At 42.5% G+C, this 288,358-nt stretch overlaps 1 protein-coding gene across 1 annotated transcript; it reads left to right on the top strand.

Moving 5' to 3' along the window:
• Nucleotides 1–227,286: 227,286 nt before the first annotated feature.
• LOC130354042 (piggyBac transposable element-derived protein 4-like) lies at nt 227,287–229,026 on the top strand. Its single transcript, XM_056555110.1, has one exon. The coding sequence runs from the start codon at nt 227,287–227,289 to the stop codon at nt 229,024–229,026; it is 1,740 nt and encodes a 579-aa protein (XP_056411085.1).
• Nucleotides 229,027–288,358: the final 59,332 nt, after the last annotated feature.

The raw sequence follows: 288,358 nt of genomic DNA, 5'->3' as shown, positions 1-288,358 counted from the left end.
GGGTATCGACCTGGGTGTCGCCTGCAGCAAGCAGAAAGCCCACCCCACTTTGCGGCGGGCTCTGGTGAAAACCAGCGGCACCTTAAACTCTGCTCCCTTGTATGGTCCAAGTCATCTGCCACACAGGTCCAGCGGATCCACATACACCGGAGTTCCTGTCTTCAGAAACATGAGTGTTACAGTAAGATCCGGCCATGGATCCTGCTGACGTACCCCTGCCTGAAGTTGCGGATCTTTCCTCCGTTGTGATACGTCAGTCGCAGCAGTTGGCCCAACAGGCGCAGCAATTTTCTCAACTTTCAGCCATGATGCAACAGCTTTTGGCCTTGCAACAGCAGCAGGTACCACAATCTGGCTCCTGCATTGTCTCCTGGCAACCAGCTGCACCTGCCTTTGCCTTCCAAGTATGATGGGGAATCCAAGTTGTGCAGAGGCTTTGTTACACAGTGCTCCATGCATTTGGAGCTCATGTCTGATTTGTTTCCGACGGTAAGTAGTAAGGTGGCCATTGTCATTAGTCTACATTCCAGAAAAGCTCTGGCTTGGGCTACACCTCTTTGGGACCGTGGTGATCCAGTATCCTCCAATTTGTTGGCAGAATTTCCCAGTGTCTTTGAGGAACCCGCACGTACCTCTTCAATTGAGACGGCGTTGCTGAACCTCAGTCAAGGGAATTCTACCGTTGGTAACTACGCGGTCCAATTCCGCATTCTAGCCTCTGAACTTGCCTGGAATGAAGAGGCCTTGTGTGCCATATTCAAAAAAGGACTGTCAAGCAGGATTAAAGATGCCCTTGCAGCACGAGATCCTCCATCTTCTTTGACTGAACTTATCCACTTGGCCACACGCATTGATGTTCGTTTTGCCGAAAGACAGGAGGAAGTGTACTTTGAGAGGGAATCTTTCCGCCTGACACCTGTTTACCAACGTCCACCTCTTCTGTCTCTTGCGCCTCTTGCTGCAGAGGTTATACAAGGAGATCGTTCTCGTCTTACGCAACAGGAGAGGTCACAATGACGTAATGAGAATTTGTGTTTGTACTGTGCTAGCCTGGAGCACTTTATCAGGGACTTGGACAGTTCTCCCGCACCTAGGGTGCGTGGGAGAGGCATCCCTAGGTGTGAATACTACCTCTCCACGCTTAACTATTCCAGTACAAGTCTTCGCTTCAGTCAAGTCTTCCTTCAGCGCTACAGCATTTTTGGTTTCTGGATCAGCAGGTGACTTTATTGATGCAGCTTTAGTCCACAAGTATCATCTTCCTCTTACTCGGCTTGCCAAGCCCTTGTTCATCTCCTCTGTCAATGGACAAAATCTGGACTGTAAGGTTCACTTTCATACTGAATCTCTCGTCATGCAAGTGGGAGTATCGCATAAAGAAAAGATTGAATTCTATGTCCTGCCACACTCTACTTCTGATATTCTTCTTGGTCTTCCTGGGCTGCAACGCCATTCCCTGCAATTGGATTGGAGAACTGGAGAAATAATTTGATGGGGACAATCCTGTTCAAATTTTTGCCTCCAACCTGTTCTGCGTAAAGTTGTTTCTCGTCTTCCTCCTTTACCTGACTGGCCAGAATTCTCATATAATCTTAAAGGGGTACTCCGCCCCTAGACATCTTATTCCCTATCCAAAGGATAGAGCATAAGATGTCAGATCGCTGCGGTGCCGCTGCTGGGGAGCCCCGGGATCCCCGCTGCGGCACCCTGCTGTCATTACAGCACAGAGCGAGTTCGCTCTGTGCGTAATGACGGGCGATACAGGGGACGGAGCCGCGTGACGTCATGGCTCCGCCCCTCGTGACATCACGGCCCGTCCCCTTAATGCAAGTCTAGGGCAGGGGGTGTGACGATCGCCGCGCCCCCTCCCATAGACTTGTATTAAAAGGGGCGTGCCGTGACGTCACGAGGGGCGGAGCCGTGACGTAACGATGCTCCGGCCCCTGTATTGCGCGTCATTACGTGCAGAGCGAACTCGCTCTATGCTGTAATGATAGCGCAGTGCCACAGCGGGGATCCCAGGGCTCCCCAGCAGCGGCACCGCAGCGATCTGACATCTTATCCGCTATTCTTTGTATAGGGCATAAGATGTCTAGGGGCGGAGTACCCCTTTAAGGATTCCGAGTCCACGAAGTTGTCTCCATTCTCCTCTTCCTCTCCCAGTCTCCTCCGGTGTGTGCCTGCTGTTGATGACTTCTCCACCATCTGGCAACAGACCCGACAGTCATTGTCTCAGGCTTCGTCACGCATGAAGGCGCAAGCGGATAAAGGTAGAAGACCTCCTCCATCCTTCTGTCCTGGTGACATGGTGTGGCTTTCATCCAAATACATCCACTTCAAGATTCCCTGTTACAAGCTTGGTCTCCGCTACCTTTGTCCCTTCCAGATTCTACAAAAGATCAATCCTGTTTCCTACAAACTCTGTCTACCTGCTACATTACGTACTCCCAATTACTTCCACGTCTCTCTCCTCAAGCTTCTTGTCGTAAACTGGTTCTCTCAAGAATCTTGTCCCAACACCTGTCTCCGGCTCCTCTGACATCTACAGAGTCAAACAGATTCTTATTGCAAAAACTCAGAGGTAAACAATTTATGTGGGTCGACTGGGAGGGTTACGGTCCTGAGCAGAGATCTTGGGAACCTGAGGAGAATATCCTGGACCGGGACCTTCTCAGGAGTTTTCTCTCTCGTAAAAGAAGGGGGGGAGACTAAAGGGGGGGGGAGGTACTGTTACGCTATGCGCTCCGGCCACACACGCTGGCCGTGAGCACATGGTCCCCTTACCTTCTGCTGCCGACGGGGCTGGGACTCACATTGCGAGACGCGCCCGCCCCAGTCTCTCCGGATGCTTCTACGTCCCGTTCTTTGCTGCCTTCCCTGACCTTCTGCTATCCAGACTACGAGTTGCTTCATCCCTCCTGTGCCTCACATCTCCTCAGCCACCTGTGTGGCCGAGCCATGCTAGGGGTAGCTTTGCAGCGGGATCTGGTGAAAACCAGTGGCACCTTAGACTCCGCTCCCTGGTATGGTCCGAGTCATCTGCCACCCAGGTCCAGCGGATCCACATACAAGAGAGTTACTGTCTTCAGAAACATGAGCTTTAACTCATTTCATGTTCGACTTCTTACCAGATATATAGCAGGTATGTTGCTCTTGTGTATTGTCTCTATGATTAAGGTTTTTTTTTAAAAACAATATGCGTTGGCATTTCATTAGGCTTTTATATGTTTTTGTTTTGTGCACAGTGTTTTTAATAGTTACATAGTTAGTACGGTCGAAAAAAGACATATGTCCATCAAGTTCAACCAGGGAATTAAGGGGTAGGGGTGTGGCGCGATATTGGGGAAGGGATGGGATTTTATATTTCTTCATAAGCATTAATGTTATTTTGTTCCATAAATGTATCTAATCCTGTTTTAAAGCTGTTAATTGTTCCTACTGTGACCAGTTCCTGAGGTAGACCGTTCCATAAATTCACAGTCCTCACGGTAAAGAAGGCGTGTCGCCCCTTGAGACTAAACTTTTTCTTCTCCAGACGGAGGGAGTGTCCCCTCGTCCTTTGGGGGGGTTTAACCTGGAACAGTTTTTCTCCATATTTTTTGTATGGGCCATTAATATACTTATATACGTTTATCATATCCCCCCTTAAACGTCTCTTCTCAAGACTAAACAATTGTAACTCCTTTAATCGCTCCTCATAGCTAAGATGTTCCATGCCCCATATTAGTTTAGTCGCGCGTCTCTGCACCCTTTCCAACTCCGCAGTGTCCCTTTTATGGACAGGTGCCCAAAACTGAACAGCATATTCCAGGTGAGGCCGTACCAATGCTCAATAGATTGAATTAAAGTCTTGATTTTTAAGTAAGGTGGAATAACCTTTTTTTCTGTTAAAGGGGTACTCCGGCCCTAAGACATCTTATCCGCTATCCAAAGGATAGGGGATAAGATGTCTGATCGGGGACCCCCGCTATCTCTCATGCTGCACCCACCTCTTGGAGCTGCACGCAGCGTTGCAGCCTTAGAGTCTGTCGGGTCACGACTAAGGGGCCAGAGTATTGTGATGTCACGACTCTGCCCCGTGTGACATCACACCCCGCCCCCGCAATGCAAGTATATGGGAGGGGGCGTGACTGCCGCCACGCCTCCTCTAATAGACTTACTTTGAGGGGGCAGGATGTGATGTCACACAGAGGGCGGAGTCTTGACTTCACGATACTTCAGCCCCGTAGTTGTGAACCGGCAGACTCCGAGGCTGAAGCACTGCGTGCAGCTCCTAGAGGTGGGTGCTGCATGTGAGATAGCAGGGAGTCCCCAGCGGCGGGACCCCTGTGATCAGACATCTTATCCCCTATCCTTTGGATAGGGGATAAGATGTCTTAGGGCCGAAGTACCCCTTTAATCACTAATAACCTATAGTACGTGTGCACTGTGAAAATTGAAAAGCTGATGCCAGAACTGATCTTAATTTTGACACCGGAAGGTTCGACACACTGGAGAGAGACGTTTGGATTACACCCCCTGAAATAGACTACAGTGTGTGTGTATATATCATAGGAAAGATATATTTCCCAACCAGAGTGTTTCCAGCTGTTGCAAAACTACAACTCTCAGCATGCTGGGATTTGTAGTATTTCAACAGCTGGAGGCACCCTGATTGTGAAACATTGATGTATACACACATATGCATAAATCAGTATTTCCCAATCAGGATGCCCAAGCTATGGCAAAACTACAAATCCCAGCATGCCCGAACAGCCTATACAGCTGGAGGCACCCTGGTTAGGAAATACTGATAACTATACATACACACATATATTAAATGTTAGCACTATGAGATTTTGCCACGGCTGCAATATTTTCTGCGCTAGGGTTAGGCCTTAGGTAGGCCCAGTGACAGATAGTCACATAAGAAAAAAAAAATAATTTTTTTGCGCCCCTAGTGAAGGCCGTTTTAAGGTGTATATAGGTGTTACATAGAAATACACTTAGAGCACAACATCTAATGTAGCATTTTCAAAGTTATCCAGACCCACAGCCACGGTCATCTGGTAGCAGTTTCGCTTTCCCAGTACAAAGTAATGGAGAGAAAATGTGGAAAATTGGCTGTTTCTGGTGCTGGTACTCTGGATGGTGAAGGACTAGAAACGCCAATATATTCCTTAAAACTGATTTATTAGACAGATACACAGGCAATGCAAACTTTGCCTGACGAAGGGGCCGTTATGGACACGCGTTGCTTGTGTATCTAGAATATATTGGAGTTCCTAGTCCTTCACCATCCAGAGTACCAGCGCCAAACGGCCATTTTTCCACATTTTCTCTCCATAGTGACAGATAGTGACAGATGCCCAATTGTATATCATATATACATGAAACGCATACATACTCACTCACACATATATCATACATGTGTATATCCATACCTGCATTACACACACATACAGCACACTATACATAAATACATGTAACAGATAAACTGTTTACAACACACATGTACATCTACACATTACATCTACTTACTTTAATTGGAAGCTGTCTGGGTGCATTAAATACTTTAGGAGCTGCTAGATATTCATGCACTCTGCTGCCTGCAGACTATCTTCCTCTTCGTCGGCAGACAGGCAGCTAAACTGTGCGACAGCAGCAGCAGGAGGAGGAGGAGGAGACGGGGGGAAGGAGAGGGGTGGGTTGTTAAAGGAGCCTCTCACTGCCAGCACTATGTAAATTAACTCTGCAGCGAGGCTCAATCCTGGATGCTGCTGGCTGCATGGCTATACTGCTTCCCCCCGCTACAGACACTCTAGCAGCCACAGGGGGCCCTCTGGAGGACATTGGAATTGCCCAGTTTGCCATACCCTAATGCCGGTCCTGGTCCCAGGAGTCCAATCCCACTGTTATCAGACACGTATCCCCTATCCTTTGGATAAAGGATACATTTTTATGACCTAACAGAGCATATGGACAGAAGTCTAAAATAATATCTTTCTTAAATTGTAACAAGTACACCCATCTAAATATAAGCAAAAAGAAAAATAGCCAGCACAACAACCTAATACACGGGTGCACAATGCTGTGGCAGATACAGAGTATACAAAAAAGAAGATTGCAGCAGCACACATTGGTCAAAAAATTGAGGCTCTTAGCTCACTTTTTTGATCAAAAACGTGTCCCCCATCCACCACGGGGAGGTGGCCTCATTTAGGATGGGACCCTAACACACATTCTGAGCCTAACACTCAGATACCAACTCACCTCTGCTGGGCATATAGCCTCTGACTGGGTGACATGCTGGATCCATATACAATTTAAAACACCACCTGTGAGAAAGGGGGAGGGGTGCACAGCTAAAGAGGGTGCCATTCTCCCTTTGTAGTAAATACAAGCAAAAAGAAAAATAGCCAGCACAACAACCTAATACTCGGGTGCACACTGCTGTGGCAGATACAGAGTATACAAAAAAGAAGATTGCAGCAGCACACATTGGTCAAAAAATTGAGGCTCTTAGCGCACTTTTTTTATCAAAAATGTGTCCCCCATCCACCACGGGGAGGTGGCCTCATTTAGGATGGGACCCTAACACACATTCTGAGCCTAACACTCAGATACCAACTCACCTCTGCTGGGCATACAGCCTCTGACTGGGTGACATGCTGGATCCATATACAATTTAAAACACCACCTGTGAGAAAGGGGGAGGGGTGCACTGCTAAAGAGGGTGCCATTCCCCTTGTGTAGTAAATACAAGCAAAAAGAAAAATAGCCAGCACAACAACCTATCTATATATATATATTTATTTATTTTTTTTTACAGCAAAAGAAAATGTATGGACAATGATATTTAACATATTCTGAGTTAAAACAATAATTGAAATGTATGTCTACATGACTTTATTGAGTATGAGTTGAGTCCATTTTATTAATCAGTTCATTAGATAACAATAGTCTTTTAAATGAGAAAATTAAGTGAGAAACCATATGAGATCAAATAGTGAATAACAACTATATAAGACCTGCAGGATGTTAGTAAAGAATGACTTTTCTTGCCACTTCATTAACCACATTTAACCGATCTAATTGAAAATGGAATGAAACATTTGATTAAATACTGGCAATGAATAAACAAATAGTGTTCTAAGGAACTCCAATATTGTTTGTCCCAACAGGCCTTGTTCTATCATATAATGGGCAAGTCACTAAATAATTATGGTAACATAATGGTGTACCAGCTATTTATAAAGACATTGAAAAACCATAATAATTATTCTAAAAAGCTTGTTGCTTCTTTGCTCAGGCAAAACATTATCACAATATGAAATGTACTGTGCTGTATTATCTATATATATATATATATATATATATATATATATATATATATATATATATATATATATAAAACTCAACGGGGGATATTTATCAAAGTTGTCTATGTCCCGAATCAATATAGACCAAACTACAGAGGGTTAGTCTGGTCTATTGTGCACCTAATTTATCAAATGGTGCACGGCTCTTGATAAATTCTGTGCACAGACTGCAGGATCTATGCTTTAGTCTATATTTAAACCTGCTCCAACATGGTCTGACATTTCGGCGTACTTTCAGCCTATGCGACTTATCGCTGAAAAGTCGCTTTTGATAAATTCAGCACCAATGCATTTTTCAATGCATTTCAGTCTAAAATAGACTAGCATGCATCATGTTCTAAAAATCCTCTAGAGCAAAAGTCGCAGAAAAGTCGCACATATTTAGACTGCGACTTTCTGTGCGACAAATTTAGACAAGAAAAACCAGTCTAAATCCTTTGATAAATCTCCCCCAACGTGTGTGTGTGAATGTATGTATGTATGTATGTGTGTATGTTCCACAAAAACTTTCAAACGGCTAAAGATATTAACATGAAACTTGGCACACATATTACTTATATGTCAACAACAAACATAGGATAGGTAATTTAACCCTAACTCACCCCCATTTGCCCTGGGCGGGGTTTATGTTTAAAGTCCTATACAAGTCTATGGAAAATATATGTTACTGCATAACTTTCAAACGTCTGGAGATATTTCGATAATACTTGGTCACATGTTACTTATATGCCCACTTAAAATATAGGATAGTTAATTTAACCCTTAACTACCCCCATTTGTGAGGGTGGGGTTTTTTGTTTAAAGTCCCATGCAAATCAATGGGAAATGTTTGTTCCCACATAACTTCCGTATGGCTGGAGATATTTCAATACCTGGTACACATATTACAGGTCAGGATATGAGGATGGGATGGGAGGTCGGGATAGGAGGTCGAGATAGGTGGACGGGATAGGAGGTTGAGATAGGAGGGCGGGATAGAAGGTCGGGATAAGAGGTGGAGATAGGAGGACGGGATAGGGGGTAGAGATAGGAGGACAGGATAGGAGGTCGAGATAGGAGGTCGAGATAGGAGGACGGGATAGGAGGTCGAGATAGGAGGACGGGATAGAAGGACGGGATAGGAGGTCAAGATAGGAGGTCGGGATAGAAGGTCGAAATAGGAGGATGGGATAGGAGGACGGGATAGGAGGTCGAGATAGGAGGTCGGGATAGGAGGTCAGGATAGGAGGATGGGATAGGAGGACGGGATAGGAGGACGGGATAGGAGGATGGGATAGGAGGACGGGATAGGAGGATGGGATAGGAGGACAGGATAGGAGGACGGGATAGGAGGTCAGGCATTTTTTCCCAAATTTACCATTTTTACAAAGGGTAATGAGAGAAAATGCCCCCCAAAATTTGCAACCCTTCTGAGTATGGAAATACCCCATATTAGAACGTAAAATGCTCTGCGGGCGAACTACAATGCTCTGAAGAGAAGGAGTCACATTTGGCTTTTGGAAAGCAAATTTTGCTAAAATGTTTTTTTTGGGGGTAAAAATAATTAAAAATAAGTTAAAAATAATTTCTTTTTTTTGCAGAGTCCTCCATCTGCGGGCGTTTATTATTTTTTTTTATGCGGGCCCAGCCCTTGCAGGGGCGCTGCAGCTTACCCCCATATATTTTTTTCTGGGGTGTAAGCTTTTTCATTTTTTTCCCCACTTATTCGCTAACTTTGGCTGGACCCTCTTCACTATAAAAAGCGACCGCACTGCCTTATTTTTGGGGGGTGCAGCAGGTCCACGCTGTGTGGATGGAACGTACCCCTGTGTGCGCCTGCCCTGACCGCTGACAGTAATATATAACTGATCAGCATTTTTTTTAGGGTTCAGGCAGGTGCTTTTTTATTCACCTCAGTGGCGCGCCCTGCTGCCACTGAGCCCTAATCAGTGGCCCACACAACTGATTAGGTGTATTCTCTTTGGAACATGTTTTTTTGCGTTAGAAGCACACCCCTTTTTTCTTTGTAAGGATTGGTATAAAGTAGAACCCCCCCACACATATACACAAAGTAAAACACTCACACACATATACACACTCCCCCCCCCCCCCCCTTCCCATGAGTGTTAGGCAATGGCTCGCAGGGCATTTTCAGCGGAGGAGGCATATGCCTTACTTGCCTTCAACTCTGAAAGTGCCAGTGAGGGTGATGAAGACCCCACTTTCCTGGTCTCTTCCTCTCTCTCCTCATCATCTAGTGATGATGTGCCCCCAAGGCGACGGAGACGCCGCAGTGCGAGACCACAACCCCCCCATGCAACTGACCCTGTGCCCCTTACTAGTACTAGCGATCCTGTCGCCAGTACTAGTATGGCGGGCCACCTGCAAGTCCACTGGTACCCTCTACCGGTGAATCTGTCTGAACTACCCCAGAGAACTTTGAGCCTGTGATTCCTGGGTTTGTTGGCAACCCAGGAATCCTAATTGACATCGCCAGGTTCACTGAAATAGACCTTTTTAGTCATTATTTCAGTGACGACTTTGTCAACATGATGGTGACACAGAAAAACCTCCATGCCCAACAATTTGTCGCCGCTCACCCGGGCTTGATTTTGGCTAGGCCCAATGGCTGGTCCCCAGTCGATGCAGCCGAAATGAGGACCTTTTGGGGCCTCGTGCTGCATATGGGCCTGGTCAAAAAACCTAGTGTCAGGCAGTAATGGAGCGGGGATGTCCTCTACCAGACCCCGCTCTACAGTATGGCCATGGCACGGGAACGTTTTGAGGCCACAAGGAAATGCCTGCATTTCAATGACAATGCAGCATCTCCCCCCCCCCCCCCCCCAAGGTGATTGTGCCTATAACCGCCTGTACAAGATAATACTTACTTTCCTTGAGGGGTGTACTTTTTGTACATAGATGGCACAGTTGGGGATCCTCTGTTCTGCCACCATGGGGGCTTTGAAAATGCACATGGCCACCAACTACAATTCCAGCCAAAACAGCGCTCCTACTCTTCTGAGACCTGTAATGTGCTCGCCAAGAAATTTATGTCCACATATGAGGTATTTACTTATTCATGAGAAATTGGGCTACATATTCTGGGGGGATTTTTGTTCAATTACACCTTGTTAAAATGAGAAATTCGGGTTAACACAAGAATTTTAGTGTTAAAAATCAAATTTTCCACTTTTACAACCCACTGTTCAATAATCCAGTGAGGTACAAGTTATTACTGTAATGCCTATTATGTTCCTTGAGGGGTGTAGTTTCCAAAATGGTGTAACATGTGGGGGGTTTCCGCTGTTTTGTCACCATGGGGGCTTTGTAAATGCACATTGCCCCAACTTCAATTACAGCAAAATTTGCAGCAATTTACATCCACATATGAGGTATTCACTTATTCATGAGAAATTGGGCTACAAATATTGGGGGGATTTTTGTTCAATTACACCTTGTTAAAATGAAAAATTTGGGGTAACACAAGAAATGTAATGTTAAAAATCAAATTTTTCCCTTTTACAACCCACTGCTCAATAGACCTGTGAGGTATACGTTCTTACTGTAATGCTTATTATGTTATTTGAGGGGTGCAGTTTCCAAAATAGTATGCCATGTGTTTTTTTTTTTTTTTGCTGTTCTGGCACCATGGGGGCTTCCTAAATGCAACATGCCCCCCAAAAACCATTTCAGTAACATTCTCATTCGAAATGCCAAATTTTGCTTCTTGTCCTGTGAGCTTTGTAGCGTGCCAGCCGAGCACTTAACGTCCACATATGGGGTGTTTTCTTAATTGGGAGAAATTGTGCTTAAAATTTTGGGGTCCATTTTCTCCTATTACACCTTGTGAAAAAGAAAAAAATAGGGTAACACTATCATTTTAGTGTTAAAAATCTAATTTATCATTTTAACGTCCAACTTTAACGCAATATTGTCAAACACCCGTAAGGTGTTAAGGCTCATTATACCCCTTGTTACATTCCTTGAGGGGTGCAGTTTCTAAAGTAGTATGTCATTTGTTTTTGTTTTTTGCTGTTTTGGCACCATGGGGGCTTCCTAAATGCAACATGCCCCCCAAAAACTATTTCAGCTAAATTATTTTTCAAGAAGCCAAATTTAGCTCCTTGTCTTCTGAGCATTGTAGTGCACCAGCACAGCACTTAATGTCCACATATGGGATGTTCTCTTAATCAGGAGAAATTGGGCTTCACATTTTGGGGTCCATTATCTCCTATTACCCCTTGTGAAAAAGAAAAAATTGGGGTAACACCGTAATTTTTGTGTTAAAAATCTAATTTTCCATTTTCACGTCCAAATTCAACGCAAAGTCGTGAGACACCTGTGAAGTGTTAAGGCTCAATATACCCTTTGTTACTTTCCTTGAGGGGTGTAGTTTCCAAAATAGTATGCCATGTGTTTTTTTTTTTTTTTTGCTGTTCTGGCACCATGGGGCTACCTAAATGCGACATACCCCCCAAAAACATTCCAACAAAATTCTCTCTCCAAAATCGCAAAGCTGCTCCTTCCCTTCCTAGCCACGTAACCTATCCATAGAATACTTAACATCCACATATGAGGTATTTCTATACTCGAAAGAAATTGGGCTATACATTTTAGGAGTCTTCTTCTCCTTTTACCCCTTGTAAAAAGTCTAAAAAGGGGGCTGCAAGAACATGTTAGTGTAAAAAAATGTTATTTAGATTTTTTTTCTCCACTTTGCTGCTATTCTTGTAAAACACTTAAAGGGTTAACAAAGTTTCTGAATGTCATTTTGAATACTTTGAGGGGTGCACTTTTCATAATGGGGGTTTCTTACAGAAAGGCCCCTCAAATCCACTTCAAACTTAGCTGGTCCCTGAAAAAATCATATTTAGAATTTTTCATAACAATTTGGAAAATTGCTGCTATACTTTGAAGCCCTCTAATGTCTTCAAAAAGTGAAAACATGTCAACTTTCTGATTCCAACATAAAGTAGACATATTGTGCATGTGAATCAATTTATAATTTATTTGGAATGTCTATTTTTCTTACAATAAGAGAGTTTCAAACTTAGAAAAATGCAAAATTTCCAACATCTTCATGACATTTAAAAAATTTTCACCAAGAAATTATGCAAGTAACGCCGAAAATTTACCCCTAACATGAAGTAGAGTGTGCCATAAAAAACAATCTCGGAATCAAATTCGAAAGTAAAAGCATCCCAGAGTTATTAATGTTTAAAGTGACAGTGGTCAGAATTGCAAAAAATGCTCCTGTCCTTAGGGTCAAAATGGGCTCCGTCCCCAAGGGGTTAAGGGGTTAAAGACATTTTCATTTTATAATTGATAAAAAGTGACTTGTAAATTTTTAAATAAAATTTTATAAATAATTTCGATACATAAAAGCCAGATAAGAAGAACTGAATGGAAGGTAACTCTTGTCACTACATTCTCATGGCATGAAGGACATTTCCAAAACAATCTGCATGTCATACTGAATAACAGTATTATTTCACTAACACAGCACACTCCCTATGCGTGTTACGACAAGGCAAAGTGTTCTACACCCCTATTGAGGCTCTCGGTAGCCCAGAAATAGTAGTTTTTAATAGCGAGAATAAATTTGTTTTTTTTTCCAGAAAATTCGGCGAATCGGCCAAATCAAATTTTTCAAAGGTTTGCTCATCTCTAGACAGTATAACTCCAAAAAAGATGCTGATGAATGATAAGTTTTTACTGGGAAGATAAATCGCCACCTTGACTAAACTATAAGTGCATTACATTATCAAGTGGTTCTGCCCAGGATTAATTCAATAACACTTTACAAAGCAAGCACATAACATTTTGTATAAGTGAAAAACTATCTAAAGTGCATAGTGCATCGCATTATAGATAGTGCCTAAGTGCTTACCCATATTATAGAATATGCTCTGCACCCCAACGCCGTTTCGTGCCACACTTTCTCAAGGGGCCGCCATCTATTCCTGATATGTTAAAAATGACTAATAGGGGTTGTTAGGCTGGATTCATTTCTGTTTGTCTAAGGATTTGTCAGTAACAGTATGGTGGTCATAAGTGTGGTGATGATATTTCTCCTTGTATACTGGTATTGTTGGTAATATTGGTCTCAGAATATAGGATTATGTCAATAACAGTATGGTGGTAGTAGTAGTGTGATTACTGCAACCACACTGTACAGTTGCCTGCTGGTGCTAGGGAGTATATTGAAGGAGGAGACTGAGCGCGACTGGGCGTGAATTGGGGTGTGGTTAGGGGTGTGACTGGGTGTGGTTTGGGCTATGGGCTCTAGCCCCCAGTCTTTTGGAGACCTAGCAACGCCACTGGTCATGAGTGTTGTTGGTGGGAAAAATGTCTTACGGTCAGAGTTTATTATCACTGTCCCAGTACATCACATTGGGTTTACATTTGTTTATTAACTGGGAAAGAGTTTTATTATTCTATTCTTTTGCCGGTTATTCTAAAGGAACACTTTTTATGTTACGTTGTCCTAGATAGAAGTATTTAAATATACAGTGATATTGTCAGTCATGTTGCCTTTGGAATAAAATGCTTGTTTTCTCTGTTTCTACTGGAAAGAAAAGGCTAGATGCCAGACGAAAAAATTAAAACCAAATTTTCTGGCTATTCAACAAGATCAGATCCCAAGCCAGAAAGATCCCAAAATAAATTATTCTTTGCAGATTTTTATATAACTAAAAGGCACCGTAATTATAGACAATGCTCAATATGTTAATATGTGAACGTATAGCTATAAAAGAGCTAAAAATAGGGTGATGTATTTCTGTGACATTTCTTTATAACACCTGAGGGAATAGTTGTCGAAATAGTAAGACTAAATATGTCAGTGTAACCTGATAAAATTACAAAACTGATAAATACACATACTAGAGCTGTCATATTCCCTCACATTGTTAATATTCTTATAAGCCATCTCATTGTTGTATTTGAGAAGTACAAATCATATAAGAGCTGTCAGAGAGCTTTTCAGTACCATAAACACAGTCCTCTTAACCAAGCACTGCTTAAATTGGCAAATTTACCATTCAGGCATTGGGGAGAGCTGGATAAGGGCATCTATGGTGAGTGTATTGGCACTATACTGTCATTCTGATTCTTCAGGAAAAAATATAATGGCTGAATTGCATCCTCTTTACAAAGAAAGATTTATTAAGGATACATAATTACTAATCATGTCTTGACTTTCAGAGGGGGTGGTCTTTAAAGGGGTACTCCCGTGGAAAACTTTTTTTTATTTATTTTTTTGGTGCCAGAAAGTTAAATAGATTTGTAAATTACTTCCATAAAAAAAATCTTAATCCTTCCAGTACGTATTAGCTGCTGAATACTACAATGTAAATTATTTTCTTTTTGGAACACAGAGCTCTCTGCTGACATCACAAGCACAGTGCTCTCTGCTGACATCTCTGTTCATTTTAAGAACTGCCCAGAGTAGGAGAAAATTCCCATAGCAAGCATATGCTGCTCTGGACCGTTCCTAAAATGGGAACCAAAGATACAGGAAGGAAAATTGAAGCTTGTGTTCGTGCTGTCGAGGAAGGAGAGGAATCCCAGGAAATGTTAACAATATTTATTCCATAAACTTGTACACGCAACGCATTTTAAAAACCATCTGGTTATTTCATCAGGTGTCCAGATGGTTTTGAAACGCGTTGCGTGTACAAGTTTATGGAATAAATATTGTTAACATTACCTGGGATTCCTCTCCTTCCTCGACAGCGCGAACACAGGCTTCCAGTTTCCTGCCTGTATTTTTGGTTCCCATTGTCTTCACACTGATTTAGTCGGCGTAGGAAGCTGCTGCAGTCGACTATACCTCATTATTTTCCTGAGTGTTGTGCCTCTCCTGCACAACCTTATCAGGTGAGCGAGTTTCCTACAAGATTTCCTCCAACTGGTGTCATCATTGATTCTACACAGGGAGCGCTCCGTGTTTGTTCTGTTTTCTGCAGTTCCTAAAATGTACAGATATGTCAGCTTAGAGCACTGTATTCCAAAAAGAAAATTATTTTCTCTGTAGTATTCAGCAGCTAATAATTACTGGAAGGATTAAGATTTTTTTATCGAAGTAATTTACAAATCTTGCACCAGTTGATTAAAAAAAAAAAAGGTTTTCCTCCAGAGTACCCCTTTAAAGGAGTATGCAGGGGGAAAACATTTTTTTCTAATCAACTGGAGCCAGAAAGTTAAACAGATTTGTATATTACTTCTATTAAAAAACCTTAATCCTTCCAGTACTTATCATCAGCTATATGCTCCGGAGGAAGTTAGGTAGTTCTTTTCAGTCTGACCACAGTGCTCTCTGCTGACAATTCTGTACATTTCAGGAACTCTCCAGAGCAGGATATGATTGCTATGGGGATTTGCTCCTACTCTGGACAGTCCCTGACACAGGCAGAGGTGTCAGTAGAGAGCACCGTTGTCAGACAGAAAAGAAAAACTCAACTTCCTCTGTAGTATACAGCAGCTAATAAGTACTGGATGGATTTAGATTTTTTAATAGAAGCAATTTACAAATCTGTATATATTTCTGTCACCAGTTGATGGAGTACCCATTTAAGGACCGGGCCAATTTTCATTTTTGGATTTTTGTTTTTTCTTCCTCCCTTTTGAAAATTCATAACTATAAATTGACAAAATTGAAAAACAAACACCATTTTGAAACTTTTGGGGGCTTCTGTTTCTACACAGTACATTTTTCAGTAAAAATAAAACCTTATCTTTATTCTGTAGGTCCATACGATTAAAATGATACCCTACTTATATAGGTTTGTTTTACTTCTGGAAAAAAGCATAACTACATGCACAGAAATTAATACGTTTAACCCCTTAAGGACATAGCGTTTTTCCGTTTTTGCACTTTCTTTTTTCCTCTTAACTTTAAAAAATGATAACCCTTTCAACTTTGCACCTAAAAATCCATATGATGGCTTATTTTTTGCGCCACCAATTCTACTTTGTAAAGACAACAATCATTTTACGCAAAAATTAAAGGCAAAATGGAAAAAAAAAATCATTGTGCGACAAAATGAAAGAAAAAACGCTGTTTTGTACATTTTGGGGGCTTCTGTTTCTACGCAGTACATTTTTCATAAAAAATGACACCTTATCTTAATTCTGTAGGTCCATACGATTAAAATGATACCCTACTTATATAGGTTTGATTTTTTATTACTACATCAAAACTACATTCAGGAAAATTTATATGTTTAAAATTGTCCTCTTCTGACCCCTATAACTTTTTTATTGTTCCATTTATGGGATGGTATGAGGGTGTGGTATTTTTGTGTCGTGATCTGAAGTTTTTATCTGTAACATTTTTGTTTTGATCGAACTTCTGATCGCTTTTTTTTACATTTTTTAATGTTATAAAAAGTGACAAAAAAACGCTATTTTTGGCGCGTACGCCATTGACCGCGCAGTTTAATTAACAATATATTTTTATAGTTCGGACATTATGCAGCGATACCACATATGTTTATTTTTACTTTTATTGACACAGTTTTTTTGATGGAAAAAGGGGGTGATTCAAACTTTTACTAGGGAAGGGGTTAAAGGGGTACTCCGCACCCCTAGACATCTTATCCCCTATCCAAAGGATAGGGGATGAGATGTCAGATCGCTGGGGTCCCGCTGCTGGGGACCCCCGGGATCTTGGCAGCAGCACCCACCTGTATGGCTTTCACCTCCCACCGGCAACTGTGGAGGCTTCGGATCCCGACCACAATGGCGGACGAGCGTGACGTCACAACTCTGCCCCGTGTGACATCACGCCCCGCCCCCTCAATGCAAGTTTATGCGATGTCACACGGGGTGGAGTCATGACGTCACGCTCGTCCGCCATTGTGGTTGGGATCTGAAGCCTCCAGCATTGCCGGTGTGAGGTGAAAGCCGTACAGTTGGGTGCAACAGCCGAGATCCCGGGGGTCCCCAGCAGCGGGACCCCGGCGATCTGACATCTTATCCCCTATCCTTTGGATAGGGGATAAGATGTCTAGGGATGCGGAGTACTCCTTTAAATGATCTTTATTAACTTTTTTTGTTCCCTTTTTTTTTGCAGTGTTATAGCTCCCATAGGGGGCTATAACAATGCACACACTGATCTTTTACACAGATCACTGCAAAGCCATAGCTTTGTATTGATCAGTGTTATCGGCGGTTGATTGCTCAAGCATGGATTTGAGGCTTGCAGCAATCAATTGTCATTCGGACGCGCAGGAGGCAGCTAAGGCAGCCTCCTGCTGCGTCCTAGCTGATCGGGACATCACGATTTTATCCCAATGTCCAGATCTGTCCGACTGAGCCGCCCAGATGCTTTTACTTTGACCTTTCGACGCGGCGATCAAGCACGCTGTGATACCACATATGTTTATTTTTATTTACACAGGTTTTTTTTTTTTATGGGAAAAGGGAGTGATTCAAACTTTTATTAGGGAAGGGGTTAAATCATCTTTATTAACTTTTTTCTTTAACTTTTTCTTGCAATGTTATAGCTTCCATAGGGAGCTATGACACTGCACACACTGATCTTTCACCCTGATCCCTGCAAAGCCATAGCTTTGCATGGATCAGCGTAAAGGGGGATTGATTGCTCAAGCCTGTAGCTCAGGCTTGGAGCAATCAAACGCCGATCGGACGTGACGGAGCAAGGTAAGGGGGCCTCTGCTCCCGTCCTAGCTGATCGGGACATCGTGATTTTATCGCGATAGTCCCAATCAGCCCAACTGAGCTGTCGGGAAGCTTTTACTTTGATCACCGCGTCTGAAGGGCTAATAGCACGTGGCACAACGATCTGTGCCGCACGCTATTAGCCCAGGGTCCCGACTATCATAAGCCAACAGGAATGACCCTGCATGACACAGGGTCATGGCGTGACCCCATGTTAAATACCAGGACTGGGCGCAGGGCGTACAGGTACGCCCTGCGTCCTTAAGAGGTTAATGTGCCAGCAGCCTGAGGAGACTGCATGGCGGTACAGTGACACAGCCTGGAGTTGGCAGCAGCAGGAGGAGACCATATAGTGGCTGAATGACACAGCCTGGAGGTGGCAGCAGCATGAGGAGAACATATGGTGGCAGAATGAGACAGCCTGGAGCTGGCATCAGCATGAGGAGAATATATGGCAGCTGTTGGTATGGTCCACTGTTACCGGTCGGGGTAAAAACCTCCACTGTAAGGCCTTACTCTTGCATTATTAATTCCATTCTTGGAAAATGTTACTTGTCCTGAAAAGGGCAGCCCTACACAGGAACCTCTCCCTATTTCCACCTGCAAACACTGCCATTTCCTTGGGTTTTTAGGTAGAAATAGGGAGAGGTTCCTCTGTGGGGCCGCCCATTTTAAGACGAGTAACACTTTCCTCAAAAATGTGGAAGGGGACAACGTGTTGTCCATTGTAACAGGTGGGGGGGGGGGGGAAATTCCCCTGAAAGGACCTACTCTCGCCCTATTAAATCCCCTCCTGGCTAGTGTTACTCACCCTAAAAACGGCGGCCCCACACAGCAAACTCTCCCTATTTACACCTAAAACCCCTGTGAAATGGCAGTGTTTGTAGGTGGAAATAGGGAGAGGTTCCTGTGTGGGGCCGCCCTTTTTATGGCGAGTAACACTTGCCAAGAAGGGAATTAATAAAATGAGAGTAGGGCATTACAAGGGGAAGTTTTTACGCCCAAGGGGACCAGACATTGTTCCCTTCCAACTTTTAGAGGTCTTTGCATCACATCAATACTTGGTGGTGTAGGTGGCACATGGTGTTTTTTGCACACCTTTCCTTTTGTTTTATTTCCCAAAATTTTTGGGTACATGTATTTTATCCTAAGAAAAGTTAAGTTTTAGCTAATGCATATCCTCAATACTTACTTGTGGTCTGATGCGGAGGAATGTCTGTAACTGGGGAGCAGCACCTCAAATATGTTTTGCAGTATCCATATTTGTGAAGTGTTGGTGTGGCACCATGGCCAATCTACTCTGATGCATCAGGCATTGGTGGGTGGAAATCCTGGCTGATCCATGCCTGATTCATCTTCACAAAGGTCAGTCTCTCCACATTTTTTGTGGACAGACGAGTTCTCCTTGGGGTTACTATGGCCCCCGCCGCAGTAAACACCCACTCTGATGGCACACTACTGGCTGGGCAGGATAGCTTTTCCAAAACAAACTCTGCTAGTTGCAGCCACAAATCAAGTTTGGCTGCCCAGAACTCCAGAGGATCTTCACGGTGTGTTGGCATGGTCATGTCAAGGTATGCCACCACCACTAAGCGGGTGAAGAAAGCTACTTATCAGACTCAGGCTGCTGTTGATGGAGCTGGTACTGCTCTTGCCACCCCACCCCCCTCAGCAGCCATGGCAGTGGAAGGTGAGCGCAGCGGGCCCCTCGAGTAAGGCCTGCGAGATGATGGACGATGGCGCAGATAGGCATCGGCAACTGACTACGTAGGATATCTCTGTAATAGGTCAGTTTGTCCTCCCTTTCAACGGGTGTAAAAAAGGCCCCCATTTTGTGCCGGTAGTGAGGGTCCAATAAAGGGGAGAGCCAGAAGTCAACCCACTGCTGAATGGTGACAATTCAGCGGTCACTACGCAAGCAAGTGAGCATGCATCTTGCCATTTGTGCAAGTTACTCGGAGTGTGTCTGGGTCCTCTGTCTCTCCTTCCTCATGACCCTCTAGCTGCTCCGGTTCCTCCTCTCCTGTCAGATGACTAGAGAAACTGCCCATCTCGTGAAACCTTAACTGTGCTCCACCGTGCACCTCCCCCTCCTCCTCCAGTTCAGCCCCCTCAGGGCTCATGTGGCCGTGAGATGTAGGCACCACGTCTCCAGTGAAACTGACCAACCATTGTTTCCAACAGGTGTTGTAGTAAATGAAGCAGTGGAATTACATTTTATCCTGTAATCCTGGTGACTGACTAGTAAGGTGGCTTCCTCAAGTGGCCTGAGTAAACGACATGAGCTGCCACTTTCCACGTCAAAATTGCTGATTTTAAATCACATCACATTCCAGAATTTTTTTTCGAAAAATGTAACAATTATTATTATTATTTTTTAACCCATATGCAGCTACGTAGAAAATTAAGATATGTATAGGGGCCAAAGCTTGGCAATGAACAGGTTTTTTTCCTCAAAATGACAATGTTTTTTTTAAATATTTTTTTTTATTATTATATAAGGAAACATACATTATCCAAGTTTGGTATCTTTAGAATTGTATTGACCCATAGAATAAAGTTGGCAGTGCATTTCTACTCTATGATGAACTCCTGAAAAACTATTGCCCCTCAAAATTGCATACTTCCATTTTGTTTTCATATTTGTACAAGAAATATTTTTTTCATAATACAAATTATAATAAAATAAAAGGAGCCAGAGAAAAGTATAAGTTGTGCAGCAAAACAAGCCCTAATACAACTTTGTCACTAAAAAAGTTACTAGTCTTAGAAGATGAGAAGGAAGAAAACGTAAGCAACAAATAAAAATTTAATGAATCCTAAATAAGGATAATTATATGGATATGGGATAAATATATGACCGCGGGGGGTGGTGGAGGGGGGGGGAGCAAGGTCCAATTGCTTGGGCCCTTCATGATCCCCTGTGTGAAGCCTGTCCTACTTATACGTCTTTGGCACTCTCTGGCCCCCACCTTCATGGACATGGGGAAGTGATGGCCTACTCAATCACTGGCCGCAGCAATGTCCTGCTTCAGTCGTTGATTGGCTGAACAGGCCGTCACTTGCCCATGTCTAGGTAGGTAGGGGTCAGTGCATGCCTAGGACAGGTAAGTTGGCGGTGTCCCATATAGGAGATTTTAAGGGGGCCCAGGGGTTGGACAACCTGCTATCAAACACTTATTCACTATCCTGTAGATAGGAGATGATTATCTGATTGGGAACTTATTGTCTTTCACAAATTTTCCCTTTAGTTTTCCCTTTAAGGGATAACAAATTATAGATCATACAGTACGTCCACCAGTGATGTCTTTTGTAAGCCCTTTTTGCTCTGGCTAATACAAATAGTTTCAAAGCAGGGGATCTTTTTCTGTGATGTCCATGGGTTCTTTATAAAAGAAAAAAAAATAATAAAGTTTTGTTTAAAACAGGTTTCCAAAACTGCAGCCTAATTTATATCAACTTTATTTGCAATAGTTCCTATACCAAATTAAATGCTTTCAGAACAAATTTACTTTAGATTTCTATAACGCATCTAAAGCAGTCAGTATCAATTTACTGCAGATTGTTGTCATGCATTTAGAAATATCCTTGAAATTCTGTTTATATAAAGTGTCTCCCATATGTCTTCAAGACATTGACTATTTAATTAAGGCATTTCAACCACATGTCTTGTAGTGAAAGCATATGAAAGTTTTTGGATGAAAAATTTATGAAAAACAGAAGATAAAAGTTATGTATACCAACCAAGCTGCTGGAACGTTTAGCAAAGAGAAACAGCCAAAATAGAATATTTCTTAAAACGTTCTTTCTTGAAATTCTTGAAATGTAAAACTGTTTTATATAAAAGTATAACAAAAATAAACAATACATCTATAGGTGACATTTATGACATGTCAACAAAATATATCAATGTTTGATAGATGCTGCTTAATTTAGGACAAGGACTAGTGTCAAGCATGAGTTCCCCCATAACCCCATTCCACTTTGTTATTTGGCCTGTGACTACTGCATACTGGTAGAAAATGAATGGAGAGGTAGCTGCCCAAGTGTGTGGATCACTCCATTTACTTCAATGGTTCAGATAACAGAGTTTCTTCTCCATGGTTACTTCCATTTTATCTCCATCTGACTAGATACTATGGCCAGTAGCCAGCTAGGTGGGCAACTATCAGACACGTTGTATTTCCAGTGAACAGACCATATATGTCAGAGATGGGAATACTCCTTTAATCTAGATTATAAATGTGAAAATGGTCATCATTTTTTTTTTTAAATATCATGGAGAAATGTCAAAGGTTTTGATCAGGGTGTGAGTGTTTAGACTGATAATGAGAACGAGCTTGGAGATGTTCACACTTAGCTTTGTGATATGGGGTTGTCCTGTTCTCATAGAAACGGAGCAGTAAGAGAAGTGCACGGCCACATACTTATCTCCCTGTTCGTTCTTGACATATATCCCTAGGACATGGCAAAAGTTTTTTCTATTGATGAACATGCTTTAAATATCTTATTATGTAGATAAGAAGGTACTCTATAGTGCAAAAACCTGATGCTGTTTTTCTGTAAAAAAAAATCTATCTTATATCTTATCTCCTAAACTGACATTTGTTTTGGTGTCTTATGCGTGTAATGAAAGGTCAACCTCAGATGAGTAAAATTAATTTGATTAGATTATTTTTCCAAGATACTGCTAAAAAAAACTTTGTCCATGTATGTGGTCAGCATGTGCTTCACTCATGAAGTGATAAGTTTCAGTTATAGAAATATAAAAGCAATGTACAAATGTAATTGGGCTTTAAACATTTAGTTGACTATAGTATGTCATCATAAACATATTACATATTTTCAGTGAACCTCTTCCCCCTCCTTATTGAACCTCAAGTACTACTGTACTGTTAACATATTCACTATAAACGCTTAAAGGGGTATTCCGGGATTCATTTTTTTCTCCTTCTTTGTGTATATTTAGATGTTACTGGCAGTGCTGTAAAAGAGTTATACTTACCTACTTTGAATGCCCACAGTACCAGTTCCATGGACACTTCCAATCACCCTTTTAAAGGGGTACTCCGGGGAACTAAAACCATAGCCAGTCCTTTCCCTCTCATCAACCTATTTATTTGTCTAAATATAATTCATTAGCTATATAGAGCAGTTTCACTTTCAGCTGTCACATGCAGGGAGTGAGAAAAATATGTAATTATCAGGTCCTCTTTGTCTTTCTGAAAAGCCCTCACTGAGACTAGCCCCCACCCTCCTGGATGACACACACCACGTGATTTCTGTCTTGTCTTGCTTTGGGGCATTTTATATTTTTCTTAGCACCCCTTTAATCCTCTCTTCTCCTGCTTCTGAGATGACATATTGAAGCAGAAGCTACCCACTAAGTCAGTAAATGGCCCAAAATAGGACACCATAGCAGTGGGTAGGTCCTGCTCCAATGCATTCTGGAAGCAGAAAAGCAAGAGGGGAATGAGTGCTGGAACGAGTGCTACGGGGGACTGGGAGCAGTACATATGGCATTTTTTACAGCAGTGTTGGAGCCAACATAGGAAATTCTGTCTGTCTAACTGAATTTCTCATGAAGAAATCAGATTAGATGATGGACATAGACTTTTTGGAAGAGAGGAGGGGATGCAGAGAAGGAAATGTAATCTTAAAGTGCTGGCTTAGTAGTGAAAGGCCTGTCAATGTAAAAAACCTGGGACTAAATGGGTAATGGTTCTCCTTAAAGGATATATGCCATGCACGAATCACTGGTAGTGGCAGGACACAGCTGCACCTCTGACCGGCTCCGGACAAGTTGCAATGAGAATGAAGTAAAAAGCCTCAATATCAGGCACTGCTTCACTCCAATAAGAAAGTTGAATCCGTATATGGTTTTTCAATGCTTATTGCATATGTTTATTCAACAGTTAAATAATAATAAAACAATAATGTGTTTTGGGGGTTTAGTCCCTCTTCTTCTGCTGGAACAGGGTCAGCAACACCAAGGATAATACACCAGGTGCTGCCCTCTGGTTTTCCTTTTTTCCTTCTCTACAGGAGACCAATCACAGACAGACATCCTGATACCAGAGACTACAAGGGAATGAAGAAGACGAGTTAAAAGTTTTATTGTTTTATTAGGCAATCTGAGTACAGTAGTAAAATCATTAAAAAAAAAATATATATATATCACCAGACAACACCTTTAACCCCTTAACGACCACGGACGTAAATGTACGTCCTGGTTTGGTGGGACTTCCCACACCAGGACGTACATTTACGTCCTGTGTATGACCACGAGCATCGAAAGGGTGCTCGCGTCATACACGGCAGGTTCCGGCTGCTAGCAGCAGCCGGGGACCCGCCGGTAATGGCGGACATCCGCGATCACACGGATGTCCGCCATTAACCCCTCCAATGCCGTGATCAATACAGATCACGGCATCTGCGGCACTTTGATTGGATGATCGGATCGCCCGCAGCACTGCCGTGGTGATCCGATCATTCAGCATGACAGTTTGAGGCTGTCTTCCGGGGTCTTCTGCTCTGGTCTGCGATCGAGCAGACCAGAGCAGAAGATCACCGATAATACTGAGCAGTGCTGTGTCCTATGCTTAGTACTGCATAGTATTAGCAATCAAACGATTGCTATAGATAGTCCCCTATGGGGACATAAAAAGTGTTAAAAAAAAAGTGGAAAAATGTAAAAATAAAAAGTTAAAAAAAAAGTTAAAAATTCCCTCCCCCAATAAAAATGAAAATTGTCAGTTTTTCCCATTTTACCCCCAAAAAGCTTAATTTTTTTTAAATAAACATATTTGGTATGCGTAAATGTCCGAACTATCAAAATATAATGTTAATGATCCTGTACGGTGAATGGCGTAAACGTAAAAAATTAGTCCACAAATCCTGCTTTTTTGTCATATTTTATTAAAAAAAAATTTATAAAAAATTATCTAAAAGTTGTATATATGCCAATGGGGTATATAAAAAAAGTAAAGATGACGGCGCAAAAAATGAGCCCTCATACCGCCCTATATACGGAAAAATGAAAAAGTTATAGGTGGTCAAAATAGGGCGATTTTAGATTACTGATTTTGTACAAAAAGTTTTAGATATTTTTTAAGCAGTACAAAAATATAAAAGTATCTAGCCATGGGTATAATTTTAATCGTATTGACCCACAGAATAAAGAACACCTATCATTTTTACCGTAAAGTGTACAGTGTGAAAACAAAACCCTCCAAAATGTGCAAAATTTAGGTTTTCATTTAAATTCCCTCCCTAAAAAAATTCTTTTTGGGGTTCGCCGTACATTTTATGGTAAAATGAGAGATTTCATTACAAATTACAATTGGTCACGCAAAAAACAAGCCCTTATATGGGCATGTATATGGAAATCTAAAGGAGTTATGGATTTTAGAAGGCGAGAAGGAAAAAACGAAAACGCAAAAATAAAATTGGCCTGGTCCTTGAAGTGAAAATGGGCTTAGTCATTAAGGGGTTAACATTAATAGTGAAATGATTTTCTTCCTTGCTAGTACAGACATTTTACGTCCATTCCTTAACCAAATATCACATTATAATATATTCTGTAATTACAAAGAATATTGAAAATTAAGTAAAATTTAATACAATTTTTAAATACTTATTTCAGGATAATTTGTGTAATCATGCTTTTTTTTCAGATTAGGAGAAGTCAATATTGAAAAATATATTCATTCTTTGTAGGTTTCTAAATTAAGTTTTTTTAGTTTTCAGTTTTTTTTACAATTTTTTCTATCCACAGGAATCTGTAATTGCTTCAACTGGTCTTGAATCTGTTTTTATAGCCAGGTGAATGTTGTTACTGATGGTGCATTACGTGACAGATCTGCTGCCTATTTTTTCAAATAAGAGAGTGGTTCTTATTGTTTTACAGCATACTTTAGTAGAAAGTGCACATTCATGTGTTAATATCATGCTGTATAATACATGAGGGATAAACTTCTGCAGATGTGACCTACAATAATTGCTATATCATTAAAACAGGAATGTAGACAATTGTATGTATGAATCTCTCTGCATTCATTTTTATTTTATTTTTTTAAATAGTCACCCAAAGCTTCTAGACATCAATTTATGGACAATTTACTGTAATTTACATAGACATTCATGTATTAAGGATATTTTTCAATAAAATAAAGTAATTCAAAACTGTTGACCCTGAAAATCACTTACATGTAAAAAGATTGTACAATTTTTTGGAGGACTAAAATGCAAGGCCAACCTCCGTTTTTGAGTCCACTGAACTCAATGGATCGTAGATGGCAATACAGCATTCTACTGGTTTGCTGACATAGGTCGCAAACATAGTTTAGATGTGAACAAAGCCTGAATGGCCTTATAAAAATATAGTGTCACACTTCATTATATGTGGAGGATTATTTCCAATACGAGTTTGAAGCTGATTGTACATATCTTATCTTAGCCATATTGCTTGTGTCTTTTTCTGGTCATGTTCATTCTATACTCCTAGCCAGATTCCTGGACTGCCGGTCTACGCTCCCCCCCCCTTCTTTTTGGCTCCCCCTTTTTTTTGGCTCTTTTCCTTCTCTTTCCTTGACCTCTCTACTTTCTGTTGTGTTGTGTCCAATACTGATCAAGACTCCTCTAGAGAACCAGTGTTCATGGGGCTGCCCTCCTATGTCCTATTTATCTCTTCAGGTCTGCACTAGCCCATAGCCCCACTGGTAGCTCATTGACTTGCTTTATGAACTCATGTCCTTGTAGCTTTATACCTTCTTATATGGGCACTGTCACCAACTTTTTTTTTAATATGTTGTAGTACATATGTACTACAACATATCTCTAATATAGTTTCATTATTATTTTTTTATTAACATGCTGGAGGCACCCTGTGTAGATAAACTAAGGGCGGAAGTGTTGTCCCCAGCAGGCATCAGTGACGTGGTGCCTGCTGGGGAAGACTTCCAGGCAGACATAAAGTTATTTTTAATATAGTAAAAAGAAAAATTAAAAGCAGGAAGGGGGTTAGGGATAGATTGGCAATAGGCAGGGACAGAAAGAAAAATAGGATGGTGGGAGCTACCCTTTAAGTACCATTAAGTTTTTCCTGTTCAGAATTGGTTCTTACCAAATTGTACTTCCTGATAATTTTTACACACAGGATTGGTTCTATTTAAACTGTGTCACAATTTTGCAAGCATTATATGTAAATCTTACTCTCTTAGCTTTACTTCTTTACTTTCTTTTACTTAAAAAAAAATACATAATTTTATATAAAGTTTATATATTTTCACCAAACACTAGCTTGAAAGTGTTTATGTTATCAGAGGCCATCATTGTAATCAAAATAGCCTCCATAACCAAAACATTATACCATCTCTTCAAAGAATCAACTAGTGCTGAAAAAAAGAGTTAAGACAAAGAAAGCGCTGAGCCAATACTGACCTTTATGTGAATGAAAAAAATAAATAAAAAAAAGCATAAAAATCTAAAATTTAAGAAATCACCCAATGGCACATTTTGCTTAGTAAATCTACCCCCATTTTTTGGGTGTATGACCAGGTTCTTTTAGTTTTATCAAGTCTACAATTTAAATTAAAGTAAATAAAAATTCTAAATGAAAAATAAAGACAACATTGCTTTGGTTGCAACTTATCCTGATCTTTTCAAGTGGATTCATTATGAAGCAGCAGGTCCCATAACATACTCAGGATGCTTAGACACAAAGAAGATTAAAATGTGAAACGGATATAAATTCCTTGGAATGAGCATGTGAGAAACCATGAAGGAGCACCACAGGGAACCCCAGTACACATCACAGGGAACATATTGTAAGGAATGTTGTCCAATGCAACTACAGGGGATATACAGCAAGCAAACCAATTTAGCAGTTAAAAGGTTAAGCTACACATATGTTTACTCAATGTAAGCATTTTTATGATAATGGTAATGATAGATACCATTTGTCGTAGGAGCAGTGGCAGCTTTCGTAGTGAAGTTTATGTGGTGGTAATAGTAGGAATAAAAGTATACCACATTGTGGAGGAAAAACTGAAAAGTGTTTGTTTGATAAATATAAGAAATTTCTGGTGTAACAGGAATCTTTTTACTTCACAAGATGTGATACATTGATATATTTGGATGACTCAGTGGTAAATGTAGGTCGTGTTCATGTTATATGTAACCTGTATTTTGAAATATTAGGGATATAAAATAAAATACAAAAAAATACCAGACAAACGACACCACGGCCAATTCTCGGAAAGTGACTAATTAGTTCCTTTCTCTGTTCTCTTGTAATACAAGTTTATGGAGCCAAATCTAAAGCTGTGACTTTGAATTGAGGTCCAAAAGTGAATTCATCCAAGCATCTAATTCTACATTGAAATTAGCAGGAATGTGCCACGAGTGTTGCTAGGAGCCATGTACAAGTGATAATACCTATTTGCTCTCCATCACTACATCTAATTATGTGTAATAAACCAGCAGTGACATCAGATTTATAGTTTCAGGATGACATAAAACCAGGGATTACCAATGTTTTGCAACAAAGAAACATCCAATGATAAAGTGTTATTTCCACTGTAATGCAATTATTCGTTCCCAGTTGCAGAATTGTAATATCTGTTGCCAACTGTCTGCTAATATGATGAAATCAAATATAAACATAACTAAAATTACAATGGGAAGTACTGAAGGCTCCAAAACCAATGATAAGTACATTGCCAAAATGTTATTATTTGTCTTTTTGAATTAAAGGGGTTGTACAGGTTAAAAAACCCTTCTCTATTTACCATATTAGAGAATTATGAGTTAAAGTGGGCCCTGTGTTCAGAATCCTCATGTCTTGGCAGGAGTGCAAAGCAGTTACAAAGAGCATCTTTCACTTTGGATGACCTGTTATGTCCTGAATTACACAGACAACTCAATGATTCAAATGGACACTTTGTAATGTTCTCTTTCTCCTGTGATGATCTTGTAGGGAAATTGAACACTTAATTCCAGGTTTCTTTACAATCAACAACTGATTGTTATGATCCCAGTAGGAAGACATGTTGTGCGTGATCTTTTTATTGAGAACACTTCAGACAGGAAAGTGAAGTTCAAAGCAGGCCACTGTTACGCCGAGCGCTCCGGGTCCCCGCTCCTCCCCGGAGCGCTCGCTTCACTCTCCCCGCGGCAGCGCTCCGGTCACGTCCTCTGACCCGGGGCGCTGCGATTCCGCTGCCAGCCGGGATGCGGTTCGCGATGCGGGTAGCGCCCGCTCGCGATGCGCACCCCGGCTCCCCTACCTGACTCGCTCTCCGTCTGTTCTGTCCCGGCGCGCGCGGCCCCGCTCCCTAGGGCGCGCGCGCGCCGGGTCTCTGCGATTTAAAGGGCCACTGCGCCGCTGATTGGCGCAGTGGTTCCAATTAGTGTGTTCACCTGTGCACTTCCCTATATCACCTCACTTCCCCTGCACTCCCTTGCCGGATCTTGTTGCCTTAGTGCCAGTGAAAGCGTTCCTTGTGTGTTCCTTGCCTGTGTTTCCAGACCTTCTGCCGTTGCCCCTGACTACGATCCTTGCTGCCTGCCCCGACCTTCTGCTACGTCCGACCTTGCTTCTGTCTACTCCCTTGTACCGCGCCTATCTTCAGCAGCCAGAGAGGTGAGCCGTTGCTAGTGGATACGACCTGGTCACTACCGCCGCAGCAAGACCATCCCGCTTTGCGGCGGGCTCTGGTGAAAACCAGTAGTGGCTTAGAACCGGTCCACTAGCACGGTCCACGCCAATCCCTCTCTGGCACAGAGGATCCACTACCTGCCAGCCGGCATCGTGACAGTAGATCCGGCCATGGATCCCGCTGAAGTTCCTCTGCCAGTTGTCGCTGACCTCACCACGGTGGTCGCCCAGCAGTCACAACAGATAGCGCAACAAGGCCAACAGCTGTCTCAACTGACCGTTATGCTACAACAGTTACTACCACAGCTTCAGCAGTCATCTCCTCCGCCAGCTCCTGCACCTCCTCCGCAGCGAGTGGCCGCTCCTGGGATACGCTTATCCTTGCCGGATAAATTTGATGGGGACTCTAAGTTTTGCCGTGGCTTTCTTTCCCAATGTTCCCTGCATCTGGAGATGATGTCGGACCTGTTTCCCACTGAAAGGTCTAAGGTGGCTTTCGTAGTCAGCCTTCTGTCCGGAAAAGCCCTGTCATGGGCCACACCGCTCTGGGACCGCAATGACCCCGTCACTGCCTCTGTACACTCCTTCTTCTCGGAAATCCGAAGTGTCTTTGAGGAACCTGCCCGAGCCTCTTCTGCTGAGACTGCCCTGTTGAACCTGGTCCAGGGTAATTCTTCCGTTGGCGAGTATGCCGTACAATTCCGTACTCTTGCTTCAGAATTGTCCTGGAATAATGAGGCCCTCTGCGCGACCTTCAAAAAAGGCCTATCCAGCAACATTAAAGATGTTCTGGCCGCACGAGAAATTCCTGCTAATCTACATGAACTTATTCACCTAGCCACTCGCATTGACATGCGTTTTTCCGAAAGGCGTCAGGAACTCCGCCAAGATATGGACTCTGTTCGCACGAGGCGTTTCTTCTCCTCGGCTCCTCTCTCCTCTGGTCCCCTGCAATCTGTTCCTGTGCCTCCCGCCGTGGAGGCTATGCAGGTCGACCGGTCTCGCCTGACACCTCAAGAGAGGACACGACGCCGTATGGAGAACCTCTGCCTGTACTGTGCTAGTACCGAACACTTCCTGAGAGATTGTCCTATCCGTCCTCCCCGCCTGGAAAGACGTACGCTGACTCCGCACAAAGGTGAGACAGTCCTTGATGTCTACTCTGCTTCTCCACGTCTTACTGTGCCTGTGCGGATGTCTGCCTCTGCCTTCTCCTTCTCTACAGTGGCCTTCTTGGACTCTGGATCTGCAGGAAATTTTATTTTGGCCTCTCTCGTCAACAAGTTCAACATCCCGGTGACCAGTCTCGCCAGACCCCTCTACATCAATTGTGTAAATAATGAAAGATTGGACTGTACCATACGTTTCCGCACGGAGCCCCTTCTTATGAGCATCGGATCTCATCATGAGAGGATTGAACTTTTGGTCCTCCCCAATTGCACCTCGGAAATTCTCCTTGGACTTCCCTGGCTTCAACTTCATTCCCCTACCCTGGATTGGTCCACTGGGGAGATCAAGTGTTGGGGGTCCTCTTGTTCCAAGAACTGTCTAAAACCGGTTCCCAGTAACCCTTGCCGTAACTCTGTGGTTCCTCCAGTAACCGGTCTCCCTAAGGCCTATATGGACTTCGCGGATGTTTTCTGCAAAAAACAAGCTGAGACTCTACCTCCTCACAGGCCTTATGATTGCCCTATCGACCTCCTCCCGGGCACTACTCCACCCCGGGGCAGAATTTATCCTCTCTCTGCCCCAGAGACTCTTGCCATGTCCGAATACGTCCAGGAGAATCTAAAAAAGGGCTTTATCCGTAAATCCTCCTCTCCTGCCGGAGCCGGATTTTTCTTTGTGTCCAAAAAAGATGGCTCCCTACGTCCGTGCATTGACTACCGCGGTCTTAATAAAATCACGGTTAAGAACCGCTACCCCTTACCCCTCATCTCTGAACTCTTTGATCGCCTCCAAGGTGCCCACATCTTCACTAAATTGGACTTAAGAGGCGCCTATAACCTCATCCGCATCAGAGAGGGGGACGAGTGGAAAACGGCATTTAACACCAGAGATGGACACTTTGAGTATCTGGTCATGCCCTTTGGACTGTGCAGCGCCCCGGGTCAGATGCTGTCACTTGTGGTTTTTTCTCTAGGACCTTCTCTCCAGCGGAGAGGAACTACTCCATCGGGGATCGAGAGCTTCTAGCCATTAAATTAGCACTTGAGGAATGGAGGCATCTGCTGGAGGGATCAAGTTCTCCTGTTATTATCTACACCGACCACAAGAACCTCTCCTACCTCCAGTCTGCCCAACGGCTGAATCCTCGCCAGGCCCGGTGGTCTCTGTTCTTTGCCCGATTTAATTTTGAGATTCACTTTCGTCCTGCCGATAAGAACATTAGGGCCGATGCTCTCTCTCGTTCCTCGGATGCCTCAGAAGTTGAACTCTCTCCGCAACACATCATTCCACCTGACTGCCTGATCTCCACTTCTCCTGCCTCCATCAGGCAGACTCCTCCAGGAAAGACCTTTGTTTCTCCTCGCCAACGCCTCGGAATCCTCAAATGGGGTCACTCCTCCCATCTCGCAGGTCATGCGGGTATCAAGAAATCTGTGCAACTCATCTCCCGCTTCTATTGGTGGCCGACTCTGGAGACGGATGTTGTGGACTTTGTGCGAGCCTGCACTATCTGTGCCCGGGATAAGACTCCTCGCCAGAAGCCCGCTGGTTTTCTTCATCCTCTGCCTGTCCCCGAACAGCCTTGGTCTCTGATTGGTATGGATTTTATTACTGATTTACCCCCTTCCCGTGGCAACACTGTTATTTGGGTGGTCGTTGATCGATTCTCCAAAATGGCACATTTCATCCCTCTTCCTGGTCTTCCTTCTGCGCCTCAGTTGGCTAAACAATTTTTTGTACACATTTTTCGTCTTCACGGGTTGCCTATGCAGATTGTCTCGGATAGAGGCGTCCAATTCGTGTCTAAATTCTGGAGGGCTCTCTGTAAACAACTCAAGATTAAATTAAATTTTTCTTCTGCATATCATCCCCAGTCCAATGGACAAGTAGAAAGGATTAACCAGATCTTGGGTGATTATTTGCGACATTTTGTTTCCTCCCGCCAGGATGACTGGGCAGATCTCCTCCCATGGGCCGAATTCTCGTATAACTTCAGGGTCTCTGAGTCTTCCTCCAAATCCCCATTTTTCGTGGTGTACGGCCGTCACCCTCTTCCCCCCCTCCCTACTCCCTTGCCCTCTGGTCTGCCCGCTGTGGATGAAATTTCTCGTGACCTTTCCATCATATGGAGAGAGACCCAAAATTCTCTCTTACAGGCTTCATCACGCATGAAGAAGTTCGCGGATAAGAAAAGAAGAGCTCCCCCCGTTTTTTCCCCTGGAGACAAGGTATGGCTCTCCGCTAAATATGTCCGCTTCCGTGTCCCTAGCTACAAGTTGGGACCACGCTATCTTGGTCCTTTCAAAATTTTGTGTCAAATTAATCCTGTCTCTTATAAACTTCTTCTTCCTCCCTCTCTTCGTATCCCTAATGCCTTTCACGTCTCTCTTCTCAAACCACTCATCCTCAACCGTTTTTCTCCCAAATCTGTTCCTCCCACTCCTGTTTCCGGCTCCTCGGACATCTTCTCGGTCAAAGAAATTTTAGCTGCCAAAAAGGTCAGAGGGAAAAATTTTTTTTTAGTGGACTGGGAGGGTTGTGGTCCTGAAGAGAGATCCTGGGAACCTGAGGACAACATCCTAGACAAAAGTCTGCTCCTCAGGTTCTCAGGCTCTAAGAAGAGGGGGAGACCCAAGGGGGGGGGTACTGTTACGCCGAGCGCTCCGGGTCCCCGCTCCTCCCCGGAGCGCTCGCTTCACTCTCCCCGCGGCAGCGCTCCGGTCACGTCCTCTGACCCGGGGCGCTGCGATTCCGCTGCCAGCCGGGATGCGGTTCGCGATGCGGGTAGCGCCCGCTCGCGATGCGCACCCCGGCTCCCCTACCTGACTCGCTCTCCGTCTGTTCTGTCCCGGCGCGCGCGGCCCCGCTCCCTAGGGCGCGCGCGCGCCGGGTCTCTGCGATTTAAAGGGCCACTGCGCCGCTGATTGGCGCAGTGGTTCCAATTAGTGTGTTCACCTGTGCACTTCCCTATATCACCTCACTTCCCCTGCACTCCCTTGCCGGATCTTGTTGCCTTAGTGCCAGTGAAAGCGTTCCTTGTGTGTTCCTTGCCTGTGTTTCCAGACCTTCTGCCGTTGCCCCTGACTACGATCCTTGCTGCCTGCCCCGACCTTCTGCTACGTCCGACCTTGCTTCTGTCTACTCCCTTGTACCGCGCCTATCTTCAGCAGCCAGAGAGGTGAGCCGTTGCTAGTGGATACGACCTGGTCACTACCGCCGCAGCAAGACCATCCCGCTTTGCGGCGGGCTCTGGTGAAAACCAGTAGTGGCTTAGAACCGGTCCACTAGCACGGTCCACGCCAATCCCTCTCTGGCACAGAGGATCCACTACCTGCCAGCCGGCATTGTGACAGCCACCTCTTTATATTAAGCTGTGGCTTGGACCATACTAGTGTCACATAACATAATATCTTGGAAAATATATGCTTTTTTCCCCTGTATTTTCTTTGAACAAAAATGATTTTTCATTTGTAATGGGGTAAAATCCCACACATTGCTCTCTTACAAAAGTGATGTTTTGTGCATATAAATTAAGAAATGTTTACTGATATATTTGTGTCAATGCGGAACCTTATCAACATTAAAACACACAAATCACTGGCGCAGATGGCATCTGTCCCAGGGTTTTGCAGGAATTAGACAGACCCGTATTCCTTATATTTAAAGATTATATAGTGACAGGGATTGTTCCAAAAGGTTGGTGGTTAGCAAATATGGTACCAATATTCAAAAGGGATCCTGAGAACTATAGCTTGTGTGAGGAGGTCAGTTATAGATTGAACCCGGGAGAAGCTGTGGTTGTTGTGTATCTGGACTTTTCTAAGACATTGGATACTGTGCCACACAAAAGGTTAGTGCATAAAAGGAGGATGCTGGAACTAGGGGAGGATGTATGTAAATGGGTTAGTAACTGGCTCAGTGATAGGAAGCAGTGGGTTGGTATCAATGGAACTTACACTGTTTAGGTGGCAGTATTAAGTCTATTTCTTTTCAATATGTTTATTAATGCCCTTGTAGAGAGATTACAGAGTAGAATTTCAATATTTGCAAATGACAATAAACTGGGTAAAGGGATTACGTAAGGTTATGCACATGGGCCATAAAAAAAAGTACAATTATGTGCCAAATAATAAAGCATCAGGTAAACTTGTTGGGGTACTTGGGGGTACTTGTGGACAGTAAGCTTGAATTTAGTGACCAGTGCCAGACAGCTGCTGCCACGGCTAACAAAGTCATGGACAAAGACAGTTTTGCCTCAGTATAAATCATTAGTTAAACCACACATGGAGAATTATGTCCAATTTTGGGTACCTGTATATAAGAAGGACATGGCAGAACTGGAGAGGGTGCAGAGGAGGGTGACAAGGATAATTAATGGTATGGGAGGATTAGAGGACCACGTACAGAGATATTTCTAGTGATCTTTTATTTACCTAGGCAGGTAACCATGACAAGGGGACATCCTCTACGTCTGGAGGAAAGAAAGGTTCACCATCATCACAGAAAGGGATTCTTTACTGTAAGAGCAGTGAGACTATGGAACTCTTTGCCACATGATGTTGTGATGTCTGATTCAATAAACAAGTTCAAGGGGGCCTGGATTTTTTTTATATAAAATATATTATTACATGTTATGAATACAAGTTATTTATGGATAGAATGTTGATCCAGGCATTTATTCTGATGACATATTAGAGACGGGAAGTAACTTTTCCTCTGTTAAGGGGCATTTGGCATTTGCCTTATCGGGTTGGGGAGTTGCCCTCCTCTGGATGAATCCCTAGGATTTTAGAATAAACTTAATGGACTCTTGTCTTTTTTTTCAATGTTATCAACTATGAACTATGTAACGATGTTACATACAGCTGTAGTGTATACATGTGTGGTACTACTCCCTACCTAATCAACATACCTATTCCCACATTAAAAGAAAACAGATCCAAAGACAAAAAGATACCTCAAAACGTAACCACTGCAAACCACAAACAGCTGTTATTGTTTAAGGGGGGTTAGCTAATATATCATGTGTAGTTACCAAGGTATCGAGGGGAGCACTCCACTGTAGTCAGATAGGAGTAACAATATGGGACAGAAAATACAATATGTGCCCTTTTCTTTGGTTACATACACATATAAAGCAAAAAGGTGTGCATCAGGGACCCATGAAAACCATGTAACTTCATGTTGCATCTTCTCTCCAGTGTTTTCCATTCCCTTATGGAAATGCGGAATACATGCACAAAAGATATATTGTACACAGAAAGCTTTCCCTTTGCAACAGATATATTGACTTGCCTTGCTGCCACTTAATTTTGTAATTTGGATGAATAGAAAATTTGGCCCATTTCTGTGACCTCCTGGGTTGGTCACGAGACCCTGTGGTATCCCCAACCCACCCAGCTTGCATGTAGTACACGGAATGTCAAACCAATTACATTTTGGGTGCAGAAGGTGTCTCAAGGCAGCAGGAAAGGCATATTTGCAGGCGGGTGACAAGCAAGCCAAGGAAGCTTGTCACCCACTCGCACATCTCCCGCTGCCCACACCATATGTCTACAACTCCCAGCATGCCCTTACAGTAAGGACCTGCTGGAAGCTGTAGTCGTGCTGCACAAGGGGGAGGGGTGTGGGCGGGTGCAAGCTTGTCACCTGCCCCTGCCTCATGACTACAACTCCCAGCATGCCCTTACAGTAAGGACATGCTGTGAGTTGTAATCATGGGCGCGGGCGGGAGATGTGCGAGCAGGGGACAAGCTTGTCACCTGCCCCGCCACACAACTACAACTTCAGAAGTTGTATCCAATTTTTGTATGTAAGTGCTGCTCTGCCGTCCTTATGGCTTTTTTTTTTTTTTTTTTTTAAAGTAGAAATTTTTATTTTCCTTAAGAGAAACAAATAAACAGTTGTGCAGTAACAAGCAACAATCAGTTGAAGTGCTTACAAAAGGTAATCAGGTAGGTACCTCCGATCTATAAAACCATTGCATTGGCATAAAGACTGCGAGAAAGCATACAAGATTGTAGCCGTGCTGATCACAAGTCAGTCATGAGAGACATGTATCTAGAGGTGAGCGTGGAGAGCTAGAACAACTATCTATCTAATCGGAGTTATAGCAACTGTTTAGAGAGAGGTTCAGAGAGAGGGAAGAAAGAGAGGTACTAAGGCAACAGGAGAGTGGAAGAGAAAGAGAAAGTGGTAGTTAAGGAAAGGGGGAAAGAGAGGGTAGGAAAAGAGCATATGAGTACAAGAATGGTAGTGGTACAAAGTGTTACAGGTAGCGCATCGGTGGGTTCCCAAGTGCGGTGAGCAGGTTCGATCCCCTCCCCGTGGCTGCGATCTGGTGTTTGAGTTGGGAACTCAACACACCCGGGAGACTCCCTGGACTGGGTGGGTGAAGTGTGAGGTGTATAATGTTCTGTAAGAGTCAGTAGATAGGAAGGCAGTCCATGGGCCCCATAATAGGTGATGTTTCGTTGCCTGACGTCTGGAGTCAGCTAGGAGCTCCTCCATCCGGTGAAGGTGGGAGAGTTCCTGAAACCAGGATGAGAGTGTAGGTGGGGAGGCGGATTTCCAGTTCCTTGGTATGACTGTTCTCGCTGCTAGGACCATGAAGCCCGCGAGGCGTGCTTGCCATTTCGGTAAAGGAGATGGGAACATGGATAGCAGAAGGGGGCCAGGTAGTTTAGGGAGTTGTATGGATGTCAGTCTATGAATGAGGTCTAAGACTTGGGACCAGAAGGAGGTCAGGGCATTACATGTCAGCCAAATATGTGTCATATTTCCCCCAGGTTCTCCGCATCTCCAACACGTGTCAGAAACACCCGGGTAAAATTTTGCGAGGAGGGAGGGGACTCTGTACCACCTAGTTAGTATTTTATAATTCGTTTCCTGAGCTTTGCAGGAGGTGGACAGTTTATGGCATTGCAGTAACGCTTTCTTCCAATCCTCGTCAGAGAAGCATGTGTCTAGTTCCTTCTCCCACCCGTTTCTATAAGGTAATGGGGTGGTCCGTAAGGAGTCTAGTAGGATAGAATATAGAGTGCTAATCGGACGGAAAGTCCTGTCAGAGGCTACACATAGCTTCTCGAACGGAGAGAGGGTGCGGTGTAGATGGAGGGGGGATTTGGAAGTCTTGTAAAAGTGATGCAGTTGTGAATACTGGAAGGATTGTGTGAAAGATGTAGGGGGACCACCACATAGGGCATCAAGTGGTTTAAGGGAGGTCGGCGTGAGGAGGTGGAAGAATGTGGGAGAGTCGGCCCTGGACATTTCTAAGAAGAGAGAGGCAGAGTGTGCTGCTGGGAAGAGGGGGTTGCCAAAAACAGGCGTCAGTGGACCATCAGGCGTGTAGATCGCGAGGGTAGGTAAGAAGTGTCGTTTGATGTGTGCAATCGAGGCTGTGACTGGAGGCATGTCTGTGGTGAGGTGAGGAGGAAGTTTTTTCCCAGGGAGCCACAGTAGCGTTTTGGGGTCTAGTGAAGTGGCGTCTCGTTCTAGGGCTATCCAGAGTTTGTTTTTGTCAAGTGTGTGGCAATCCAGTACTCTGGCTAGGACCGCTGCAAGGTGGTAGTGAAGACAATGAGGGAGACCCAGGCCACCGTCAAGTTTACGCATGGATAGGATCTCCCTGTTGAGTCTCGGGGGTTTATGGGCCCAGACAAAGCCAGTGAAGAGGACAGAGACCTCCCTGAAGAAAGAGCGTGAGAGGAGTGTCGGTATAGCAGAGAACAGATAGAGTAGGCGGGGTAGGACATTCATTTTCAGGATGTTAATCCGTCCTATCCAGGAAAAGTCTCTGCACTCCCACCTGGCAAGGTCCCGCCCCAGCATTTTCAATAACGGGGGGAAGTTTAGGGTGTAAGTATCAGACAGGTTGGAGGGGATCTGGACACCTAAATATTTTAGGGATCTGTCACACCATTTGAAGGGGTATGTAGTACGGAGATGATTGACCAGTTCTGGAGGAAGGGTAATATTGAGGGCCTCGCTTTTGGATGGATTTAACTTGTAATTGCTATGGTAAGAGAATGTGCGTATGGTGGAGAGAAGCGAGGGGAGAGATATAAGGGGGGCAGACAGGTATAGCAGGAGGTCGTCTGCAAAGGCGGCGCATTTGCACTGGCACGAGGGGGTCTGGAGTCCCTTGATGTCTTTGTTTTGCCGGATGGCGTTAAGCAGATGTTCCATGCACAAAATGTATAGAATCGGGGATAGGGGACAGCCTTGCCTCGTGCCATTGCCAATGTCAAACGGTGGGGATAGGAGGCCGTTCACTCTGACCTGAGCTTGTGGATTAGAGTAGAGAGCCATTATACGAGCCTTCATCAGGGTGCCCAACCCAATCTGAGACAGAGTGGCGTCAAGAAAGCCCCAATCCACACGGTCAAACGCCTTCTCCGCGTCGAGAGACCGTAGAAATATGGGAGAACGGGTTTTTCGAGCATAGTGGACGGCAGAGAAGGTACGGAGAGTGTTATCTCTCGCCTCCCTTCCTCTTACAAATCCTACTTGGTCCGCGTGGATTAAGGCTTCCATATGGGTAGCCAGTCTGTTTGCGATAAGTTTAGCAAAAAGTTTTGTATCTACGTTAAGGAGGGAAATTGGTCTGTAGTTTTGACATTGGGTGGGGTCCTTACCCTCCTTTGGGATCACCGTGATGAAGGCTCTCAAGAAAGATGTGGGAATAGAGGATGAATCAGAGATATAGTTAAAAGCTGTGAGGAGGGGAGAGGTCAAGTTGTCACGAAGGGCTTTGTAGAATTTGGCTGTGTAACCATCTGGGCCGGGGCTTTTACCCGCCGGGAGGGCTGATATAGCTGTTGTAAGTTCTTCTGATGTGAATGGGGATTCTAGGGAGGATATGGTGTCAGGCGAGAGGCGGGGAAGCGCCGTGGAGGAGATATATTGCGATAAAGACGGTTGGGTGTTTGGGGATGTAGGTGGTGGAGTCGGCAGGTTGTAGAGGGTCATGTAGTACTGTCTGAAGGCTGATAATATGACTTGGGTTAGGTGAGACTGCGTGCCTTTTTTATTCTGGATGGATGAGATATAAAGTGAGGAGCGTTTTTCTCTTAAAGCTCTGGCGAGTAGCTTGCCTGACTTGTTCCCCCATTCATAGAAATGGCGTCGTGTAATTTGTTTGTAATATTGATATTTTGAGTTCAATAGAGACAGCAATTCCTGTCTTACTTTAATGATGTCCCTGAGGGTCTGTTCGTGAAGGTTTTGTTTGTGTTGTGATTCTAAGGAGGCTAGGTTGGTTGGTAAGGAGGACAGCTTCGCTGCTCCTTCTCGTTTAAGCCGGGACCCATGTCTCACCAAGACGCCTCATAGGACACATTTCAACGCCTCCCATTTAATGAGAGGAGACGAAATGTCATGTTCATGATCAGAGTTAAAATTTGAGATCGTTTCTGTCAACTCCTGTAGGCATAATGGATCTAGGAGAAGGGATTCGATCAGGCGCCAGGTGGCATGGGGTTTGGCAAACGAGGGTAGCGTGAAGGAGAGGTGTACCGGGGCGTGGTCAGAAAATGTAACAGATCCTATCGAGGCCGATGTAATTGATGGAAGGAAATGATGGGAGCAGAAAATATAGTCGATGCGACTATAAATATTTCTGGGATGGGAGTAGAAGGAGAAGTCTCTGCCTTGAGGGTGCATTATGCGCCACGTATCGCTGAGCTGAAGGGCGTGTAGTTTTTGTTTAATGGATCTGAGTTGGCGATAGGGGATATAAGAGTGTCCAGAGGAAGTGTCAGTAAGGGGGGAAAGTGGAATGTTGAGGTCACCACACAGAATAATGTGGCCAGTGGCGAAGGAGGATAGGGCTTCTAAGGTTGCGCATAAGAAGGCAACTTGCCCGTGATTGGGGGCATAAATGGAGGCAATGGTTAATTTCTGGCCAGCTAGGTCACAGTTGGCGAATACAAATCTCGTATTTGGATCCGTTATCGATTCTACTATCTTGATGGGCAAGGACCTATGGAAGGCGAGTGAAACGCCTTTTGATTTTGAGTCTGGGTTTGTGCTGTGTATCCATGTGGGAAAGTAGCGACTGAGGAATCTGGGGATCTGGTCACTACGAAAGTGAGTTTCCTGAAGGGCTAATATGTGTGATTTCCTCTTGTGCAGATTATACAATAGTTGGGCTCTCTTTTCGGGCGTGTTGAGTCCCCTAACATTGAGGGACGTTACATTTATGTCAGCCATCATTGGAGGAGGGGATGATGAAGTCTAACTCACCACCACGGAGGGGTCTCACCCGCAGCACCACGCTCCGGAACCACTTCAGACGGAGGACAGTATACCTGTAATCGGAGAAGAAAGAGAAGTTGAGAGGAAGGAGGAACAGAGAGGGAGGTAGGAAGGTATCGCGAAACAGAAACAGGGACATGGGGTTGAAGAGGGAGAGCAAACGCATAGGCACGTTTGCAAAGGGACTATATGAGGTGGCCATAAGGGCCAAGCAAAGGGTCAGAACCAGCTGGACCCTAAATCTAGTGGGGGTAACGAGGTAGGCGCGCCCGGCTAGAGGCGTAGTAGTAAGTACCATGGATGAGAATGAGCAGAGGGGATTGGGGTCTGGATGCTATCAATTGTGCCACTCAATCATTATTCCATGGTGAGGGCTCAGAGTGGGTGGGCAGTGACATGTTGGTCAGGTACTAAGACCCTATGAATTCTAAATATTGGGAGGCATGGAATCAGAGCAGGAACACGGAACAGTAACAATAATAACAAAATGTGGTAAAGGGGGACCCGGTGATAGAGACCAGTTAGGAGTAGCTAACTAGCGTCAGCTGATGGAATGAGATAATATTAGTATGGCAATTAAACCGGGTGAGGTAGTGATGAACAAAAAGTCACAACCGTGTGGTACACTATATGGTACCCGGGAACAAGGAACTGAAGATTCTCAGGGTGAATTATCAGGATAGATGTAGTAGAAGGTCGATTAGAGAGTCCAGGAATCAATCAGGTCTTCCTCTTCTGACGTTGTGGTAGTGGAGCGGGATGAGGACTCTCTTGGTTTCCGCGTGGATAAGTAGGACGTATATCTCGTGGAAAAGCAGGAGCACCGTTGAATAAATCTTCCCATTCCGGCAGGGACATAGGCGGAAGTTTGAATGTATGTAGGAATAGACCTACGTCATCAGGAGATCTCAGGGTCGCTGAGGTAGAGCCATGTCGCGCTGTCAGCGAGAAGGGAAAGCCCCATCGATATAGGATTTTAGCATTTTGGAGGACTTGAAGTAGGGGTTTCAGCGCTGATCTCAGGCGTAGAGTGCGGAGAGAGAGGTCAGGGTATAGTTGCACCGTACAGCCAGCGTAAGTAAGAGACTTGAGAGTGCGGGCTTTGCGCATAATGTCATCTTTTTGGAAGTAGTGGTGGATCCGGCAGATGACATCTCGCGGTTTCTTTGGGTCGGGGTTTTTAGGTTTCAGCGCACGGTGCGCCCTGTCCATTTCTATAAAATTATCTGGAGATTTTTGAAGAGTCTTTGTAGTGTGGGTGCTAGGTCTTGAGGCAGGACGGATTCTGGTAAGCCTTTAATGCGTATATTGTTCCTGCGATTCCTGTTGTCCAGGTTATCTAGATGTTCAATTGTTGCAGTCTGTTGCATGGACAGTTTCTTAGTGGAGTCTTGTAAAGCCTGTATCTGCAGTGTGGTAGACTTGTGGTTTTCTTCCAGTTGCATAACTCGGGTTCTGAGTTGCGATACTTCTGTCTTAACAGGTTGCAAGTCCTTTGTCCATGCTGATTTCAAATCTGAAGCCAGAGAGAGGAGGTCTGTCTTGGTAGGCAACAAAGCAAGCAAGGCCTGTAGTTCTGGGTGATTCTTGAGCGTGCGGACTGCCATTTCAGGCAAGGGTAGAAGAGGCGGGGGACAATGTTGGGCCTGCCCGGAGTTAGTGTCATGAGGTTTACTCGAGGTCAAAGCATTAGATGTTTTAGGTGTGGGTTTCACATTATCTTGCGAGTCATCAGAAGAGGATCTACCAGACATAGTAGTCCTACGAACTGTGGCTTTACGTGGAGTCTTGAAAAGTTTTTTTTTCGCAGGTGGTCTCGCACCCCAATAGTCGGGGGTGTCAGTGTCATCTGAGGATTCGTCGGTGCTCCTATCAGGCCTGGAGTCTGTGACCTCCATTTCAGCAGCCCAATCTAAGACGTTTCTGGGTGGTGGACCCGGGACTTGGAGGGTAGTTGAGGTCAATGGAGTGGGGGTTGTCCCTGGGGTCTCCACTACGCTGGTGGGTTGGTCTTGTATAGTTGCCACAGCACAGGTAGTTTGCTGGGCAGATGGGGCCAGGCGTGTAGGGTGCACAATCGGTATGCAGGCTGATTCGGGGGTTGTGGGAGGTTTGTCGGTGTGCACCTTTACAGGTGTGTAAGGGCCCTCTGGGGATTGTGCGTCCTGTAGTGGTCCCGTGGCAAAAAGGGGAGAGTGGGCTGTGTGGTCCCATTGTAGGCTGATGACCGGCTTGGTTAAGGTGTTATCCCCATTTACAATTGGGGACAGCGTTTGTGTGAAGAGCTCAGGAGGAGGTATGGGCATTCCCTGTAGCCCCTGAGTATGGGAGACCTTAGTGGCTGGAGAGCGCTGCAGGGGCTGTATTGCAGGGGCCACATTATGGAGAGGGGTAACAGGTACTTGCGTTCCCTGGTGGTCTGTGGTCTCAGCAGAGGGTACGGAGCTCTCCTGGGTTTTTTCCGGACCGCCGCCCATGGTCTCTGGCATACTGCGAATCGCGGTCTCTTGTCGGGAAGCCGCGTTGTGCTGCGTCTGAGCTTCCCTTCCGGTTTCCAGCATGGCGGTGCTGGCGTGTGATGCAGCAGGAGAAGAGGCTGTGCGCAGCTGCTGGGGTAAGAAGAAGGCTGAAATGGAGCGAGGGGGATTCACGGGGTGTTCCGGTGGTCTCTGGGCACCTTTTTTCTTATGGTTGCCTCCCATAATATGCAGTTAGAGCCCTTAGTGCGGAGACCCCTGTAGGAGCGCTCAGAAGTCGCGTCTACCCGCCAGCGCGTCAAGCCACGCCCCCGTCCTTATGGCTTTTATGGAATTTTTTCTTTAAAGTCGCAGCGCACCTTCCAGGTGAGCTGAGTATTTTTTCTATTTATTCTACAAAGTGGAGTGCTTAAAGGGGTACTCCACCCCTGGCATCTTATCCCCTATCCAAAGGATAGGGGATAAGATGTTAGATCGCCGCGGTCCCGTTGCTGGGGACCCCGGGGATCGCTGCTGCAGCACCCCGCTATCATTACCGCGCAGAGCGAGTTCGCTCTGTGCGTAATGACGAGCGATACAGGGGCCGGAGCAGCGTGACGTCATGGCTCCGCCCCTCATGACATCACGGCCGGTCCCCTTAATGCAAGTCTATGGCAGGGGGCGTGACGACCACCACGCCCCCTCCCATAGACTTGTATTAACGGGAGTGGGCCGTGACGTCACGAAGGGCGGAGCCGTGACGTAACGATGCTCCGGCCCCTGTATTGCCCGTCATTACGTGCAGAGCGATCTCGCTCTGTGTGGTAATGACAGCGGGGTGCTGCAGCAGCAATCCCCGTGGTCCCCAGCAGCGAGACTGCGGCGATCTAGCATCTTATCCCCTATCCTTTGGATAGGGGATAAGATGTCTAGGGGCGGAGTACCCCTTTAAGTGAGAAATGTGATCTGAACCATATTAATAACATGCTCTGCACCATGTAATAAATTAATTACATGAATTAATGGGTTCAAAAGACATTCACCTACTCCACTCCCCCAAGGTCTTTACAAAACAAAAGTAACACCTAAGGCATCATTCATACGGAGAAATTTCCAAGCAGAATCTGGCGGATTATATCCTACCCCTAGTAGAGAATATCGTTATGGTCATCCACAGGCAGTTAAGTGGGAGCATAGAAAAATTGCTTGTTAACCTGTTAACAACACAGGATGAGTGAATGTTGAGTCTTGACCCTGCTCCATACCTAGGGGCAGAAGGCTGCTTTCAGCTTCTGAGGTCTACAACTAACAGCAGACAGCCTCAGACCTTCTGAAGGCCTTGAAAAATCTGCTTATATAGCCTGCCGTATAGAAAAGCAAATCACATATACGGTATTAGATTAAAATCAACGTTTAACTCATGAGGGGACAAAGGGTTAAGTGTGTGGATCATGAAGTATTCGATTTGCAACAAATGTGAATATCACCGCAATTCTATGACGCAAATTTCTTCATTAAACTCCATTTACTGCGGTCCAGGCTCCAGGGCGTATTGTTTTTTTTTTTTTTTTTTTTTGTGTGTGTGTGCGTGTGTTGTTATTGGAAAAAGTTCAATACAAATTTACCTGATTTAAAAAAAAATTGGCAGATCCACATTTCAGTACATGGGGCAAGGAACGCTGGGAAGGCGGGAAGGCAAAGCGGGAAGGAAAGTAGGCGGAATGACCCTGCCTATCAGCAGCCAGTCACCCCTGTGATGTCACAGGCGTATATATTCGGCAGCCATTTTGCGGCTCGACATATCATTCATTACACTGCATTGAGATAGGACAGACATCGCTGTGTGTTACACAGAAAAACTCATTGCAGCAGCATTTCACAGTTTTTTTTTCACTGAAAAGGATTTTTACTGTAGCCATAAACCTCCCAGTCACTTTCTTCAGCATTGTATTACAGAGAGTGGCAGATAGCTGAATGTTGCCTTATACATTTCAACAAGCTGCCTCAACTTCATAAACCTTAGCAGAGGCGGCAGGAATAATTTTTTTTTGCGCAATTCTGTGTCTTTGTTCCACAACAAATCATCTGCTGGTTATACTAGTCTGTACACGGTATAATACCCAGCAGTCTATTCCTAATAGTCTTTGACAGAGTGAAAATTTTTTTTGTGCTGCAGCACTGTTGTGTTCTGTTGGTGTTGTGCAAAAATACCTTCTTTTTTAAGGGTACTGTACCACATTTTTCTCCCCTCATAGGTGAATACCACATACGTACATCTAAGTAGTGTACTATTATGTACCTGTTAATCTGTCAAGGGCCTGCATACTGTGAAAGTCCAGGCAAAAGTAATCACCAGCTGGTGTTTTACTAAAATATGTTTTTTTTAGGCGCACTGTACCGCATTTTTCTTCCTTCATAAGTGCATACCCCATACATGCATCTAAGTGGCATACTCTTTTGTGCCTGTTAATCTGTCAAGGGCCTACATACTGTGAAAGGACAGCCAAAAGTAATCAGCGGCTGGTGTTTTACTCAAATAATTTTTGAAGCGTATAGTAGTGCATTTTTCTTCCCTCATAAGTGCATACCACATACCTAGATCTTAGCAGTGTACTATTTTGTACCTGTTAACCTGTCAAGGGCCTACATACTGTGAAAAAGACAGCCAAAAGTAATCACCGGCTGGTGTTTTACTCCAATATGTTTATTAAGTGTACTGTAGAACATTTTTCTGCCCTCATAAGTGCATACCACATACCTACCTCTAAGTAGTGTACTATTTTAAACCTGTTAATCTGTCAAGGGCCTAGATACTGTGAAAGTCCAGGCAAAATTACTCACTGGCTTGTGTTTTTACCTAGATACATTTTTAAGTGTACTGTAGTGCATTTTTCTGCCCTCATGAGTGCATACCACATACGTACATCTAAGTAGTGTAGTATTTTGTACCTGTTAATCTGTCAAGGGATTAGATACTGTGAAAGGACAGTCAAAAGTACACTGCTGCTGTTCTAGACAAAAACTGTTTTAAGCGTAGTGAAGCGTATTTTACTCACCTTATATATGCACTAAGTATGTCAGGCAGAGAAGTGCCAGGACATGCACAGAGGCCTGAGCTCTCAGTATCAGCTAGCGGTCGTGTCTCGAACAGCAACCCATCTGCCATCATCGATTGGCTAACACGGTCATCCATTTCATCACAAATGACATCTGACACCCACAATCAACAGTAGGTTGGTTCCTCAGACACAACCATCAGTTGACATGGCCCCGAGCAGTCCCTGTCCTCCCATTGCCTCTATCCTATGCTGTTTCCTCCCCTACAGAAGTATCTTATGCTGTGGGTTCAGCTCCACTATTCACTGAGGATGATCTAATAGAGGACAGTCAGCATCTACTGCCCAGCCAAGAAGTGGAGGAGACATCCGCCGCATCCTCCGCTAGGTGGCAAAGTAGTTGTGAGGAGAGTGACGTAAGAGGCAGTGTTGCCATGATTCAGGGTCCTGAAGCAGACACAGTTAAGAAACCTGAGGAGGATATCAGTGATGTGCAGACACTTGTTGATGATGAAGCCGATTGCAATTGGGAGCCGGGTGCAGCCGGGTGCTTCATCATCATCAGGAGAAGAGAGTTGCAGGTTGCCCGTGAGGCAGCAGCTGAGCCAGCAAGGTGGTAGCATGGTTGGCAGTCAGCATGGTAGTAGAAGTGGAAATTCTGGAGCAGAATGTGCCCGGGGGAGACCACTTGCTTCGCAGCAGCTTACCTTCCCGGGAGGTAGTGGAACAGGGGTTCCTGGAGACGGCGGCAGAAGAAGTCAATAAGTGCGGACTGTTGGTGGGAAAATCAGCTACTTGGGGGTGTGGCATTTTTTCATCAAGCATCTGGAGGAGGTTCATATAGCCACATGCAAGATATGTCGGCAGGAGGGGAAGTGTGGCCAGGGTCCCAATGTTGACACCACCGCTCTTTGTCAACATATGCTTTGCCACCATAAAACTGCCTTGGAGAACTGTGGCTCCGATGTAGTGGTCCAGCCTGGTGCATCCATCACCCAGTGGCACACCGCTCCCTCTTTCAGCCAACCAAGGCTCCACCACCTCAGCTGAAGGGAGCTGTGTGTCATACCCTCCTTCTGTCACTCCAGATGCTCCTGCTCGCCAACAATCCCTCGGCGAAGCCATGTCCAAGAGACAACAGTATGTGCCCACTCATCCAATGGTGCAGAAGCTGAATGTGCTCCTGTCCAAGTTGCTGGTGCTGCAGTCCCTCCCTTTTCAAGTGTTGGACTCTGCACCTTTCAGAGAACTTATAGCTTGTGCCGAGCTGAGATGGAGATTGCCAAGCCTTCATTTCTTTGTGAAGAAGGCAGTACAAGCCCTGCACAATTTTGTGGAAGAGAAGGTAGTCCAGTCCTTGAGCCTGTCAGTGTGTACCAAAGTGCACAGCAGCGCTGACGTCTGGAGCTGTAACTATGGTCACAGACAATCCTTTACGCCTGTCCTTTGTGTGCCTCCAGCCTTTCCTGACCTCTTGTCAGTTTTGAAGTTTGTTGTTTTGACTGTCCCTCACTTATTTAGGAAGGGACTGTTACCGTGGTTACGAACCTGTCGATTAGGGCAGGTACGTAAGTAGGCAGGGATAGGGGAGCGGGCGAGATTAGTGTGCACTCCTTCCCTGCCCAAACATGATATTATCACAAGCCTATATACCTGAAATTGTTCTGTTCCAGCATTATGGAAGCAATGTCTGCTTTGGTGGAACAAATGCAGGGCTTGACTTAGTTGGTCCAGGGTTTAGCTGAGAAGGTACAGCAGCAAGAGTCATCGCAGTCTCAGTCTGGAAAAATTCATTACTTGAGTGAGAGACTTGAACATCAGGAGCAGCTTAATCAGAGGTTGTTTACCAGAATCTTGGAGCTTGAGTCTGCTCAGTCACAGCCAGCATTGGTGCAGACCTTGACTCAGAGACTGCAAGATCAGGAACACTTAGTTCAGAGCTTGCTAGCCAGAATTCGGGAGCTTGAGTCTGTCCGTACCCAGGTGTCATATGTTCCTGCTTCCGATCCTGTGGAGCCACAAGTTAGTCTCCCTGACCGATTTTCAGGTAACCGCAAAATGTTAAAAACTTTTTGTGTGAGCTGCAAATTGTACATTTGTCTGGTACTGAGGCCCAAAAAGTTGGTATTATCATGTCTCTTTTGCAAGGAGGTCACCAAGAGTGGGTATTTTCTCTTGATCCTGATGCCCCTGAATTGTCCTCTGTGGATTCTCTGTTTGCTGGTTTGGGTCTTCTGTATGTAGAACCTGACCGAGCTGCTTATGCTGAGTCTCAGCTGTGTATATTAAAACAGGGACGTAGACCTGTCGAGGAATATTTAGCAGTTTTTAGGAAGTGGTGTGTGGCTTCCAAATGGAACACCCCAGCTTTGATTTGCCAGTTCAGACTGGGGTTATCTGACAACCTAAAGGAAATGCTGGTGACCTACCCCTCTCCTGACACTTTAGACCAAGCTATGACTTTCTTACTTTGCTGTGACGCGCCTGTCGGACCGGATCTGATGTCAGACGCCGGACTCCGAGGTTACTGGTTCTCCGGTATGTTTTTCATTATGGTATTTCATATATAAACGGGCACTGTCCGCTTATGCATTGCCATGATTAAGGGCTCATCTGCAGCCCGAAATGCGTTGGCGCGATGTTTTTATTCATCATTTAGTTATTTTTGTCCTCATGGATTTTAACCGTCCACAGTAAAGGTTATGTTTTAATTTTCTGGTCAGCGAGCTGAACTTCTCACCTTCTTTTCATATGCCATTTACGGGAAGCGGCCCGTGTGTTCGTGCTCCAGACTGCTCTCTTTCTATGAAGCCCAGGACTACATTACGGTGTGCTGAGTGAGCTGAGTTGCCCCTTGGCACTTCCTACATTATGACTTTAGTGCTACGTTTGGATAGACGTTTGCGTGAACGCGGACAATAATGTAGTTCCTCCTCTGCCTCTCCAGTTTTGCTTGTCTGCTCTTCTGTTTCCAATCATATACCGGTGTCTGAGGAGGGACCTGTGCAGCTTGGCTCCATGTCTACTCCTGAAAAGCGTAGAAGGTTCCGGTATCCCAACAGCCTGTATTTCTATTGTGGAGAGGATACTCATTTTATCAGTACCTGTGCCAAGCATTCGCGTCCAAGTGGTCATCGTGGCAGCCACTTGGGCGCAAAGGTATTTTCCGATTCTCAAAAATGTAAACCCGCCAATTTGCCTATGGGGGAATTGATGTGCCTGTTGTATCAACTAATGTTTTTTTTTTTTTTTTGGAGTTCTAAGAGGCCAGCTAAGATTGTTCATGCTGAGCCTGTGTCGTAGGATTGTGGTGAGCATAATATTGAACTAGATGACACCAATGAATGGTGTGATGTTGAGGATGAGTACACGATAGAGGAGATCAATGGTCCGTCTGTCTCTCGACATTCTAAGATTTGTAAGGGTCCGGTGGTCCCTCATAAAAGGGGGGGGTACTGTGAGCACTGGTTCTGCCAGAACCCATAGGGTTCATGCTTTCTAGCTCTGTTGTTGTTTTGGTTGTTGGAACGACGCCTCTGTGCTCCTGGGTGTGGTTTAGCTTGCTGAGCCAATTAGCGTCCTCCTGGTTGTAGCTCAGGCATATATAAGGAAGCCCTTTTCAGTGATGCTCTGCTTGTGATATTTCTTAATAACTTCTCTAGCTTTCTCTACACTCATTCTGTTTATACTGGTTTTGGGACTTTTGGCTTGGCTTTTGACTTCCCTTTGTTACTCTGTTACTGTACTTTGTGCTCTCCAGGTTTTGACTCGGCCCTCTGACTACGTATATTTGTGTGTGCGTGTTTAGGTTTGTTTTCTGTTAGCTGTGTGCCTCCAGCCTTTCCCGACCTCTTGTCAGTTTTGTAGTTTGTTGTTTTGACTTTTTGACTGTCCCTCACTTATTTAGGAAGGGACTGTCACCGTGGTTACGGACCTGTCGATTAGGGCAGGTACATAAGTAGGCAGGGATAGGGAAGCGGGCAAGATTAGTGTGCACTCCTTCCCTGCCCATACGTGAAAGCTACCTTAAATCTTCAATTTAAATTTCAAAATTCGTCTTTTAATTTTAGGTATTGTAAAGCCCTAGTGTCTCCTCATCTTGCTGCCAACTCCAGACTGTGCCATTCAGACACTATATGGTCTCCTCATGCTTCAGCCACATTCAAGCTGTGTCATTCAGCCACTATATGGTCTCCTCTTGTTGCCAACACCTCCACGTTGTGTCATTCAGCCACTATATGGTCTCCTCATGCTGCCAACACCTCCAGGCTGTGTCATTCAGCCACTATATGGTCTCCTCATGCTTCAGCCACATCCAAGCTTTTTCATTCAGCCACTATATGTTCTTCTCAGGCTGCCAACGCCTCCACGCTGTGTCATTTAGCCACTGTATGGTCTCCTCATGCTGCCAACACCTCCACGATGTGTCATTCAGCCACTATATGGTCTCCTCATGCTGCCAACACCTCCAGGCTGTGTCATTCAGCCACTATGTGGTCTCCTCATGCTGCCAACACCTCCATGCTGTGTCATTCAGCCACTATATGGTCTCCTCATACTGATGTCACCTCCAGGTTCTGTCATTGTACCACTGTGCGGCTGTCATTCTAAAAGCGATGCCTGTAATCTGCATGTCATTCTGAATAACAGAATTATTTCACTATCCCAGCACACTCCATATGCATGTTAGAACCAAGCAAAGTGTTCTACACGCATACTGAGACTCTCTGTAGTCCAAAAATAGCCGTTTTTATATAGATTTGCAAAAAAATAAAATTGGATCGAACAACATTTTTTCCGAAAAATTCTGCGAATCGTCCGAATCAAATTTTTCTAAAGTTTGCTCATCTCTAGTACTAACAGGTCCTCCCTAGATGTAGTTAAAGGGGTTATCCAGAAAAAAAACTTTTTTCTATATCAACTGGCTCCAGAAAGTTAAACAGATTTGTAAATTACTTCTATTAAAAAAATCTTAATCCTTTCAGTACTTATGAGCTGCTGAAGTTGAGTTGTTCTTTTTTGTCTAAGTGCTCTCTGATGACACGTGTCTCGGGAACCACCCAGTTTAGAAGGAAATCCCCATAGCAAACCTCTTCTACTCTGTGCAGTTCCCGAGACAAGCAGAGATGTCAGCAGAGAGCGCTGTTGCCAGACAGAAAACAACAGCTCAACTTCAGCAGCTGATAATTATTGAAAGGATTAAGATTTTTTAATAGAAGTAATTTACAAATCTGTTTAACTTTCTGGAGCCAGTTGATATAAAAAAATATATATATATTTTTTTTTCCTGGAATACCTCTTTAATAGTTTCTCTCTATGTTGTTCAAGTAACTTCTGGGGGTACCCTCTTGTACATCAAACTACACCAGTATTGTACCAGGAGAACATTCCAAAGTTCTAATTTTGTTTAAAAAATCTGTGGTGTCCTGTAAGTAAGATGTGGCACTCACAGCATGTTTACACAGCTATTTGTCAAGATACTTTGCTATCCCAGATATCCTGGCGACAATCGGACTCCTGGGGGACTCTGCAGATCCTTATGGATCTTCGGTAACATATACAATACTGGTGTACGTGGATGTTCCTGAATCAAAAAATTGCGCAATTTCTCATCTATGACACCATTATCTACAGCTCTTGTTAGAATGTTATCGATCATCTCCTGAATCCTCTTTAACCCTTTAATGACCAAGCCCATTTTCACCTTAACCCCTTAAGGACCACGGACGTATGAGTACGTCCCTGCGCCCTGGGTCTTAAGGACCAGGGACGTACTCATACGTCCATGGGAATTCCGGCCCGCGCCGGGCGGGGACCGGGCCGGGGTGACTGCTGTTATCTATCAGCAAGCACCCCGCACAAATGCCCAGGGGGGTCATCACACTTCACACTTGCGATTTGCGGCTATTTCGGGTCATACGGGTATATAGTGACCCGGTGACCCGGAAAATAAAGGGGATGGCGGATGTCCTAGACACCCACGATCCACTTGAAGCAATAGGAGTGAGGTGGCAGAGGTGCCACCCCTCCTATCTCTGCTATTGGTGGTCTACACGCGACCACCAATAGCAGATCGGGGGCGGAGGGGTTTACTTTCGGTTTCCCCGTTGTGCCCACCCACAATAGGCGGGGCAGGATGGGGAAACCGACAGGGACCGCCGCCGAAGATCCACTTACCCATCGGCGACGGCAGCGGATGACGATCAGCGGCAGCAGCGGGCGACGATCGGCGGAAGAAGAGGACGGCGACGCAGCTCCCTGGATCCAACGGAAGCCTGTGAGTTACTTAGCAACATCTGGAGGGCTACAGTCTGAGACCACTATAGTGGTCTATAAACTGTAACCCTCCAGATGTTGCAAAAGTACAACTCCCAGCATGCCCAGAGAGCTGTTTAGGCATGCTGGGAGTTGCAGTTTTGCAACAGCTGGATGTCTACAGTTTGAGACCACTGCACAGTGATCTCTATACTGTGCACCTCCAGATCTTGCAAAACTGACTGTCCAGGCATGCTGGGAGTTTAGCAACAGCTGGAGGCACCCTGTTTGGGAATCACTGGCGTAGAATACCCCTATGTCCACCCCTGTGCAATCCCTAATTTAGTCCTCAAATGCGCATGGAGCTCTCTCACTTCAGAGCCCTGTCGTATTTCAAGGAAACAGTTTAGTGCCACATATGGGGTATCTCCGTACTCGGGAGAAATTACACTACTAATTTTGGGGGGCTTTTTTTCCTTTTACCCCTTATGAAAAAGAAAAGTTGGTGTCTACACCAGCCTGTTGGTGTAAAAAAAAAAAAATTTACACTAACATGCTGGTGTTGTCCTTTACTTTTTATTTTCACGAGAGGTAAAAGGAAAAAAAAGACCCCCGAAATTTGTAACGCATTTTGTCCTGAGTACAGAAATACCCCATATGTGGAAGTAAAATGTTCTGCGGACGCACAACAAGGCTCAGGAATGAGAGCGCACCATGTACATTTGAGGCCTAAATTGGTTATTTGCACAGGGGTGGCTGATTTTACAGCGGTTCTGACATAAACCAAAAAAAAAAAATACCCACATGTGACCCCATTTTGGAAACAACACCCCTCACGGAATGTAACAAGGGGTATAGTGAGCCTGAACACCCCACAGGTGTTTGACGAATTTTCATTAAAGTTGGATGGGAAAATGAAAAAAAAAAATTTCACTAAAATGCTGGTGTCACCCTAAATTTTTCATTTTCAACAAGGGAAAATAGGAAAAAAGCCCCCCAAAATGTGTAGCCCCATTTCTTCTGAGTAAGAACATACCCCATATGTGGATGTAAAGTGCTCTATGGGTGCACTACAATGCTCAGAAGAGAAGGAGCGCCATTGGGATTTTGAAGAGAAAATTTGTCCGGAATTGAAGGCCACTTGTGTTTACAAAGCCCCCATGGTACCAGAACAACGGACCCCCCCACATGTGACCCCATTTTGGAAACTACACCCCTCATGTAAAGTAATAAGGGGTACAGTGAGTATTTACGCCCCACAGGTGTCTGACAGATTTTTGGAACAGTGATCCGTGAAAATGAAAAAAAAATTTTACCATTTGCACAGCCCACTGTTCCAAAGATCTGTCAAACGCCAGTGGGGTGTAAATGCTCACTTCACCACTTATTAAATTCTGTGAGGGGTATAGTATCCAAAATAGGGTCACGTGTGGGGGGGGGTCCACTGTTCTGGCACCACGGGGGGCTGTGTAAAGGCACATGGTCCCTGACTACCATTCCAAACGAATTCTCTTTCCAAAAGCTCAATGGTGCTCCTCCTCTTCTGAGCATTGTAGTTCGCCCGTAGTGCACTTCAGGTCAACTTATGGGGTACCTTCATGCTCAGAAGAGATGGGGTTACAAATTTTGGGGGGTATTTTCTGCTATTAACCCTTGCAAAAATGTGAAATTTGGGGGGAAACACACATTTTAGTGAAAAAAAGAAATTTTTTTACAAATGCAAAAGTCGTGAAACCCCTGTGGGGTATTAAGGATTACTTTATTCCTTGTTACGTTCCTCAAGGGGTCTAGTTTCCAAAATGGGATGCCATGTGTTTTTTTTTTGCTGTTCTGGCACCATAGGGGCTTCCTAAATGCGACATGCCCCCCGAGTAAAATTTGCTCTCAAAAAGCCAAATATCACTCCTTCTCTTCTGAGCATTGTAGTTCGTCCGTAGTGCACTTCAGGCCAACTTATGGGGTACCTCCATACTCAGAAGAGATGGGGTTACAAATTTTGGGGGGTATTTTCTGCTTTTAACCCTTGCAAAAATGTGAAATTTGGGGGGAAACACACATTTTAGTGAAATTTTTTATTTTTTTTTACATATGCAAAAGTCGTGAAACACCTGTCGGGTATTAAGGCTCACTTTATTCCTTGTTACGTTCCCCAAGGGGTCTAGTTTCCAAAATGGCATGCCATGTGTTTTTTTTTTTTTTTTTTTTTTGCTGTTCTGGGCTTCCTAAATGTGACATGCCCCCCAAAAACCATTTCTGAAAAACGTACTCTCCAAAATCGCCTTGTCGCTCCTTCGCTTCTGAGCCCTCTACTGCGCCCGCCGAACAATTTACATAGACATATGAGGTATGTCCTTACTCGAGAGAAATTGGGCTACAAATATAAGTATACATTTTCTCCTTTTACCCCTTCAAAAATAAAAAAAATTGGGTTTACAAGAACATGCGAGTGTAAAAAATGAAGCTTGTGAATTTTCTCCTTCACTTTGCTGCTATTCCTGTGAAACACCTAAAGGGTTAAAACACCTAATAAATGTCATTTTGAATACTTTGGGGGTGCAGTTTTTATAATGGGGTCATTTGTGGGGTATTTCTAATATGAAGACCCTTCAAATCCACTTCAAACCTGAACTGGTCCCTGAAAAATAGTGAGTTTGAAAATTTGGTGAAAAATTGGAAAATTGCTGCTGAACTTTGAAGCCCTCTGGTGTCTTCCAAAAGTAAAAACACATCAATTTTATGATTCAAACATAAAGTAGACATATTGGAAATGTGAATAAAAATTTTTTTATTTTGAATATCCATTTTCCTTACAAGCAGACAGCTTCAAAGTTAGAAAAATGCTAAATTTTCAAATTTTTCATCAAATTTTGGGATTTTTCACCAAGAAAGTATGCAAGTTACCACAAAATGTTACCACTATGTTAAAGTAGAATATGTTACGAAAAAACCATCTCGGAATCAGAATGATAACTAAAAGCATTCCAGAGTTTTTTGCATGACCAATTGAAATCTGTAATGAAACCTCTCATTTTACCGTAAAATGTATGGCGAACCCAAAAAAAAAATTTTTAGGGAGGAAATTTAAATGAAAAACAAAATTTTGCACATTTTGGAGGGGTTCGTTTTCACACTGTACAAGTTACGGTAAAAATGATATGTGTTCTTTATTCTGTGGATCAATACGATTAAAATGATACCCATGGCTAGATACTTTTATATTTTTGTACCGCTTAAAAAAATCCCAAACTTTTTGTACAAAATCAGTAATCTAAAATCGCCCTATTTTGACCACCTCTAACTTTTCCTTTTTCCGTATTATATGGCGGTATGAGGGCTCATTTATTGCGCTGTCATTTGTACTTTTTTTAGATACCACATTTGCATATATAAAACTTTTAGATAATTTTTTATTAATTTTTCTTAATAAAATGTTACAAAAAAGCAGCATTTTTGGACTTTTTTTTTATTCACCGTACGGGATCATTAACATTATATTTTGATAGTTTGGACATTTACGCATGCGGCGATAGCAAATATTTTTTTATTTTTTTTTTATTACGCTTTTTGGGGGTAAAATGGGAAAAACTGACAATTTTCATTTTTATTGGGGGAGGGGATTTTTCCCTTTTTTTAACTTTTTATTTTTACATTTTTCAACTTTTTTTTATACATTTGTTATGTCCCCATAGTGGACTATCTATAGCAATCTTTTGATTGCTAATACTGTGCAGTGCTATGCGTAAGACACAGCACTGCTCAGTATTATCTGTGATCTTCTGCTGTGGTCTGCTGGATCTCAGACCAGAGCAGAAGACCCTGGGAGACGGCCGGAGCCAGGTGAGGGGACCTCAGGCCGCCATGCTGGATGATCGGATCGCCGCGGTAGCGCTGCGGGCGATCCGATCATCCAATCAAAGTACCGCAATGCCGCAGATGCCATGATCTGTATTGATCTGAGGGGTTAATCGCGATCGCAGATGTCGGCCATTACGGGCGGGTCTCCGGCTGCTGCTAACAGCCGGAACCTGCCATGTATGACGCGAGCACCCTTCCAATGCTCGCGGTCATACACAGGACGTAAATGTACGTCCTGGTGCAGGAAGTCCCGCCAAACCAGGACATACATTTACGTCCCTGGTCGTTAAGGGGTTAAGGTATCACATCCCAATGTAGAGTACACAGTATGATCCTCTAATTGTCTGTATACTTCTGCTAGATATTGGGGGGTGTCCATCACAACGATGGACCCCCTTATCTGCAGGCTTGATCGTAATATTAGAGTTTTTCTCCATTGTTTTTATTGCCTCCATTTCAACCCTAGAAGCATTGCGCCATCTATCTCCACTGCTATGTGTAATTTTTAATTGCTTGATCTGTTCACAAACTGTGTGTATATATGCCTCAATACCATTGTGGGCCCTTGGTGGTTGATTATTACTCTTATTAAATAGCCCCACCTCTCTCAATGTAAGTTCAGTTGTCTTATGTGAGGATGGCTCAACATCAGTAACATTCTCAAAATGACATTTCAATCTTAATCTACAGGGGAAAAAAAGTCTCTAAGTCAATTTTTGCTGAAAACCAGTCTATATGCGTAGTGGGGCAATAAGATAGCCCTTTTTCTAGAGCACTCATTTCAATATCAGACAAAGAAACAGAGCTGATATTTACCACTAGTGTCCTCTCCGGTTGTTGGCTCGTCCCACTGGTGGTTTGTGGGTTGTCTTTTGTCTGGTCCAAACACCTCCTTCTATGCTTTCTACCCCTACGTCTCCTTCTGGGTGGGGTCCTTTGGACAAAAAAAGGTTGTTGTGTGGACATGTCAGATGAATCACTGTCCAAAGCCATGGATAGAAATCCATCCATTCTTGATGTCAATTTGGATGAGCTTGGCGTGATCTGCTTTTACGCCTCTTGCCTTCTCTCTGTTGTTGTGTCTGCCACGTGTAGATCTTGCCATTATTATACTCTTCAATATCTCTATGCCATTTTACTCTCTTGGCTTCCTCCAATTCATTCTGTTGTTTCAGCAGCCTAGAGGCCAACTTTTCCTTGGAGTCCTGATACTCCTGGGGAGTGAGCAAGGATTTTAACTGATCCTCCACTTCTAGACATTTAGTTTGTGTCTTATCATTGTCCATTTGCAGGAACTCCATGTTTAACAACATGACATCAAAGGCATACTTTTTTTGATATCTGTATAAACTTCTGATGAAAATGTTCATTGTTCGGAAAGAGATTTGGACTCTTATCCCTCTTGAAATTCGTTGTACACGATAATATTCACTGAGGGTCACCAGATGAAGTTCTAATGTAATCAGTCTCCTCGATTCTATATCCCATTTCCTTCTTAGTAGATCCACTGACGGAACACTTAGGAATGTCGCCTCTCTGTTTACCGTATTTAGGATTCTTGTTACATCTTGTTCGGAATATGAAAATGTGTTCATGACACTGGCATTTGGTGGTGCCAACCCACTGTTAGGTGGGAGTGACATGGTGCAGTAAGTCGCTCACCAGTGTTTCACATCCATGCACGATCCATGGCCAACATGTGTATCCAAAGAAGGAATCAGCACTGGATCACCTCAAGTTCCATGCAACAGTATCCAATAGCCCGCCAAAGCTACATGGCAAACTCCTTCAACCAAAGATACAGCACCAGTGACGAGGTCCGGTATAATGCAGGCTTAAGTCTTTATTGTGTTACACACGTGCTACATTTCAGCTAAATAGCCTTTTTCAAGCATACTTCCACATTTCAAACTTATATATACAAAAAATACATATGATTGGTGCAAATACAGGTGATATATCATTCATTGAATGATGTATATCACCTGTATTTGCACCATAACATCAGTCAATGAAGGTTTAGAATTATTGATCATGTCCCTCAACTTAGACGAGGAGGAAATAGAGAAAAGATTTTTAAACAAAAAGAACTGAGAAGATGGATCCACACACTTAAAGGGGTATTCCAGACCAAAACTTTTTTTTTATATATATATATCAACTGGCTCCGGAAAGTTAAACAGATTTGTAAATTACTTCTATTAAAAAATCTTAATCCTTCCAATAGTTATTAGCTTCTGAAGTTGAGTTGTTATTTCTATCTAACTGCTCTCTGATGACTCACGTCCTGGGAGCTGTACAGTTCCTATGGGGATATTCTCCCATTATGCACAGCTCCCGGGACGTGACATCATCATTGAGCAGTTAGACAGAAAACTTCAGAAGCTAATAACTATTGGAAGGATTAAGATTTTTTAATAGATAAAAATCTGTTTAACTTTCCGGAGCCAGTTGATATATATGAAAAAAGATAATAACTGTGATAGAAAAGGAGGTACGGAGCACTCACACTGTGACACTTGAGCGAAGGCTGACGGCTGAAAATGGTCTCAGTCCCGGGTGTCCATGGCGGGGAGGTGGCAGGTGTAACGAGGGGAGCCTCAGACGCCAGCCACGGACCGTATCACGCCCACTGGCGCTTCGTCAGGCCGTGTATAATCATACATGGCCTGACGAAGCGCCTGTGGGCGTGTATATCACCTGTATTTGCACCAATCATGTGAATTTTTTGTATATATAAGTTTGAAACGTGGAAGTATTTGTCATGCTTGAAAAAGGCTATGTAGCCGAAATGTTGCACTAATGTTCCTGAACACAATAAAGACTTAAGACCTAATCACTAATGCTGTATCTTTGGTTGAAGGAATAAATATATATATATCTATAAAATTTAATTAGAATTATTCATAAATGTTTAGATTATAATCAAATAATCATTTAGACTTGAGCTTTGGAGATAACTGTGTTGTCTTTTTCCAACACAGCATCTATATTGGAGGTGTGCACTAATTTGTTAATGTTACAAAACATCCCTTAACAATTGAATTTTCATTTAATTTAAAATTTGCTTTTTTTTTTTATTCCTTTACCATGATTAATTCCTTTTCTTCAGTAAGAAGACAAATATAATAAAATATCCCACTAAACCTTTTCCATGATGTGTATTTCTGTTTAAGAGAACTTTAAAAGGTCAGCCGGTATCATGTATGTCCTGGCAGCTCTACAAGGCCACAGCCAGAGTTCTCTCCTAATGTAGAAACAACTTTCTTTTCCTGTTGGGTTCATTTTTGAATAAAATGCTAAACATTATGAATTAAGGAAATACTGTAGGAAGTTACATGACATTTGAGAACTGCCATGGGGCCAGTGTTTCCATGTATACAATTACAGGAAGACCGCTTACAACAAGACTGAATCATGCATGCACAACCAGAAGATGAAAGGGGGAAAAAAAATCAGCGTTTATCCAATAAGTATAACTGACAAATATATTGATAAGAATGTCAAACATCAAATAACAAATATATTCATCAGAATGTTATACATCTAAACTGAGGGATCATGTCTGCTTTGTCTTATTACCATTCTACAGTCATTTCTTCAAGCTGCATTTACCTGAATGTAAATCAACTGTAACTTATTACATTAAATGGAATATCCTGTGTGCAGGGCCAGTGTGAGACTAAGTGTGGCCCTGGGCAAAATTTAAAGTGGGGCCCCAGTTATGAAATATCATAGAAAAAAAAACACAGTAACGTATTACATACCAGAGCCTCTCAAACTTTTTCTACTTGGTCCTTACCAGTGATCAAAGAATACTACACCGTGGCAAATACTGCATGTTATACCGCCTAGGAGCACCCAACCACATAGTGCCGCACAAAGTGCCTCTCCAGTAGTACCAAACAAATGGCACAGTGTAGCACAGAATATCTCTCCAGCAATGGCAAAAACTATGTTACAGCATCTTTGGCTATAGTGTGCTCACTTCCACCCCTCCCCACTGGCAGACTGTACAGTGGGGGGAGATTTATCAAAACCTGCGCACTGAAAAAGTTGCCCATAGAAACCAATCAGATCACTTCTTTCATTTTTAAAAAGGCCTCTGAAAAAAAAAAAGAAGCAATCCGATTGGTTGCTATGGGCAGCTGCTCCACTTGCCATTCCCACCCTGCCCCCATTAACTGATTAACTGGCACATGCCGAGATTGCACATTGCAACCGTATTATGTCCTAAAGACACAATAACAGTTAAAACTGACGCATGTCCAGGGTATCTGGATCCCATTGGTGATAGAGGCCCTGGGTTATTATCGAGTTTAACTGCCCCTTCCCCTCCCAATGTTGACCCTGCTTGTGAGTTTTAATACACCTTTGGAGTAAAGTAACTAGGCAGATTATTAGTAAAAGGGATAATCTAAAGCTAGAGGAGCAAGAGGTGCACTTTTAGATTTGGGGTATCTAGGCATACTATTCCATATACCACCTCTTGGGTAGTGTTACTTTAAACCTTTTTTTCCACACCAAAAATTGGTGTATATCATTAATAAAGTTGTCACATTTTCCAACTTGACAAAGCCACTGCCTCATTTCTAGACACATAAAAAAATGATGGTAGTGTGGCATTGTGTGCCAGTTGCGTGTAACATTACATGCCAGAATTTTGCTTTACTGGCCTAAGTAAATCTGGCCCATTGTGTATACTGCTCTATGTTGTCACTTCCTAAACTGCCTATGATTCTAGACCACACAGGAGTGTTTGTGTTATATAGGCTTCTCACTCACTGTAGTTGGCTCTGAGCATTCTGGATGGAATGCAGTTTGTCTTAGCGAATTGTTCTGCAGTTTGTCTTAGCAAGTTTTTATTTTTTTTTATTTTTTTTATTTTATAACTACAACTGTGTTCTTCTTTACCTTCCCTCATTGCTTAAAATATTCAAAACATGTGTCATGAGAAAGGGACAGTTTCCAAAAAAATATCATCTAGTGACACTGTTGTTTGTTTTTTATGTTTCAGTATACATCTTTATGTAAGTTACAGCCTGTTGATGCTTTTGCTATCATTAATATATTGAAATATTAATATAAATATTAATATATTAAAATATATATCTGCACTCATTCGTTTATTGAAATATTGAACTAGAAACTGGAGTCCTCAATTTAATTCAAGGAACGATAATGGTAGATACATTTGTATATATTTTTTTTATGTCCCTGGGGAAGCCATTTTGAAGGCATAAATTCCTGCCAGTATTATCTGTTCAGACAGTACAGCCAGGTGTGTGTGCATTATGGCTGTCAATTGACAGATAAATGCCATAGACTATTACAATTTTCAGGAAGTGATGGAGTACAGCTTACTCCATAGGCCAAGAAGCGACTGGGAAGCTGAATATAGAGTCCTATATGTTTGAATAGAGTATAGTGTAACTATCCGAATTTATCTGGACCTCTGTGAACACAATAGAGCTGTCATTACCTAGTCCACACCAATAGTTAGATGACTCTGCTCCTACTGTCCCAGTCTATGAAGCAAAACTGACAAGTGAGCTGTGGACAACAGGAAGTGACAGCAAATTGTTACTGGTTACGAGTGTGCAATGTAAAAACTGGAATATTTCCAAATATTTAATCATGTACATAGTTAAGAAAAATAAAAAGCAAAACCTAAATAAATTACATAATGTATTATGAAAAATTATGTTTTTATTATAAACATATTTAACTAGAATTTATAATGCAGGATGTTCTCTAATGCCAGGCGGAAATAATACAATAAGAGAAATATACATAGCTTACAATTTTTCACATTGTATAAGCTATTTCTGGCTAAAAAAGGGGCTACATGGGAAATTTTGTATTACATGGTGCCCATTTATTTTATTTGTAATGCATGAATGAGGCTAAACATGCGAGGTGTCAAAGCACCTTAAGGACTCATCTGCACATCCAAAATTACAGTATAGATGGAGCCTTCAATGCCTTTTACAAAGACTGCAAATTGGGGGGAAAAATTGCGCAAATAGCGCACTATTTTAGACAATGTCGTCCACATGAAGGGACATGGCTGCATTGCATTTTAAGTTTACTACAATTTACACCTATTAGCAGGTATACATTGTAGTGGAAATGGGACTTTTACAAAATAGTTTCAGCTGTATAAAACTCATAGACACAGAGACATAGAAACACAGAATGTGTTGGCAGGTAAGAACCATTTACCCCATCTAGTCTGCCCAATATTCTGAATACCATTAACAGTCCCTGCTCTATCTTATATGAAGGATAGCCTTATACCTATCTCTATCTTTTATGAAGGATAGCCTTATAGCTATCTCTTTCTTGTATGAAGGATAACTGTATCTCTATCTTATATGAAGGATAACATTATACCTATCTCTATCTTATATGAAGGATTGCCTTATACCTATCTCTACCTGATATAAAGGATAGTCTTATGCCTATCCCATACATGCTTAAACCCCTTCTTGGTATTTACAGCTACCACTTCTGCAGGAAGGCTATTCCATGCATTCTCTACTCTCTCGGTAAAGTAATACTTTAATAAATGTGATAATACTGCATAAGCATTTGTCCCTCTAATATAAAACTATGTCCTCTTGTGGAAGCGGAAATTCAGAAGTGTAGCAGGCGTCGTGAGGATCACTAAGCAAGCTGCCTGTTAGGATTCGGCAGGCTGGATGTGGATCCCCTGTGTCAGCGAGGGATTGGCGTGGACCGTACCGGTGGACCGGTTCTAAGTTGCTACTGGTATTCACCAGAGCCCGCCGCAAAGCGGGATGGTCTTGCTGCGGCGGTAGCAAACAAGTCGTATCCACCGGCAATGGCTCAACCTCGCTGACTGCTGAGAAGGCGTGGGACAGAAGGATAAGACAGAGGCGAGGTCAGACGTAGCAAGGTCAGGGCAGGCGGCAAGGTTCGTAGTCAATGGTGATAGCAGAAGGTCTGGAAACACTGGTATGGCAAACACAGGAAACGCTTTCTCTAGGCACAAGGGCAACAAGATCCGGCAATGCTGGGAAGGGGAAGTGAGGTTATATGAGCAAGGAGCAGGTGGAAGCTAATTAGACTGATTTGGGCCAGGCACCAATCATTGGTGCACTAGCCCTTTAAATCTTAGAGAGCTGGCGCGTGCACGCCCTAAGGAGCGGAGCCGCGCGCGCCAGGACGTGACAGCCAGGGACTGGGACAGGTGAATAGCTTGGGATGCGATTCACGAGCGGGCACATCCAGCTATGCGAATCGCATCCCCGCCGGCAGTGTCAGTGCAGCGCTCCCGGTCAGCGGGTCTGACCGGGGCGCTGCAGAGAGGGGAACGCAGCGAGTGCTCCGGGGAGGAGCAGGGACCCGGAGCGCTCGGTGTAACACTGCCAATCCCTGTCACAATGCATGAGTCACATTAGGCACCCCTCTGTACCTAGTCGCTTGGTTTCCAACTCCCGCAACCGCTGCAGACAGAATCGGTGGACAGCAATACACAGACTTACTTGATAATGTGACCCTCCTGGGGACTTGCTGCTTGTGATGTCTCTTAAAGTGGCTCTTAGAGGCGCAAATACTTGCAAGAGTGGGGGCCAAAGCGAGGCCTTAGACGGTGACCTAAATAACCTAATGGAAAAGACGCTACTGGACATTGCAATCAGTACGCGAGAGACTGCTTTGCTAAAAAACTATATCCCCGCCTCAGCTATAAATGTGTTGCCAGAACATTGTTGTAGCGTCTTATCACTGGCCTGTCATTCTGCAGCTCCTTTTCTGAGGGTAGTAAGCAGGGCCAGATTTAGACTGTGTGAGGCCCTGGGCAAAATATAAAGTGGGGCCCAATGGTGACTTTCTGAAAGATCCCCATGTCCCACTTGTCATGCTGCATACTAGATATTCTAAGTGAATGGAGTTGCATTGCAAACTACAAATGACTGCAACTGTGACCTGACAATGTTATAAATCCATGTGGATAGGGGATGACCTTTAACCCCTTAAGGACACATGCTGTAAATATGTGGCACTGCAGGCTGGTACTTTGTGCACATCGCCACACATTTACAGCGAGTGAGTTCTGGCAGAAGCTGAAGAATCACCATTAATTAATCCTTTAGATGCTGTGATCAATGCCAATCACAGAATCTATAGGAAAATAGAGGATCCGGTGGGTTCGAGGGGTTTCATTGGATCCCTGTACTGCAATCACAGGGGATCCAATGAGTGCAAATCGTGGCCAAAGGTTTTTACCCTCGTTCATGTCACAGGATGGCCAATATTCTTCTGCATTATTTGCTAAAAATCCCAGAACTCAATCTTCTCTTGAAGTAATTCTTGCCTTTTTATTTCAGCATTAATACAAACAAAAAATGCAGCATGCCTTCAGGCTCTATGGATTTTCTCAACTGCATATCAAACAAAATGTCAAGACACAATATATAGACATCAGTCTCACATTAAATACGTCAAAACCCAGTAACCCAGCAACTCCCATAAATAAACACACAGTAAATAAACCCCTGTGAGTATTCATGCAGATGTGATCTGATGGTTGTCGATTGACTTCTCAAGTGGTTCTCTATAAATAAGAATACATACTTTAGATCATGCCTATGAATAAGCATTGTGGCAGATCCCTTATTCATGTGTAGACAGAGACATAGGGGGACATTTATCATTGTTTGCTTTGGTAAGCAAGTTCTGAAGTGATTTTTTATTTGCTTAAGTTTTGCTTATGTGCTACATATTTATCATACTATCACGGGGTTGATAACTTTGCAGCACATAAGCAAATCAAAAAGGTCGCAGCTGAGACTTTAGTGAAACTTTTTTGGGACTTTTTAAATTTGCTCACGTATGGGAGTTTTGTATTCCAGGTTAGACCTGGAGTAGACTTGTGACTTTTTGTAAGGGTTTTTTTTTATTTTTTTTTGTCTACGTCATAAATATCTGACCACTGCAAAGTAAAAACTTAAATTTGCTTAGGTAAGGCTGTTTTTAACTTTTTGCTTACCCACAAAATTCGCACAAAAAAATGCTTAGGCACCTGAGAGTCTTTTTATGCGATTTTTGTAAGCAAAAAAAAGGCGTTAAATATCTTGATAAATGTACCCCCTAATGAGCAGAATGATTTTATTCTTCTTAAGGGTGATAGAGGTTATCACAGCTCTATTGTACTGCGGGAAGCGGGAGCTCAACACAACAACTGGTGGGTAGAGAAGGCTGAGGGGTACTCCGGTAGAAAACCTTTTTTTTTTTTTTTTTTTTAAATCAACTGCTGCCAGAAAGTTAAACAGATTTGTAAATTACTTCTATTTAAAAATCTTAATCCTTCCAGTACTAATACAGAGGAAGTCTGACCACAGTGCTCTCTGCTGACACCTCTGTCCATGTCAGGAACTGTCCAGAGCAGGAGAGATTTGCTATGGGGAATTATTCCTCCTCTGAACAGTTCCTGGCATGAACAGAGGAGTCAGCAGAGAGCACAGTGGGCACAAAGAAAAGAAATTAAAAAAAGAAAAGAACTTACAGCAGCTGATAAGTACTGGAAGGATTAAGATTTTTAAACAGAAGTAATTTACAAATCTGTTTAACTTTCTGGCACCAGTTGATTTAAAAAAAATATAATTTCCACCGGAGTACCCCTTTAACTGAGAGGCACTTTATACCCTAAAGCACCAAATATACCCCAAAGCACCTAATGTGTATCTGAGTTTGAAAAATAATAGGTTGGTTAGAAAAATAGAACTGTTTATCTTTCTAAATCGGAAGCCTAGTTAAGGCAGCAAAGCAGCACTGTACACAGATAAGGCTCGGTAAGGGGCTATACTCCATCACTAGAGATTGTAATCATCAATTACACTTCTTTATCATCTTACTGTCTTTTATTGTAGCTACTATAAAGTAAAATTACTTTACTGTACCATCATTACTGACTGTACAAAAAGAAACAGTAAGTATTGAGATACTCACCTCCCCTGGTTTCAGCTCTGGTCCTTATATAAGCTATCAGTTTCCTCCTCATTGACACAGAGGGCAGCAGTGTCTTTTGATGGCCCTAGCTTGGCTGCCTATTCCAAGAGGTGCCAGTAAGGTAAAAACCTTTGCCTGGCTCCGGTTCTGAAGTGTTGATATTCTGAATCTTCAGCTTGACCCATACCTTAAATTTGACCTGGATATTGCTCCAGTCTTACCCTCATATTGCATATCTGATACCTACTGTTGTATTGTCCTATCTCTGTTCCTTACTACTCTCCCATTTCATCCTGTAGCCTGTTGCATTTAGACAAAACTCTTGGATGGAGATTTATCAAGCTCCGTTGAAAAAAAAATTGCGTAAAAAAGTTGCACGTACTTGTGCACATGCGACTTTTCCATACATGCTACGACTTTTTGATTTTTGCTTATTCCAAAGCACATTTCTGAAATCTGCTCACATAGTAATTATTATTTTTTTTTTTTGTATTTATCAAATGTGATAGTTGCTATTTATGAAGAAAAAAAGTTGCATCTCCATTTAAAAGTTGCATATGTATTCCAGGTCCAACCTGGCTTACAGAAAGTGCATACGTCTGCAGAAAAGGAAATTAATACCCACTTTAACAACTGTTCTTGTTCTGCATCATGAAACAAAGATACTACATTAATGTCAATGTTTATTATAGAAAAAATCAGTTATAAAACTAATAACTCTATTCATTTTAAAGGGGTTATCCAGGAAAAAAACTTTTTTTTTTATATATATCAACTAGCTCCAGAAAGTAAAACAGATTTGTAAATAACTTATATAAAAAAAATCTTAATCCTTTCAGTACTTATGAGCTGTTGAAGTTGAGTTGTTCTTTTCTAAGTGCTCTCTGATGACACCTGTCTCTGGAACTGTCCAGAGTAGAAGCAAATCACCATAGCAAACCTCTTCTACTCTGTGCCGTTCCCGAAACAAGCAGAGATATCAGCAGAGAGCACTATTTCAAGACAGAAAAGAACAACTCAACTTCAGCAGCTGATAACTATTAGAAGGATTAAGATTTTTTAATTGAAGTCATTTACAAATCTGGACAATAGGATATGTAGCTCACTTAAAGATAAAGGTAAGGAGAGTGTTCGAGGTTAAAGGTGATGCCTTCACCCAATCAGGCCTAGTCAAAAAATGGGAAAATATATGTATATACCAGTCCTCAAGAACACTAGAGATGTGTAGAATAAAGAGGAAAGAAAATAGTGGATCTAATAAGGATTTATTAATATATGTATATATGTAAGTAAATGCAAATAAATCACCAATCACTCTGCAGGGCCCTTGCAGGAATGAATTGGTAATAATCAATATATAAATAAAAATGCTAATGAAAATGCAGATAAAAATGCAGATAAAAATAATATAGCAGAAATGCACCAATGTCCACTACGGTGGTTAGCAACGTGTCTTTTTTGGTTAGTAGTCACTCTTGGTCACAGTTAAGTCCAAGGATATCCAATTAAAAGAGTCACAGTTCAGTAATCAACTCCTATGATACTGTAGCCAAATATAGCAATAGTGGCGATAATAGCAACAGTTGTAGCAATTATGGCAATAGTTTGTAGAGTATCGGTGCACAGCACCACTCACCCTTCTTCTCGGCTGTTAGCGATCCCGGCAAGCAATGATGTTCACAGGTAGCGATTTCGGCAGACCGCGATGTCCTGTAGGTGATAAAAGCTGTTTGTATTGCCGGTCTGGATCGTAGCCTAGGTGAGTGGTTCTCCGGTAGGCTGTAAGTATCCTGGGCTGGCACGGGGAGGTGTCCGGCCTAGGGAGAACGTGTCCAGGAACTCTGCCGTCCAGGGCTGTGAATGGAGATCTGGGAGCAGCTGCGTGTTGCAGTGGTCCCAGTTCTGTGAGCATCCAGCAGTTGCTAGCTAAAATGTGTGGATATAGTCTCTTTAGAAGTGGTATAAGGTGCTTTTGCAAGCCAGACGCGTTTCAAGGCCTGCGGGCCTTTTCTTCAGTGACAGTAAGGTACCTTACTGTCACTGAAGAAAAGGCCCGCAGGCCTTGAAACGCGTCTGACTTGCAAAAGCACCTTATACCACTTCTAAAGAAACTATATCCACACATTTTGGCTAGCAACTGCTGGATGCTCACAGAACTGGGACCACTGCAACACGCAGCTGCTCCCAGATCTCCATTCACAGCCCCGGACGGCAGAGTTCCTGGACACGTTCTCCCTAGGCCGGACGCCTCCCCGTGTCAGCCCAGGATACTTACAGCCTACCGGAGAACCACTCACCTAGGCTACGATCCAGACCGGCAATACAAACAGCTTTTATCATCTACAGGACATCGCGGTCTGCTGAAATCGCTACCTGTGAACATCATTGCTTGCCGGGATCGCTAACAGCCAAGAAGAAAGGTGAGTGGTGCTGTGCACCGATACTCTACAAACTATTGCCATAATTGCTACAACTGTTGCTATTATCGCCACTATTGCTATATTTGGCTACAGTATCATAGGAGTTGATTACTGAACTGTGACTCTTTTAATTGGATATCCTTGGACTTAACTGTGACCAAGAGTGACTACTAACCAAAAAAGACACGTTGCTAACCACCGTAGTGGACATTGGTGCATTTCTGCTATATTATTTTTATCTGCATTTTTATCTGCATTTTCATTAGCATTTTTATTTATATATTGATTATTACCAATTCATTCCTGCAAGGGCCCTGCAGAGTGATTGGTGATTTATTTGCATTTACTTACATATATACACATATTAATAAATCCTTATTAGATCCACTATTTTCTTTCCTCTTTATTCTACACATCCCTAGTGTTCTTGAGGACTGGTATATACATATATTTTCTCATTTACAAATCTGTTTAACTTTCTTGAGCCAGTTGATATAAAAAAAAAATATTTTTCCTTGAATACCCCTTTATGGTTGAAAATACACACTGCTCACCTTGTCAATTTTAGGACACGTACATGCTGGCATACCCACTAAATTTAAAAATGAATGTTGTGTTAAAATAGAATAAGGCACAAAATAATTGGCTACCAATTTTATTCTGACCATGTAGATCAAATTTTTATGCCTATATTACCTGTATTTATTATAAAAAATACCTCTTTTCATTAGCTCACAGTGTTAGAAATCCTCTCAAGGGAAGGGTGTGTGTCCCTCCCTTGTGGTGGTAAGAGGTGATTGGTATGTCTGCTCATGCAGCCTTGTTAATGAGTCATCTCTTGTCCATGACTCATGAACAAGCCTGATGCTGTTGCAGGACTGGTTAGTGTCCCAGTAGGTATTGAAACCCCTAGTGGTGTAGTGGTGGGATTTTCAGGAGCCGTTTTATTAAATATTCAAAATTTTTGAAAGAACCATATTACAAAAGGTCTTTAATTTTCATCAGTAACAACTTATAAAAAGTTTTTGGATCTGACAGTGCCCATTGAAGGACTTAGCCCATTTTAGCCTTGAGGACACAGGAAATTTCCATTTTTGAATTTTCACTTTTTCCTCCTCGCTTTCTAAGAACCATAACTTTTTTCTTTTCTTCCTACAGACCCATATGAGGGCTTGTTTTTTGCATGGTCAATTGTACTTTGTAATGACACCTTCCATTTTACCACAAAATGTACGACAAAACACAAAGAAATATAATTTCTAGGGGGGGGGGAATTGAAAATAAAACCGAAATTTAGGAAAAACTATTTTCTTTTGGAGGGGTGGGGGGGTGATACGGGGATGTATGAATGTATGAGGGCTCATTTTTTGCACTGTGATATGTCGTTTTTTAGCAGTATAATTCTTGTTTTGATGTTTTTTATAGCTTTTTATAAAAAAAAATCTTAAATATGATGTGATTTTGGACTTTCTGTATTTTGGGATTTTCGCAATCATTAATTTTTATTAGATAGGGGCTTACACTTTCTTAGTCCACACAGGGGACAATATATTGTGATCACTAGATTGCAGATACTGATCAATACTATGCATGGAAAGGATTAGTGTATTACTTTGTTTTGCTTGTTGGCAGACCAGAGAAGAACTCCCCATGATGGCAGCAGGAGGCAGATAAGGAGACCTCTGGCTGCCATCTCAGCTGATCTGATCACGGTATCTGAGGGGTTAATGGTGGACATTATCGTGATCACTGTTGTCCCCCATTACTGGCGGTTCTCTGGCTGCTGATAGTAGTGGTTTACGATGCAAGCACAGCTCCTCCTCTCGCTTCATAGCTGTGGCTGGATGCTGGACATACATGAAAGTTCCAGATGCTCAGGGTGTACCTGTATGCCCTGCATCCTCTAGGGGTTTATGAAGCTATAGATGGCAACCTTTATGTATTTCTAGCTTCTCATACTGTACATGCCTTTCTCTACTTTTGCATTGCTTAAGGCATTGGGACTAATTCCCATTAATATAATTTTTACTTATTACCATTGACGTCAATTCTCTGTTTTTGTGAACCATATATTTTCCAGCTCCCCATCTCTTTTCTATGTTAACTATAATAGTTTAAAAATAAATCCTCAAACTCTTTAAAAAAAATAAAAAAATCTTTTGCTGTCACTTGTAATGATAATTTAGTAAGAACATACTGACAAAGTGAGAATTCCACATGGTTGCCATATTGCCTATGTATCTGGTTCTCATTGAAGATTTGTGATTCATGATGTCATCTCTCAGTGGGCACGTGATACTGCACTAAGAATAGTGGCTTGGTTTCTAGCCCTGGCTTTTAAAAGCTCAAGTCTCCTGTGGGATGGATGATGAAAAGGCGACTTTCCATCAGACTCCTTGAGTGGAAAAATAAAATAAACATTACCAAGTAACCCTTACCCTATCACTAATTTAAGTCAATTTAACCAAACATTTAGAATTGATTAGAAGTGAAAAGTTAGCTGGTGGAAAAAGAAGCATCTTGAGATTTGTCCAAGATTTCTCCAATGTTTATAGAGTCCAGAGATAAAACTTTGTGGTAGATGTAAGAGAGAGTAGTATAGTACATGATATATACAATGCCAACACTGACGTCTCGCACAATTTAGCTCATATGAAAGCCCCTAAACAGAACCAGAAGGATAGGTCATACAAGTTGTTTGTTTTTTATTGGCCACCAGATGGCTACTGAATTTTATGTGCTTGAACTTTGAACCAGTTGGTAGACCCGACTGCAGTCCTCTGGTGATGGTCTGTCATTTGATAGCTTTTTCTTTCAGGGACTGCCAAGATCAATGTAAAAATGATGTGAAATGCTGTAACTAAGTAATATATTGTAGCATATAATCTTTCATTGCAATCACATGATTAATACAAGTATGTAAAGAAAATAAAAAAAATACGGAAATAAATAATGTGGTGTAATTATGTGATGGGCATTGATGTGTATTGTGTGTTCCTACTTCTTATTGACTTATATACCATGAGGTCATGGGCCTGCTTGTCAGAAAGAGTTAAATATAAAAGTAGATTCACAATGTTGTGATTGTTTTGATGAGACCTATGCTTATAGATGGTAATTTTTGCTATTCATAAATGACCCAGCGGCTGCTCACATCGGAGCTGTTAAGGAAATTTAATCTTATATTACTTGTATTTTGTGAATCAGACAAAGAAAGAGCCTGTGTTTATTATAAGTTCATAGCAGACAGGGAGAATTTGTAAAAAAAAATGATTAAAAAAAAAATCTGACAGCATATAAAATATACTCTTTAAATCTGACATTAAAAAACATTATGGGAAGCTCCATTTGACTCAGTGGTTACATAAGTATTCTTACTTTAAAACATTGCAGAGTCCAGTTGAGCCTGCATGGCCATACATAAAAGCTATGCCAATTTCTACTAAGGAGTCATGTGCCCAGACATTCAAGCTCCATGGACTGTTTTCTGCTCTTATGGTGGGTTCACACAGTGGTGTAGTGTGGACGATGCAGGGAGAGGCAGTTTCCTCAGGTGGAACATTTTTAGGGGCATCATATTGGGCCCCTTAGAATGTAAAATGAGTGGTTTTGTACAGGAGCAGGGAGTCCATCTGTAAGCAGAAATCCCTGTTCCTGTTTGTACATTCTGAAGTGCACTATACCAGTAGCATAGCATGATATGGCATATACTTACAGGAGCAGGGACTCCTGTTCTGTCTAGACTCCTAGATCATGTACAATACTTACTGCAATGCAGGACTTCTGGTGAAGGTCACATATGATTATGTAATTTAACTGTGTACAGTTTGCACATGAAGTCCTGCTCCATACCCAGCCTTCTGTTGGAGTGGTGGAAGAGTGCCCTGTCTTGGCTCTGTAGCATAAAAATAAGTCCGATTTTCTCCTTTCTCTGAGCTCTGCAGGCAGTTCCTTTCTTTGCTCTGACATAAATTGTCAGCTGTGACACCTTATATAAACAGGGCTTTGTCTTCCAAAACCATGTCCAATCACCTGAATTTACCACAGGTGATTCCAATCAAGGTGTAGAAACATCTCAAAGATGGTGAAGAGAAATGGGAGGAGCCAAAGTTACATATCAAGTGTTATAGCAAAGGTCTGAATACTTGTGACTAGAGATGAGCAAATTTTTGAAAAATTTGATTTGGCCGATTCACCAAATTCTCCCCCAAAATTTGTTTTGGTACGAATTTATTTGTGGCGAATCACTATAAAAACGGCTATTTCTGGCCTACAGAGAGCCTCAATAGGGGTGTAGAAGAAGAAAAGAAGAAAAAAAATAACTAAAAAAAGGAATACATAAGCAAACATTGAGAAATGTCCCCTATAGTGGCTGAATGACACAGCCTGGAGGTGGAAGAAGCATGAGGAGACCATATAGTTGCTGAATGACACAGCCTGGAGTTGGCGGCAGCATGCGGAGATCATATAGTGGCTGATTGAAGCAGCCTGGAGTTGACGGCAGTATGAGGAGAACATATAGTGGCTGAAAGACACAGCCTGGAGGTGGCAGAAGCATGAGGAGAACATATGGTTGCAGTATGAGACAGCTTGGAGCTGGCATCAGCATGAGGAGAACAAATGGTGGCAGAATGAGACAGCCTGGAGCTGGCATCAGCATGATGAGAACATATGGTGGTAGAATGAGGCAGCCTGGAGGTGGCATCAGCATGAGGAGAACAGGTGGGTGGCAGGATCAGAATAGTAGCTGAGGCAGGTAGGCAGAAGAAAATGGTCTCTTTTGTAAAAGTGTTAGTGTGCACACGTAAATATTGAGGATATGCATTACGTAAAACTTAACTTTTAATAATATGCTCAGGATAAAATATATGGAACCACATTTTTTTTATTTTTTTATCAAACAATAGGAAAGGTGTGCAAAAAACACCATGTGCCACCTAAACCACCAAGTGTTGATGTGATACAAAGACCTCTAAAAGGTGGAAGTAAAAACTTCCCCTGTAAGGCCCTACTCTCGCACTATTAATTCCCTTCTTGGCAAGTGTTACTCACCCTAAAAACGGCAGCCCCACACAGGAAACTCTCTGTATTTCCACCTAAAAACCCTGGGAAATGGCAGTGTTTGTAGGGGGAATTAGGGAGAGGTTCCTGTGTGGGGCTGCCCTTTTTAGGGTGAGTAACACTTGCCAAGAAGGGATTAATAATGCTAGAGTAGGGCCTTACAGGGGAAGTTTTTACCTCCACCGGTTACAAAGGAACATACATTTTTCCCTTCCACCTTTTAGAGGTCTTTGCATCACATCAATACTTGGTGGTGTAGGTGGCACAAGCTGTTTTTTTGCACACCTTTCCTTTTGTTTGATTTAAAAAAAATTGGGGTACATATATTTTATCCTAAGAATATTATTAAAAGTTAAGTTTTAGCTAACGCATATCCTCAATACTTACATATGGTCTGATGGGGATGAATGTCTAAATGAGGAGCAGTGCCTTAGATATGTTTAACACTATTCATATTTGTGAAGTGTTGGTGTGGCACCATGGTCAATCTACTCTGATGCATCAGGCATTGGTGGGTGGAAATCCTGGCTTATCCATGCCTGATTCATCTTCACAAAGGTCAGTCTCTACACATTTTCTGTGGACAGAGAGTTCTCCTTGGGGTTACTATGTCCCCCATCGCACTAAACACCTGCTCTGATGGCACACTACTGGCCGGGCATGACAGCTTTTCCAGGGCAAACTCTAGTTGTGGCCACAAATCAAGTTTGGCTGCCCAAAAGTCCAGCGGATCTTCAAGGCGTGTTGGCATGGTCATGTCAAGGTCCTGCTCCAGTTCTACCGGCTGCTGATGAGTTGCTTCACTATGCGGGTGAAGAATCTACTCATCAGCGACTGTAGACTCAGGCTGCTGCTGCTGATGGAGGTGGTACTGCTCCTGCCACCCCACCCCTCCCCAGCAGCCATCGCAGTGGAAGGTGAGCGCAGAGTGCCCCCCGAGTCAGACCTGTAAGAGGATGGACAATGGCACAGATAGGCATCGGCCAACTGACTACGTAGGATGTCTCTGTAGTAGGTCTGTTTGTTCTCCCGAAAGTGAGGGTCCAACAAGGTGGAGAGCCAGAAGTCATCCCGCTGCCGAATGGTGACAATTCGGCAGTCACTACGCAAGCAAGTGAGCATGCATCGTGCCATTTGTGAAAGAGCCTCGGATGGTATCCCTGCCTCCATCTCCACTGCATACTGCCACGGTGTGTCTGGGTCCTCTGTCTCGCCCTCCTCATAACCATCTAGCTCCTCTTGCTGTTCCTGCTCCTCCTCTCCTGTCAGATTACAAAAAAAAACGGCCATTTGGTGAAATCTTAACTGTGCTCCTATGTGCCACTCCCCCTCCTCCTCCTCCTCCTCCTCCAGTTCAGCCCCCACAGGGCTCATGTGGCCATGAGATGTAGGCAACACGTCTCCAGTGCCTTGACCAGCCATTGTTTCCAACACGTGTGGTAGTAGATGAAGCAGTGGAATGACGTTGTTCATACCGTAATTCTGGCGACTGACTAATAATGTGGCTTCCTCAAAGGGCCTGAGCAAACGGCAGGTGTCACGTATGATCTGCCACTGGTTGACATTGAAGTTACACAAGGGAGTCCCCACAGCTGCTTGGATCATCAAGAAATCAGTGATGGCTTTTCTCTGTTCGTATAGTCGGTCCAACATATGGAGGGTGGGATTCCAACCTGTGGAAACGTCGCAAATCAGACTATGTTGGGGGAGAATTGTTGCTTTGATGGAGTGGTCCAGTCTGCTGCATCACCCAGTGGCAAGCCGCTCCTTCTTTCAGCCAGCCAAGGCTCCACCACCTTACCTCTAGATGCTCCTGCTCCTCCTACTTTTAGTCAGCAATTCATTAGTGAAGCCATGTCCAAAAGACAACAGTATGCGCCCACTCATCCAATGGCGCAGAAGCTGAATGTGCTCCTGTCCAAGTTGCTGGTGCTGCAGTCCCTCCCTTTTCAAGTACACCTTTCAGAGAACTGACGGCTTGTGCCCAGCCGAGGTGGAGAGTGCCAAGCCGTCATATCTTTGTGAAGAAGGCAGTACCAGCCCTACATAATTTTGTGGAAGAGAAGGTAGTCCAGTCCTTGAGCCTGTCGGTGTGTACCACAGTGCACAGCAGCGCCAATGTCTGGAGCTGTAACTATGGTCAGGGACAATACATGTCCTGGGTGAATGTGGTTCCTGCATAGCAACAATACCAACTTGGACAGGTCAGGCCGCTTCCTCCTCCATGCTCTCAGGCCGTTGGTCCTGTGACAGTGTGCAACTCCGCCTCCTCATCCTCCACCGTGTCCTCATCCTCCACTTACCAGACAAGTCTCACTGGCCATAAAGCATACCATGTGTGCAGGGCACGGCGGTGTCACGCTGTTCTTCACATGATTTGCCTTGACGAAAAGAGTCACACAGGGGAGGAACTTCTAAAAGTCATCCATAAAAAAATCCATGGCTTACTCCACGAAAACTGCAAATGGGAACCATGGTGATTGACAACGGGAACAACATATTGCATGCACTGCGACTGGGAAGGCTGAGCCATGCGCCCTGCATGGCACACATGTTCAATCTGGTTGTGAAGCAGTTCCTGAAGTGTTCCCCCCATTTGCAAGACATCCTAAACATGGGAAGAAACTTTGCATGCACTTCAGCCACTTGTACACCGCAAAGCAAACCCTCCTTGAGCTGCAGCGTCAGAACGGTATACTCCAACATAGTCTGATTTGTGATGTTGCCACATATTGGAATTCCACCCTCCATATGTTGGACCGACTGTACAAACAGAGAAAGGCCATCACCGATTTCTTGATGATCCAAGTGGATAGGGGTACTCCCCTGTGTAACTTCGATGTGAACCAGTGGCAGCTCATATGTGACACCTGCCGTTTGCTCAGGCCCTTTGAGGAAGCCACATTATTCGTCCGTCACCAGGATTACGGGATTAACGACATCATTCCACTGCTTCATTTCTTACAACGTGTGTTGGAAATGATGGCTGGTCAGTGCACTGGAGATATGGCACCTACGTCTCACAGCCACATGAGCCCTATGGGGGCTGAACTGGATGAAGATAAGGAGGGGGAGGGGCACAGAGGAGCATAGTTTAGGTTTCGCCAAATGGGCGGTTTTTCTAGTAATCAGACAGGAGAGGAGGAGCAGGAGCAGCCAAAGGAGCTAGAGGGTTATGAGGAAGGTGAGACAGAGGACCCAGACACACCGTGGCAGTATGCATCAGAGATGTAGGCAGCGAGTCCCTCCAAATCACTTGAACAAATGGTACGATACACGCTCACTTGCTTGCGCAGTGACAACCGAATTGTCACCATTCGACAGCGGGATGACTTCTGGATCTCCACCTTATTGGACCCTCGCTACCGCCACAAAATAGGGGCCTTTTTTACACCCACTGAGAGGGAGGACAAAGTGACCTACTACAGAGGCATCCTATGTAGTCAGTTGGCCGATGCCTATCGGCGCCATCGTCCATCCCCTCGCAGGTCTGAATCGAGGGGGGCCTGCGCTCACCTTCCACTTCCACTGCTGCTGGGGAGGGATGGGGTGGCAGGAGCAGTACCAGGTCCATCAGCCGCAGTCTGAGTCTACAGTCACTGATGAGTAGCTTTCTTCACCCACATAGTGAAGCAACTCAGCAGCAGGTACACCTGGAGCAGGACCTGAACCAGCAGGTGGTGGCATACCTTGACATGCCCATGCCAATACACCTTGAAGATCCGCTGGACTTTTGGGCAGCCAAACTTGATTTGTGGCCGCAACTAGTAGAGTTTGCCCTGGAAAAGTTATCCTGCCATGCCAGTAGTGTGCCATCAGAGCTGGTGTTTAGTGTGGCGGGCCTTTGTGAAGATGATCAGTCATGGATCAGCCAGGATTTCTAACTACCAATGCCTGATGCATGAGAGTAGATTGACCATGGTGCCACACCAACACTTCACAAACATGGATAGTGCAAAACAGATTTAAGGCACTGCTCCCAAGTTACAAACATTCCTCAGCATCAGACCTTTTTTTACCCACCTTCGTGACCAGGTGCTGGTATTGCCACCCACTGCAACACTCTGTCACCGGGTCAGGACTCCTGATGCTGCAGCTGCTACCTCCAGGCTGTCTCATTCAGCCACTATATGGTCTCTTCTCATGCTTCAGCAAACTCCAGGCTGTGTCATTCAGCCACTATATGGTCTCCTCCTCCTTCAGCCACTTCCAGGCTGTGCCATTCATACAATATATGGTTTACTGATGCTTCAGCCAGCTCCATTCTGTGTCATTCAGCAACTACATGGTTTAGTGATGCTGCTGGGCCTAGGACATTACCTATATATGTTTATGGTAGCACTAGGTACCATACATCTTCAATGGAAATTTCAAAATTCATCTTTTATTCTCAGAGATTGTGAGGCCCTATTGTTTCCTCATCTGCCGCCAACTCCAGGCTGTGCCATTAAGACACTATATGGTCTGCTCCATGCTTCAGCCAACTCCAGGCTGTGTCATACAGCCAATATATGGTTTACTGATGCTGCTGGGCCTGGGCCTAAAAATGTTTTTATGGTAGCACTAGCTACCATAAATCTTCAATTTAAAATTAAAAATTCATCTTTTAATCTTAGGGAATGTGAAGCCCTAGTGTCTACTCATGCTGCTGCCAACTCCAGGCTGTGTCATTCAGCCACTATATGGTCACATCATGCTGCCAACACTTCCACGCTGTGCCATTCAGCCCTTATATGGTCTCCTCATACTGATGCCACCTCCAGGCTCTGTCATTGAGCCGCTCTGCAGCAGTGATTCTAAAAGCGATGTCTGTAATTTGCATGTCATTCTGAATAACAGTATTATATCACTACCCCAGCACACTCCACATGTGTGTTAGAACACAGCAAAGTGTTCTACACTCCTATTGAGGCTCTCTGTAGTCCAGAAATAGCTGTTTTTAATATAGATTCACCGCGAATAAATTCAGATCGAACCAAATTTTTACAAAAAATTCAGCGAATCGGCCGAATCGATTTTTTCAAAAGTTCGCTCATCTCTAACTATTGGCTTTTCAGTTGTTGTACACACCAAGGCTGCAGTCGCTGTGTGCTACACCCAAAATTGCACTTTCTCTCTCAATCTTACTCCCTTCCCTATCATTGCTTTTAGGCTGGATATGGACTTGAGGTGAATCGCTGCTGTAATACACCCACAATTGCACTTTCTCTCTCACTCTCTCTCTACCCTATGAGTGCTTCTAGGCTAGATTTGGGCTTGAGGTGGATCGCTGAGGTAAAAAATCTTTTCTGTGCAACACATGCTGCTCTCTGTCCCGCAACACATACTGCTCTCTGTCCCTCTCTCTCTGCAATAGAACGCTGATGTGACTGGGAGGTAAATCACTGTTGTAAAAATGCTTTTCTGTGCAACACAAACTGCTCTCTGTCCCTTTCTCTGTAATTAAACGCTTCACAGGGGTGGCTGGCTGCTGATAGGCTGCATGCTGCATTTGATTACGGGTCATCCCTCCGACCCTTGTTCCTACCTTCCCAGAGTTTCTTGCCCCATGTCCTCACATGTGGATCCCCCATTTTAGATGCCCTGGAGCCTGGACCGCACTAAATGGAGTTTAATGAAGTGATTTGCACGATCGAATCGCAGTGATATTTGCATTCATTGCAAATAAAATTTTTCCTGAAATTCGTAGTGAATTCAGATTTGTCAGATTCGATTTGCTCATCCCTACTTATGACCATGGGATTCTTAAGAGTACAGCCCATTTTGGCCTTAAAGGAGTACTCTGCCCCTAGACATCTTATCCCCTATCCAAAGGATAGGGGATAAGATGCCTGATCGTGGAGGTCCGGCTGCTGGAAACCCCCACAATCTCTCCTGCAGCACCCCCTGTCATCTGGTGCAGGGAACGAGCTTCACTCCGTGGTTGATGACTGGTGATGAACTGCCCCCTTAATGCAAGTCTATGGGAAGGGGTGTGACTGGTGATGACCTGCCCCCTTAATGCAAGTCTATGGGAGGGGGCCCCATAGACTTGCATTAAGGGGTGTGATGTCACTAGGGGGTGGGGCTGTGACATCATGCTCCTCTGGCCACTGCATCAGATGACAGGGGGTGCTGCAGGAGAGAACGCGGAAGTTCCCAGCGGCGGGACCCCCGCGATCAGACATCTTATCCCCTATCCTTTGGATAGGGGATAAGATGTCTAGGGGTGGAGTACCCCTTTAAGGACACAGCTAATTTAATTTTTGTGTTTTCGTTTTTTCTCTTCGGCTTCTTAAAATCATAACTATTTTACATTTCCGTCCACAGACCCATGTGAGGGCTTGTTTTTTGTGTGACCAATTTCACCTTGTAATGACATCCCTCATTTTACCATAAAATGTACAAAAAATAAAAAAAATATTATTTGTTTGAGGAAAATGAAAAGAAAACTGAAATTGTGCACATTTTGGGTTTCGTTTTCACGCAGTGCACTTTATGGTAAAAATGACATGTTTTCTTTATTCTGTAAGTAAATATGATTAAAATGATACCCATTATTGCATACTTTTCTATTACTGTACTGCTTTAAAAAAAAAAAAAAAAAAATTCCCAAAAAAGGTATGTTTAAAATTGCCCTGTTTTGACCACCTATAACTTTATCCTTTCTCCATATATGGGGCTGTGTGAGTGCTTATTTGCACTGTGATATGTCTGTTTTCTCTTTTTACCACTTTTGCCTATATGTGACTATTTGATCGCATTTTATTATTATTTTTTGGAATGTAATGTGACCAAAACTGCTCTTTTTTTTATGTTTATGCCGTTCACTGTACGGGATCATTTACATTGTATTTTGATAGTTTGGACATTTACACTTGTGGAGATACCAAATATGTTTATCAATATATATATATATTTTATGCTTTTTGGGGGTAAAATTGGAAAAATTATTGGATGATTTACATTTTTATTGGGGAAGGGCTTTTACACTTTTTATGTCCCCATAGGTGACTGTTTATTGCAATCGATAGATTGCTAATACTGTTCAGTGCTGTGCATAGGCATAGCAGTAATCAGTATTATCGGTGATCTTCTACTCTAGTCTGCTCGATGTCAAACCAGAGAGGAAGACCCCAGGAGAGTGTTAGAGGAAGATGAGGGGACCACCGTCAATGCTGTGCCGCAAGCGACCCGATCATGCATTCAAAGTGCCGCATTGCAGCAGATGCCGTGATCTGTATTGATCACGGTATCTGAGGGGTTATTGTCAGACATCAGCACGATTTCCGATGTCCGCCTTTACCGGTGGGTCCCTGGCTGCTGATAGTTCTATTTTCACATTCTCATTATGGTGTATTAAGTGCAGAATGATGGGGAAACTTAGATTTTTGTCTTATTTTAGCACAATACCGTAACATAAGCAAATATGGAAAAAAAGTGAAAGGGTCTGAAAACTTTCCAAATGCGTTGTTGATTTGCTCCCTGTGGCAAAAAAAAAAAAAAAAAAACAGGTAGAGAAATGCATAGCTATAGTCAATAGGTTCTGGAGAGCCAAGATTACCTAACATTTAGTTTTCTTCTATTTGGCTGTAAGGCTAGGTTCACATGTCCTTTTGCATCGACCCGTTAAGGGTCCAATTGGTTCTTTTTTTTTTTTTTTTAGCCTATCGGACCCTGAAACGGATCAGATGGAAATGGCTACTACCGGGTCATGACAGACCCCATTCACTTGCATGGGGTCCATCAGTGACCCCGTAATTTTACAGGATTTTAGCGGAGAGAAGAATAGTACTCGCACAATTTTTTCACTAAACTTCTGGCCTGATTGCCGGCGGAACTCAGAATAGCGGAGATCGACAGCAATGTGATCGAGGCTTAAGATGGATCAAATGTGAATAGTAGCTTTTGTTGGCTTTTTGCAAAGAGGGCAACTGTCAGTATAGAGGGTTATTGTACAGATGACACAATATCTCTCCTTCCTATAGTGGCATTTATGTACTTCTCTGGATTTGTTTTCCCCTTTGATAATATATTTAACAAAACAAATCACTAAGGATACAAAGATAAATAAAAATAACTTAATACAATAAGTAGAACACAGCAACCTGTTTTACTACTAACACTAAACAAATGACTTTCTGAATGATTTTCCTAAATCACTGGCCATAGCGCTGTGCTGGGAATGAACAATGGTGCGGCTCTAACTATAGGAAGTGGCGGTAATTCATTTGTAGACCTAGGTGTCAACTCCATGTAAATGTTTAATAGTCTTATTGATCCAAAGGAGTAATGATGCACATAAATCACCTTCAGTTGTAGTATGCAGCAGATCTGACATGTAAAAAAAGATTTAGTTGTAATAGAATGTCCTTCTGGGCTTTCAATTGAACAGTCTTATTCATTTTGTCTATTTTTACCTTAATTTTATTTGATATAAATATATATATATATATATATATATATATATATGAACAGTAACTTAATTGAGGCTTATTATTAAAGTCTAGACCAGTGTTTCCCAACCAGTGTACCTACAGCTGTTGCAAAACTACTACTTCAAGCATGTCAGGACAGCCAATGGCTGTCCAGACATGCTTGGAGTAGTAGTTTTGCAATAGCTGGAGGCACACTGGTTCGAAAACACAGTTCTAGAAAGTGAAGTGGATGCGCATAATATACAGTAGTTTTCTTTCCTTATCCACTGAAAGAACGACAAATACTGGATCAGGTAGACCTGGTTCTTTATATGATCATTATACATTTTCATTTTCCATGATAAATGTAGTGCGCGCAAGAGACAGAAATAAAAATGAAAAATTATAAATTTGCCAGAAAATCACATATACACAAAGATTCTTGCTGATCAAAAAATAAATGAGCTTTCCTGTTTTTTGACCGCAAAGATTTCCGTAGAGAGTTCTTAGATTTTTATTACATTTTTGAGAGTCTACATCAATATGCAGTCCTGGAGTCTATTTCTTTTTTTTTTTTTTGCAACTTTTTTTCATCCTTTTTGGACCTTTTATATTTGCGAAGGAGTTCTTGCGTGTGTGTGTGTGTGTAAACCACATTAAAGGGGTACTCCAGTGGGGGAAAAAAATCATATCAACTGGCTCCAGAAAGTCATACAGATTTGTAAATTACTTCTATTGAAAAAATCTTAATCCTTCCAGTATTTATCAGCTGCTGTATGCTCCAGAGGAAATTCTTTTTGCATGTCTGTATGACTACAGTGCTATCTACTGACACCTCTGTCCATGTCAGGAACTGTCCACAGCAGGAGCAAATCCTTATAGCAAACCTATACTGCTCTGGACAGTTCCTGATATGGACAGAGGTGTCAGCAGAGAGCACTGTGGTCAGACAGAAAATAACAACTCTACTTCCTCTGTAGTATACAGCAGCTGATAAGTACTGGAATGATTAAGATTTTTATATAGAAGTCATTTAGAAATCTGTTTAACTTTCTGGCACCAGTTGATATGAAAAAGAAAAAAAAGGTTTTCCAATGGAGTACCCCTTTAATGGAGAACTCTGGCAAAAATGAAAGCATCCCCCATCCACAGGATAGGGGATAAGTAGCTGATTGCAGGGGGTTTGACCACTGGGACCCCTTGCAATCTCTGGAATAGGACCCCGGTGCATTGCCGTGGAATGAGATTTGCCATAGAATGAGATGGTCCGCCTCCATCACATCCTATTGGCTCTCTCTTGTCACGTGACATATTTAAACGTCACGCATCGATGCGCACAGCAGTGTCAGTTTTGCTATCACAGGGAGAGGATCTCCTGTTCCTGTGATAGCTGAAGCTGCACGGAGCTCTCATGGCCTCTGTGGCCCGACAGAAGTTCACACGTACGCAGCTCATACGGCTGCCTCATATACATTTACTGTTGATCCACAGCGCTATCGGGATCCCGATGCCGCTGTCATCAGTGTGCCTCCCCCCGAGCGCCCCACGCCCGCAGCTGTACTCCCCGTCCCGTTAACGCTCAGGGAGCGGGGAACAGAAAGTAGAGCATCGGGCGGAGGTTAAGTTATTCGCGTAGTGCTGCGCATGCGCAGTACTACTTTACCTGCGCCCGATGCTCTATTTTCTGTTCCCCGCTCCCTGAGCCTTAACGGGACGGGGAGTACAGCTGCGGGCGTGGGGCGCTCGCGGGGACGCACACTGATGACAGCGGCATCGGGCATAGGAATCCCCATAGCGCTGTTGATCGCTCTCTGAGCGTTAACAGGGGACTGGGAATAGACCTACGGGGGACGGGGAGTAGAGCTGCGGGGGACGGGGAGTCGAGCTTCGGGGGACGGGGAGTAGAGCTACGGGCGACGGGGAATAGAGCTGCGGGGGACGGGGAGTAGAGCTACGGGCGACGGGGAGTACAGCTGCGGGGGACGGGGAGTACAGCTGCGGGGGACGGGGAGTGGAGCTGCGGGCGTGGGGCGCTCGCGGGGACGCACACTGATGACAGCGCCATCAGGCATAGGGATCCCGATAGCGCTGTGGATGTAATAATAGAGTAAATGTATATGAGGCAGCCGTATGAGCTGTGTACATGTGTGAACTTCTGTCGGGCCACAGAGGCCATGAGAGCTCCGTACAGCTTCAGCTATCACAGGGTGAGGAGATCCTCTCCCTGTGATAGCCAAACTGACACTACTGTGCACATCGATGCGTGACGTTTAAATATGTCACGTGACAAGAGAGAGCCAATAGGATGTGATGGAGGCGGACCATCTCATTCTATGGCAAATCTCATTCCACGGCAATGCACCGGCTCTCTTACTGAGGCGCACGTGTCACCTACCCGTACCGCTCCATTTATTTCTATGGGAGCGAGTGCTGTTTTTGTCTTTTCAACACTATCATAGCAATGGATAGGGGATAAGTTAAAGGGGTACTCCGGTGGAAAACATTTTTTTTTATTAAACAGGTGCCTGAAAGTTAAACAGATTTGTAAATTACAATGTAAAATTAAAGAAAAAGAAATGCAGCCACACATCCCCAATTTGTATTTTGATCTACTTGCTTCTCAGCGTAAATTCAAAAATGAACAGATTTTTTGTATACATTTTGATCAAAAAGTATAATCCCACTCGTCACGTCCAGGCCACCTATTTAGAGTGGGTCCCTAACCCAACATTGGCATAGCGCCGGATGGCGACCACCAACACCAAGCCCACAGGGGGAGCGACCCAGTGGCCAGGCAGCCCCACTGCTGCCCGACCAAGCCCCAGGCTCTGGGCCACTCCACCCCACAGACAAAGCACCACAGTAGCAATGACCTCCGCAGCGCAACCACACCAATGTGAATACATAGAAAATGATCCCTGCCAGAGGGCTGGGAGAATGCTAGGAGGAAACCCTTATGCTGTCTCCTGCTAGTTAAAAACTCCTGGGTTTTGAATGGGTGTAGCAGAGTGCTGGCTATGAAAGAGGGGACAGACTACAATTGTAAAACAAAAATAGAGAAAAAGAAACACAGCCACACATCCACAATTTTATTTAGCAGGAGACAGCATAGGGTTTCCTCCTTGCATTCTCCCAGCCCTCTGGTGCACATGGTAAGTGTTCACACTGGTGTGGTTCTCTGTGGCGGCCATTGTTTCTGTGATGCATTGTCTGGTGGATGGTGCGGAGCAAAGCCAGGGGCTTGGTTGGGCAGCAGTGGGGCTGCCTGGCCTCTGGGTCATTCCCCCTGTGGGCATGGTGTCTAGGAGGCAGTGGTCACCGCCCAGCGCTATGCAAGTGTTAGTTTAGGGACCCACTCTGACTAGGTGGCCTTGACGTGATGAGTAGGCTTGTACTTTTTGATCAAAATGTATACTAACAACCTGTTAGTTTTTTTTTATTATGCTGAGAAGCAAGTAGATCAAAATACACATGGTGGATGTGCGGCTATGTTTCTCTATTTGTGTTGTAGATTTGCAAATTACATCTATTTAAAAATCTTAATCAATCCAGTACTTATCAGCTGCTGTATACTACAGACTACAACTTCTTTTCTTTTTGGATTTCATTAATGTCTGACCACAGTGCTCTCTGCTGACACTCTTGTCAAGAACTGTCCAAAGTAGGAGCAAATCCCCATAGTAAACCTATCCTTCTCTGGACAGTTCGTGACATGGACAGAGGTGTCAGCAGAGAGCACTGTGGTCAGACAGAAAATACATTCAAATAGAAAATAACTTCCTGTGGAGCATACAGGAGCCAATAAGTACTGGAAGGATTAAGATTATTAAATAGAAGTAATTTACAAATCTGTTTATTTAAAAAAAAAAATAGTTTTCCTTTGGAGTTTCCCTTTAAAGGGGTACTCCACTGGAAAACATATTTATTTATTTTTAATTTTTTAAATCAACAGATGACAGAAAGTTCAACAGTTTTGTAAATTACTTCTATTAAAAAATCTTAATTGTTCTAGTACTTATAAGCTTCTGTATGTTCCACAGGAAGTTATTTTCTCTTTGAATTTCCTTTCTGCCTGACCACAGTGCTCTCTGCTGACACCTCTGTCCATTTCAGGAACTGTCCAGAGCAGGATAGGTTTGCTATGGGAATTTGCTTCTACTCTGGACAGTTCTTAAAATGGACAGAAGTGTCAGCAGAGAGCACTGTGGTCAGACAGAAAGGAAATTCAGAAAGAAAATAACTTCCTGTGGAGCATACAGAAGCTTATAAGTACTAGAAGGATTAAGATTTTTTAATAGAAGTAATATTTAAATCTGTTTAACTTTCTGTCATCAGTTGATTAAAAAATTTTTTTCCAGTGGAGTACCCCTTTAAGTCATGATGCGGAAGAATGGTAGGTTCTCCTCAGATCCAAAACAATGTAAATTTTTTTCTGTCCCATAAGCACACATCAAAATCTTCTAGAAAGAGTTTCCAGAAGAGTGGAAGCTGTTACAAATGCAAAGTATGGGGTGGTGGTGAGGGGGGGGGGGGGGGGGGGGAGGAGGGGGTAAAATACTTATGGAGTTATAATGGGATGTCCTATAAGCTCCTGTAGGTGCAATGTGTAGGTGTCCCAAGGCATACATATCTCTCTTGATTTTGCAGGAAGTTATTTAAGATTTGGAGGATAATATACTGAGAATCCTTTGCTAAACTTGATCACACTTTTGACATTAATCAATTAATAAATAAATTATTATTATTATTATTATTATTAATAATAATCATAATACTTGGCTCCATGAGCATTAGGTCAATGCTCTATATAGGCTCGGAAGCTCTGTTTGGAATTGCTGGCATTTAACCCCTTAAGGACCAGGCCCATTTTGGCCTTAAGGACCAGACCAATTTTATTTTTGCATTTTCTTTTTTTTCCTCCTTGCCTTCTAAAAATCATAACTCTCTTATATTTCCATCCACAGACCCATATGAGGGCTTGTTTTTTGCATCGCCAATTGTACTTTGTAATTACATCACTTATTTTACTGTAAAATGTATGACGCAACCAAACAAATATTATTCATGTGGGAAAATTGAAAAGAAAACCGCAATTTAGCAAATTTTGGAAGGTTTTGTCTTCACGCTGTACACTTTCTGGTAAAAATGACATGTTTTCTTTATTCTGTGGGTCAATACAATTAAAATGATACCCATGTTATCTGCTTTTCTATAATTGTACCGCTTAAAAAAAATCTCAAACCATTTTAACAAAATTAGTATGTTTGAAATTGCCCTATTTTTACCACCTATAACTTCCTAATTTTTCTGTATGTGGGGCGATATGAGGGCTCATCTTTTGCGCCATGATCTGTAGTTCTTTTCAGTACCACGTTTGCTTAGGTTTTACTTTTTATTAATTTTTTATAAATTTTTGGGGGGAATAAAATGTGACAAAAAAGCAGCAATTTTGGACTTTTTAAAAATTTTTACTTTTACACCGTTCATCATACAGGATAATTAACAATATATTTTAATAGTTCAGACTTTTACGCATGCGGCGATACCAAATATGTGTATTATTAATTTTTTGTGCTTTTTGGGGGGTAAAATGGGAAAAATGCATGTTTTACTTTTTTTATTGGGGAGGGGAATTTTCACATATTTTTCCTTTTTTATTTTACACTTTTTTTTTAGACTTTTCATGTCCCCATAGGGGACTATTCATAGCAATCAGTTGATTGCTAATACTGTTCAGTGCTATGTATAGGACACAGCACTGCTCAGTATTATCGGTGATCTTCTGCTCTGGTCTGCTCGATCTCAGACCAGAGCAGAAGACCCCGGGAGATGGCCGGAGCCAGGTGAGGGGACCTCCAGCCACCATGCTGGATGATCGGATCCCCGCGGCAGCGCTGCGGGCGATCCGATCATCCATTCAAAGTACCGTACTGCCGCAGATGCCGTGATCTGTATTAATCACGGCATCTGAGGGGTTAATGGCGGACATCAGCGCGATTGCGGATTTCTACCATTACCGTGGGTCCCTGGCTGCTGATAGCGAGCATGATGCGAGCACCGCTCTGGTGCTCGCGATCATGGCAGCGCTTAAATGTACGTCATGGTGCGCTATGTACCACGTCACCATGACGTACATTTACATAAATTGTCGTTAAGGGGTTAATGAGGGAGATTTCATACAGGTTTCATACAGGAAACTAAACCTTGGTTCTAATCTTTGGACTTTACAAATATAAGCCACCATCTTTTATCTTCTGACATATGAACCATTAGATATAAGTTAACACAATAAAGGGGTGCTTCCCTGGAATTAGTTTTTTAAATAAACTGGTGCCAGAAAGTTATACAGATTTGTACATTACTTCTATTAAAAATCTTAATCATTCCTGTATTTATCAGCTGTTGTATGCTCCAGAGGAAGTTCTTGTCTTTTTGAATTTCCTTTCTGTCTGACCACAGTGCTCTCTGCTGACATTTCTGTCAATTTTAGGAACTGTGCAGAGCAGGATCAGTTTGCTATGGGGATTTGTTCCTGCTCTGCACAGTTCCTGACATGGACAGAGGTGTCAGCAGAGAGCACTGTGGTCAGGCAGAAAAAAAACTATTCAACTTTCTGTGGAACATACAACAGCTGATAAGTACTGGAAGGATTAAGATTTTTTTTTAAATAGAAGTCATTTATACATCTTTTTAACTTTTTGGCACCAGTTGATTTTGAAAAATGTGTTTTCCACAGGAGTACCCCTTTATACAAGCATCTACCAACTTTTTCTAAAATTCAGAGTCACAGGAAATTGTCTCCATTACGTTAGTTCGTTTTTATTTTTCTTAAAGTGACTTAGAACACAAAGCAGACCTTCTAGGGTGGCACAGAACATATCACTTACAAGTAGGAAAAACTTTGTTTACTTAATTTACACTGGCTTCTATAAAACACACTTTTATTATTGAGCAGACTTCTGCTTCATTACATATTATTTTTTAGTTTACACAATGTAATTGTTCCCAGAAATACAGGAAAAAATGGAAAAATGTCTAAGGATGACAAAGGCATATCATTAAAATGGAATTTCATTGAAACATAGCATAAAATCAGACCGGACCTCCATGCTTATTGCTCTTATTTTACAGGCTGCTCAGTACAACTGCAGTGTCCCAATACAGAACCCTTTATAGCACATTATGGTTTGATGAAGGGTAACACTGTTGTCCAGTATGTATAATGTTGTTAATTGCACTTGGCTCATTCATATCCCGTTTTGCGGAGAAAACCGGCCATTGCCGGATCTGGCCCGCACCCATTAATTTGAATTAGCTGGACTGAGTCAGCTAATGACTCCGATTGGCCTATTTTTGGACCGCATCAGATTTTGCTCCCAGACTGAAAACCATGCTTAACAGTCAACATCTACACTCCACACAGGTGAACTCCTTCAGTACCATCTACCATCATCTACCTCAGGTACTGTTCTCAATGAAACTGTTTAAGATCTGTGTCTCTACTATATGAAAGGTGTTCCGTAAAGGTTACCCTTTGTGTATGGTTTATACTGCACACACAACATCACTGACTTTTCACACACCACCACCCAGGACATCATTATCAGAAAGTAGCCCAGGGGATATAGATGACACTTGGGCTTCATCATCACTCTAGCCACTTGTGACATCTCAAAATTTTCCGCTCTCGGACAAGTGGGTCTACAAGTATCAATGAACCCTTCAATACCATGCTAACACTTGTAGGGTAAACCTGGATACAATGCTATAAAGCTTGTGTCACATATGTAAAGACAGGAGAAAACAAGCCTGGAAAATAAACTAATTAAAACTTTGACACTATATTTATTACTATTTCTGAAACAGCAGCAATAGAGACAAGATTATCAGTAAGTACATAGCAAAACTTTTGTGTTTCATGTTAATGTACTGTATGTACAATTCCGCTGATAGTAAGGTTTTAAATAAGGGAACAAATAAAGAATTGACTGCATGCAGAGGAAAAGTTAATCAATTGTCAATTGCAACCAATCAGGTTGATTCATTTTTTTTTTTTTTTTTATAAAAGGTCTCTAAAAATTAAAGAAACAATCTGGTTGGTTGCTACTGGCAACTGGTCAGCGTTTAATATGACTCTATAAAATGACAGTGTTCACCTATTTTCACAGATAAAAAAAACTGCCACCAACAGTTTTTATGTGATGCTGCACTATGATCTTTTAACATGCAATCCAGACATACCTGTGCCATGATTCTCCTGTTATTACAGATTGTTTATGGTGCATACAGAGTGTGAATTAGCTGCCTCAAGTCAGTGAGTCTGCAGGCATCTTGATTCACAGAGCCAACGCTGTAAATCTGCTCAGTACACCTCCAAACAAGCCTCCTGCTCGGTGATTGACCGCACCCCTTGCATGTTACATCAGTCCAAGTAGTGCTGAATCGTTTAGGGAGATGCCAATCACTGAGCAGGAGGTGTGTCTGGGGTTGTGCTGGGCAGATTTACAGCGCTGCCTCTGTGAATAGGGGGTGCCTGCAGACTGCCCCATGACCACAGATGGCTAATTTACATGCTGCATACAATGCAAACAATCTGGAATAAATGGAAAAATGCTGTAGGATCGGTCATGGCATAGATATTCCTGAAATACATGTTAAAGGGCTTACACCATGATGCCAGCTGTTTTATATTGAAACTGTGGTGACAGGTTTCCATTAAGTAAATCATCACTTTTTTGTAAATATATTTTATTTAGATCTATACAGCCTTAGGCTTCATGCATGGTCCAAAATTACAGCTCTATAGAACAGCTGAGTTTACAAAACCATAGAAAAAGTAGTTTTGATAAGGACAGGAACAGATTGAGGGTACAATGTGTGCTGGGATGTATGAGAAATGTGGGCTCCTTCCCTGGAGCCTGGCATTTTAAAATTAATATCTAGCTAATAATCACACATATATATATATATATATATATATATATATATATATATATATATATATATCCGAGCCAACCCAGATCACCCTGCTCTGCACTGACGAGTGGCAAAAACCACGACACAGCTGTCTGCAGATGGGTAGAAACTTCCCTTTTGGGGAGTAGTCTGGCTTGGCATAAAATCCCGATCAGCTTTTTATATTCCTTAACAGGAGCTAAGCTGATACCAGGGAACATTACCTGAAAAGGTGATGTAATGAGCTGCTTTGCATATTCCCCTATATATGTATGTATATATATATATATATATATATATATATATATATATATACCAAGTAAAAGCGTCCCACGGCACTCCAATTCAAGATGAAAATAGCAATATAGTTTATTTCCTCATATGTGGCAAGCAACGTTTTGACTGTCTGCACAGTCTTTATCGAGCATGCTAGCGGCGCCATCTTGACACACTGAACGGAGTGAGTGTATGTCCCTCTCATTCATTATATTTATTGTTTACATATGGTATGTCTTGTATACTAATGATTAATTGAAGAATGTATTTCAAGTATTCCTATGCATCGTATGATGTTTTTATGAGTTTTTGATAAGTATATAGTCTTTGTACTTCACACAATTTGTTGCTGGTATAGCTCTTTTTTGCAATTTTCACTAACGTTTATACTTTTTATATAATGTAGCATCAGTCTCTCACATGTGCACTTGATTGATATAATCACTTGTCTGGGCATTAAAAGCCCCATAATGCTGTGTGTCACTCTGCTTGAAAAAGATTATACGATGAATTGAAATGTTGCTGTTGACATGGGCTGAATAAATTCACTTTTCATTTCACTATTCCTCGAGTGCTGCGTTACTATCTACTTATCTACTGTAATTTCTTTCACTTAACCGTGAAAGAAATTACACTCTGTTAAAAGTAGTGAGTGTACAGTCTGTATTATACTGCTTTATGTTGTGTCCCCTCAAAATAACTCAACACACAACCATTAATGTCTTAACTGTTACGCCGAGCGCTCCGGGTCCCCGCTCCTCCCCGGAGCGCTCGCTTCACTCTCCCCGCGGCAGCGCTCCGGTCACGTCCTCTGACCCGGGGCGCTGCGATTCCGCTGCCAGCCGGGATGCGATTCGCGATGCGGGTAGCGCCCGCTCGCGATGCGCACCCCGGCTCCCCTACCTGACTCGCTCTCCGTCTGTTCTGTCCCGGCGCGCGCGGCCCCGCTCCCTAGGGCGCGCGCGCGCCGGGTCTCTGCGATTTAAAGGGCCACTGCGCCGCTGATTGGCGCAGTGGTTCCAATTAGTGTGTTCACCTGTGCACTTCCCTATATCACCTCACTTCCCCTGCACTCCCTTGCCGGATCTTGTTGCCTTAGTGCCAGTGAAAGCGTTCCTTGTGTGTTCCTTGCCTGTGTTTCCAGACCTTCTGCCGTTGCCCCTGACTACGATCCTTGCTGCCTGCCCCGACCTTCTGCTACGTCCGACCTTGCTTCTGTCTACTCCCTTGTACCGCGCCTATCTTCAGCAGCCAGAGAGGTGAGCCGTTGCTAGTGGATACGACCTGGTCACTACCGCCGCAGCAAGACCATCCCGCTTTGCGGCGGGCTCTGGTGAAAACCAGTAGTGGCTTAGAACCGGTCCACTAGCACGGTCCACGCCAATCCCTCTCTGGCACAGAGGATCCACTACCTGCCAGCCGGCATCGTGACAGTAGATCCGGCCATGGATCCCGCTGAAGTTCCTCTGCCAGTTGTCGCTGACCTCACCACGGTGGTCGCCCAGCAGTCACAACAGATAGCGCAACAAGGCCAACAGCTGTCTCAACTGACCGTTATGCTACAACAGTTACTACCACAGCTTCAGCAGTCATCTCCTCCGCCAGCTCCTGCACCTCCTCCGCAGCGAGTGGCCGCTCCTGGGATACGCTTATCCTTGCCGGATAAATTTGATGGGGACTCTAAGTTTTGCCGTGGCTTTCTTTCCCAATGTTCCCTGCATCTGGAGATGATGTCGGACCTGTTTCCCACTGAAAGGTCTAAGGTGGCTTTCGTAGTCAGCCTTCTGTCCGGAAAAGCCCTGTCATGGGCCACACCGCTCTGGGACCGCAATGACCCCGTCACTGCCTCTGTACACTCCTTCTTCTCGGAAATCCGAAGTGTCTTTGAGGAACCTGCCCGAGCCTCTTCTGCTGAGACTGCCCTGTTGAACCTGGTCCAGGGTAATTCTTCCGTTGGCGAGTATGCCGTACAATTCCGTACTCTTGCTTCAGAATTGTCCTGGAATAATGAGGCCCTCTGCGCGACCTTCAAAAAAGGCCTATCCAGCAACATTAAAGATGTTCTGGCCGCACGAGAAATTCCTGCTAATCTACATGAACTTATTCACCTAGCCACTCGCATTGACATGCGTTTTTCCGAAAGGCGTCAGGAACTCCGCCAAGATATGGACTCTGTTCGCACGAGGCGTTTCTTCTCCTCGGCTCCTCTCTCCTCTGGTCCCCTGCAATCTGTTCCTGTGCCTCCCGCCGTGGAGGCTATGCAGGTCGACCGGTCTCGCCTGACACCTCAAGAGAGGTCACGACGCCGTATGGAGAACCTCTGCCTGTACTGTGCTAGTACCGAACACTTCCTGAGAGATTGTCCTATCCGTCCTCCCCGCCTGGAAAGACGTACGCTGACTCCGCACAAAGGTGAGACAGTCCTTGATGTCTACTCTGCTTCTCCACGTCTTACTGTGCCTGTGCGGATGTCTGCCTCTGCCTTCTCCTTCTCTACAGTGGCCTTCTTGGACTCTGGATCTGCAGGAAATTTTATTTTGGCCTCTCTCGTCAACAAGTTCAACATCCCGGTGACCAGTCTCGCCAGACCCCTCTACATCAATTGTGTAAATAATGAAAGATTGGACTGTACCATACGTTTCCGCACGGAGCCCCTTCTTATGAGCATCGGATCTCATCATGAGAGGATTGAACTTTTGGTCCTCCCCAATTGCACCTCGGAAATTCTCCTTGGACTTCCCTGGCTTCAACTTCATTCCCCTACCCTGGATTGGTCCACTGGGGAGATCAAGTGTTGGGGGTCCTCTTGTTCCAAGAACTGTCTAAAACCGGTTCCCAGTAACCCTTGCCGTAACTCTGTGGTTCCTCCAGTAACCGGTCTCCCTAAGGCCTATATGGACTTCGCGGATGTTTTCTGCAAAAAACAAGCTGAGACTCTACCTCCTCACAGGCCTTATGATTGCCCTATCGACCTCCTCCCGGGCACTACTCCACCCCGGGGCAGAATTTATCCTCTCTCTGCCCCAGAGACTCTTGCCATGTCCGAATACGTCCAGGAGAATCTAAAAAAGGGCTTTATCCGTAAATCCTCCTCTCCTGCCGGAGCCGGATTTTTCTTTGTGTCCAAAAAAGATGGCTCCCTACGTCCGTGCATTGACTACCGCGGTCTTAATAAAATCACGGTTAAGAACCGCTACCCCTTACCCCTCATCTCTGAACTCTTTGATCGCCTCCAAGGTGCCCACATCTTCACTAAATTGGACTTAAGAGGCGCCTATAACCTCATCCGCATCAGAGAGGGGGACGAGTGGAAAACGGCATTTAACACCAGAGATGGACACTTTGAGTATCTGGTCATGCCCTTTGGACTGTGCAACGCCCCTGCCGTCTTCCAAGACTTTGTCAATGAAATTTTTCGTGATCTGTTATACTCCTGTGTTGTTGTATATCTGGACGATATCCTAATTTTTTCTGCCAATCTAGAAGAACACCGCCAGCATGTCCGTATGGTTCTTCAGAGACTTCGTGACAACCAACTCTATGCCAAAATTGAGAAATGTCTGTTTGAATGCCAATCTCTTCCTTTTCTAGGATATTTGGTCTCTGGCCAGGGACTACAGATGGATCCAGACAAACTCTCTGCCGTCTTAGATTGGCCACGCCCCTCCGGACTCCGTGCTATCCAACGCTTTTTGGGGTTCGCCAATTATTACAGGCAATTTATTCCACATTTTTCTACCATTGTGGCTCCTATCGTGGCTTTAACCAAAAAAAATGCTGATCCCAAGTCCTGGCCTCCTCAAGCAGAAGACGCCTTTAAACGACTCAAGTCTGCCTTTTCTTCGGCTCCCGTCCTCTCCAGACCTGACCCTTCCAAACCCTTCCTATTGGAGGTTGATGCCTCCTCAGTGGGAGCTGGAGCTGTTCTTCTACAAAAAAATTCTTCCGGGCATGCTGTCACTTGTGGTTTTTTCTCTAGGACCTTCTCTCCAGCGGAGAGGAACTACTCCATCGGGGATCGAGAGCTTCTAGCCATTAAATTAGCACTTGAGGAATGGAGGCATCTGCTGGAGGGATCAAGTTCTCCTGTTATTATCTACACCGACCACAAGAACCTCTCCTACCTCCAGTCTGCCCAACGGCTGAATCCTCGCCAGGCCCGGTGGTCTCTGTTCTTTGCCCGATTTAATTTTGAGATTCACTTTCGTCCTGCCGATAAGAACATTAGGGCCGATGCTCTCTCTCGTTCCTCGGATGCCTCAGAAGTTGAACTCTCTCCGCAACACATCATTCCACCTGACTGCCTGATCTCCACTTCTCCTGCCTCCATCAGGCAGACTCCTCCAGGAAAGACCTTTGTTTCTCCTCGCCAACGCCTCGGAATCCTCAAATGGGGTCACTCCTCCCATCTCGCAGGTCATGCGGGTATCAAGAAATCTGTGCAACTCATCTCCCGCTTCTATTGGTGGCCGACTCTGGAGACGGATGTTGTGGACTTTGTGCGAGCCTGCACTATCTGTGCCCGGGATAAGACTCCTCGCCAGAAGCCCGCTGGTTTTCTTCATCCTCTGCCTGTCCCCGAACAGCCTTGGTCTCTGATTGGTATGGATTTTATTACTGATTTACCCCCTTCCCGTGGCAACACTGTTATTTGGGTGGTCGTTGATCGATTCTCCAAAATGGCACATTTCATCCCCCTTCCTGGTCTTCCTTCTGCGCCTCAGTTGGCTAAACAATTTTTTGTACACATTTTTCGTCTTCACGGGTTGCCTACGCAGATTGTCTCGGATAGAGGCGTCCAATTCGTGTCTAAATTCTGGAGGGCTCTCTGTAAACAACTCTAGATTAAATTAAATTTTTCTTCTGCATATCATCCCCAGTCCAATGGACAAGTAGAAAGGATTAACCAGATCTTGGGTGATTATTTGCGACATTTTGTTTCCTCCCGCCAGGATGACTGGGCAGATCTCCTCCCATGGGCCGAATTCTCGTATAACTTCAGGGTCTCTGAGTCTTCCTCCAAATCCCCATTTTTCGTGGTGTACGGCCGTCACCCTCTTCCCCCCCTCCCTACTCCCTTGCCCTCTGGTCTGCCCGCTGTGGATGAAATTTCTCGTGACCTTTCCATCATATGGAGAGAGACCCAAAATTCTCTCTTACAGGCTTCATCACGCATGAAGAAGTTCGCGGATAAGAAAAGAAGAGCTCCCCCCGTTTTTTCCCCTGGAGACAAGGTATGGCTCTCCGCTAAATATGTCCGCTTCCGTGTCCCTAGCTACAAGTTGGGACCACGCTATCTTGGTCCTTTCAAAATTTTGTGTCAAATTAATCCTGTCTCTTATAAACTTCTTCTTCCTCCCTCTCTTCGTATCCCTAATGCCTTTCACGTCTCTCTTCTCAAACCACTCATCCTCAACCGTTTTTCTCCCAAATCTGTTCCTCCCACTCCTGTTTCCGGCTCCTCGGACATCTTCTCGGTCAAAGAAATTTTAGCTGCCAAAAAGGTCAGAGGGAAAAATTTTTTTTTAGTGGACTGGGAGGGTTGTGGTCCTGAAGAGAGATCCTGGGAACCTGAGGACAACATCCTAGACAAAAGTCTGCTCCTCAGGTTCTCAGGCTCTAAGAAGAGGGGGAGACCCAAGGGGGGGGGTACTGTTACGCCGAGCGCTCCGGGTCCCCGCTCCTCCCCGGAGCGCTCGCTTCACTCTCCCCGCGGCAGCGCTCCGGTCACGTCCTCTGACCCGGGGTGCTGCGATTCCGCTGCCAGCCGGGATGCGATTCGCGATGCGGGTAGCGCCCGCTCGCGATGCGCACCCCGGCTCCCCTACCTGACTCGCTCTCCGTCTGTTCTGTCCCGGCGCGCGCGGCCCCGCTCCCTAGGGCGCGCGCGCGCCGGGTCTCTGCGATTTAAAGGGCCACTGCGCCGCTGATTGGCGCAGTGGTTCCAATTAGTGTGTTCACCTGTGCACTTCCCTATATCACCTCACTTCCCCTGCACTCCCTTGCCGGATCTTGTTGCCTTAGTGCCAGTGAAAGCGTTCCTTGTGTGTTCCTTGCCTGTGTTTCCAGACCTTCTGCCGTTGCCCCTGACTACGATCCTTGCTGCCTGCCCCGACCTTCTGCTACGTCCGACCTTGCTTCTGTCTACTCCCTTGTACCGCGCCTATCTTCAGCAGCCAGAGAGGTGAGCCGTTGCTAGTGGATACGACCTGGTCACTACCGCCGCAGCAAGACCATCCCGCTTTGCGGCGGGCTCTGGTGAAAACCAGTAGTGGCTTAGAACCGGTCCACTAGCACGGTCCACGCCAATCCCTCTCTGGCACAGAGGATCCACTACCTGCCAGCCGGCATCGTGACATTAACATTGACAACAAAAGTGAGTACACCCCTAAGTGGAAATCTCCAAATTGGGGTCAAAGTGTCAATATTTTCTGTGACCACCATTATTTTCCAGCACTGCCTTAAGCCTCTTAGACATGAAGTTCACTAGAGTTTCACAGGTTGTCACTAGAGACCCAGTATAAACCCCTATAGAGATCCAGTTGTCCTCAATGAATTAGTAAGGCACCCCAAAACAAAGCAGTTTCTACAGTTGGGGTAATTATCATGTTTAAATATTGTCCTGCTGTCCAGTCTCTGAAGGGAGTGTATCATTCTCTGCTTTAGTATGTCACAGTACTTGAGTTGAAATCCATGGTTCCCTAATTAAAGAGGTTATCCACCATTTATCCATCCTTGGTGCTAAATGGCTATGTTGTGAGATTACCATAACGCTGTGGCTATCTTTTTGTGACCTGGGTATTTCCTGTTTGCGTTTGTTCTCTCAAAATACCAACCCATAGTTCCATGTTTATAAGTTTGAGGCCACTTTACTTCCGCCCACACATCAGCCAGCCTACCTATTGCAACACAAATGAGCTGCATTCCATTCAAAAGACCAGTGTTTTCTTCGCAGGGTGTTTACAGCTTTTGCAAAAATACAATTTATTGCAAATTATCTCCCCCACCCAGCAGCTGTTCTACCCATTGAAGCAGTACAGGCTCCCTCTGATCACCTGACTAGCAATGTCATGTATCTGCCACAATACAACCAGGGAAAACCTAAGACCTAAATAATTTTGTATGCTGTTAAAAATAAATATTGGGGTGAAAATCACAGAAGAATTGTGAGACCACTGTCACACAAAGGTACAGGCACTATGTTATGAACTACACTAACTTTACAGCCTCTATAGCATAGTCAAATAAAGAAAAAATCATGCAGCCCCATACATGACACTCCCACCACCATGCTTCACAGTTGGCAAGACACAACTCTTCACCTGACACACACTATACAATCTGAACTAATTCATTAGATCACAAGACATAATTCGAGTAATCCATGCCCTTAGTCTGCTTGTCTTTTGCAAACTGTTTGTGTGCTGTTTTGTGCTACATCTTTTGAAGAGGCTTCCTTCTTGGACTACAGCCATGCAGACAAATTTGATGCAGTGTGCGGTGTATAGTCTGAGCACTGACAGGCTGACCCCAACCCTTCAACCTTATAGGCAATGCTGGCAGCACTCTTCTTATAGCCAAGGCCATCTCTATGTAGAGCAAAACTTCTTTTTTCAGACCCTCACAGAGTTCTTTGCAATGAGGTGCCATGTTGAACTTCCAGCAACCAGTATTAGAGAATGTGAGAGCGACTTTACATTACTTTACATTACAATTTACCATACTTTACATTGTAGCAGAGTGTAATTTCTTCAGTTTTGTCAAATACAAAAATAGAATAAAATATTTACAAAAATGTGAAGGGTGAACACACTTATGTATATGGCGCATCACACGCATTGAAAGCTTGTCTGTGATGATGATTTACATATATATATACATATATATATATATATATATATGTGTGTATATATATATATATATATATATATATATATATATATACAGTACAGACAAAAAGTTTGGACACACCTTCTCATTCAAAGAGTTTTCTTTATTTTCATGACTATGAAAATTGTAGATTCACACTGAAGGCATCAAAACTATGAATAAACATGTGGAATTATAGACATAACAAAAAAAGTGTGAAACAACAGAAAATATGTCATATTCTAGGTTCTTCAAAGTAGCCACCTTTTGCTTTGATTACTGCTTTGCACACTCTTGGCATTCTCTTCATGAGCTTCAAGAGATAGTCACCTGAAATGGTCTTCCAACAGTCTTGAAGGAGTTCCTAGAGATGCTTAGCACTTGTTGGCTCTTTTGCCTTCATTGGGTTTAGGTCTGGTGACTGTGGAGACCAGGTCTTCTGGGGCAGCACCCCATCACTCTCCTTCTTGGTCAAATAGCCCTTACATAGAATGGAGGTGTGGTTGGGGCCATTGTCCTGTTGAAAAATAAATGATGGTCCAACTAAACACAAACCGGATGGAATAGCATGCCGCTGCAAGATGCTGTGGTAGCCATGCTGGTTCAGTATGCCTTTAATTTTGAATAAATCCCCTACAGTGTCACCAGCAAAGCACCCCCACACCATCACACCTTCTCCTCCATGCTTCACGGTGGGAACCAAGCATGTAGAGTCCCTCTGTTCACCTTTTCTGAGTTGCACAAAGACACAGTGGTTGGAACCAAAGATCTCAAATTTGGACTCATCAGACCAAAGTACAGATTTCCACTGGTCTAATGTCCATTCCTTGTGTTCTTTAGCCCAAACAAGTCTCTTCTGCTTGTTGCCTGTCCTTAGCAGTGGTTTCCTAGCAGATATTCTACCACGAAGGCCTGATTCACACAGTCTCCTCTTAACAGTTGTTCTAGAGATGTGTCTGCTGCTAGAACTCTGTGTGGCATTCACCTGGTCTCCAATCTGAGCTGCTGTTAACCTGCGATTTCTGAGGCTGGTGACTCGGATGAACTTATCCTCCGCAGCAGAGGGGACTCTTGGTCTTCCTTTCCTGGGGCAGTCCGCATGTGAGCCGGTTCTTTGTAGCTCTTGATGGTTTTTGTGACTGCACTTGGGGACACTTTCCACCTAGAATATGAAATATTTTCAGTTGTTTCACTTTTTTGTTATGTCTATAATTCCACAGGAGGAGGTGCAGCATTATCCAATCATAGCTCATCTCACTCACACACTTAATTGCACTGGGCTGTGTGTAGCAGAGTGAGGGAGGAAGTTCTCCCCTGTATGGCTTCAGATGATGTCACACCGCCTGCTGGGGAACGCCCCTTTCCAATCTGTGAATCTGTCTGAGACTGTGCAGAAAATACAGAACAATATCAAGGTAGAAAACTGAAAAATAATAAAAATAAAGGAGAGAGTGGTTAATCATGATGAGGGCAGTGAACTGGAAGGATTATAAAATTTAACAAGATCATTAGAGGTACTCTTTAAGTGTTTTTAAATGTCCTTGTTTCCTGTATATCTAATAAAGTTTACATGATCATTTCATTTTTGCTATTTGCTATTCCATATTTGTTCCATATTTGCTATTCTTTTCCTCTTTGTTCATATATGCATTGTTTTACGCATTTCCTGCACCCTGGATTAATGTTGTTGTACCCAGCCTCTCTTTGTTTTTATAGTACAATAGATATCTATGCATATTCATTTTTAATCCATTTACTGTCCAGGTCCCTTACTGATCCCACTATAGTTTATTAATGATACAAATTCCTTTATGCATGGTTTACATAAAATGACAATAAAAAAGCCGCCCAATGTTTACCTTTCTTTCCACTCTGAGGTGGAAATACCTCATGTAAAAGAAAACAGTTACTTGTAGATCAGTTTTCATTAGAGGTTGAAATTTTACAGGTTTTCCTTTTTTGAAAAATTCGGTTTCAGGTGGTGACTGGTTTTGCTAGCAGGTTGGCTTTGCAAATCTATTTTCCATCAACTTAGAAACCTCTGCTCAAGTATAAAGTTACTATTCTTCACACAACTATGGTCTCTTACCGAGTTTACTGCACTGTTTTCCAGAGAAATCCTATTTTTACATCCCTATTCATTTTCTGACACTGAAGTAATGACAAAGGCATGTTAAGAAATGCAGCACTCAAGGACAAACACAATTTGCCTCCTATTATAGTTGAAATTATAATTAGTTTTATGTTTATATCATTTATAGCAACCCAGATAAAAATAAAAAATATCGAAATATACACCAAAGCTAAAATTCCTATGCTATGAGTGCAGACCTACCCCTTTTACCTGACATCTTGAATACAGTACAATATTATTGTGTAATGGAGCATGTAACTGGAGCAAATGGTTTGACTTTTAGGACTAATTTACCCTACATATTTTCTGTGCTGAATTCTGCTCTGGGGTTCTGCTGCAAAATATGGAGTACAGCAACAATGAGTTTCTTCTGCACCATTCAAACTACGGAAATTCTGGACCTTAGACTCTGCCAAAAGAATTTACATGTTCATTGTTTCAGGGGAATGTGCTTGGAAATGTATTGCAGTGCAACATGTGAGTATGTGTGATATTACCTTTACCCATTGTCATCTTCTATTGCATTCTTCACAAGGGAAGTGCTCCCTTTTTCCTTAATCTTTTACTGCACATAAAATGTAAACACTTTGTCAGCTGATGCTCCAATTGTAGGCACTAGTGGTGGTAGAAGGGAAAATCTTGTTAGGCCCTCTATCTTCTTAGACCTTTCTCTTGTCTGGTTGGATCACCTTTTTCATTTTATCTGTCAGTCAGTTTAGCACCCTATTACACAGTAATATTTTAGTCTGTACTTTACATCAGTATTTTTAGTACAATGGAAACTTTTGCATTATTCTGTGTTTTTTACCACTGACCATCAGATGCTAAATAATAACCATATTACTGACCATCAGGAATGTTATATGTAATTGTTTGGGGGGATATCTCTTTTTTACAAAATAGAGGTCAGGTAAAGTGTAGTTATTTATGGTGAGGGGTATGTTGAAGGGCAGATGTTATTACTCTTAGCACAGATGTTATTATCCCTTAGTATTCGTGATGCCAGGGTTTGGTTATCCTCTATGCCACCCGAGGTATGGCCGCTGGTTCCTGGACCGGTTTCTGGGCAAATAATCACTCCAATGCAAGGTTATGGAGTAACGGCAGCTTTACTGAGGCAGACAGGTGTTATAGTCTTTACAGCTCAGTTCGGCCCAAGGAGATGACTAGTGACTTGTAGTGGACTTGGACTGAATAATGCAATCCCACGCTGGCTTTAGACTTGACTATGACCGACTAGAATTTTCCCCTGTGGTTGCTTTCCGGGCTTTGACTTTCACCTGAAGGGGTTTATGGTTGGTGTAAGCGTGGCTGCATGACTAGGCATTGGTCTCCCTTAGGACACCAGACACTCTCAGGTCTTGACTGTACTGTTCCTCAGCAACAACTCTAGACTCAACTGACTGAACTAGCTCCTCCCAAGTATATAAGGGACCAATTTGAGGGACTCCCATAGGTCATCCATACGTCACTTGGTCACTGGCACGTTCCTTGGTTACAAAAGGCTTAGTAACCACATTTAAAGATACATTAACATCAGAAAGATAAACCAATAAATAACATAAGGCACTGTTAACCAATTAAGGGTCTGTAGCATGGAGCTGTAGCATGGAGGTGGACCCAGGGGACACTGACATAGAGTCCGCCACACAGGACAGAAAATGGTACAGGAAGGCAACTCCTGTACTAGCCCACCACAAACTTCCCCTCTTAACAGAAGCCGTCCTCGGCGTATAGTCCTGAAAGGCGGATGAGATGTAGTAAAGACAGTCCTGGGGCATTGCACCAATGTCCTTCATGGGGAGGATAAATTGGGGAAAAAGAGTTCATGTGGCATTTTGAACAATATCCATACATACTCAAATAACAGGTTATTCAACTGAGATTAAATGAACAGCAATCGATATGAATTCCTTTGGCTTTACAACTGCTTTGTTAAAGGTTGTTGTGGATCGGGCTGCCTGAAGCTCTCTACCGTGATGCCTGTGCTAACGGGGCCCATCGGCATATTCACTACTTCTCCTCGTAACTGTTAGTTAGCAGTTATTTACCTTCTTAAAACACATGACAATATTACAAATGTGCACAATAGCTCTGCCACGTTTATGTGCTACTAACGACCTTCAGGTGATCTCTCTGGCGACAAGAGAACCCTGTGCACAGTGGACAGGAAATAACATTAGACATGAAACATTTTGTAGACTGATGTGGACTGAATATACATTGACTATTTGGCTACAGTCCTATCTGAGTATGACATGTGACTATTCTCTGTACACGAAATATAATAGGTACATTACCGACTATTTTGTATTATTACTGACTTTCTGTACATGAAATTATATATTTCCTAATGACTAGACAATATTAGCATGTTTTAGACTACTGACTATTATATATATATATATATATATATATATATATAAATGTTTTGTACACTAACATGCATTTTATGGCAATGAGGTAAGTAGATATGCTTCTCCTGATGGGTTCAGGATACCTCCTGTACAAATACCATAGCTAGCAAAAACATTAGACATTTTATGCAAACATTTTATATACACTTTATTACAAGGTGCCTGTAACGCAGAGCGCTCCGGGTCCCGCTGTCCCCCCCTGCTGTGTTCGTGCCGGCGGGGACGCGATCCCTGTGGTGGGTCATGTCCTCTCGCGGATCGCGCCCCGTTCCACTCACCCTCCTCCTCCGGTGTCGGTCTCGTCCCGGCGCGCGCGGCACCACTCCCTAGGGCCAGCGCGCGCCAGCTTTCTAAGATTTAAAGGGCCAGTGCTCCGCTAATTGGTGCCTGGCCCAATCAGTCTAATCACCTCCCTAACCCATAAATACCCACTTCCCCTTCCTGTCCTTGCCGGATCTTGTTGCCTTGTGCCCTGAGAAAGCAGTCCTTGTGTACCGCGCCAGTCTCAGCTGCCAGAGAGGTCGAGTCACTACTGGGGGACACGAACTGGTAGTTACCGCCGCAGCAAGTCCATCCCGCATTGCGGCGGGCTCTGGTGAACCAGTAATTACTTAGAACCGATCCCCCAGTACAACCCGCGCCATCGCCTCTCTGGCACAGAGGATCCACCTCATGTGTCCTCACCAGCCGCGAGTCTGGATCCTGACAGTAGATCCGGCCATGGATCCCACTGTGGTACCACTGCCAAGTCTTGCTGATCTCACTACCGTTGTTGCCCAGCAGTCCCAGCAGATCGCCCAACAAGGACAACAGCTGACGCAGTTGACCGCCATGCTCCAGCAGCTTCTGCCTGCCCAGCGTCAACCATCTCCTCCGCCAGAGCCATCATCTCCTCCACTTCAAGTTGCTGCAACTACCTCTAGAGTCCGCTTGTCTCTTCCGGAGAAATTTGATGGGGACTCTAAGATTTCCCGCGGATTCCTGTCCCAATGTTCCCTGCACCTTGAAATGATGTCGGACCAGTTCCCCACAGAACAGTCGAAGGTGGCTTTCGTGGTCAGTTTGTTATCTGGAAAGGCCTTGTTCTGGGCCACACCGCTGTGGGACCGCAACGATCCTGCCACTGCTTCTGTCCAGTCCTTCTTCTCCAAAGTACGCAGTGTCTTCGAGGAGCCAGCCCGGGCTTCCTCTGCCGAGAGGGCTCTTCTGAATCTCGTCCAAGGGAGCTCTTCAGTGGGCGAATATGCTATCCAGTTGCGCACCCTCGCCTCTGAGCTAGCTTGGAACAATGAGGCCCTCTGAGCAACCTTCAAGAAAGGTTTATCCAGCCACATCAAAGATGTTCTGGCCGCACGAGAAATGTCTGCTACCTTGCCTGAACTCATCCAGTTGGCCACCCACATAGATATGCGTTTCACGGAAAGACACCAGGAGCTCCGCCAAGAAAAGCATCTTGTTCGCACCAGGCGGTTTCCTCGTTCGGCACCTCTCTTCCAGAGTCCTCTGCAACCTACCCCTGTGCCTCCCGCCGAGGAGGCTATGCAAGTGGACCGGTCTCGCCTGACCCAAGATGAGAGGACTCGCCGCAGAAATGGAAATCTGTGCTTGTACTGTGCCAGTACTGAACATTTCCTTAAAGACTGCCCTATTCGCCCTCCACGTCAGGGAAACGCACGCACCTAGTTAACATGGGAGAGGCGTTACTAGGTGTGAATTCCTCCTCTCCACGCCTGACTATTCCAGAGCGGATTTCTCTATCCGCTAACTCCTCCTTCTCTGCGGTGGCCTTTCTGGACTCTGGTTCTGCAGGAAACTTTATTGAAGCCTCATTCATCAACAGATTTAACATTCCTGTTACCCTTCTCATCAAGCCCTTCTTCATCTAATCTGTAAACGGAGAGAATCTGGACTGCACCGTGCGTTACCGCACAGAACCTTTGCTCATGACCGTTGGAGTTCTCCATCAAGAAAAAATGTAATTCTTTGTTTTGCCGAATTGTACCTCGGACATTCTGCTTGGCTTGCCCTGGCTCCAGCGTCACACTCCTACCCTTGACTGGACCACTGGGGACATTAAGTCCTGGGGCGCTTCCTGCCACAAATGTTGCCTTAAGTCAGTACCAATCAGCCAAGTCCCCATCGCTACTCCATTGCCTGGCCTTCCTAAGGCCTACCAGGACTTTGCTGACGTCTTTAGTAAAAAGCAAGTGGAGGTCTTGCCACCACATAGACCCTACAACTGTCCTATTGACTTGCTCCCTGGTACCACACCGCCCCGTGGCAGAATGTATCGTCTCTCCGATCCAGAAACCAAGGCCATGTCAGAATACATTCAGGAAAATCTTAAGAGAGGTTTCATTAGGAAGTCTTCGTCATCAGCCGGAGCGGGGTTCTTCTTCGTTGCCAAGAAGGATGGTTCATTACGCCCCTGCATAGACTATCGTGGCCTCAATAAAATTACAGTAAAGAACCGCTACCCTCTGCCTCTCATCTCTGAGCTCTTTGACTGTCTGCGCGGGGCAAAAGTTTTTACAAAGCTTGACCTCAGGGGCGCCTATAACCTCATCAGAATTCGTGAAGGAGATGAGTGGAAAACCGCTTTTAACACCAGAGATGGCCACTTCGAATATCTCGTCATGCCATTTGGACTTTGCAATGCCCCTGCAGTCTTTCAAGATTTTGTCAACGAAATCTTTCGGGACTTACTATATACCTGCGTAGTTGTCTATCTAGATGACATCCTAATTTTTTCCTCCAACCTTGAGGAACACCGGCTCCATGTCCGTCAAGTGCTCCAGCGCCTTTGTGTAAACCCTCTTTATGCCAAATTAGAAAAATGCCTTTTTGAAAGCAGCTGTCTTCCTTTCCTGGGATACCTGGTCTCTGGACAGGGTCTTCAAATTGATCCTGACAAGCTCTCTGCGGTCTTGGATTGGCCTTGCCCCTCTGGACTTCGTGCTATCCAGCGCTTCCTCAGATTCGCCAACTACTATCGTCAGTTCATTCCTCACTTCTCCACCATCATTTCTCCTATTGTGGCACTGACGAAAAACGCGAATCTGAGGTCCTGGCCTTCCCAAGCGGATGAAGCTTTTACTCGCCTTAAGGCCGCCTTCGCGTCTGCACCAGTCTTGTCTAGGCCAGATCCACTGAAGCCTTTCTTCCTTGAGGTTGACGCCTCCTCAGTAGGAGTCGGGCCGTCCTTCTTCAAAGAACCGCTAAGGGAAAAAATTTCACTTGCGTTTTTTTCTCCAAAACTTTTTCTCCTCCAGAAAAAAACTATTCTATAGGAGACCGTGAACTGTTGGCCATCAAGTTTGCACTTGAAGAGTGGAGACATCTCCTGGAAGGGTCCCTTCACCCTATCACCATCTACACTGACCATAAAAATCTATCCTATCTTCAGTCCGCCCAGTGTTTAAATCCTCGCCAGGCCAGGTGGTCGTTGTTCTTTGCCCGCTTCAATTTTCAAATTCATTTTCATCCTGCAAACAGGAATATCAGGGCTGATGCCTTATCACGTTCCGCCGATGCCTACGAAGCCGAGACCCTTCCTCAGCACATCATACCTCCTGAGTGCCTGATCTCTTCTGCTCCTGCTTCTCTGGTGCCAGTTCCTCCAGGAAAAACTTATGTTCCTCCACGTCTTCGCCTCCAGACTCTCAAATGGGGTCATTCCTCCCATTTGGCTGGTCACGCTGGAATTAAAAAATCTGTACAGTTGATTTCCAGACACTACTGGTGGTCTTCTCTGGAAAAAGATGTGACTGATTTCGTACGGGCCTGTACAGTATGTGCACGTGATAAAACTCCACGCCAGAAGCCTGCAGGTCTTCTCCACCCCCTGCCGGTGCCTGAACAGCCATGGTCCCACATAGCCATGGACTTCTTCACGGATCTTCCTTCATTTCATGGCAACACCGTCATTTGGGTGGTCGTTGATCGTTTTTCCAAAATGGCTCATTTTGTCCCGCTTCCTGGCCTTCCTTCAGTTGGCGAAGCAATTTTTTCTGCAGATTTTTCGTCTCCACAGGCTTCCCACGCATATCGTCTCTGATAGTGGCGTTCAATTTATCTCAAAATTTTGGAGAGCACTCTGCACTCAATTAAAGATCAAATTGAATTTCTCGTCCGCCTATCACCCTCAATCCAATGGACAAGTGGAGAGAGTGAACCAAATTCTTGGTGACTACCTGCAACATTTTGTCTCCTCCCGTCAAGATGATTGGGTTGACCTGCTGCCCTGGGCTGAATTCTCGCACAATTTCAAGAATTCTGAGTCTTCCGCCAAATCTCCATTTTTTGTAGTGTACGGCCGTCACCCGCTGCCCCCCCTTCCCATTCCCACTTCATCTGGAGTTCCTGCCGTAGATTAATTAACTCAGGACTTCTCATCTATCTGGAAGGAGACTCAAAAGTCGCTCTCGTCCTCGTCTGGTCTCGTCTCGCATGAAGAGACATGCGGATGAGAAGAGAAGAACTCCTCCTGTCTTTGCCCCTGGTGACAAAGTATGGCTCTCTGCCAAATACATTCGGTTCCGGGTCCCTAGCTACAAGCTGGGTCCGTTACATCGGGCCTTTTAAAATCAAAAATCAAATTAATTCTGTCTCCTACAAGCTCCATCTTCCTCCCTCTCTTCATATTCCTAACTCTTTCCATGTCTCCCTTCTCAAACCCCTCATACTTAACCGTTATTCCCCCAAGGTCACCGCTCCTGTCACTTGGTCCTCTGACGTCTTCTCGGTGAAAGAGATCCTCGCCTCCAAGGTTATCCGAGGTAAAAAAATAAATTCTTATTGATTGGGAGAATTGTGGCCCCAAGGAGAGGTCGTGGGAACCCGAGGCCAATATTCTTGATAAAATGCTAATTCATAAATTTCTGGCTTCCAAAAAGAGGGGGAGACCCAAGGGTACTGTAACGCCGAGCGCTCTGGGTCCCGCTGTCCCCCGGGAGCGCTCGTGGCGTTCTGCTGACAGCAGCGCTCCGGTCTCTGTCCACTCACCCTCCTCCTCCGGTCTCGTCCCGGTGCACGCGGCCCCGATCCGTAGGGCGCGCGCACCGGCTTTCTAAGATTTAAAGGGCCAGTGCACCGCTAATTGGTGCCTGGCCCAATCAGTCTAATCACCTCCCTAACCCATAAATACCCACTTCCCCTTCCTGTCCTTGCCGGATCTTGTTGCCTTGTGCCCTGAGAAAGCGTTTAGTGTGTTCCCTTGCCTGTGTATCCAGACCTTCTGCTGTTGCCCCTGACTACGAACCATTGCCGCCTGCCCTGACCTTCTGCTACATCTGACCTCGCCTCTGTCTAGTCCTTGTGTACCGCGCCAGTCTCAGCTGCCAGAGATGTTGAGTCACTACTGGGGGAAACGACCTGGTAGTTACCGCCGCAGCAAGTCCATCCCGCTTTGCGGCGGGCTCTGGTGAACACCAGTAACTACTTAGAACCGATCCCCCAGTACGACCCGCGCCATCGCCTCTCTGGCACAGAGGATCCACCTCCTGTGTCCTCACCAGCCGCCAGTCCGGATGCTGACAGTGCCCCAGTGATTCAACTTCCCAATAATACGTATGGTTGCATAGTTTTGTGCACAACAGTAAACAATATATTACTATTACTCTTTTTAAGCAAATTATAGTACCGCTCTACAGTTCTGGTACTCAAGAGTCTGTAGTAAACGATCATGGCTTGAGCCGGGCACACGAGCTTACGCATAATGGTTACAGGTAGTTCTTGGCTAGTCTGCCAGATGCATCTCTTGAATGTTATGGTAGAACCTGGAAAACAATAGTGGTACTTGTTTTACAGTGAGTTCATCCCGGAAACTTTCCATCCCAACCTCGCCTGTCAGGATGCTTTCTAAGTTGTGACCTGTAGCCGGGACCATGGGGACTGTGCCCCCTCTAAGGGATTGATTTGTGTGTTCCAAGACACTTGAGAAAGCTTGGAATCAGTTATGGTGGGGCTCACTGCTACCACCATCTGTACTGCAGCAGCTTGCGCCACTGGGGGACAAAATGTTGGTGCCTGTTGGGCCGAACAAGCCTCATCAGCAGGAGTAGGCCGAGGCACTTTGGTTGGTGCCTGCTGGGTAGGCCAAACCTCCTCGATGCCAGGAGTAGGCCTGGGCACATTTGTAGACTTCTTCAGCTGGTATTTAGATGCAATGACGGGTGCCTTGGACAGATACTCTTCTTCCTTGACTGGACTTTGACCCCTGACTTGTGAAGGTAGTAGGCTGAAGGAATCCAACTCCCAATCCTCCAAGTAGAAGGAGACAAAGGGGAGCTGTGTGGGGTTCTTTGGTCTTGTCACAGCGGCCACCTATTCTCCTTTGCACTGTGGACTGGGGTGTACTCCACTATCTCCCCGCTCTCTAAGGAGTGTAGGTGTGGGGTGAGGTAGTCTCTTGACTGCCCGACTATTCACAAGGGCAGTGCCCCCATGGTAGCAGTATGTTAAGGTTACGAACCCCCGGACTCTATCAAATTTGATTACTGTGGCTCTTAGCCTCTCAAGGGGTGGTTCTCCTGCTCTGGGGTGGTCCAACATACGGATGTACAGTTGTTCCAAATTTTTTGTGTCCGATTGTTGGGCCTGTCGCACCTCATAGGGCATCTCTTTTGGGCCATACTCCCGCGTCCTCTGTGCCCTCAGTTCCTCTATGATTGCAGACATCTGGGCTTCTCACCTGACCCTCTCGGACACTGCTGTTGGGACAGGGGAATGCTCCATTCCGGGCAGAGGGAGTAGGTGCCGGTGCATATATTCAATAAATTGTGGCTTATCGCCAAACACCCACTCTTGGAGTGGGGGTGATCTGGGGTGTGCTGTGGGTTTCTTGGCCTGGGGGTGGACTCTGGGCTGGACTTGCTGGAAGAGGTAGAAAATGCAGAGTCCTCACATCTGACTTTTCAGTTGGTATCTTGGCCCAGAACCCCCAGGATTGGTGGTGTGGAGACAGTCTCACCGGCAAAGCACCTCTGGATGATGTGGGCGTTCCACCCTCAGGGCGTTCCACCCTCAGGACTTGTTTGCATGCCTCTTCAGCCCCGATCGACAGCTTCTGCAGCCAGTCCGCAGGCTCCTAAAATACTTGAGCTGTGGGCGCAGGGTGCCATTTTGGGACTCACAGACCTCGTGCTCTTCAGTGCTTCCGCCATGTTGCTCTACTCACCATCTTCCTGCAGACTGCAGAAGTCCGGCAACGCTGCTCCTCTTATAGTGGGCTTCGGCAATATGGCCGCTGGCAGGAAGTACATCAGTCCCTTACTTCCTCTCCCCCCGGCAACAAGGTGCGGACTTTTCTAGTTCTATAATAACCAAAACAGAGTATATTCAGACCTCAAGGTGTAAACTTATTAAAATGTAACCTTCCAATTATGGAAATGTAGAGAAATAAGATGTAGCTGGTTTAAATAAAATCTGTGATTTATTAAATAAATATCATTAATATACACTTAATCTGGTATCTGTGCAGGGTCCTTGCTACAGATCCAGTAAAATTAGTTAAAATAACATTAAAACATTGTATCAATGCCAATATTTGTAATTATCATTATAGCAATTCAATTTTAACAGTATGCCACCTTTGTATTGTGTCTCAGTTAAAGATCCTTATAGACACATATGATTAGATCCAATGATGTAGTCTATGCAAAAAATTATCCTGTGTGCCAGTACTTAAACTAAGCAGAGTTGCGCTGTGAGCGCTACATGATGCAAAAGTTATAGTATAATTGCACACTGTCCCGTTATCGGGACGTGGCCTTCAGCGGAGGGTATGCGATACAGGTTGGCACGGGCTGCACCCGGCCTGTATGTACAGAGTACCTGTTTCCAGATGCAGATCGTCGCTAGAGGTGTCCTTACGGTGCGCTGGCTCCACGAACTGCAGGGGGATGATGACTTCTTCTGCTGCTAGGTGGCACGGCACTGCATCCGGCTTGCTGTAACAGAATCCTGGCAGGCAGGAGTGGTGAGTGCCGACCTTGTCAGCGGCGTCATCGTGTGGCAGTTGGAGGCTTTCAAGCGTGTAGTACACCTTGGAGTAGTCTCCAGATGCGGCGATTCCAGAGTTTGCAAGGGATTAGAATGCAAATGTGCAATAGCTAGATGCAATAGCGATTTGGTGGCAGTACTGGACTGTGTGCTTGGCTTAGTTTTTACTATCTCAGAAGCACCTCTCCACATCTAAGTTTTCTCAGACAAAGTCTTGTACAATTTAGGCGCAATTTCTTTTTTTTTCATCGACATGTAAATTTTTGGCAGTACAGACAAAGTTCAGTCTGGGGGGTACTTTTCGCATCACAGAAAAAGCACAACCAGCTCACCCCGCCCGGGCAGATGGAGCACAGATCCAGGTGCTGGACAACACCGGAGCACATAGAAAACGAAGAGTAGAATCCAGCTCTTGGTGCAAGTAAAAAAAAAATTCACTTTATTCGATAAAGACAGACACAGGAACACAGGAAGTTAAACGTTTCAAGCGCAGAGCGCTCTTAGTCATGCACAAAATACAAGGAAGACATAGATATATATATAGGTGGAGCAATCACACCGGAGCACAGGTGCTCTGGCCAGGTGGTATTAACTCCTTCCCAACTTCATAGCATTTAGAATTAGTATCACACCAGAATTAAAAGCCAACATAAGTGTAAGAAGAATGGATAAAAACATTTACATATAATCAGAGATTATCTCAAGAGTCAAATAGAACATATCTAATGATCACGTAAATATACTTCACAATAAGAGGAGGGATGGTTGCAAGAGTAATCCACATGCAAAAGATACACAGAAGAAAATATACAAAAGTAAAATAATCATGTAAGATGCCATAAAAATAGAAAAAAATTATAAAACAATGACATATAGTATGAATTTGGATGGATGGGCAGTGCGTGACTGAATGTACAGAAAATTTTAATGAAATAAAAAAATTAAAATAATAATGAATAAAACCGGTCAGTGCCGGTCAAATGTTATTCAGACCCGCAAAGTCCATACATAATCATAGGCAGAGGCTTGGTGGAAAAATACCTGCATCAATGGGGATGACAAGCAAGTGACAGGATAAATCTGTCCACAAGGGACACACTAAAAAATATATTAGCAAAAAGTATATATAATAAAAAAATTAAGCAAAAAACGAATTCATTAAGTAGTAATGTAGTACAACATCCTGCCGCTTGTTCATGCCCAAAGGTGCACGGGTTGAATGTTTCAAGTTCAAAAATATTTCTCTGTTAAGAAGCTTCTGCCTATGATCTCCTCCTCTTTTGGACGGGTTAACTCTCTCAATTTCAGAAAAATGTAGAGAGGGGAAACTACCCTGGTGTATCTCAGCACAATGCTTTCAAACTGCTGATACATTTTTAGATAAAAATTGAGGAATATTGGACAGGTGCTTACGAAGCCTCACCTTTCGTGGATTAGTCGTACAACCGACATAGACTTACTGCATGCGGCAGGTCATGCATGAGACCAGATACACCACATCTGTGGTATTACAATTAATATATTTTTTAATAAAAAACATAGTATTATTAACAAAACACGTAAATGATCTGGTGACATGCATGACCGTGCAACAGATGCAACGATTGTGTCCACATCTATAAGAACCTGGATGAGACAACCATGTAGGTGAAGTTTGTGAACTTAAAAATAAACTTGGGGAGACTTTCTGACCAATAGTGGGAGCTCACTTCGCTATGCATTTTAAGCCTGATTTTTTTTAACACTTTTGAAAAATGGATCAGATAAAATCATATGCGAGTATAGATAATATTACAAATTGATGAAAAATCCGTACTGTGGGGGGTAGTAAAAACGACAGGGGAGGGGTCGGCTATAGATTTTTGAGTATTTTTCCGAAAACCGTGCCGTGATTCTGATCAATTTTTTTTGAAAAACAATCTTCTCAGAAGAAACCTTTCGCATAAGGCGCACATCCGTATCCTGTTCGTCGGATGCCAAAAGTTGTGGTGAGGGGTGTGTGAAGGGCAGATGTTATTATCCTTAGGGTAGATGTTATTAACCCTTAATATTTGTGATGCCAGGGTGTGATTATCCTCTACATCACCTGAGGTAACATAGTAACATAGTTCATAAGGTTGAAAAAACACCAGAGACCATTGAGTTCAACCTACATGCCTAATGAGTCCCTACTGAGTTGATCCATTGCTCTTACAGTAAAGAACCCCTGTCTGTGCTGGTGTAGAAAACTATTTTCCCCGCTGGTTCCTGGACCAGACGCGGGGTAAATAATCACTTTGATGCAAGTTTACGGAACAACAGCAGCTTTACTGAGGCAGACAGGTGTTATAGTCTTTACAGCTCAGTTAGGCCCAAGGAGATGACCAGAGACTTGCAGGCTCGCTAAGACTTGTAGTGGACTTGGACTGAATAATGCAATCCCAGGCTGACTTTAGACTTGACTATGACTGACTATTGTGGTTGCTTACCTGGCTTTGACTTTCAACTGAAGGGGTTCACGGTTGGTGGAAGTGTGGCTGCATGACTAGGCCTTGGTCTCCCTTGGGACAACAGACACTCTCAGGTCTTGACTGTACTGCTCATCAGCAACAATTCTAGGCTCATCTGACTGAACTAGCTCCTCCCAAGTATATAAGGGAGCAATTTGGAGGACTCCCATAGGTCACCCACACGTCACCTCGTCACTGGCACCTTCCTTGGTTACAAAAGCTTAGTAACCACATTTAAAGGCACATTAACATCAGAAAGATAAACCAATAAATAACATAAGGCCCTGTTAATCATTTAAGGGTGTGTAGCATGGAGGTGGACCCAGGGGACACTGATATAGAGTCCGCTACACAGGACGGAAAGGGGTACAGGAGGGCAACTCCTGTACTGGGTCACCACATATTGTTTTGGGTAAGATAACTTGTGCATGGCATTTTCATCAGATTTCTCCTCTGCAGGCTTTATCTATAATTTTCGGTTATGCCTGAGCTACTGGGTGGAGCCTATGATGTCTCTCATACACTGCACTGCACACACAAAACAGGAGATCCGGCACATATATATTTATATATATATATATATATATATATATATATATATATATATATATATATATAATATCAGACTCTAAGAAGGAGCAACAGAATAGAAGGCATCACAGAGCACTAGTAGACAGTTAAACAGTCTAATATACAAATCAAGACCTGGGGGGGGGGGGTTCTATTACTGTGTAGTTTTATTTCTGTCTCCCCTCTAGTCTCACAATCATTCCCCTTTCGGTCAACCGACCCCCCCCCCCCCACACTTCATAGACTGGTGACAAAATCTGCAGTATCCTCTTGTAATTCACAAGAAGGAAATGCACTTCTTTTGAATGAATGAGAGTTTAGCTGGGGGGGGGGGGACTTGATTAGAGGAGATAGAATCATTTTTGTCTAAGATATTAAACATTTTCTTGCATTTGTTCGTGCTATTTATGTATGCCATTTCAGAGCAGGAAAGAAAGGCTTATCACAAAAAAATATAAAAAAATGTTTTTAAGGTTTTTAGAACCTTTAGTATCCATTAAAAAAGTTATATTTTTATGTTTAAGTGTTGATTTTAGATCTTGTTTATAGTAAAACTAGATGATCCTATTTTTTTAATATGTGGTTTATTTACTTGAAAATTAAGGTCGTTCCATAAATAGCTAACCAAATCTCTGTAAACTGATTTCCTAGATGTGTAGAAGGTTCAACAGTGAGAAGATACTGATTTGCAGCAGCAAATCTGAAAATCAGGTGTGTCCTGTAAAGCAAAGAGGAAGAAAAGAACAGTATCCTACATTAAGACTATCTCAGACTCCAATACCAGTGGAGATAAGTTGAAGTCAAATAGAGCAGTATAAAATAGGAGCCAAGCATACAATTTAAGGTCAAACCTTATAAAGGAAATATGTCAGCTCTATTTAATGCTCTTTGTGCCCTACATACCTTGGGGGTTAAGAGTCAAAATTAGAATTGGTAATATTGCTAGGAATCTAAAATTGTATTGGAAACAGTGTGGAATTTACAATATGTTTCTTTAGCACCCAAGAGGCGAGCACCATTTTTATGCTTCATAAAAATATCTCCTTATCAGCTTTTAGGGCTATTATAAGAATATCTATATGTCAGTCAACGTGTAAAGTTATGGGTGGCCTCAAACACAAATAGTGCTATTGTTTTCATATAATACTTAGACCTGTGTTTTTTTTTATTATATGATGACTATACCCAATTCCTGCAAACATGCTATTGGAGATACTGTTTCCTAATGTACTGATTACTGAAGTTGTTTTCTAAACTTTCCCATCATCACATATTTAAGAAAATAAATATTTTATAATATGCCTCCACCCAGATATATGAGGTGTTTTGTAACTAAATATATTCCAAATGAGTCCTAGTGGTGATAATGTATACAAGTCTGTAGATCGGTTATTTCTATGTCAATGCAGTAAATGTAATTATTTACGTCTCTGGTAGAAAACTGATGATTAGCACACACAAAATTACATTATCCTCAGCTAACCCAAATAGTATTTTCTTTATGCACTGACAGCTTTCAAAACAGCACTTCATTACAAAGTACAGGGCCAATCCAGATGAGATTGATACCTCAAAAACATCTAAGTTATTCTCTGAGTGAAACCATGTTGTCTGATATGATATCATGCATTTAAGCCTTCTGTATCCCATAGAATTGGAATCGTGAAAAAGTGGAGAAATGGTAAAATGTATTTCCTTTTGGCATATCAACTGCTAACACCTTCACTGAGTACGCATAAAGGGGAAAAACACCAATGACAGATATGGAGATGGCATACTTTCTTGACTATTTACATATCTCCTACTGTAATCATACGTACATGTAAATCTGTGCTGGGAAAAGGGTTTATTGGATTGGATACAATTGAATAATACAAACACCATATAAGATACATCCTGAAATAATAAATGTACATGTAATGCACTTTTATATAGAAAAGTAAATAATAAAAGATAACAGGAATGAAGGATACAAAATTTAAAACAATGCCAGGGCACAAATAATGGTCCATATGTTCACTGTGAAACAAAGGACAAAATCAGACTAACATGTGATTTAACTTAACCCTTTAAGGACCAAACCCATTTTCACCAGAGCGTTCAAGGACCAGAGCGTTTTTTTGGACATCTGACCACTGTCACTTTAAGCATTAATAACTATGGGATGCTTTTACTTATGAATTTGATTCTGAGATAGTTTTTGTCACATATTCTACTTTAACATAGTAGTACATTTTCCCAGATACTTGCATAATTTCTTGGTGAAAAATTCCAAACTTTAATGAAAAAATTTAAAATGTTGCACTTTTTTTTACTTTGAAGCTCTCTGTTCATAAGGAAAATTGACATTCCAAATAAATAATATATTGATTCACATATATAATATGTCTACTTTATGATGGCATCATAAAGATGACGTGTTTTTACTTTTGGAAAACATCAGAGGACTTCAAAGTTCCTCAGCAATTTTCACATTTTCCACAAAATTTTCAAAATCAGAATTTTTCAGGGACCAGTTCAGTTTTGAAATGGATTTGAAGGGCCTTCGTATTAGAAATACCCCAAAAATAACCCATTATAAAAACTGCTACCCTAAAAGTATTCAAAATGACATTCAGTAAGTGTGTTAACCCTTTAGGTGTTTCACAGGAATAGCAGCAAAGTGAAGGAGAAAATTCTAAATCTTCATTTTTTACACTCGCATATTCTTGTAGACCCAGTTTTAGAATTTTTACAAGTGGTAAAAGGAGAGAAATCTTCCTAAAATGTGTAAACCAATTTCCCTCGAGTAAGGAAATACTTCATATGTGTAAGTAAAGTGTCCGGCGGGCGCAGTAGAGGGCTCAGAAGGGAAAGAGCTTTTTCTGAAATGGTTTTTGGGGGGCATGTCACATTTAGGAAGCCCCTATGGATGCAGGACAGCAAAAAAAAAAAAAAACCACATGGCATACTATTTTGGAAACTACACCCCTCAAGGAATGTAACAAGGGGTACAGTGAGCCTTAACACCCCACAGGTGTTTGACAACTTTTTGTTAAATTTGGATGTGTAAATACATTTTTATTTTTCACAAAAATGCTGGTTTCCTCTCAAATGTTACATTTTTACAAGGGGTAATAGGAGAAAATGCCCCCCAAAATGTGTAACCCCATCTCTTCTGAGTATAAAATTACCCCATGTGTGGACATCAAGTGCACTGTGGGTGCACCACAATGCTCAGAAGAGAAGGAGTTACAATTGGCTTTTGGAAAACAAATTTTGCTGAAATGGTTTTTGGGGGGCAGGTCTCATTTAGGAAGCACCTATGGTGCCAGGACAGCAAAAACAACCCCACATGGCATACTATTTTGGAAACTATACCCCCCAAGGAACAAAACAAGGGGTGCAGTGAGCCTTAACACCCCACAGGTGTTTGATGACTTTGGATATGTAAATTCATTTTCTTTTCACTAAAATGCTGGTTTTGCCCCAAATTTTACATTTTTACAAGGGGTAATAGGAGAAAATGCCCCCCAAAATTAGTGGCACTGGAGGAATATCCCTGTGTTGCCAGTGTACTGGTACAGTACAAAAGAGTTGTACATGGCAACCTGTACCATGTAGACCGCAATTTTTTGTACCATATCCGTGTTTTTCGCATGGCCATGTATGGCTTGAGGACTTGATCAGAGAGATCATCTCCCTCCATATACCGATTGTAGTCCAGAATACAATCTGGCTCAAGGACTGTTGCTGTGGTACCCCGCACAGAGACAGGTGAGCTGCCGTTACCATGAATTGTGGTCAGCATAAGGACATTCCTCTTATCCTTATACCTGACCAGCAACAGGTTTTCATGGGTAAGGGCACGGGACTTACCCTTGGGCTTAGGTGTCTGGATAAAATTTTGATGGAGGCCTCTCTGGTTCTTCAGCACAGTCCCACAAGCGGACGTGGATCTTGCGGCAAGGGATGTGAACAGAGGGATGCTGGTATAAAAGTTGTCCACGTAAAGGTGGTAACCCTTATCCAGCAATGGGTGCATAAGGAAGATCCCAAATGATTTTCCCGCTAATACCCAGAGTGGGGGGACATTCTGGGGGTTCAATACGGGAATCTCGTCCCTCATATACTCTAAACTTGCAAGTGTACCCGGAGGTACTTTCACAAAGTTTGTAGAGTTTCACGCCATACCACGCCCGCTTCGGGGGAATATACTGGTGGAAGATGAGTCTCCCCTTAAAACTGATAAGAGACTCATCTACAAAGAGCTCCCTGAGGGGCATGTAGACCTCCCCAAATTGATCGATGATCGGCCTCACTTTGTATAGGCGGGATCACCTCGGGGGGGGGGGGGGGGGGGACATGCTGCATTATCAGTGTAATGCAGGCATTTCCGAATGGCCTCGAACTGTCCTCGTGCCATGGCCATACCGTAGAGTTGGGTCTGGTAGAGGATGTCCCCACGCCAGTACTGCCTGACATTTGTTTTTTTGACCAGTCCCATATCAGCACGAGGCCCCAAAATGTCCTCATTTCAGCTGCATCAATGGCGTACCATCCATTCAGCCTAGCCAAAAAAGAATCAGGGTGGTGGGGGATGAACTGTTGGGCATACAGATTTGTCTACTCCACCATTAGATTGACAAAGTCAGAATTCAGAGTCCCAGAGAGATGCCGAGTCAGAAAGCAACGGGTTAATCCAGGAAACACATCCAAATTCAGAATACCAGTTAGAAGAATACAATAAAGAAAGCTAGCTTCAGAAAAACATCTTTCACAGGCAGCCAGCGAATGAACCAAGCAGACTTACCTAGGCTTAACAGGGTGTGGATGAAAGATGGAATCTGAGTGGTTAACCCCTTAAGGACCCAGCCCAAATATACCTTAAGGACCCGGCCATTTTTTGAACATCTGACCACTGTCACTTTAAGCATTAATAACTCTGGAATGCTTTTACCTTTCATTCTGATTCCGAGATTGTTTTTTCGTGACATATTCTACTTTATGTTAGTGATAAAGTTTTGTCGATACTTGCATCATTTCTTGGTGAAAAATTCCAAAATTTGATGAAAAAATTGAAAATTTTACATTTTTTTTACTTTGAAGCTCACTGCTTGTAAGGAAAATGGATATTCCAAATAAATTATACATTGATTCACATATACAATATGTCTACTTTATGTTTGCATCATAAAATTGACATGTTTTTACTTTTGGAAGACATCAGAGGGCTTCAAAGTTCAGCAGCAATTTTCCAATTTTTCACAAAATTTTCAAAATCAGAATTTTTCAGGGACCAGTTCAGTTTTGAAGTGGATTTGAAGGTCCTTCATATTAGAAATACCCCACAAATGACCCCATTATAAAAACTGCACCCCTCAAAGTATTCAAAATGACATTCAGTAAGTGTGTTAACCCTTTAGGTGTTTCACAGGAATAGCAGCAAAGTGAAGGAGAAAATTCAAAATCTTCATTTTTTACACTCGCATGTTCTTGTAGACCCAGTTTTTGAATTTTTACAAGGGGTAATAGATGAAAAATCCCCCCCAAATTTGTAACCCAATTTCTCTCGAGTAAGGAAATACCTCATATGTGTATGTCAAGTGTTCGGCGGGTGCACTAGAGGGCTCAGAAGGGAAGGAGCGACAATAGGATTTTGGAGAGGGAATTTTGCTGAAATGGTTTTTGGGGGGCATGTCACATTTAGGAAGCCCCTATGGTGCCAGAACAGCAGAAAACCCCAACATGGCATACCATTTTGGAAACTAGACCCCTCAAGGCACGTAACAAGGGGTCCAGTGAGCCTTAACACCCCACAGGTGTTTGACGACTTTTCGTTAAAGTCGGATGTGTAAATGAAAAAAAAAATTTTTTCACTAAAGTGCAGTTTTTCCCCCAAATTTACCATTTTTACAAAGGGTAATGGGAGAAAATGCCCCCCCAAATTTGTAACCCCATCTCTTCTGAGTATGGAAATACCCCATGTTAGGATGTAAAATGCTTTGCGGGCAAACTACAATGCTCAGAAGAGAAGGAGTCACATTTGGCTTTTTGAAAGCAACTTTTGCTGAAATGGTTTTTTGGGGGCATGTCGCATTTAGGAAGCCCCTGTGGTGCCAGAACAGCAAAAAATACCCACATGGCATACTATTTTGGAAACTACACCCCTCAAGGAACGTAACAAGGGGTCCGCTGAGCCTTAACACCCCACAGGTGTTTGACGACTTTTCGTTAAATTTGGATGTGTAAATGAAAAAATTTTTTTTTTTTACTAAAATGCAGTTTTTTCCCAAAATTTTACATTTTTACAAGGGGTAATAGGAGAAAATGACCCCCAAAATGTGTAACCCCATTTCTTCTGAGTATGGAAATACCCCATGTTAGGACGTAAAATGCTCTGCTGGCGAACTACAATGCTCAGAAGAGGAGGAGCGCCATTGAGCTTTTGGAAAGAGAATTAGTTTGGAATGGTAGTCAGGGGCCATATGCGTTTACAAAGCCCCCCGTGGTGCCAGAACAGTGGAACCCCCCACATGTGACCCTATTTTGGAAACTACACCCCTCACAGAATTTAATAAGGGGTGCAGTGAGTATTTACACCCCACAGGACTTTGGAACAGTGGGCTGTGCAAATGAAAAAGTTTATTTTTCATTTTTACGGACCACTGTTCCAAAAATCTGTCAGACATCTGTGGGGCGTAAATTCTCAATGTACCCCTTATTACATTACGTGAGGGGTGTAGTTTCCAAAATGGGGTCACATGTGTCGGGGGTCCATTGTTCTGGCACTATGGGGGCTTTGTAAACACATGTGGCCTTCAATGCCGAACAAATTTTCTCTACAAAATCCCAATGGCGCTCCTTCTCTTCTGAGCATTGTAGTTCGCCCGCAGAGCACTTTAAATTCACATATGGGGTATGTTCTTACTCAGAAGAGATGGGTTTACAAATTTGGGGGGGCTTTTTTCCTATTTCCCGATGTGAAAATGAAAAATTTAGGGTAACACCAGCATTTTAGTGAAAAAATATAATTTTTTTCATTTTCCCATCCAACTTTAATGAAAATTCGCCAAACACCTGTGGGGTGTTCAGGCTCACTATACCCCTTGTCACGTTCGGTGAGGGGTGTAGTTTCCAAAATGGGGTCACATGTGGGTATTATTTTTTTTTGCGTTTGTCAGAACCGCTGTAAAATCAGCCACCCCTGTGCAAATCACCAATTTAGGCCTCAAATGTACATGGTGCACTCTCACTCCTGAGCCTTGTTGTGCGTCCGCAGAGCATTTTACGCCCACATCTGGGGTATTTCTGTACTCAGGAGAAATTGCGTTACAAATTTTGGGGGTCTTTTTTTCCTTTTACCACTTGTGGAAATAAAAAGTATGGGGCAACACCAGCATGTTAGTGTAAAAAAATAAAAAAAATTTACACTAACAGGCTGGTGTAGCCCCCAACTTTTCCTTTTCACAAGCGGTAAAAGGAAAAAAAGCCCCCCAAAATTTGTAGTGTAATTTCTCCCGAGTACGGAGATACCCCATATGTGGCCCTAAACTGTTTCCTTGAAATACGACAGGGCTCCGAAGTAAGAGAGCACCATGCGCATTTGAGGACTAAATTAGGGATTGCATAGGGGTATTCTACGCCAGTGATTTCCAAACAGGGTGCCTCCAGCTGTTGCTAAACTCCCAGCATGCCTGGACAGTCAGTGGCTGTCCAGAAATGCTGGGAGTTGTTGTTTTGCAACAGCTGGAGGCTCCGTTTTGGAAACCCTGCCGTACAAGACGTTTTAAATTGTTTATTGGGGGGGGGGGGGACAGTGTAAGGGGGTGTATATGTAGTGTTTTACTCTTTATTAGGTGGTAGTGTAGTGTAGTGTTTTTAGGGTACATTCACACTGGCGGGTTACGGTGAATTTCCCACTAGGAGTTTGCACTGCGGCAAAAAATTTGACGCAGCCCAAACTTGAAGCAGGAAATTTACTGTAAACCCGCCTATGTGAATGTACCCTGTACGTTCACATGGGGGGGGGGGCAAACCTCCAGCTGTTTCAAAACTACAACTCCCAGCATGTACTGACAGACCGTGCATGCTGGGAGTTGTAGTTTTGCAACAGCTGGAGGCACACTGGTTGGAAAATCTTCAGTTAGGTTCTGTTACCTAACTCAATATTTTCCAACCAGTGTGCCTCCAGCTGTTGCAAAACTACAACTCCCAGCATGTACTAATCACCGAAGGGCATGCTGGGAAATGTAGTTATGCAATAGCTGGAGGTACCCAACTACAACTCCCAGCATGCCGAGACAGCTGTTTGCTTTCTGGGCATCCTGGGAATTGCAGTTTTGCAACATCTGGAGAGCTACAGTTTTTTGACCACTGCACAGTGATCTCCAAACTGTGGACCTCCAGATGTTGCAAAACTACAACTCCCAGCATGTCCAGACAACAAACAGCTATGTGGGCATGCTAGGAGTTGTAGTTTTGCAACATCTGGAGGGATATAGTTTGAGACCACTGTATAGTGGTCTCAAACTGCAGCCCTCCAGCTGTTGCAAAACTACATATTCCAGCATGCCCAAACAGCTGTCTGGGCATGCTGGGAGTTGTAGTTTTGCAACATCTGGAGGGCTACAGTTAGAGACCACGGTCTCAGACTGTAGCCCTCCAGATCTACTTACCGGCTTCCGTAGGATCCCAGCAGCCGTCCTCTTCAGAAGCACGTGACGCCGCCCGCCGATCAACGTCGCCGCAGCCTCCGGACGGGTAAGTGGACGTCGGCGCCCGGTCCCCTTCGGTTCCCCGTTCTGCCCCGCCTATTGTGGGAGGGCAGGACGGGGAAAACGAAAGTTAACCCCCCCGCCCCCGGTCTGCTATTGGTCGTCGCCTCTGACGATCAATAGCAGACCAATAGCAGGGATAGGAGGGGTGGCAACCCTGCCACCTCACTCCTATGCCTACAGGGGGATCGTGGGTGTCTTGGACAACCGCGATCCCCCTTCTATTCCGGGTCACCGGGTCACAATAGACCCGTATGACCCGGAATCGGCGCAAATCGCAAGTGTGAATTCACTTGCGATTTGCGCCGATCGCCGACGTGGGGGGGTCTGATGACCCCCCTGGGCATTTGCATGGGGTGCCTGCTGATAGATATCAGCAGTCACCCCGGCCCGGTCCCCGCCCGGCGCGCGGCGGGGACCGAAATTCCCACGGGCGTATGGATACGCCCTGGGTCCTTAAGTACCAGGACGTCAAGGCGTATCCATACGCCCTAGGTCCTTAAGTGGTTAAAGAAACAGCAGAGGAGATAGGCTAGGGCAATCTCAGAAAACAAACAAACATTAAAAGAGACACTGCTCTTACAATACATACCTGCCATTACCTTGTCTGTGCTTATATCATTTGCCTCTGAATGAGGATTTTGATTTGTAAAAAGGTCAGTTTTCTTAAATATTTTTTGTTCACAATGGCAAGCATAAGCAAGCTGTTCTAGCAGACCAGAATTGCTATAAGCACCAAGCACAAGCAGCCTCCAATCTATAATGTTATCCCCAAAGACCTTGTCTTCCCAGCTTCAACTGTTTGAAATGATATCAAGACTCATAGAACAGTCAAGAACCTTCCAGAAGATGGTAGAAATGGGAAAACTGAAGAGTGAACCCTATAAAAGTTGTTTCAAAATGGGTAAAAGAAATAATCTACAGCATCCAATGAAATTCTGCCAGACCTTCAGACATCAAGAGACATTGGGCCTCATTTACTAAGAGTGAAGTGTAGTTTTCTTTGTGGGTTTTTGTTTACGACAGGTATTTTTTTGATGGTATTTACTATTGTGTCTTGTATTTGGTGCTTTTCCCTATGTTTTGCTCTTTTTACACATGCGCTGAACTGTTGGGCTTTCCAGAGCTCAAATCCACTCCATTTAATGTGGAAATATTAGTAAATTTATAGGTTCCTTTGGAAAATGCATGTGTTTTTGGAGACATGTCACTTTTCCTTGATGGTCACACCCCCTTGTAGGGTTTTGGAGAGTTAGTAGGGTTTTTTGGATTTGTTGACGGGAATTCTGACTCAAGGCACATGCACCACAAAAAACCCTACAAGATATACTTGGAAAAACCTTGGTAAATGAGGCCCAATGATCCTTGTCACAATACTCCTCAAGCCGAACAAACCAGTAATATGTCCACAGATGACCAAATGAAGCATTGTTTTATTTGTCAAGATTTGGCTTTTCTATGCTTAATATTTAAGGGTACCAATAATGTTTACCCTCTTAAGGATGCAGGGCGTATGCCTACGCCCCCGTTTCCGAGTCCTTAAGGACTCAGGGCATTTGGATACACCCTGTGTTCTTCCGGCCCCTGCCGCTCACCGGGCAGGGACCGGACCGGGATGCCTGCTGATATCGTTCAGCAGGCATCCCGGCATATCACCCAGAGAGGTCCTGAGATCCCCCCATATTGGCGATCGCCGCAAATTGCTCGTCAATTCAGATGTGCGATTTGCGGTTATTCCGGTTCAATCGGGTCTCTGGTGACCCAGTGACCTAGAAAAAAAGAGTGAATGGGATTGTCCAAGACAGCCCCATTCACCCTTACTCAGCAGGAGTGAGGTGGCACGGGTGCCGCCTTGCGATCACGTGATTGATCGACCGATCAATCACGGACCTGCTGGGGACGGCGATCGGAGCGGAGATCAACGCCGGCGGAGGTCTCCTACCTTGCTCTGGTCCGGCTGGGGTCCCCTCAGGATCCTGGAGGCGACAAGAGCAGCAGGATCGGCTGCAGCAGCGGCAGCGTCCCGGCGGCAGGATACAGCAGGAGGTAAGGCCTCTTCACTTCCTGCTGTTGCTTAGCAACAACCCTCTGTGTGAAAAGCCAAAGGGCATGCTGGGAGTTGTAGTTTTGCAACAGCTGGAGTTCCAACTTCAACTCCCAACATGCCCTTTGCTAATCTCTGCATGCTGGAGGTTGTAATTATGCAACAGCTGGAGGCACTTTTTTTCTATGAAAAAGTGTGCATCCATTTGTTCATAACTAGAACTCCCAGCATGCACAGACTACCAAAGGCTATGCTGGGAGTTGCAGCAGTGTGCCTCCAACTGTTTCAAAACTACAACTCTCAGCATGCCCTTCGGCTGTCGATGCATGCTGATTGTTGCAGTTTTGCAACAGCTGGATACACATTGGTTGTGAAACTGAGTTTGTTACCTAACTTAGTGTTTTGCAACCAGTGTGCCTCCAGGTGTTGCAAAAATACAACTCCCAGCATGCACTGAGAGACCGTACATGCTGGGAGTTCTAGTTTTGCAACAGCTGGAGGCACACTGATTGTGAAACACTGAGTTAAGCAACAAAATATGTGCTTTGCAACCAATGTGCCTCCAGCTGTTGCAAAACTACAACTCCCAGCATGTATGGTCTGTCAGTGCATGCTAGGAGTTGTAGTTTTGCAACAGCTGTAGGTTTGCCCCCCATGTGAATGTACAGGGTACATTCACACGGGTGGGTTTACAGCGAGTTCTGATGCAAGTTTGAGATGTGGCAAATTTAAAAATAAAAAGTAAAACACTACATACCCCTACACAGAACCCCCCCCTCCCCCCAAAAAAAAAAAAAAAAAAAAAAAAAAAAATATATATATATATATATATATATATATATATATATATATATATTTGTACGGCACTGTTTCCAAAACGGAGCCTCCAGCTGTTGAAAAACAACAACAACTCACAGTATTGCCGGACAGCCACTGACTGTCAAGGCATGCTGGGAGTTTTACAACAGCTGGAGACACCCTGCTTGGGAAGCACTGCCTTAGGGTATTTTTTGGGCGGATTCAAATCCCCAATTTAGTCCTCAAATGCGCATGGCACTCTCTCACTTCGGAGCCCTGTCGTATTTCAAGGAAACAGTTTAGGGCCACATATAGAGTATCTCGGGAGAAATTACGTTACAATTTTTGGGGGGCTTTTTCTCCTTTTACCCCTTATGAAAAGGTAAAGTTGGGGTCTACACCAGCATGTTAGTGTAAAAAAAAAAATTTACACTAACATGCTGGTGTTGCCCCATACTTTTAATTTTCACAAGCGGTAAAAGGAAAAAAAAATTTGTAACGCAAATTCCCCATGTACCCCATATGTGGGCATAAAGTTCTCTGTGGGTGTACAACAAGGCTCAGAAGTGAGAGCGCACTATGTACATTTGAGGTCTAAATTTACAGCGGTTCTGACATAAACACTAAAAACAATAAATACCCACATGTGACCCCATTTTGGAAACTACACCCCTCACGGAATGTAACAAGTGGTTTAGTTGGCCTTAACACCCCACAAGTGTTTGACAAATTTTCGTTAAATTTGGGTGTGAAAAAAATAAAATAAAAAAGAACATACCCCATATGTGGATGTAAAGTGATCTGAGGGTACACTACAATGCTCAGAAGAGAAGGAGCGCCATTGGGATTTTGGCAAGAGAAGGTGTCTGAAATTGAAGACAATGTGTGTTTACAAAGCCCCCATAGTGCCAGAACAGTGGACCCCCCAACATGTGACCCCGTTTTGGAAACTACACCCCTCACATAATGTAATTAGGGGTACAGTGAGCATTTACACCCCACAGGTGTCTGACAGATTTTTGGAACAATGGTCCATGAAAATGAAAAATTTTATTTTTCATTTGCACGGCCCACTCTTCCAAAGATCTGTCAAACGCCAGTGGGGTGTAAATGTTCACTGCACCCCTTATTAAATTCTGTGAGGGGTGTAGTTTCCAAAATGGGGTCACATGTGGGGGGTCCACTGTTCTGGCACCACGGGGGGGCTTTGTAAACACACATGGCCTCCCACTTCTATTCCAACCAAATTCTCACACCAAATGCTCAATGGCGCTCCTCCTCTTCTGAGCATTGTAGTTCGCCTGCAGAGCACTTTTGTTACGTTCCTTCAGGGGTGTAGTTTCCAAAATAGTATGCCATGTGTTTTTTTTTTGCTGTTCTTGCACCATAGGGGCTTCCTAAATGCAACATGCCCCCCAAAAACTATTTCAGCAGAATTTGATTTCCAAAAGCCAAATGTGACTTCTTCTCTTCTGAGCATTGTAGTGCGCCAGCAGAGCACTTGACGTCCACACATGGGGTATTTCCATACTCAGAAGAGATGGGGTTACAAATTTTAGGGGGCATTTTCTCCTATTACCCCTTGTAAAAATTTAAAATTTGTGGGAAAACCAGCATTTTAGTGAAAAAAAAATTAATTTACACATCCAACTTGAACGAAAAGTCGTCAAACACCTGTTGGGTCTTAAGGCCCAGCGGGCCATTTGTTACGTTCCTTGAGGGGTGTAGTTTCCAAAATAGTATGCCATGTTGGGGGTTTTCTGCTGTTCTGGCACCATAGGGGCTTCCTAAATGTGACATGCCCCCCAAAAAAACATTTCAGAAAAACTCACTCTCCAAAATCCCATTGTCGCTCCTTTGCTTCTGAGCTCTCTACTGCGCCCGTCGAACACTTGACATACACAAATGAGGTATTTCCTTACTCGAGAAAAATTGGGTTACAAATTCTGGGGGGCTTTTTCTCCTTTTACCCCTTGTAAAATTTCAAAAACTGGGTCTACAAGAACATGCGAGTGTAAAAAATGAAAATTTAGAATTTTCTCCTTTACCTGGCTGCTATTTCTGTGAAACACCTAAAAGGTTAACTCACTTTCTGAGTAATTTTGAATACTTTGGGGTGCAGTTTTTATAATTGGGTCATTTATGGGGTATATCTAATAAGAAGACCCCTTAAATCCACTTCAAAACTGAACTGGTCCCTGAAAAATTCAGATTTTGAAAATTTTGTGGAAAATTGGAAAATTGCTGCTGAACTTTGAAGCCCCCTGATGTCTTCCAAAAGTAAAAACATGTCAACTTCATGATGCAAATATAAAGTAGACATATTGTATATGTGAATCAATATCTATAATTTATTTGCAATATCCATTTTCCTTACAAGCAGAGAGTTTCAAAGTTAGAAAAATGCAAAATTTTCATGAAATTTTGGGATTTTTCACCAAGAAAGGATGCATGGAACGATGAAAATTTACCACTATCAAAGTAGAATATGTCACAAAAAAACAATATCAGAATAATCAGTAAAAGCATCCCAGAGTTATTAATGCATAAAGTGACAGTGGTCAGAATTGCAAAAAAAGGGCTGAGTCCTTAAGGTGAAAAAGGGCTCAGTCCTTAAAGGGTTAAAACAACTATAATCAATATGTCAAACAAGTCTTTCATCGGAAGACTCTTTTAAAGAAGATCTCTAGTGGGACTTTTTATCATTGCATATACTTGCACATTGTCTGCAAAACAATTGGTTTAATTTATGTTCTTGTGTACAGCCAGCATCATATCTGTTATGCATCCGATGCTATCTTAAAGGGGTATTCTGGCTTTGGACATTTTATCCCCTATCCAAAGGATAGGGGATAAGAGGTCTGATCATTGGGGGCCCGCCACTGGGACCCCCGCGATCTCCCTGCAGCACCCGCATTATGCGCGGAGCTGCATCTCCAGGCTCGGAAACTGGAAGTTTCTGGGACTGGAGATGGGACCTAACACCACGCCCCTTCTCGTGATGTCACGCCCCTTCCTTTATGTCTATGGTAGTGGGCTTAATGCCCGATACGCCAACTCCCATAGACATGAATGGATAGGGCATGACGTGACATCATGGGGGGGCGTGATGTTATGTCACGTCTCCAGTCCCGGAAACTTCTTTGGATAGGGGATAAAATGTCTAAAGCAGGAACACCTCTTTAATTTATGAATTTCTTTTTTATTTATCTTCCTTGTTCCATACAATCATTCCCATGATGACTCTCTGATGATCCTTCCAAACAAAATAAGCAATGTACCGTCAGAGAGTCTGCACTCTGTGTGATAGAACATTATGTTATCATCATCTATAACTATAATTGAGAACTCTGAGCGTGTGCCCCCAGTGGAGAATATGTTTGGAGCAGTCTATGTAAGTGCATCGTACAGGAAATGTATGGAGAAGAAATACCACAGATCTTATTTCATAGGCATTACAAGGCACTATGTATTACTGATGCCTGATTCATTCTGTTGCTATGCAATGACCTCAGTGGTATACATTTTATATATATGTTGACAAAAACCCTAGGAGAAAGTCTTCAGACTCTGTCATTTTGTTATGTTGCGGCCTTGTGGTAAAATAAAATATCAAGTTTTCCCCAACATTCTGCATTTAATAATAACAAAATGAAAACAGAATGTTACAAACCTGTATTAATGTATTAAAAAGGGAAAACTAAAATATTGAATTTACATAAGAATTCAGGCTGGTTATTCAGTATATTCAGTACTTAGTTAAAGCACCAGTGGCAGTGATTATAACCTCCAGTCTTGGGTTTGATGCTACAAAGTTTGCACACATGGATTTGGTGCCATTCTTCTCTGCAGATCCTCTAGATCTCTCCAGAGATGTTCTATTGGGTTCAGGTCAGGGCTCTGGCTGGATCACTCAAGAACATTCCCAGAATTGTCTCTAGGGTCATTGTCTTTGGCCCAATCTTAGGTCCAGGTTTTCTTTGAAAAGATCTCTGTACTTTGCTTCATTCCTCTTTCCCTCAATCCTGACCAGTCTCCCAGTCCCAGCCACTAAAAAGCACTACAACATGAGGCAGCTACTAACACGTTTTGCTTTGGATATAAAAAACTAAGCTGAATGGTCTGTTGTACAATGGAAATACGGGTCCCAACAGATCCGATTAACATTTTACTTTGTTGGCTTATGTCCCTCTATTTTGATGGATTTTGCAAATAAAGCTCCCTGTATGGAGCACCAGTGCAGCTGTGGAAGAGCCCTTATACTAACCCCTCCACATATTTCTGGAAGTTGATATGTGTAATAAACTCATGGCTCAGACCCCCAAAAATAATGCCAATTCCAGACTTAGGGACTAGAGTTATGTAAACCCCAAACTTGTACTCATGACATAAACTATCAAAATGTAAAAAAATGGAGAGCAGTTTGAAAATGGTCTGAAAGAAGAAAAAAAAAAACATACTCACCCTAAAATCTCTTGCATACATACATACACAGATACATGACATTACGTACATCCTTCACGTGAAACTACTGCCAAACACAGCCTTAGGGGCCATTTTCTGTACATACAGGAAGTGATCACTAAGGCCAGTCATTGGTGGCAGCATCAGTTATTGCAGCAGTCCTAGCTGAGAACACTGGAGAAGCACCAGAGCAATGGTGGATTATTTTTCTTGTTTAGGTCAGTTTCTGTTCCGTTTCATTAATAGATTAATGTATGCAGAATAACTTTACAATTGCATGTTATTAAAAAAATATGCTTCTTTCTATTTAATTTTCCACTTTGAAGAAATTACCACAAGGGGTCTCCCTACCAGTCCTGGCAGCAAGCATTTCAGACTCATGCTGGAGTTCTAAACACTACGAGCTGCCAGTCTGCTTTGTTCACAAAGGAGAACACTCAGAGCTGCCAGCCTGCTTTGTTCACAGCCTGTTTGGCTGTGAACAAAGCAGGCTGGCAGCTCTGAGTGTTTAGGACTCCAGCATGAGTCAGAAATACTTGCTGCCAGGACTGATCGGGAAAAATACAATAGAAAGAAGCATATTTTTCATTAACATGCTATTGGAAAGTCATTCAACATTTATTAATCTAAAATATATCAAAAGTTTATTTGATGAGAGGTACCCTTTAAGACCTCATATGCGATATACAGACCCAGACCTAATATGTGTAATACAGACCCCAGACCCCATATGGAATATACACACCCCAGACTCAGACCCAATATGATGCATTCAGACCCCAGATCCATACATGATAAAAGACCCCATGTGTTATATACAGAGCCCAAACCCCATGTGTGATATGCAGTTCCCAAACCTCAGGAGTGGTATATAGACCCCAGATCTAATGTGATTTACAAACATCTGATTCAGACCCACTATGTAATATACAGACCTTTAGACTCAGACCCCATGGGATATACAGACCTCAGGCCTAATGTGATATACAGACCACAGACTTAGACCTCATATGTTATGCACAGACCCCAGACTAGACTCTCTATGTGTGACAGAGCCCAGACAATTTACTCAACCATCACAAAGTAGCTGCAACTTGGCTTAACAGGGAAGCATGGTCATGAGAGGAAGGTGCAGACACTGCTGCTATGTTTCTCCGCAGCTGCAATTAATGGAGGTGCTTGTATTTCTCATCTTCTTGGGGGTTCGACCTGTAACTTTCCTGATGGGTGTGTCTAAATGCAGAGAGGGTGCTTAATGGCCGGACATGAGAGCCCATTGTAAGTTTGCTGCTCATTGTGCTGCTGGCATCTGTACTAGCTGCCCAGTGCCCCAACCAGCATTGTATCCCCATTCCTCTTCCAGAACTGTAATTGTAAGCTAACATGCCCCCTCTTAACCCCCACCTCACCTGAGAGGGCTGGGTTGGTGTGGCGTATCAAGTGCAGAATGATGGAGGAAAACTTGAACTTTAATTTTTAATCTTAGCACAAGGCCGCAACATAACAAAATGTGGAAAACGTTAAATGGTTTGAAGACTTTCCGAATGCAATGTATATAAAACTGTCAATTATATATTATCAGCAGTATACTAGCTGAGAGTAGTTTTTTTTTTTTTTGCCACAGCTGGAGATACAATGTTTGGAAAACAATGTACTAAAGAAATTAAGCAATCAATCAAAAATATTTTTATTTTCTTTTAAGAACAAATAATAATAATAATAATAATAAAAGGAAACATTGCTAAGTAAATTACTAACATAAATCAAACACAAATAAAAAATGTTATACGTTATAAAGCCCTATCATTCTTTAGTTAAAAGAATATATTGCACACAGGTATTCACGCTTTGTATATTGTATTTGTATTGTATTGTATATTTGTATTTGTACATCAGTTCATTGTAAAACCACAATGTTTTACTATGCTCATCGAGATGTACAGCAATATATAGTGGATCATTACAGAAAAAATGCTATGAGCTAATATATTAAATAAACTTTTTTTGTAATAACTTAAACACTAATTTTTAAATCTGACAAATCACAGATATTCTGATATTTGAGGAGGCTGTACAGATGGTTATTTGAATTTAAAATGAAACTAAATTTGGCAGGAACCTTGTCCAATTTTTTTTATAGACTGATCTTAAAACTGGGTGGACCCCGTATTACCACTGCAGTGTTCAAATAACATAGTTCATAGTCTTTTAGTAATGAATGAATTAGATCTATTCTTCTCTGATTAGAATTGTAGTGTATATTATTTTTGACATCTGGAAGTGGATGGAAATTTTAATTAATTTGCTTAAATAATAAGTGTAGTATTGATCAAGTTCACTGTCACTTTTTTTTATTGTTTCCCCGTGTTAGTACTGGCAATAAAAGACAGGAACGTAATTGGGAGCTCCTAAGAATTTGGGACTACCAATTGCCACAGGGAATCTCTCATGCAAATGCAACAACCAAGTATAATAACATTGTTTAAAATTCCATTTACATCGATATATTAATGGTGATGTCTCATACCGGTACTTAAAATTATAGAAAAACGTATCCCCTATCCGCAGGGGCCCCCCACGATCCCCTGTACTGAGTCCCCGGCTCTCCACTGGGAGCGGTGCTTCATGCCAGGGTCACCATGCGCCCTCCATATATCTCTATGGGAGAACCCGAAGACAGCCAAATAGCTATCTCATAGAGACATAGAGACAAATGGCTTAAAGTGGTACTCCCATGGAAAAAAAAACAAAAAAAAAAAAACTTATCAACTGGTGCCAGAAAGTTAAAAAGATTTGTAAATTACTTCTGTTTAAAAATCTTAATCATCCCAGTACTTATGAGCTGCTATATGCTCCACAGGAAGTTATTTTCTTTTTGAATTTCCTTTCTGTCTGACCACAGTGCTCTCTGCGGACAGTTCCTAAAATAGAGCACTGTGGTCAGACAAAAAGGAAATTAAAAAAGAAAAGAACTTCCTGTTGAACATACAGCAGCTAATAAGTACTGGAAGGGTGAAACATTTTAAATAGAAATAATTTACAAATCTATTTAACTTTCTGGCACCAGTTGATTTATAAAAAAAACTTTTTCCAGTGGAGTACCCCTTTAAGGACACAGCCAATTTTATTTTTGTTTTTTCATTTGCCTTTATAATTCCATCCACAGACCCATATGAGGGATTTTTTTTTTAATTATCAACTTTACTTTGCAATTATACCTTTCATTTTACTATAAATGTATGGCGCAACCAAAAAAAATGTTTTGTGTCGGGAAATTGAAAAGAAAATTTAAATTTTGGAAGTTTTTGCGCTGTAAACTTTACAGTGAAAACTACAGGCTTTCTTATTCTGTTGGTCAATATTATTAAAATGATACCCTTGTACAGATAATTCTCTATTATTGTACTGCTTTTAAAAAAACAAACTTCTTTTACAAAATAAGTATGTTTAAATTGTCCTATTTTGACCACCTATAACTTTCAATTTTTTCTGTATATGGGGTTGTATGAGGGCAAAATTTTTTCTGTAGTTTTTTTTATTGGTGCATATATGTGATTTTTTCAGCACTTTTAAAAATTTTCTCTGGAATGTGATGTGACAAAAAATCGGCAATTTTGACTATTTATGAGATCATTAATATTATATTTGATAGTTCGGAAATTTACGCACGTGCCAGTGCCAAATATGTTTATTAATATTTTTTTATGCTTTTTGGGGTAAAATGGGGAAAAAGGGGTCATTTACATTTTTATTGGGGAGGGGCTTTTTCACATAAAAAAAACAACTTTTTTAGGACCGGGGGGTTTTCCGTTTTTGCATTTTCATTTTTTTTCTCATTGCCTTTAAAAAATTATAACTCTTTCAATTTTGCACCTAAAAATCCATATGATTGCTTATTTTTTTGTGCCAACAGTTCTAATTTTGCCCAAAAATCGACGGTGAAACGGAAAAAAAAATCATTGTGAGACAAAATTGAAAAAAAACAAAACCCCGTTTTGTAACTTTTGGGGGCTTACGTTTTTATGTAGTAAATTTTTGGGTAAAAATGACACCTGTTATTTATTCTGTAGGTCCATTCAGTTGAAATGATATCCTACTTATATAGGTTTGATTTTGTCGTACTTCTGGAAAAAATCATAACTTTATGTTATAGATTGAGAGCGGACACGTGATGTTCCAGTACATCATGTGTCCTTAAGGGGTTAAGGGACTATCCATAATACTGTTAGTGCTATGCATATTCATAGCATGGACCAGTTTTATTTGCAATCTTCTCTGGTGTTTTTCAGGAGTACAAAAAAATAAAAAATAAAAATGGAAACTTAGCCTGACAGGGAATCCAGGTGTGCAAACCTTGTAACCTTGTAGAAACATACCCAAGAAGCATTGAGGCTGAGATTTCTGCCAAAGGTGCTTCAACTAAGTGGTAAGTAAAGAGTCTAAATAATTATGTCCTTGCAAAAATTCATAAAGATTTGTAACATTCTGTTTTCACTTCATCATTTTGTTGTTTCAAAAAGCAGTATGAAGGGGGAAAATAAGAACTTTTTATTTTTTGTTTTTTTTTAGCACACAAGGCTGCAACATTACAAAATATGTAAAAAGTAAAAGGGAAGCATTTTGAATGCACTGTATACTAGAGAATTTACAGCAATTAAATTATCTATACCTATCATTTAAATTGTCTCAGGTAAAAGAGGAACCAGATGTCAAGAAATAGAATATAGTTTTATATAGCTTTTAAAAGCAATTGTAATGGATGTACAGTTAACAAAAAGTTACAGTCTGACATTATAGCTGTCATTTTAAAATTAAATCAACAGCAGGAAATGTAATAAGATAAAATAAAATGAAAAAATGTTGAACAATACTTCTCTATTAAGCCCACTACCACTCTAATGCCTAAGCTGTGGTGCTGCCTGCCAGCCTTGGTTTATTTCTGTGATGTCATGTGATGACATGTTATATATCCACATCCATGTTACTGATTCAACCAATCACAATAAACAAAGACAGACTGGACCACTGGATCATTGGAGCATTGGCATATAAACTGGGGATTTAAAGGGGTACTCCACTGGAAAACTTTTTTTTTTTTTTTAAATCAACTGCTGCCAGAAAGTTAAACAGATCTGCAAATGATTTCTATTAAAAAATCTTAATCCTTCCAGTACTTATCAGCTGCTGTTATGATCCACAGGAAGTTATTTTTTAATTTCCTTTCTGCCTGACCACAAGTGTTCTCTGCTGTCACATCTGTCCATTTTAGGAACTGGACACCAGTTAATAAAAAAAAAAAAGAAAAAGTATTCCAGTGGAGTACCCCTTTAATAGACAAATAATGTTTGATTTATATATATATATTTTATAATTGTATTTCCTGCTGCCAGTCATTTTTTTTTAAACTATTGGACAACCTCTTTAATACTTCTACCGTTTCTTTTGTTAACTCAAGACAAGCTATTTTAATAAAGTTGCCTACAATGAATTATGGGAATGCCATGTAAAATTAAAATGAGGAAGTAAAAGCAATCACTTAAGCATATTGACTATAATAAATGTAAATACTGTATTTCACACTACAGACCAAAGTTTACCGGGGGCAATATTCACAGCGTCAACCATTCAAATCCATAAGGCAGACAATGATTTGTTTGTTATGCTTCTGAGTGGACCCTAAGGCAGGCAGTCATTTGGTATTTGCACTGCGATTTACAGGCAGCTAAGAAACAAATAATTAGAAGCATCTGAACTTAATGAGAGATGTATGAAGAACGTGAACCAGGCTCAGCTGGATCGGTTGGAGTTAGGAAATATACTGCATTGTTATAAACATATAAAAACTCAATAGAAAGAAAAGGAATACAAGCATTGTTTTGGTAAGGAAAACTCAATGACCTCCAGATGGTGCCATAACCGTAGAGAAATATGGCTAACTTTTGGCATAGTACAAAGTACTTTCTTATAAATATGCAGAATTTAATAGCATTTAAGCATTGGCAAATTGCATAGGTTTGTATGGTCTCCATGCTTTAACATCTAACTAATACTTTAATGTTTAAATGCAAACTAATTGAAACCACTGTTCAACAGCTGCATGTATTGTCTATTCTATACATTTCCGAAATGTAGTAAAATCTAAGTATATAAAGGAGGAATGAATGATTGTCTCTTTTCATATAGGGGGAAGTAACCATTGATGCTTGATCTCCAGTTATTAGAGATGAGCAAATTTTAGAAAAATTTGAATCGGCCAATTCGCCGAATTGTCAAAAAAAATTAGGCACGGTCCAAATTTATTTGCTGCAAATTGTTATTAAAAATGGCTATTTCTGGCCTACAGAGAGGCTCAATAGGGGTGTAGAACACTTTGCCTTGTCCTAACATAGGGAGTGTGCTGTGTTAGTGAAATAATACTGTTATTAGAATCACGCCACAGAACATCTGGATGTGGCAGATTTTTTATGCAATTTTTATTTAATTTAATTTGAATTAATTTAATTTTTTTGACTACCCATTCTGGTGAGCATAGAGCTGGCGGTCCATCGCCAGGCGAGATACCACCTGTTCCAGACCCTGCCTCTCAGCCCCCCCCTGACTGTGAAAGCTCAGATGTTTCATTTAATCAGTTATGGTTCATTGTTATCACTCCAAGCTGTTTAATTGGATTCTTGTGATAATTTCACAGGTAATATGACGGCAACGACCATAGGGCCTCAGTCTTGAAAAGATTACATCAATTTTTTCCAAATTAAAATTTAAGATTTATAATAGATTCCCAAGTTTATTGTCCCAGTGTTTACTTTGAACTAATACTGTATGACACAAAACCCAATCTAACAAGGAGTCAAATGGCGGCACAATGACAGAGCCCAGAGGTGGCAGCAGCATGAGGAGACCATTTAAAATTTAAATTGAAGATTTATGGTAGCTAGTGCTACCATAAAAATGTTTAGGTAATGTCCCAGCAGCATGAAGAGACCATAGGGCCTCACAATCCCTAAGCTTAACAGTACGATCACACATACAGGATCCTGCGCAGATTTGATGTGCAGGATTTGTAACTGCCGATCATAAGCTTTGCTCAGTCATTCCGTTTACATTGAAATCTGCAGCAGAAAATGCTGTGCATCAAATCTGCATATGTGTGAACGTACCCTAAAAGATGAATTTTCAAATTTAAATTAAAGATTTATGGAAGCTAGTGCTAACATAAAAATGTTTAGGTAAAGTCCCTGCAGTATGAGGAGACCATTTGGCCTCACAATTCCTAAGATTAACAGATGAATTTTCAAATTTAAATAATGTCCCAGCAGCATGAAGAGACCATATAGTGGCTGAATTACCTAACCTGGAGGAGGCAGAAGCATGAGGAGACCATGTAGTGTCTGAATGGCACTGCCTGGAGTTGGCGGCAGCAAGAGCAGAGCATATAGTGGCTGAATGACACAGCCTGGAGCTGGCGGCAGCATGAGGAGATCACATAGTGGCTGAATGACACATCGTGGAGGTGGCGGCAGTATGAGGAGACCATATAGTGGCTGAATGACACAGCCTGTAGTTGGGGGCAGCCAGAGGAGACCATATAGTGGCTGAATGACACAGCATGAAGGTGGCAGAAGCATGAAGAGACCATATAGGGGCTGAATGGCATAGACTGGAGTTGGCGGCAGCATGTGGAGAACATATAGTGGCTGAATGACACAGCATGGAGGTGATGGCAGCATAAGTAGAAAATAGTGGCTGAATGGCACAGCCTGGCATTGGTGGCAGCATCAAGAGACCACATAGTGGCTGAATGACACAGCCTAGAGGAGGCTGCAGCATGAGGAGACCATATAGTGGCTGAATGACACAGCCTGGAGTTGGCGGCAGCATGAGGAGACCATATGGTGGCTGAATGGCACAGCCTGGAGTTGGCGGAAGCATGAGGAGACCATATAGTGGCTGAATGACACAGCATGAAGGTGGCAGAAGCATGAGGAGACCATATAGTGGCTGAATTGCATAGACTGGAGTTGGCGGAAGCATGAGGAGACCATATAGTGGCTGAATGACACAGCATGAAGGTGGCAGAAGCATGAGGAGAACATATTGTGGCTGAATGACACAGCATGGAGGTGACAGCAGCATGAGGAGAACATATAGTGGTTGAATGGCACAGCCTGGCATTGGTGGCAGCCTCAGGAGACCACATAGTGGCTGAATGACACAGCCTGGAGGAGGCAGCAGTAGGAGGAGACCATGTAGTGGCTGAATGACAGAGCCTGGAGTTGGCGGCAGCATGAGGAGACAATATAGTGGCTGAATGACACAGCCTGGAGTTGGCGGCAGCATCAGGAGACCACATAGTGGCTGAATGGCACAGCCTGGAGTTGGCGGCAGAACAGGAGATCATATAGTGGCTGAACGACACAGCCTGGAGGTGGCGGCAGCATGAGGAGAACATATAGTGGCTGAAGGACACAACCTGGAGTTGGCGGCAGCAAGAGGAGACCATATAGTGGCTGAATGACACAGCCTGGAGGTGGCTGGAGCATGAGGAGACCATATAGTGACTGAATGACACAGCATGAAGGTGGCGGAAGCATGAGGAGACCATATAGTGGCTGAATGGCATAGACTGGAGTTGGTGGCAGCATGAGTAGAACATATAGTGGCTGAATGACACAGCGTGGAGGTGACGGCAACATGAGGAAAACATATAGTGGCTGAATGGCACAGCCTGGCATTGGTGGCAGCATCAGGAGACCACATAGTGGCTGAATGACACAGACTGGAGTTGGCGGCAGCATGAGGAGACCATATAGTTGCTGAATGGCACAGCCTGGAGTTGGGGGCAGAAGATGAGATCATATAGTGGCCGAACGACACAGCCTGGAGGTGGTGGCAGCATGAGGACAACATATTGTGGCTGAATGACACAGCCTGGAGTTGGCGGCAGCATGAGCAGATCATATAGTTGCTGAATAACAAAGCCTGGAGGTGGCAGCAGCATGAGGAGAACATATGGTGGCAGAAAGAGACAGCCTGGAGGTGGTAGCAGCAGCATCAGGAGTCCTGAAAGTGACCCGGTGACAGAGTGGTGCGGTGGGAGGCAATACCAGTACCCGGTGATGATGGTGGGTGAAAAAAGGTCTGAAGTGGAGAAATGTTTGTAACTGGGGAGCAGCGCCTTAAATCTGTTTTGCTCTATATATATATATATGTGTGAAGTGTTGGTGTGGCACCATGGTCAATCTACTCTGAGGCATCTGGCATTGGTGGGTGGAAATCCTGGCTGATCCATGCCTGATTCATCTTCAGAAAGGTCAGTCTCTCCACATTTTGCGTGGACAGACGAGTTCTCCTTTGGGTGACTATGGCCCCCAACGCACTAAACACCTGCTCTGATGGCACACTACCTGCCAGGTAGGACAGCTTTTCCAGAGCACACTCTGCTAGTTGCAGACACAAATCAAGTTTGGATACCCAGAATTCCAGCAAATCTTCAAGATGTGTTGGTATGGGCATGTCAAGGTATGCCACGCTGGTTCATGTCCTGCTCCATGTCTACCTGCTGCTGATGAGTTGCTTCACTATGCGCGTGAAGAAAGGTACTCATCAGTGACTGTAGACTCAGGCTGCTGCTGATGGAGTTGGCACTGTACGCTACCCCACCCCTCCCCAGCAGCCATGGAAGTGGAAGGTGAGCGCAGAGGGACCCCACATCAGACCTGCGAGAGGATGGACGATGCTGCTGATAGGCATCAGCAAACTGACTACGTAGGATGTCTCTGTAGTAGGTCACTTTGTCATCCCTCTCAGTGGGTGTAAAAAAGGCCCCCCTTTTGTGCCGGAAGGGAGGATCCAATAAGGTGGAGAGCCAGAAGTCATCTCACAGCCAAATGGTGACAATTCGGCAGTCACTACGCAAGCAACTGAGCATGCATCATGCCATTTGTACATGTGACTCAGAGGTACTACCTGCATCCATCTCCACTGCATACTGCCTTGGTGTGTCTGGGTCATCTGTCTCACCTTCCTCTTAACCCTCTAGCTCCTCTGGCTGCTCCTGCTCCTCCTCCCCTGTCAGATGACTAGAGAAACGGCCCATTTGGCAAAACCTAAACTGTGCTCCACTGTGCCCATTCACCTCCTCCAGTTCAGCCCCCACAAGGCTCATGTGGCTGTGAGATGTAGACGCCATGTCTCCAGTGCCCTGACCAGCCATCATTTCCAATACGTGTTGTAGGAAATGAAGCAGTGGAATGAAGTTGTTCATCCCATAATCCTGGGGACTGACTAATAATGTGGCTTCCTCAAATGGCCTGAGCAAACAGCAGGTGTCACGTATGAACTGCCACTGGTTGACATTGAAGTTACACAGGGGAGTCCCCCTATCCGCTTGGATCATCAAGAAATTGGTGATGAATTTTCTCTGTCCGTACAGTTGGTCCAACATATGGAGGGTAGAATTCCAAAGTGTGGCAACGTCGCAAATCAGACTATATTGGGGGATACCATTCTGATGCTGCAGCTCAAGGAGGGTGTGCTTTGCAGAGTAAGGGTGGCTGAAGTGCATGCAAAGTTTCCTTCCCATTGTTAGGATGTCTTGCAAATGGGGGGAAAACTTCAGGAACCTCTTCACAACCAGATTGAACACATGTGCCATGTAGGGTGCATTCCTTGTCGCAGCACAGACAAGATGTTCTTCCCGTTGTCAGTCACCATGGTTCCCATTTCCAGTTTTTGTGGCGTAAGCCATGCTCCGATTTCTTTATGAATGACTTTTAGCAGTTCCTCCCCTGTGTGACTACATTTGCCAAGGCAAACCATATGAAGAACAGTGTGACCCCACCGTGCCCTGCACACATGGTATGCTGAAGGGGCACTGAGACTTGTCCGTGCAGTGGAGGCTGAGGACACAGTGGAGGATGAGGAGATGGAGTTGCACACTGTCACAGGACCAATGGCCTGAGAGCATGGAGGAGGAAGCGGAGTGACCTGTCCGAGTTGGTGTTGTGGTTGTGCAGGAACCACATTCCCCCAGTGGGCCCGTAAAGAACATGTATTGTCCCTGACCATAGTTACAGCTCCGGACATCTGCGCTGCCATGCACTTTGGTACACACCGAGAGGCTCAAGGACTTTCCCAACTTCTGTTCCACAAAATTGTGCAGGGCTGGTAGTGCCTTCTTCGCAATGAAATGATGGCTTGGGACTCTCCACCTCGGCTCGTCATAAGACATCAGTTCTCTGAAAAGTGCAGCGTCCACCACTTGAAAAGAAAAGGACTGCAGCACCAGCAACTTGGACAGGAGCACATTCAACTTCTGCGCTGTTGGATGAGTGGGCGCATAATGTTGTCTCTTGGACATGGCTTCGCCAATGGATTGCTGGCGGAATGACTGACTCCAAATAGGAGGAGCAGGAGCATCTGGAGTGACAGAAAGAGGGTTTGACACACAGCTCCCTTTGACTTAGGTGGTGGAGCCTTTGCTGGCTGAAACAGGGAGTGGCGTGCCACTGGGTGATGCAGCAGGCTGGACCACCACATCGGAGCCACAGTTCTCGCAGGCTGCTTTATAGTGGCGCAGCATATGTTGAGGCAGGGCCGTGGTGCCAACATTGGGACCCTGGCCACACTTCACCTTCTGCCGACACATCTTGCATGTGGCTATGTTAACCTCCTTCAGATGCTTGATGAAAAACTGCCACATCACCGAATAGCTGACTTTCCCACCATCAGTCCGCAATAATTGACTGCTACTGCTTCCGTCTCCAAGAACCCCTGCTCCACTACCACCTGGTAAGGTATGCTGCACGTTTGGCTCCAGACTTTCCACTTCTGCCACCAGGCTGACTGCCAACCATGCTACCACCTTGCTTGCTGGCTCAGCTGCTGCCTCACGGGCAACATGCAACCCTCTTCTCCTGATGATGAAGCCCCTTCTGCACCCAGCTCCATCATCATCAACAAGTGTCTGCACGTCACTAATGTCCTCCTCAGGTTCCTCAATAGTGTCTGCTTCAGGACCCTGAACGCTGGCAACACCACCTCCCATGTCACTCTCCTCATCACTACTTGCTCGCCTAGCGTAGGAAGCGGCAGGTGTCTCCTCCACTTCTTGGCTGGGCAGTAGCTGCTCACTGTCCTCTATTAGATCGTCCTCACTGAATAGTGGAGCTGAACCCACAGCATAAGATATTTCTGTAGGGGAGGGAACAGCATAGGACAGAGGCAATGTCTGAGGTACCCACCGACTACTGACTGGGGGTATTAGCTATCACTTGTGATGAAGTGGATGACCGTGTTAACCAATCGATGACGGCAGATGGGTTGCAGGTCGAAACACGACTGCTAGCTGATACAGGGAGATCAGGCCTCTTGCTGCAACTCCTGGTGCCACTCACCAACAGTCTGCTGAAACCTCTGCCTTCACCTGATGAATTTAGGCCTCTGCCACCCCTCTCTGCACATCCTGACACTTCTCTGCCTGACATACATAGTGAGTGTATGAGGGGAGTACAATACGCTTCACTACGCTTAAAACAGCATTTGTCTAGAACAGCAGCAGGTGTGTACTTTTGGCTGGCCTTTTACAGTAACTAGGCCCTTAAGTCTTTATCAGGAGCAAAATGATACAACACTTAGATGTACATATGTGGTATGCACTTATGAGGGCAGTAGAATGCGCTCTACTCCGCTTAAAGTATTTGTCTAGAACAGTAGCAGGTGTGTATTTTTGGCGGTCCTTTCACAGTATCTAGGCCCTTGAGAGTTTTACAGGTACAAAATAGTAGACTACTTAGATGTAGGTATGTAGTATGCTCTTAAGAGGGGAGAAAAATGGGCTATAGTATGCTTAAAAAAGTATTTGAGTAAAACACCAGCTGATGAATACTTTTGCCGGGACTTGCACAGTATCTAGGCCCTTGAGAGCTTAAGAGGTACAAAATAGTACAACACTTAGATGTAGGTATGTGGAATGCACTTATGAGGGGAGAAAAATGCGCCACAGTATGCTTAAAAAAATATTTGAGTATAACACCAGCCAGTGAGTACTTTTGCCTGGACTTTTACAGTATCAAGGCCCTAAAGAGTTTAACTGGTACAAAATAGTACATTACTTAGATGAAGGTATGTGGTATGCACTTATGAGAAAAATGCGCTACAGTACACTTAAAAAAGTATTTGTGCACAACACCAGCAGTACACACTAGTGCTGAAGCACACAGTCATTGTGTACTACACCCAAAATTGCACTCTCTCTCTCTCAATCTTACTCCCTTCCCTATCAGTGCTTCTAGGCAGGGTTTGTGCTTGAGAGGAATAGCTGCTGTTCTTCTGTGCAACACACTGCTCTCTGTAATAGAATGTTGTAGACAGTGACTGGGAGGTAAATCGCTGCAGTAAGAATGCTTCTCTGTGAAACACACACTGCTTTCTGTGCAACAGAACTAGGAGGACTAGGAGGTGAATCACGAAGAAAGAGAGTATCCAAGCAGTTTTTTTTTTGTTCATCTATATTTTAACATTAAAAATTAAAAGCTCTGTTTTAACATCAAGTTCTGTGAGCTGGATGCTCTCTTTCTTCGTGATTCCTGCATACGGGAAGCTGCCTACTTAGTCTGAGCTCCAGTCGTCTCTACATAGCAGAAGTTCTTCTACTATGTTTTCCCAGTGGGTAGTTAGCTGAGCACTCCTTTTTTTCTTCATATTATTATAGGAGGTTAATCACTGCTGGAAAAAGCTTTTCTGTCTTTCCCTATATATCTCTCTGCAGTGAAAGGATAAAGTGACGAGTAGTGTTGCTCGCGAATATTCGCAATGCGAATTTTATTCGCGAATATCGCATATTCGCAAATTCGAGAATATTCACGAATATAGCACTATATATTCGTAATTACGAATATTCGTGTTTTTTTTTTTGGTTTTTTTTCACAGTACACATCACAGTGATCATCCCTCTCTGCTTCCAGCTTGTGTGGTGTAAAGAAGGCTCTAATACTACTGTGTGAAACTGGTGTGCGCATTTTCGCATATGCGAAAATTAGCATATGCTAATTTTCGCATATGCGCATTTTAGCTTATGCTAATTTTGTGTATGCAAATTTTCGTATATGTTAATTTTCTTATTCGCAAATTTTTACTTATGCGAAAATAAAACGAGAATATTACGAATATGCGAATATTCGCGAATATAGGACGAATATTCGTCCGTATATTCGCGAATATTCACGAATTCAAACATGGCCTATGCTGCTCAACACTAGTGACGAGCCGCAATATGGCTTCTGATTATATAGGGCTGTCACATCACAGGGGTGACTGTCTACTGATCTGCATCCTGCATGTGATTCAGGGTCATCCCGCCTACCCTTTTTCCCGCTTTCCAGGATTCCTTACCCCATGTCCTCACATGGTGATCTGCCATTTTAGGTGCCCTGGAGCCTGTATCGGAGTTTAATAAAGCGATTCACGTAATAGAATCATGGTAATACAACCATTTACAGCTTCGTTGCAAATCAAATTTTTCCTGAAATTCGTAATGAGGTCGGATTTGTCAGACTCCCTTTGCTCATCTCTAGTTATTATGGGCAACTGGTGAACTTTTCCTCTGCACAGGTATTGATACCTCCGCCCCCCTTGTCCTATATGTTTTATGTCAACTTTTATATTTGCACTGGAGTTTTCCTTTAATTTTATAACCAACAGAAATGTAGGAGCTGCCAAAAATATTAAAATACTTGGCAGACACATATAAGCACAAAGGACTCAGATGCTATCATCCCTTCTGTATTTGTGTAAAAGAAATTATTATGATTTACAAGGGCTATACTAATATGAAATACTACATTCCTATAAAATAATAGTAAGATTACTAAGTGCTGAAAGTCAAATCTGTGAAGCACATTTAGAAAAAATATAAACTACTTGTCAGACATTAGCAAACAGAGGGCGGCTTATGAGTAAATGATAGAGCAATATTCGGGCTATTATGTGAGAAGAAAAAGTTGTAAATATAGTGGTGTAAAACCAATGGAAAAATAATTTTAAGTGGACCATATACTTTTAAGAATACATTCAACAAGAAAGTGAATATGACTTTCATAGTATGTAGAAAATGAATTGTCAAGAGGATACAACCATTTACAGCTTCTGTGGTTTCAGTCAGATTTGGTGTGATGAATGGTTTCTGTCTAAAGTAGAGATTATAGAATGCAGAACAGTTATGGATTTTCCCAGCAAGCACAATGAAGGCTATGTTCCTAACTCAGGAAATGGGTGCCTTACGGTGCATCAAAAAATTCATATTACATCAGTTAATGTTTGCATCAAATGTAGAAAAGTAGTAAATCTTCACTCGTTTTCTTTACATTTGATACAGATGTATTTGCCAGATCATCTTGACAACCTATTCTGTTTCAGCCATGAGAAAGTTGGTTGCAAAGCTGATTTCTATTGACATTAATATATCTTAATATATTTTAAGAAAAATCTACATAACCACATGAATAGCTGTAGAGCAGAAATAGGGTGGATTGGTTTGATGCAGTTTTGTTGGATTTTTTGGAGGTTGTAAATGGAACAACTCTATAGTCCAATGATCTCGACTGTGTGGCTTGCCTGTTCAACAATGCTTGATAGTCTGACACCAGAAAGCTATGGTCCAGAAACATCAACAGAGAAGGTATTGATGGAAAGAAATACTGTTTTGTGACACTAATCAACAGAAAACAAAGAAAAAATAAAAATAAAAACCTTGCAAGTAATGGCAACCTTTGTATAGTTCTGCAGGATATATAGGCATATATATGGTCATTTTTGTGTCTGCCTAAGTTAACACTGTGAAAAGAATGAGACAGTTTTACTAAATCTGGGCTATGAAGTTTAAGTATGAGTTAAGAAATTATGTCAGATGCCAGGACTCATAACATCTTCATATTTTTATTGCAGGTACCTTAAAACAGGATACACAACATATGCATACAATCCACTTAGTGAAGTAATGGAAAAACAACATGGTTGACATGTTTCGGGTATGCTAACCCTTTAATGAAACCTGGCCAGGAAGTGGTGTCTCTTAGTATACATAACCCAAGGAAGGGCTGCAAAGGGAAAAAGCAAAAGTGTGTACCAAAGTCAATTGTTGCAAAAATTGTGCCCAACAGAGACATCTCTGTGACTTTTCTGTACCAAAAAGGCTCTAAACCTGCTGATGAAGGAGTAGGCCTTGCTCTAAATCACATAGCCTGTCACACTCATTACAATAAACTGAATTCTCTTTTTCTACATATGTGGTAATTAAATTCACTGTCATAAAATGTTGCTACAAATATGTAGAAAGGAGTAAATCCCTTTTATGGGCTCATAAAATTTTTTTAAATAGATTATTTTGTTCACCTATACAAATCCAGCCCCATAGCTGGACAGCTGGCGAAGGTCTCTTCAAGAGCAGCTGAATAACAAGTGTAATATCCTTCTGCTAGAGTGAAAACCAGCTGGGTGCAATGTAGCCTGAAGCAGGAGGACAGTTACTTCTAGTGAACAAGCCCTCGGCCCATTGATGATGGACTACATAGTGGGAAAGCTCTTAGATGTACATAAAGAATTGGGTACAAACACACTAATTCTTCTGTACTGCTGAGGAACACTTGTAAGTGTCAGAAACTGTGTTGTAATTTCCACACTGACAGAAAAAAAACTGTGTGTGAACACAGCACCTCATCCAGGCACCCCTTTTGGGCCTCTGTACTGTAATATTTTGAAGGCCTGCCCCTAGTAACCATGATGTAACCAGAGGTGGGGCTACAGAAGATTAAAAAACAGACATGAACCAGTTAGATGTATACTGTATATCTCAGAAGAAGTCAACTGGGAATGCTGAGCTCAACTAGGGATCCAGAGCGTTCAGCCAAGCACTGGGGGACACTATCAAATGCTGTATAGACACAGCTGGATAGTGTCCTCATAGAGTTAAGGAGGAATGCAGTGCATCCCTCCTTAACTCTTTACTTTCTGGGTAGAAGGTATACAATGTATACCTCCTGCACGGTCAAGTTGTGCCTGCAGCTGTATAGCCACTGGCACAGCTTGTACAGAGTACAATGACGGGGGGGTCCTGCTCCTGTACAGTACACAGTGTACACATGTATAAAGGTTTGCCAGCCTGGCATATTTTGAAAGCCCTGATGAAGAAATCTGTGCACAGCAAGGCTTTTGCACAAAAGGATGTGCAGCATGCCTTGCACATAAAGAATGCATGCCTTGCACTCCTGCCACATACCACGTCTGCTGCAGGGTTAGTACATGACCCCTTTGTATTTATTATCAAAAAATAAAAGTATAAGTGGCATAACATGCTCATGACTCACAGCAATACATGTATAATGACTTTGTGACTACATAATTTACTGTGGAAATGTCAACACTTCTGTAATGCTCTGCAGTGTTGTCAGGTGACACTAGATGGCTGTATTGAAATGAACTGCAGGAACATTAAAGATGTCCATTCTGGGACATGGGCCATCATCCTGAGGAAGGTTCATAAGAAACTTCCATCTATCAAATTAATGTGCCCTATCATGTAAAACAGACAGCCTCTGCTCTCCCCTGTGTTTTACTCTAAGGATCACATTCTAGGTTTTATAGAGTGTCATGTTATTAGACAGTTCTGTATATGTTCCAGTAATAATAGAAATGTAATCTATAAGAACACAGCCACATGATATCTCTTTGGATATGTCTGGCAATGAAAAGCATGCTTGCCACAGCAGACACCTTTCAAATATCTTCACGGCCATTTTATATGCCATTTCATACTACATACCATCTTAATATGTTATAAACCAAAAATGATATTGCTAAATATTGGTACTATGTTCAGTAATAAGATTGGAAGTTGATGGTATCTGTAGGCTCTTACTTGTAGTAATATCTTTGCATGAGCTGAATATATTCAACCATGATTTAGTGCTGACAACAAGGAATGCTGTCATAGGAAAATAAGATAATCCCTACCCCTGTCCTATGGACAAGGATTCAGACACTGTCTGCTGTTTTAGCTGATCCATAGACTATGAAATGCAATGAGGTATTCATAACTGGTTATGTAAGAAAACAACAGTTCAGGGCATTTTAGAAATCTGACTAGCAAGTGGCCAACAACTCTAATATTATGTCACAGTTTGCTATATTTGATTGGGAAGTTCCCCAAGCAGATTACTCTTGGCCCATTGCTATTGAAGGCTCAGAAAAGTTACTATTAATATTTTGTATTTCCAATTCACAATTTAAGTGCATGGGTGGAGTTATTTATGTGTACTCCTGTTTCTCTAGCTACCGCTTTGAGCCAAAAAAGATTGGTGGGGAGACAATCTTTACCAAAAGCCAAAACTTAACTCCATGCTGGGCCCAATCAATCAGGTGTGTTAGGACTGTTGCCTTGTGTACAGATGGGGATTAGGAACACTCACTCCACCCAGTAACTTAGATTTGGTAAGCATTTTACCTAAATAAGGCCTTACTCAAGACCAGTTGAAGCATGTGCTTGCATGCCCTCTGCAGAGCCTTAAAAATAACTTTCCAGAACAAGGTAAAGGAATCTTGAAAGTACATACTTATGTGTCTGAACCATGAGAAATGTTTATGGTGGCAAGGTTAACCATGAAGTCGCTCGATCTACTGAATCAGACAAATTTTCCTACAATAGAAGGCAGAGATGTATGAAGAGAGGTCATGTAAAGCAGAAGGTTGGCCATATTGTGCAAGGTTATGGTGGTCCTGCTCAATATAAAGCCCTTTAACCTCAGAGCTTTGGCCACTGTCAAATGCTTCGTAGTGAGGATATACAACATAGGAGAGTAAGGACACCCCTGGCAGGTACAACAGGATACATTAACTCTCACCTGTGATTTTAATACAAAGCTATAATTTGACTGATAAAGGCAGGGTGGACCAGTACACCTTGTCAAAGGATGCTTTTCTGCATCAACAGAAAGGAAACAAAACAGAATATTCTTGGATAAGCCATCAGAGAGAAGGCTTCTTAAGTTGGAGTGGATATTAAAGTGTGGTACGTATTACGGGCACAGGGATGCCTGACTTATTAAGAACTGGTGTCAGAAAGTTGAAACTTGAAAAGTTTTCTATTTTCCCAAGCCTATTAAGCCTTTACACCTGCACCCCACACCAGATAGACATTGGCCCTCATTTACTAAGAGTGTTGTGTAGGTTTCTTTGTGGGTTTTAATTCCCTACAATTTATTTTCCACGGTATTTACTAATGTGTCCCTACAGTTTCCACTTTCCCTACACTTTCCTTTTTTTTACACATGCTCTGACCTGTAGGGTTTTCCTCAGCTGAAATCCACCACATTTTCTGTGGAAACTTTTATAAATATGTTGGAATTTTGTGAAAATGTCGGGAACACGCCCCTTTTCTGTGACCGTGCCCCCTTCCCCGACGGTCACGCCCCTTTTCCGGGTTTTCATAGCAAAATGGAGAGTTAGTTGGTTTTTTTCATTGCAGGTGCAATTTCAGGCGCAAATTCAGGCGCAGACATAATTTCAGGCCTATATTCTGGCGCAGACAGAATTTCAGGCGCAATGCGCCCGAAACTGGCGCACAACCCAACAAAACATCTCAGGTTTGCAATAGTAAATGAGGGCCATTATGGTACTTATGCCTGATATTTAAGTGGGAGGACAGGTTCATTACAACCCTCCTGACGAAGTCCTATGAAGGGACACAGGTCTTTTCCATCTTAATTGTGGCTGCTGCCATCTATGCCCTTGTCTTTTTACTATGATATGTGTGGTTTAGACAGTCACTGTTACTATGGTTCTGCATAACATATCAATTTTTATTTTGCTATTTTTATTATCCATTCTTTTACACTTTATACCAGTGTACTGTAAATAGTGTATTTGTACACATTGTATATATTGCCTATACACATGTTTTCATATGTACTTACAGTATCATGTGCTGATTAGGTTTTTGCAGTTCTTTTAAGACTTTTAAAGTGATTTAAAATGTTGGGTTCTTCTATATATTTATCCATTAAATGTGTATTTTTATCATATACATGTGTGAGCATTCCTGTAATGCTCTTTTTTTCTTCGCTCTATGTAGTTCATGTATTGCTTGTACCACAATAACACCCTGACTCTATATTTTGAAATATGGTTGAGCCCTCATCTGTATATTGGAATATTTTACATTAAATATCCACTCCTGCACCTTGCTATATTTATTTTAACCAATACCCAATTTCTAACTTTATGTACCCTCTCATGTTTTCAGCTTCTAAAATAGTTCTGATTTTAAGACTGCGCACCTTAAGAAACAATTACCGTATATACTCGAGTATAAGCCGACCCGAGTATAAGCCGAGACCCCTAATTTCAACCCAAAATCCCAGGAAAAGTTATTGACTCGAGTATAAGCCTAGGGTGGGAAATACCTCATCCCCCCCTGTCATCATCCAGACCCGTCATTAACATCCTCATCATCATCCCCTTGTCATCATCCCACACATCCCCCCTTCATCATCCCCTTATCATCCCACACATCCCCCCTTCATCATCCCCTTATCATCCCACACATCCCCCCTTCATCATCCCCTTATCATCCCACACATCCCCCCTTCATCATCCCCTTATCATCCCACACATCCCCCCTTCATCATCCCCTTGTCATCATCCCACACATCCCCCCTTCATCATCCCCTTATCATCCCACACATCCCCCCTTCATCATCCCCTTATCATCCCACACATCCCCCCTTCATCATCCCCTTGTCATCATCCCACACATCCCCCCTTCATCATCCCCTTATCATCCCACACATCCCCCTTCATCATCCCCTTGTCATCATCCCACACATCCCCCCTTCATCATCCCCTTATCATCCCACACATCCCCCCTTCATCATCCCCTTATCATCCCACACCCCCCCCCCCTTCATCATCCCCACCCCCCTTCATCATCCCCACACCCCCCCCCCCCTTCATCATCCTCTTCTCATCATTCGCCCTCAGTGGTCTTCAACCTGCGGACCTCCAGAGGTTTCAAAACTACAACTCCCAGCAAGCCCGGGCAGCCATCGGCTGTCCGGGCTTGCTGGGAGTTGTAGTTTTGAAACCTCCGGAGGTCCGCAGGTTGAAGACCACTGCGGCCTTCAACATCATCCAGCCCCCCTCTCACCCCCTTTAGTTCTGAGTACTCACCTCCGCTCGGCGCTGGTCCGGTCCTGCAGGGCTGTCCGGAGAGGAGGTGGTCCGGTGGGGAGGTGGTCCGGGCTGCTATCTTCACCGGGGGCGCCTCTTCTCCGCGCTTCCGGCCCGGAATAGAGGCGTTGCCTTAACAATGACGCAGAAGTACGTTGGCAATGAACGCACCTCTGCGTCGTTGTCACGGCAACGTGACTATTCTGAGGCCGGGCCCGAAGCGCTTAGAAGAGGCCTCCCCGGTGAAGATAGCAGCCCGGAACCAGTATCCCACCGGACCACCTCCTCACCGGACAGTCCTGCAGGACCGGACCAGCGCCGAGCGGAGGTGAGTACTCAGAACTAAAGGGGGTGAGAGGGTGCTGGATGATGTTGAAGGCCGCAGTGGTCTTCAACCTGCGGACCTCCGGAGGTTTCAAAACTACAACTCCCAGCAAGCCCGGACAGCCGATGGCTGCCCGGGCTTGCTGGGAGTTGTAGTTTTGAAACCTCTGGAGGTCCGCAGGTTGAAGACCACTGCGGGTGGGGGAGTTCACTCGAGTATAAGCCGAGGGGGGTGTTTTCAGCACGAAAAATCGTGCTGAAAAACTCGGCCTATACTCGAGTATATACGGTACTAATCACGAATGACATTATTTATTATACTGTATTTCTATTTATGGTTCTACAAATCCAATATTATTTGTGTTCCAGCCTAATTCTAGATTTCCTTCTTGTACATAATTTCATAGTATATCAGATGATAAATATTTGCCTCTTACCTCTATAGTTTATCTTCGGCTTGCGTATCTCAAGGAAACCGATGACAATTCCCTTTTCAGCACTGTTATACAGATCTGGAACAAATGTTTTGGTTGATAAAAGTTCTTACTGACCCCTGAATTCTTCAAAGTACTCAGGGAATAACATTTTGTGAATGTTTTGGAAGTAATATATAACTAGTGAAAATGTCTGCATCGATTATCTGTATCAATAAGATGAAGCTTCTTGTTAGCAATGAATTTAAAAAAAAAACATTATAGAGATTTTAAATAATTCATACAAATATCAGTATTATAAAGAACAGGAAAAGGGAATGCCAGCAGGAGAGGACTTGGGGGACTATTACTGGTGATGTGGGGATAAATGTTGGACAGTAGAATTATTAGGAAGAAACATCTAAAAAGATAAAACACAAATTCTGAATTCAAACTCAGTTCAGGGATTTGTATATGATCAGATCCATGTGGTAAGGTAAATACATTTTATCTATACAGTAGGTGTAACAGATTTGCTCCCTTGTAAAGGAGGGAAAGTTATACTTGATTCAACTGTTTATTTTCTAAAAAGCATGACATACACTATATAGCCAAAACATTAATGCACCAATATTGCATCAACCCGATTGGGCTATCCTCTGATATCTGGCTCCAACATGTTAGCAGCAGATCTCCCACAGATTGTTCAATACCTCCTCCAGATCCTCTATTAGATTAATATTGTTGACATAAAAGACGCTGCATCAAAAATGCTATATTACTTCCTCCTCCAAACTTCTCCTTCCTTTCTATAAACTTCTCCATACATGAATAAAGTATTGTAACAATTATTTGTCTTAGTCTGGGAGAAGGACCTTTACAAAGCTTCTTCCAGCTCAACCTTTAAAGGGGTACTCCGGTGGAAAACTTTTTCTTTTTTAATCAAAGGGTGCCAGAAAGTTAAACAGATTTGTAAATTACTTCTATTAAAAATCTTAATCCTTCCAGTACTTATTAGCTGCTGAATACTACAGAGGAAATTATTTTCTTTTTGGAACACAGTGCTCTCTGCTGACATCATGACCACAGTGCTTTCTGCTGACATCTCTGTCCATTTTAAGAACTGTCCAGAGTAGGAGAAAATCCCCATAGCAAACATATGCTGCTCTGGACAGTTCCAAAAATGGATGTCAGCAGAGAGCACTGTGGTCATGATGTAAGCAGAGAGCACTGTGTTCCAAAAAGAAAATAATTTAGTTTTCAGCAGCTAATAAGTACTGGAAGTATTAAGATTTTTTAATAGAAGTATTTTACAAATCTGTTTAGTTTTCTGGCACCAGTTGATTTAAAAAAAAAAAAAGTTTTCCACCGGAGTATCCCTTTAACTCCATTCTTGCTGCTTCAAAACTGGTCTTCACCTGCGGGAAAATTGTTTAAGATTACTGACCAGATGGTTCACCACCCCTTCTAAACTATGATATGGGTTATCCAGACACTTTCTGGATAACCCATAACCCTTTCTGGATATGCCTCCTACTTTCATATATGGTGGCTGTGCCCCATTGTCAACAGCATCTGGTCTGACATGAATCCTACAGTTTCCCAAACAAAGCCCTCCGTAGATCTTTCATAGTTGCTACTAGACAATTTCTAGCTACTTTGTGGAAATCCAGTACTCATTCCTCTCTCTATACAATCCTGGATTTCCAAAGAAGGTGAAATATGTATACTGGAATAAAATAGCTTTTTGGGGAACATAGATCTAACAATAAATTCCTGAAGATCTGGTCACTATGGACATCATACAGGAATTTCGACCAGGGACATAATACATGAAAGTCCCCTATACTATACCAGCCACCTTTTTAAAACAAGACTTCCGCTTCCAAGTAGGCCTAGATTTTATGAGAGCGCTACCACACTGACAACTATCTGTAATATCCATCTTTACTGGGATTTTATTACACAGTCCACCTAAACAACTCACCCAGTCTTTTTCACCCCTTATTTTGGTTTGTTGTATGTAATACCAACTTATATATTTTTTATGTTGACACTATAGTGCAAATGTTTCTGTCTTGACCCCTTGTTTCTTAAATACCCTGTATGCAGTGTGACCCCTATGTGGATTGGTTGTAGAGGGATGGTATAGTGCGCCCTAGATTTCTCTACTATTTGAGGTAACAGCAGAGCCTTTATCAGAGGGTGAATATTTAACAGAAGCCAGAAGGGATGATAGCTTTCTCTGGCTGGGGACACAGAAAGCCTGTCTGTGTGAGAGACTCATGTGAGTACAAGAGATTGCTGAAAGTGTTTTTTTGTAAGCTGGCAGAGAGAAGCTGTTCAGCTGATAGCGAAGGATCTTGCATGTATAATAAGTGCCAGACAGGCAAATATTTTATTTTGCTGTTTTGAATAATTTAATTTATCTTGCAGCCTTTTTGTTAATAAACCTGACCTCATGTCAGATTATACCCATTCATTGCTGTTGGTGGGGTTTTGAAGTGACAGACACTTCTCCTTTGACCTCAGCAAAGGCAATATCAGTCCCATATCATAGCAGTTATACAACATGCACAGTTTTTACTATTTTATATATATATATATATATATATATATATATATATATATATTTTTTTTTTTTTTTTTAACACTAAGGTAAGAGGAGCACTGTGCCAAGGATTCCAGATCCAGCTGGGTGCTCAGCTCCAGGAATAGACCAATTCCCAAGAAAACATCCAATAAGGTAGAAGTGGCACTCCAATATTGATAGAATCAAAGTTGTGGTTTATTCACACATGTGTGCAAAAACAGCGACGTTTCGGCTTAACAATAAAGCCTTTATTAATCATAGTGGATAGTAAAGCAAAGTGCATATAAATAGGCCCCCTAATTACATATGCAGATGAGGGGGGTGTGCCCAATACAAATCAAAACAATGTACAAACTTGTTCGAGAGATCGCTATCGATATTTATTAACAGTGCAAAACATAAAGGCATACATTCATATGTGCAGTCTACACACCTTACTGGCGATTACATATCAAGTGATAGTGTATAGTGCATAAAAATATAGAAAGTTCGATATAGATCCGGTATCCAAGGCGGCGCTCACCTGCTGACACGAACGTAGATGTCCGATCGGGTTTCCTTTCCTCCAGGAACACGTTGTGTTTGTATACAACCTCAATGCGCAAGTGCCATGGTCTCACATCCGGTCGCGGACGGAAGATGTCAACAGTCACATGATTACGAGACGGGGCCTGTGTATTCTGTAGTGCGCATGCGTATAGAATCCGACGGGGTGGCCGTTGAGGACAACATCAACAAGAAACCGTCAATCACAAGGAGCAATCGGGGGGCCAAGAGTTCAAGAATCTAGTGGTAAATATTTCCTCCTATACACTTTCATCTGTTGAACTGAATGTACTCAATTAGGGACTAACTTTTTGTCCAACAGCAGGGATGGACTGGATACAATTGTATGCGGACTTAGCAGCTCTGTATAGAAATGTTAAGCTAAAAATTTGGTTTAACACCAATGTCATTAATACACAGACAGATAGTGAGCTTGCACAAAAAAATTGGGGCTTATGTAATAAGAGTGATTTTGTTCCCCACCTTACTCCCCAGGCTGTTGACACTTTTTCTGAATTGGTAAACAAAGATATTGAGAATTTAAAAAAGAAACAGAAAGGTATTGTTACATGGGGCCGACCTAATATCTCTAAGGCAGAAAGGGAGGCTCTGGAGGCCTTGGTCCATAATGACGACTTGGTTATAAAACCTGCCGATAAGAGAGGGGCAGTCGTCATTATGGACCGCAGTTTATACTTAGAGGAATTATATAGACAACTGGATGACACATCTGTGTATAAACGTACCACTGTGGACCATAAAATCATGATCACTAGGAGGTTAAAAATACTTGTGGATCATGCTTTGGCTACTGACCTGATTGATAGTGAATTACATAAATTCCTGTTACCTACCCATCCGGTCACCCCGGTAATCTATATTTTGCCCAAAATCCACAAAAATTTAGAACGACCACCTGGGTGCCCGATAGTTTCGGGGCGGGACTCAGTTTTGAGCCCTTCAGCGATTTTTGTGGATAAAATACTTAGGACATATGCCACGAGGGCACGCTTGTATTTACAGGACCCTGCTGATTTCCTCAATAAGATCTCTGAGGTAACAGTCCCAGAAGGTGTAACACTCGTGTCGTTTGACGTCACGAGTCTTTACATGAGTATCAATCATGAGAGGGGTTTGGACTGTGTCCAAAGAGCTTTGGAAAGTTCAGACTATTCTGATGAATGTATAGAGATCTTGTTGGGATTGGTGGAGATCATACTCACATGTAATTATTTTTTATGTGATGACCAATACGATATCCAATTGAAAGGTACGGCCATGGGGTCTAATATGGCCCCATCCTATGCGAACATGGTTATGGTCGAATTAGAGGAGGAGTTGGTCTATATATCCCACCACTTCAGCCTTGTGCTGAAATGGTGGCGATATATAGACGACATCTTTGCCATCTGGTGTGGGGATGACGAACAGCTAGGTCAATTCCTTGATTTCCTCAATTGCATAGACCCAGATATAAAATTCACTATGGTCTGTTCAAAAGAGGGTATACAATTTTTGGATACCTGGGTCTACGTGTCAGGCGATCGTCTCAAAACTGACTTGTATGTGAAGGAAACGGACAGGAATAGCTTACTACATTTTAGCAGTTTACATCCAAAAAGGATGGTCCGTTCCTTACCATACAGTCAGTTCTTGAGGGTGAAAAGGATCGTAGACGATCCAGAGCACCTTGAAAAGAGACTCTTGGACATGAGTAAAAAATTAATCTCTAGAGGATATCCCAAGAAATTGGTTAGGGAACCATATGATAGGGCAAGACAGGTAGACAGACAGGAATTACTCCATCCAGTAGCTAAAAATAACCAACAAAAGAGGATAGCATTCATCTCCACATACAATATATACAGTAAAGAGGTGGCCCAGATCATACACAAACATTGGTCGATATTATCACATGCTTACATGAATATCCCTGAACTCCACAATCCACCCCTTCTCTCTTATAGGAGATCAACTAGTCTTAGGGACAGAATCATCAAATCCGATATCTCTCCAATAAAAAAGGACCTGGCTACACAACTGAGGCCTGGATGTTATCCATGCCTCAGTTGTGAAAATTGTAGTCTACCGATCAAGGGTGAATTTTTTATACACCCACAGACCAAACAACAATTTAGGATTAGACAACATGTCACATGCAAAACGGAGTATGTTATTTATGTTATATCATATCCCTGCAATTTAGTTTATGTGGGAGAAACCAGTAACCAGTGCAATACAAGATTGAACAATCATAAATCTTCCATCAGAACTGGAAAAGTAGAACTTCCGGTTCCACATCATTTTATTGAACAAGGACATAATGTCAATCAACTTAGATTTAGTATTGTGGAACATGTTCCTATACCCAGAAGAGGGGGAGACAGATGAAAAATTCTTAAACAAAAAGAGGTCATTTGGATCAATAGATTGGGTGCATTATATCAGGCTGGATTAAATGTTGATTTCCCTATTCAAGCCTTTAATTAAATTTCCTTCCACCAAGATTGAGTGATTAGTTTATGGAATGGCAAAAATACTACATTCTGAACCACTTACTATCATTATGTCAGCTAATCCGTAGTAGGGTATGTTTACAAAAACTTTTTTATATTTATATCTTTCCACTTATACCATGCCTATTTTTATATTTTTCACAGACACTCATTATAGTGATCCGAATACAGGACGGCGTCTCACCGTTGACTACACGAACAGTTGGAACCTCATGAACACGGTACTGAAGATCAGTCACAATATTGAAGACTAGTTACAACATTTCATTTTCTAGCAGTCTCCCAGTCTGACTGGGAGCACATGGTAAGTGTGCTGTTACACCTTGTTCACACTGGTGTGGTGCTGTGCGGCATCCATTGCTGCCACGGCGCTGTGTCTGCGGGGGGTGCGGGCCGGAGACTGGTTTGGGTGGCACTGGGGACGGTCGTTCCCCCTGTGGGCACTGGTGTCGCGGCGGTGGTGGACGCCGCCCAGTGCTACACCATTTTATGCTAGGGACGTTAGGGACCCACTCTCAATAGGTGGCCTTGACGTGGCGAGTGGGCTTTGTACCTTTTTATCAAAACGTATATACTAACAACCTGTTAGTTTTAGAAATTATGCTGAGAAGCAATTAGATCATATACAAAATTGTGGATGTGCGGCCATGTCTGTTTTTTCTACCAGGATTCACATTGTGTATTCTATCCCGTCCTTTTTTTTGTTCCACTTGGCCTGCACTCCTCCCCACCCCCTCAGCCCAACCCTATATAAGTAACAGGTAGCTACACCTGGGCCCTTCAATTTTCTAGCAGTCTCCCAATCTGACTGGGAGCACATGGTAAGTGTGCTGTTACACCTTGTTCAGACTGGTGTGGTGCTGTCTGGCGTCCGTTGCTGCCGCGGTGCCGTGTCTGCGGGGGATGCGGCCCGGAGACTGGTTTGGGTGGCACTGGGGCCGCTCTGCCATTGGGGTCGTTTCCCCTGTGGGCACTGGTGTTGCGGTGGTGGTGGGCGCCGCCCAGTGCTACACCATTTTATGCTAGGGACGTTAGGGACCCACTCTCAATAGGTGGCCTTGACGTGGCAAGTGGGCTTTGTACCTTTTTATCAAAATGTATATACTGACAACCTGTTAGTTTTTGAAATTATGCTGAGAAGCAATTAGATCATATAGAAAATTGTGGATGTGCGGCCATGTCTGTTTTTTCTACCAGGATTCACTATGCTTGATAAAGGCTTTATTGTTAAGCCGAAACGTTGCTGTTTTAGCACAGATGTGTAAATAAACCACAACTTTGATTCTATCAATATTGGAGTTCCACTTCTACCTTATTGTATACATATATATATATATATATATATATATATATATATATATATATGGCAGCCACTGGGTGTCAGTAGACGTACCTTGTTCACTTTGTGACACCAGGGTACCATTTATCCAATCCACGGTCTGAAGGTGGGAGGCAGTTTTCCTGGGCCAGACACAATTAGCCAATAAACACACCGACGCAAGGTTATGGTCAACTGCCTTTACTGAGCTTGTGAAATTGGTATAACATAAACAGATGGCCTTAGTGTGAGAGTGCAGCGTACCCCTTGCGAGCCTTGTTGCTGTTCTGAGACTTGTGGTGCTTTTCAGCGGACGGAATTGGAGACTGTAGATTCTGCTTGCTAGGATCCTTCCAAGGCACTGTAGACTATTCTGCAGGGGCATGTAATCGTCCCGCGAGTGACACTTGTAGGATGACCAGTAGTAAACTTGAAGCTGAAGTTGGCCTCAGCTTAGGACACACGACACAAAGTACACCTGAGCTTAGCTGTTGCTCAGGAGTCTCACTAGGTTGGAAATTAACTGTGGACTGACTAACTCCTCTCCTGTTCCTCACTATACAGAGGGAGACTTTTGGGGTCTCATTGGCTCAAATGGGGTTCACTGCTCACATTTTAACACAGTAACATGTTAAACATACATACATGGAACCATAACAAAATTAATTTAGGAAAAATATATTATTTTCATATTACATATGACAATTATTATGACAGTAGTACTCTAGTAACACCTAGTGCTATCAGGTTGCCGGAGACTGCGGGACAGCCACTTGTTCTGGGACACTATATATATATATATATATATATATATATATATATATATATTTTATATATATATATGCAAAGCAGCTCATCACATCACCTTCACAGGTAGCAGGGAATGCTACATGTGAAGGTGGTGTGATGAGCTGCTTTGCATATTCCCTTTCCCAGAAAGCCCCTGGAGTGCTAAAGGCCTTTTTTAAATCTCCATGCACTAGAAGTGGTGCTCTCTAAGGAGAATACTATCCCCTTTTTCTAGTCTACAGGCCTCTCACCAGCCAAGCCAGAACACCCTGCGCTGTACTGACAAGGGGCAATCACCCTAAAACAGCTCTCTGCAGATGGGTCCTCTTCCTTTCTGGGAAGTATTCAGGCTTGACATAAAATCCCAATCAGTTGCTGAGATTCCATAATTGGAGCTAAAGCTGATTTTAAGGAATACTATCTGTGAAGGTGGTTTGATGAGTTGCTTTGCATATTCCTTTTCCCAGAAAGCCCATGGAGTGCTAATGGCCTTTTTTGAATCTCCATACTCCAGAAGTGGTTCTCCCAAAAGAGAATACTTATCCCTCCCCTTTGCACATATGTATATATATATATATATATATATATATATATATATATATATATATATCAACTAGAGATGAGCGAACTTCCAGTAATTTGATTCGTCACAAACTTCTCGGCTCGACAGTTACTGCCTTTAGCCTGCATAAATTAGTTCAGCTTTCAGGTTCTCCAGTGGGCTGGAAACTCTCTCCTAGCACTGTTTTCACCTTTTCCAGCCCACTGGAGCACCTGCAAGCTGAACTCATTTATGCAGGCTAAAGTCAGCAAACGCCGAGCCGAGAAGTTCATGACGAATTGAATTACTGTAAGTTCGCTAATCTCTAGTAGCAACATCAATTTATGAAAGATTTTTTTTTTAAATCACTAAAGATGTCCATACACTTTAGTATTTCCAGCTATGATTTATGTAATATGCAATGTTGTTATAGAAAATGTACATGCATCCATGTCCCCAATGTGGTCTAGTGTATTTGTACTTGGTATAAGGTAAATATTATTTTACATTTTTTTAACCCTTCATTATTAAAGGGGTACTCCACTGGCCAGCGTTCAAAACATTTAGTTCCAAACACTGTGTCTGCGCTGTGGGGGATTGGCCATGCCCCCTTGTGTTGTCATACCATGCCCCTCAATGCAAGTCTATGCCCCTCAATGCAAGTCAATGTATGAGAGGCCACCACGCCCCCCCCCCATAGACTTGCATTAAGGAGGCGTGGCTTGCGCACACAGTGTTAGGAACAAAATGTTCCAAATGCTGGCCAGTGGAGTACCCCTTTAAGGATATGCCACCACTATATGATCTATGGACTATGGATTCTTGGCCCTGAAGCAAAATCTGCAACAGGGCCCCATGTGACAATTAAAATACTGGTCTTTTATGGTGCAGTTGTGCTTTGGGACCCCCTAGACACCAGACTGCGGCCTCTGCACCCCCTATAGCTATGCTCCTGTCTTTTGATCTGTGACGTTTTAAAATCCTACAGGTCTCCAACACAAAAGGCCCACAGTGCTAGGTTAAACACATCAGCTTGTTTCATTTTTCTTTATTTCTTTGCACAGTACCACCCTAACTTGGCATCATGCAGAAGCGGCAAATCAGGCTCATTTCCTAAGGAGTGAGTGCTTTGTAGAGTAAAAGTTCAAACAACTAGTCTCTTTGTCCTAAGGATTGTTGGGACCCCAGTAACTGTATTCCCACAAATGAGATATGGATGGCATAAAACATAGTGTAGTGGATTGCCCTAGGGGGATATGTTCCATTTTTTCCTGTGGTCTCCTTTAAAAAGACCCATGTATGATGAATACATACAGTTGCTAGTTTTACTTGTGCACAGAAAACACGGAGCTGAACAACACCTGAAAATTACTACAGAATCACAGTGTTTTAAGATTTACAATAAAATGACTTTCTAATCTACAATAAAGTAAAGAGAAGCAAAATTAAAGAGTAGCAAAATTTATCAAAATCCAACAAGAAATGTGTGATCTTTGATAGCTTACATTGTTCAGCCTTTCTTACGACTTCTGCACCTTTTTAAACTGTCTTCAACAGTTCTTTAAATAGCATTACACTGGAAAGTTGACCACACATCCTGGGCTGCAAGACTCCCACTACAATTGTATTTTAATGGTTACAGCTATCATGATATTCCCATGTTGCTTGTTTTACACGTTGCGACACCGAGTAATTCGTTTTACAGATATAACAACAATAAATTTGCCATTACCTTCACGGAAAGGCTATTATGGTGGATTAGTATTGTATTGTGATAAATCTTTGTGTAGGCATAAAGCAGTCTCTTATATACAAGTAACAAATCATATCACAACGCAGAATGGACAAGACTCTGTTATCGTTGGCTTTATGCTCATTCAGTCAGTGGTTCTGAGCCTCTGAATATTTTACTGCAAGAAAAGCACAGCTATTTTTGTGTCATAAAAATTACCAGAACCTCAATTAAAACCTGAGAGATGTCACAGCTATGCATCACTGCTGCTGCTTTCCTTCTTGTCACCACTTTTCTCCCTGGCATTTGAGTTCATGCCCTGGCTTTATCCCTCAACATCTTGCTATTGTCTCTAGGACCCACTGGTTCTGCTTTCTTTTCCAATGTCTTACTGCCAAGTCTGTTTATGAATTATTCTCCAGTGTCCCCTTCTTACGCAATAAGGTGTCTTGGTTCCTATTTGTGCTAAGGTGTTTGACAATTCTGTTTACTACATTTTCTGACCTATTCCTGCTCCTAACAGTTCCTAAAAGGGAGGGGTCAGAAAGGAAATTTGAAAAGAAAAGAACTTCCTGTGGATCATATAGCAGCACCAGTTGATTTCAAAAACATGTTTTCCAGTGGAGTACCCCTTTAAGCCAGTCCACCATACTGAGTGAACTCCATCTGCACTCACCTCGCCCTATCTGACTATGTGTCTTCTTTTAAAGGATTATTATATACTGAACATATATTTATGAAATACATATACCACCCTCTTACTGGGCTATTTTGCAGTTACAGATCTTAGGATCCATGGCAGTGAAGTCCAGATCTCTGTATAGGAAATAATGGGTGAACACCTGGGAATCCCTTGGGCTCTGCTTCAAAGAATTGTCTATTACATTATTTAATGTTGTTGCATTATGATTCTTCCTACTGCAAAATATCCCCAGAACATTATTTCTGCTCCAAAAGATTGTACAGTAGACATATATTTGCCAAATCCAAATATCTCTGCAGTAAAACATGTCAAGAAGCATGGAACCATATTTTTTTTCTTATATTCATGTTTGCATTCCACTATGAATTTAGGGACACACAGAAATTGGTGAAACTAGTGATCATAGGGCATCATGTCTAAATCTATGCCATATGTACACAAAAATATAGCCATATATAAATAAAAAACATACATATACAGGGTGGGCCATTTATATGGATACACCTTAATAAAATGGAAATGGTTGGTGATATTAACTTCCTGTTTGTGGCACATTAGTATATATGAGGGGGGAAACTTTTCAAGATGGGTGGTGACCATGGCGACCATTTTGAAGTCGGACATTTTAAATCCAACTTTTGTTTTTTCAATAGGAAGAGGGTCATGTGAAACATCAAACTTATTGGGAATTTCACAAGAAAAACAATGATGTGCTTCTCCCACTCTTCACACACTGATAGCAACACCACAGGAGAAATGTTAGCACAGGCTTCCAGTATCTGTAGTTTCAGGTGCTACACATCTCGTATCTTCACAGCATAGACAATTGCCTTCAGATTACCCCAAAGATAAAAGTCTAAGGAGGTCAGATCGGGAGACCTTGGGGGCCATTCAACTGGCCCACAATGACCAATCCACTTTCCAGGAAACTGTTCATCTAGGAATGCTCGGACCTGACACCCATAATGTGGTGGTGCACCATCTTGCTGGAAAAACTCAGGGAATGTGCCAGCTTCAGTGCATAAAGAGGGAAACACATAATCATGTAGCAATTTCACATATCCAGTGGCCTTGAGGTTTCCATTGATGAAGAATGGCCCCACTATCTTTGTTACCCATATACCACACCGTACCATAACTGTTTGGGTTCCAACAGTCTTGGAGGGATCTATCCAATGTGGGTTAATGTCAGACCAATAGTGGTGGTTTTGTTTGTTAACTTCACCATTCACATAAAAGTTTGCCTCATCACTTAACAAAATCTTCTGTGTAAACTGAGGGTCCTGTTCCAATTTTTGTTTTGCCCATTCTGCAGCACATGAAACTACGGATACTGGAAGCCTGTGCTAGCATTTCTCCTGCTGTGTTGCTATCAGTGTGAAGAGTGGGAGAAGAGGGTTGCATTGACAATCCAACACAATGGGCAGCACATTGAACACATTTTATAAGTGGTCAGAAACTTGTAGATAACTCATGAAAGAATAAAGTTACAAGCACATCATTGTTTTTCTTGTGAAATTCCCAATAAGTTTGATGTGTCACATGACCCTCTTTCTATTGAAAAAACAAAAGTTGGATTCAAAATGACCGACTTCAAAATGGCCACCATGGTCACCACCCATCTTGGAAAGTTTCCTCCCTCACATATACTAATGGGCCACAAACAGGAAGTTAATATCACCAACTATTCCCATTTTATTAAGGTGTATCCATATAAATGGCCCACCCTGTACACATATACACAAACATGGGCATACATCTGCACAAATAAATTAGAATGAATATACAAATGCATGTTATACATGTGGATATAAAGAACTGATAAAGCGTGAGAAATATTAAAACTTCACTTTTATTGCATTCCCATAAAACATATTAGTGAACGTATCACAAAATAATGTGCAAAAATATTCGGCCACCACCTTATTGCTGAAAATAAAGTTAATAGAAAAAAACGGCAGTCAAACGGCTAAGCACACCCAAAAACGGACTGCTGTTATATGTCTCTATACACACCAATCTTTGGTGTACAGCAGATTCATATATTCTGCATTAAAACGCTGCTAACTGTTTACATTTTAGACTTCTCATGCATACAATGTAACTTTTGCCAATGTCCATAATTCATATGCACAACAGTCCATACCCATGCATAGTGTTGCAGTTGTTGGAGCTCACAAATGTCATAACCCATGTGCCTAATATTGGGTATATATCTCCATACAATGCTGCACACTATAATATTTATTTGTACCTCCGATAGTCCCTACACATATGAAATTAGGTAGATATACTTTCAACCCTGTGTAAGGTTACTGTTCATATGGGTATATTATGCAGCGATAATGTATTGAAAAAACTGAGATCCCGGGCTTGCTTCAACGTCAGCGTGTCCAAACATATAGCAGTCCTCGCCATAGTACACATCACCTGCGATTTCGGTATCCCGGACTTGATTCTGCATTTGAGTGCTCAGCCTAAAGTGCTATTTGCCGTGGTTCTTTCTGTAAGTGATTCGATTCAACGTGTTTCCTGCTGTAAATTTCATCAGGAATCATAAGTAGTACAGCTTTTAGTTGTGCACAGCAGTCACTTGGTAGACTAAGGTATGAGCTACTGGGTGTTAGCCACCACAAAGAGGTGGCAAATGGGATTGACTTCTGCTTCAATGTGAAGCCGAATGGACAAATAGGTTGCAGACTGTGCGACCGTCTGGGTTAAATGATTTCATTTCTTATACCAGTTTTTTGTAGCAATACATGCATCCATTTAACATCATTTGAATAGTATGTATAGCCGGAATTTTTTTATCCAGGTCTATACTTTTGTATTTTCCCTAATATCGTTAGTATATATGGGGATGTTTGAGTGTGAATGCGAGGCAAGTCAAATCTTCATTATTTCATTATATCCCCCAAGATCTATGTGGTTAATGATGCCTAGCAATAAGCCTCTGCAATGCTGGCCTTTTACAAGATCCATGCACATTTAAGAAGCTAGTCCTCTTGGTGAGTCTCTGTGTGTTATATTGATAAAATTACAACTATTCACTAATAGGAGTCATTCACTGTATATATAAATAAAACTTTAGGAAATAACCAAATGTCCTCTATCCTAGACTAATAGTATTCTGGTAATACAAACAGACATAGATACCAAGCAGCATTGACATGAATAGAAAGGATATTAAATAGTTAACCCAACCCCCAGTAGCTCGTTCCTTAGTCTACCAAGTGACTGCTGTGCACAGGTGAACAGGTAGCATAATGATGTACGTAGCAGAGGAGTTTCTGTGTGTGTGTTTAAAAGTAAGACCGCAAAATCATTTGGTATACGGCCGCCATCAGAGCTGTATCGGCACCATGTAAACGGATAGCTGAAAGAATATTTGGAAACTGAAAGCTGTACTACTTATGATTCCTGATGAAATTTACAGCAGGAAACACGTTAAATCGAATCCTTTACAGAAAGAACCACGGCAAATAGCACTTTAGGCTGAGCACTCAAACACAGAATCAAGTCCGGGATACCTGAATAGGAAATCGCAGGTGATGTGTACTATGGCGAGGACTGCTATATGTTTGGACACGCCGACGTTGCCGACGTTGAAGCAAGCCCGGGATTTCAGTTTTTTTTCAATACAATATAGCTGCATAATATACCCATATGAACAGTAACCTTACACAGGGGTGAAAGTATATCTACCTAATTTCATATATGTAGGGACTATCGGAGGTGCAAATAAATAATATAGTGTACAGTATTGTATGGAGATATATACCCAATATTAGGCACATTTACATTAACCACAGCAGTGAAACCACATTGTGATCCATAGGTGCAGGTCCTCCACTCCACTGTAGGTGCACAACTGCACTTGGGGTTGAGCACCTTGTATCACCTTAGATCACATCAATGTAATTGTTTGTTTAAAGTCAGTCATGGTTAACGCATCCACATACACGTTTATCAGGTGTCAGGATGCCATTGTGGTACTTGTGACCGTTTGCAGGCATCCTCCATTGTATGCAATTTTTGCTGGGGATCGCCCTTAGCAACGGTTTACAAGTGCAGGACCTCCGTCCCAGCAAAGGTGCACAACTGCACTTGGGGTTGAGTTTCCTGCTATAACCCCGTTCATGCAAATATAAGCCGACATGTCTTTGCTTAAGGCTTATACTAATGCACCCTTTTATCTTGCTGGGTAGCATTAGGGTTTCACCTGTGAGGCCTGCTATAAAGGAACCAACCAGGATGGGGCTTGTAGCTTGTCTCCTCCCTCCCATTGTATGTGTGCTTAGTCCACACTGGAGGTAACTGAGGAGCAATCTACAAGTCGGGCCTATGGCTGCCGTAATTTGGTTCCTGGTTTTATTTATCTGGCCAGGTAGGTTAGTTGATAGGACCCGCACCATTTGAGAAACCTTAGCGTGGTGTGCGGGCTCAAATGTGTCCTTCATATAAGGATACACTGGCTAATGTATCAATTTTACATCAGTTTTGAGGGTTAGCTAATGTCATTGTTTACATTAACCACAGCAGTGAAACCACATTGTGATCCATAGGTGCAGGTCCTCCACTCCAACGTAGGTGCACAACTGCACTTGGGGTTGAGCACCTTGTATCACCTCAGATCACGTCAATGTAATTGTTTGTTTAATGGACATATATACCCAATATTAGGCACATGGATTATGACATAATTTGTGAGCTCTAACACTTGCAACACTATACATGGGTATGGACTGTTGTGCATATGAATTATGGACTTTGGCAAAAGTTACATTGTATGCATAAGAAGTCTAAAATGTAAACAGTTAGCAGAATTTTAATGCAAAATATATGAATCTGCTGTACACCAAAGATTGGTGTGTATAGAGGCATATAACAGCAGTGCGTTTTTGGGTGTGCTCAGCTGAACAAATGAAAGAAATGACTTCCGTTTTTTTCTAGGAACTTTATTTTCAGCAATAAGGTGGTGGCCGAACATTTTTGCACATCATTTTTTCATACGTTCACTAATATGTTTTATAGGAACGCAATAAAAGTGAAGTTTTAATATTTCTCATGTTTTATCAGTGCTTTATATCTCAATATGCAGCGAGAAACAATTAGATACACTCTGTGATGCACTAATCAGTGCAACATACATGTGGATACACAAAATACACCCACCAGTGCATATTGTATCATACCATGTATTACATCCACTGCATCCATTACTATTTATGTCATAAGTCCTTTAGGGGTTACATTAATTTTTGTAATAAACATTAAAGAGGTACTCTAGTAAAAAAAAAAATTACTTTTTTTTTTCCAAAACAATTTGCTCCAGAAAGTTAAACAGATTTGTAAATTACTTCTATTAAAAAAATATTAATCCTTCCAGTACTTATCAGCTGCTGAAGTTGAGTTGTTTCCTGTCTGACAACAGTGCTCTCTAACACCTCTGTCTGTCTCAGGAACTGTCCCGAGCATGAGAGGTCTGCTATGGGGATTTGCTCCTACTCTGGACAGTTCCTGAGACAGACAAAGGTGTCAGCAGAAAGCACTGTTGTCAGACAGAAAAAAACAATTCAACTTCAGTAGCTGATAAGTACTGGAAGAATTAAGATTTTTTAATAGAAATAATTTACAAATCTGTTTAACTTTCGGGAGCCAGATGATATGAAAAAACTAAAAATGTTTTTCACTAGAATGGAAGAAGTACTACAAAAAATCAAAATAGAAAAATCACCAGGTCCAGATGGCATTCAGCCCCGTGTTCTAAAGGAATTAAGTAATGTAATAGACAGAACCCTATTTTTAATATTCAAGGACTCTATAGTGACAGGGACGGTTCCTCAGGACTGGCGTATGGCAAATGTGGTGGCAATATTTCAAAAGGGGTCAAAAGGTGACCCCGGGAATTACAGACCTGTTAGTTTAACCTCGGTTGTATGTAAATTGTTTGAGGGTTTCCTAAGGGATGCTATTTTGGAGTATCTTGATAAAAATAAATGTATGAATCCATATCAGCATGGCTTTATGAGGGATTGGTCCTGTCAAACTAACCTGATCAGCTTTTACCAGGAGGTGAGCTCCAGACTGGACCAAGGGCAATCGCTGGAGGTCGTATATCTGGATTTTTCCAAAGCATTTGATACGGTTCCATATGAAAGGTTAGTGCAGAAAATGAGAATGCTTGGACTGGGGGAAAATGTGTGCAAGTGGGTAAGTAACTGGCTCTGTGATAGGAAACAGAGGGTGGTTATTAATGGTACTTATTCTGATTGGGTGACTGTTACTAGTGGGGTACCACAGGAGTCAGTCTTGGGTCCTGTTCTATTTAATATATTCAGTAATGACCTTGTAGAGGGGTTGTATAGTAAAGTAGCAATCTTTGCAGATGATACTTAAGGACCTGTACCTGTACGCCCGTGGGAATTTTGGTCCCCGCCGGGGGGGCCCGGACCGGGATGACTGCTGGTATCTATCAGCAGGCATCCCATGGCAATGCTTAAGGGGGTCCGGAGACCTCCCCCCCCCCCCCCCTTTGTCGGCGATTGCCGCAAATCGCCGGTCAGTTCAGCCCGGCGATGTGCAGCGATTCCAGGCCAATGGGGTCACTCCGACCATGCTAAAGGATAGGAGTGAGGTGGCAGTGCCTATCCCCTGCCATTGGTCGATCAGGCTGACGACCAATGGCAGTTGTGGGCTGGAGGGTTAAAGTTCTTTTCCCATGCTCTGCCCACCGATCGAAGTTTGGGCAGAGCGGGGGAGAAAACGCCTTACCGGAGCAGCATCGGGCGGCGGCGGGAGAGACCATCAGCAGCGGAGGCGGCGTAGACATCAGGAGTGCGGCTGGAAAGTGCGGTGGAGGAGGCTGCAGTGAAGATCGCCGGTAAGTGATCTTCACTGTGGCCTTCTAAAAGTTGCAAAACTATAACTCCCAGCATGCCCAGACAGCCAAAGGCTGTCTGGGCACGCTGGAAGTTGTATTTTTGCAACATCTGGAGGGCTACAGTTTGCAGACCACTGTGAAGTGGTCTCCAAACTGTGGTCCTCCAGATGTTGCAAAACTAAATTTATTTTTTCATTTGCACAGCCCACTTTTCCAAAGATCTGTCAAACGCCAGTGGGGTGTAAATGCTCACTGCACACCTTATTAAATGATGTGAGGGGTGAAGTTTCCAAAATGGGTTACATGTGGGGGGGGGTCCACTGTTCTGGCACCATGAGGGCTTTGTAAACGCACATGGCCCCCAACTTCCATTCTTACCAAATTCTCTCTTCAAAAGCCCAATGGCGCTTCTTCTCTTCTGAGCATTGTAGTGCGCCAGAAGAGCACTTTACATCCACATATGGGGTATTTCCAGAAATGGGGTTACAAATTTTTTGGGAGCTTTTTCTCCTATTACCCCTTGTGAAAATGAAAAATTTGGGGTAACACCAGCATTTTATTGAGAATTTTATTTTTCTGTCCCATTTTAACGAAAGTTCGTCAATCACCTGATGGGTGTTAAGGCTCATTTTACCCCTTTTTACCTTCCTTGAGGGATGTAGTTTCCGAAATAATATGTCTTTTTTTTTTTTTTTACTGTTCTGGCATCATGGGGGGCTTCCTAAATGCGAAACGCCCCCAAAAGCCATTTCAGCAAAATTCACTCACCAAAAGCCAAATGTCGCTCCTTCCCTTCTGAGCCCTCTAGTGCGCCCACAGAGCACTTTACATCCAAATATGAGGTATTTCCTTACTAGAGAGAAAATGAATTACAAGTTTTGGGGGGCCTTTTTCCCCTTATAAAAATGAAAACAATAGGGCTACAATAACATGTTAGCGTAAAAAAATTGAGATTTTGATTTTTCTCCTCCATTTTGCTGCTATTCCTGTGAAACACCTAAAGAGTTAATAAACTTTTTGAATGTCATTTTGAACACTTTGGGGGTGCAGTTTTCATAATGGGGTCCATCATAGGGGATTTACAACATAAAGACCTTCAAATTCACTTCTAAACTTAACTGGTCCCTGAAAAATTCTGATTTTGAAATTTTTGTGAAAAATTGGAAAACTTTGGCTAAACTTTGAAGCCTTCTGATGTCTTTAAAAAGTAAAAATATGTCAACTTTATGATGCAAACAAAAAGTTAACATATTGTATATGTGAATCGATATGTAATTTATTTGACATGTTCCTTTTCCATTCAAGCAGAGAGCTTCAAAGTTAGAAAAATGCAAAATTTTCTAATTTTTCCTTAAATTTGGTAATTTTTCACCAAGAAATGATGCAAGTATCGACAAAAATTTACCACTAACATAAAGTAGAATATGTCACAAAAAACTATCTCTGAATCAAATTTATATGTAACAGCTAGAGATGAGCGAACTTACAATAATTCGATTTGTCACAAACTTCTCGGCTCGGCAGTTGCTGACTTTCCCCTACATAAATGAGCTCACCTTTCAGGTGCTCCAGTGGGCTGAAAAAGGTGGATATAGTCCTAGGAGAGAGTCTCCTAGGACTGTATCCACCTTTTATAGCCCACCGGAGCACCTGAAAACTGAACTAATTTATGCAGGCTCAAGTCATTAACTGCCTAGCCGAGAAGTTTGTGACTAATCGAATCACTGTAAGTTTGCTCATCTCTAGTAAAAGCATCCAGGAGTTAGTAATGCATAAAGTGATAGAGGTCAGATTTGAAAAAAATGCTCCCATCCTTAGGGTAATAATGGGCTCCGTCCCCAAGGGGTTAATAGTAAATTCAGCTGTAGTGACCAGTGTTAGACAGCTGCTGCCTGTTACGCCGAGCACTCCGGGTCCCCGCTCCTCCCCGGAGCGCTCGCAGCATTCCCCTTGTCGCAGCGCTCCAGTCAGACCCGCTGACCGGGTGCGCTGCATTAATGTCACTGGCTGGGATTCAACCCGCGAAGCGGGAAGCACCCACTCGCGGCTCGCATCCCAGTCTTCTTACCCGACCTGTCCTCCATCTGCACAGTCCCGGCGCGCGCGGCCCCGCTCCCTAGGGCGCGCGCGCGCCGGCTCTTTGCAATTTAAAGGGCCAGTGCGCCTCTGATTGGCGCCTGGCCCAATTAGTGCATACACCTATGTCCTAGCCTATATTACCTCACTTTCCCTTCCCAGCATCGCCGGATCTTGTTGCCCTTGTGCCAGTGAAAGCGTTCCTGTGTATGTCCCAAGCCAGTGTTCCAGACCCTCTGCCGTTGCCCCTGACTACGATCCTTGCTGCCTGCCCTGACCTTCTGCTACGTCCGACCTTGCTCTTGCCTAATCCCTTGTACCGCGCCTATCTCAGCCGTCAGTTGGGGTTGAGTCGCTATCGGGTGGAATGACCTGGGGGTTACCTGCCGCAGCAAGTCCATCCCGCTTTGCGGCGGGCTCTGGTTAAAACCTGTAACCCTTAGACTCCGTTCCCCTGGTACGGCCCACGTCATCACCCCACTGACACAGAGGATCCACCACCAGTATCCTCACAGTACCCGGATCCTGACACTGCCAAGGCAAAGAAAATCATGGAGCGCATTAATAGGGGCATGGATGCCAACGACAAGGAAATAATTCTACCACTGTATAAATCACTAGTGAGACCACACATCGAATACTGTGTACAGTTCTGGGCACCAGTGTACAAGAAAGATATAGTGGAGCTGGAGAGGGTTCAAAGAGCGGCAACCAGGGTAATACGTGGAATGGGAGGACTATAGTACCCAGAAAGATTATCAGAATTAGGGTTATTTAGTTTAGAAAAAGAAGGCTTAGGGGAGACCTAATAATTATGTATTAATATATCAGGGGACCTAACAGAGATCTCTCCCATGATGTATTTATATCCAGGACTGTATCTATAACAAGGAGGCATCTTCTACGCCTTGAGGAAAGAAGGTTTCTACACCAGCACAGAGCAGTGAGACTATGGAACGCTCTGCCAAAGGAAGTGGTCATGGTGAATTCTGTAAGAGTTCAAAAGGGGTCTGGATGCATTTTTGGAGAGTAAGAACATTGCTGGTTATGAATTCTAGCTTTATAGGGACAGAACGTTTATCCAGGGATTTTTTCTGACTGCCAGATTTGGAGTCGGGAAGGAATTTTTACCTCTAAGATGAGGGCTTCTGCCTTCCTCTGGATAAACTCAGTAGGGACTCATTAGGGTTATAGGTTGAACTTGATGGACTCTGGTATTTTTTTCAACCTTATGAACTATGTTACTATGTTAATACCCTTTAAATGGGTTTTCCGTGCAAATAATTGTCTTTGCTTTTTGCCTCCCTGTGCCTTAAAACAAAAATGTTTTGCCAGCTTCCAATGACATCCCACTCCCCTACACCTCTATGTAATAGGCAGAACAGAATTTCATTAGATGTTGGGGGCAGGGCCTAGCCGAAGACTGGTATGGACGTGTGAGCCTGCAGCTCTCCCGTCTGCCTCATGATCTACTACCTCCTTATTCCCACATGGTGGTCAAGATTGGCCATGGAACACCTGGTGAACCCAGAGAATCCCCTAGACCTGGTTAAAAACCAAGCAGACATGTTCCACTGACTCGACTGCTCAAGATGCCACCGGAAGCTCCCTCTCAACACGACTCCCAGGAGGAGGGTGAGCCAGACAGTAACATTGAGGGGTGCTCCCCAGCAGTAGTCACACAGAACTTTCTGAAATCCTTTATGAAGAAAGCTCTTGCACAAGCAGTTAAGCCTGTCTTACTGGAGCTAGCCAAAATTAAAGCGGAGGTGCTGGTGGTTGGCGCCAGAACGGAGGCCTTGGAGGCGACCAATGCCCCCTTATCCTCTAACTCCGCAGCTGTTTCTGACTGCACTGAATTTATGGAAGCCCATCTAAATGCCACTTACTCTCTCATTGAAGACCAGGAGAACAGGAGCTGTCCAATTTACAATTTAAAGGCTTACCTGAATCTTGGGCTGCGGATGCTCTCCCAAAAGTCACACAGGACATCTTTTCGAGCCTGCTTGGCCCGGAGCGGGCCAAAATTATTGTGGTAGAGAGGATCCACAGGGCGCTGAGCCAAAAACCGAGACCCTCTGACCCTCTGAGGGACTTTATTTGTGGTCTTCTCTCCTTTGTTGATACTGCAGCAATCCTGCAGGCTGCTAGAGAAAAAAGGCCCATTTCATACGGAGAAGCTGAAGTCACCCTATATCATGACATTGCGCCCTCTACCCTTGTCAAATGAAGGTTCCTGCGACCGTTGCTGGAACAACTGAGAGGTATGGGGCTCCAATATGCTTGGCTATTCCCATTCGGCTTATCTATCCCTCACAACAACCGGCGCATCACGGTGAGGACACCATCTGATCTGGAGTTTGTTTGGTCTGCATTGGGTATATCCCCTGTGGAGATACCCTCCTGGTTGCCGGTGGCTGACCTGAAGCAACTTCCCCCATTACCAAAGCCGGATGAATGGAAGGTGGTGTCTCAACCCAAATCCACTAAAAAGAAGAATATGCTGATTAAAGAGGGACCCTAGCCACACTATAGCTCCTTGATGCAACTGGGAGTATCCTGTCCTTGATTGTGAGCTGAGTGGAGCTCCGCCAATCTCCTCCTCTTTGCCATGTTCGTTTTCACCCCCATGGGGACACCAGGTTTGACGGTTATACGGCCCTAGGGCCCATTGCTAGTTTTTACCCCTGTCTGTTTTGCCCATTACCCTACTCACCAGTTCTGGAGTAGCCCTGACCTATTCCATTGTACACCTAGCCATGGCAACATCCCTATGCAACTCTATTGCACCCCCCTCACCCCGGCTTTTCTGTGAACTTAGACTGTGGACTCTGGGCATCCCTCCCCCCAATCCCCGCCTCCACATGCTCCATGTGGACAACTCTCGGACATTGTTGGTGAAATGTAGCGGGACTGTGTGAGAGTTCATCTTTGTCCCAGCCGGACTCACAGAATTCCTCTTCTTTTAAGATACTTGCTTATTATGACTATTGTGGGTTGCTATAATATGCATTCATTTACAACAGTTGCTTTATGTACACTTGAAAGGGCTTATAAACGCACGCGACTTGTTGCGACCTTAGACAAACTGAAGTCCTTGAGAGGACAATGGCTCTCTCAGCTACAGGAACCGTCTTCTGAAGGCTTACTTACATTATAGACACCGAATCTACGCACACGGAGATAAGAATGGTAGACTGTCTGCCCTCCTCAAGAAGGCTAGAGCTAAGCAACATATCCATGAGATTTGGGATGGGTCAAGGGCCATACTTACCTCCACTACAGATATTGCCCGACAGTTTCAACGCTTTTACTCGGACCTCTATAATCTCCAGCCTAGTTCCCAGCCGGGGGTGAGCTCCCCTGTGGACCACCTTCAAGAGCAGTTTCTATCTAGTCTTAGCTTACCCACCCTAGATGCCTCTATGACCAAGGCCCTGCTTACACCAGTCTCTCCTGGAGAGGTTCGGGGAGTTGTGCTGTCCTTACGCCTGGGAAGAAGTCTGGGACCAGATCATCTACCTCTGAACTACTATAAGACATTTCTTGATAATCTGCTCCAACACCTAACAGAATCCTGTTCTTCCCTGATGCAGGGTGCCCCACTCCCTAGACAGGCTCAAGAGGCACATATCACTCTCATTGCAAAGGAGGGAAAGGACCCGGCTGAGTGTGGTAGTTAAAGGGCTATTTTGTTGTTGAACCTAGACCTGAAGATTTGGACCAAGCTTATTTCCAACAGGATCAAGAGGTTTCTCCCTCATCTGCCACGGAACAATCTGGTTTTGTGCGGGAAGAGAGGGCAGGGCCAACACCTTCATGCTTCTAGCCTACATTCATCACACCCGCTTGAATCGCTCCTTGTTGGTCCTTCTCGGTGTTGACACCGAGAAGGCCTTCGATAGAGTGCAGTGCTCCTTCATGACAGCAGTCCTCCACAAATTCGGTTTCCCGATTCCATTTATCAATGCTATATTCTCCCTCTACGCACAACCCTATGCATCCCTACTAGTCAATAACTCTGTCTCCCCATCATTCCATATCACCAATGGCACCAGACAGGGTTTTCCACTCTTTCCCGACACTATTTGTCCTCGTAATTGAGTCCTTGCTCCAGCGAGTACAACAGCACTCTTCTATTTGTGGGGTTCTCACCCCATCTTGTGAACTGAAGACATTGGCATTTGGAGATGATCTGCACTTCCTTCTCACCAGGCCTGAGTCGGACTTGCCCTGTCTGATGTCTCTTTAAGGAGTTTGGTCTGCTTTCTAACTTCAAGGTCAACATATCCAAATCAGAACGGCTCAACATCACTCTCTCCAGTGATCGCATTTCTATGCTGAAACATCTATCTCCTTTTCTATGGGTGCACTCATCTGAAATATCTTGGGGTACACATCACAAAATCCATTCAGACACTATATCACGCAAATTTTCAACCCCTTCTCAACAAGATTCAGAGCCTCCTCAAAGATTATGATAACCCCCTTATTTTGTGGCTTGGTACGCGTAATGTACTGCAGACTTATGTGCTTCCCAAAATTGCGTACAAACTCCAAATGCTCCCTATCACGCTCCCTCCATCCTTCTTCTCTTCGGTCAGGAGGATATTCTCTGCATACCTCTTGAGACACAAGAGACCTAGGATGGTGCATTCTCTTTTGACCAGACCAGCGACTAATGGAGGTATAGGTATACCTGACATACTTGCCACTTACAAGGCGATACAACTCTGTAGATGATTTACATGCTCCTCTCCCTCCTCCACCACCTATCAATCTTCCTATTCTGAACTGTCTTGGTCCCTGTGGGTGTTTGGTTCTCATTTCTTGAGAGATCCCTGGCTACCCAAAAGGAGGCGTTACTCCCACTCGGACACTTATTTCCGGTTCTCAGGCATTTTTTCTGTTTGGTTCTCGCTCTCTACCACCCTTTCCCCATCTAGTTCTCCTCTGCTTCCCTCTGCTCTAGTGCTTGAGATAGTGAATCGTGTTTCGCCGACATATACTTCCCTCTGGTAGAAACTCATGTTCCCATTAAACAACTATTTCCGAACGAAGGGGTCCCAACGGCAGATGTGCTGTGCTCGCTCCTCCCTACTGTTAATTTGTTTTTCCTCCACATGCGACATCTGCAGCACTGCTGTGCACTATTTCTGGCCCATGTGGGCAAGCTGAGAGACTTGACAGACTTTGCATCTAAGCTGGAATGACCCCCAAGAAATTCTCAAACTGTCATTTATTAAGAAATTGTGTCCTGCACCAGCACACTCTTCCCGTCCGGGTTACATAGCCTTATGGGAAAAGGAGCTGGGTCTTAAACTCTCTGACTCTGATGTGGATTACATTCTTAGGCACTCTAAGGGCTACTCAAGATGTATCCGCCTTAGGGAATCACGCTTCAAATTATTGTCCTGGTGGTACAGGACCTCTGAGTTCTTATATGCACGTGGCTTGTCTCCCAATAATTCCTGTTGGCGTTGTGGGATACAGGTGGGGAGTCTAACGCACATTTGGTGGACAACATACAACAGTTCTGGAAGGAACTGGAATCACTTGTCAATTCCATCATCCCCTATCCAATTTCTCTAACCCCTGATGTTGTCCTCCTTGGTAGGCCCACCTTGACAATTTGTCCACTTAAGGATGCACTAATTTCCCACCTTTAGGCTGCTTCCAAGTCATTGATCCCTCTAAAATTGCTAAGCCCTCTACCACCCTCCGTGGCGGGATGGACAACTAAAGTCCACCAACTGTGCAGGTTCGAGGAGATGTTCAGCAGATCTGAACTGACTCATGATAGCTTCTTGTGTACTTGGATGACATATGTACATTGCCTAGATCACACCACTAGCACCTAGTTTCTTGTGCCAACTTTGACATATGTTTTCCTGACCTCACCCCCCCCCCCACACCCCTTCCTATGTTACCCCTTACTTTGTTTTGACAATTGGATGTATCTGATCACGCTGTATGTTGGAGCACAGCTTGTTTCTTGTTTTCTGGTTACACTCAATAAAATCTTCCCAACAGAACATTCCCCATAGCATTACACTTTCTCCACTGATTCGCCTTTTTCTTGCTTGCTGGTTGCTGTTGCCATCTTTGCCCTAGGTAAGTGACATGCACACATCCAGCTATCCACACAATGTAATATAAAAGGTGATAAGTCAGACTAGGTTAACTTCCTTCATTGCCTGCTGCTTACATGTCCATAATAGGTGCTTTTTAATAGTAGACAGAGCTCAGCATGGCAACTCTGACTGGTCTGTTTTCCCATATGATCATCCTATTATAACTGGCAGTAACTTTTTCTGCAATTTGTGCTTCAATAACTCTCCTGTGAGATCAGAGCATATGGGCTAACCTTTACTTTTCATATGAATCAATGAACTTTGGATGCCCATGACCCTGTTCACCATTTGACTTTCCTTTGACTACTTTTGGCAGGTACTAACTTCTGTATACAAGGAACACCCCATAAGATCTGCCATTTTGGAGGTGTTCATCTCAGTTTCCTCTCAATCCTCTTATGCTTGCCCACATTGAAATCTAGAAGAACTATTTGTTTACATACCACCTAATATACTCATTTCAGACCCCATCGTCACAAAATAATCAACATTATTCCTTTCACCCTTTTAATGTTATATGGCCATGGCTGATTATATATATATATATATATATATATATATATATATATATATATATACTGTGTGTGTTTATGTATATAATATAAACTTATTATGATAATTATTCTGTATACGTGTGTGAGTACATTCATATCTTTTACTCATGTTGATCATCCATATAACTAAATACTTTGTTTCATTTACTGCTATCTACAAAATTGTGTGGGCAGAAAAATAAATGATTATTTAGAGTGGAAGAAAATGATAAAGTTCAAACCCCCTTGGAGCTGACAGCATTCCAGCTTCAACAATCCTTTTATTGTTCCCTTTCACTAGGAGATTAGAGGCAAGACTGACCTTAAAAGAATGTGCCATCAAAAAAAGGGTAGCTACTTTGCATCAATAATCATTCCTTTGGTTTAAAAGATCACACCTTTCTGAAAAAAAAGCATACTTTGGTAATATATGCAACAGCTTGTTGGACACTGAATAAAGATGGTAATTGCATATAGTTGAACGCAGAAGATCCTGGGAAAGACAGAGAGTTGAAAGAGACCAGCTCTTTGTTTAACAGTGATATTTTTCCCTGCAGCAAAACTCACACAAAAGTTATAAATTGTTCACTAGTAAGGGGCCTACAGTGCCAAATGTGTCAGGTCCGAGATTTCAATGGATGATTGAATATTATTTTTTAGTGTAGTTGAAATTGTCTTGGGACAAGTCAAAAATGTTCATACGTAGTTTAAATTAGGAACCCCAATGTGCCAATGAATGCATTTGACATTTTTTTGCTACTGGAAGTTGTGGAAAACCATTATAAATCAAACACAGCTTATTTAAACTATAAATGTAAGAACGCTAATGTGTGTGGTTTTTTAATCTCATCCATATCTTGGCAAAATAATACTATCCTGTCATTGAAAATCTATATTTTACAGACAGATTTAACCTTACAACTTAAGTAAGACTTCATTCTCTACATTTTTCTCCAAGATTTTTTTTTTTGTTTTTTGGGGGGAAATTGTGGTTACTGCAGTAGGACATTGCCACTGGAAGTACAATTCAATTTATGTAGAAGTATATTTCCATATTTTTGTAGCTAAAAGTAAAAGTTCTCTATGTTAATGGTTAACGAGAGTAAGAGATACAATCTCTGAGATTAAATGAATTATTATAATACTTACTTTCAAAGGAGCGGAAGGGTCCATCACCAGCGGTCGGACGGAGGCATCATCAAAATGTAAGTAAATACTTATAAGTGAAGGGATGTGGTGTAATTAACCTCTTAAGAACTCAGGGCGTACCTGTACGCCCCGAGCCCGGTCACGGTGTGAAAAACGTGGTCACGCTGTGACCCCGCATAGCACCCCGTCGGTCCCGGCTGGTAACGATAGCCGGGACCCTGGGCGAACAGTGTGCGTCACCGATCATCATGCCGCACGCTGTTAACCCTTCAGACGCGGTGATCAAAGTTGACCGCCGCATCTGAAAACAAAAGTAAATGCTTCCCGGCAGCTCAGTCGGGCTGATCGGGACATCACGATAAAATTGCGATGTTCCGATCAGCTGGGACGCAGGCGGAGGTCTCCTTACCTGACTCCGCGGCGTCCGATCGTCGATTGATTGCTCCAAGCCTGAGCTACAGGCTTAAGCAATCAAGCCCCTATCTCACTGATCCCTGCAAAGCTATGGTGGTGTAATTAAGGGGAGAGAGGGTGGGGGAAGGAGGGGGTGTAATTAAGGAGGGGTGTAATTGGGGGGAGGGAGGGAGTGGGGAGTAATTAAGGGGGGGTGCGGGTGGGGGGCTGTAATTAAGGAGGGGTGTGGGTGGGGGGAGGGTGCCAAACAAAGGGTCCTCCCCGGGTGCCAAATTCTCTAGGTATGCCCCTGACTTACCCTACTTTTGTCAATAGCTATTCACAGTATCAATATTATTATGCTCCATGAAAAGATTGTGGCTAAGACACTGAGAATCATAAAAGAATTTGGCATCCTTGGTTGTCTTTCTTGCATGCTATTGACACTGCTTTTTATATATTTCTTCATATATGCTGCTGTACACTTTGCTGCTTTTCTTTATCTTTATTTGCTGATTGCCATGCTGTTTCTTCTTTTTACTTTGTTTTTATTGTTGTTTTGATTACTGTAGTAGCTTGTTATTAATTCAAGTTTTAACCCCCTTAACGGCAATGGACATAAATGTTCGTCATGGTGCCGTGGTACTTAATGCATCATGACGTACATTTACACTCTGCCATGATCGTGAGTACCAGACTGGTGCTCGCATCATGCGTGGCAGGTCCCAGCTGCTATCAGCAGCCAGGGACCCACCAGTAATGGCAGACACCCCCATTAACCCCTCAGATGCCGTGATCAATACAAATCACGGCATCTGCGGCAGTGCGGTACTTTAAATGTATGATCTGATAGCCCGCAGCGCTGCCGTGGGGATCCGATCATCCAGCATGGTGGCCGGAGGTCCCCTAACCTGCTTCCTGCCATCTCCTGGGGTTTTCTGCTCTGGTCTGAGATCGAGCAGACCAGAGCAGAAGATAGCCAATAACACTGATCAGTGCTATGTCCTATGCATAGCACTGAACAGTATTAGCAATTTTTTTTACTTTTATAGTCCCTCCCCAATAACAATGCAAATCATCAGTTTTTCCCATTTTAGCCACAAAAAAGCGTAAAAAAATAATTACTAAACATATTTGGTATTGCCGCATGTGTAAAAGTCTGATGTATCAAAATATATTGTTAATTATCCCAAATGGTGAACAGTGTAAACGTAAAAAAAAAAAAAAAAAAGTCCAAAATTGCTGCTTTTTTGTCTCATTTTATTCCCCAAAAAATTTATAAAAAGTAAAACCTAAGCAAACGTGGTACCGATAAAAACTACAGATCACGGCACAAAAAATGAGCCCTCATTTATACCTATATATGGAAAAATAAGAAAGTTAGAATTTTGTTAAAATAGTTTGAGATTTTTTTTAAAGCGCTACAATTATAGAAAAGCATATAACATGGGTATAATTTTAATTGTATTGACCCACAGAATAAAGGAAACATGTCATTTTTACATAAAGTGTACAGCATGAAAGCAAAACCTTCCAAAAATTTGCTAATTATATAGGTTTGATTTTGTCGTACTAAATGAAAAAATCATAACTACATGCATGAAAATGTATACGTTTAAAATTATCTTCTGACCCCCTATAACTTTTTTTTTTATTTTTCCACGAACGGGGGCGGTATGAGGGCTCATTTTTTGCGCCATGATCTGAAGTTTTTATCGGTTCTTTTGATCGGACTTTTTGATCACTTTTTGTTTTTTCTTTTTTTAATGGTATAAAAAGTGACCAAAAATACGCTAGTTTGGACTTTGGAATTTTTTTTCGCGTACGCCATTGACGATATATTTTTTATTGTTCTGGCATTAACACACGTGGCGATACCGCATAAATATATGCATTGCCATAGGAATGCATTGATCAGTGTTTTCTGCGCTTGATTGCTCAAGCCTGGATTTCAGACGTGGTTTGGACAGCTGGGAGCAAGGTAAGACACATCCTACTGTCCTGTCAGCTGTTCTGGGTGCCGCGATTTCACCGCGGTGATCCCGAACAGCTCCACTGAGCTAACCAGCATTGTATTCTCCCGTTTTAGATGCTGCAATCAACTTTGATCACGGCGACTAAAGGGTTAATACCGGACATCAGCCCGATCGGCGATGTCCGGTATTAGCCGCAGGTCCCGATTGCTGATAGCAACCGGGACCATGCAGATACGGAGTGCACTTAGCTTCTGAGTGCGCTTCACAGATCGGGAGCCGGCCACAGGATGCAAATATACGTCCGCAGTTGTTAAAAGGGTACTCAAGTGGAAAACATTTAATTTTTTAATTTGTTAAATCAACTGGTGCCAGAAAGTTAGATAGATTTGTAAATTCCTTATATTAAAAAATCTTTACCCTTCCAGTACTTTTTAGCAGCTGTATGCTACAGAGAAAATTCTTTTCTTTTTGAATTAATTTTTTTTGTCTTGCCCACAGTGCTCTCTTCTGACACCTGATGCCCGTATCAGGAACTGTCCAGAGCAGGAGAAAATCCCCATAGCAAACCAATGCTGCCCTGGACAGTTCCTGATACGGGAATCAGGTGTCAGCAGAGAGCACTGTGGACAAGACAAAAAAGAAATTCAAGAAAAAAATAATTTCCTCTGTAGCATACAGCTGCTAAAAAGTACTGGAAGGGTAAAGATTTTTAATAGAAGTAATTTACAAATCTGTTTAACTTTCTGGCACCAGTTCATTTAAAAAAAAAAGTTTGCCACTGGAGTACCCCTTTAACCCCTTGGGGGCGGAGGGTTTTCCAGTTTTTGCACTTTAGTTTTTTCCTCCTTACCTTTTAAAAATCATAACCCTTTCAATTTTGAAGCTAAAAATCCATATGATGGCTTATTTTTTGTGCCACCAATTCTACTTTGTAATAACATCAGTCACTTTAACCAGAAATCTATGGCGAAACGTAAAAAAAAAAAAAATCATTGTGCGGCAAAATTGAAGAAAAAATGCCATTTTGTATATTTTGGGGGCTTCCATTTCTACGCAGTACATTTTTTCGGTAAAAACGACACCTTATCTTTATTCTGTAGGTCCATACAACTAAAATGATACCCTACTTATATAGGTTTGATTTTGTTGTTGTTCTGGAAAAAATCATAGCTACATGCAGGAAAATGTATACGTTTAAAATTATCTTCTGACCCCTATAACTTCTTTATTTTTCTGCATATGGGGCGGTATGAGGGCTAATTTTTTGTGCCGTGATCTGAAGTTTTTAGCGGTACCAATTGATGAATTGATTGGACTTTTTGATCACTTTTTATTAATTTTTTCATGATATAAAAAGTGACCAAAAATACGCTATTTTGGACTTTGGATTTTTATTGCTCGTACGCCATTGAGCATGTGGTTTAATTAATTATATATTTTTATAATTCGGACATTTCCGCACACGGCGATACCACATGTTTATTTTTATTGACACAGTTTTTTCTTTTAATTGGGAAAAGGGGAGTGACTAACTTTTATTAGGGAAGGGGTTAAATGATCTTTTAACCCCTTCCCTAATATTGGTGTCCTAAAATTAACAATCTGTGCAGTGTATATTTTCAACCTTAAAATTAACGGTTATTAGTTACATAATTAATTTTTTCTATAATTAACATTAAAATTAATGTAGTTGCTTTGTTTCATGATGCAGAACAAGAACAGTTGTTAAAGTGGGTGTTAATGTCCTTTTCTGCAGACGTATGCACTTTCTGTAAGCCAGGTTGGACCTGGAATACATATGCAACTTTTAAATGGAGATGCAACTTTTTTTCTTCATAAATAGCGACTATTGCATTTGATAAATACATGACCACTGCAAAGTAAAAAAAAAAAAAAAAATCACCATGTGAACAGATTTCAGAAATCTGCTTTGGAATAAGCAAAAATCAAAAAGTCGCCGCATGTATAGAAAAGTCGCTCATAAGCTAAAAAATCTACTATGGAGCTTGATAAATCTCCTTCATAGTCTTTTCAGCTAATTTTTTTTTTTGCCTTGTGGTCCATCTTTTCAACCACTTACGGTTCAAAATAAAGTAAAAAAATGGTGTATGAACATACAAATAGAAGCATAAAAGATTGTAGGCAGAGAAATCTAATCTTTCCCCCTATCAGATATTGCCCCCTTGTTCTTGTGTTTAGTTCCCTATTAACTGTTTCCTTGTCAAACTCCCAATCAGATTTAACATCTATCATTCCCTACAGGAGCCTCTTGTTACTAAAATTGTAACCATGTTGAAATATCTGTGTTAGATGCAAAGTTGGATGCTTCATTTATCTACATGGAATGAAAGAAGTTGCTATATAGTGTTCAATCCCTATCAGCATTTTACAAATATGAGATATTTGGAGTTTTACTGCACTTAAAAAAACAGAACAAGCAAAAATGTGGTGCTTTTTGGGGGACATTTATCAATGTTTGCTTATATAGTCCTTTTTTTTTGTTCTTTTTTTTTCTTACTATATTTTTGCTTATGTGTGACTTTTTTATCAACTGGTTTCAGCCTCTTGATAAATTTCTTTCACGTAAGCAATTTATTATTATAATTTTTTTTTTTTGCTTTGGTAGTAGCTTTTTCTGCTCCATGTCTGAGCTGGAGTAAATTTTGTGGGTTTTTTCATGTGATCTGACTTTTTTGCAACTTTCACACCTGATAAATCTCTGACCACTGCAAGTCAAAAATCACTTTTTGCTTCGGTAAGCAAGTTTCTTTTTTTTTTTTTTTTTTGCTTAGGGCACTGCACAATCAAAAAGTTGCACAAAATATAGAGTAGTCGCACATGCGACTTTTCTGCGACAATTTTAAGCAAAAATAAAACTATTAAATGCTTTGATAAATGTCCCCCTTTGAGTTTAAAATTGTACCATGAGAAACATAAAGACGAATGACCACATTATGTTTATATATGTATACTAGTTGTGTACCCGGTGTTGCCTGGTGTTGCTCCTTACATCCTGACCTCATACCCCAACCTCATATTCCAACCTTACATCCCGACCTCCCATCCTGACCTCATAACCCAACCTCATATACCGTCTTTATACCTTGTTCTCAGGTGGGGCTGTACATAACTATTCTATGTACCAAATTTTATCAAAATCTCCAGCTGTTTGAAGGTGATTCTAGAACGTATACACACATTGAGGGGACACTTATTAAGAGTGGTGTAGGTGAACGTCTTTTCACCACTTTAATGTGTGTTGTGGAAATTGTGTACATGCACCAAATTTATTAAGTGGTGCTAGTACACATTTATAACTTCAGTACTTCCCTTTGTATGGTGTCTCCTCTGCAAATTCTTCTGCAACTTCCAACTCATGTCCCAAGAATGATATTGACAGTCAGGCCAAGGTTGGTGTAGATTTGCAACAAATTGAGGGCTTTGCAACAAATTGCTATGATAACTTCCTAACCACTGCAAAATGTTAACCAGACCATGGCATTGCTACAAAACTTTAGGAAAAGCTTCTAAAGCAAAAGTCACAAAGAAAAGTCTCTAAGCAGCAATTGAGACAAATTGTGCAACAAATTAACACCACAAAAACAATTATTTGAAGCTGTTCAGTATATGGAGTTGTTTAGAAATTAGGAAATATTGGAATATAGTTTCCAGAATATTTACCACATTGTTAACCTCTTAAGGACCAGGCCTTTTTTCACTGTAGGACCAGAGGGTTTTTTGCACATCTGACCACTTTCACTTTAGGCATTAATAACTTTCATTATGATTCCGAGATAGTTTTTTCGTGACATATTCTCCTTTATGTTAGTGGTAAAATAAAAAAATTAGCATTTTTCTAACTTTGAAGCTCTCTGCTTGTAAGGAAAATAGACATTACAAATAAGTTATATATTGATTCACAAATATAATATGTCTACTTTATGTTTGCATCATAAAGTTGACATGTTTTTACTTTTGGAAGACATCAGAGGGCTTTAAAGTTCAGCAGCAATTTTCCAATTTTTCACAAAATTTTCAAAATCAGAATTTTTCATGGACCAGTTCAGGTTTGAAGTGGATTTGAAGGGCTTTCTTATTAGAAAAAATGACCCCATTATAAAAACTGCACCCCTCAAAGTATTCAAAATGACATTCAGTAAGTGTGTTAACCCTTTAGGTGTTTCACAGGAATAGCAGCAAAGTGAAGGAGACAATTTAAAATCTTCATTTTTTACACTCGCATGTTCTTGTAGACCCAGTTTTTGAATTTTTACAAGGGGTAAAAGGAGAAAAATCTTCTCAAAATTTGTAACCCAATTTCTCTCGAGTAAGGAAATACCTCATATGTGTATGTCAAGTGTTCGGCGGGCACAGTAGAGGGCTCAGAAGGGAAGGAGCGACAATGGGATTTTGGAGAGTGAGTTTTTCTGAAATGGTTTTTGGGGGGCATGTCCCATTTAGGAAGCCCCTATGGTGCCAGAACAGCATAAATCCCCCACATGGCATACCATTTTGGAAACTACACCCCTCAAGGCACGTAACAAGGGGTCCAGTGAGCCTTAATACCCAACAGGTGTTTGACGACTTTTCGTTAAATTCAGATGTGTAAATGTAAAAAAAAAAACTTTACACTAAATTGCAATTTTTCCCCAAATTTACAATTTTTATAAAGGGTAATGGGAGAAAATGCCCCCCAAAATTTGCAACCCCATCTCTTAAGAGTATGGAAATACCCCATGTTAGGACGTAAAATTCTCTGCGGGCAAACTACAATGCTCAGAAGAGAAGGAGTCACATTTGGCTTTTGGAAAGCAAATATTGCTGAAATGGTTTTTGGGGGGCATGTCACATTTAGGAAGCACCTATGGTGCCAGAACAGCAAAAATACCCACATGGCAAACTATTTAGGAAACTACACCCCTCAAGGAACGTAATAAGGGGTACAGTGAGCCTTAACACCTCACATGTATTTCACGACTTTTTGTTAAAGTTGGATGTGTAAATGAAAAAAAAATGTTTTCACTAAAATGCTGGTTTTTCCCCAAATTTTACATTTTTACAAGGGTTAATAGGAGAAAATGACCCCCAAAATTTGTAACCCCATTTCTTCTGAGTATGGAAAAACCCCATGTGTGGACGTCATGTGCTCTGCGGTCGAACTACAATGCCATTGAGCTTTTGAAGAGTGAATTTGTTTGGAATGGAAGTCAGGGGCCATGTGCGTTTACAAAGCCCCGTGGTGCCAGAACAGTGGACCTCCCCACATGTGACCCCATTTTGCAAACTACACCCCTCACAGAATTTAATAAGGGGTGCAGTGAGCATTTACACCCCACTGGCATTTGACAGATCTTTGGAACAGTGGGCTGAGCAAATGAAAAATTACATTTTTCATTTTCACAGACCACTGTTCCAAAAACCTGTCAGACACCTGTGGGGTGTAAATGCTCACTGTACCCCTTATTACATTACGTGAGGGGTGTAGTTTCCAAAATGGGGTCACATGTTGGGGGGTCCATTGTTCTGGCACTATGGGGGCTTTGTAAACACATGTGGCCTTCAATTCCGGAGACATTTTCTCTTCAAAATCCCAATGGCGCTCCTTCTCTTCTGAACATTGTAGTTGGCCCGCAGAGCACTTTACATCCACATATGGGGTATGTTCTTACTCAGAAGAAATGGGGTTACAAATTTTGGGGGTAATTTTATCCTATTAACCCTTGTAAAAATGTAAAATTTGGGGAAAAACCAGCATTTTAGTGAAAAAAAATATTTTTTTCATTTACACATCCAACTTTAACAAAAAGTCGTGAAATACCTGTGGGGTGTTAAAGCTCACTATACCCCTTGCTACATTCTGTGAGGGGTGTAGTTTCCAAAATGGGGTCACATGTGGGTATTTATTTTTTTGTGTTTATGTCAGAACCGCTGTAAAATTTGACACCCCTGTGCAAATCACCAATTTAGGCCTCAAATGTACTTGGTGCGCTCTCACTCCTAAGCCTTGTTATGCGTCCGCAGATTATTTTACGCTCACATATGGGGTATTTTCATACTCAGGAGAAATTGCGTTACAAATTTTGGGGGTCTTTTTTTTCATTTTACCTCTTGTGAAAATAAAAAGTAAAGGGCAACACCAGCATGTTGGTGTAAAACATTTTTTTTACACTAACAGGCTGGTGTAGACCCCAACTTTTCCTTTTAATAAGGGATAAAAGGAGAAAAAGCCCCCTAAAATTTGTAGTGCAATTTCTCCCGAGTACGGAAATACCCCATATGTGGCCCTAAACTGTTTATTTGAAACACGACAGGGCTGTGAAGTGAGAGAGCGCCAGGCACATTTGAGGACTTAATTAGGGATTGCATAGGGGTGGATATAGGGATATTCCACGCCAGCGATTCCCAAACAGGGTGCCTCCAGCTGTTGGTAAACTCCCAGCATGCCTGGACAGTCAGTGGCTGTCCAGAAATGCTGGGAGATGTTGTTTTGCAACAGCTGGAGGCTCCGTTTTGGAAACACTACCGTACAAGACGTTTACAATTTTTATTGGGGGGACAATGTAAGGGGGTTGATATGTAGTGTTTTACCCTTTATTTTGTGTAAGTGTAGTGTAGTGTTTTTAGGGTACATTCGCACTGGCGGGTTTACAGTGAGTTCCCTGCTAGGAGTTTGCGCTGCGGCAAAAAATTTGCCGCAGCCCATACTTGAAGCAGAAAACTTACTGTAAACCCGCCCGTGTGAATGTACCCTGTACGTTCACATGGGGGGGCAAACCTCCAGCAGTTTCAAAACTACAACTCCCAGCATGTACTGACAGACCGTGCATGCTGGGAGCTACTTTTGCAACAACTGGAGGCACACTGGTTGGAAAACCTTCAGTTAGGTTCTGTTATCTAACTCAATATTTTCTAACCAGTGTGCCTCCAGCTCTTGCAAAACGACAACTCCCAGCATGTACTGATCGCCGAAGGGCATGCTGGGAGATGTAGTTATGCAACAGCTGGAGGGATCTCAACTACAACTCCCAGCATGCTGGGATTTGTAGTTTTGCAACATCTGGAGAGCTACAGTATAGAGACCACTGCAAACTGTGGCCCTCCAGATGTTGCAAAATTACAAATCCCAACATGCCCAGACAACAAACAGTTGTGTGGGCATGCTAGGAGTTGTAGTTTTGCAAGATCTGGAGGGCTATAGTTCAGAGAGACCGTATAGTGGTCTCAAACTGTAGCCCTCCAGCTGTTGCAAAACTACAAATCCCAGCATTCCCAAACAGCTGTCTGGGAATGCTGGTAGTTGTAGTTTTGCAAAATCTGGAGTGCTACAGTATAGAGACCACTGTATAGTGGTCTCGGACTGTAGCCCTCCAGATGTTGCTAGGCAACTTACCGGCTTCCGTCGGATTCAGGGAGCCTGCTGCAAGTCATCGCCGCCCGCCGATCTCCAACGCCGATCTTCGCCCGCAGGGTAAGTGGACTCCGGCGCCAGTCCCCTTCTTTTCCCTGTCCTGCCCGGCCTATTGTGAGTGGGCAGAACGGGGAAAACGAAAGTTAACCCCCCTGTCCCCGATCTGCTTTTGGTGGTCGCATCTAGCAATAGCAATAGCAGGGATAGGAAGGGTGGCACCCCTGCCACCTCACTTCTATCCCTTAAGGGGGGTCGTGGGTGTCTTGGACAACTGCGATTTCCCCTTATATTCCGGGTCATCGGGTCACCATAGACCCGTAATGACCCGGAATTGCGCAAATCGCAAGTGTGAATTCATTTGCGATTTGCGCCGATCGCCGACATGGGGGGGTCTGATGACCCCCCCTGGGCATTTGCGTGGGGTCACTGCTGATAGATATCAGCAGTCACCCCGGTCCGGTCCCGGCCCGGCGCTCGGCAGGGACCGAAATTCCCACAGACGTACGCATACGTTCTTGGTCCTTAAGTACCAGGGTGCTTAGACGTACGCGTACGTCCATGGTCCTTAAGGGTTTAATGTAGAATTTGAATATTCAGCTATGCAGGTGATCTTGGGTGGTCGGGAAGTTGGCAAACTCAAGTAAATTTAATTCTAAATGTTCTAAATGTGCATTATCATACATTTTTTGAGTATGGCCAAACGTAAAGGAGTATTGGTGGAAAAAATGTAAATATTTACCATTAAAACATGCTTTGGATATGAATTATTGGGTGTCCACATACACAACCACAGTATATACAATGGGGCAAAAAAAAGTATTTAGTCAGCCACCATTTGTGCAAGTTCTCCCATTTAAAAAGATGAGAGAGGCCTGTAATTTTCCGCATAGGTATACCTCAACTATGTGAGACAGAATGAGAAAAAAAATCCATAAAGTCACATTGTCTGATTTTTAAAGAATTTATTTGCAAATTATGGTGGAAAATAACGATTTGGTCAATAACAAAAGTTCATCTCAATACCTTGTTATATACACTTTGTTGGCCATGACAGAGATCAAATGTTTTCTGTAAGTCTTCACAAGGCTTTCACACACTGTTCCTGATATTTTGGCCCATTCCTCCATGCAGATCTCATGAGGCGGTCGCTGGGCATCACGGACTTTCAACTCCCTCCAAGGTTTTCTATGAGGTTGAGATCTGGAGACTGGCTAGGCCACTCCAGGACCTTGAAATGCTTCTTACGAAGCCACTCCTTGTTTGGGATCATTGTAATGCTGAAAGACCCAGCCACGTTTCATCTTCAATGCCCTTGCTGATGGAAGGAGGTTTTCACTAAAAATGTCACGAAACATGGCCCCTTTCATTTTTTTCCTTTACACGAATCAGTCGTCCCTGTCCCATTGCAGAAAAACAGCCCCAAAGCACGATGTTTCCACCCCCATGATTCACAGTAGGTATGGTGTTCTCTGGATGCAATTCAGCATTCTTTCTCCTCCAAACACAACGAGTTGAGTTTTTACCCAAAAGTTCTACTTTGGTTTCATCTGACCATATGACATTCTCTCAATACTCCTCTGGATCATTCAAATGCTGTCTAAGAAACTTCAGACAGGCCCAGACATGTACTGGCGTAAGCAGGGGGACACTGGCACTGCATGATTTTAGTCCCTGGCGGTGTAGTGTGTTACTGATGGTAGCCTTTGTTACTTTCGTCCCAGCTCTCTGCAGGTTATTCACTAGGTCCCCCCATGTGGTTCTGGAATTTTTGCTTACCATTCTTGTGATCATTTTGACACCACAGGGTGAGATATTGCCTGGGGCCCCAGATCAAGGTAGATTATTAGTGGTCTTGTATGTCTTCCCTTTTCTAATAACTGCTCCCACAGTTGATTTCTTCACACCAAGATGCTTGCCTATTGCAGATTCAGTCTTCCCAGCCTGGTGCAGGTCTACAATATGTTTCTGGTGTCCTTCGACACCTCTTTGATCTTGGCCATAGTGGAGTTTGGAGTGTGACTGTTTGAGGTTGTGGACAGGTTTCTTTTATACTGATAACAAGTTCAAACAGGTGCCATTAATACAGGTAATGAGTGGAGGACAGAGGAGACTCTTAAAGAAGAAGTTACAGGTCTGTGAAAGCCAGAAATCTTGCTTGTTTGTAGGTGACCAAATACTTATTTTACCAAGGAATTTACCAATTAATTCATTAGAAATTCTACAATGTGATTTCCCCCATTCTGTCTCTCATTGTTGAAGTATACACCTATGATGAAAATTACAGGCCTCTCTCATCTTTTAAAGTAGGAGAACTTGCACAATTGAGGGCTGACTAAATATTTTTTTGCCCCACTTTACATCTCGAAATAAAGAGTCACCAAATCATGTTGTTGAAAAAAGCTATAAATCTTACCTTATACGTCTTAAGTTTAGAGATAACTTAAAAAAGACTCATCTGTATGTCACAAAACTTATTAAAGTGATCAGACACTATTTATAAATATTAAAGGGGTTATCCACCATAAGGTGATTTTAGTACGTACCTGGCAGACAGTAATGGACATGCTTAGGAAGGATCTGCGCTTGTCTTGGGGCTAAATGTCATAAGATTACCAGAACACTGTGGCTAGCTTTTTGTGAACTTGTATTTCCTGTTTGACTTTTCTTTTTTTGCCTACAAATCCCACAATTCTATTTTCCTCCTTCCCACTCATTAGCCACCCCATCCATTGAAACATAAATGAGCTGCAGACCTGTGGTTTTCAATCAGGGTGCCTCCAGCTGTTGCATTAGTTGCAGATTGATCCCCCCACCCATTGAAGCAGACAGGCTCCCTGTCATCAGCTGACTAGTGAGTCAGGTCTCGGCCGCAATGCAAGCTGGGAAAAATCTGAGACAACAGTCATTTTGTATGTTGTTAAAATAAATATCGGGGTGAAAATCACAGAAGAATTGTGAGAAAACCGTCACACACAAGTGCAGGCACTATATTATGAACTACACTAACTTTACAGCTCCTGTAACATAGTCAAATAAAAAAAAAATCCCGGTATACCCCTTTAAAGAAAAAGAGCAAACCACACTAGAACAAGTAAAAAAAAAAAAAAAAAAAAAAAACAAGAGAACAAAGAAAATGTATTTATAGTATTACGTGGCAAAACCTTAGTAAAAATAAAACTTTTCAATGTTCTTCACATATAGCAGTTAAAATATAGCATATATTTTGGCAGTACATCATACCAAATCTGACTGTGGGGGATAGACTCCATGGCTTTAGATATAGGCCACAAATATATAGTCTACTATATTCTGGTGCTTGTAAGAATAACAGGTACTTGAAATAGACTGGCAATTGGGAATTAAGAAAACATTTTTGACCAAACTGACAGGTAACATGTTATTACTTTCTTTGTGATTTAATAGTGTAAAGCAGTATTTGCCCATATTCAATTATGTGCAGTTCATGCTCCAAGCCAAAGCAAATGACAAAAAAAGCATATTAAATGGCATATGAGGAAAGTATGCAGTGTTCTGGTAAAATATTGGCACAAAACATACTTCAAACTACCATAATGCACATTGCTACGGTTACGGGAATCTTAAAATTTAAATTTATAAGCAACTTTACTTTAACTTTTGATATTCACAGCAATAAGGCTTTAAATGTTCTCAAGTCATTTATATTCAAAATTGCTTCAAAATGACATGAAATCTGTTCCTAGAATTATATTTGTGAAACAGCTTATAGACCAGCTAAATACTAGGCAATGGTTGCTCCTACCAGCATAGTAATATGATTGATTGCTCAATCAAGCATTGCTACATAATATTTATGTGCTGCCACCTCCAGTAGTCAATAGGAAAACATTACTTCTTACTACAGCAAGGTGACAGACCAGATGGAGGGGTGCATCCATGTGTCTTATGGCCAGTTGTCAAAACAATTGCCCAGGGCTCCACACGTTGTCCATCAATGTACTAACCTTTTAGGGTTTTGCAGATTAGGCACAACTCTATTGATCAGCAAACAATTATACATTGATGCAGCACCTTGTGGGACCACACTTCAGAACCGGAGAACACAAAGAAGCCAGGACGAGGCTGAAGTATCTATCCCCCTCACATATCAGGGTGCAAGAAACCATCTTTATGCCAAAGTGATTTATTTCTAAGCAAGGTACCAGCTTCATTGTAACCTGTAAAAATAAAAGTTTTATAGGAAGAAAATTGTATTTCCAGTTTTTTTAAATTAATGTTAAACAATCCAAACTTGCACACTAGAGCAAACAAGAACAAAAATATGTTCATGACCTTCTCTTAGCCCTCAGATGGTTCATGGAATTATATATATTTTGAGAACTTTGTCCTGTTTTAATAGCAGAGTTTAATAGCTGGGCAGAAATAAATGGGCACTGTCAGATACAAAAACTTTTTATATGTTGTAGATCTTGGCAAAACATTAGCCTTTCTAATATCCTTCATAAGAAAATTGTATTTCCTTTTTATAGAAATCATGGCTTATAAAATCATGGCTTTGTCTAAGCTGAAGAACAGGCATAAACAAAGTCCAGTGAGAGCAGGCTAGCACTCCTCTGTGTTCTGTCTGATAGGACAGGTGAGAGCACAGAGGAGTGCTATCAGACAGGAGAGAGCACATAGGAGTGCTATCAGACAGGAGAGAGCACATAGGAGTGCTATCAGACAGGAGAGCGCACATAGGAGTGCTATCAGACAGGAGAGAGCACATAGGAGTGCTATCAGACAGGAGAGAGCACAGAGTAGTGCTTTCAGACAGGAGAGAGCACAGAGGAGTCCTATCAGACAGTAGAGAGCACAGAAAAGTACTATCAGACAGTAGAGAGCACAGAGAAGTACTATCAGACAGGGAAGAGCACAGAGGAGTGCTATCAGACAGGAGACAGCACAGAGGAGTGCTATCAGACAGGAGAGAGCACAGATGAGTGCTATCAGACAGGAGAGTGCACAGAGGAGTCCTATCAGACAGAAGAGAGCACAGAGGACTCCTATCAGACAGGAGAGAACACAGAGGAGTGCCATCAGACAGGAGAGAGCACAGAGGAGTGCTATCAGACAGGAGAGAACACAGAGGAGTCCTATCAGACAGAAGAGAGCACAGAGGAGTCCTATCCGACAGGAGAGAACACAGAGAAGTGCTATCAGACAGGAGAGAGCACAGAGGAGTGCTATCAGACAGGAAAGAGCACAGAGGAGTCCTTTCAGACAGAAGAGAGTACAGAGCCGTCCTATCAGACAGGAGAGAGCACAGAGGAGTGCTATCAGACAGGAGAGAGCACAGAGGAGTGCTATCAGACCGGAGAGAGCACAGAGGAGTGCTATCAGACAGGAGAGAGCACATAGGAGTCCTATCAGTCTGGAGAGAGCACAGAGGAGTGCTAGCCCACCCTCACTTACTGGACTTTGTCCATGCCTGTGCTTTAGCTTGGACAAAGCCATGATTTTATAAGCCATGATTTCTATTAAAAGGAAATACAATTTTCCTATGAAGTATATTAGAAAGGTTAATGTTTTGCCAAGATGTACAACATACAAAAACGTTTGTATCTGACAGTGCCCATTTGCTGCATTAGAGATTGTGGGGGTCCCCAGCGGCGGGGCCTCCACAATCAGACATCTTATCCCCTATACTTTGGCTAGGGGATAAGATATCTTAGGGCCAGAGTACTTCTTTAGGGTTTTTTTTGTGACTGAAGTTGAAGATATATTTTTACATTTATTTATTTATTTGCATTTGGAATATTTTTCCCCATATTGTTAGCCATTGTCCAGGCAATTTTTTGCTGTATTTTCTGCCGTTTATTGAACTGTACAAAAGCTATAGCCCCCAATTATTTGCATAAAATGTATATGTGCTTAACCAAACAGCAGTGTTTCCACAGTATTCAACAGAAAACCAGCCATTTTACAGCCCAATAGGTCAAAATCAGTGTGCGAACATGGACTGAGGCTTCATTGATTTAACTTATGCTTGGCTTGTATTGTGAAGCTAGAGATAAATAAAGTAAACCAATTTTAGACTTAAAAAATACTTTGGTGCATGTTGAAGGAACCAAGCACCATGGTGTTCTAATAATGTGTTATACTGCACATCTGCCCAGGTATAAACAAGGGGAGATTTATTAACCCCTTAATGACCATGTGCATAAACTCATGCTTGTGGCCGGCTCCCGTTATGTGAAGCACGCTCAGGAAGGTAAAAAAATTCCAAAGTCCAAAATTGCGTATTTTTGGTCACTTTGTATACCCTAAAAAAATGTATAAAAGGTGACCAAAAAGTCCCATCAAAATGATGCTACCAATAAAAACTTAAGATCATGGCGCAAAAATTTAGCCCTCATATTTCCCCATATACAGAAAAATAAAAAAGTTATAGGGGTCAGAAGATGACAATTTTACACATACTAATTTTGGTGCATGTAGTTATAATAATAATAAATAAAATAAAACCTATATAAATTAGGTATCCTTGTAACCGTATGGACCTACATAATAAAGATATGGTGTCATTTTTACCGAAAAGTGTACTGCATAGAATCGGAAGTCTCCAAAAGTTACAAAATGTTGTTTTGTTTTGTTTTTTTTTCTACAATTTTGCCCCAGAAATATTTTTTTTTTCTGGTTTTGCTGTAAATTTTATGGTGAAAAAATTGATGTCATTATAAAGTACAATTGGTGGCACAAAAAATAAGCCCTCTTAAGGATCTGTAGGTGCGAAATTGAAAGTGTTATGATTTTTAGAAATGATGTGATGAGGAAAGAACGAAAATACAAAAACTGAAAAACCCTGCATCCTTAAGAGGTTAAACTGTGTGTGAGAAAAAGTGGAGTTATTTCCCCACAGCAACCAATCACATATCAGCTAACAAGCTCTGGCAAAGTGAAATCTGAGCTGTGATTGGTTGCTGTGTGGAAATGAATCCACTTTTACTCTCACACAGTTTGATAAATCTGGGCCTATATAGTTCTCTATATTTCTTATATATGTAATGTTAGGGTGTTTTTACACTGAATTCAGCACTAAATACAGACTTTCAATACTTTCAACATAAGCACCAGGATAAGTCCTGGCACATGTGTTACATGTTACATATGTGGCATATTCTGCAGGGTAGTGGAATGGAATAGTTTGGAAATCCATGCTATTCTAAGCCAGATCCCAGAAAATAAAGTATACCACACATATACGGAACCCTTTCACTGGTCGATATATATATATATATATATATATATATATATATATATATATATATATATAACGACACTGTTCATGTGGTGCAAGGTTTATTTTCAATTTTGCAGGTAAACAGTTGGCCAAGGAATACAAGTTGTGTAGCCAATGCTCAAATCCTGCAGGAAAGTGTGGGAACTGAGTTCCTGCATTTTTTTCACAGCAGGAACACCGTTCCCATTAGCAGGAGTCCTGCAGGACCAACCCTTATGTGGAAGAGTTTCCACACTTTTTTTCCCCCAGGACTTGACCCCTGTGTGTAGGGATAAATGTAATACATATAGGAGATTGTGTATGACAGGCCTCCTCTCTCACTTGGGTTTAAAGGGAACCAATAATCAGATTTTACCCTATATAACGCTTGGCAAAGCGTTATATAGGGTAAAATCTTCATTTTCACCATTCCCGCGGGATGCTCCTGCCCCCAGGGATGGTGAAGATATGAAGTTATAAACTAGTCACCGCCGCCGCCGTAAGTAGTCACCTGGGCGGGGAGCTCTTCTCACCTACTCCCGTTCTTCGGCCGGGAGCGACGCCCCCTCTGCTTGATTGATGGGCAGCGTCATCACTCTGCTCCGTCTGTTCAGTGAGCGGAACAATGACGCAGACCATCAATCAAGCGGAGGGGGCGTCGCTGCCGGCCGAAGAACAGGAGTAGATGAGAAGAGCTCCCCGCCCAGGTGACTACTTACAGCGGCGGCGGTGACTACTTTATAACTTCATATCTTCACCATCCCTGGGGGCTGGTGAGGACAACAATTTTACCCTATATAACGCTTTGCCAAGCATTATAGAGGGTAAAATCTGATGATTGGTTCCCTTTAAGAAGGCTTTTGCATTATTATTTTTTAATACAGTGTTTATATAGGTATTCTTGTTCTTTCATGAAATCACATTTGATACTTTCACAATTTTCTTAATATTTATCCATTCTTAAATTTAAAACAAAATGTTAAAATACTGTACTTGGCATTACAAAGCACCTAGAAACCTAGTAAGAGAACAATGGATTTTGTGTTCTCATATCATCTTCAGTTGCTGCGACCTTCCAGGGTAACATCCAGTTAGGCAATCTTTGCTCTTCTTGACAAGTCTTGAGCTGAACCTGGAACATAGCCTACCAACATGCAACGTCCCAATGGGATTTGCAGAACATTTCTAGCTACTACAGAGTCCAGGAGGTTTATTCTTTGAAATCAGTCTGTATATGTTCATATAACAGAAAGTGACAAGTAACATACGTAACTGGAGAATATCAAGTGCAACTGGTACCAATTACCCGGGTTACATGCTACCCTGTATTATGTAACCATAATCAAGTCTACACATCATGTCTAATTCTCATTTTTATTTCATGTTTGCTGGTTATCAGCACTAATGCTAAAAGAAAACTGACATAAACATGTTCCCCCAAAGGAAATAGGTTTTCATATGGACACTGTAACTACTAGTTGAAATGAACTGGATTGTAAAACACGTGTTTCACACCTTAAAACAGCTAATTTTAATCATTAATATTATAAAAATCAATAGAAATGTAAATCTAGCAAATATATAACACTAGGAGATAATAGAAATTGGTATAAAAATGTTATATGTCTTATGGATAAAGTGATTCTATACTTTCTGAGGAAACATAGAAAAACATTGTAGTCGCTGCAAATGAAACACCCTTACATACAATATGCACAATAAAATAATATAGTTGCCCACAAATTGTAAAATATAACTGGCTTAGTACTTTTATTTTATGCTAGTGCTTATTTTATAGGAACATACTTTTTTTTCTATAACTTGTGCAAAACATTTGCCAACCACAGCAAAAAGGGTATAATAAATATTACAAACATACTATAAATTATCACAATGGTTATATATAGTATCAGTTGTGTAACCAATTTTATAGAATGTTTTTTTTTAATTATTATTATTTGTAGTGGTTAATGAAGGGCAGTCATACATCATCCTGACGTGCGCTTGCCAGCAGTGATCAAGACGATAAGGTAAAGATTTAAAAAGATAAAGATAGGGATTTAAATGCCCTATGATGGGCCTTCACTATAATGAAATTAGGAGATGCTCTTTTTTTTTGAAACTTTGACATGTATATCTTTAAATGGTAATAACTTTAGAACGCTTTTTCTGAGCAGTGTGATTCTGAGATAGTTTTTTCGTGACATATTGTACTTTATATAACTGGTGCATTTTTTGTTGACACATGAAGCATTTTTGGTGAAAAACTTCAAAATATTGTGAAAAACTGGAAAATTTTTGGCGTTTTTTTATAAATATTTTCATGGTGTACACTGTGCAGTAAAAGTGATATTATATTTATTCTGTGGGTCAGTACGATTATGGCAATACCCATTTTATATAGTTTTCTATTTTTTTTTTTTTTTTTTGAGCCTCTTTCTCTGGCTCAGGAGTTGGTGAAAATATTTTTCATTATATAACTTTTTTTTTATTTTTCCATCAACATAAGGGCATATTTTTCTTAGGATTAGTTGTATTTTTTATTTTGAAGTACATAAAACTTAATAATTAAGTCTTGTTAAATGTTTTCTGCAGAAATGGAAAAATACGGCAATTCTACATTTATTTTTCTTTTGATGTCATTCAGTGTTAGATGTAGAATATATATATTTTTTGAATATTCAACATTTTATACATATTTAAAATGTGGAATATTGTAAATAAATAATGTAAAAGTGTAGTTTAAAAAATAAGAATGTTTTCTTTTCTTCACAATTCTAGAATCTTTAAAGCTTTAGCTAAAGAAAGAAAAAATCTAACAATAATATATCTTATTTTTTGTTGTTGTTTATGTGTTCTTTCCACAACACAAATTACTATGTAGCTGCATTTTCTAATAGCTATTTATCAGGAATGTTTATTAGTTTTGGGTTACTACATTTGGTTTATGGGGATGTTGTTGCTATTCATATGAAAACTTCTCAAGAGCTTAGGAGAAGTTATTTTTCACTGTATAAGCTACACTATAAAAAAAATTTATTTTGCATACAGGTTTTCTTTTTTTTTTTTTTTTTCTTTTTTATTACTGCTTATTACTAGGAACCGAATGAAACCCTAATTCTTTGAAGTGAAAGTCTCTTTAAGAACAAACAGCACACAGCAGGACCTGTTTTATCTTCTTAATAATGGATGGCTACTTGTTAATAATTGTACCTCTGAACCAGCAGGACTCATTTCAGTTCACTAGTCACACCATACGAATATTTTACACTTCATTTTTCTTGGATATTATGCACACAATAGAACAACTTTACATTAATGGATAGTGAAAATTATGTGCAAAATCATAATCTTTTGGGAATTTTGGGGAGCCTTTTTTAAATGATTTTTAAACGGTCAGCCTGTCCACACTAAACCCAATGCATATATAGTGTGGGTGCGCAGGAGTCCAACGAGGGGTCACTTACTTAAATATGTCCAGTAGGTTCTGAGAGAGATGTCCTCCAGAAGATCCTCTGCTGAATTTAGTGAATCAAGCTACTTTAGTCTACTTAATTTACATATTCATTGTCTGTGACTCCCCTTCACTGGGATATAGGGGGGAGGGGCTCCCCGCACTGAATTTATGTATTCATTGTCTGTATCTCCCCTACACTAGGATGTTGAGTCACAGACAATGAATATGTAAATTGAGTGGGTGGAACCCCACCCCCTGTGCGCAATTTGCATTTTTATTATTTTATGATACATTTTGTGCATTTTAAGTTGATTTACTAGGTACTACCTGTTTTTGTTCCATCACGTGGGTTTCATTTATTGAAAGCATCTATAAAAATGGAAATGTGTCTCAAAAACGAAGCAAATTTGAACAAAAATGTTTGGCAGCAGTGCCAAAAACTCCAATAAAATGAAGCAAACAAATTGGCATTAGATTATATATTTTAAATTGGCTCTATCTCCCATACTGCATAGGAGGGCCTAGGAGATAGAGCAGGAGACATGACTATAAGACAAAGTAGGTAGGTGGAGCTTCTACCAAATATAATATCCAAATAAAGATAAGTAACTACAAAACCCACATGACATGGTGCATTGTCCTGCTGAAAGTGTCTTTCTACTATAGTGTAAACCATTGTCATGAAGAAAGGAACTTGATTGGCCACAATGCTTAGATACTGCAAGTCATAAACATTAATCAACAGAACAAATCAGAACATCCAGGTTGTGCCAAGAAAATCTCCACTCCATTATGTCCTCCATTATCTTTGAGCTGTTAACACCTGACAGGAACGGTTCACTGATTCCTTCTGCATGCACCAAATTCTCTCTCCCACCCAAACTCATTATAGTGCAACATGAATCTGGATTCATCTGACCAAGCAATATTTTCCCACTGCTCATTGATCCAGTTTTTGGGCTCTTTTGCCCTAAGCATTTTTCCCTTTTGTCTCTATTAGATGGCACTACTTGATGGTACTTGAACTGGTTGTGGAGGTGGGGGATTTAAATCCATTACTTGCATTTTCCTGTACCATACGCCTTGTAACTATTCTGACCTCCTGTTACATGACCTTTCCCTTTGCCTTTACTATTCTCCAGCCTGCTGATTTAGCACTACACCATTTTCTAAGTTTTACCAATTGCTTGCCCTGACTCTGCCCTGGTTTGTAATTTTGAACTTCATTGCTCTCTTGGTTTCTCACTTCTCAACCTCAGTTGCTGATTTGGTACTGCTTTGTCTGTGTGTTGCTGACCTGGTTTGTTGGCTACTGACTACTCTGACATCCTTACACTTACACAGAATAGGGGCTACTATTTAAGGTGAATTGTCCAAGTAGGTAGGCACAGTAGTCGGGGAGAGATCCAGATTTCACTGTTTCCTATCCCAAATGTGACATTTCTGCAATGCTATTTTAAAAATACATTTTCTTTTCCTTGGATAGAAGATTAACCTTTACAAATATGTTACCATATTCAAATAGATATGTATACAGTTTATACTGATGACATCTATTCTTTCAGCCCCCTAATCCCACTTTTCCAACATGTTTATATAATTTACTTTCAAAGTCCTATATAACATTTTGTTATGCTGGAAAATGGTCGGAACTCATTTTTCAGGTGCATTTCTCTCGCACAGTAGGATTATTCATATCAATCATCTTTGCACCTAGCTATGGTGTTCATGTCCATTTCGGTTTAATCGTGAACAGCTGCTTCACAGAAGAAAATCACATGGCAACGGACAGAGAAAAGCCACAATGTGCAAAGTTACATTTGTGGGATAAATTCCTCACATTATTGTTATTATTGGAAATGTGTGTGGAAAGAACTGTAATGCTGCGGTTTGTGACGCATTTTAATGAAGTCATGATCGTTGGTTGTTGCTGAAAAATGAATGAGAACTGTAGCTAAGTATGACATTTCAGGAAAGGTTGATTTATTACAGTTATCTCAAGATGTCACTTTGTTCGCCATGGAGTTACTATTTTGTCATGCAGACGACAGAAGGCACCAATGAGTAGTGACTCTATAATAAAAGTAGTGACTCTATAATGCCACCTTCATCAAAGTATCCTTATTTTTTTCTCTCTGCTTTGTATAAACATTTAAGATTCCTAAGGTTTGCTTTGGACTTGATAAAGGGAGGAATCCCGAAAGCTTGTCTCTACAAAATTCTGTTAGTCCAATAAAAAAGGTTTTATAAGATACTGCAACATTTTTTGATTTGCATCACTGGACTAATACGGCTACTCAAATTGACTAAGGGGAAATCTTAAGACGAAAGGAGTTCATGAATGAGAAACGGTAAAAAGCAATATTTTAAGTGCACTGTAGCTTCATGTAGCAATAATAAAATCCTTCTAATATTGTCTGTTTTCCGACTTGCTTAAAATGAACTTATTCTCTTTTTAATTTTTGTTTACGTATTCATATGTTACACTGTATTATGCCTAGGTTAGCACCTAATGGACATGACACAGGGATTTACTCTTTGGTGTGCTTTAAATATCTTTTGTTAGGTTTTCTTGGGGAACTTTGAATTAAAGGCGTACTCCGGTGAAAACCTTTTTTCTTTTAAATCAACTGGTGGCAGAAAGTTAAACATATTTGTGAATTACTTCTATTAAAAAATCTTAATCCTTCCAGTACTTGTTAGCTGCTGAATGCTACAGAGGAAATTCCTTTCTTTTTGGAACTCTGATGACATCACGAGCACAGTGCTCTCTGCTGACATCTCTGTCCATTTTAGCAACTATGCATAGCAGATGTATGCTAAGGGCAGCATGGTGGCTCTGTGGTTAGCACTGCTGCGTTGCAGTGCTGGGGACTTGGGTTCAAATCCCACTAAGGACTGCAATAAATAAAGTGTTGTTATTATTATAATAATGTCAGCAGAGAGAACTGTGCTCGTGATGTCATCAGAGAGCATTCCAAAAAGAAAAGAATTTCCTCTGTAGTATTGAGCAGCTAATAAGTACAGGAAGGATTACGATCTTTTAATAGAAGTAATTTACAACTATGTTTAACTTTCTGCCACCAGTTGATTTAAAAGAAAAGAGGTTTTCACCGGAGTACCCCTTTAAATGGGCATTCCCATCTGGACATTTGTGACATATTCAAATGGTATGTCATAAATGCCTGAATGGGTAATACCTTTGCCCTTGTAAGAACTAGGGTCCTCTATACCCAATCTCCTCAACTGTTGGTGGTTCAGAGGCCAAAAAATAGACAAGCAGGCTGTTTTATACATTATGTGACTCCTAATGGGACAGGCAGCATGTCTTGCATTCCCTCACGCTGATGCTGAAGATTATACAAGCTCACAACTTTGGACAATTCAAGTTTATTGAATGAGCAGAAAAAACAAGAAATACAAAAATGCAATAGTATTCAACAATGAATGCAGATGTTCCAGGTAGGAGAGATATTTAACAGATAATGTAACAGTACATGTTACCTACATGGTCATTCTGCTGAGTGCTAAAGTTTTGGTGTACAGGTGGAAAAAACTTTCAGAAGGTCAACCATCACTGCAGTACTTTACAAAAAGAGGTATCTGCTCAGTAAAAGCCGCCTTGAGTCCTCAAAAACAACACATTCAGGGTACGTTCCCACCTGGCGTACTTTGCTGCGTATTTGCTGCTGCGTATTTTCCTACCCATTGACTTCAATGGGAAATAAAATATGCAGCAGCAAATGTGCAGCAAAATACACCAGGTGGGATGGTACCCTCAAAGGGTTATCCAGAAAAAGAGCTAATTTCTTTCAAAAACTGTTCTCCATCTGTCTCCAGGTTGGGTGTGGTTCTGCAGCTCTGTTCCATTGAAGTGAATGAAGCCAAGTTAGAATACCAAACACAACCTGGTGATAGATGTGGAACTGTTTTTGAAAAAAATTTGCTCTTTTTTTCTATTCCTGGATTTTTATTTTTATTTCTTTTTTGACTCTCAGACTAAGACTGGTCTGATGAAAATGATGATTTTGGCCTCTATTCTAAGCATCATGTCTGGAGGACACCAATCACTGCTCATCATCTGCCTGATCAGCACAATACCATAGCATCTGCCCAAAACCCAACAGTGAAGCATGGTGGGGGCCGCATCATACTTTTTAGTGGCTGTAACAGGGAGGATAGTCAGAGTTAATGAAGAAAAACACAAAAGATATTCTGAATGAAAACTGGATTCAAAGTCCTTTCAAACTCTGTCAAAGATTCACTATTCAACAAGACAATAACCCTAAGCATACAGCAAAGACAACACAGGAGTTCATATGCTGTTATACATGTGCTGTCTTTTGAACAACTTTTCCAGGTGAGTGGTTCCTTATTATGGTGTATCACTCACCTTGTTCGGAAGATCCTGCACATAGGAGCGCTTTGTGTTTGTTGTTTCTTCTATAGTTCAGTCATTAACCCCTTAAGGACACATGACGTACTGGAACGTCATGTGTCCACTCCCGATCTATAACGCGGGGCCACGGCGTGGCCCCGCGTCATAGCGGTTCGGGCCCGGCCTCTAACAACGGCCGGGACCCGTGGCTAATAGCGCGCGGCATTGATCGCTGTGCCGCGCGCTATTAACCCTTTAGACGCGGCGTTCAAAGTTGAACGCCGCGTCTAAAGTGAAACCGAAAGCATGCCGGCTAGCTCAGTGGGCTGTTCGGGATAGCCGCGGTGAAATCGCGGCATCCCGAACAGCTGACAGGACAGCGGGAGGGCCCCTACCTGCCTCCTCGCTGTCCGATCGCCGAATGACTGCTCAGTGCCTGAGATCCAGGCATGAGCAATCATGCGGCAGAATCATCGATCACTGGTTTCTTATGAGAAACCAGTGATCAATGTAAAAGATCAGTGTGTGCAGTGTTATAGGTCCCTATGGGACCTATAACACTGCAAAAAAAAAGTGCAAAAAAAAAGTGAATAAACATCATTTAACCCCTTCCCTATTAAAAGTTTGAATCACCCCCCTTTTCCCATAAAAGAAAAAACACAGTGTAAATAAAAATAAAAATAAACATAAATGGTATCGCCGCGTGCGGAAATGTCCGAATTATAAAAATATATCGTTAATTAAACCGCACGGTCAATGGCGTGCGCGCAAAAAAATTCCAAAGTCCAAAATAGTGCATTTTTGGTCACTTTTTATATCATGAAAAAATGAATAAAAAGCGATCAATAAGTCCTATCAATGCAAAAATGGTACCGTTAAAAACTTCAGATCACGGCGCAAAAAATGAGCCCTCATACCGCCCCATACACGGAAAAATAAAAAAGTTATAGGGGTCAGAAGATGACAATTTTAAACGTATTAATTTTCCTGCATGTAGTTATGATTTTTTCCAGAAGTCCGACAAAATCAAACCTATATAAGTAGGGTATCATTTTAATCGTATGGACCTACAGAATACATATCAGGTGTCATTTTTACCGAAAAATGTACTACGTAGAAACGGAAGCCCCCAAAAGTTACAAAACAGCGTTTTTTAAAAAATTTTGTCGCACAATGATTTTTTTTCCCGCTTCACCATAGATTTTTGGGCAAAATGACTGACGTCATTACAAAGTAGAATTGGTGGCGCAAAAAATGAGCCATCATATGGATTTTTAGGTGTAAATTTGAAAGAGTTATGATTTTTTAAAGGCAAGGAGCAAAAAACGAAAATGCAAAAACGGAAAAACATCCGGTCCTTAAGGGGTTAAATGTCAATTTTACATTCATATCGATCTAAGAAATTCAATCCTCATGTGAGTCTGATATTAAAATTAGTGCAATTAAATTTATTCATCAAATGTATAATTTGTTGATCTGCTGCCTCTCCCAAAATCCATGAAACAGGTTTGCTTATAGCAACTCTCTTCTCCCCCATGTAGCCCCTGTGACAGTTTTTTGCATTTGTACAAATATCATATCTTTAATTACAAGAATATTCCATTGAAAAACTCAAAAGACTGCCCATTTCTTAGCCACTGTGTGAAGTGTTCCTGTAGAAACATGTGTTTCTGTCAAGGCAACTATGGCGGGGAGATGCCTATTTATTTAATCAAACACTGTGACCCTTTTGATACGGTCCCCTATCCAACTTATGTTCCAATTTAAAATATTAACCACCATGGTCTAGTATATAGAGCAAAGAAAGGGAAAAAAATCTAACTCTAGATCCTCCTCATACTTCACCACCCCCATTGCTCCAGTATGCCAGTACACCATACTAAAGTAAAGGGAAAAAGAAAAAAGAAAAGAGGGCAGCGCCTCGTGTACTCCTGCGGATTTAGAGAAATATAGGTGAAGGTCTTTTGGTGGACTCTCACCTGTTAAACCTCTTGGTTTTTGAGCATATCACCCCAGGTAACGGGGTATCTAATGGGACTACAGGCCGTAGGAGCGTAGCTGAACACCGTGGCTTCGGGTCCAGAAATAATAGGAGGAAGAAAAAGAAAAAAAAAACTCCAAAGATGGCGCTGTCCCGACAGCAGAATGATTTTCTCAAGATTTCCCTTGGCTTATAGCAAAACCATGTTTATTGTAGCAAAAAGTTTTACAAGCACATCTATGGCAAGACACGTTTCGGGTATCTACGTACCCTTTTTCAATTGCAGATGTATACTGGGTTACAGAGAGGGGATCTTTTTATACATAAAAAAAGACTGCCAAACTAAAGAGGCCGTAACTTGTTACTGTGCGTGTAAAAAATATAACACAAAAAAAGACATATAGTACTTCGAATGACATCTAATAAATATACATATATTAAAACAATGCAAACATATATAAAAAATCTTACCAAAAAGATAAATGTATCTTTGTTAAAATTTGACCCGGATATGATTTCTATAAAAGCCTTCCTGGCATTCCGCTTTAGCAATAATAAATATATTGCACTTACCATAGGTTATATTTCTCTCATATATATATATATATATATATATATATATATATATATATATATATATATATATATATATAGAAAGCTATAAACATAGGAAATCACATCTGTAAGAGAAATTATCTGATTATAATACCGGTTTACTTTAAAAACTTCAAGACGGATATCTAACATATCCCGCAGCATAGCCTCGTATTGAGTTGTATCTAATGAATGAAAGTAACGTCACCGCGTAAACAAAGTTGTGGCCGCAAAGTGTAACTGTTTTGTGAATGAAAGGGCTTACGCACGAATTCTGAGACGATCTTGCTAGGTGAGTATATACAAAATCACTAATACGGCAAATGTTGATACTATTCATAAAAGGGTTACAATTTTACTAGGTTAATATTATCTTTATATCTAGGTGGGTGTTAATACATAGTTACATAGTTACATAGTTAGAATGGTTGAAAAAAGACATACATCCATCAAGTTCAACCAGGGAATTGAAGGGATAAGGGGATAAGGGGAAGGGATGTTGTTTTATAATTCTGCATAAGCATTAATGTTATTTTGTTCCAGGAATGTATCTAACCCTGTTTTAAAGCTATTAATTGTTTCTACTGTGACCAGTTCCTGAGGTAGACAGTTCCATAAATTCACAGTTCTTATGGTAAAGAAGGCATGTCGCCCCTTTAGACTAAACCTTTTCTTCTCCAGACAAAGGGAGTGCCCCCTCATTCTTTGGGGGGGTTTAACCTGGAACATTTTTTCTCCATATTTTTTGTATGGGCCATTTATATACTTATATACGTTTATCTTATCCCCCCTTAAACGTCTCTTCTCAAGACTAAACAATTGTAACACCTTTAATCGTTCCTCGTAGCTAAAATGTTCCATTAGTTATATTAGTTATATTAGTTTAGTCGCACGTCTCTGCACCCTTTCCAGCTCCGCAGTGTCCCTTTTATGGACAGGCGAACAAAACTGAACAGCATATTCCAGGTGAGGCCGTACCAATGCTTTATAAAGGGGGAGTATTATGTCCCTGTCCCTTGAGTCCATGCCTCTTTTTATACATGACAATATCCTGCCGGCTTTGGAAGCAGCAGCAGCCTGACATTGCATGCTATTCTGTAGTTTGTGATCTACAAGTACACCCAGATCCTTCTCTACCAGTGACTCTGCCAGTCTAATCCCCCCTAAGACATACGACGCATGCATGTTATTTGTACCTAGAAGAATAACTTTACATTTATCCACTTTAAACCTCATTTGCCAAGTGGATGCCCAGACACTTAGTCTATCCAAGTCATCTTGTAACTTATGCACATCCTCTATAGACTGTACTGTGCTACAAAGCTTGATGTCATCTGCAAAGATAGAAACAGAGCTGTTAATACCATCCTCTATATCATTGATAAATAAATTAAACAGCAGCGGGCCCAGTACTGAACCTTGGGGTACACCACTAATAACCAGGGACCAATCAGAGTACAAATTATTGACCACCACTCTCTGGGTACGATCCATGAGCCAGTGTTCAATCCAGTTACAAACAAAGTTTCCAAGCCCAAAGACCTTAACTTACCTGTCAGACGACTATGAGGGACAGTATCAAACGCTTTAGCAAAATCCAGAAACACTATATCCACAGCCATTCCTCTGTCAAGGCTTCTACTCACATCTTCATAAAAGCAAATTAGATTGGTTTGACAACTTCTATCCTTAGTAAACCCATGCTGGCTATCACTTATAATACAATTATCCCCTATGTATTCCTGTATGTAATCCCTTATAAGTCCTTCAAACAATTTACCCACAATGCATGTTAAACTTACCGGTCTATAATTGCCTGGCAAAGACCTAGAGCCCTTCTTGAAGATTGGTACCACATTCGCCTTGCGCCAGTCCCTTGGCACAATACCAGACACCAGGGAATCTTTAAATATCATGAACAAGGGTACAGATATTACTGAAATTACCTCTCTTAGAACTCTTAAGCCAGTTCAGTACATTAAATGATGTGTTACCAGCACTGACCTGTCCAATGTCAGCTCCTCCTTCTTCTGTAGTGTATACAGAACTAAAGGACCCATTCAGTAGCTCCGCCTTCTCTTGATTGCCCGTGACAACCTCCCCATTATCATTATTAAGGGTCCTATATGCTCTGTCCTTGTTTTTTTTGTATTTATATATCTAAAAAAAATATTTAGGATTAGTTTTGCTTTCTTTTGCCACCTGTCTCTCATTTAGAATTTTTGCTGTTTTTATTACATTTTTACATATTTTATTAAGCTCCTTGTACTGTTTAAATGTTATAGCTGACCCATCAGATTTGTATTTTTTGAAGGCTATTTTTTTGTTGTTTATTGCTCTTTTAACATAATTTGTCAGCCATGTAGGATTTAGTTTTAATCGTTTTATATTTGTTCCCCTTTGGTATATATTTAGCTGTATAGATATTTAGAGTTGATTTAAAAATTTCCCATTTACCTTCTGTATCAGTATTTGAGAACACCTCTCTCCAGTCTATGTCCTGTAGTGCAGCTCTCAGCCCAGGGAAATTTGCCTTTTTAACCTCTTAAGGACGCAGGGGGTATGGATACGCCCTGCATTCCGAGTCCTTAAGGACGCAGGGCGTATCCATACGCCCGTGGGAATTCCGGTCCCCACCGCTAGCCGGTTGGGGACCGGAGCTGGATGCCTGCTGAAATCATTCAGCAGGCATCCCGGCATATCACCCAGGGGGGTCATTATGCCCCCCCATGTCGGCGATGGCCGCAGATCGCTGGAAAATTCAGTCCAGCGATCTGCGGTGATTCCGGGTTAATCGGGTCTCCAGTCTCTGACGGCCCCGAATAGCCATAGCCTGCAGGGGTGAGGTGGCACTGGTGCCACCTCACGATCGCCCTGATTCGTTGGCCAGATTACCGGCCGACCAATCAGGGCGCCTGCTGCGGGTGTCACTCCCGCACCCGGTCCGCCCCTCTTCCGGAGGACGTGAGCGGGTGCGGGAAGACGACCCCGGGTGCTGGGGACCCCGATCCGCGACGTCCATGTTGGGATCGGGGCCCCAGGAGCAACGGCGGCGGCGAGGGACAGTCCTGCGACGGAGCAGCAGCAGGAGGTGAGTTACAGCCTCCTGCTGTTGCTTAGCAACAGCTCTCAACATGCAAAAAGGGCATGCTGGGAGCTGTAGTTATGCAATAGCAGGAGGCAGACCACCACAACTCCCAGCATTCCCTTATGGGCATGCTGGGACTTATGGTTTTGCAACAGCTGGAGGCACATTTTTTCTATGGAAAAGTGTACCTTCAGCTGTTGTATAACTACAACTCCCAGCTTGCACAAACAGCTAAAGTGCATGCTGGGAGTTGTAGTGGTGCATCTGCTGGTTGCATAACTACAACTCCCAGCATGCCCATTGGCTGTCGGTGACTGCTGAGAGTTGTAGTTTTGCAACAGCTGAAGGCACACTGTTTTTTTTTACCTAACTCAGTGTTTTACGACCGGTGTGCCTCCAGCTGTTGCAAACTACAACTCCCAGCAGTCACCTTACACCATGCACCGTACATGCTGGGAGTTGTAGTTTTGCAACAGCTGGAGGCACACTGGTTTTGAAACACTAAGTAAGGTCACAAACTCAGTGATACATAACCAGTGTGCCTACAGTTGTTGCAAAACTAAAACTCTCAGCTTGTACAGTCTGTCAGCGCTTGCTGGGAGTTGTAGTTTTGCAACAGCTGGATGCCCCCCCCCCCCCCCCAATGTGAAGGTACAGGGTACACTCACATGGGCGGAGGCTTACAGTAAGTATCGGGCTGCAAGTTTGAGCTGCCGCAAATTTTCTGCAACAGCTCAAACTTCCAGCGAGAAACTACTGTGAACCCCCGCCCGTGCGACTGTACCCTAAAAACACTACACTACACTAACACAAAATAAAATAAAAAGTAAAAAACACTACATATACACATACCCCTACACAGCCCCCCTCCCCTCCCCAATAAAAAGGAAAAACATCTGGTACGCCACGGTTTCCAGAACGGAGCCTCCAGCTGTTGCAAAACAACTACTCCCAGTATTGCCAGACAGCCACTGACTGTCCGGGCATGCTGGGAGTTTTACAACAGCTGGAGGCACCCTGTTTGGGAATCACTGGCGTAGAATTCCCCTATGTCCACCCCTATACAAGTCCCTAATTCAGGCCTCAAATGCGCATGGCGCTCTCACTTTGGAGCCCTGTCGTATTTCAAGGCAACAGTTTAGGGTCACATATGAGGTATCGCCGTACTCGGGAGAAATTGTGTTACAAATTTTTGGGGGTATTTTCTGCTTTTACCCTTTTTTTTTTTTTACATATGCAATAGTCGTGAAACGCCTGTGGGGTATTAAGGTTCACTTAACCCCTTGTTACATTCCCCGAGGGCTCTAGTTTCCAAAATGGTATGCCATGTGGGGTTTTTTGCTGTCCTGGCACCATAGGGGCTTCCTAAATGCGGCATGCCCCCAGAGCAAAATTTGCTTTCAAAAAGCCAAATGTGACTCCTTCTCTTCTGAGACCTGTAGTGCGCCAGCAGAGCACTTTTCACCCCCATATGGGGTGTTTTCTGAATCGGGAGCAATTGGGCTTTAAATTTTTGGGGGTATTTTCTGCTTTAACCCTTTGTATAAATGTACATTTTTTGGGAAACCAAGCATTTTAGGTACATTTTTTTATTTTTTTTTACATATGCAAAAGTTGTGAAACACCTGTAGGGTATTAAGGTTCACTTTACCCCTTGTTACGTTCCCCGAGGGGTCTATTTTCCAAAATGGTATGCCATGTGTTTTTTTTTTGCTGTCCTGGCACCATAGGGGCTTCCTAAATGCGGCATGCCCCCAGAGCAAAATTTCCTTCAAAAAAGCCAAAAGTGACTCCTTCTCTTCTGAGACCTGTAGTGCGCCAGCAGAGCACTTTTCACCCCCATATGGGGTGTTTTCTGAATCGGGAGGAATTGGGCTTCAAATTTTGGGGGGTATTTTCTGCTATTACCCTTTTTAAAAATGTAAAACTTTTGGGAAACCAAGCATTTTAGGTAAAATTTTTTATTTTTTTTACATATGCAAAAGTCGTGAATCACCTGTGGGGTATTAAGGTTCACATTACCCCTTGTTACGTTCCCCAAGGGGTCTAGTTTACAAAATGGTATGCCATGCGGGGTTATTTGCTGTTCTGGCACCATAGGGGCTTCCTAAAGGTGACATGCCCCCCAAAAACCATTTGACGCTCCTTCCCTTCTGAGCCCTCTACTGTGCCCGCCGAACAATTAACATAGACATATGAGGTATGAGCTTACTCGAGAGAAATTGGGTTTCAAATACAAGTAAAAATTTTCTCCTTTTTACCCCTTGCAAAAATTTAAAATTTGGGTCTACAAGAACATGCGAGTGTAAAAAATGAAGATTGAGAATTTTCTCCTTCACTTTGCTGCTATTCCTGTGAAACCCCTAAAGGGTTAAAACGCTTACTGAATGTCATTTTGAATACTTTGGGGGGTGCAGTTTTTATAATGGGGTCATTTATGGGGTATTTCTAATATGAAGACCCTTCAAATCCACTTCAAACATGAACTGGTCCCTGAAAAAAAGCGAGTTTCAAAATTTTGTGAAAAATTTCAAAATTGCTGCGGAACTTTGAAACCCTCTGGTGTCTTCCAAAAGTAAAAACTCATCAATTTTATGATGCAAACATAAAGTAGACATATTGTATATGTGAATAAAAAAAAATTATTTGGAATATCCATTTTCCTTACAAGCAGAGAGCTTCAAAGTTAGAAAAATGCAAAATTTTCAAATTTTTCATCAAATTTTGGGATTTTTCACCAAGAAAGCATGCAAGTTACCAAAAAATGTTACCACTATGTTAAAGTAGAATATGTCACGAAAAAACAATCTCGGAATCAGAATGATAACTAAAAGCATTCCAGAGTTATTAATGTTTAAAGTGACAGTGGTCAGATTTGCAAAAAATGGACGAGTCCTTAAGGTGAAAAAGGGCTCAGTCCTTAAGGGGTTAAAGTTATATGTTTTTGCCTTCCCCATCTGTCTTCATTTTCTACATTTTAAATCAAAAGTAACTACCGTATTTATCGGGGTATACCACGCACCGGCCTATAACACGCACCCTCATTTTACCACGGATATTTGGGTAAAAAAAGTTTTTTACCCAAATATCCATGAAAAAATGAGGGTGCGTGTGTGCGCGTGTATACCCCGATATACCCCCAGGGAAGGCAGGGGGAGAGAGGCCGTCGCTGCCCGCTTCTCTCCCCCTGCCTTTCCTGGGGTCTAGAGCCCTGCTGCCGGCCCTTCTCACCCCCTGGTTATCTGCGCCGCTGCCCGTTCTGTCCCCCTGACTATCGGTGCCGGCGCCGATAGCCAGGGGGAGAGAAGCGGCGCCGACAGCCAGGGGGAGAGAAGGGGCAGCGGCACCCATTGCCGGCGCCGCTGCCCCGTTGCCTCCCCCCATCCCCGGTGGCATAATTACCTGAGTCGGGTCCGCGCAGCTCCAGGCCTCCGTCGTGCGTCCCCGGCGTCATTGCTATGCACGGCGCGGCGCATGACGTCAGAGCGCCGCGCCGTTCAGCGCATAGCAATGACGCCGGGGACGCACGACGGAGGCCTGGAGCAACGCGGACCGGACTCAGGTAATTATGCCACCGGGGATGGGGGGAGGCAACGGGGCAGCGGCGCCGGCAATGGGTGCCGCTGCCCCTTCTCTCTCCCTGGCTATCGGCGCCGGCACCGATAGTCAGGGGGACAGAACGGGCAGCGGCGCCGATAACCAGGGGGTGAAAAGGGCCGACAGCAGCGCTCTAGACCCCAGGAAAGGCAGGGGGAGAGAAGCGGGCAGCGACGGCCTCTCTCCCCCTGCCTTTCCTGGGGGTGTATCGGCGTATAACACGCACACACACTTTAGGCTAAAAATTTTAGCCTAAAAAGTGCGTGTTATACGCCGATAAATACGGTATATTGTGGTCGCTATTACCAAGGTTTTCCCGCACAGTTACATTACCAATAGTGTTGCGAAGCGTAGGCCATATTCGAATTTGCAAATATTCACGAATATATGGACGAATATTCGTCATATATTCGCTAAATTCGCATATTCGTAATATTCTCGTTTTATTTTCGCATATGCGAAAATTCACGTATGCGCAAATTAGCATATGCAAATTTTCGCATATGCGAAAATTCACACGCCAGTCTCACACAGTAGTATTAGAGCCTTCTTTACACCACACAAGCTGGAAGCAGAGAGGGGTGATCACTGTGATGTGTACTGTGAAAAAAAAATGTTCGTAATTACGAATATATAGTGCTATGTTCACGAATATTCGCAAATATGCGATATTCGCGAATAAAATTCGCATTGCGAATGTTCGCGAGCAACACTAATTACCAACCAGCTCTGCGTTGTTGGAAATGATCAGATCCAACAAGGCATCACTTCTTGTTGGGCCCTCCACAAACTGGCCCATAAAATTATCCTGCAATAAATTTAGGACTTTTCTCCCCTTTGTAGTTTTAGCCTGCCCCCGACCCCAATCTATATCTGGATAGTTAAAATCTCCCATTATTACCACTGTACCTGCCCGGGCGGCCCTCTCTATTTGTTTATGCAGCCGACCTTCTATCTCTTCAGTGATATTAGGGGGTCTGTAGATTACACCAAATACAATTTTTTCAGTATTTCCCTCCTTTTGTAATTCTACCCACAATGATTCCACATCCTCAAAATCATCACACACTATGGCATCGTTCACACTGGCTTTCATACCACTTCTTACATACAGACAGACTCCACCACCTTTTCTGTTCATTCTATCCTTGCGAAACAATGTAAACCCCTGCAGACTAACAGCCCAGTCATGCGAGGAGTCCAGCCATGTCTCAGTGACCCCAACTATATCAATATGTTCCTCCAGTATCAAGGCCTCAATCTCCCCCATTTTATTTGCTAGGCTTCTGGCATTTGTGAACATACACTTTACATTTCCATTAAGTTTTACACATATAGTCTCACTAATGGGATTTTCTGAGTTATTGGGGTTAATGTTATTATTTGAGTTATAAGGGCTAATTGTACTATTTAAGTTATTGGGGCTAATGGGATTTTTTTGAGATATTGGGTCTAACGTTATTATTTAAGTTATTGGGTCTAATGGGATTTTTTGCGTTATTAGGTCTAACGTTATTATTTAAGTTATTGGGGCTAATGGTATTTTTTGAGTTAATGGGGCTTATTGTAGTTATTGAGGCTAATGGAATTTTTAGAATTATTGGGGTTACAATTTTTCGGGCAACATTTATTTTTACAGCTGGTTTGTAACCCATGGATCTCTTTATCCACTGCTCTTAACCTCCCCCCACAGGACTCCTCTCCACCCACCATTATGTCCTGACCCCTCTCTAACCTATCCCTCCCACTGTCTGCTTTCCTTGCTTTATTATCCTCCCCCCACTCACCTAATACATTGTTTTAAAATGTCAGTTTCAACAACCGAGATCCGGTAGCTTAAATTACATAGGGGCAAATAGTATTAATGTACTGGAATGTCATCGGTATCTTTATACGCAGGATATAAATATGTGTAAAAGGTTTTTGGCCTGTAATTAGGGAATGGCAATATGGCAATATATTACATCATTTTCTAGGATATAATGCCAACCTGGTGCAAATAAATATTCATATATAAAAACCTAGCTGTATTAAAACAAAGAATATATTGATTATCTATGAATATTATCACATTAGGCACCAACAATTTCTACACATGAATTAAGTGAAATGGAAAAAGGGTTTTTTTCAGGACATACTTGAACCATGATCAAAATCAAAATATATGGCACATAATGAAGAGTATAGTTATTTCATGAACATTTTCTATATATTCATTTAAACCAAGTAAAGCTAATGTTTTTAAACTAAAAATCCAATAATTTTCTCGTTTTTTTAATGAGCTAAAACGCTGATTAGTGCCCTTGGGGATGTGCTCTATAGGGAACAACTTAAAGGTACTAAAATTGCATTTACATAATACTATTTGCCCCTATGTAATTTAAGCTACCTAGCTCTTGGTTGTCGAAACTGACATTTTAAAACAATGTATTAACACCCACCTAGATATAAAGATAATATTAACCTAGTAATATTGTAACCCTTTCGTAAATAGTATCGACATTTGCCGTATTAGTGATTTTGTATATACTCACCTAGCAAGATCGTCTCAGAATTTGTGTGTAAGCCCTTTCATTCACAAAACAGTTACACTTTGCGGCCACAACTTTGTTTACGCGGTGACGTTACTTTGATTCATTAGATACAACTCAATACGAGGCTATGCTGCGGGACATGTTAGATATCCGTCTTGAAGTTTTTAAAGTAAAAAAGTATTATAATCAGATAATTTCTCTTACAGATGTGATTTCCTATGTTTATAGCTTTCTATATATATATATATATGAGAGAAATATAACCTATGGTAAGTGCAACATATTTATTATTGCTAAAGCGGAATGCCCGGAAGGTTTTTATAGAAATCATATCCGGATCAAATTTTAACAAAGATACATTTATCTTTTTGGTAAGATTTTTATATATGTTTGCATTGTTTTAATATATGTATATTTATTAGATGTTATTCGCAGTACTATATGTCTTTTTTTGGTGTTATATTTTTTACACGCACAGTAACAAGTTACGCCCTCTTTAGTTTGGCGGTCTTTTTTTATGTATAAAAAGATCCCCTCTCTGTAACCCAGTATACATCTGCAATTGAAAAATGGTACGTAGATACCCGAAATGCGTCTTGCCATAGAATTGCTTGTAAAACTTTTTGTTACAATAAACATGGTTTTGCTATAAGCCAAGGGAAATTTTGAGAAAATCATTCTGCTGTTGGGACAGCGCCATCTTTGGAGTTTTTTTTTTTTCTTCCTCCAGTACACCATACTGACCCTTGGAACTCTTACCTTAGCCCCAAGATAACCTGTGGATCTCCTTGTCCCCCCCCCCCACGCCTGGACATATATTTAAAAAAAGAGAAGATGTTACTTCCCTATGGACTCCAACCATGCTAAAGCCTCACTAACCTTCTGAAAAAACAAAGATTTACCCTTGTGTAACCCCCTTAATTTATGTGGAAACAGCAAGGAAAATTGTATTTTAGCTTGAAATAATCTTCATCTAACATCTCTGAAACTTGCTCTATTTCTCTGTGTCTGTCTAGAAAAATCAGGATACAATCTCCTTAAAATTATGTCACGGCCCCTTGAATTAAGAATTTTTATTATCATAGTTCAAGGTAGCGCGCCAGGTATTGGCTTCCTCAAGGGTACTCGATGGCTCTCTCAAAACCTGTGCAAAGTTAAAATTTAACAGTTGCCCATAGCAACCGATCAGAATGCTTCTTTTAAAAACAAAATAAGCAGCCTGATTGGTTGCTATGGGCAACTGCACCCTTTTTCCTCTGCATGGGTTTTGACAAATCTTCCCCCCAATGTTGGGTGGTTACCAACAATTTATCTGGGTATAGAGCAGATCCACCTTTGCTAAGATGTTTATTATCTTGCTCATGAATAAGTTTTAACCCCTTAAGGACCAAGGACGTACCGGTACGTCCTTGGTCCTGCTCTCCTGATATAGCGCGGGGTTACACAGTAACCCCGCGTGATATCACGGCGGGCCCGGCGTCATAGTGAAGCCAGGACCCGCCTCTAATAGCGCGCAGCGCCGATCGCGGCGCCGCGCGCTATTAACCCTTTAGCCGCGGCTAAAAGCGAAAGTGAAAGTTGACGGCTAGCTCAGTCGGGCTGTTCGGGATAGCCGCGGCTAATCGCGGCATCCCGAACAGCTTACAGGACAGCGGGAGGGCCCCTACCTGCCTCCTCGCTGTCCGATCGCCGAATGACTGCTCAATGCCTGAGATCCAGGCATGAGCAGTTATGCGGCAGAATCGCCGATCACTGGTTTCCTATGAGAAACCAGTGATCAATGATGAAGATCAGTGTGTGCAGTGTTATATGTCCCTATGGGAGCTATAACACTGCAAAAAAAAGTGGGAAAAAAAAGTGAATAAAGATCATTTAACTCCTCCCCTATTAAAAGTTTGAATCACCCCCCCTTTTCCAATAAAAAAAAAAAACACAGCGTAAATAAAAATAAAAATAAACATATATGGTATCACCGAGTGCGGAAATGTCCAAATTATAAAAATATAAAATTAATTAAACCGCTCGGTCAATGGCGTGCACGCAAAAAAATTCCAAAGTCCAAAATAGTGCATTTTTGGTCACTTTTCATATCATTTAAATTATATAAAAAGCGATCTATAAGTCCTATGTATGCAAAAATGGTTCCGTTAAAAACTTCAGATCACGGCGTAAAAAATGAGCCCTCATAACGCCCCATACAAGGAAAAATAAAAAAGTTATAGGGGTCAGAAGATGACAATTTTAAACGTATTAATTTTCCTGCATGTAGTTATGATTTTTTCCAGAAGTCTTACAAAATCAAACCTATATAAGTATGGTATCATTTTAATTTTATGGACCTACAGAATAAAGATAAGGTGTAATTTTTACCGAAAAATGTACTACGTAGAAACGGAAGCCCCCAAAATTTACAAAACAGCGTTTTTTTTTTCAATTTTGTCGCACAATGATTTTTTTCCCGTTTCACCGTAGATTTTTGGGCAAAATGACTGACGTCATTACAAAGTAGAATTGTTGGCGCAAAAAATAAGCCATCATATGGATTTTTAGGTGCAAAATTTAAAGAGTTATGATTTTTTAAAGGCAAGGAGCAAAAAACGAAAATGCAAAAACAGAAAACCCCCCGATCCTTAAGGGGTTAAACAACTTCCCTCCATTATTAGCCTAGATTACACCTGGCATATCATTTGCCAAAAATGACTCCTTACCCCAGACCAAATTCAAGCTTTAATTAGTAAAAAAAAAAAAAAAAAAAAGGATCTTAAAAAGCTGGAATCTGATTTGTTGCTAAGGGTAGCTTCTCCATTGTGTGATAAATTTCATCTCAGTGTCTCCCTTCTCTGCTGCCTACTACATTTTATTATAAAAAAATCTGTTTATAGTACAGAGAAAACATGATAGAACACAGAGAGTGAGGTAGGGCTTAGCATGTACTATGTGCAGGAAAGAAGAAGAGAGTCTAGGCTGTATCCCTGCAATCTGTGAGCCTGCTCCAGAAGATCCATACTGTACCTAAAAAGTGAATCAAGAACTCAAAGAACACAACCATCCCATGTTAGAGACAGTATTACAGCCTCAAGGTTCTACTGACTACTTGATTACTGCCTCTTTTATAGGCATTTTGCACTGTTTCTCCAAGTTCTAATTTGAATTTGAATATAGGGTTGCTTAGCATGTGTTTGGGCACTGAGGGAACAGTAAGATACAAACCCAGGCACAGGCTGTGGTCGTGAGTAGGCAGCATATAGATGTTGACAGGGATCGGCAAACTATCAGGTTGAATAGCAAGGAGTCAAAGGAAATACAAAGGAGCAAACAGGCTGAGGGCATATACTAAATCAAATCTAGATGTAGACAAAAATCTTTATCGGAGCACAAGGGACTTTACTCACGCAAAGTGTAGGGGTATGGCTGCCTGATATAGCAGGTGATTGGAATTGGAAGAATCTGGATGAGCCTACTGACTCTTTAGGAATCAGGAAGTGAGCATGTGTGCACCATTCCTTGCACTGCCCTTGGGGTGTACACATGCTCAATTCACATAGCTTAAATGCAACCTGGTGGTAGTTTAACCCCTTAACGACCACGAACGTAAATGTACGTCCTGGTGCGGCAGTACTTCGCGCACCAGGACTTATATTTACGTCCTGTGTATGACCGTGAGCATCGCAGCAGTGCTCGCGTCATACTCTGCAGGTCCCCGACTGGTATCAACCGGGGACCCGCCGGTAATGGCCGATATCCGCAATCATGCGAATGTCTGTCATTAACCCTTCAGATGCCGTGATCTATACAGATCACGGCATCTGCGGCAATGCGCATGTTAAAATAGATGATCGGATCTCCCGCAGCTCTGCCCCGGGGATCCGATCATCTGTAATGGCAGCCGTAGGTCCTCTCACCTGCCTCCGGCCATCTCCCAGCTTCTTCTGTTCTGGTCTGAGATCGAGCAGACTGATAATACTGATCAGTGCTGTGCCTATGTTTGAGATTTTTTTAAGCGGTACAAAAATAGAAAAGTATCTAGCCATGGGTATTATTCTAATCGTATTGACCCACATAATAAAGAACAAATGTAATTTTTACCATAAAATGTACAGTGGGAAAATGAAACCCTCCAAAGGGTGCAAAATTGGGGTTTTCATTTAAATTTCCTCCCCTAAAAAAACAATTATTTGGGTACGCCATACATTTTTTGGTAAAATGAGAGGTTTCATTACAAAGTACAATTGGTCATGCAAAAAACAAGCCATTATATGGGTCTGTAGATGGAAATATAAAAGAGTTATGGATTTAAGGTGAGGAGGAAAAAACAAAAAAAAAAAAATTGGCCTGGTCATTAAAATGTGCTTCGTCCTTAATGGGTTAATTTATTTTTTAAATCTTTTACTTGTGAAACTATCTAAAATACCATATTATTGGTATGAACATATTTGGTGCTCGGGAATGAAGGGAGAACAGGGCTGTTGCAATGTAGTGTTGATGGGTATAGGATTAACTCTTGATTGTCGTGAGGGGTGAGGGCTTCCTCTAGATATATATGTCCTACCGCCACTCGTCCCAAGAACGATAGGGAGGAATAAAAGATTGTCCACAGCCGGATTTATAATAAACTTGAAATAACTTTACTGCAGATTTTATGCAGGATGAATAACAAACAGTCTTTTTCAGAGGACCGGGACTTAGGCTCCTCACAGGTTGGCTGGGACTTTGTCGCTAATAAGCTTTGATGTTTGCTGTACACTGTTCCTCTGAATTTAGGGGTATGTTTAGGTTCAGTAGTCATGTAGGATTTGTTGGATGGAGTTGGTTTAACTCACGGTTTAGAATGCGGCTGAAGTGGAAGGCTTCAGGCCTAGTTTGTCTTGTAGCTGATAAAAGATCTGCTTTCTTTCATATCCAGGATACCAGAGATAAGAGAGATTATTGGATACAGCGCCCTTATATACAGAAGGGGCAGGATCAAAGCTTATTGGTCCCAAACCTGTCAGTCCTAAACAAAGGCATTATGGTACATCACATGACCTATCACATGACTCAAATGGTCCTTAAACCTAGCATAACACAATTATCTATACACATCACGTGACCAAAGGTCCTGTACATAAATTACACTATAAAAGATATTAAATATATACATTTCTGAATGGAATTAGGAGGCGACTAGGGATGAACCCACCAGGAAAGCCCTACTAGCATGGAGGAACTCTGACTGTGGGGACCTAGGACAAAGGTACGGGACCAAGTCCAGTACCGGGACACCACACATACTTAAAACACATCAAGCTACATTTACTTATAGGCGCTGATACACAATTTTTTTTTTTTTTTTTTAATTGTTTGGATGTAAAATTGCAGAAAGGCATCTAAAATACTGGGTGGTAATGTGATGGATATCTTCTTTCAGAAATAAATTGGAGTATGTTATTACGATATTAAAGTATGCGTATAGGGAAAACAGTTGCACTCACCCATAAATTTCTTACAGAGTTTCTTTATTTAAAGTGCATTCAGGACAGACCAGAGGAACAATTGTTCAGGTGGGGAGCGGAGGAGCTGGATAGACACAGCTACAGGTGCGGGAACATACCACTGACGGTAATTAGTTTTGCATCTGGAATTACGCTTCTTCCGGCCGATGCTAGGTTAACCCGTGGTGGTATGCATGTATTTATACACATATAAGAAAGATAAGTGATGCGATCAAACGTACATTATGTGCAAAAAACTAAGTGAAAGCATTTAAACCACATCAGATTAACACAGTGACTATTACAGGAAAGAGGAGAGATCGTTTTTCTCATTCAAACCTAAGAATGCTCTCTTATCCTAACAAACAGTTGTCTCTTAGTCTTTCCTACGTAGAAAAAAACCCATGGGCAAATAATACAACAGATTATGAAGGTGGTCTTGCATGTAATGAGTTGGTTTAAAAAAAAATATATTTTCTCCTCCCACTAGGAAGTTACGTTTAGCAGTGTTAAATTTACAAAAATTATATTGTTTGCATAGATAATTTCCTTTAGGTTCATATTTTCTAAACCAGGTTTCATTTTTTTCTTGACCTTTTTTGTTTTCTTTTTAATATAATCCCCTATGGTTTTTTTATTTTCTGAAGGTAATGATTGCTTTTTCCTTTGTGCAATCCAGAATGTCCACATCGTTCTCCAAAAAGAATGGAATTATTATTGATATTTTTTTTTATTAAATCGTTCATGGGAGGATTGTCAAAAAAGGAAAAAGCAAAACGTTTGATTTCTTCATTATTTATTTATTTATTTATTTATTTTATGTCTGAATAGGGTTCTATGATCTTTTTTTCAGCTTTTTTAAAGGCTTTCTCTATTACTGTATTGGGATACCCTCATTCTTTTAGGCCATGTTTAAAATTGTTTGCTTGTTGTAAATATATTGTATGATCACTGCTCGTTTTTTAAAAATTGTCTATATGGTATATTATTTATAATGTGCTAAGGGTGTGAGCTTTGGTAATGCAAAAGAGAATTTTTAGTGATACTTTTAAGGTATTCTGTTGTGACAAGCATGTTATTAGTGATATCAAGAAAAAAATCCAGGAAGTCAATGGTTTTTCCTCCAAAATAACTGATAAAAAACATATTAAGGTAATTTTTCTCATTCAAAAATAGTATGAATTCTGCAAATGTCTCTTGTGGACCATCCCACATGATCACGATATTATCCCTGTAACAGAGATAATGTTTTACATAGCGGACATATGGATTGCTATTAGAAAAGGTCATTGATCGTTCTAGGATGGCCAGAAAGACATTTGCACATGTACAAGATACTGGTGTGCCATGGGCCTGTTTGTACCACTCTTTTTCATGCATGAATACATTGTTATTCAGAATAAATTGCAAAGATAGCTACCTGTTCTCACCTAACCATTAAATAGCTTTATTTTCCTGCTCAGTTATATTTGTTGGTGCTGGGGGTTGTATAAGGGCTTTTATGTCCCTCTAGACAGCTTTTTCGAAAATATATATATTGCTTCCTGGTGTGATAGGAGGGTTAAATGTTGATTTATTGCCACCTCTGAAATATGAGAAACAATCACTAGAGATGAGCGAAGGAGGTGTTGGCAGCATGAGGAGACCATATAGTGGCTGAATAACACAGCATGGAGCTGTTGGCAGCATGAGGAGACCATATAATGGCTGAATGACACAGCATGGAGCTGTTGGCAGCATGAGGAGACCATATAACGGCTGAATAACACAGCATGGAGCGGTTGGCAGCATGAGGAGACAATATAGTGGCTGAATGACACAGCTTGGATGAGACTGAAGCATGAGGAGACATATAGTGGCTGAATGACACAGCGTGGAGGTGTTGGCAGCATGAGGAGACCATATAGTGGCTGAATGAAACAGCGTGGAGGTGTTGGCAGCATGAGGAGACCATATAGTGGCTGAATGACACAGTGTGGAGGTGTTGACAGCATGAGGAGACCACATAGAGGCTGAATGACACATTGTGGAGTTGTTGGCAGCATGAGGAGACCATAAAGTGGCTGAATGGCACAGCCAGGAGTTGGCAGCAGCATGAGTAGACACTAGGCCTTCACAATCCCTAAGATTATAAAATTAATTCAGAAATTTAAACCAAAGATTTGTGGTAGCTAGTGCTACCATAACAACATTTTTATTCCCAGACCCAGGCCCAGCAGCATCAGTAAACCATATATTGCCTGAATGACACAGCCTAGAGTTGGCTGAAGCTTGAGCAGGCCATATAGTGTCTGAATGGCACAGCCTAGACTTGGCAGCAGCATGAGTAGACACCAGGGCTTCACAATCCCTAAGAAAAAAAGACAAAGTTTTAAATTTAAACCAAAGATTTTGGGTAGCTAGTGCCACCATAACAACATTTTTATTCCCAGACCCAGGCCCAGCAGCATCAGTAAACCATATATTGCCTTAATGACATAGCCTGAAGTTGGTTGAAGCATTGGGAGATCATATAGTGTCTGAAAGGCGCAGCCAGGAGGTGGCAGCAGCATGAGTAGATACTAGGCCTTCACAATCCCTAAGATTACAAGATGAATTCTGAAATTTTAACCGAAGATTTTGGGTAGCTAGTGCTACCATAAAAAAATGTTTATTCCCAGACCCAGGCCCAACAGCATCAGTAAACCATATATTGCCTTATTGACACAGCCTGGAGTTGGCTGAAGCATGAGGAGACCCCAGGGCTTCACAATCCCTAAGAAAAACAGTTGAAGTTTGAAATTTAAATTGAAGATTTTGGGTAGCTAGTGCTACCATAACAAAAGTTTTAATCCTAGACCCAGGCCCAGCAGCATCAGTGCCACCACAAACATATATAGGTCGTAGCATAACTAAACCATGTAGTTGCTGAATGACACAGTCAGGAGCAGTCAACAGCAGGAGTACACAAGAGGATTTCATAAACCCTAAGATTGAAAAATCAATGTTGAAATCTCAATTAAGCATGTATGCAAGTTAGTGCTAACATCCAAAGATTTAAGGACGAAGCCCAGCAGCATTAGTAAGCCAAGTAGTTCCTGAAACACACAGTCAGGAGCAGGCATCAGCAGTACACAAGATGGTTTCATAACCCCCTTAAATTGAAAGATCAATGTTGAAATCTCAATTAAGCATCTATGCAAGCTAGTGCTGACATCCAAAAATGTAAGGCCCAAGCCCAGCAGCATCAGTAAGCCAAGTACTTCCTGGAACACACAGTCAGGAGCAGTTATCAGCAGTACACAAGAGGGTTTCATAACCCATTACATTGAATGATCAATGTTGAAATCTCTATTGAAGAGGTATGTCACCTTGCGCTATCATCAAAGAATTTAAGGCCCAAGCCCAGCAACATCACTAAGCACAGTAGTTCCTGAAGCACACAGCCTGGAGCAGGCATCAGCACGAGTTTAGAAGAGGGCTTCACAACCCCTAACATTAAAATGTTAATGTTGAAATCTGTATAGAAGATGTATGTTAGCTAGTGCTAACATCAAAAAGCAGCACCAGCAGCATCACTAAACCATATAGTTGCTAAAACACACAGCCTGGATCAGGCAGCAGCAGAAGTACACAAGAGGGCTTAATAACCCCTAACATTAAAAGGTGAATATTGAAATTTGTATAGAAGGTGTATGTTAGCTAGTGCTAACATAAAAAAGAAGGCACAGGCCCAGCAGCATCATTAAGCCAAGTGGTTCCTGAAACACACAGCATGGATCAGGCAGCAGGATGCATGCAGAAGAGGGCTTCATAACCCCTAACATTAAAAGATCAATGTTTAAATCTCTATTGAGCATGTATGATTGCTAGTGCTACCATAAAAAATTGTAGGTACTATCCAAGACAGTCCCAGCAGCATCAGAAAACAATATATTGGCTTAACCAGGCTAGCGGTATTCCCGAGCGTGACTCGGGGTTAATTTTCGCTACCAGAAGCGGTAACTCTGAGTCACGCTCGGGGTAGATATCGGAGCTGGCAGCGGAGTCTCCTTACCTTCTCCTTGCGATCCAGCGATGTCCCCGCTGTGATTGCCGGTGAGAGCCCGTGCGGATGCCTCCGTCTGACTTCCTGGTTCCGTCTCTGTGAGCCGCAGAGGCTCATGGGGGCGGAACTGGGCGGGTAATTCAAATGTTTCAAGCATAAAAGTGACTCACACACATAAAGTTAGGTGATACAGTGAAATCCTGTCAGATTACATTGTATCACCTCAGATTTGAAACAGTATCACCTCAGATCATCCTACACTGCCCTGCCTGCCCTTTTTGCTGTAATTTCTGCCAATAAATTTTTTTTTTACCATGGCATCAAAGCGTCACGTTAGCATCTCCAAAGCGGGTTTGGATCAAATGAGTGACAGCGGCAGCGACACAGAGCCCCTCGCAGAATTGAGCGCCAGCGATAGCGATTCGTGGCAAGATTCGTCATCCGACTCTGACACCGACCAGAGAAGTGGCGACAGCGACGATTCTGCACCCGAGCTCAGTGATGTGCGCACTTGGTGCCCTATTGATTGCGGTATGGATGAGGTACCGCCGCCAAGATTTCCGTTTACTGGATCACCTGGGATGAAGGTAGACGTTAAGCACAATGATCCTTTGGCGTACCTAAAATTATTTCTCACAGATGACGTCATTGAAAAGATAGTCACGGAGACAAATCGCTACAACGAGCAGCAATCCGCTACTCTGCATAGCAAGTTTTCCAGGAATAGAAAATGGGAACCGGTGACTAAAGAGGACATCTGGAAGTTTCTGGGGCTAATACTTCTTCAGGAGGTGGTGGGGAAACCCCTGCAGAAATGGTACTGGACTACCAATAAATTGCTGGCAACCCCATTTTTTGGCACCATCATGTCCGAGTACCGATTTTCCCTCATAATGAAGAATTTGCACTTCACCAACAACGAGGAATTTGATGAAGCCACACATCCAGCGCCAAAACTCAAGAAGATTTGGGAAGTATACCAAATCATCCTAAAAAATTTCCAGCAGGCCTATGTGCCAGATAGAGACATCAGCATTGATGAAAGTCTGATGGCTTACAAGGGACGCCTCAGCTGGATTCAATACATCGCATCCAAGAGAGCACGGTTTGGAATAAAATCCTATATGCTCTGCGAGTCTGCCACTGGCTATATATGGAATTCCGTCATATACACCGGTAAAGGAACACAATTCAACCCCAGGTACAGTGGCTATGGGATGGCAACGTCATCAGTCCTTACACTGCTTGAGCCATTGCTGAATCAGGGGTATTGTGTGACAACGGACAACTTTTACACATCGCCTGAGCTGTACGAGTTTCTGCTAAAACACAAGACTGATGGATATGGAACCGTTAGGGCCAACCGACGTGACCTGCCATCTATGTTTGCCAAGAAAAAACTGAAAACAGGAGAAATGGTTGCCTGGCAGAAAGGAAAGATGATGGCAATGCGTTGGCGTGACAAAAAAGATGTGTGCCTAATGAGTACAGTGCATAACACCTCCACTGCCATGGTCCACACAAGAGGTGGGAAAGATGTCATGAAGCCACAACTTGTGATTGACTACAACAACACCATGGGAGGAGTCGATAGAGCCGATCAGGCGATGACATTTTATCCGGCTATGCGGAAACAACAAAAAAAATATTCAAAAAAAATATTCAGGCATCTCCTGGAACAATGCCTCTGGAATGCCTATATACTGCACAGAGGAAAGAGTGACAAGCCTCTTGTTCATTCTGACTTTATCTGGAAGGTGGCGGAGTGGATTTTTGTGAACTACCAAACGCCATCAGTGGCCGTGAACAGATCTGGACGTCGTGCTGTTGACGTTGTCAACCCAGAACGCCTGACTGGTCGTCACTTTATGGATTACATCCCGCCAACCGCAAAAAAGGCAGCACCTACAAGGATGTGCACAGTTTGCTGCTCAAAGCGAGATAAAAATGGAAAAAAAATCCGAAAGGAAACCAGGTTCCATTGCCCTGATTGTGATGTCGGTCTATGTGCAGTCCCATGTTTCAAAATTTACCACACCCAGGATGTTTACTGAATTTTCTTTGTTTGACAAATTTCATTATTTATTACATTATTGAATAAAATTATATTATTTATTAGATTATAATTCATAATTTTATGTTTCGAACTTTATCACATCTGAGAGTACTTTTGGTCAGGTTTAAGTAAGTAATTACTGGCCTACAATACATAACACCAAATTTCCATGCAAAAAAATGGTACCGCTTTTAGTACAAAATTCCTGACATAATCATACTGCCAGGGAGGTTAATGACACAGCCTGGAGGTGGGGAAAGCATAAGGAGCCCATATAGTGTCTGAATGGAACAGCTTGGAGATGGCATAAGCATGAGGAGACCATATAGTGGCTGAATGGCGGCACAACCTGGAGTTGGCAGAAGCATAAGGAGACAAAATAGTGACTGATTGAAACATCCTGGTGGTGGCAGCAGCAGCATCAGGAGTCCTGAAAGTGACCCAGTGAGTGGCACGGTGGGTAGCAATACCAGTACCTGGTGATGAAGGTGGCTGGAATGTTTGTAATTGGGGAGCAGTGCCTTAAATCTGTTTGGCACTATCCATATTTGTGAAGTGTTGCTGTAGCACCATGGTCAATCTACTCTGATGCATCTGGCATTGGTGGGTGAAAATCCTGGCTGATCCATGCCTGATTCATCTTCACAAAGGTCAGTCTCTCCACATTTTTCATGGACAGACGAGTTCTCCTTGGGGTGACCATGGCCCCCGCCGCACTAAACACCAGCTCTGACGGCACACTACTGGCCGGGCAGGACAGCTTTTCCAGGGCAAACTCTGCTAGTTGTGGCAATAAATCAAGTTTGGCTGCCCAGAAGTCCAGCGGATCTTCAAGGTTTGTTGGCATGGCCATGTCAAGGTATGCCACCACCTGCTGGTTCAGGTCCTGCTCAATGTCTACCTGTTTCTTATGAGTTGCTTGACTATGCGGGTGAAGAAAGGCACTCATCAGCGACTGTAGGCTCAGGCTGCTGCTGATGGAGCTGGTACTGCTCCTGCCACCCTACCCCTCCCCAGCAGCCATGGCAGTAGAAGGTGAGCGCAGAGGGCCCCCCGAGTAAGACCTGCGAGATGAAGACAATGGTGCCAATAGGCATCGGCCAACTGACTACGTAGGATCTCTCTGTCTCTGTGGTAGGTCAGTTTGTCCTCCATCTCAGTGGGTGTAAAAAAAGACCCCCATTTTGTGCCAGTAGCGAGGGTCCAATAAGGTGGAGAGCCAGAAGCCATCCCGCTGCCGAATGTTGACAATTCGGTGGTCACTACGCAAGCAACTGAGCATGCATCGTGCTATTTGTGCAATTGAATTGGAGGGACTCCCTGCCTCCATCTCCACTGCATGCTGCCACGGTGTGTATGAGTCCTCTGTCTCGCTTTCCTCATAACCCTCTAGCTCCTCTAGTTGATCATGCTCCTCCTCTCCTGCCAGATTACTAGAAACACTGCCCATCTCATTGAACCTAAACTGTGCTCCACTGTGCCCCTCCTCTTCCTCCTCCAGTTCAGCCCCAACAGGGCTCATGTGGCCATGAGATGCTGGCGCCACGTCTCCATTACCCTGATCAGATATCGTTTCATACACTTGCAGTAGGAAATGAAGCAGTGGAATGACATTGTTCATCCCGTAATCATGGTGACTTAATAATAATGTGGCTTCCTCAAAGGGCCTGAGCAAACGGCAGGTGTCACGTATGAGCTGCCACTGGTCCACATTGAAGTTACACAGGAGATTACCCCTATCCGCTTGGATCATCAAGAAAGCGGGGATGACTTTTCTCTGTTCCTACAGTCGGTCCAACATATGGAGGGTGGAATTCATATTTGTGGCAACAACACACATGAGACTGTTGGGGATACCATTCTGACGCTGCAGCTCAAGGAGGGTGTGCTTTGCGGTGTACAAGTGGCTGAAGTGCATGCAAAGTTTCCTTCCCATTGTTAGGATGTCTTGCAAATGGGGGGAACACTTCAGTAATTGCTTGACAACCAGATTGAACAAGTGTGCCATGCAGGGTGCATGGCTCACCCTTCCTTGTCGCAGCGCGGCAAAGATTTTCTTCCTGTTGTCAGTCACCATGATTCACATTTCCACTTTTCGTGGATTAAGCCATGCTCCGATTTCTTTACGTATTACTTTTAGCAGTTCCTCCCCTGTGTGACTCTTTTCACCAAGGCAAACCATGTGAAGAACAGAGTGACACCGCCGTGTCCTGTACACATATGCTGAAGGGCCACTGAGACTTGTCTGGGCAGTGGAGGCTGAGGACACGGTGGAGGATGAGGAGGTGGAGTCGCACACGGTCACAGGACCAATGGGCTGACAGCGTGGAGGAGGAAGGGGCATGACCTGTCCAAGTTAGGGTTGTGGCTGTGCAGGAACCACATTCACCCAGTGAACCGTAAAGAACATGTATTGTCCCTGACCGTCGTTACAGCTCCAGATGTCGGCACTGCCGTGCACTTTGGTACACACCAACAGGCTCAAGAACTGGACCCCCTTCTCTTCCACAAAATTGTGCAGGGCTGGTACTGCCTTCTTCGCAATGAAATGATGACTTGACACTCTCCACCTCGGCTCGGCACAAGCCATCAGTTCTTTGAAAGGTGCAGAGTCCACCACTTGAAAAGGGAGGGACTTCAACACCAGCAACTTAGACAGGAGCACATTCAGCTTCTGCGCCGTTGGATGAGTGGGCGCATACTGTTGTCTCTTGGACATGGCTTAGTGGATGGATTGTTGGCAGAATGGCTGACTAAAAGTGGGAGGAGCAGGAGCATCTGGAGCGACAGAAGGAGGGTATGACACACAGCTCCCTTCGGCTGAAGTTGTGGAGCCTTGGCTGGCTGAAAGAGGGAGCGGCATGCCACTGGGTGATGCAGCAGGCTGGACCATTACATCGGAGCCACGGTTCTCCCAGGCCGCTTTATGGTGGCGAAGCATATGTTGATGCAGGGCCTTGGTGCCAACATTGGGACCCTGGCCACGCTTCACCTTTTGCTGACCTATCTTGCATGTGGCTATGTGAACCTTCTCCGGATGCTTAATGAAAAACTGCCACACCGCCAAGTAGCTGATTTTCCCACCAACAGTCTGCACTAATTGACTGCTACTGCCGCCGTCTACAGGAACCCCTGTTCCGCTACCTCCTGGGAAGGTAGGTTGCAACTAATCAGGTGGTCTCCCCCGGGCACATTTAGCTCCAGAATTTCCACTACTGCCAACCATGCTACCGCCTTGCTGGCTCAGCTGCTGACTCACGGGCAACCTGCAACTCTCTTCTCCTGATGATGATGATGATGATGAAGCCCCTTTTGCTCCCGGCTCCCAATTGTGATCAGCTTCATCATCATCAACAAGTGTCTGCATGTCACTGATGTCCTCCTCAGGTTCCTCAACAGTGTCTGCTTCAGGACCCTGAACCTTGGCAAAACCGCCTCCCACGTCACTCTCCTCATCACTACTGGCCCGCCCAGCGGAGGAAGCGGCGCAAGTCCCCTTCTTGGCAGGGCAGTAGCTGCTGACTGTCCTCCATTAGATCATCCTCGCTGAATAGTGGAGCTGAACCCACAGCATAAGATACTTCTGTAGGAGAGGGAACAGCATAGGACAGAGGGTTGTGTCTGAGGAACCCACCGACTATTGACTGGGGGTGTCAGATGTCACTTGTGATGAAGCGGATGACCATCTTAACCAATCGATGACGGCATATGGGTTGCTGGTCGATACATGACCGCTAGCTGATAACGGGAGCTCAGGCCTCTCGCTGCGACTCCTGCTGCCACTCGCCTCTATTCTGCTGCGACCTTTGCCTGAAGGATTTAGGCCTTTGCCACTCCTCTGTGTACTTCTCTTCCTGATATACTTAGTGCGTATATGAGGGGAGTACAATACACTTCACTACGCTTAAAACAGTATTTGTCTAGAACAGCAGCAGGTGGGCACTTTTCTCTGTCCTTTCACAGTATGTAGGCCCTTGACAGATTAACAGGTAAAAAGTAATACACTACTTAGATGTACATATGCAGTATGCACTGATGAGGGCAGAAAAAGGCGCTACAATATGCCAAAAAACTCAGTATTTTTGTAAAACACCAGCCAGTGATTACTTTAGTCTGTCCTTTCACAGTATGTAGGCCCAAGACAGATTAACAGGTACAAAATAGTACACTACTTAGATGTACGTATGCGGTATGCACTGATGAAAGCAGAAAAATGCGCTACAGTACCCTTAAAAAATATATTTTTGTAAAACACCAGCAGTACAAAACAGTGCGGCAGCCAAAAAAAGCTGTGTAATAAACACAAAATTGCACTCTGTCATAGACTATTAGAAATGGACTGCTGGACATTATACTGTCTAAAGACTAGTATAACCAGCAGATGATTTTTTGTAGAACAAAGACACTGAATTGCATGGAAAAATTATTCATACCTCCTCGGCTAAGGTTTATGAAGTTGATGAAGCTTGATGAAAGGTATGAGGCAACACACAGCTATGTACCCCTCTCTATAATACTATGCCGAAGAAAGTGACTGGGAGGTTAATGCCTGCAGCTGCAGTAAAAATCCTTTTCAGTGAAAAAAACAATGCTCTCCGTCCACGAGAACGCTGATGTGACTAGGAGGATGTTAAACGCTGCTGGAATGCGCTTTTCTCTGCTGTAACACACACACACAGGCTCTGCGTCCTATGATCCTTCTGCAGTATATTGTGATGGAGTGACTGGCCGCAAGATGGCTGATGATTATATAGGGCTGTGACATCACAGGGGTGACTGGCTGCTGATAGGCTGCATCCTGCATGTGATTCAAGGTCATACCACCTCTTTCCCTTCCCGCCTTGCCTTCCCGCCTTCCCAGCATCCCTTGCCCCTTGTACTGACATGTGGATCCGCCATTTTAGAGGCCCTGGAGCCTGGAACGCTGTAAAATGGAGTTTAATGAAGCAATTTGCGTGATAGAATGGCGGTGATATTCGCATTCGTTACGAATTGAATATTTTCTGAAATTTGTAACGAATTTGGGTTTGTCAGGTTCGATTCGTTCATCTCTAACACTCAAAAATTCTTCTTCTAATTCATCACCCATTCATTTGCTAAGTATTTTCACACATGCGTTTTCTTCTGCTGAAAAATCATTTGATACACTGAAGCCTACTGTGGATATAGAGCAGGGAATTTTGCCTTCAGGGATTTTGGGTGTTGGTGCATTTTTATTTTTTTATTTTTTAATGCGTGCAAAAAAATGTTTTACCGTATATACTCGAGTATAAGCCGACCCGAATATAAACCGAGGCCCCTAATTTTACCCCCAAACCCAGGAAAAGCTATTGACTCGACTATAACCCTATGGTGGGAAATACATCATCCCCCCCATGTCATCATCCAGACCCCCGTCATCATCACCCCTTCATCATGACCACCTGTCAATCCCTTCATCAGTTGTCTTCAACCTGCGGACCTCCAGATGTTGCAAAACTACAACTCCCAGCATGCCCGGACAGCCATCCTAAAACGGATAGACATGCTTTTCTCCCTCTGCCCCTTCTTGTGCGTCTCCTAAAGGGTGTGGTTCTTCTACTTGTGTTCTGACATCCATTCTGGGTAAGGCTGTTTCCCGATCATCATTAATATTTTCGGAGAGGCTAGAATCAGATTCTGTGATGAGGAAGCCGGTGTATTTTTTTTCTGTTTTTCTCGATCATGTTGTTGTGTAGACTTTCCTGTTTTTTTTTTTCTTTGTATATCGTGTTTTTATTTGTTTGCTGTTGGTATTTTTCCAGGAAAAAATGTGCCCGCTTTTGAAATCCTTCTCATCACTAACATATTTGTCCCTTTTTTGTTCTTTTATTTCGGTTTGCAAAATTAGAAGTTTCTTCTTTAGATTTTTCATAGAGTTAGTAAATTTTTCATCTGTTAGCCTCTTTCTTAATTCTACTCGGGCTCTACAAAGAGCTTCTGTGATCTTCGTGTTCTTCTTGGTTATCACCCCAGGAAGCAATATAGATCTTCTTCAAAAAGCTGTCTTGAGGGACATAAAAGCACTTACAGACCCCCCAGTGCCAAAAAGTATAACTGAACAGAAAAAGAAAGCTATTCAATGGTTAGGTGAGAACAGGTAGCTACACATCACTAGGATTAATAAAGGAGGAGCAATCATGGTTTGTAGTGCTAAAGCTTACAAAAATGATGTCAATCGCCATTTAGAGGATGAGAATACATACATAAAATTAACAGCTAATCCAACAAGAAAGATTATTGACCATCTAAAATCTATGCTAAGACAGTATGTAAAAAAATCTATAATATCCCCCAAAATTACAGAAAAATTTATTCTAACTTCACAAAACCAACAAAATGGTACGTATTACCCAAACTCCATAAAAGCCTGAATAATCCCACAGGCCGGCCCATTGTAGCTGGGATAGGGTCTCCTACTGAGTCCCTATCCAGCTACATCGAATAGTTGATTGTTCTGCCCTTAAAAATTATCCTGTCACTACTGCAATACACATCAGAGTTATTGACAGCTTTTTAAGATTTTTGTTGGCTCGAGTCTTTCCACATACATGTCGATAGACGTAGAAAGCCTGTACACCCGCATCCCTCATGATGCGGGTGTACAGGCAATGCGCCTTTTTTTTAAATCGAAATCAGAAAAAAACTACCGATTTTATTGATTTCGTCTGTGAATCTTTGCACAGCCATGGGTACACCAGTATCTTGTACATAAGCAAATGTCTTTCTGGCCATCCTAGAATGATCAATGATCTTTTCTAATAGCAATCCATATGTCCACTATATAAAACATTATCTCTGTTACGGGGATGATATCCTGATCATGTGGAATGGTCCACAAGAGACATTTGCAGAATTTGTACTATACTTGAATGAAAAAAATTATGTTAATATGTTTTTACCAGTTCTTTTGGAGGAAAAACCCAGGGCTGGAGCTCCCATTAGGCGAGTTAGGCGATTGCCTCAGGTGCACTGTTGCAAAGGGGTGCAGCGGCCAGGGCCAATGTCACTCATGTATACCCCATTTCTCTACACCTATTCATTCATGTACTCCTCTACACCTGTAAAAGGGGTGAAACCGGGGCCAAGCTACCTACCTACTGTTGGTCCTACATATAGCCAACATATAAAGAATTATTCAGTAAGGGTGTCCCGCTATTTTTTTTTCCAAGGGGTGCCCCATGTGCAATTTTCTGTTCTAGCCTCAAGAGCAAAAAGAGCTAACTACAGTTCTGGAAAAGCCATTGACTTCCTGGATGTCTGTCGTGATATCACTAATAACATGCTTGTCACAACAGGATACTGTAAAAGTTCTAAAAATGAAAATTTCTCTTCTGCATTACCAAAGCTCACACCCTAAGCACATTAAATAACATACCATACAGCCAATTTTTAAGAGAAGATTGCCACATTCATCTACTAAGGAGAGAAGCCCTGTGGAATATGAAGTTAAATGCCACAGGCCCCTTAGGTTTGAATGAGAAAAACAATCTCTCCTCTTTCCTGTTATAGTCACTGGGGGATATTTATCAAAGCCGTCTATGTCCCGCATCAATGTAGACCAAACTACAGAGGGTTAGGCTGGTCTATTGCGCGCCTAATTTATCAAATGGCGCAAGGCTCTTGATAAAATCTGTGCACAGACTTTGAGATCTATGCTTTAGACTGCATTTAAACCTGCTCCATCATGGTCTGACATTTCGGCGTATTTTCAGCCGATGCGACTTGTCGCTGAAAAGTCGCTTTTGATAAATTCAGCACCAATGCATTTTTCAATGCATTTCAGTCTAAAATAGACTAGAATGCATAATGTTCTAAAAATCCTCTAGAGCAAAAGTCGCAGAAAAGTGGCACATATTTAGACTGCGACTTTCTGTGCGACAAATTTAGATGGGAAAAAACAGTCTAAATCCTTTGATAAATATCCCCCACTGTGTTAATCTTACGTGTTTTTTTTTTTTTTTTTTTTTTTTTTTCGGTTTTTGCTCAATAATTTGCGACTCTTTGAAAGAAGCCTCAGTTAATAAATCAATTTACACTGCAAAAGACTAACCTTAACAGCTGGTTTTAAAAAAAAAAATTGTGTAAACCAAAAACTCTTAAAAAAGAGTCTGGGACGCTGCACTGCATCAATTATGAGACAAATATACCCACAGACACAGCTGTAAAGACAATGATAAATTTTCCCACATATGTATTGGAATATCTGTATAATTCAATATCGTATTGCTTATGCAACAAAAAGAAAAAAGAAAGAATAATATGTTAAAAGATAAATCTATATCATTAATGTTTTCTCTGTAATGTTAGTATTAGAAAAGAAAAAGAAGAAATCGACTTCCTGGAGAAACTGATTTAAGAGCTTTTATCTTTTACGGCATGGATTGTCCCTAAATGATTTAGGCCAGGCACAAGTTAAGGTTAATTGAAGTAAAATAATATCCAATAAAGAATATTTTATGAGTATAATTCGCTCAAGGTTACTAAGTGCTAATTTGTTCTTCTGGAGGCAATGTGTAATGTTACAGAGTACATATTGAACTATTTTACCCCCAGTCTACGATGACAATGATAAACATTGTACTTCATTGTTCTGCTTCTAAATTCCCAAAGCATGATATTATGGTCTGTTCTATTATTGATACATAGGCATGTCTATGTGTCATTGTGCCAGTATCAGTATATATGGGACTGTAATATTTGGCAGTGCACTTCTCTTCTTCAGTAATAGGACAGATGCCTTAATTGGTTATTTTTTCATACATCTTGAAACTTGGTTCATCATTTTACCGGTACAATACATCAATGCCAGAATATTATTCCTTTGGCATCTGGAAACATATGGTGTCAATTAAAACACAGAAGAGAGCCTTTATGGGGTAAAAGAAGCAAGAATGAATAGCTCTGGTGGATTTAACTTGCTTGAATATAACCTTATGTATCTCAAACTGAAGAAAATGATTATAGAATTAAGAAATGTCATCCCTTAGCAGACTTCTAACTATTATAGACACTGTCAGAAGACATGCTAGAACAGTGTAATAAGTGTTTTTTTGCTGTTGTTTTTTAGATTAAAATTTTATGAAAATGTTATACATTACAAATATCACTAGAAGCCTCTGAAGTAGGATTGATGTGAATTATTAATGCATTTAGAGAATTCAAAGGACCAGCCAATAGCTGCGTACAATTGTTCTACAGAAAAGATAATACCCAGCTCCACTCATTTGGACATTTTTTTTCATTGAGCGCAGTCACATATGCGGTGATCCGGCTCAGTAAACTGGCCACAACTGATGCCAAAACTGGCACATATGGCATAATACATTAGTTGTCTATGGTCCGACATCAAGTTATTTCTGTAGACCAGTTAACTATTGGATGCTTATTCTGAGATTGAAGGTTTATATCCGGGGTTAGCAATTGCGAAAACAAGATAATTCTTTGATCATGTTAAGGTTTGGCTTTCCATCAACACATACATTCACTGAATTATGTTCTTCATATATCCAAGGTCAAGTGCATATCACATTCAGTAAGTTTATTGCAAATACATACATGTCTATTTTAGAAATATATACAATACAAATATATCTTCTTGAGAACCTTGAGGTTTGGTCAGTAAGTGTTAGTTTCTTTAGTGACATTTCTATGCATACCTCTTGTGATATTTAACACCTGTTTTCTTAACTGATAGGCCAGATTAACATCTGCAAAAAAACCATTAGCTCCAATAAAGCCCTTGTACAACTGTCCTCGAGAATTAGAATCAACAAGCCAAAGAAAAGAAAGCAGGACAACACTTAGTACCCTTGATGTTTTCAACTACAGTACATATCTAATAGGGTTTGTAAGAGGGAACAGCTTGCACATTACTTCTGTAAGAGATTATTTCTGGGACATAGTTTTCTTATGAACTACAGACGGTCAGAAAATAGGGAATCAAAAATAAATGCAGTTTATGGATTTTTCTTACTTTTCAACTATGTCTATCAGTCAGGGTTGGTAGGACCGTTGCAATGTTCTTTATTTTTTCATGTTATCTTAAAAAACTGCCAAACTATTATCACATACATTGTTAATATGTAACCAAGAATACCGATATGAAGATATTGGCAAAGGTTCTAGCAGTGAGGTTGGCGAAGGTAATGCCCCTACTAATCTCGAAAGACCAATGTGGGTTCATGAGTGAAAGAACCACGGCAGATAATGTAAGAAGATTGCTTGGAAATCTGCAGATGAGGGAGGGGAGGACCACTCCATCCTGTCATTGGACGCTGTTAATGCCTTTGACAGGGTGGAGTGGTCCTACCTCTGGACAGTAATGAGGGTATATGGGTTTGGGGAAGGATTTATGAAATGGATGAGAATCTTGTATGATTCCCCTAGAGCAGCGGTCCTGATAAATGGGGTGCAATCGGAGGGGTTTCAGTTGACCAGAGGGGCCAGACAAGGCTGTCCCCACATATCTTTGCCCTATATATTGAGCCACTAGCAATAGGGATCAGAACTAACGAGAGGCTAGAGGAGTTTGGATGTCGGGGGACAGAGACAGAGTATCACTGTTAGCAGATGATATACTACTTTATATTTGAAATACGCAGCAGACATTGAAAGAGATTATAGAGGAATTTGGGAAGAAATAAGTATAAACTGGAATAAAACTGTATTAATGCCACTAGACAAGCAAATGTCCCACGAAAGACTCAGGATAATAAGAGATGGAGAAACGTTTAAGTATCTAGGAATAAACGGATGAAAGCAAGTCCAAAAATATCCGGAACTAAATGTCTGGCCTATCTTGAGAAAAGTAAAGGCAAAAATAAAAATTTGGTTAGGTCTACCACTCAGTATGGTGGACAGGATGGGTTTATTGAAGATGATAACCCTAGCTCAGATACAGTTTGTGTTGACCAATAGTCCAGGATGGTTAGGAGAACGAATTATTAAAGCTATGGAAAGAGAACTTGTCTGGAAGGGGAAAAAAAACAAGAATGAAATTAAGTTATCTAAGTAGAGGGGTGACGGATGGAGGACTAGCCATTCCAGATTTTAGACTACACTATATAGCAGCACAGTTGAGGTATGGAAAGAAATGGAAAGAATTGGAATGATTATATATAATTATATATTTGTAAGGAGAGGTGCTCTGTCTCACCAAAGCTGGTAGCAATTACAAGATGGGTAGGTATTATTGTTGTTTTTTTTTTTTTTTCCCTCTCTCATTCTCTTTCTGTTTTCTTTCTCTCTTCCTTTTAACTTTGTGGTTTTTTATGGCTCTCCTCCCTCGCTCCCCTTTTTCTTCAAGCCGGAATGAAAATTGAGCATTTGAGAGTCCTTGCACTGAATTAATTGAATGAATTAGATTTGAGTAGTTCCACCTATATGAATAAATAAAAAAGAAGGAAGGGGGGAGGAGAGGAAAGAAAAAAGAAAAGAAAGAAGAAAAAGAAAGGCAAAATATCGTTTGAAATGTCCCCCCCCAAAATTGTTGATCCTGGAGGGTGCGTAATAAACGCGTCAGCAGTGGAGCACAAGTAGTCAGGGAGGAATGGGGCGTGAAGGCGCAGCGCTCCTCGCTGGCAAGGGGAGGAAATTCGATACTAAATATAAAAAAAAGAAAAAAAAAAGAAATTAATAATAACAATAGGAGGATTGAAGGATGATATGTATGGTAGAGACTAAGGGGGACATTTATCAAAGCATTTAGTCAATTTTTTTGCTTAAAATTGATGCAAAAAAGTCGCAAGTGTGCCTACTCTCTTTTTTCTGCGACTTTTTGCAAAAAATAAAAATCTTGCTTACCAAAGCAAAAACTGATTTTTGGCTTGCAGTGGTCAGAGATTTACCAAGTGCGAAAGTCGCAAAAAAGTTGAATGTCATGAAAAAACTTACTAAATTTACTCCAGCTCAGAAATGGAGCAGAAAAAGCCACTATCAAAGCAAAAAAAAAAAAAAAAAAATTTGCTTATTTGAAAGAAATTTATCAACAGGCTGAAACCAGTTGATAAATAAGTCGCACATAAGCAAAAAAATTGTAAGAAAAAAATAAAAAAAGGAATACATAAGCAAACATTAATAAATGTCCCCCTAAGAGAGTGCAAGTGAGGAAGTAGATGAGAGGGAGAAAATGAGGAATGTGGTGGGGTTGGATGGAAGGTTGGATCCAGAGGGGGGGGGCCAAATGTTTTTTTTTTCTTTTTATTTTTTTTAAATAAATAAAAAATAATATGTAACCAAGAAAAAAAAGTATTCTTCATAAAAAAAAGAAACGCTAAAATTTGAGACTCAGGATTATTGATTTGTACAGTCTATAAATAAATAGCGACAAATACAGATAAATGAGGTAAATTTGAAATTAAAGGGGTACTGTTACGCTGAGCACTCGGGGCCCCCTGCTGGCCTCGGAGTGCTCACAGCGTGTGTCCCCAGGCAGCGATCCGGCGTCTCTAGGGCGCACCGACACTCTTAGATTTAAAGGGCCAGTGCACCAGTGATTGGTGCCTGGCCCAAAGTGGTTATTAAGGGTTAAGGTTTGTGAGAGGCAGTGCTGGTTTGACTTAATTAGGCATTCACCTGTGCACTGCCTATAAATACCTTCTCCTCCCACAGCCTCCGACTGGATCTTTGTGCCTTGTGAAAGCGTTCCCTGTTGTTCCAGTGTTACCCTGCCTGTTGCCGACCCGTTGCCCGTGACTACCGCCTTAGAACCTGTGCTGCCTGCCCTGACCATTGCTACGTCTAACTACGCTTCTGCCTATCCCTCCTGTACCGCGTCTACCTCAGCAACCAGAGGAGTTGAGTCGCTACTGGGTGGAATGACCTGGGGATTACCGCCGCAGCAAGACCATCCCGCTTTGCGGCAGGCTTTGGTGAAAACCAGTAATCTCTTAGACTTCGTTCCTCTGGTCCAGTGGATCCACCTCCTGCCATCTGACCGAACCGTGACAGTTACTATCATTAAAAAAATGTTGATATGTTGTCCAAACATGTCAATAGTTGTTGATCACACCAAGTCCCACTCTTGAGACCTGATGAGATAGTAATAAGCTGAGGAAATGTGCAGCATCACACTTCCCAGCCAGACGGCAGATCAGACGTTTTCTATGCATAGACTAAACAGAGAAAAGATCAGATTTGATTGACAGCTGGGGACAGAGGTGGATGCTGCCACAAACTTTCCTAACTAACCATCTCAGTGGGTGTCTCAGGTGTGAAACCTGGTGTGTCCCAAACTTTTTTCTGATAATAGTAGCATTTCAAGCTCAACAAACTACATTTAGGCTCATGAATCAACAGTATATGGTTATGTTATTGAAGAAACTAACATTATGCAACATTTTTAAAGTTCTTTCAAGATTTTTCAAGTAAATGAGTTTGTGGTTGGAGTAGTTTTAAGTAGGCCAGTGAAAAACCTCTGCTATGGTTTCATTGTCAGGATTAGTGGAGGTCCTGGCAGTCGAACCTTCGTTCATTGGATATTGAAGGTAAATCCCACTAATCTTCAATCCTTTTAAACTTAGAAATAAGGTAATATCTATGTAATGATATTAACTAATGTGAATGCAATTACTTTAAGCAAATAGTGTGTCGTTTGGAAACATGTAATGCCTCACACTAAGTCCATTTGTTACTAAACATATAGCCTATGTGGTCATGAATCAGTGATGCTGTATAGTCACAATGCCTGTGATTTTGAAACTTATTGTTCCACACATTATAAAACAATAAAGGATTATTGTCATTTAACTTTAAACATATAGAAATTTCGGAATATGGGTTTTGGGTGGTAAGACACACACTGACTTCTAGAATGAGGTGGTGGCAGTACTCTATTGAGGACAATACCACTTTAACCACCACTGGCTAATATTGTAAAGCAGTAAATTGGAAACTATACAATATATTTAGCTCTTTCAGGTGATTTAAAAGAGAGAGAGAGAAGGGCCACATTGCTCAATGGAAAACCACAATGATTACTAAATAACCAAGCCCTTACAGTATAGATTGTAATGTATGGCATATCTTTATGACCTTTTAGATGTTAATTGAAATTACACGCATTTCTTTTAATGAATGTGAACAAATGAAAACAAATCTAGCCTTTATTTTGTAGTTTTAAATATTCTGTAGCCTTCTTTCTGTTCATATTGGCATGTCAAAGTTAAGGGGCCACAACCCTATTTCAAGACTGTTAGGACTGTTCAATTGACCATAGAAAAATTGGTCAAACGTGCAGATTTCAGCAGACTGGCAAACCATTTAATGTGCATAGGACCTTCTGACTATCCCCAGTGACAGTTATCGGGGGGATACAGTCAACAATGATGGATTTCCACCTGATCCTTTTTTTCTCAATGAGATAAACTGTCAGCTTCTTCCCCTTCAGAGTTCATACAGCTCATTTAAGGCAATAGTTTGTGCTTGTGTATGGGGGATTAGAGTTAGATCTTTGTGGTTGAAGAAACTTTCCACCAATAGCTCTTTAAAATGTATGGCGAGCTTTACAATCTGAGATAAGCAACTAAGCAATCTGTTAGAGCATAACTGCAGAGTTATATGCAAAATGACTACTGTATAGTGCAGCTGTAGCACATCATTTTTCAAAATCACATGCATTATGAACTCGGCCTGTCAATACCTGACCACCCCCCAGCCACTCTAACTGTGTAAGGATGGAGCCTCTTGCTCGGTCTCCTAGTTAACCATACCAACGTGAGATCCAGCGCCATTACATTTTATACACTTTTTTATATAATTCTAATTATGCTAATAGCTCCAATAACACTCCCATTGGAGACAGTTACCTACATTTTGAAAGCAAGATCATACCAAGAGGCAGGGAGATACAGTGGAAGCGCTCCATTCTTGAAAACACAGATTCATAACTATACGTTTTCTATATTCAATGATCATTTAGAGACATTTCACAATAGTGTTTGCTGCATTTTGGCTAGTTGTGCAGCATCTGTAGGTATCAGATCCTTTTTAAAAGATAATATTTTCAAAATATATTTTTGCATCTTACAACATTTAAATGACTAGTTCTGAAAGGTTTGCTTTTTTACGACTTACAAACTTGGAATATCTATTTGGCAAGAAGATACATCTCTTGTGGATTGCCTTTTGATAGAACATACACTGACACTAAAACATTGCAATCTAATTTCCACTATCTATGATTTGTGATAAAACTTGTTAATGATGCTTTTAATGGTCACAACATGCTGGAAATCGTGCTTTGAAATGATAGATAAAACACAACAGGAAATGGTTATCTTTAGTGTTTATTACTGGCTGCCAATGAACGATGCTTTACAGTGGGAACTGACATATACACAGCAGTATTACATATACATTAATATCTACGACATTCAAATGAAACTTCAGATAGATATCTGAAGACAAGAAAATCAAGCTGTGCATTAAGCATCACATCTGGCCTATCCAATAAACCAAATTGTTCAGATGGGAGTCTATGCAGAGACTGAAATGCTACTTTAAATATTTATGTTTAGAAACGTATAATTTTATGAATAAACCCCAATCAAAAAGTACATCTAATATGTACATGTCTACAATGAGAATACATTTCAGTTTAATAATTCATTCTACTGTAGTTAATATATAATTTGGCTGGGAAAAACATATGCCCTGTCTGTTAGATTCTTTATTATACACTAAATCTGTAGTGGATAAAACGTGACTCTTTGTAGTTTATTAGAAGCTAGAGAAATGCTGAATTAGTTATTTTAGACTTGCTGAGCTGCTAGGATTAATGTCATGTCTATTCCTACAAATAATTTTCCATAAGAGGTAGAACTAGTTTAGCAATTTTGTGACATTTCAGTCTTTCAAATGTAGTTTTGATCCAAAAGTGGAACATAACTAGAATTTAACTTAAAAGAGAAGTTACATATTTTACATAGTTAGTATGGTTGAAAAAAGACATACGTTCATCAAGTTCAACCAAGGAGTTGAAAGGAAGGGGTATGGCTGGCTGAAGGGGAAAGGATGTGATTTTATATTTCTGCATAAGCAATAATCTTATTTTGTTCTAGGAATGTATATAACCCTGTTTTGAAGCTTTTAACTGTTCCTGCTGTGACCAGTTCCTGAGGTAGACTGACCATAAATTCACAGTTCTTATGGTAAAGAAGGTGTGTCACCCCTTGAGACTAAACCTTTCCTTCTCCAGATGGAGGGAGTGCCCCCTTGTCCTTTGAGGGGGTTTAGCCTGGAACAGTTTTCCCCATATTTATAAACTTATATATGTTGATCATATCCCCCCTTAAATGTCTCTTCTCAAGACTAAAGAAATGTAATTATTTTAATCTTTCCTCATAGCTAAGATGTTCCATGCCCCATATTAGTTTATTTGTGCGTTTCTGCACCTTTTCCAGCTCCACAACATTCCTTTTTTGAACTGGTGTCCAAAACTGAACAGCATAGTTAATCAATATGTTGTAACAGGCAATGGGTGAGGACCTGCTATGCTGCTGAACCGGTTTGGCCTTGGGCCACACCTGGGAGCAGAATATAAGTACCCTTTCAGTCTTCACCATTTTTCCCACCCCTGGGTAGGGAAGCTGTACTTCTGCTGCTAGAGTGTACCAGGTCTACTAACATGGTCCTGTTGTGGGTAGTGACTGGCCCAGGCATCAGAAGGTATAGGGTCAAGCTGGTAGGCGTAGTCAACTGGCCAAGTTGAACACAAGTGAGACAGACAGGTACCCAGGGATAAAGCAAGATGTGGTCATGTTACGCGTCACAGGGTCAGATCAGCCATTCGGGTAAGTAACAAGATCGGCTAAGTAACAAGATCTGGCACAGGAGGAATCAGGTGAAATCAGAAACCAGGAACTGTCACAGTTAAGGATACAAGGAATATCAAGATCTGTGCCACAAAATATATTCATTAAAGTGTATCAGTTATTTAAAAAAAAAATAGCGCTGATCCTGTCTGTGTGCTTAAATCCTGGTTTGCTAATTTTTTATGGCTCCTAATTTACTTTATGTTGCTCACACTGCATGCAGTTCACTGAGGGTGCATTCACTTGGGCAATCCCTTGATGCTTGCCCTCATGTGGGAACTTCCTCCTTACTCCTGAGAGCTAACAACTGGCTGCTCTGTGCACGGAGGCTTTTTGACATGCCTATGGCTCACACAGTAGGCTGATTGATAAGCCAGGAGCATGTACAGAGCCTTGCTTGCCCTGCCCACACAGATGGTGGCAGAGATACACAGACAAGCCTTAGAGAAAAGGCAGTGTTCTGTAGAGTGGAGAGACCCCTAGTGGTAAGAAATATGGAGCATTTTTTTCACCAAAGATATACACATTTTTTATACAATGGTACTATAAATGCCCACAGGAGTGTTACCTTACTGTTTCCCTAGACAACAACGGCACTTGAACATGTCTGCTGAACAGCCTTTGTGTAGTAAGGAAGAATGAGTTTTTGTACACATTACAGTACTTGGAGCACTGATGTTCTATTTGGCTGCAATTTACTTTGACATCAAAACAATTCTTGATATCCTCCACTGATTTCTCTTGACAAGTTATAGATGTCCCATTCATAAGTGTAGCATCAATCACCAGGCCTAATTGCTGTCATTTAAGTCACTCAACTCATTGAAACAAATTTACAGAACACAATGTTGGAGATCTATCAAAACCTCTGCAAAGGAAAAGCTTCTTTCATTTTGCAGAAGCCTTGTTAAAAATGAAAGAAGTAATTTGATTGGTTACTATGGGCAACTGGGCAATTTTTCCTCTGGACAGGTTTTGATAAATCTCCCCTAATGTCTCTTGTTTTTACGGTGCAATCCAGGGTCATTTACCTAAGTTCCAATCAGGGAAGCTTCAATTGTGAGAGGTTAGTTGTCTCAGATCAGTGGCCATTTATTGTACAATTCAGTGGTTTGTGTGATGACTACTATAAATTGTAAATTTAGACCTATGTACTGTAATTAGGCACCCAAAATCACCCCCCTCCAAAAAAAATAATAATAATAAATAAATAAAAAATGAAGCTACAGAACAGCCAATTTTTCAGTCATACAATGCATAATAGTTTTACAAGTGAAATGCATACACTCATTGTCAGGATCTTCCTGTCAATTGTATGCCCCACAAATCAGCACTTTCTGTAAGAATGTACGTTGGATGTGGTTATAAAGTTGTATGGGCCCAGGAAAGGTTATTTTATGATGAATATGTTGTAAGCTGCAACCATTTTAACTTGAGAAACCACTATGAGAAATGTCAATTTTTTGGTCAAATATTTGCAATACTTTTTGAATCTCATTCTTTGACAATGGTGATTTACTCCCACATCTTTACACATTTATGAGAGGAGTCTATGAATTTACCATAATCCAGATTGTATTTCACTTAACAAAATTATATTCACTGTTCAAAGACCATAACTCGGGAAAAGATAATTGACTTTCTTTTGCGTAACTTGTACCTTAATATTAGACAGAAAAGCAAGCATGAAGAAAGTGGGGACTATGCCATCTTATAGAATGATCCACTGAGTGTGAAATTGTATTTTACTTGACTTTTTTAATATATAAAAACATTGGCATTTACAGTCTGGTGAAGCCAATCGTGTACAGTTTAGAGAAACAAATGGTGCAATAAATCACTCTAGAAGGTATTGCATTTCAGTATATTACTGTACATTGCTATAAAATGATTTATGTCCCGGCATGAACTGCTGCTGTGCATTCTAAAAAGAATATTTTATTGGGAAAGAAACTAAATATTGCAGTAAAGTGCATTATAAAGTATGTAATAAGAACAAAAGTTTAAACTTGCTTCTATAATATCTTGCATTTCCTTTCCTGAGGTGTGCAAAATCGTAAATGCAGATATTACCTAATTTGCATATTTGCTTAAACTCTGATACTTCTGCACTGGTAAGTCTTATAACTAATGAGAGATATGTACGGATTTAGGGTTAAAAGCCACATACAGCCTAAAAACCTGCTGGAAGGTCCAATTTAAGCTATATTCATGCTGGTCTAGTTATACATCAACAAACAGCACTCGATGAGCGAATCGAATTGGACAAATCCAAATTCGTTACGAATTTCCTGAAAAATGTGATACGTAATGAATCTAAATATCGCTGTGATTTGATAAAACAAATCACTTTATTATTATTCCCTGTCCAGGCTCCAGGGAATCTAAGATGGTGTCTACACGTGTGAGGACGTGGGGCAAGGAACTCTGGGAAGGTGGGTAGGTGGGATCACCCTGAATCACATGTGGCATGCAGCCTTGTGATGTCACAGCCCTATATATTCGGCAGCCATCGCTGCAGACAGGCATTTCTGGGATTATTTCCTGAAAGAGCAGACAGTGTCTGTGTATGTGTGTTACTGAGATAAAAAATATCTTTACAGCGGCGAATCAATTCACTTGAAGCCCACATCACTGTAGGTAGGCAGATAGACAGGGACAGTAGAGAGAGAGAGTACACTTCATGTTGCAAGTGTACTGGGGTGTATTACTCTAAAGCTAATAGGGGACAGTTAGAGTGAGCACTAAAAGACCTATGTCACGATTCGGCTGGCTGGAGGTGGATCCTCTGTGCCAGAGAGGGATTGGCGTGGACCGTGACGGTGGACCGGTTCTAAGTTGCTACTGGTATTCACCAGAGCCCGCCGCAAAGCGGGATGGTCTTGCAGCGGCGGTAGCAACCAGGTCGTATCCACCGGCAACGGCTCAACCTCTCTGACTGCTGAGATAAGCGCGGTACAAGGCAGTAGACAAGAGCAAGGTCGGACGTAGCAGAAGGTCAGGGCAGGCAGCAAGGATCAACGGCAGGAGGTCTGGAACACAGGCTAGGAACACACAAGGAAACACTTTCACTGGCACAATGGCAACAAGATCCGGCAAGGGAGTGCAGGGGAAGTGAGGTATAAGTAGGGAAGTGCACAGGTGAAGGCACTGATTAAAACCTCATGCGCCAATCAGTGGCGCACCGGCCCTTTAAATCGCAAAGACCCGGCGCGCGCGCGCCCTAAGGAGCGGGGCCGCGCGCGCCGGGACAGCACAGACGGGGAACGGGTCTGGTAAGTGAGTCGGGATGCGCATCGCGAGCGGGCGCGTCCCACATCGCGAATCGCATCCCGGCTGGGAACAGTATCGCATCGCTCCCGGTCGGCAGGTCTGACCGGGGCGCTGTGAATAAGAGAACGCTGTGAGCGCTCCGGGGAGGAGCGGAGACCCGGAGCGCTCGGCGTAACAGTACCCCCCCTTGGGTCTCCCCCTCTTTTTGGAACCTGAGAACTTGAGGATAAGATTCTTGTCCAGGATGTTGTCCTCAGGTTCCCATGATCTCTCCTCTGGGCCGCAATTCTCCCAATCAACCAAAAAGAATTTTTTACCTCTGACCGTCTTGGATGCCAGAATTTCCTTCACCGAAAAAACATCAGAGGACCCGGAAACTGGAGTGGGAGAAACAACTTTGGGAGAGAAGCGGTTAAGGATGAGTGGTTTAAGGAGAGAGACATGGAAAGCATGGGGAATACGGAGAGAAGGAGGAAGAAGGAGTTTGTAAGAGACAGGGTTGATCTGGCACTTGATTTTGAAAGGACCAAGATAACGTGGTCCCAGTTTATAACTGGGGACACGAAAGCGGACATATTTGGCGGAGAGCCATACTTTGTCTCCGGGAGAAAAAATGGGGGGAATTCTTCTTTTCCTATCGGCATGTTTTTTCATCCGGGATGAAGCCTGTAAGAGAGAATTTTGAGTCTCTTTCCATATGGTGGAGAGGTCCCGAGTCACTTCATCAACAGCGGGCAAACCAGAGGGCATGGGAGTGGGAAGAGGGGGAAGAGGGTGACGGCCGTACACCACGAAGAATGGGGATTTAGCGGAAGATTCGGAATCTCTGAAATTGTATAAGAATTCGGCCCATGGTAGAAGATCTGCCCTGTCATTCTGGCGGGAGGAAACAAAATGTTGCAAATAGTCACCCAGAACCTGATTAATTCTTTCTACTTGCCCATTGGATTGGGGATGATAAGAAGATGAGAAGTTTAATTTGATTTTGAGCTGATTACAGAGGGCCCTCCAGAATTTAGACACAAATTGAACGCCTCTATCCGAGACGATATGCGTGGGCAGCCCGTGAAGGCGAAAAATGTGTATAAAAAATTGTTTCGCCAACTGAGGCGCAGAAGGAAGACCTGGAAGAGGGATAAAATGTGCCATCTTGGAGAATCGATCAACGACCACCCAAATAACTGTGTTGCCATGGGATAAAGGTAAGTCAGTAATAAAGTCCATACCAATCTGAGACCATGGTTGTTCAGGAACAGGCAGAGGATGGAGGAGACCAGCAGGCTTCTGGCGAGGGGTCTTGTCCCGGGCACAGACTGTACAATCCCGCACGAAATCAACAACATCAGCTTCCAGGGTAGGCCACCAATAAAATCGAGAGATGAGCTGGATGGATTTTTTGATGCCAGCATGGCCTGCGAGGTGTGAGGAGTGTCCCCACTTGAGAATCCTGAGGCGCTGGCATGGAGAGACGAAGGTCTTCCCTGGAGGAGTTTGTCTGATGGAAGCTGGAGAAGTGGAGATCAGACAGTCCGGAGGAATAATGTGTTGCGGGGAAGCTTCCACTTCAGAGGCATCCGATGAACGAGAGAGGGCATCAGCCCTAATGTTCTTGTCAGCAGGGCGAAAATGAATTTCAAAGTTAAAACGGGCAAAGAACAACGACCACCTAGCCTGGCGAGGGTTCAGCCGTTGGGCAGACTGAAGATACAAAAGATTCTTGTGATCAGTGTATATAATAACTGGATATTTGGATCCCTCCAGCAGGTGCCTCCATTCCTCAAGCGACAATTTTATGGCCAGTAGTTCTCGATCACCAATGGAGTAGTTTTTCTCCGCCGGAGAGAAGGTCCTAGAAAAGAAACCACAAGTAACAGCATGCCCGGAAGAATTTTTTTGTAGGAGTACTGCTCCAGCTCCCACCGAGGAGGCGTCTACCTCCAATGAGAAGGGTTTAGATGGATCAGGTCTGGAGAGTACGAGAGCAGAAGAAAAGGCAGTCTTGAGATGATTGAATGCGTCTTCCGCTTGAGGAGGCCAGGACTTAGGGTTGGCATTTTTCTTGGTCAGGGCCACGATAGGGGCCACAATAGTGGAAAAGTGCGGAATAAATTGTCTGTAATAATTGGCAAACCCCAAAAAACGTTGGATAGCACGGAGTCCGAAGGGGCGTGGCCAATCCAATACGGCTGATAGTTTATCTGGGTCCATTTGTAGTCCCTGGCCAGAGACTAAGTATCCTAGGAAGGAAAGAGATTGACATTCAAAGAGACATTTTTCCATTTTGGCATATAATTGATTGTCCCGAAGTCTCTGAAGAACCATGCGGACATGCTGGCGGTGTTCTTCTAGGTTAGCAGAAAAAATCAGAATATCGTCTAGGTAAACCACAACACAGGTATATAGAAGATCACGAAAAATTTCATTTACAATGTCTTGGAAGACGGCAGGGGCGTTGCAAAGGCCAAAGGGCATAACCAGATATTCAAAGTGTCCATCTCTGGTGTTAAATGTGGTCTTCCACTCGTCCCCCTCCCTGATGCGGATGACATTATATGCACCTCTTAAGTCCAGCTTGGTAAAGATGTGGGCGCCTCGTAGGCGGTCAAAGAGTTCCGAGATAAGAGGTAGGGGATAGCGTTTTTTTACAGTGATTTTATTAAGTCCGCGGTAATCAATGCAAGGGCATAGGGAGCCGTCTTTTTTGGAAACGAAAAAAAATCCAGCTCCGGCAGGGGAGGAGGACTTGCGGATAAACCCCTTTTTTAAATTCTCTTGGATGTAATCCGACATGGCTTGAGTTTCCGGAGCAGACAGAGGATAGATTCTGCCCCGGGGTGGAGTAGTACCAGGGAGGAGGTCAATAGCACAGTCATAAGGCCTGTGAGGAGGCAAAGTCTCTGCTTGTTTTTTGCAAAAAACATCAGCATAATCCAGATAGGCCTTGGGGAGACCAGATAAAGGGGGAACCACAGGGTCTTGACTGACAGTACAGGGAGCAGGCTTAAGACAGTCCTTGTGGCAAGAAGTACCCCAGTTCTTGATTTCCCCGGTAGTCCAATCGAGGGTTGGGGAATGGCGTTGAAGCCACGGTAATCCAAGAAGAATTTCCGAAGTGCAGTTAGAGAGGACCAGAAATTCAATTTTTTCGTGATGGGGTCTGATGCACATTAAGAGGGGTTCCGTGCGGTAACGCACAGTACAGTCCAATCTTTCATTATTAACAGAGGAGATGTAGAGGGGTCTGGCGAGACTGGTCACCGGGATGTTGAACCTGTTGATGAAAGAGGCCAAAATAAAATTTCCTGCAGATCCGGAATCCAAGAAGGCCATAGCTGAGAAGGAGAAGGTAGAAGAAGAAATCCGCACAGGCACAGTAAGACGTGGAGAAGCAGAGTTCACATCAAGAGCTGTCTCACCTTTGTGCGGAGTCAGCGTGCGTCTTTCCTCGCGTGGAGGTCGGATAGGACAATCCTTCAAGAAATGTTCGGTACTGGCACAGTACAGGCAAAGGTTCTCCATGGGGCATCGTGTCCTCTCTTGAGATGTCAAGCGAGACCGGTCAACTTGCATAGCCTCCACGGCGGAAGGCACAGGAACGGATTGCAGTGGACCAGAGGAGAGAGGAGCCGGGGAGAGAAACCGCCTCGTGCGAACAAAGTCCATATCCTGGCGGAGCTCCTGACGCCTTTCGGAAAAACGCATGTCAATGCGGGTGGCAAGATGAATAAGTTCATGCAGGTTAGCAGGGATTTCTCGTGCGGCCAGCACATCTTTGATGTTACTGGATAGGCCTTTTTAAAGGTCGCGCAGAGGGCCTCGTTATTCCAGGACAATTCGGAGGCAAGAGTACGGAATTGGATGGCGTACTCGCCAACAGAAGAATTACCCTGGACCAGGTTCAGCAGGGCAGTCTCGGCAGAAGAGGCTCGGGCAGGTTCCTTGAAGACACTTCGAATCTCCGTGAAGAAAGAGTGTACAGAGGCAGTGACAGGATCATTGCGGTCCCAGAGCGGTGTGGCCCATGACAGGGCTTTCCCACACAGCAGGCTGACTACGAAAGCCACCTTTGACCTTTCAGTTGGAAACTGGTCCGACATCATCTCCAAATGCAGGGAACATTGTGAAAGAAAACCACGGCAAAATTTAGAGTCCCCATCAAATTTGTCCAGCAAAGATAATCGGAGGCTGGATGCGGAGGAGGTGTAGGAGCTGGCGGAGGAGATGATTGTTGAAGCTGTGGTAGTAGCTGCTGTAGCATCACGGTCAGTTGAGACAGCTGGTGGCCTTGTTGCGCTATCTGTTGCGACTGCTGGGCGACTACCGTGGTGAGGTCGGCGACAACTGGCAGCGGGACCTCAGCGGGATCCATGGCCGGATCTACTGTCACGATTCGGCTGGCTGGAGGTGGATCATCTGTGCCAGAGAGGGATTGGCGTGGACCGTGTCGGTGGACCGGTTCTAAGTTGCTACTGGTATTCACCAGAGCCCACCGCAAAGCGGGATGGTCTTGCAGCGGTGGTAGCAACCAGGTCGTATCCACCGGCAATGGCTCAACCTCTCTGACTGCTGAGATAAGCGCGGTACAAGGGAGTAGACAAGAGCAAGGTTGGACGTAGCAGAAGGTCAGGGCAGGCAGCAAGGATCGTAGTCAGGGGCAACGGCAGGAGGTCTGGAACACAGGCTAGGAACACACAAGGAAACGCTTTCACTGGCACAATGGCAACAAGATCCGGCAAGGGAGTGCAGGTATAAGTAGGGAAGTGCACAGGTGAAGGTACTGATTAAAACCTCATGCGCCAATCAGTGGCGCACCGGCCCTTTAAATCGCAAAGACCCGGCACGCGCGCGCCCTAAGGAGCGGGGCCGCGCGCGCCGGGACAGCACAGACGGGGAACGGGTCTGGTAAGTGAGTCGGGATGTGCATCGCGAGCGGGCGCGTCCCGCATCGCAAATCGCATCCCGGCTGGGAACATTATCGCAGCGCACCCGGTCGGCAGGTCTGACGGGGCGCTGTGAATAAGAGAACGCTGTGAGCGCTCCGGGGAGGAGCGGGGACCCGGAAAGCTCGGCGTAACAACCTAGTCACCTGCTTTTAATGCCTAATTCATGCGTAACTGTACTGGTGCGTATTTTGCTATCCTAAGTGTAATATATACGCACTCATTGCTTTTAAGTTTTTTTCCGGTTAAACTCATAGGGGCCAGTTATTGTTAAAGGCCATACATATGCTTTCAGCTGTTGTACAAGTATGTCAGGCAGAGAAATGCCAGGCTGTGCACAGAGGAGTGGCAGAGGCCTAAATTCATCAGGTGCAGGCAGAGGTCGCAGCAGAGTAGGGGCACGTGGGAGGAGGAGAAGCAGCAAGAGGTCTGAGCTCCAGGTGTCAGCTAGCGGTCGTCTCTCGACCAGCAACCCAGCAGCCATAGTTGATTGGTTCACTCGGTCATCCACTTCATCCCAAGTGACATACAACACCCCCAGTCAACAGTTGGGTTCCTCAGACTCAACACCTCAGTTGGCATGGCCCTCATGCTGCTGCTGCCACCTCCAGGCTCTCATTGTGCCACCATATGGTCTCCTCATGCTGATGCTGCCAAATCCAGGCTCTGTCATTGTGCCACCATATGGTCTCCTCATGCTGATGCTGCGACCTCCAGGCTCTCTCATTGTGCTGCCATATGGTCTCCTCATGGTGAGGCTGCCACTTCCAGGCTCTGTCATTGTGCTGCCAAATGATCTCCTCATACTGATGCTGCCACCTACAGGCTCTCTCATTGTACTGCCATATGGTCTCCTCATGCTGATGCTACCACCTCCAGGCTCTCTCATTGTGCTGCCATATGGTCTCCTCATGCTTAGGCTGCCACTTCCAGACTCTGTCATTGTGCCACCAAATGGTCTCCTCATACTGATGCTGCCACCTCCAGGCTCTCTCATTGTACTGCCATATGGTCTCCTCATGCTGATGCTACCACCTCCAGGCTCTCTCATTGTGCCGCCATATGGTCTCCTCATGCTGATGCTGCCACCTCCAGGCTCTGTCATTGTGCTGCCATATAGTCTCCTAATACTGATGCTGCCACCTCCAGACTATGTCATTGTGCTGCCATTTGGTCTCCACATGCTGATGCCACCACCTCCAGGCTGTGTCATTCTGCTGTCATGTGATCTCCTCATGCTGCTAGCACATTAAACTTGTTAAAGGAGTATTCCAGAGGAAAAGAAAAATTTAAAGTCAACTGGTGCTAGAAAGTTAGACAGTTTATTAAATTACTTCTATTAAAAAATCTTAATCCTTCCATTACTTATCAGCTGCTGTGTACTACAGAGGAAATTCTTTTCTTTTTTGATTTTTTTTTCGTGAGTAAGCTTTATTTTTTTTTCAATAAACGATACAGGAAAACCAAAGCATAACAAATATAAGAAAGAAACTCTCTCCATACAAATATCGGAGGCCCTTCCAGGGTCATAACATAAGTAGACTATCTACTAAGGTGAATAATGCAAAACGACAGTGCAAAAACAAGCATTGATCCATATATCAAACAGTGTTGTTATGAACTACCAGAAGGCAATCGAAAAGAAGAACGAAAAAGGTCCACAATGTAGGACCATAGAGTCAGTCTAACTGTACTGAGGAGAGAGGTACATAGAGGGGACAATGAGGATTAGTTATAAAAGGGAAGACACAGCATGGAAAAGTGAGAGGACAGGGGAGAGGGGGCAGGCAGGAAGAAAAACTATATACCTCGCGGACTGAGCTACGTCCAGCCATCTCCAGACCTAGAAGGGCACTGAGTATGAGGGAAAGATCGAGAAAGAGGGCCAAACTCTCATTTCTAATTATCCAAATGTAAGGAATCAAAATCTGCTGATGACATAAAAGTAAGCCAGGGGCCTCTTTTTAGATTTATTTTCTGTCTGTCCACAGTGCTCTCTGCTGACACATCTGTCCATGTCAGGAACTGTCCAGAGCAGGAGAAAATCCCCATAATTTTTTATTTTTTTTTGCTCTGGACAGTTCCTGACATGAATAGAGGTGTCAACAGAGGGCACTATGGACAGAAAGAGAAGAAATTCAAAAAGAAAATAATTTCCTGTGGAACATACAGCATCTGATAAGTACTGGAAAGATTTAAGGGGTACACCACTGGAAAACATTTTCTTTTAAATCATCTGGTGCCAGAAAGTGAAATAGATTTGTAAATTATCTCTATCAAAAAATCCCAATCCTTACAGTACTTATCAGCTGCTATATGTTCCACAGGAAGTTATTTTCTTCTTGAATTTCCTTTCTGCTTGACCACAAGTGCTCTCTGCTGACACCTCTGTTTATGTCAGGAACTGTCCAGAGCAAGAGAGGTTTGCTATGGGGATTTGCTCCTACTCTGGTCAGTTCCTAAAATTGAGAGAGGTGTCAGCAGAGAGCACTTGTGGTCAGGCAGAAAGGAAATTTAAAAAGAAAAGAACGTCCTTAGTATACACTGGAGTACTGGAGTACTTCCTGTATATTATAAGGACAGTGATCCCTCAAGTTACAATAATAATCGGTTCCAGGACGATCATTGTATGTTAAAACCATTATATGTTGAGACCATAACTCTATGGAAACCTGGTAATTGGTTCTAAACCCCTCTAAATGTCATCCAAAAATACGAAAAAGTGAGGATTAATGGAAAATAAGTAGATACATAATACAGATAAAGCAAGTCCTAGCATGTAAAAGTAAGAAAGATCTGCTGGGAGCTGTAAATCACTGGCTATATAGAGAACAGGAGCGTTCTTCAGGGTCCTGTACAGTACACACAGTGTGCGAAAAAAGTTAAATGGAGCTGCCCCCACCTGGAGCACCTATCCCTAGCACAAGTAAAGAGTAGTACAGAACATGTAGTACCTCCCTGTACTGTAGGGGGCGCTACCAGACACCAGTCAGTGCATGCACTTCAGTAATACAGGGGTTTTACCAGTGAATTGCCTATTTTGATTGGTCAGTTCTTCCAGCCATTGACACGTTTTACAGATCTGGACTGTCCGTAGCATTGTATGTTGAGTCTGCTTTCAAGTTACAATGGTCCAGAAAAGACCATTGTATGCTGAAAATATTGTATGTTGAGGCCATTGTAAGTTGAGGGATCACTGTACTGAAAGAATTGGGATTTTTTAATAGAAGTAATTTTCAAATCTGTTTAACTTTCTGGCACCAGTTCATTTAAAAAATATATATTTTCCACCCGAGTAGCTCTTAAATCTCTTCAAAAACTTCAAATGACATCTCTTTAATCTCTTTAATCTCTTCAATTGTGATACCATATGGTCTCACGACCCTGTTGGCACCTAAAGACTCAGTTTTTATGCCTCCCTATGGTCTTGTCATGCTGCTGGCACCTCCAGGCCCTGTCATTGTGCCGTTCTGCAGCCTACATAGGCTGCCGTCACCTCCAGACTGTGTCATTCTGCCACCACATTTGCAGTTTAAAAGGAGGGGGGGGGGGGGGCGCTGAGAAACAGGGGTTGGAACAGGTGGTAGCTTGCCTTGCGGCAGACCGCCAGCTCAATGTTCACCAGAATTGGGTCCACAAAAAAGGATTAAAAAATGTTTTAATAAATTAAAATAAATTAAAGAAAAATTATATAAAAAAATATCTTTATTCTCTTCAATTGTGATGTCATATGGCCACCCGACACTGCTGCCACATCCAGACGCTCTGTGGCAGTGATTCTAATAGCGACTGTAATCTTCATGTCAAACTGAAAATCTGTTTTATTTTACTACCCCAGCACACTCCCTAAGCGTGTTACAGCTAGGCAAAGTGTTCTACACCCCTATTGAGGCTCTCTATAGCCCGGAAATAGCCGTTTTTAATAGCGATTCACCGCAAAAAAATTTGGATCAAACCAAATTTTTTCTGAAAAATATTCGCTCATCTCTAAACAGCACTTAGCATTACATGGGGTAAGTGTGTTTCTAAGGTTTACCTTTAGCTTAGCATATTTCTCTGATGTTACTTGGCCAAATTGTCGTTCCTGGAAGTCAATGAAATGGCCATTTTTTGAATGAGTCATAAATGACTGGCAGCAAACTTTAGCATCACAGTACAACACAAAAAGAGAGAAACACAGCCGCATATCCACCATTTGTAATTTGATCTACTTGCTTCTCAGCATACTTTCAAAAACTAACAGGTTGTTAGTATACATTTTGATCAAAAAGTACAAGCCCACTCGCCACGTCAAGGCCACCTCGTTAGAGTTGGTCCCTAACCTGACACTGGCGTAGCCCCCGGCGGTGACCACTGCCTCCGAGACCCCATACCTAGCAGGGGGAGTGACCCAGTGGCCAGGCAGCCCCACTACTGCTAAATCAAGCCCCTGGCTCTGGGCCACTCCACCCCACAGACAAAGCATCACAGAAACAATGGCCGCCACAGAGAACCACACCAGTATGAAACCTACCATGTGCTCACTGCCAGAGGGCTGGGAGAATGGTAGGAGGAAACCCTTATGCAGTTTACTGCTAATTAAAAACGACACATTTCCGAGCGGTCCTAGCACTGGCATGCTCTACCGGCGTTCTGCTGTTACCGTGTGGACAATCCACCATCTGAACATAGCCTAAGTGTTTGGTTGGCAATTAACTTTGCGAGGATTTCTCTGAATCAGATTATGATGCAGGAGTAGAAAGAAGGCAGGGATATATTATTATTGTCTCTGCCTTCTTAACCCCTGTATTCATACATAAGTACAGCCCCCACATACATACACACACACACACACACACACAAAGCTTTCTAAGTAAAAACCAAACAAAAAAAATGTAACTAAAAGAATCTAAATAAATAAGTAAACATTTTTTACCATTTTTCACCACATGCAGAATTTTCCAAACTACTAAAATATTGCGATCCTTTAGATCAAAATCATAGAAAACATATCAAACACCAGAAAGGAGTTTTTATAATATCACATACCAGAAAAAAATGAAATAACTGATGAAAAATTCCCACCTATGCTAACCCACTATAGTACCAATAAACACTATATATCATGTCACAGCAAATAAATAAGCCCTCACAAAGCTCTGTATGCAAAAATAATTAAAAGGTTATAGAGGTCAAAAAATTATGATGATGAAAAGATTTGCTTATATTTATTTATTTTAAAGTTGCGAAACAAAACAAAAATATACAAATTTAAAATTATTGTAATCATACCGACCAACACAATAAAAAGTCTAGTTAAAGTCTATGTAAAGTCTATGTAAGTCTGTATTTTTTTGTTGATTTTGCACTTTTTTTGTTCACTTGGTAGTGATGCAACCCATGTGAAGTGACCGGTGTTCGCATTATTGTTTTACAGTATAAACTATAGATAATTTACATTCTTCTTTCATTCTCTCCCTATTCTCCCTATCCCACATTATTATCATTCTAATTAGGGACATCTTTTCAGGAGGGTAAGTCTTTAGCTTGCAGTCGAATCAGGTCAGTTTCTTCAATTAGAGGCTGTTAGGGATAGGTCCCTTGGGACTACAATATTATCCCCACTAAACCATACCTTGGTAGACCAATTTCATTATAATAATATCTAAGTCCACTCCATTTTCTGATTTTCATGACTTTCTATACTCCTTCAACCTTTTTTTCTTTTCATATGTTTGTTATATTTTCTACTGCTTGGGTGATTGTGAAATAAAAGTTATTATGAGCTTTGTAGACTCCTTTACTGTGATTTGTAATTTAGACCCCACCCCCATTAGACAGATAGGCCAACCTCCCCTCCGTAGGCAGACTTCCTCATTATGTAGCCTCCACCATCCCCCACATTAGATAGATAGTCAATTACGGTACTCTCTTTCTCTTAAGAATACTTTGTGTGCCGATTATTAGCTACCTCAACTGCCTCAAATTAGGTCCTTGGTCCTCTTCCTGTGGTTCAGTGCAGTGGGATGATGTCATCATGCCAGCTGTACTGTGATGCCAATGTGCATGCTTGGTCTCTTGACCAAAGGCTTCTTAAGACCTGGGACTTACAAGAGGCAGGAAGCACACATCAGGGTTATGGTGCAGTCGGTTTGATGATATCATCATAGCTCTCTGCTCTGCTGCTCTTCAGATCACAACTGCATGAGTGCCCTGAAGACACTTGGTCTTGTTCAGGGATCCAGGGCATATGTACCTTCCTCTTGAAGCAAGCCATTCAACTCAACTCATGGAAGAAGCATCCTTGCTTGGGGAATATTACAGTTTTAACATACATTTTCCTATATTCTATAAAAAAATATACTCTTGATAATGTCTATATATTTATTGTGTTCAAACTAACCCATACAACTTTTTCTTCTTATACATGAATTCCACTTTTTTTCTACTGATAAATAGAATGGCAAATGCACTCATATACTGTAGTTTAATACACAATCGCTGACAAAAAAAAAATGCACCAAGAAGTTGTTGGAATCTATTATAACATTCAGTGTGTGAATGCAATGATAATATTTGTAAGTGATTACAAAATTTATGCAAAAGGAGTTTGTAAATATTGTACCATTGAAAGGAAGCTCTACCACCCTGCTGGGTCACCTCTACCTTGGATGCAACATAAGATATGGATTGGCATTGGCAAATACAAGTTCTATGTGGTATCCTGTGGCACATTGAATCACAGGTGTTGCAGCTAGGCCTATAGGCCCTGCACACTCATAGGTTGCTGAAGCTGGCATCCCAGTTGGTCCTCTAAATGTTCAATTTGCGATAAATCTGGCTTCCAGGTAGGACAAGGAATTGGTGCAATCTGGTGGAGACATTCCTGGAAAATCTTTTGTGTATGGTTGAATTGGAAGTCCTGCCATGAGAGGCAACACACTTGTGCGCAACATGTCATGCATAGTTGTTACTATCTCTTGTGCCACTTCAAGTGGTGGGAAACTTTTATATTTGGTAGCTCCCCAGACCATCACACCAGCAGTTGAGGCAGTGTATGAAGAGTTCTCCATGAGGCCTGCATACTTGAGCCTGACAGCCATCAGATCTTAAACAGAACCTGGATTCTTTACTGAAAACAGTATGGTTCCAGTCCATAGCTTTCCAGGTTTCTCAAGCAAACACAATGCTGCAAATAAAGGCGATAGTTAATAGCTGTCAATGGCAGGACACATAATGGGTGCCATGAAAGCAATTTTCCTTCTGCTAAGCACCTGAAAATGGTCCTGGCAGAGACAGGGGTGCTCAATAAAAGTATATAATAGTACCGCCTGTGTCTGGTTGGTGAACAGAGAAACTTGCCTCAACTTGTCTGTGGATAAAATTATATACTTTACTGGTGGTCTGTCTGCTTTTCTCAGTCCAATGATGTCCAAAAAATGTCTAGTCCATAGATGTCCAACAATGTCTTTGAGTGTGTTGTAGAAGAATGTCTAGCGGTTAACACTCTCTCACCAAGAAGTACACTACCCAAAAGTAGACTTTGAGGGCCTTTTTAGAGAGTAACGGAAGAAGAACTCTTATACCCTCATGTGGCAAGACCCAGTAAAGTGAGACCACACCTGTAATCATTTGCATAACAGCATTCTGAGTTTTCAATCCAACATTTCTATCTGGGTGCATTATTTTTTGTCAATGAGTGTAGTTTGTGTTTAGTGAAAGGGCTTAATTGATCAGACAAACTTTTTTAAAAGGTTCTCATTAAAGAGACCAAAGCAAAGATATGACTCAATCTCCCCTGTCCTTGTTTGTTTGGAGTCATTGCGTGCCCTGTTTACAATAAATGATGCACAGCGAGACCAATGTTATAATTAGTAAACTTGATGTCATCCTGTGTCTGTGGGACCTGCACACAAATTACACTTCATAGCCACTCCAAACCGCACTCCAACTATTTGTACTCTTGTAAACCGGTAGAATGTGATGTTAACTCTGTAAAACTTGTCTACACAAGAAATAATAGACTGAAACTAATATTGTTCATATGTTCATATATATGGACTATTTTGACTGTCCTATCTACAAGTTTAGCAAAAAAAAAAAAAGTGTTTCTCCCAACAGGAGTAATTTCTCTTATATGTTTTTTTGTATTTATTGCTACTATATAGGATTAGGGCTGAGCTGGGGTTCTTAGATTGGGCAGATAAATAACCAAGATTTGAAGTGGGGCATTGTACTATGCATGTATACATATCCTTGTCCCAAGTGAAGAAAGACAGGGCTTATGCTAAAAATCGATGCAATTTGCCACTCTGTACTGGTGCAAGGAATGATAATAAAAAAATAAAAAATAAACTTTTACTCATCAGCCTGCAATTGAGAACATTGTACAATTGCTCATATACAAACAACTAGGTCTATTTTATAGTATGCCAGGTAAAAGTAATGGAATTTTTCCACTATAGACAAATATGGCATATTCACATAAATGCCTGATGGGTGCAAGTTCCACCTCTGAAAGTGGGTACCCTGACCGCTATTCTGCCTGTGTATAGCAAGTCATCTGCTGAATATAGGCAGGGAGGTTGTCCATGCATATCCTATATCCATGTACCTTGCCAATCTGAAGAAGGGGTGCCATCCCAAAATGCATTATTGCTGTACTTAATAAAGACAAATTTCCTCACTTCCATGCCTTGGTCGTGCTAATTCTGGAATCCTTGAGTGCCTGATCACAAAGTCTTTTCATCCTCACCAATATACAGTAATCTTAAAGGACTTCCATTGGTTGCCTCCTGGGACCTTCTGGGCCTGCACAGGATCTGCATCTACACATCATACCCCTATACGGGGTGATATGCATACTAATCGTATGCTCAAGATGATCAGCAAATTCATAGAGACTGCTGTTCCTCTCTTGTAGGGGCTCCCTATCTACTGGGGTCGTCTGCTCTTTCTTTTTCCTCTTCTACACATGTATATTCCAGGCTCACTCCATACAAGTCTATGGTAATTAAGGAATTATGAATTATGCGAAAATACCATCATTGCCTATAGAAAAACCCTTTAAGTGTGTCATCAGAGTGTGTATTAAAGGCAGAAAAAAAGAATGTAGAAGACTTTTGTTGTTCCAAATCCATGATATTACATTGTAGGGTTGAAACACCCATCTCAGTGCTGCAAGGCAGTGAACTGGGCCATTATGTATTTCATGTATTAAACTTGGTCTCTTGCATACATAATCATACATGAATAGTTTGTTTTTTAGATTTTTAGATTAAATCAAGACCAATCATTCGTATGTTCTCTTCCTTATTACCTTAAGGACATTCCTTGTTCGGGGCTATAGCCTTGTTCATTGCTTGGACTGTTGCCTAATAGTCTATTAGCTGTGTTTAAGACATAAATCCTAATGTTTTAGGATAGAAAAAGCAAATTTGTTGATCTTACATTGTACTTTCAAAAACGTTCCAAAACTTAGTCGCCGTTTAGTTATGGTGTATTCAGTTTCAGCTTGTTTTCATTTATTTCCCTTATTTACAAACAGAGGCTTTGATTTCTATCATTCTCCATAGGATTTTAGCAACTCAACACAAAGTCAATTTCAGTCAACAAAATATTTTTTTTTCCCTAAACTAGCTTTTCCAAATTCATTTCTTTTCAAAACCGCAATGTATGAGAAATAACTTTTCAGGAACTAACAAGTCAGCACACGTCTGTTTACATTGACTTTGGGCTAGATCATTTGTGGTACATGTGTATAACCTAATTCCTGTTGTTTTTCTTATTCAGGACATTCAAATTAAATGTCAGGCTCCTTAGTATGACTAAAGAAGTATGTTGTTGTTGTTTTTAGAAATATCATTGTCATGAACCAGGAAGAGGTTATAAACAAAGGTGAATTGAAGCCGTTTTAATTGCAATATTAGAATATTAGACATGTACAGTATTTTTTTTCTAACATATGTAACTTATCAGTGAGGCATTAAGACAGCATGGTATCCTATGCAAAATATGAATTTGTGTTGCAAAGGGTAAAACTGCAGCTAAGATTTTGGAGAGATTTTCTTATATTTAATTTGCGTTTTAAACAACCTATTCACATATGTTGGGCTGTAATGTGTTACAAAATTCCAGCGTGGAATCCAGCACCTCTACTAACGGCCTAAAAGGAATAGAAAAGCAGAGCTGATTCCTTCCAAAAATAGCACCACACCTGTCCTGTTGAGTGTGGTATTACAAATTGTCTCCATTCACTTTAACCCCTTAACGATGCAGGATGTAAATGTATGTCCTGTGACGTGGTACTTAATGCACCAGGACGTACATTTACGTCCCGAGCATAACCGCGGGCATCAATGCGATGCCGGCATCATACGCAGCAGGTCCCAGCTGTGGATTGCAGTCAGGGACCCGCCGGTAATGGCGGACACCCGTGATCTTGCGGATGTCCGCCATTAACCCCTCAGATGCCGTGATCAATACCGATCACGGCATCTGCAGCATCGCGGTCACTTAACAGGATGATCGGATCGCCTGCAGCGCTGCCACGGCGATCAGATCATTCTGCACAGCAGACGGAGGTCCCCTCACCTGGCTCCGCTCCCTTCCGGGAGTCTTCTGCTCTGATCTGCCTTCCCGCAGACCAGAGCAGAAGATCACCGATAACCCTGATCAGTGCTATGTCCTATACATAGCACTGAACAGGATTAGCAATCGAGTGATTGCTTTAAATTGTTCCCTATGGGGACTATTAAATTGTAAAAATAAAAGTAAAAAAAGTAAAAAACATAAAGTTAAAAAAATTTAAAACCCCCTCCCCCAATAAAAACGTAAATTGTCCCATTTTCCCTATTTTACCCACAAAAAGTATAAAAAAAAGTTTTATATACATATTTGGTATCGCCGCGTGCGTAACTATCCGAACTATTAAAATAAAATGTAAATGATCCCGTATGGTGAACGTAAAAAAAAAAAAAAAAGGCCAAAATAGCTGCTTTTTTTTTTTTATAACATTATATTCCCCAAAAAATTTATAAAAAATGTAATAAAAGTTTTGTATAAGCAAATATGGTATTATTAAAAAGTACAGATCACGGCGCAAAAAATGAGCCCTCATACCACCACTTATATGGAAAAATGAAAAAGTTATAGGTCTTCAAAATAGGGGGATTTTTAACGTACTAATTTGGTTAAAAAGTTTGCGATTTTTTTTAAGTGCAACAGTAATAGAAAAGTGTATACTCATGGGTATAATTTTAATCATATTTACCCATAGAATAAAAAACACATGTCAGTTTTACCATAAATTGTACGGCGTGAAAACAAAACCTCCCAAAATTAGCAAAATTGCGAGTGAGTGATGACATTACAACGGACAACTGGTCGCGCAAAAAACAAGCCCTCATACTAGTCTGTGGATGAAAATATAAAAGAGTTATGATTTTTTGAAGGGGAGGAGGAAAAAACGAAAATGTGAAAATAAAATTGTCTGAGTCCTTAAGGTCCAAATGGGCTGAGTCCTTAAGGGGTTAATAGAACTGAGTGGAAATAACACAAACAACCTGAGTACAGGTGTTTACACTGTAAAAATCAGCTCTCTTGTTCTAATCCTGGATAGCCCCGTTAATAAGGGTGCCCATACATAGAAAAAAAGATTACTGCCAAACACATTTGGCACAGCAAAATATCTTTATTTATTCTATGGGGAGGGGTAAGCGACATCCTGACTGCTCTGGTGCTAGCTTATTTCTCCCAGAACAAAAGGGTTAGGCAAAAAAAATCCATCACGCCCGACCCTTCTCTCCACCGACATTATTGGCCCCTTTATGTTTACAGGCAACATGATTTTTTCCAAAAAATTTAACTGTCCCATACCTCTGCAAATATTTAAAAAATTCATGCACATGATGTATAAATAAATAATAAACATATGATAAATAGGAAATATATAAATAAATATACGTATATAATCTCAGACGAGGCGGATTTGTCACTATTCAGTCCAATACATGTGAATGGGGTTTTGTTTGAAACCCCATCTAAATGTAATTGTAAAAATCTGTGCCAAATTTTGGCTACATTCTTTACAATGGATTCATGACAATTGTTGTAGTAGCAAAACTCTGGCACGTCTCAACTCACAAGCAGACCGGTGGGAGGATCGAATTCCCAACCACAGCTTTTGCAGGCTGACTACGGGCTGGTAGATTAAGACGTGTCACCCATGGCTGCACCAACACATTTTTTATCTGGATAGTATGCCAGCATTTGCCAAAGTGATTGACTATGAAGCTTGAAGGATGCCTTTTTCTTTTCACCACAATGCTTTATATATATATATATATATATATATATATATATATATATATATATATATATATATATATATATGGCTTTTAAAGGCTTTTTACATTTATAATACTTTCCCTAAATTTAAATTGGAAGCATACAGTAAAGCACCATGTGTGGATAATGTAATATTCTCACCACTAAATTAAGAAAGTATGCTTCTCAGATTTCCATGTTTCTAGAGCAGTACCCCAACAATATTTACTTTAAAACCCCAGACATGTCCATAAAATCCCAGGAAAGTAAGCTTTCTGCTGGTGAACTGTACGTGTGTGCTGTGCTTCCACAGTCCCTGTAACAAATAATTTACCAATTAGCTGTGTCTACATAGCTGTCTGCTCTGAAGTTTATTACTTCCAGCCAGGGACAAATGATGGAATCCATCCCTTTCATAAACCTACATGCACGTTCAACATATTATACTGTTAGACAGAATGTGAGTTCTATACAGACATGCGAATACTAATTGTTTGAAGTCAGACGTGAAGTTAATATAGAATTATTAGCAGTAATGCGGTATTGAGGTTATGTCAGCAGAAAATTTTCAACCTCGGTAAGATGATAAAGAAAGCGAGAATTCAACCTGGAAAGTTCACCCTAATCCACATAGTCATTCCTATACTAAGTGCTTACACCAGCTATATTATCTACATACATTATTTAGGCTCCAGGGGAGTTACAGTACAAGATAAATATTTCTCATTTCAATATAAATTATGATCTGGGGGCCTCTCAACCTGTGTAAAAAATGTTAAAAATTTTTTAGCATTTACAAAGACTGTTTGCTTATATTTTGTTTTCAGAATTGACCGCTGACAAAAATAAACCTGAAGGAAAAAAAAAAAAAACATGCGAGCAAGCAGGGTTAAAGTTATTCCTAACTCATTTGTCAAAGATAGAAAAACATTTCATACACTTGGTAGAAATGTTTAATGGCAACCACCCATGGTGGAGGAGTCCTACGTTACTAGCTCGGTCCGTAGTTTTGCACATCAAGCTTTCATATGAATATTCTCATTTAGTTTCATAGAGCTAGTGTAGAATTAGCTTCTAGCTATAAGATTCAATTTAGTTATCATTAGATACAAACAGAGGACTCTTACATGGTATACTCTGACCATAATGCATCACGACAGGGCAAGATGTATATGAGCCTAGACTGTGCGCACAATTGGTTTAATGATCCCCGGCCAGTCAAGCATGTAATTGCAGTTAATTACTATATTTTTATAGGGGGCATATTCAAGTCTTCCAGGTCTCTCTTGTATCCTGTAAGACATTATGTTCTGGCTCATTATGAAAGATTTAAAGATATAGTTACTTCATGTCATGGAATTTTTAATACTTTAATACTTAAATATTTTCCCTTCTTCTAAATGCATGTCTAAGCAAACCCCTCCAAACTAAATTTTGATGCCTCTTCTGCTAGACATGGTACTAACAAAGTTATATTATACAATGTGTTACGCTGAGAAAAACATATTTTGAATATTACTTTTGTAGTTAACTAATCTGACATGAAAAAGGGAAAATGATTTTATGTCCAAAGACATTACTGAATGATTCATGTAAGTACAGGAAAATGTCATAAGTTTTTAGTTTTTCACATGCGCTGTTTTCATTGGATGATAATGTTTTGCTACCATGCATTTGTGTTAATACATTTTACTATTTTAATGCAGTTACACTCCATCAGAATATCTTGTAATCCCACAACACAATAAAAAATACATTTATCCATTCAGTACTGTTATACTTACTGTATACATAATATTCATAATGTAGAACTACCATGTCATTCTCCAAACTTAAAGGGGTAAACAATCAGAAATCTATTAGGTTATAAGAGCTCTGACTCCTACAACCACCACCGATTAGCTTTCTGAAGACTCCACAATGCTTGTGAGTGCTGGAGCCTCTTCTTTGTCTGTGTGTATGTGCTGAAAACATATTGATAGATTTGCCTCAATGTAACATAATAACAAATGATGGGTAGATACAAAACCAAATAAAATTTGGCCAAAATTGGTCAAACAGAAGGGAATGACTACTCTCTTCATCTGTCCTAGATAGTGTTGAGCGGCATAGGCCATATTCAAATATGCGATATTTCGTGAATATATGGAGGAATATTTGTCATATATTTGCAAAATTTGCATATTCGTAATATTCATGTTCTATTTTCGCATATGCGGAAATTTGCATAGGCGAAAATTTGCATATGCAAAAATTAGCATATGTAAATTTTCACATATGCAAAAATTTGTGCGCCAGTCTCACACAGTAGTAGTAGAGCCTTCTTTACACCACACAAGCTGGAAGCAGAGAGGGATGATCATTGTTATGTGTACTGTGAAAAAAAACAAAAAAACGAATATTCGTAATTGCGAATATATAGTGCTATATTCACGAATATTCGCGAATTTGTGAATATCTGATATTCGTGAATAAAATTTGCATTGCGAATATTCGCGAGCAACACTAGTCCTAGATAGCATGAGTAAGCCTCTATGTTGCTTTGTTGGATCAATATACTATAGGAGATAAGAACTGGTTATTGGTTTGCTCCACAGTTAGCTTACAGACAGTTGGGACAGTTCATTGGATGGGTCCATTCTTGTAGGTAGTGACTGTGCATTGGTTTGCTCCACAATTAGCTAAGGCCCCTTTTACACTATAAAATTCATTCGTTTTAAAGATCCGTTTGAAGATACGTTATGAAAACCCTGAAAATCGGGCATTAAACAGCTGTTAGAAAATCCCATTATAGTCTATGGGATTTTTACATTATCCATTTTAACCCGTTAGAGCCTGTTATTAATAACGGAAGTTATTTTGTGGCGGAAAATAGTAACAGAAGAAATAGGGCATGCACTAATTCTTCCGTTCATTCTCCCGTCACAAAATAACATCTGTTATTAATAAAGGATAATAGTGCACTATTCCTTCCATTCATTCTCCCGTGACAAAATAACATCCATTATTAATAAATGCCGGTTAGCTCAGGGAGCTGTTTAGGATTGCCGCGGTGATATCGCCTTCTAGCAGACCAGAACAGAAGATTGCCGATAATGCTGATCTTTGCTATGCCCTATGTATAGCACTGAACAGTATTAGCAAGCTAATGATTGCTATAAATAGTCCCCTATGGGGACTAAAAAAGTGTAAAATAAATGTAAAAAAAGGTTGTAAAAAAATTTGAAAAATCCCCTCCCCAATAGTTTTTAATCACTTTTTTCCCCCATATTAATACATAAAAGCGTAAAAAAAAGATAAATAATAAACATATTTGATATTGTTGTGTGCGTAAATGTCCAAACTATGAAAATATTATGTTTTTAATCCCCTAAAGCGAACGGCATAAACGTTAAAAAAAGGGCAAAAGTTTCAGCTTTTTTGTCACATCAAACTGCAAAATTTTTTTTATAAAAAGCGATCAAAAAGTCACATTGTTACGCCGAGCGCTCCGGGTCCCCGCTCCTCCCCGGAGCGCTCGCTACACTCTCGCTCCCGCAGCGCCCCGGTCAGATCCACTGACCGGGCCTCCAGCCGGGATGCGATTCGCGATGCGGGTGGCGCCCGCTCGCGATGCGCACCCCGGCTCCCGTACCTGACTCGCTCTCCGTCGGTCCTGTCCCGGCGCGCGCGGCCCCGCTCCCTAGGGCGCGCGCGCGCCGGGTCTCTGCGATTTAAAGGGCCACTGCGCCGCTGATTGGCGCAGTGGTTCTAATTAGTGTGTTCACCTGTGCACTCCCTATTTATACCTCACTTCCCCTGCACTCCCTCGCCGGATCTTGTTGCCATTGTGCCAGTGAAAGCGTTTCCTTGTGTGTTCCTAGCCTGTGTTCCAGACCTCCTGCCGTTGCCCCTGACTACGATCCTTGCTGCCTGCCCCGACCTTCTGCTACGTCCGACCTTGCTTCTGTCTACTCCCTTGTACCGCGCCTATCTTCAGCAGTCAGAGAGGTTGAGCCGTTGCTAGTGGATACGACCTGGTCACTACCGCCGCAGCAAGACCATCCCGCTTTGCGGCGGGCTCTGGTGAAAACCAGTAGTGACTTAGAACCGGTCCACTAGCACGGTCCACGCCAATCCCTCTCTGGCACAGAGGATCCACCTCCTGCCAGCCGGCATCGTGACAGTAGATCCGGCCATGGATCCCGCTGAAGTTCCTCTGCCAGTTGTCGCCGACCTCACCACGGTGGTCGCCCAGCAGTCACAACAGATAGCGCAACAAGGCCACCAGCTGTCTCAACTGACCGTGATGCTACAGCAGCTACTACCACAGCTTCAGCAATCATCTCCTCCGCCAGCTCCTGCACCTCCTCCGCAGCGAGTGGCCGCTCCAGGCCTACGACTATCCTTGCCGGATAAATTTGATGGGGACTCTAAATTTTGCCGTAGCTTTCTTTCCCAATGTTCCCTGCACTTGGAGATGATGTCGGACCAGTTTCCTACTGAAAGGTCTAAGGTGGCTTTCGTAGTCAGCCTTCTGTCTGGAAAAGCTCTGTCATGGGCCACACCGCTCTGGGACCGCAATGACCCCGTCACTGCCTCTGTACACTCCTTCTTCTCAGAAATTCGAAGTGTCTTTGAGGAACCTGCCCGAGCCTCTTCTGCTGAGACTGCCCTGTTGAACCTGGTCCAGGGTAATTCTTCCGTTGGCGAGTACGCCGTACAATTCCGTACTCTTGCTTCAGAATTATCCTGGAATAATGAGGCCCTCTGCGCGACCTTTAAAAAAGGCCTATCCAGCAACATTAAAGATGTTCTGGCCGCACGAGAAATCCCTGCTAACCTACATGAACTCATTCATCTAGCCACTCGCATTGACATGCGTTTTTCCGAAAGGCGTCAGGAGCTCCGCCAGGATATGGACTTTGTTCGCACGAGGCGTTTTCTCTCCCCGGCTCCTCTCTCCTCTGGTCCCCTGCAATCCGTTCCTGTGCCTCCCGCCGTGGAGGCTATGCAGGTCGACCGGTCTCGCCTGACACCTCAAGAGAGGACACGACGCCGCATGGAGAATCTCTGCCTGTACTGTGCCGGTACCGAACACTTCCTGAAGGATTGTCCTATCCGTCCTCCCCGCCTGGAAAGACGTACGCTGACTCCGCACAAAGGTGAGACAGTCCTTGATGTCAACTCTGCTTCTCCACGTCTTACTGTGCCTGTGCGGATATCTGCCTCTACCTTCTCCTTCTCTACTATGGCCTTCTTGGATTCCGGATCTGCAGGAAATTTTATTCTGGCCTCTCTCATCAACAGGTTCAACATCCCGGTGACCAGTCTCGCCAGACCCCTCTACATCAATTGTGTTAACAATGAAAGATTGGACTGTACCATACGTCTCCGCACGGAGCCCCTCCTAATGTGCATCGGACCTCATTACGAGAAAATTGAGTTTTTGGTCCTCCCCAATTGCACTTCCGAAATTCTCCTTGGACTACCCTGGCTTCAACACCATTCCCCAACCCTAGATTGGTCCACTGGAGAGATCAAGAGTTGGGGTCCCTCTTGTTTCAAGGACTGCCTTAAACCGGTTCCCAGTACTCCTTGCCGTGACTCTGTGGTTCCCCCTGTAACCGGTCTCCCTAAGGCCTATATGGACTTTGTGGATGTTTTTTGCAAAAAACAAGCTGAGACTCTACCTCCTCACAGGCCTTATGACTGTCCTATTGACCTCCTCCCGGGCACTACTCCACCCCGGGGCAGAATTTATCCTCTCTCTGCCCCAGAGACTCTTGCTATGTCTGAGTACATTCAGGAAAATTTAAAAAAGGGCTTTATCCGCAAATCCTCCTCTCCTGCCGGAGCCGGATTTTTCTTTGTGTCCAAAAAAGATGGCTCCCTACGTCCTTGCATTGACTACCGCGGTCTTAATAAAATCACGGTAAAGAACCGCTACCCCCTACCTCTCATCTCTGAACTCTTTGATCGCCTCCAAGGTGCCCACATCTTTACCAAACTGGACTTAAGAGGTGCTTATAATCTCATCCGCATCAGAGAGGGGGATGAATGGAAAACGGCATTTAACACTAGAGATGGACACTTTGAGTACCTGGTCATGCCCTTTGGCCTGTGCAACGCCCCTGCCGTCTTCCAAGACTTTGTTAATGAAATTTTTCGTGACCTCTTATACTCCTGTGTTGTTGTATATCTGGACGATATCCTGATTTTTTCTGCCAATCTAGAAGAACACCGCCAGCATGTCCGTATGGTTCTTCAGAGACTTCGTGACAATCAACTTTATGCCAAGATGGAGAAATGTCTGTTTGAATGCCAATCTCTTCCTTTCCTAGGATACTTGGTCTCTGGCCAGGGACTACAAATGGATCCAGACAAACTCTCTGCCGTCTTAGATTGGCCACGCCCCTCCGGACTCCGTGCTATCCAACGTTTTTTGGGGTTCGCCAATTATTACAGACAATTTATTCCACATTTTTCTACCATTGTGGCTCCTATCGTGGCTTTAACCAAAAAGAATGCCAATCCTAAGTCATGGCCTCCTCAAGCGGAAGACGCCTTTAAACAGCTCAAGTCTGCCTTTTCTTCGGCTCCCGTGCTCTCCAGACCTGACCCATCTAAACCCTTCCTATTGGAGGTTGATGCCTCCTCAGTAGGAGCTGGAGCGGTCCTTCTACAAAAAAATTCTTCCGGGCATGCTGTTACTTGTGGTTTTTTTTCTAGGACCTTCTCTCCGGCGGAGAGGAACTACTCCATCGGGGATCGAGAACTTCTAGCCATTAAATTAGCACTTGAGGAATAAAGGCATCTGTTGGAGGGATCAAGATTTCCAGTTATTATTTACACCGATCACAAGAACCTCTCCTATCTCCAGTCTGCCCAACGGCTGAATCCTCGCCAGGCCAGGTGGTCTCTGTTCTTTGCCCGATTTAATTTTGAAATTCACTTTCGGCCTGCCGATAAGAACATTAGGGCCGATGCTCTCTCTCATTCCTCGGATGCCTCGGAAGTAGAGCTCTCTCCGCAACACATCATTCCTCCTGACTGCCTGATCTCCACTTCTCCAGCCTCCATCAGGCAAACTCCTCCAGGGAAGACCTTCGTCTCTCCACGCCAACGCCTCGGAATCCTCAAATGGGGTCACTCCTCCCATCTCGCAGGTCATGCGGGCATCAATAAATCCGTGCAACTCATCTCTCGTTTCTATTGGTGGCCGACTCTGGAGACGGATGTCGTGGATTTTGTGCGAGCCTGCACTGTCTGTGCCCGGGATAAGACTCCTCGCCAGAAGCCTGCTGGTCTTCTTCATCCTCTGCCTGTCCCCGAACAGCCTTGGTCTCTGATTGGTATGGACTTCATTACAGACTTACCCCCATCCCGTGGCAACACTGTTGTTTGGGTGGTCGTTGATCGATTCTCCAAAATGGCACATTTCATCCCTCTTCCTGGTCTTCCTTCAGCGCCTCAGTTGGCTAAACAATTTTTTGTACACATTTTTCGTCTTCACGGGTTGCCCACGCAGATCGTCTCGGATAGAGGCGTCCAATTCGTGTCAAAATTCTGGAGGGCTCTCTGTAAACAACTCAAGATTAAATTAAACTTCTCTTCTGCATATCATCCTCAATCCAATGGGCAAGTAGAAAGAATTAACCAGGTCTTGGGTGATTATTTACGGCATTTTGTTTCCTTCCGCCAGGATGACTGGGCAGATCTTCTACCATGGGCCGAATTCTCGTATAACTTCAGAATCTCTGAATCTTCCTCCAAATCCCCATTTTTCGTGGTGTACGGCCGTCACCCTCTTCCCCCCCTCCCTACTCCCTTGCCCTCTGGTTTGCCCGCTGTGGATGAAATATCTCGTGATCTTTCCACCATATGGAAAGAGACCCAAAATTCTCTCTTACAGGCTTCATCACGCATGAAGAAGTTTGCTGATAAAAAGAGAAGAGCTCCCCCCATTTTTTCTCCTGGAGACAAGGTATGGCTCTCCGCTAAATATGTCCGCTTCCGTGTCCCTAGCTACAAATTGGGACCACGCTATCTTGGTCCTTTCAAAATTTTGTGCCAGATTAATCCTGTCTCTTACAAACTTCTTCTTCCTCCTTCTCTTCGTATTCCTAATGCCTTTCACGTTTCTCTTCTTAAACCACTCATCATCAACCGTTTCTCTCCCAAACTTGTTTCTCCCACCCCTGTTTCCGGCTCCTCGGACATCTTCTCCGTTAAGGAGATACTGGCCTCCAAGAAGGTCAGAGGGAAAACTTTTTTTTTAGTCGATTGGGAGGGTTGTGGTCCTGAAGAGAGATCCTGGGAACCTGAGGACAATATCCTAGACAAAAGTCTGCTCCTCAGGTTCTCAGGCTCTAAGAAGAGGGGGAGACCCAAGGGGGGGGGTACTGTTACGCCGAGCGCTCCGGGTCCCCGCTCCTCCCCGGAGCGCTCGCTACACTCTCGCTCCCGCAGCGCCCCGGTCAGATCCACTGACCGGGTGCGCTGCGATACCGCCTCCAGCCGGGATGTGATTTGCGATGCGGGTGGCGCCCGCTCGCGATGCGCACCCCGGCTCCCGTACCTGACTCGCTCTCCGTCGGTCCTGTCCCGGCGCGCGCGGCCCCGCTCCCTAGGGCGCGCGCGCGCCGGGTCTCTGCGATTTAAAGGGCCACTGCGCCGCTGATTGGCGCAGTGGTTCTAATTAGTGTGTTCACCTGTGCACTCCCTATTTATACCTCACTTCCCCTGCACTCCCTCGCCGGATCTTGTTGCCATTGTGCCAGTGAAAGCGTTTCCTTGTGTGTTCCTAGCCTGTGTTCCAGACCTCCTGCCGTTGCCCCTGACTACGATCCTTGCTGCCTGCCCCGACCTTCTGCTACGTCCGACCTTGCTTCTGTCTACTCCCTTGTACCGCGCCTATCTTCAGCAGTCAGAGAGGTTGAGCCGTTGCTAGTGGATACGACCTGGTCACTACCGCCGCAGCAAGACCATCCCGCTTTGCGGCGGGCTCTGGTGAAAACCAGTAGTGACTTAGAACCGGTCCACTAGCACGGTCCACGCCAATCCCTCTCTGGCACAGAGGATCCACCTCCTGCCAGCCGGCATCGTGACACACATATGTGCAAATCTGGTACCAAAACAAACTACAGATCATGGCACAAAATATGAGCCCTAACAAATCCCTGAATACGGTAAAATAAGAAAGTAAGAAGTGGTCAAAATAGGGCAATTTTAAGCATACTGATTTTGTGAAAAAAGAGATTTTTAAAAGCAGAACAATAATAGAAAAGTTTGTAACCATGGGTATCATTTTAATTGTATTGACCCAGAGAATAAAGAAAACATGTACTTTTTACCGTAAAGTGTACAACGCAAAAACAAAGCCCCCCAAATTAGCTAAATTATGATTTTCATTTTAATTTCCTTACACAACATTTTTTGGGGGGGTTTACCATACATTTAAGGGTAAAATGAGTGATGTCATTACAAAGTACAACTGGTCACGCAAAAAAATAAGCCCTAATATTGGTCTGGGAATGGAAACATAAAGAGTTATGAATTTTAGAAGGCGAGGAGGAAAAAAAAAAATGCAAAAATAAAATTGACTGTGTCCTTAAGGTGAAAATTAGTCCTTAAGGGGTTAAACCGCATGGTCATTGGCGTACGCGCCAAAAAATTATTTTTGGTCACTTTTTATATAATGAAAAAAGGAATAAAAAGCAATCAAAAAGTCCGATCAATACAAAAATGGTACCGCTAAAGACTTCAGATCAGAAGTCAGAAGAGGACAATTTTAAACGTATACATTTTTCTGCATGTAGTTATGATTTTTTCCAGAAGTACGACAAAATCATTTTCCTATTTTGTCTTAGATTTTTGGGTAAAATTACTGATGTCATTACAAAGTAGAATTGGTGGCACAAAAAATAAGCTATCATATGGATTTTAGGTACAAAATTTATAAAGTTTTGATTTTTTAAAGATGAGGAAAAAATGAAAGTGTAAAAATGGAAAAACCCTTTGTCCTTAAGGGTTTAAAGTCTTAAGGGCCTAGATACTGTAAAAGGCCAGCCAAAAGTACACACCTGCTGGTGTTGTAGACAAATACTGCTTTAAGCGTAGTGGGGCGTATTGTACTCCCCTCATATACGAACTAAGTATGTCAGGCAGAGAAGTGGCAGGACGTGCACAGATGAGTGGCAGAGGCCTAAATTCATCAGGCAGAGGTCGCAGCAGACTAGGGGCGAGTGGCAGCAGGAGTCGCAGTGAGAGGCCTGAGCTCCCAGCATCAGCTAGCGGTCATGTCTCAAACAGCAACCCATCTGCCATCATTGATTGGTTAACACGGTCATCCACTTCATCACAAGTGACATCTGACACCCCGAGTCATCAGTCAGTGGGTTTCGCAGACACAACCCTCAGTTGGCATGGCCCGGGAGCAGTCCCTGTCCTCCCATTGCCTCTGTCCTATGCTATTCCCCCCTACAGAAGTATATTATGCTTCGGGTTCAGCTCCATTATTTAGTGAGGACGATCTAGAGGACAGTCAGTAGCCACTGTCCAGCCAAGATGTGGAGGATACATCTGCCGCTGGCTCTGCAAGGTGGACAAGTAGTGATGAGTAGAGGGGCGTGGGAGGTGGTGTTGCAAGCACCTGCTTTGCGGCAGCCTACCTTCCCGGGAGGTAGTGTAACAGGGGTTGCTGGAATCGGCGGCAGTAGCAGTCAATTAGTGCGGACTGTTGGTGGGAAAATCAGCTACGCAGTGGTGTGGCAGTTTTTTATCAAGCATCCGGAGGATGTTAACCTGGCCACATGCAAGATGTATCTGCAGAAGGGGAAGTGTGGCCAGAATCGCAATGTTGGCACCACGGCCCTGTGTCAACATATGCAGCTTCACCATAAAGTGGCCTGGGAGAACCGTGGCTCCGAAGTGGTGGTCCAGCCTTCTGCATCACCCAGTGGCGCATTGCTCCCTCATTCAGACAGCCAAGGCTCCACCACCTCAGTCGAAATGAGCTGTGTGTCATACGCATCTTCTGTCGCTCCAGATGCTCCTGCTCTTCCTGCTTTGAGTGAGTCATTCCACCAGCAATCCATTGGCGAAGAGACAACAGTATGCACCCACTCATCTAACTTTGCAGAAACTGAATGTGCTCCTGTTCAAGTTGCTGGTGCTGCAGTCCCTCCCTTTTCAAGTGGTGGACTCTGCAACTTTTAGAGAACTGATGGCTTGTGCCGAGCCGAGGAGGAGAATCCAAAGCCGCCATTTCTTTGCGAAGAAGACAGTACCAGCCCTGCACAATTTTGTTGAAGAGAAGGTGGGCCTGTCCTTGAGCCTGTCGGTGTGTACCAAAGTGCACAGAAGTGCTGACGTCTGGGGCTGTAACTACGTTCAGGGACAATATATGTCCTTTACGGCCCACTGGGTAAATGTTGTTCCTGCACAGCCAGCATAGCAACATGGACAGGTAACGCAGCTTCTGCCTCCACACTCTCAAGCCTTTGGTCCTGTGACAGTGTGCGACTCTGCCTTCTCTTAGGATAAAATGTATGTACCCAATTTTTTTTTTAAATCAAACAAAAGGAAAGGTGTGCAAAAAACACCATGTGCCACCTACACCACCAAGTATTGATGTGATGCTAAGACCACTAAAAGGTGGAAGGGAACAACGCATGGTCCATTGTAACCGGTGGGGGTAAAAACCACCCCTGTAAGGCCCTACTCTCGCATTATTAATTCCCTTCTTGGCAAGCGTTACTCGCCCTAAAAAGGTCGGCTCCACACAGGAACCTCTCCTTATTTCCACCTACAAACACAGCCATTTCACAAGGTTTTTAGGTGGAAATAGGGATAGTTTCCTATGTGGGGCCGCCCTTTTTAGGGCAAGTAACACTTGCCAAGAAGGGAATTAATAGGGGAGAGTTGAGCCTTACAGGGAAAAATTTCCCCCCCCACCTACTAAAATGGACAATACGTTGTTCCTTCCACCTTTTCGAAGAAAGTGTTACTCGTCTTAAAAAGAGCTGCCCCACAAAGGAACCGCTCCCTATTTCCACCTAAAACCCCTGGGAAATAGCAGTGTTTACAGGGCGAAATAGGGTTCCTGTGTGGGGCCACCCTTTTAAGTGCAAGTAACACTTGCCAAGAAGGGAATTAATAATGCAAGATTAGGGCCTTACAGTGGAAGTTTTTACCCCCACCAGTTACAATGGACCATACGTTCTTTCCTTCCACCTTTTTAGAGGTCTTTGCATCACATCAATACTTGGTGGTGTAGGTGGCACATGGTGTTTTTTTGCACACCTTTCCTCTTGCTAGACTTCATAAAAATTGGGGATACATATATGTTATCCTAAGAATATTATTAAAAGTTAAGTTTTACTATGAAGCCCATACATAAGCTAGGTTGTCATTCATAGGTTTAGATTAAACTGATAATTCACTGAGATTCTTACTTCATACTTTACGTATATTAGAAAGGGGTGAGGTCTACTGTTTACTGAACTACTTGTTATTATTTTTTTATTATTTGTTTCCTGAAAGTAAAATTAAAAATTCTTTTTATTTAGTATTCATCAAATACTTCTTACCAATTTGCTTTTGCGTAGTCCTTCTCCTGGATATTTGCAAGAAAAAAATTCACAGACAGAGAACTCTGTTTCTGACATCTTTCTGCTCTACCTCTTCCTTCTCTCAGTGTTAAAGGTAGCAGCGGGGATGGGGGTGAGGACTGGGGCATAGCTATAGAGGGTGCCGAGGTAGCAGTTGCAATGGGGCCCTGGTACCTAAGGGGGCCCCAAAACACATCTGTCCCATTAGAGACCAATATTATAATTGCCACATGGGGCCCTGTTGCAGGTTTTGCATCTGGGCCCAGAAGCTACAAGTTACGCCTTTGAGTGGAGAGGTTGCAGTAGGAGGTTGTACACAGATTAGATTGTGTAAAGTTGTGAGAGCATACATTAAGGGCAGCTCACACATCCTGTAGATAGGGAGGAAAGTACACAAAAGGCAGTTTGTAGGTATGACTTGGGCATTACCAACTGGCCCTGTATTTACTGCATTTAAAAAACAAACAGGTCGGGAGAGGCCACTGGTCCTGTATAAAACATATTACTGTAGATGACATCAAATAATTATCTCACAGGAAGTTTTGACCACAGTGCTCTCTGCTGACACCTCTGTCCATGTCAGGAATTGTCCAGAGCAGCAGATGTTTGCTATAGGAATTTGCTTGTACTCTGGACAGTTCCTGACATGGGCAGAGGGGGCAGCAGAGAGCACTGTGGTCAAAACTTCCTGTGAGATAATTATTTGATGTCATCTACAGTAATTTCATAGGAGTACCCCTTTAACATAGAATGTTTTGGAGCAGTACGAGAATCATTAATAGAAGACTGTTGGCATACAGTTATCAGCCTGGTATGTCCTGAGAACAAATGCATGCATTTTTTCATGACATGCAGTAGATATTTATATCTTTCAGAAAAAGCATACCTTACCAAAATAAAATAGAAACTTGGAACATTTGAATATGCTAGCCAGTTTGTTTTAGCAGTCTGTCTGGTATGTATGCTGAGACCGAGAAAAAGCATCTTGGTTACATCATAGCTAAGGGGGAAAAGATGCATGGAAAGAGGTTGGCGTATGGATATGAAATTTAAGATTCCCTTTGAAATTAATAGTATCTCCAAGTAGTTGACTTGTGTAGTTAGGGTAATTGTTCATTTCTGTACATGGCTAATTTAGTTACTACAAAGATAAAGAATTTAATCCATATAATGTTAACTAATGACAGTTTTTTGAGATATAGTAGGGGCTGCAAAAGGAGGGCTAACACCATAGCAACCCTCATGTTTTTGGAATGGGATGTTCAAAATTATATTGATGGGATGTTTAAAATTATATTGATGTGATGGTCAGGTGATTTTTGGCTCTACGATATACAAAAGTTTACAAAAGGTTTTAGACTGATGGACATTGAGAAATAAACATATAACCATTGTATAAAAGCTGGAGGCACACTGGTTGGGAAACACTGAAATAGGCAAACAGAAATATAGAAGATGCACCTAATATTTTCTAAGTTATATCAGTACTTCTTTTTGATCACAAGGTGGCACTGAAAAGAGTAAACAGTAAAATCATATACCCCACATTCCTTCCAATAATGTGAGCAGTAGTCCATGTAGTGGTGTCTTATGAATTCTGCCTTCTCATTAATTCATTAGTAGTAGAAATGTTCTCATTTTACTACATGTTGTTTTAGCAAAGCTGGCAATACAATTAATGAATTTACTTATAAAAAGAGACCATTTTTATGTAATACACCTACCTACCAGGTAAAAAGAAAATACCTACATGGCCAGCATAAATATCTGAGGAATAAATGTAGGTATTGCATAGGAGTTGCCAAGGTAATAAGTGCACCTGGCCCTGGTGCCTGAGGATGCTCAAAGATTTGCTTGACACATAAGAAGGTACCAGTATTTTACAGAGCATGTAGGTAGGCGGCCTGTTTCAGATTTTGCAGGAGGCGTACGACCATTAAACTTTTCAGGACGCAGGGCAAATGCATACACACTGCATCCTGAGTCCTTAAGGATGTAGGGTGTATGGGTACGCCCGTGGGAATTCCGGTTCCTGCTGCTAGCTGGTCGGGGACCGGACCGGGATGACTGCTGATATGTATCAGCAGGCATCCCGTGCATACGTCCAGGGGGGTCCATATGCCCAGGGGGGTTCAATTCAGACCAGCGATTTTCGGCGATTCCGGGTCATACGCGTCTCCTGTGACCCGGAAAATAAGGGGGATTGGGGGGTCCAAGACACCCCAGTCCCCATGAAGGGATAGGAGTTAGGTGGCAGGGGTGCCACTTCTCATATCCCTGCTATTGGTCGGTCAGAAGACTGACCAATAGCAAATCGAGGGCGGAGGGGTTAAAGTTTGGTTCCCCCGTTCTGCCCACCAACGGAACTCTGGGCAGAACGGGGGAACTGTAGCGTGACCGGCAGCGGAGGTGGTGGAGGTCTCTTACCTGCGATTGGTGGTGGCAGGCAGCTGGTTGAAAAAACTGAGTTGGGTAACAGAACCTAACTGAAGGTTTTCCAACCAGTGTGCATCCAGCTGTTGCAAAAGTGCAACTCCCAGCATGCACGGTCTGTCAGTGCATGCTGGGAGTTGTAGTTTTGCAACAGCTGAAGGTTTGTCCCCCATGTGAATGTACAGGGTACATTCACACAGGCGGGTTTACAGTGAGTTTCCTTCTTCAAGTTTGAGCTGCAGCAAACTTTCCACCGCAGCGCTAACTCCTGCAGGGAAACTCATCGTAATCCTCGTGTGAATGTACCCTACAAACACTACACTAACACATAATAAAGGGTAAAACACTGCATATACACCCCCTTACACTGTCCCCCCCAATAAAAATAAAAAACATATCATACGGCAGTGTTTCCAAAACGAAGCCACCAGCTGTTGCAAAACAACAACTCCCAGCATTTCTGGACAGCCACTGACTGTCCAGGCATGCTGGGACTTTATCAACAGCTGGATGTACCATGTTTGGGAATCACTGGCGTAGAATACCCCTATGCAATACCTAATTTAGTCCTCAAATGCACATGGTGCTCTCTCACTTCAAAGACCTGTCGTATTTCAAGGAAACAGTTTAGGGCCACATATGGGGTATTTCCGTACTCGGGAGCAATTGCTTTTTCTCCTTTCACCCCTTATGAAAAGGAAAAGTTTGGGTCTACACCAGCCTGTTAATGTAAAAAAAAATTTAAAAAATGTACACTAACATGCTGGCGTTGCCCCATACTTTTTATTTTCTCATGCGTTACAAAATTTGTAACGCAATTTCTCCTGAGTACGGAAATACCCCATATGTGGGAGTAAAATGCTCTGCAGGCGCACAACAAGGCTCAGGATTGAGAGTGCACTATGTACATTTGAGGCCTAAATTGGTGATTTGCACAGGGGTGGCTGATTTTACAGCGGTTCTGACATAAACACAAAAATGTCCACATGTGACCCCATTTTGGAAACTACATCCCTCACGGGATGTAATAAGGGATATAGTGAGCCTTGACAACTCACAGGTGTTTGATATATTTTCGTTAAAGTTGGATGGGAAAATGAAAAAAACATTTTTTTTACTAAAATAATGGTTTTACCCTAAATTTTTCATTTTTACAAGGGAAAATAGGAAAAAAGCCCCTAAAAATTTGTAACCCCATTTCTTCTGAATAAGAACATACCCCATATCTAGATGTAAAATGCTCTGCGGGCGAACTACAATGCTCAGAAGAGAAGGCGCGCCATTAGGCTTTTGAAGAGAAAATTTGTCTGGAATTGAAGGCCACATGTGTTTACAAAGCCCCCATAGTGCCAGAACAATGGACCCAACACATGGGACCCCATTGTGGAAACTACACCCCTCACATAATGTAATTAGGGGTACAGTGAGCATTTACACCCCACAGGTGTCTGACAGATTTTTGGAACAGTGGTCCGTGAAAATGAAAAATTGTATTTTTCATTTGCACAGCCCATTGTTCCAAAGATCAGTAAAACACCTGTGGGGTGTTAAGGCTCACTGTCCCCCTTGTTACGTTCCTTGAGGGGCGTAGTTTCCAAAATAGTATGCCATGTTTTTTTTTTTTTTTTGCAGTTCTGGTACCATAGGGGCTTCCTAAATGTGACATGCCCCTCAAAAACCATTTCAGCAAAATTTGCTTTCCAAAAGCCAAATGTGACTCCTTCTCTTCTGAGCATTGTAGTGCACCCACAATGCATTTGACATCCACACATGGGGTATTTTCATACTCAGAAGGGATGGGGTTACAAATTTTGGGGACATTTTCTCCTATCACCCCTTGCAAAAATATAAAATTTGGGGGAAATTTGCATTTTAGTGAACAAAAAAAATATTCATTTACACATCCAAATTTAATGAAAAGTCGTCAAACACCTGTGGGGTGTTAAGGCTCACTGGACCCCTTGTTACGTTCCTTGAGGGGTTTAGCTTCCAAAATGGTAAGCCATGTGTTTTTTTTTTTTTGTTTTGTTTTTTTGCTGTTCTGGCACCATAGGGGCTTCCTAAATGTGACATGCCCCCCAAAAACCATTTTAGAACAACTCACTCTCCAAAATCCCATTGTCGCTCCTTCCCTTCTGAGCCCTCTAGTGCACCCACAGAGCACTTGATATACACACATGAGGTATTTCCTTACTCAAGAGAAATTGGGTTACAAATTTAAGGGTCATTTATCTCCTTTTACCCCTTGTAAAAATTTAAAAACTGCGTCTATAAGAACATGCAAGTGTAAAAAATGAAGATTTTGAATTTTCTCCTTCACTTTGCTGCTATTCCTGTGAAACAGTAAGTGTGTTAACCCTAAAGGGTGAATATCATTTTGAATACTTTGAGGGGTGCAGATTTTATAATGGGGTAATTTGTTGGTTATTTCTAATATGAAGGCCCCTCAAATCCACTTCAAAACTGAAAAACTGGTCCCTGAAAAATTCCGATTTTGAAAATTTGGTGAAAAATTGGAAAATTGCTGCTGAACTTTGGAGCCCTCTGATGTCTTCCAAAAGTAAAAACATGTCAACTTAATGATACCAACATAAAGTAGACATATTGTATATATGAATCAATATATCATTTATTTGGGATGTCCATTTTCCTTACAAATTTTAGAATTTTTCACCAAGAAATGATGCAAGAATTGACGAAAATTTACCACTAACATAAAGTAGAATATGTCACGAAAAAACAATCTCGGTATAGGAATAAAAAGTAAAAGTATACCAGAGTTATTAATACTTAAAGTGACAGTGGTCAGATGGGAAAAAAAATGCCCAGGTCCTTAAGGTGAAAATGGTCTGCGTCCTTAAGGGGTTAAACTTTATGAACTGTAAAGTGCCTTGGAACCAAGGGCATTATGTAAACAAAGAAATAAAGACTGATTCATGCTTATTGTCCGTGTTTTTAATTATTGTTATGTATTTTGTAAAAAAAACATTGATTTCAATACAACACAATATCGGCACAGCTTCCTTCACTTATATAGGGGGTATACATGTGGCTCAGTTCACATTATAAATGCAGTCCTGATAACACCATATGTCTTAGGTCCTCAATAGCTAATAGATAGCAGTTCTTCCATTTACTTCCATTTGCATTTACTATTTTTGGTGTGGTAGGTTTAAAAAGTGATGCCCTCCTTCCTTCTTTGTACAGGATTGAGGCCTCCTGAATGGCACTTTTGGTGCCATATAGAAAAATATGATTGTTTTAAAGGGGTACTCCAGTGGAAAGCTATTTTTTTTTATCACCTGGTGCCAGAAAATTAAACAGATTGGTAAATTACTTGGATTAAAAATCTTAATTATTCTAGTACTTATCAGCTGCTGTATGCTTCACAGGAAGTTGTATTTTTTTCTGGAATACTTTTCAGTCTGACCACAGTGCTCTTTGCTGACAACCCTGTCCATGTTAGGAACTGTCCAGAGCAGGATAGGTTTTGCTATGGGGATTTGCTCCTGCTCTGGACAGCTCCTGACATGGACAAAGGTGTCAGCAGAGAGCACTGTGGTCAGACTGAAAATAATTCCAGAAAGTAATACAACTTCCTTTGGAGCATACAGCAGCTGATAACTACTGGAAGGATTAAGATTTTTAAATAGAAGGAAATCTGTTTAACTATCTGGTACCAGTTGATTTAAAATAAAAATAAAAATATGTTTTCCACCGGAGTACCCCTTTAGTGAAGACCATACCCTAATCTTTCAAGGACTCAAGCTGGTGACAAGTATTTTTAAATCTAACTGTTTATAGAGTGGATAGTAATGTTATGACATTCACACAAGGAGTTCAATGAAAGACTGAATGTTTATTTATTAAGGAAAGTTACAATTAACTACTACAACTACAGTGCCTTTAATAGTAGGTTGTAGTTATACATTTCGTGTTGTATCTGGCAGCGCTATAACTTTACTCAGATAAATCTTTTTAGCAGAAAGCTCAGGTTATTTAGAAAGACAATGAATGACTGCATGAGCTTTGGAGCTTTGTAGGTGGTCACTGAAATCTTAGCATTGGAAGAAAAAAATCAGAAAAGTCCAGGATTATTTTTAAATCTCTTCATACCTTTCTCTTTTTAATAGACATTACAAATAAAATAACGCAATATGATCAGATGAGACCTTGTATTCATTTTATAGCTGAATAGAATAAACAAAGGTCTGCAGTTTGGTCTTATACTTAAATGTATGTAGAGACATTCCTACTTAAAATGAACCAAAATGATTCCTTTTATTTTGTATGAATGCCAGAATCACTTTATTGCCAAGTTTGGCTTTGGTTCTAAACGTCTGATCAAATGTTGGGTGAATGAAACCTTGTGTTTTATAGTTTATTTTAGGCAATGCATTTAAGAAAAACTTTCATTTTTTCTTTAATGAAACTAACCCATGTAAATCAGAATTAAGGAATTTAAGTTTATTATTCATTGCAGTATAACATCTTTTTCTTAAAGTAGTTAAAAAATGTCTAAAAGAAAAACAAAATGTTTCTACTATTATTATTGTTGTTATTATTATTGTGAAAACCTTCAGACTTTTTCTTAATTAAATGTATGTATTTTCTCTTCCTACTAAATAAATCCACACCAACAAGTTGACGCCTGGTTGATATGGCTCCCTTGGGTTGCAACAGATTTGAGGTAGATTTGCTAAACTCAGAAATGGAGTCTAAGAGATTGCCAGGCCCTTTAACCCCTATAGAAGTGTCTGAACTTTGCTGCAATGATTTTCCAGGTGGCTATTCTCAGAGTAGTCTCCATTAAAGGAAAAAAGTCACCCCTGTTCACCCACACTAAGCCAAATACACCAGGTTATAGTGCAGGTGATCAGGAGACTAATGTGGGCTCTCGGACTAATATACATACCTTCAGTCCGGCGCACGGTCCCTCTGAACATTGGCTGCTATCTGTGCTGAATTGTGCGCTGGAGGCAGGCCCGCCAGCCAAATTTGAAAATTCATGGTTGCTGGGCACAAGCGCTCACGTGATCAGCGACCATGAATATTCAAATCCAGCGTGCAATTCAGCGGAGATAAAGATAGCAGCCGATCTTCAGAGGGACCGGGCACCGGACTGAAGGTATGTATATTAGTCAAAGAGCCCACATCAGTCTCATGTTCACCCGCACTATAACCCAGTGTATTGGGTTTAGTGTTGGTGAACAGGTGACCTTTTTCCTTTTACTAATTTTATACCACTGTACCAAAGTCTAAGTTTTTTCAGGCAGGCAGGGTTCTCTAACAAACAGGAAACAAGCCTTTCCAGAAACTGGGTAGACAGAGCAGTACAATATTTGTGCATGCACAGGAACCAATGAACCTTATTGCTTAGGCAGGGATTGATCGAAGAAAGATCTGTAAACAGTCTGGGATAACAGGTCATTTACTGTGGAAAAGAACTTTCGAATACAATGACCATTTTACAGGCCAAGACCAGTGTTCACTGCTATGCAATGCTAGTGGTCCCAGCAACTTGTGATGGACAGGACACTATGCAAGGAGGTCAGAAATTGCAAATTCATGTATAGGAGAGCTAATAATAGAATTGCGGTGCTAGGGAGAATAGTTAGACTACAGAGATCTGGTAATAGGTTACCAAAGAATAATGCAAGAAATTCCCAGCAAATAATAAGCTTACAGGGTAACGTGTATAATATATTGATGAAAGATGATACTTCTGCTAAAGGTAGCCTCTCCCACTAGTCCTTGGTTCAGAAGTTTCCTGTTTTCACAGGACAATTTCACAGGAAATGACTTGTAAAGAATATGTTGCCATGCATGGTCTTCGGTCATCTTATCTTTTACATGTGCAGCCAGTTTTTTCAAGAAAGAAAGCACTAATTCCTCTTTGTTTCAGTAAAGTTTGGAAACCAACGAGTGGAATCAAATAGCATACTGGCACAAGGTTGGCCCTGGCACAAGAAATAGGGGGCTGCAGATGACCCTCTGTAAATAAGCCAGTTTGCGAGTAAGACAACAGATGTGCCAAAACTTTGAAGTGCGTGGTACACAGGTTAAAAAACCCTCTGCAGGACAATTACATAACAATTATACATAGAGAAATGTAGGCCAAAATAGAGGCTAATGTGATGGTGGTGGTACAGGTGTCACAATAGCTGGGGGTTAAGTAAAAAAAAATCAGAGCATACAGATGACAGAAAATAAGGAATAATTGATCCTAGCAAGTTTATGGCAGGACAGTAGTCAGATCATAGGCTGCAGTCAAGGGTACATAAGAGGAATTTACTTTTTGAGTACACCAATTTGAGGCTACTTGGCTAATGTAAATCATGTGGGTTGACTTGGGGCTTTTCCAGGTTTTTACCCTTTAACCTCTGTACAGGTATCTGGACCTTGTCATCCCCAGGTTTCTACTCGTGGAATAACTTTTTCAGCAACAGATGATAATTACAATGCACCATGCCAAATCAGAAGATTGCATAGTCAAACAGGCCAAGATCAAGGCAGGAAGAGTTTTCCTGTAACAGTAACTAGCCAGAAGTTTAGAACAAAAAACTGTCAGGCAGCCATACTTAGACAGAACACTCTTCACTCTTTTTGTACTCACAGGAACCTGTGCAAGTTATTGCTCAGGCAGCAAGTGATGGTAGAAAGAATCTTAAATAGTCTAGGGTGAAAGGATATTGGCTGGAGAAAAATAATGTTTATGCACACTGATCATATAAGAGGCCAGGAGCAAGCCTGTGTTAAGTTGCCCTAGTGGTCCGAGCAAGAAAAGAGCAGTGATAGGTAAAATACTATGCAGAAGTGCCAGAAGCAACACATTCATGTACAGTAAAGCAGCAGTACCAGGCAGTAATTGAAGTGATTGGTGAATAAGCATAACACAAGGCATAGAAAGGCTGAGAAACTCTGCAATAAGATACTGAAAAACTGACCATACA

The sequence above is a fragment of the Hyla sarda genome, chromosome 1 (genome assembly GCF_029499605.1).
Source record: "Hyla sarda isolate aHylSar1 chromosome 1, aHylSar1.hap1, whole genome shotgun sequence".
Lineage (NCBI taxonomy): Eukaryota > Metazoa > Chordata > Amphibia > Anura > Hylidae > Hyla > Hyla sarda.
The sequence above is the reverse complement of the archived record's forward strand: the minus strand, read 5'-3'. Positions and strand labels throughout refer to the sequence as shown.

What these genes read in the sequence shown, in the direction of transcription:
- LOC130354042 (XM_056555110.1), top strand. Translation starts at nt 227,287, where the DNA reads ATGGCATCAAAGCGTCACGTTAGCATCTCCAAAGCGGGTTTGGATCAA.